The sequence below is a fragment of the Megalops cyprinoides genome, chromosome 18 (assembly GCF_013368585.1).
Source record: "Megalops cyprinoides isolate fMegCyp1 chromosome 18, fMegCyp1.pri, whole genome shotgun sequence".
NCBI classification, from domain to species: domain Eukaryota; kingdom Metazoa; phylum Chordata; class Actinopteri; order Elopiformes; family Megalopidae; genus Megalops; species Megalops cyprinoides.
In genome coordinates, this window is record NC_050600.1 from 12,609,213 (window position 1) to 12,845,287 (window position 236,075).

Below are 236,075 nucleotides of genomic sequence, written 5' to 3' on the forward strand. Positions count from 1 at the left end.
AGAAGAATGTAACAAAATCTGTTTTGTGTGTGTATGTATCTGTGTTGTTGCTCACCCTGACATTAATCAAAGTTTCAGTTATTCAACCACTCATTACGGAGACTGAATATGTAAAGATGAGTATGGTAAATACACAAGGTTAAGCACACACTAAGACCTACACATACATGTGAATGATGTTGAATGAATGATGCCATTGCTTACTCCTTATCTGAACAAGAGTTTGAGATAAGTGTCTGAATGTTCCACCTCCAGATAAACATGTCCGCTTCTCAGCACGCAAGCTCTCCCCCTGCACAGCTAGACATGAATCTCTCAGTGAGCTAGTAATGGGCATCTGTGAACAGCTCCACCACAGTCACTCACAGCTACTGGAGAATGTTACAGCACTGCTCACAGGCAATTCCAGTTTATGTCCTGTATAAATCCTGAGAAACCTTTACATCTAAATGCACTCACATTTATTACTGGTGTTATCCTGGTTATGTTCATCCTAAGAGATATCGAATACAGGTTTTTGATTGTCTGGTTATTCCGTGACTGATTTCTGCATGTATTCTGAATATTTACTAAAGCAGTGCTGGTGAAAATCAGCACCATAGCAAGTGTTCTGTAACAGTCATCCATTTCCCAAACTGCTCACCCAAACTTTCCTCCCCCACTGTGGTTGTACAACAAGCTACACATGCTACAGCACTGTTAATATCACAGATGTCCCCTTCTGCTCTGAAGAACAGAACTTGGTTTCAACACAAGAGTCATGCAAGATGAAATGATTCTATTAGAAAAAGACAGCAACTTTCTAAAAAGAAGTTATACGGAATTTCAACCTCTTTTTCAATGGACATCCAAGAAAACAGTGAATATAAAAATGGTTCCCACATCATTAGAGCAATCATCTTTACTTGAGTATTATAGACACAAGTAAAGAAAGACAGCCACAAAAGCAGCAGTGCCTAAAAAGAAACATTTCCAGTTAAATACTTTCAAATATTTATTCATCAGCATTGGCAGTGAAAAATAAAGACCTTTGTCTACTACATAAATAACATGTTTACCTGCACAGTAAAAACATTTTAATTCTCGCCATCCTCATCGGTTCTGCTGAAGACCTGCAAGCCCCGGTGCAATTGATAGCCCCAGCAAGAGAAAACACATTTCAAATGCTGCTCTGCTAAGATGCATTCCCCTCTGACTTTTGCATTAGCATGATAAACAGGCTGCCATTACTTTGGTTAAAATGCAACATCAGACACCTTAAATTACAAAAAAAGTAAAAGCCTTTGCACTTTACTATTTTCATATACCACTTAATCAGACAAATGTGCATGACAAATGGGTGAATCAGAAATAGAGAGACATGTTGGCATTTAGCTTTGCCTGAAGAAGGTGACTGATGTAAGACATGTTTTCTATTAGTGCACAATGCGTTTGGTTCAGTTATAGTACAATAACCTCTGTGCATGAAAAATAGAAAGGAATCTAAATATATGTAATGCAGGTCCATCATGTGTATAATAATTGTGTAAGATTGTCAAGGCCAGAACAATCTGAAAAATATCAACACAGTGCATTATTGTGTTATTTAGTGGCATAACCTGCCAGGGCAATGGCCACACTTTAGAAAGATTTTTGCCATGACTTGCAAAGGATTTTTTGGAATGCTCTCCGAAAATCTTGATTGAAGATTGTGTAAATGACCGGGTTCAGGGAACTGTTGCAATATCCAATCCAGAAGAAGAACTTAAAGAGGGTCTCAGGTATCTCACAGGATTGCCTGCACACCCCATACAGGCTGTAGCTGAAGAAGAATGGAAACCAGCATACTACAAACACTCCCATCACAACGGCCAGCACAAAGGTAAACCTCTTCTCTCTGGCCTGGGAGATTTTCTTCCGAGACGCCGTGTTTCTCCTTTTCCGCCGGGAGGTGAAGAGATCGATGGATTTGTTGCTGGTCCTGGATATGCGGCTGGAATTTTTGGACAAAGAGCTGTTCTTCCTGCTGCCCCTACTGTCCTTCCTTGAGCTGGGATCCTGGGGCTTCTTGCTTTTCCCCTCTGACGAGCTGCTCTCCTCTTGGTCAACTTCATTTTTCTCCCCTGGTTTCTGATCATTAGACATGGATGGGCAGTGTCCATTTTCCCTCTCACTATTCATTTTAAAAGAGGTGGCTTTGCTCAGTCCATTTTCAGTCTGGGGAGAACCATCTGCCCCTTGTTTTTTCTCTGACATGTGTCTCGTTCTGGTTTTGGCAACTTGGTATATTCTAATATACACCAATATCATAATTATGCAAGGGGCAAAAAATGATGCTGTGCTAGATGAGAGAATATACCACGTATCATCGTTTAGTTGACACTGTGGGTAGACGAGGTTGTCGTTGTTTCCGTCAATGGAAATTAACGGTGGAGAGGATATAACAGCAGATATTGACCAAACAATGACTATAATACACTTTACTCTTCTGGGTGTCCTTTTAAGATTATACTCAACTGCCTGTGTCACAGACCAATATCTATCTAAACTGATTGCGCACAGATGTACAATGGACGAAGTGCAGAACAAGACATCTAATGCCAAATAAATACCACACCAAACTTTCCCGAAAAACCAATAGCCCATAAGTTCATTTGCCAAAGAAAAGGGCATAACCAGTGTTGCCACCAGGATGTCTGCGCTTGCTAACGAAACCAAAAAAAGGTTCTGAGGAGCTTTTAGTGCTCTACTAGTTAACACGGCGATTACAACCAAGACGTTCCCGACGATAGTGAACACAATTAGAAAGCTCACAAGAGCGGCGAGACCTGCTACAGTAGCCAGTGAGGTTCGACTTTCCACAGATAATGAAGAATTTGGAGGGACAAACAATGACGCGCCGATTCCGCTGGAATTGTATAAATCCATTTTGGCTGTTATTCAGTGTCGTAATCCCAAAGGTTTTATTCAAAAAAAATTATTGGAATTATCCGTGCATAGATTCACAAAATTCCACATGTCTACGGTAGTCCTGGCAGTTTTCCTTTTACCTGCTTATTATATGAATTAATTTTGTTTCTCCCTCCCTCAACGGGTGTGGATTTGATAAATAAAACGATAAGTTTGCTTTTTTAAAAAAAGAGCATCCAATATTTCTAATCAATCTGCTAAAGGCTCTTTGCGCGTAATCCACGCGTCTTCTTCTGATGCTCTGTTTCCAAAGACTGCATCTGCTTTCCAGCGCTCCACTCTAGCTACAGCACTGTCCTGTCTGGATCGCAATACCCACGTGCTGTTCACATTAAACTAAATCTTGTCCCGCCCCTGACACAAAACATGTCTAAAAGCTTATTTGTTGTTATGATCGTTGTTCGTTAGAGTCTTAATTACAATTATGAACTATGTATGCGGGAGTGTGTCTATGCGTGCCTGTCTCCGTGTGTGAATAATGGAAACGAATGTCCAAATGATTTACCACACACACACACACACCATATGTATACAGCATATCTACAGTACATGCAAAAATGACTAATGGATGGTACATGTACATTAGACCAGCATAGAAACCTGTGTTCTGTCCCACAGCCCTGTGGTCATCATTAGTCCTGCACACTGGGGGTCACTATTGTCGCATTAGAGATGAACACATGGTGTGTGTTGAGGTTTTCACATCATTTTGCACAGTGCCCATAGCACTAGACTGTGATTACCGGTTACTGATGGATTTAAAGTCAACAGCAACATCACGTGGACATTAAGTAGCAAACAAATGTCATTTCCAGATGATAATCCAATGAAATTTGGAATTTAATATGTCTTGAGCTATCCAAATTCATACAGGAGAAGGTTGTCTGGTACAACTTAGTGTTGTAAATATGCAATGGCACCAATCAGAGTGAAGAATGACACATTATTTTACCTAACTTGACTTGGGCTTCTTTGCATGAATTGTAGTGTCTAGGTTGATAGTAGAAGAGTATATGTAACGTGCTAATAACCACATTAAATAGAATGGCAGTTTAATATTTACACAAAGTCTCGCCAGGAGAAAATACAGAGGGGTGCAACTGCAATCTCTGGGGGGGAACGTCATATCTTAAAAAAAGTAATAAATACTATGTAGACATCGGGATATAAGGAGACAACTGGAGGTGCACTGAGATCTGTCTGCGGCAGCCCTGGTGACTGGTCTGGTGTTTGGAGCAGATCATTCCTAGGTGAACTTGAATGTGTTTGCTCTCATAATGAAAAAGGTTTGGCAGTAGAAATATCACAAACACACCATGCCTGCATTCACACAGCATGAGACGAGCCTTTCTAGGGGGTCTCACTTTGTGAAACATTTTACAATGATTTAAATCACATCAAAGCAAGCAAAGAGCTCCAGACAAACTAAACCACACCTAAATCCACATCAAACAAACCAGGGTGTTTTCATAAATGCCCCCTAGGGTACTACAGAGCATGATCCAACTTGATGTTCCCTGGCCTAGAGAATGGAACAGTACTTCAGTATAGTTCAGAAGGTAGCATGGGGAGAGCTATGATAAATTGGTGCTTATTATTATATTGCAGTGTGAATTTTCAAAAAAGATTGCACAAAAGGGAACAACTTCATGCGCTGGAGAAAGCGGAGTTCTCTTATTAATATTGGCAGCCTGGATGGTAAGATTACATTACACTTGCTTAACAGACGCTCTTGTCCAGGGTAGCTACAGTACATAGTCTACATGCCATCCATTTACACAGCTTGAAATTACAAGAGCAATTTTGTTCATGTACCTTGTTCAAGGGTGTACCAGCAAAGGGAATCCAATCTTTTTGTTTTATGAACCCTCCGCACCACTATACAACTGCCCACTTCCCCTAAAAATCTAACTTTTACATGGGCTTTGAATGCATTCTGCAAATTCATATACACCAGGGGGTCAAAAATTACACTATTTGCTCAGATAATACTCTTATCCAGAGTGACTTACACAGTTTATAGCATCCAGTTTGGGTTAGGTTCAAGGACACAAAACCAGTGTCTCACCTGGAAATCAAACTAGCAACTGTTGACTTACAAGACATGCTCCTTGCCGCTATGCCACATATATACAGTCAGTTGTATATAAGGTGGCAGGGATACTTTTTGAAAATAGATATTTGTTTTGAAATTGAGTACCGTCTTTAGTTGCAGAATATGTCCTCATGGAATTGTGGCATGGGAGATACATTCATATGCAAGGCAAAGCATGGTTTTCAGTGGATCGTTAGGTCAATGTGTTGTGTTGTGCTGTCAGAAACCTGCCCTTGTCCCAGCATGGGTTTATTTCACTGCATATTAAGAAGTTTAACATGCATAATAATTTAGTATAAGTAATAAACACTGCAGTGGCCATACAATGTTTATACCTACAATGAACAAAGAATCAAATATAATATAATTTTAAACAATCTGACTGAAATGTGTTTAAATATCAATAAATATGTCTATCAATGCAAATTGAACATATCTTTATGAATTTGTGTTGACCTGAAGCAAAAATGGGCAAAATTCTGTTAGCGGTAATTACATAAACAATTTCTTAAACACTTTTGAAAGGAGAGCATTTTTGTCCTTAAGCAATGTGCAATTGTATGGACTGAAAACAGTGGCTGTTGCCTGCCTTGCAGTGAATAGATCTGGTTCCTACGTCTTACAGGCAATAAATGTTGGACATGTTCAGACAAGCCTTTCATGTGATTACAGAAGGATTTGTTTTGTAAAATTGTATGGCTTAAGGTCTAGCTATATCCACACATGAGAAGAATATGCCTGCTTTCCTGAGAGGATAATAGTTAATGTGCAGTGAATTATAAGTCATATCTGACAGGCTGTAAGTCTAGGAAACTGTTACTATTGAAAGTATAAGGTGGGTGAAGTTATGCTCTTTTCTGAATTACATTTTTTTTTTTAAATCCACAGCTAACAGATCTGAGTTGCCAATGTATAGCAAACCCCAGACAGAGTTATATATTAGGTTTTCCCTGTCATTTGAGCATTTCAGACTGAGGGCTGCTAACACATCCAAATGGCTTACAGAATAGTTACATTTATATCACTGGCCTGAGTGCAAGTAACTGACATCCACTGGGACTAAGGAGGCCTCCTAAAGATCATTAACATATTTATGTTCATCATGTCATGGCTCTGGACATGACCATTAGCTCATAAGATGGGTCTACCTGGTGGTTTCGAAGCAGATTTATGAATTTTAGGTAAGATATACATAAGAGGATTCTTGGTTGTTGTGGCAAAGTATTTCATTACAATGTGTACATTGTATAAGTAACTTGTTGCCATTTCTGTTTTGTGGTTTATTGTCTGTCAATTGTCTTTTTTATTTCTTATATTCATTCATTAATGATTTAGGTTCTGCAATATGGTCAAAATTTAGATTACATTGGCTTTTATAAATTAACAATGTACAAAGACCATGAAGTCCACAAAATATTTGTATATGAATACAATACACAGACATAAACAAGCTTTTAATAAAAAGTGCAGGCAAATTGGCTTCTCTCCAGACCTCACATTGTTATTGGTTTAGTAGCACAGCCTGTCCTTGAGTGCAGTTCTGAAGGTGGGAGCTGACTCTTTGGGCTACGTTGTGAGTATGGGGAGGGGCAGGGATAGTGTCTAACAGAGCCACTGTGTTTCAAAGTTGCTTACAGTAACTGTGCATTTGGCAAGTATGACAACAGGCATGATATTAGAAACAAACTCAAACAATGAATTATGTTTGCAATATTTTTTTACTGCTACTTGGAGTAAGGAGAATGGGGGAGAGAGAGCAAACAAAGTACAAAGGCAAAATCCTGAAAAATAGATTCCATTTCATAATGTTAGATGGCATGTTTGCTCTAGCGTATAACACAGCCCATTCCCAAGAGCAATTACCATGTCTGCTACCTAAAGTGGTTACCAAATAGTGGGGCCTTGTGTAAATAATACATACAGATGTTTTTCTTCACATTTAAAACCAATATATCTTCATGCCCATCGCCCCCATCTCCTCACGCCAGAAGTCCTAACTGAGAAGAACGAAGGCTTGTTAACAGTTCCACTTTACCGCATAATTGATAAGACTGAGGACGTCTGCCCACCTGGGTTCACGAGGTACAACAAGACCCATTTACATTCACTACAGACACCTGTGATTATAGACCTTGTAAATTAATTTACTTTTCCAAAGCCCGAGAGAGCATAACAAGCAGATTCCACTTCTGACAAGAAGCAGTGCCTGCTCCGTGCTTGCCGGAGCAAAGCCTCCATAATTATGTTACAATGATATAGAATTAAATAGAGATAAATAGAGCACAGCTGCAGCTCAGCGGAAGCAGGAAAAACAAATCATTTCCAATGAATGCCGTGTGGGTGTGAAAAGGTAATGCTCAAAGCCAACACTTTCAGGAAAGTTTAGCTCATGTTAAGCACCAGAATGTCTGGAATTGTCAAACTGTTTCAAGGGGAAATTATTTATGTATAGGCAGTGCGCAGTATGATTAGTGAAGCCACAGGTATGTTCTAAGGACTGAACAGACATTGCTCATATAGACAGTGACTACTTTAATGGCAATTTTACCCCCTAGTAGTAGAACATTGTTACTGTAGGAGTCAAGAGTAGTATTGCACTGTCAGTGCCAGTGGGTCAGTGAGTAAGTCAGCAAGCGTGAATGAGGACTCTGAGTTTGTTTCCTCCCATTGCAGCCAAAAATACTGGGTACATGTGCATGGACAAATGTGTGCTTTGGTGATCCACAGAATCCAGCCATCTACAGAAATGAACAGTTTCAACTCTCCAATTTGCTCTTCAACTCCCTAGGGAGCTTCAGGTCAGTGACAGGTGGCATCTCAGCCTGAACCAGGCTAGCATTTCGCATTGAAGATGAGGAGCATAGATGGACAGTTCTGTATGGTAGAGGAAACTGACAGGAAGGCCCAGCGGGATGTTACCCCAGACCATGCAGATGCAATTGCACAATGTAGCATTGAATAAAGGATAAACGTCATCCACCGAAGTCTGTCTAAAGTGCTCTCATGCTAAAGAGCATGCTGACTGCCAGACTGAGAAGTTTGGAGTGACTTCAGCAAACTGTTGATTTATGTTTCATAATAGATGTGAGAGGCCCTGAAGCACCAATCGGTTTGCACAGATCTTTGTGGGGTTTTCTTTTACACAATCATGTGCAATTTGGTATTGTTGCAGTTGTTTTTACATTTTTGAAGTATTTTAATTTTATGGTGGATTTAAGGAAAGTGCATTGCTGCAAAAAAACAGTCCCTGAGTTGGCTTAACAGGTCTTTGCTTTGGTTTCTTTCAACGCACATATGTATCCGAAAGTCTTGCAAAATATGGTGCACACACACTCAGACACTTCTCTGCTCTATGTTCAACAAAACACCTGCATGTTTACCTGCGTTTTAGCGATCCAGGTTTTTTGTCAGGAAAGTGCCTCAGGGGACAAAAGCGACCTTTTCCAATGGTGTTTTGCTAGTTTAACATCTCATTCTGTAGTATTGACTTCAACCTGAAATCTGCTCTCTCTTAACTGGTGTTTAGTTTCCTTTTTGTGCTTGCATGAACTGTTGCTTACCAAATCGTTACTGATTAATCTGCCTCATTGCATTTCTTCTAGGGTATTTACATAAAAGGGTAAATTAGCACTTTAATATTAAAATCTGCCTCACTTGTGTTGGCTTATGGTGTCACCATGTACAGTGTGTCTAAATTCATTCTAAATAAATTATGCTCTCAAGGCCACACAGCTAACAAACAAAGGCAGAATACTGCAGTGATGGGACATTATTTGTCTACATGATTTGGTTTTATGGAAAATGTCACACCGATTACTTCTACTGCGATTCCAAATCACACATAACTAATGTAGTCAAGCTGGTAGGAGTCAACACAGGCACAGCTAATTGAAATTTACTACAATTTTTCTAAAATCTATCATAGTCAATACATTTACATATTTTTTGATAACTGTATTCCCTCAAGCAAAATAACCATAGAGAAGCCCATATGAAATCACATTTCCCTTTGCGTCTTTATTCATTTTCCCCTTTGAGAAGACTGTGGGCGACTCTGCTCCCCTGCCTGCCCTCCGCCCACTCGGCACAAAATAAAAAAGTGCCGTCTGAGAAGCAAAGCTCCAGGTGCGCGTCTCCTAAATGTCATTTGTCACTACAAGCCCCGTCGTAATCAATCGCCTCTCATAACTGGAGCTGTAAACCCCCCTCTGCACATGAGGCGCCATATTTCGGGTGTCCTTTCCTCCCTTCGGCAGACGTGATTTGTCACCCACAGTGCATGAGTGAACCATCTCCTCCCTGCTTCAGCCCACAGATGCACCGTGGTACAATAAGTCACCAGGAGTCATATTGGTTCCTTCATAATTTTTCTCCCCAGATTTATACGCTCTCGCTGATAATGAGTCGCTCTCCCCCCATAAAATGCATCACTCCTTATGGCAGCTGTGTCCCCATTTGCTGTCTCTTTCCCCCAAAAAACAAGTTTTATTTATTTATTCATTCATCTGTTTATTTCCAGCATGTGTTTTGTTTTTCCCTTTCCTGAACTGTACATTTCATGAGTCATTTCATCGTGAGAATGAAGTAATCTTTGTCAGACTCAGCCACATTTCAGCATACAGGCTTCTTTTCCAGATGTAAAATTTCAAAAGGTATCTACACAGTAAAAGCATTTGTGTAAAGTGCATAAAAAGATTGCTATTGTTAAAACATATTGAAAGATGATGAAAGAAATTCTCAGAAATATGGCTTGTGTCTCTTCAATAGCTTCTTGAATGTTATTCAGAACAACACAGCTTATTTCTATCCTCAGCTCTGAAACACAGAGCATTCAATCAAAATTATCAAAAAACTTTGTCATGGCACATTTTTACAATCAAGACTGTCACAAAGCACTGTACATGTAGCATAGTGTGGTCTCACTGGACCTTTCTTCAGTGTGTTGGGTTCACACCTGGTTGTTGAGGCACTCCATTTAGAATATCCCATCCATTTCACCTTGAGACAATTATGAACAAGGTATTTTTATAATGGTTCTTTTTTTGACTGAGTCTGACAAAGGGATCGTACTTTGTAGTGGCCTGAGGTTGCTTGCAGTAGCAAACTTGAGGTAGGGCTTTTTTTTTATTAATGTACCCAGTTGTAATTCATACACAAGAACTGTCCAGCAGTAAAACATTTCTCTGAGGAAACACAAAGCCAATTAGATCCCACACTGGAAGGCATATTGGAGTCTCCAGCTTTTGTTCTACCATACCGCTGATGCGATTTGTGTCTTTTCTGTGAGAAAGGTCTATTGCATTGGCTCTTGGCATGGAATTCAAAAATGTCTTTTACTTACAAAAGTTAACTTTCACTCTCAAAAGTTTCAGTCATCCTCTCATTTTACATAACAGCATTCCAAACCTGCTGCTCCCCATGTAGCAATACAGTATATGTTGTGCTGCAATTAAAACAAATCTGTGGAGTGGGGATGAGAGGTGTTACGGTATTGGATTGTACCATAATGGCATAAACAGCAATGAAAGTTGTCTTAGTTGTCATAGTCATTCTAGTTATAGTTAGTTAATACTGTTAAAATTATTTTTGGACCAATGATGTGTTACCTTTTTTCAGTCTCCATGCTTATATGTTGTACACAGAAAGGGGACTAGAATTTTAAGTGCTCATTTATGTCCTTGACTAGGTTATAAATGTGTTTACAGTTCCATTAAATATGTAAGAGTCAGCCCATTTTCTTTGCACAATAACGGCAACTATTCCAAAAGCACAGATTCATTTGGAGTTTCCCCTAGAGTTTAGTGTAGTGGTTAGTTTGATATATTGCACTGCAGTAGCCTGTAGATGGATGATAAGGGCGGTTTTGCATTTTTGTATGTGGTAACTTGTTCATTTTAACTAATATGGTGGAATATTTCACTCTGCTACCCATCATTCAGCATAGTGAATAGCGGAAATGGTTTAATGTGCCACTCAGTATGGTACAGAAAGGACAAATATTTTCATTCCCATCCCTTTCATTATGGTGCTGTCATTTCTTTTTCATATTTACAAACATATAATTTTGTATCTGTCCAGACTTTGTTATTATCCACAGTTCATTTTTTCCTAAGGCATTAGTTTAACAAAATCTTGGAACTAGATGCCAATGCCCTCCCCCTCCAAAATGTCCTAACCTGCCCATCAGATCGTAAATACACTGTTCTCGTCTCAAAGCATTCTTATCTATCCTATCTCAATACCTCATGGTGGTAGAGGAGGAGGGGGGGAATTAATAACTATTTGAAAATCAGTCGTGGAATATAAATGTGATGTGTAAGTGCACGAGAGAGAGAGAGAGAGAGAGAGAGAGAGAGAGAGAGAGAGAGAGAGAGAGAGAGAGAGAGAGAGAGAGAGAGAGAGAGAGAGAGAGAGAGAGAGAGAGAGAGAGAGAGAGAGAGAGAGAGAGAGCGCACAGGAGCTGGTTTATCTGCTGAAATAAAATCAGCCTCCTTGCATCTTCAATCCCTGTCTCCAGAGAAAACTAACAGATCACATGACCCTTCCCCTACACTTAAACCCTTGGAAAGGTAATTGCTTTTGTATAGTTTTGGGGGAATGAAATGATTGCTCAGCTATTACACTCAGAGTGTGAAAACATGCACAGACACACTCACATGCTCAATCAGTCCATAATTGCACGGAGAAGCAGGGGACTGGTGAAATTGATGGCATGTTCCATTTCTGTGGCAGTCCCTCAGGTGCAGAGGACCCATATACGTAACAGAGTAATATGTATGTATATGCTTCTTAGTGCACCTGTGTAATTGAGATGGGCATGGGGACCCTTATCTTTTCAGAGTCCCCAATTTCACATTAAGGCAGGGATCAATGGAGCAAATGATAGGTCCAGTATCAGAGGAAACTCAGCCAACTTGCTTGCAGCTTTTTGATTGAAAATGGACTATTGACCATTTAAAAATAATGAATTACGAGTTAAAATTTAATATAAAGCCAAATGTATTCTTTCACAAGGCTGTACTCTTGTACTGTGCTTGTTTTTGCTTGTAGTGTGCTTTTCTGGAAAACGAAACACCAAACACCTACTGGTAGACAAGCGTGTGTTGACATGTTCATTAATTCATTCATGTTCAGGGAAGCACCACAGTGAAGTGGGTACCAATTGGAGGATAGGCTCCACTCCACTTATGTCATCTGAGCAACTCACAGGGGCCTAAGAAAAATAATAGGGTGCCTGAGAGTTGTGACAAGAGGAGACCCTGCCCAACCTGTATACCCAGCAGAACAAAGCCCATTTGTTCAGCTGCTCTGGGCTCCTGATCATTGTCTGATGACATGGTGAATTTCAGCCCAGGTGGGAGGGCTCAGCCTGGGCATGAGACAAATGCCCTTCCCATTCAAGGGCAGACAAGAGTATTACTTTAACATATTTAAGGCACTGTATTTGTTCACATGTAAAGTTCTAATTTTTAATATCCTAGTTAACTTAAATTAACTTAATCACCTTAAAAAAACTGTCCATTTTCCCTATTTTACTTCACTCAAGAAAGTATCAACTATTTATATTTAATTAATATTCCCTCTGAATTCTGTTTATGCTCATCTTGCCAGCAGATAGATTGCACCTGGTGGAAGTTCCAGAGGGTCGTGTTTCCCCCACAGAAATGAAGATTCAGACACTGGTTAGAAAGAGGGCTGGTAGATCAGCAATAGGAAGCTATGGTGATTAAATTACTGGCTATTTGCTTTAACAGCCAAAGATTTCTTCTATGTTTATGTTAGCTGAGGCTCATGTTTTATCTTGTAATCATGGGAGGAATGCTTTCAGCCAGCAACAATTGAGGCCCAGCCCCTTTCCTACTGCCTGGTAGTCAGACGACCACCTGAGTTTTTAAATTATTCCATGCTTTTTCCTTTTGTGTTCTATAGAAGTGTTTTTCAAACTTATGAAATCACTCTTGCTGCTGCACATGACATCTTCATATTTCCATTTTACTCATATATGTAAAGTGCACTTCTGCATTTACCTTGAAGGAAGTAGGATTAGTATACCGATGAGAATTTTTTTGAAAGGAACAATTGTATTAAGACTAACACATCGTAACCTTTTGGAATGGTTGGACTATTTTTTATAACACCACAGAAACATGTCAAAATTTTCTGTCACTGTCTAATGGAAAAAATGATTGATCACTGAATTTAATTAGCAACACAATGACTTCAATTCATTCCTGATTTATTGCTCCAGCTAAAGTGGATGGAAAACAAATGATATTTAATGATGTTTGCACACCTTGAGATGTTGAGGACAGCTTGTATAAATTACTATTTTGTAAATCACAGGGCTATTTAGATCCAATTTGTTTTCAGTATTGTTCTTTGTCATGGTAAACAGCAATCACGCAGAGTTGAAAGGGCATTTGAAGTACAAGCTGAACACCAATTGAACTCCTCCCAAGAGAGGGGGTTTGGACCATTTTCTTATTCAGCAACCTGGAGAGCTGTTTGCGAATCCCATTACCACTGATTGTTTTGAAGTTGACCTGTTCCAGTTAGTTCAGCTCTATTTTATACAGCATGAGCCTTTTTGTGATTGAAATGCACGAGTGCATGGTGAAAAATGACCCCTCCAGTCATCAGCATGATGTGTCAAATTGAATGAAAAGAAGAAGCTTTTCATCTTTGAGTTTATTAGACAAAACAGCACTATGATATATGAAGTGTGTTCAACATGAAAGACTATTTCTCCCCTCCAAATGTGATCAGAGGCTAAGGATGTTCCCTTTACTCAGTATTTTGTTTCTCTTCTTTTACAGGAAACTATGCTAATGTCTTTCTCGTCAGAATCCACTAAGTTTTAAAAGCAAGAGCATGGAAATCAGTGGGTCTGCTAATGGATCTGTCCATGGTGCTGGAATTGGACTCACCCTGGATTATCCCATCTTTCCTTTTCTCCCCTCTACCCTCTCTCTCTCTCTTTACCCCTCTCTCCATCTTTCTCCCTTTCTCTCGCTCTCTCTCTCTCAAATGTCCATATTTGTCTTAATTGCTGCTTGGACTAGCCCCTCTGCCTGCTGCTCTGGCCAGACTGTTAGCAGTTCAGGGCTCTCACCTCTCTCTCAGAGACTTTCTGCTTTCCCTGAAGTCCCCTTCTGCTCAGTCCACAGCACCACTGACTTCTGCATCTGCTAATCTGGGAAAGTGTCTCGCATTCCTTTTCCCTTATCCACTTCATCGCTTCCATTTTATTTCCTAACAGATTCCCAGGAATTACGTATTCCCTTCACAGTTGCTTTTTGGGGAAAGGAGATCAAATTCTTCAAAGCGAATCGCTAAATTAATTTGGCGAGATAAATTAAGCAAAGGTGAAGTGAGACAGATCATTACCGTGATGCTCTGGGGCAAAAGGACACTTCCTGTGAGTCATGAGCTGAAGAAGAGCATTGATAAGTTATTTGGAGTGTAAAGCACACGCTGTACAAAGAGATGAGACAGGCTGAGGAAATCCCGCATTCCCAAAAAGAACACTTCATCCCCACTGAAGATGTGTTGCTCAGCACCTCAGGCCTTTCAAGGGAAATCCACCCCACATGAACTATACCTTCTGAGACCATTATCCTCAAACTGCACAGCGGGATGGACTGCAGAGGTGCATTAAGCCCTCTTTACCTGAGATTCTCTCACAGTTTAACTGATGCTTGTGTTGAAGTATGCGTCTCACCTTAGTCAAAACTATAGTCTGTAATGTCTTTGTGAACTGCATTTCTATTTCATATCACATGGACCTATTTTTGCATTGTTCTTGGAAGCAGTTAGGATAATGGGAATTTCTGCAAATTCATGTGCAAATTCATTAAAGTCATTCAAACAGTAATTTAACCAATCTAACAAAGTAAATATTACATCAAATATTTAGTTTGATTGCCCTGGCCTGATTTCCATGGTCTACCTCCTCAGTAGTGTGTATGACACTGATGTCAGTTGCACACCTGACTTGATTACAGTGTGTCTGGGCAACATCTGGGTAATTTTTACTGTTCTCCCTTTATGGTAAATGATATAATGAAATGTATCAGACACTTTTATCCATAGACACTTCCAGCACAAGAGAACAGAAGTGTGTCTGTTCAGGTTAAATGAGTGACAGTGTCAGACCAAGCTAACAATACTCTCTCAGAAGGTTTGAAGAAGCACTTCCCAAGGAGGCATTTAGAAGCTTTTATAGTTTTGATTATTTAAAGCTCGATTCCCTTAAGTGACATTGAGGCTCATGGAGGCTATTCCATTATTCTCTGTGAAATTAAAACCACCTGCTGGTGAATAATTAATCTGCTTGGCACACTGTTACAAGTTACATACATATGATATACGTTTGTTGGGGTTTTAGCCATTATGTACTCCACAAAGCATTCTGCGTACAAATATGCACACAGAGTGTGTAGACAAAGTCTATTTTTAGGTAAGGAGTAATGTAGATTAGCAGTGCAGAGACAGGCTGTGCATTGCATGGATTTTTGTCCTAGGCCCTTTAAAAGAAAAGCTGCTCTTTGTCTCTAATGTGATCCATTATCCTCTGGGTATGAGTCATCATTCAATTTCAGCTACTCTGTTTCCTGGAACCCCAGAAAACACAGGAAAATAAACTGCTAAGATCACACCCTCAAAAGAAGAACTGAGACAATGTTTTGCTTTTTTGTCTTTTTTCCAAGAGAATAATGGAGGAATAAGAAATTATTTCTTATATTGCCTTTCAGGCAAATCAGCTCACAAAATCATGGCTAAGGAAGCAGATTTACAACAGGCTCATTCTAAAGAACACCCTGTAACAGAATCAAAAAGATTGCCTCTTAATGCGTTGTGTCTCATAACGACTTTAGGCACATTCTAGTCTAAGAAACTGGTTCATGAAAGGTTTGTGTCTGTCAACCTGACAATTTACAATAATATTTTTTTATGCCTGTTCTGGATGAGGGATGGAGTGGATTTGTATACCAGTACTTTTCAATGCAAACATAAGACAATGTGAACACCACAATGAAGAGGTTCCCCTTGAAACAGGGCATGGCAGAGTCAATTTGAATGATTCCTCATTCATTGCATTAAAAAACATGTGAAGCAGCTTCCGTAATGAAAAGGAGCACTGCTGCCTGCAGGCAGTCCATTACTTGTGTGGAAACGTGATCTTAGTCGCATCTCTGCTCTGCGTGCTGCAGTTCCCAACGCTACAGAGCATGTCCAGTCCCCCTCAAATCTCACGTGCTGCAGAATTCATTACAACAGCAGCACCCACAACATGAGATCTTGACATAATTACTCTCAGTTCACTGTGTACAGGAAAAGTGATTTTCTCTCTCCTGAACTCTAATGAGAGCTAAAAATCACATTGTGTTTTTTCCCCAAAGAAGATAATTTAATTTACATTACTCATCAAGCAGCAATATTTAACCACATTCTGCCATTCTACAAACTTTCCTTTAGAAAATAATTGCAGCTGTATGCCTCTATTGAAATCAAATGTAAGAGATGGAAAGTCGTTCTTTGATGGAGGTCTTACTATTTCAGAGCAGTGTTTATTGAATGATCAAGGGTTTCATTAATTTAGTAATGATTAATTCTGTAATTCATTTTTAATGAACTAACCTTGTCGGCAGAGGAAATCAGGAGAACAAAAAGTGTGAGGGGGAAAAAATAAAGAGAGATTAAACAGAATGAGAATACCAATGGCCGGTCAACATGGTAGTAAGAGCAAGGGTTTTGAAACATTAATGCGAAGCTAAAGGAACAGATGGAAGAGAGCAACAGTACAGTATGATGGAAGAGAGAAGCTAAGCCAAGCTGCAGAATTCTGTCATAGCTGAAGAGGACATACAGCAAAAGGCAGCTGGCTAATGAAAAGAGAGGCAGAGCAAGGCACCAGCAAAGGCTCCCTGTAGATTCTATTCGTAAAATGGCCAAAATCTAAGGAGGTCAGTCATCCCACAAATTGATTAAAAAGAGTCATGCCATTCCACGAGTTGTGGTGAGCGTTGCGCCGTCTCAAAACTGACAAATTTCCCAGGCGGTCACTGTACACTCTCGGTGAATGAAGTGATGCAGAATGCTTTGAAAATTGCTTCATTCTGTCAGTTATACTAATTGAAGAGTATTTGAAGAAGTCCTATCTGCAGATGTGTACTGGAGCAAACTTTGTATATAAAAAATAAGGAATTCTGAACACTAAAACAAATTCTACAGTATAGTTGAACACCATAATCCTGATTAGAAATTAACTGAATCTTGAAGACAAGCTCATAAACATTTTATGAATACATAGAAATGCAAGCCCTATTCTTTTTCGTTGAATAGCACAGTATCCAATTTAAAACTCCTGATGTTGTCTTCCTGAAGACCTAACAGTCCTGGCAAGACAAAGTTAAGCAGTTGGGTTGGAATGTACATATGGTCAGATATGTGGTATACTTCCAGGAGTAAATTCTCCAACAAATTTTGTGCCAGTGTAAAATATTGCTTGATATTACCCAATGCGTTTGCAAATTAATCACGTATGTATTATTCAGCTTCACTAATCTCATCTCAGCGCAATTTCATTTGTGTACAATGACAGAAAGGTTTGTGTATACAGTAAATGCATTAATAGGTTTTGCATTATCCAATTCACTGTTAAGTTGCCAAGAATGGTGGGTATATGTAGTCAATGTTGACATCATTGCATACATTTTCAGATTGCCTTCACTTCCATTAAAAACATCATGCTCAAAGTGATTAAATCTTACAACACGCATAAAACACAACACTCAGAAATGAATTACCAACCTCACTGGTTGAGCAATTCATAGTGATGTCAGTATTTTTATTAGGTTTTTATTATATTCAATACTAAATCTTTATTCACATGGATTTCAAATAATGTCCAAAGGGACATTAATACAATTAATAAAACCTAAACACCATTTCACCTTTCATCCCACCTGGGAAGGATCTGACTGGTCAAATACTTTGCTGCTTGCACTCAGAGTAATGCAAAGCATTACTTATTTACACATTTGCTTTTAATACTAACACCACATTCATTGTTTCACTCTGTGTCATTTGATAATACACAGACAAAAGACTGATAATTAATTAAGGTTACATGTGTCTTGTCTGTATTGGGCCCTTTTTGCAGCCTTAACTCTGCCACCATTTTGATAGCGCTTACCTGTCCAGCAAATTCCATAAGGCTGTAATACAGCAGAACCAGGTTAGCAGAAGACAGTACATGGGAAAGTACCTCTAAGATTTTATTTTTATATTTTTATTTTCAGATGATTTGGGAAGGGATTCAGAACAAGTAGAAATTCTGTCAGGCAATGTTACTGGCTCTTTTCCAAAGTTACAATTCTGACCTTTAAAGGATTCTGCTGTGCTGCCTCTGATGAAACAAACAGACAGAGGCAGTGTACACCGGTGCTAAGCTCAGTGTTTGGAGATTGGATTAAGCATGTTAACACTTCCATTCTGTTCAATGCTGTGCTCAGAGAGGATTCTTGCATCTCTGTTTATTAAAACAATTTCATCATATACAATATACACATACCGCATATCTTTAAGCTGGTACAAGACCCAGTTTGATTACATGGACAATATAACAAAATTCTTTGATATTATAGCCGGATTTCATGGTTGCATTTTCATTAATCCTAGAAACAAAAATTCCTAGTATGCGTGTATGTATGTACAGAAGCTTTGAGCTTTATTCCAACCTCATACACAGCACTAAACCTCATGTAAATGGCATGATGTACTTTATACACACATATAGATAGCTCACCTCCTGGCCTATGACTAAGCCCCAGAGAATCTCTTCCACATGATCTGTGGCGCTTTCATTTTGTGTTTCAATCAGTATCATGCATTCCTCTCGGCACTCCAATCTCAGAAAACACCACAGGCATGTGAGTAATATGCAATCATCAAATTGTATCACTGAAGCAATTAGGAGTTCATGGTGCAAACCAAACAATTCAGTTATGAATAAAGGAGATGGAAATGGAACATGAAGGCACGATCATCAAGTATCATTTCTTCAGGTGAGCAAGTGTGACAATATCTGCCAGGTGCAGAGCATATCCATGTAAGTAATTTATTTTGCATAACTTCCAATATATAACATGAAACAATATGCAAATGATAATATACTGGCTTTAAAAATGCACCCAACCGGTAATTAACGAGCACTGTCCTTTCAAGAGTGTGCACACATTTGAGAGCAGGTGCATATATTGAGACTGGACACTGAGTCTCACAGACAACAAAAACAAGTGATATCCATGACATTATTCTCTACTTGGAGAAAGACAAAAAAAAACTGAAATTGGTTCTTCTTTGATGTCAGTGGACACATGGAAATACATGAGAGCTTTTATCTTTCTTTGCATGTTAGTTTGCGCTACAGATGTGACAAAATCAAATTCTACAAATATGTAGAAAAATAAAGTTTGGTTTAAGTTCCTGAGAGTGTGGTGCAGTATAAGATGCAGTGTTCAAAATGCTGTTGTATTACACAGACATAAACATGGCTGTCTTATTGTCCCCTTTGCCATTTCCCTTTTTTGGTTCACCGAAGTTAAAAAAAACAAAGCTCCAAATTTATCACGGAAAGTTAAGGCCAAATCCCTTCACACTTTGCTTGAAGCACCCCTCCATCCTCTGAATCATCAGCTGAAATGCGACGTTTGCTTTTCAAGAAAAATAATGTGAAGACCTTTTGCACACTCGTTAGATCAGTGGGCCTGATGCAATTACATTAAATTATTGTTGCGCCACACTTCAGACCTCATTTTCCTCCATCTGCTGAAATGATGCACATTGTGTGCCCATAAAAAATAAAGAGTGAATCACTCCCACTCCCTCATTTTCACAATCCAGTCTCCAAAGGGCAAGTTAGTCTCTGAATCATTTCAACAAGCAAAGGACTATGTGCTAAGGATACTGAAACAAATTTAGACCTTGAACCTCTCCTGAATGAATTTCTGCCAGGCTTGTTCAGATGGAGTTCCATTCCAAACAATAGTTCATGCAGATAATAAACTTCTCTGAAAGGGAAGGTTAATAGATCTCGGTGTTGGCTGTCAGGCACCAGCATTACTAATGGTCTTCGGTGAGGGAGCAGTCGCATGCTTAATTAAAGTTAGACAGCAATTGTGTCATTGATGGATATTTATATGTACTTTTAGCATACATATAGTAATTTATAATTAAACCCTAGCATTTTAACATGGCTTTGAAAGACCAATACATTCATGGTTGAGACAGGGGGGTCACTGAGCATTCTTATGAATCATATCTATAGGTAGTCCTTATAAAATAAAGGGAAAAAAGCAAACAATACAATAATTGATGCAAATCTGATTTTATTGGGCATAATGATACAGGAAATTACAGTTATGTGCAGGCACTTTTTACGATTGGCATTGTATCCTTCTCATTGAGGCAATTTCAAGAAAAGCTGAAACTAATTTAAATCCAATTCATTTTTATTGTATCCTCAGGAGGTTACTAAGGGGCAATGGGAGCAAGATATAGTACATATTAATATTCCTATTTTTTCATATCCTATTATGTTCTTCCAAACCTACTGACACAGAAAAGTGGCCTTATGTTTCTGTTGTGCAACCCTGAATACTCTGAGAAAAAAGGTAGTCCGACCAATAAAAAGAGGTGGCCTGTACACTGGATTCAGTGTATGGTGCAGTTTTGTTGTAAATATTCAGTGTCTCACCCTCTGCATGTAATAGAGGTTTCATTTCATAATACAATGGTACAGTATGATCCACATTCATAAGAACCCTTTACTTTGGTAATCACTGTAAAATAGTGTGGTATGGCAAGTATGGTGAAGCCAACTAAGTCAGGTCGTTTACTTGCTTTCTAGTGAACTTCAGAGGGCTGAATTAGTATTTGTACTCACAGTGTGGGTCACCACCTCTCCTGTCTGTGTTGTGTCTGTGTTTGTCTGCTGTGCTCTGAGAGAGGATTAGGCCATTTACTCTGAATGCATTCCACCACCTGCCCAACAGAGCATCAGATACGCGTTTGCTCAGTTATCTGCTGTGACAAGTTTACCTTCTGGCTTGAATTTCATAGCAACCAATCACTTTCAGATCCATTCATAAAACATTGCATATTGATTGATTATGTATGCGCCGTTTTCTGTAGTTTTATGCGACTATGAAATTACAACCTCTGCGCTGTATTGTCTGTGATGCATTCTCTGTTTATTTCAAATATGTACAAATATTCTCCACTGTGGAATAATGTTAATGTCTGTGTCAATCTAATGTAGACTGGCATGACAAAAAAAACCCAGCAAATTTAATTAAAACAAAATACATATTCAAAAGTGTTTAAACAGATAATGTAGAAAACATTGTATAGTGCACATGTTAAGCATCCCATGCTGTGGTTAAAATCTTCCCGTTTTGACAGCTTTAGCTCTGCGCTGATTCTCCTGGGCTGTGTTGAGCCCATAGGCTCGTGGCCAGATGTGAAAGGCAGAAATATAGCTGGTGAAGCAGCGGCAGGTCTTTACAGGCCCTGGGGCGCCTCTCTGACCCGACCGCATAGATGTGTGCTGAGCAGCTCTCACCTCCCCGTCTCTGTAGAGCCGTCCACAGCAGCTGGGGCAGCCCGGGGCGGCAGCCACATGGCTCCAAAGTCTGTTTAACAACACTGCGGCTTTAATGTGCCACCACTGGGATTTCGTTGGTGTAGCCACACCTCTGTTATGCATTCCTCCCATTATCCATGGGAATGACTTCCCCTCAGTTTTGGATTTAACACTGGCACCGGACTACGTTCTTTCAGTTGTCTTCCTTTAGGGTTAAGGCTGAGGTGGAGAAAATCTTATATAAAACAAACAAAGCTGTATTTCTGTTTTTAACATTGCTTTCCATAGCTAAAATTATGATTTAGATTTCAGTTAGTCTGTTTTTTAATGTTTTATTTAAAAACTGATTGAATGATGCTTTTCTTCTGATGCAATTCTGCTGCTAAAGGCATCTGGACTAGAGGTGCCATGTATTGCCCAGATCAAAACATCTTTATTTCCCTTGATATTATAGTGCCACTGTAATGTTATTCATTTATGCCTTTTCATTCTTAAGCTTTCATCATAGTCAAGTGTTCAGCCTCTTGAAAACAGGAACATTTGAACTGAATTAGCAGGCTCTGGCGTTAGAGAAGTGACACTTGGCAGTTAGGCTGAATTAAGGTCTGTCTGCTGAATGACACAGCAACCTCAGAATGACATTTTATTGTAAATATAACCAAATGAGGAAAATACTTCCCAAACAAACTAACAAACAATAATCCCAAGGCCTGCATAAAGAACAAAGATGAATGGTGTGAACAATGATATCAAGCCTTTGTGGTACTTTACCTCTTATCTGTGTGACACAAGCCCAACGCTCAACAAAGCAGATAGATCTGACTTGTGAGCGTTGTCATTTTTCCAGCACAGCTGATCTGCCAGCCTCTCCAGTGCATTTGCGATATGTCTCCTCGATTTCTTTCTTCACAAAAGGCTCAAGGGCACACACAGTGGCTTATCTCAGTTGACTCACTGCATCTTTCAAGGGCCTTCTAAATCTCTCTTTATCTGGATACATTTTGGAGCTGCATAGGACCTCATGCACTGTAATTCAATGTCATTAAATTACCAATGTATACCCATACCAAAACCTTTTTGCATCATTGATTAGTTACTATTTAGCACCTGAACTGGCTTTGTGATGTTTTAACACACATTACATATTTCACAATGATTTCATTAAACATTGATAAATTTCATTAAACATTGATAAATCACATAAATCAGCCCACATATTCATTCCGCCTCTACAAAAAAGGTGTTTTGTTATGGGCAATAAAGCCAAGAATTTTCTTTTTAAGGGTGTAGGGTAAAGTAAGGAGAACTAAATCACTGAATCTGCTGTTGGCTTCACTCTGAGCATTTTATATTCATTTTCAGAGGGAACAAAGGCCTTAGTTGAAAAAGGCAGTGTAACCGGGCAAAGCAGCTAAGTGGAGAGATTAACAGATTAGATCAAAAATCTAATCACCTTTTGTCTCCCAGTTTCAGATGAACATCGCAAATCAATACTTTCCTCCCACAAATGTGGGTTTGTTTTGCTCACCACAGAGACACTTCAAGGCTGATGCATAGTGGAGCTTCCTTGGCATTCCATGTGAACATTTTGTGTGATTCTAAAGCCCTTTGTGTCTTAAACGAGTAAACCTGGGAATATGTGAAATGAAGGCCTTACATTATGACCGTTCTGATTCTGTTACCTTTGATATTGCAGGGAAGCTGCACAACTCAATCTCCTCTGCCACCAACCTGATTATTGCATTCTGACAGAAATGTGCTCACAAACAGCACCATACACTTTCTTATTTTATTTTTTTAAACCCATCCACTTCAGGTTTAGTTCCCCAGGGTCAGGCAGATCGGAAAGCATGATTACATGAGGAAAAAATTTGAAAACATCAGGCAACATGAGTGACATGCTGGCCACACAGTCTTTATTTGAAAACAGCTTCTCTGCTTATGATGTACAAAGAGAACTGGATCTCTTCAATAAAAAGGACAAGAAATTAGATTGAACCAATCCAAAGCAAATTACTTTGGAAGTGCTGTTCAGCAGAGCATCGAGGCTGAGTGAATCAACTCTAACCTAACTTGGACCTCAGCCCAGAAATCATTTGCTGTGCCTCCCAGTTCATGTAAACCCACAGGCCATAGGAAAACCCTATTCTCTTCATTTACAGTAGCTGTTGGTTGACAGATTAATTGAAAAAGCATAAGATAGTGGAAATAAAGAAAACATTATTGCTGAAAGCCTTAGTGGTCATGTTACTGTTACTGTGTACATTTTTCATAAAATGTCTCCTTAAGAGCAAAATGAAATGACAATCGAAAACACAGGACAAGAGGGAAAGTCTAAAGAAAAAAAATGACAAAGCTTCAGACAACTTTTCTCCTTTCTTCTCGAAAGAGGTAAGCAGAAGATGTGTAGGTGGACAGTGACTAGGATCACTTGCTGTGGCTGTCAACTGGAGTTAGGCTCCAGGTACACTGCCGTCATGTCAAAAATAAAAAGAGAATAGCCCTCAGAAGCAAATGAAACACGTTGCGATTACAATGTTTCCTTTCCCCTGTTGGCTGATTCGCTTTCTTAGCTTTGTGGAATGAGAGAAGTTTCACATGATTTTTAATATGGATGCGGACACTTTGATGTCTGGTTTTCTCTCTGCACATCACAGTGCGGGGGCTGAATAAAGACACCTGAGCTGGTTTCAGGTTGTGTTTTCATCTAGAGCTGAATAATAACAAAAAATGATAACGCTAGAATTACGGAAATGACATTCTTCCATTGAATATATTTGCATTAATCGTATTACTCCCAGTAGTCACGCAGTGTGAGCACATGTCACCAAACAGCAGCTGTGACCTTGCTCCACTCTCCTTCATAAGGGTGACATCAGCGGACAGTGTCATAAATAAGTAATTGATTTGAATATTCAATGTCTCGAAAGTTATTGTGTTGAAGAAAGTGTTGTTGCTGAAGAGTGGAACCAGCTGGTCCCTGTTGCTTTTGTTTTGCCTGAGAGCCCTTAACTGTGTGCTAAATTACTTTGTAGCTTGTTTCGGTAATTAATGCTCCTTTAAATGCAGTTTGGCTTCATCTTACATCATAATAAAGATTCTAATAGTGTGATGTGGTTTAGATTGTTGCACATAGCATATCCAGGGCCACATATTGCAGAATTATTGTAATTGCAAATATAATTTATAATTGAATTGTTACCATATTTTGTAAAAGTATGGTGTGTGGGGCTCCCGAGTAGCTCAGTAGTTGAGGCATTCATTATCATCAAATAAAACAATTCTTTAACTGTATTATTCAAAGTTGAATCCAAACCACTTAGCAGGATGTTGAATACCGACACAAATCAGAAAATTCTATGTTCTAGCAAAATCTAAAAATGAATCAGTACAACACATATAATCATCCACCAGCTTCTCTCTCATGTCCATGTTAGCTTTAGAGTAGACATGAGGGAAGACAGGTTTTCATGCCATGATACCTCAATGTACTAATGTGTTCATTTGTTACATCATCTAATATATTAAACGAATAACTAACTGTCAAGTGCACACAGTACTTTCTGGATATGTATGAGCATAATTCAGTTCCAGTGATCTGAACATAGTTCATCTCTCAAGTGAGTCACCCTAGGGATGGCACATTCAGTTTGCCTTCATTTCCTTCTTCCTGTACTTTCCTTGTTGTTCTTGCTCAATGATCAATATAACTTAACATCAATCAAGCCACCCATTGTTTCTTTGTGTAAAGAAGATGGCTGAAGCCTAAAGCTGTATACGGTGAAGGTCTATGAGAAGGGTACCAGAGCCTGAGCTAGTTGTCTCGGCCCATGGGAAGCCTGTTGTGGGACAGCTTGGTCACCCCCCTGCATCTAATCACCACTGGTGCAGAATGCTGATTGCTTTTCAGGACTGTCAAGACTTCTGAGTCTCCTGACGGCGATAGGCTACAAATCGAATATCGAATGTGATAGAGGCCCTGGAGTGGAGTGTTCAGACCCCCGCCGCGAATCACATGGGGGACTGTCGCTGGTACACAGCAGTGTTTGAGCGTGGCAGCGTGCCATCTGTTTCCGCTCTCTGCGTGTCCCTGGAGCTTGCCACTCATTGCCACGCCAAGAAGCAGGGACTCATGAAGACTGTCAAAGAGGGTGTATCGAAAGCGTAAACATTTGAAAGTCATTAAAAGCACACTGTCAGCAGTGCAATACTGAATTAATTAATTGGGGGGGGGTTTAGTAAAATTTAGCCCATAGCCTGTCAATGACAAGGAAGGGACCTTTCTTAAGGTGTTGTTTTTAAGATTAGCAGCATGTCACGGGCCACCTGGCTCAGGAGTGATTAGACAGGAGGTCGGAAGTTTTCTGTTCTGCGAGCTGGCATTTATTGCAAAGACGAGACAGGAAACATTCTCTACAAAAAAAAAAAAAGGTAATCTTTGTGGTCTGCCCTCATGGGCCTACCAAGAAAATAAAAACAAAAAGGCAAAATATACAAAAATTAAATTGCATAACATGCTCAGTGACTTTTCACTGGACTCGTTTGCTCTTGCTGTAGCTTCCATTGTTGTGCCCTCACCCCCTGGCTATGACCAGACGAGATTTGATAACAGGTGCAACTTGACAGAATCAGTTCCCTTCATCCTGCCCAGCTGTACCATCTTTGCAGGAATACAGGAGGGAGTGGTCAAGCCCTAATCGCCATTCCTCACAGATGGCTGAGTATCACACAGCACAAATGGTACAACATATGGCCTAAATGGAAAAGCCCATGTCACAAACACCCATTATATGCAGCTTTTAATCAACTTAAAAAATTAGATAGCCTGTAGGTCAATAAACCATACAGCAATATGCATTAGGAAATGATCACTAGCTAGCAAAGGTACCATCTGTCTGAAGTCCTCTTCTGCAGTTTTTGGAATTTGTTTCTAACTTCTACTGTTGTTAGTTCTTCTGTTTGGTATGTTGCCCACTCTTGTGCCTTTGTAAACATACTTTCAATTTATTACTGCATTGGAAATGTTCCTCTCTGAATCATACTTTAGGTAACTCAGAATAGAAATACTCTAAATAGACAAAAGGCCTAATAGACATGAATGCATTGGCATTGCCAGCATGTGTGACTTTGCTGAGGTGACTCATGGGTTCATTTCCTCTGAATTAATTCAGCATGTTCATTTTAATTCCGAGTAATCTCAGCACTGTTGAAAGATCATTCCCAGATGTTGTGCATTTGCTTTCTCCAGGAGATTCATTAACAGGAAAGAAGGTTGTACTCCCCCCCCCCCCACATGGTATCTAAACTATATTAGGCCACTTTCATATCCATGTATTATTGGCTCCTCTTCAATATAATTGCTTACAGTCCCCATGGATTGCTTTCAAAATGTTCATAGGTCCATCTTTTCAATACAAAATAAAGCAATACTGTACATTACTAGAGGTGCATTTTAATTATGCCTCTAATTAGTACCTACAATTACATCCATAATTAGAGCCACAACTAGCAATGTTAAAGCTTATTTAATTTCTTTTTAGTGCAGATCCTAGCTCTCCCATGTCTCTTCCAATTTCTCTCCCAGTGGCTAGACCATTTTATCATTAAGAATGCCAGGTCTACCACATGGTCTCTAAACCTAACACTTTCCTGCACAATTGACAGCCACTCAGCAGACTAGAGCTCAGACTGATAGCATCAGACTGTCTCACTCTGAAAGCTGTGCTGAGCCCCCTTAGAGGAAACATAAACCTGGCCAATACTTCTCATATAAAACCTTTCCTGAACTCAGGAAAAACATGCACAGAAAAACAAGTTAGAAGCAACCCAAAAAACCCTATTTAAACAAACCTCTAAAACCTTTCAAAGAAAAATTCTTTGCTACATTCTTGCTTCTGGTCTTTGCTGAAACTCCACTCACTTATATCATTTGGTCTTAATGAAGAGGTGTGGCTAAGCAATTAACAATTTATCAATTGTCCAATGCCTGAACAGATTCACACATGCACACACGCATTCTCATGCACAAAATCCAACCAAGGTGAAACTGATATGAAAGCATAGTTATTGCAAGGTTTCTAAAAAATGCATCAAGTTCTTTAGAAGTTACATTCATACCCCCATAAAACACCACAATTAAAAGTTCTGAGTTAAGAAAAAGTCAGTGACAATGACAGTGAATATTCCATCATCATCACAAAGACCCTTCATCACTTTCCTCCCTACTCTCATCATGGAAGGTGGAAAGAATTAGCATATATTCAACAAATTGCTCCCTGTGAGAAAGATTACCAGCTTCAGGACTCACTGACTGGGACAGTGCCACTCCACTGCACTGAGGGGACCAATGAATTCAGCTTTTGGGTCAAGACTTAGGGGAGAAAAACAGATTTTAAACAGTGGATGCCTACTGCTTATTTGCATTCTGCAGATGCATTAATTTGAAATCATATACTTAAATTTTGTAAGGATTTGAAATGAAAAAAAAGGAAGTGATTATACTCTTTTGCCAATTATAGAATTTAATATCTGTATATGAGACATATCTGAACGGTGTTGAATGGTGTTTTTAACAAAGGCTCTACATTGTACCTTGTACACATCTATCATTTTTTCTTTACAACGTCTCTCCATTTCTTTTCTCCCTGTTATTGAACAAGAAGTGCAGTTTCAGATGTCATAAATCCCTAAATCTCTTTTCATTGCTTTGAAATTTAAACACTGAATTCAGGGTCAGAAATGAAGCATAGAATGAGTTTCAACCTCCAGAATCTATAATGACCTGCATTTGACCTGTGCAATGATTTGAAGCCATGGGGTGTGTGATCAGAAATAGTAATTGAGTCTTTACATGAAGATGGAGAGAGATATCCACTCATACATCTCAACCTATGATCCACAATAACACATGCTATAGAAGATCTCCCCACACTCAATATATTGTCTATTGCTAATGTGTCATATTGTGTGACTTTCCCAAGGAGTCAACATTAAATCTTCACTAAAGAAAAGCTATATTGCCTTGTCTTGTGGTTAGCTTCACTTTATTGAAGAGACAGTTTTCAAAATGGGTGCATGAAAAAGAATCAAATAAAAGATGTGTCTGTTGTTATGTGCCTACTGAAATTAGTATCACCCATGGCTATCAGAAATACAAACTGATGACCTGAAATATATAATATTTTATTTTCGTCATTGAGACAAGACTCATATTATTTTTAACATATTTTATGGAGTTTTGTATTTTAGGTTTTATACATTACTTTGTAATGTTTTGCAAAAATAACTTAGACATTCATTAGAACCATGGAACCACTTCTGTTTTCCTGTTCTGTCTTCCGGTTTCCAGTTAGAAGCACAGCCCTTACAGAATGTAATCAAGGAGAAGAAAAAACACTTGGTGTTCACATCAGATCTAGTACTAATGACCCATAGAAATTTGTCATTGTTGTTTCCGGAAGGCTATTACCCTAGAATGCTCAGCACTACCTTCCCTTCACCGCAGTCCTTGAGGGACCAGGCTGTCTGTCGTCTCCTGGGTAGAGGGAGCAGGATTATTCATTCTGCCCACCATTAGCCCATTATCCTGTGGTATCCGTGGAGAAAAACATCTGTGGTTACAATTACTCCCTCCCATTTTCTTTATGACAGGGTTACTGGCATCCAAAGTTTTCTATTACATCAGTACTCATTTACTAGAGAAATAGGGGCATTCTCTGTGTAAGGTGGATGGTGCAAAAACACCTTTGCAACAAAAAAAAGCATTGAGTAACGTCCTCCTTTCACATCAGTGAAACATGATGCCATGTGTCCTTTTACATTGTCCAAGGGACAGCCTGAATTGCAATAATCTGGTTCTGCAATGTAATGTTGGAAAGCATTATGCTGTTTTTGAACCTATTCATCTTCAGATCTTCAAACATCCTCAGTATTTAACAATGCAGCCCTTTAACCATGAATGTTTACTAACAGAACACTTTTCAGTTTCACATCACCCGCTCCAAATAATATTTACTGGATTTTGCAGACCACACAAAATCTTCAGCTCTTTTTTAATATTCATGAGGACATACCTTCTGGAGGGGACACCAACTATTCTGGTGAAAAGGCTGTGCAGGGATTTACATATAATACTCATATTTATCGGCAGCTGGTAGATTTTCTGACAGTTATACAATTTCTCCACTGTTTTCTAACAGGCCCTTTGAGAGATCCACTGTCATCATGTTACCCAAAATACAAGTCAGCTACACTGAAGACCACTTATTTTTAAGATTAGAATGATTTAAAAATAGTGAAATTCTTTTGCAGCTCCCTAAAAAACTCCATGATGAGTGTTAAGCTTCCTTTCCAGAAAGCTTTTCTCTAGGGTGGACTCTTCAAGATGACCTGTTGGCTATGACTCAGAATAGGTGGGTGGGTTAAGATACAGACATCACCTAACAGTAATTTACATCAAATTGCAGAGTTATTTTTACCATGGCATGGTTATACTGAATCAAAATATTTTAAAATTGTTTAAAATCAATTATATCCATTCAGGAGTTTGATTCTCGAATTCTCTGCATTTTCACATGTGTAGTGTTTCTCAATCCTACTCCTGGAGCCCCCCTGTCCTGCATATCTTCTATCTATCTTTGCTCCAAACACACCTGATTGAAATGACTAACATGCTCTTGATTAAATCAGGTGTGCTCAGCTAATCAAAAGTGCCACTGATGAGTTCAGTCAGGTAGGTAGAGCAGGGAAAGATGGAAAACGTGCAGAGCAGGGGGGCCCCAGGAGCAGGATTGAGAATCAGTGGTGTATATTATCACTGCATACTGACTGGAAGATGTTATGCTCAGCAGTATCAACGTTATTGTGAAAAATACCATGCAAATGGAGGCATATCGCTAGTTTAATTGCCTCTACATTTTAATCTACAGCCTTTTACTACCCCTGTAAGGACATAGATCCAGATGCCGATCATCACTGCAGTATAAAACAAGCAAAAAAGCATTTGGTGAATGTTTTAATGCACAGATGTTGCCTGAGTGAATTTTGATTTATAACAAAAAACAAGTGACTGCATCACTGAAACCCTTTCTCCGTGTTTTTTCTGTTCTTTTCTTGTACCTTACAAAACTGCAGGCTCGTGTCCAGACTCCTCTCCTTTGTTTTGACAGTTTGACAGACAGGACACAGGTGTTGACATGTTGTCTCTAGGGTTTCAGAGAAAGTATGTATTGCGCAATACACCAAGGAAGTTCTTCTTATTTTTGCCTGGCTGAGGAGAGGTGAAGAACCTTATAACTTCAGTCTGTACTCAAAATGCAGTGTGTAATGCTCAGATAGATGGTGAATAAATACATGTTTGTGGAAAAAGGTTTTCTGTAATGTCATATCTAACAGTCAGCTTGGTATTTCCTTGGTATTTCACAAGAGTACTTTTCTGGAAGCTGATGCAAAACAACTTCGTAACCTCCAGCTGATTTTTTCCCCTACTGGTTTCCTGGAAGAGAGCAAGTAATGATCATATAACATCCTGGAAATTGTTTTCAAAATACCATTTTAAAATAATTTTTTAAAAAAAGAAATCAGCATCTCCTAGGTGGCTCAGTCAGCTAAGGCACATTTTCCAATGGCAGACTGGGCTCTACAGGTTCAGGCCTGAGTTGTATCTTTTAACAACAATAACTGCAAGTCGTTTGGGGGTCGAATATGGTTGGCCTTATACTGCCAAGTTAGGGTGAGCTTCATTAGCTGTCACTGATTCTTTGTCCAAAAGGAGCTCGCCTGCTGAATGTCACTGTCACCATCTCTTGCTTTTAGCAGGCCAGGCACAGTTTGTGTATCACATCAGGGTTTCAACAAACAGATAATAATTTCCACCTCCCATAACATCAGATTAACCCATACATAACATCAGGCCAATGCTCTCATAACATTAGTTCAACCCACAAACTCCAGGAGAAGCTCTGTAAAAGACATGCATCCCCTCTCTGAGAGCTGAGCTGGCAAGGAGAACTCAGTCCCTTTCCCCTCTTAGATGATGCTCTCAAACAGTATACACTCTCTCTGAGTGCAAGCTGAGGCCTAGGGCCTAGACATTGCTTCTTTTGAATTCATACTGTGTTATAACTTGATTATTCCAGTAGATCCACAGCAGTGAGACGTACAGTACAGGTCAAAATGGACACACCCACTTTTTCTTTATTTTTAATATTTATCTTCATCAAGTGTGTCCAGACTTTTTACTGGCGCTGTATTTGCATTGTGGCAGCCTGCACGGGCTGAAATCAACCAAGATTCTTCATCTCACTATTACATCTGCACCTCCAAAAAGCTCATTAAGCATCTGGAAGCTGGTAAACTGTTGTAAATGAGAGAATCACCAATACTCCAATCATTGTACCCATTTGTAGTGTACTGTAGTACTTGTGGGGCATGAAATGCCCATTGGGTACAGACAGTTATACAGAGGACTGCATACATTCATTACCTCCAGTGTTGGTGTAGTGAAGTGAGCATAATGGTGATTACCACTGGGGTGAAAAAAAGTGGAAAAAAAATTAAATGATTAATTACACTGTCTACTCAAACAGTATTTTGTGTCCACTGGCCTTCAAAGACTATTTCAGTCAGTAAGGTTACAGTTTGCTGTTCATCCATCACAGCCTCAGCAAGCATACTGTGATGGAATCGTCCCGTCAGCCTCCTGTCCAAAGGCAGGCACTCATTCATCAGATTATAACTCAGCTGTGCCAGGAACTGTGGCCACACGACTCCACCGCAAGCTGAGCGTACCCACAGAGCAGCCTGGAGACACGAGCATTTATGCATTCTTTCCAGGTGTGGGGCAGTACCACTTTGGTTAGTGTGCCAATATTCACAAGCTTGGCCATACCACACAAACAGCTGCCTATCACAGGGAAGACTAGAGGCATGTCTTCAGAGAAGCTGTAATAATGGTGATTTGACAGCAATCATGGGGCTTAAAGACATAAAAGTACACATTAACAGAGCAAAGACAAGAACTGTAAACCATCATTGCCAGATGTCTAATGTGTTCTTATGACTTGCAATATGCATATAATTAAACTAAGCAGAGAATCCGTAGACACAATTATAAAGCATGGATGTCATTCGATGGTGTAAAATGCTGATTAAAAATAGACCATAAATCAGAAAAACAAAGATTAAGAATGGATTGAAAGCATAAAATCCAAACATTTATATCAACACTCTCCTGATCTGTTTCATGCTCCTCTCTATACTGGTCACTATGCTCTTTGTGTGCTATGCTCAGTGCTATATACCCCACATCCTCCTCTGTATAACATGTATTTATCACATTAAGTGCATGCAAAATGATGGATATACATTCTGACCAGAAGACTACTTGCCCCTTTCTCTACACAGCAATCCATTACCATTTCACAGGAACTTAGGGTAAGATATTTCAGCAGAATCTCAGTGAGAGTTAAGGATCCTTGTTGCATTCAGAGCGATCCTTTTATCACCACAGGGTGATAATGTTTTCTTTTATCTGACATTTGCAAGGCTTTATCTCAAATTTTCTTCGGCAGACACATGCAGGTCACTGCTTGCAGCTTCATTACTCATCCTAAATAAAGAGGCAAAAAAGCAAAAAAAAACACGTTTCCAATGCTAATTTCTATGCAGCACCCAGGCAGAGCTCAAAAAACACACTGAGCACACACTGGCTGTGGGTGAAGAAATAGGAATTAACACAGTAAAGGTACCATTAAGTGCATAGTTAAAGCATACACTCCCTCATGAGTATAGGAACCCAGTTTTTTGTTGTTGTTTTTATTGTTTTCAATCATGGGGAACATCTTTGTTTGTCTATCATTCCAAAATGAGAAAGCACCAAACATTGAAAATACTTTTTCAGAAATGTAGGAGGAGGAGAAACGATCAGAACGAGGAGAAATGATGAAAACACCCACTGCCTCAGCATGTTTACAAATAAAATCATCCCTGCTTTTGTCTTTTTTTCAGAGGTGCATATCTCATATGTGTGGATGTGGTTTCAGACATTGTATCCTCCAGGATCCGGCAGAATGCTGCAGTGTGGGAGGATATATGGAGCAATCCTAGCCAGTGAGAGGAAAGTAAACAAGACATCATTCAAATCAATAACAATATCAATGGAGATAAAAAGGCCATTTAGAGAGCCACTCATCTCTATTCTGGTGCTTGAAGTATGACTCAAAATTAATATGGCTGTCAAGGAAATGTCATATACAATGAACAGAGTGCTTTGATTATGTGCAATTCATTGCATAATTGGTGCCATGCGCAAGCGGATTGTTTTGGTTAGTTCATCTATTTCCATTGAAATACACACACACTTAAGGCTTTCTAACCTGTGTACAAGGCAACATGAGCAAAAACAACAAAGAGCAATTTGATCATGGGGAGTTTTCTGGTTCATAACTGTCAGTCCCTTCTTAGAGTACATTAGTATAGAAAAACAACTGTAGTATTGCTCACCTGATCTTCTATGTATTTTCAGATGTTAAAAGCAGATCTTTAGGAAGATTTCTCTCGCTTTGGTGATGAATTTCAACCAGGAAGGATGATCTTCCTTTGTGCATGCAAATAGAAGTCATTGCAAGTCAGAATATCCCTTGTTCAAATGTCATCTTGAAATGATCAGCAAGCAGAACAAAATCAGAACAAAACATAAGTTTCAGTCACAAATATTGACCTAAACCCAACTGTCACCTGACACCTGTTGACTGTAGTAATGTTTCAACAATATGATTAACCTGCCACAATTTATTTAAAACTTGTTTGCATAATTCTAGCATGTATTTACTTATTGTGTATCTCTGCCAATTTGTGTGTATGCATGTGCATGTGTGTGTTAGTGTGTAAAAGACAAAAAGGACAAGGGCAGAAAGAGATCATACATTAAATAAGATCAGGGTGTTTTCTGCAATCCCCTGTGGGTATTGCTTGTAAATATTGGTTTCTGTGGAAAATTAAGAGTTGTTATTGAATTAAACAGAACAGGAGCAGTGAGAGCGAAAGAGGACTATAATATAAAGGTCACAGGAGAAAGAATATTGAGTTCTTTCTTAAATGTTATACACCCCTCTAGGCTTTTACTGATTTCAGTAAATCACTTCCGACAGCCAAAAAGATTAGTTGTTAGTTGCTGGAACAAAGCATTTACTTAGATGTGATGAGGTAACAGGCATAATTGTAAACATTTACACAACCAGAAACATATTTTCTCATCAAACGGTTGGCAAAGAATAGCTATCAAGAGTATAAATTGTATTGAGGATTAACAGTGAAGTCCTATTGGTTTCCCTCAAGAGAAAATATATTCTTTCAACTAGAATGCACTAACAGCTGCACATCAAAAGTTATGTTTTGGGTAACTGTAGAGCATGTGTGCCGGATAGGCATAGTCTCAGGACATTTTGTTGCGCCAAATTTCGTTTTAGGGTATTCAGCTACAACCTATGATTTATATCATGGCTAGAATTCCAATGTGATGTGTGGGGGATAAAAAGATACCTTTATCATCAACAAATGAGTTACAATCCATTATCCTAACATATTATAACTCATTACACACCAGCAGGATCCACAGCACCCTCTTGTGGTAAAAGTTAAATCTTCCAAGGATGGATATGTTCAGATACAGTATGTGGCACAGGTCGCTTGATTGCCTTTTTCAGCTAACATTAATCACGGTCCTCACTACATCAGATCACTTTGGGATGGAACGATTGGAATGCATTAATGCTCCTGGATGAGTGTTAAAGGCAGAACCGCTAATCCATGTCAGACGCATAGGACAATACAAGGTGCCAATATCCTTGGTAAGTTTGGAGTCCTGTACATTTTCTCTTCCGGGGCTCTAAGGATGATTGAGTTGCTCCTGCTCTGGTTGGTGATGAACAGCATCATCCAAAACCTGCTCCTCCTCTGAGGAAAAAAAAAAAAAAAATGAGGATTTGGAATGAAGCCAAACAGCCTGCCTCAGGTCCCTGCTTCCTGTAGCCTCTAGGGCTACATTATGGAGCTGCTTGCATCTTGTCCTGTCTGCTGCAGCTTGTCCTCTCCTCCCGCTGGGCAAATACACATGAGCGGCTGGACAACAGACGGAAGAAGACACATTTGAGCTGAGTAGTCCGGAAAAACATCCTCTCACATGCTTGGTAACTAAGCAACACAAAGATAATCGTCTGTTCTCGAAATCAAAGGAATACTAAAACATGTGTGGTCAAGCAGTCCATGTTGAATCCTGCTATTATTCTCTAAATGAGATTGTGATGGTGATAACCTAGTCCTAATTTATATGTTTTAATACTTATATTTCTATATAACATATACCAAGTGGACTACCTGTGACACAACGCTTGAGTTAAAACTAAACCACCTGAATAACCTATCAACCAGACAAACATTTCTGTTGATAAGGACAAAAAGCAGCCAAAAACAAACAAAAGTATTTGACCAATAATCAGCAGTCAAACAAAACCAAGATTTACTCAGCATCGTTCTTCTTGTCTGAATTGGTTTAAAACAATGACAGCAAATATAATGATGATATTGCCATATTACATCTGTAGGTATGTGGGTGACACTATTTTCGGAACGTTTAATTAGGACTCTGTTCCAAACAACTCCTTGCCTCTTCAGGCTTATTATGTACATTCTGTAGAGGTGAGAGCCCTAACAATCATAACATTGAAAAGACATAATCTTTAAATTTACAGATCTATGACTATTCATGAGTTAATGGTATAATATTAATGTGCACAATGTGGGAGAACTGGATCATCTCTTTTGTTTTGAAGGCATCCCTCCAGCGACCAAAGAGTCTCCGGATTTATTCCCTGACCTGATGGACACATTCATTTACAACCTTTCATTTGTTTGTTTCTGTTTCGCTCTTCTACTTAAAGGTTTTCAAGAGTTTCATTGGACTGCCTTTCCCCGGAGTCAGGGAATAATTTGCCAGTGTTTCAATTGGCTCCCAGTTTTCTGGCTTCTGGATGACCTCTGGATCATGTACTTTTCACACAGATCTGTAAAAAAAACTGTTGATAAACTGATTGATTGTCAAAGTTTTTTTTCCTGAGAGGCTTGGAAAAACGCCTGGATTATTAAAATTACAGGCTTTGAAAATGTCCAAGTTGCAAAGTTTCTTGAATTAACAGTAAGCTTCCAATCCTCTGTAGGCGTGATGAAGAAAAATAAATCGATGAAACTGTTTTATTGCTATGCATTTACTTAATCCTTCTTTTTCTGTTGGCCTCCCCTTGTGGTTAAGGCTATTTATTACCTAACAGTCTTCACTGCAGGTCCGCAGCTTGACCCCCATTGTAAATCAGACATAGAAAAGACAACCAGCCGGCATCAGAACACCATTTCATTTATGTTTGTCCAAGAGAAAAAGAAACATCCGCCAAGAATACTATGAAAAACATGGAATTGGGAAAGCTGAAAACTCTACATGGGAATATCCATGACTGCATTGCTGCCCTGTTACACTTCAGAGTTTATAATAGAGACATGAGAAATAAAATTAAAAAAAAAATGTGAAAGCGGTTTTCTTAGTCATTACGGGAAAAAAGCATCTGAAATCAAGCCTTGGTAACTTCCATGTATGCAGAGTTGTATGAGGACAAAGGGCACAAGGTTAGTTTAGCTCAGTGGAGCAGGGTACTTCAATCACTCTGTAAGATGTTCAGCTGTGGTTTAACCATCTCCAGAGCAGTAATAGCCAGGAGTGGTCTATATAGACATTAATGAAGACAAAGAGCAACATTTTGATCGACCTGCATTCAAAACCCTGCAAAATGAGTCAGTATAAGGAGCTACTTCTCCTAATTACTGCATAACTTTTAGGAGGATCTAAGACACCAGTTTTTACCAAAGCCCAGGCTAATATTGAGCATTTTCAAGTGACTACTCTGTACTGTGTGGTAAAAGAGTATGGCACAGTGTCACTCTCTGTACTGTGTGGTAAAAGAGTATGGCACAGTGTCACTCTCTGTACTGTGTGGTAAAAGAGTACGGCACAGTGTCACTCTCTGTACTGTGTGGTAAAAGAGTATGGCACAGTGTCACTCTTTAGAAAGTAAAATCCCCTTTTTGCAAAGACTGATATTTGATTTTGATTTGATTTATTAAGAATTTTAGAGTAACACTTTCATACCAATTCATATCTATTTTTACCAAACAGAGTGAATGTTTTAAAAACATTTTGAATACTTCAGCTATATAGTATGATATAATATCTGTGGTACTGTAAGATGTGCAGGTGTCTGCTTCACATGTGACAGATGTGGTGAGCTCATTGACTTCTAGAGAAAATCATGCAGTATTTTACAGGGAAACTTTGTGAAAATCTGTGAGAGTTCAAGCTGACTCAGAGTGCATTTTTCTGTCTGGCCAAAGCTACTGAAGGTCTTAAGACCAGAATACATTTGCAGAATTTACTGTGATGTGACACAAATTTCGTGAATCCTGTAGCGGGACAGAGATTTTTTTGTTGTAATTATTTGATGCAAGCCAGGGATTTTGTGTAGTACACTTATGAAAACACAGGAGTGCATGCACAAAAGGTGTGTGCTACCACATGCAAGCTGGTAAAGTATATACCATGTTAAAAGGGGCTTGTTTGCTTTGTGTTATGAACACCTGTGCACTATGACAAGGGTGAAATGGGAAAGCACACATGTATAGCATACTCATCTCATTAGCAGCAAATCAACACAGAACAGGCCTGTTTTCCCTGTGACAGAAAGTATTGAATGCAAACAGTCATAATAGACTCAGCAATGGTGTCGTTAACCCAAAACTCACAGCACATTACAGTATAAACTCACATAATTAGACAGAGAACACTCTGTGCCCAGGCATGAAAGCTTTATGATTTATCTTTTTCCTTTGGTTGTGGAGCAAGTCATCATCTACTACTGTCTGTTGCATGGCATTTTGTGAAGTTTTCCACTTTGAAACTTTAACTGTTGTTGAATAATTCAACAAATCTAAGCACGCTGCTGTTGAAAAAGATCACAGGTTTTAAAAGTTAAAAGCTTAAAAACAGAAAAAGAAAGAAACGCATGACAACAGTGAAGTGCTGTATTCCATGAGGGAAGAAAATGTGGAGATGATGGATTCTGGATATCTGACAAGTTAAGAAGCCCCCAAATTATTTAAAATAAAGAGGTTTTCAATACAGATACCGACTATGCTACAAGTAAACAACAACATAAATTTCAACATTTCTGCAAAGTTTCCATTTCAGAAAAATACGTACACCAAAACATGCAAGCTTTGGTAGCTTCCTTATTTATTAAAAATAAAAAAAACGTCAGAGAAAATAATAAATTTTGAGAATGACAGACCTCCAATGTTTTCACATTACATAACATTTTTACATGTAGTTTAAGGCGCAACTGGGGCAATATTTACAGGCAGCAGGAAACACTGTGATTGGTTTCGGCGATCTAACTATGGAGTGGTCATTCCTCCATTCACACATGGATGAACCCAAAGAAAATTCCTTTGAAGTGTATAGGCTAAAATTACAATATGCCACACCAAAAGTCATAAACCATATATTTGCACATAATCCTGTTCCTGCTATCTTTATATATTATACATAGCAACTCTAAATGAAAAAAATATTTTTTTTTTCACAGAATACTTTTATAAGAGGAAAAGTTTTAATCAGAAAAACAAAGCTTGTTCTAAAATAGATATATTTAAATTATAATTCTGCATAACTGAGGCTAAGGGCAATTTAGACAAAATACTTCCTTGTTATTGCTTTGAATTCTTGCTTCTGTGCTACTGAAAGAGTCCAGTGAACTTCATCATTTTCAGCCTGAATTATTTATTGCTGTTTATGAAGCAGTTGCTGTGATTGTCCCTCAGCGATTTTATATCAACCATAAACTAGAAAAACAACAGGAAGGATCCCAGAACCAAGGAAGTGGTCAGTAGTCAGACTGAGATAACAGCCCTTCCACAGACAAAAACTTTTATTATATATACAATAATGTGTGTGTGTGTGTGTGTGTGTGTGTGTGTGCGTGTGTGTGTGTGTGTATGTTGGCTCATACTGGTTTTCTAATGCCCACAAATCACTGAAATGAATTTAAAATCACTCTTGCAAAGGTCTTTGGTGTCAGTCCATCAACATCTGCAACATCTGCTTTACATGAGATGGTTTGTGACAGCAGGCACTGAAATAGCATAATTCTTCATTGCACTGTCATAAATAAGACTGTTTCTGCAGAAATGTACGTGGTACAGCAGACTGAGTGGCAAGACTGTTTCAGGGTTTGAATCGAATGCCTTACATTTCAAGAAAAAGAATAAAAAGTAAAATGTTTATTCAACTGAATGTTCTGAACATTGAGTTACAAAAATACTGCATGTAAAGCATCCATTTTATGTTGCCCAGCAGAAGTGTGAAAAATCACAGCTGCAGGGCTTGAGGAGCAATGACTCAGTACTTTCAGTATGGACAACAGAATCTTCTCAGACACGTGACAGTGACATAATGTCACAAAATGAGGCAACAGACTGCACAAAGCACAGTCTCCGGAAGCAGAATACTCTGCTGGGTGAATTCAAAGGAGAGCAGCACTAAAGGTAACACAGGTATGGTGTCCTCCCCTGTGGACACAAGGGAGAATAACATGGCAAGAGATTTGCACAGCCAGACATAGTTTCAAAGTCGAATCTGACACCATGTCTGCAGGGTTTTTCATACTGCCAAACTTTAAAGCTTGAACATGCTCAACATTTCTCATGAGCATGGGTTCGGGTCTGTGCAATTTCACACCACCAGCCAAGCAGCACAGTTTCCTTCAGGGGGGAGAGAATGTGTGTCCCATAAATGAGCAGAAGCCTAGCCTTTTAGAGGCTGCAAGTTGCCTTATTTGTGTCCTACATTCACATTTACATTTATTCATTTGGCAAACGCTTTTATCCAAAGCGACTTACAAGTGAGGCAGAGTACAACACAAACTAAAAGCCACAGAAGTTACTAGTTATTAGGAGTGCCGGATGACCAGGTTTCAATAGCTGGCCATACAAGCTACAAGCCAGCTGGTAGAGACACAAGCACATTAAACCATTGGATTTGATTTTTTTAAAGGAAAACAAAGTTTAGGAAATAAGAAATTGCTTTAGGTGGTAGTGTTTCAGGTAAGTGCAGAAGAGATGTGTCTTCGGTTGTTTCTTGAAGATAGTGAGGGACTAGGCGGAATGGAGTATGGAAGTATGGAAGATCATTCCACCATCGGGGAACAGGCGTGATGTGATGGGACCACCAGACGCCGTAGTGTCTAGTAGTGTCCTGTGGAAAGGGTGGGGGTAGGGTGGGGGGGGGCGCAGCAAGTGCATGCTGGGTGAGGGTTGTGTCACTACAGTGTCCCCCTTTTCTTCTGCTCCAGCTCCATCAGTCCGTCCTCGCGGCACTGGGCATGCTGGGTCCCCACTCTGTGAGCCGTCTCCGTGGCAGCGATGTCTATATGGGCGTACTTAGTTGAGCCCCCTCCTGATGTGCACAAAAAACTGTAATACCGGTGCATTTAACTCCAGAACACTTTTAATTTAAAAAAAAAAGGATTTTCATAGTCTCAATTATTGATGCACTTAATTAACTTAAAGCACAGAGTAAAGCACAATGGAGAATTTTAAATACAAACCAGAGGGACTTCCTAAGCTAACACTTAATCATCTCTCCCATGCTTAATGCCATATGTTTAAATAATGGAGGAACGCATAATTAAAAACATGAGTCTCTAATTATTGTATAGATTGTGCATTTGTTCCCAAGAGCAAAGAGAGACATTTAAAAAACATTTCTAACATTATACCACATTCGACCACCCAATCGTAATGAAGAAAATATTCCAAAGCACTGCATAGCACTGCCTCCTGTCAGAGTGAATACAGAGAGGCGTTCTTTATGGCAGAAACGTCTCTTTTCTGCAGTGCAGAGCATAACTGTGCTTACGTGGGGAGCAGTATCAGTGTCGCGGGGAACTGACACTTCTCACATAAAGCGTTCATTTGCTCCATAATCAGGAAAGTGATGATGTTAATGAGGATTTTCTGCTGATTAAACACTACAATCAAATCCAGATTCCCGATGACACTGGTAATGCGGCAGCTCAGTTGTCCCCCAGCAAGAGGGGAGCAATCAACAAGATAGATTAGAGGAGTTTCTATGGTTACAAATGAATGAAACACAATTACAGGTTCGTCATTTCCCATACCATCTCAGCCTGATCTGAGGCAATAAACCAGTCCACATGGTGCATTGTGCTTTTTTTGCAACTATGATATCATACATCATTTATGGTTTTAATCTAAAGTATACTTGGGTTCTTGCAGACAGTTTTTGTTGGAGGTTTTTAATCATCTACTGAGTTTAATTCTAGGTTATGTTCACTGCTATATGCTAACTCTTACATTTTTAAATTTCCCTCCATAAGGGCGCTTGCTGAAGGAAAATAATAATGATAATCAGAGTCATTATCATTATCATCATCATCATCATCATCATCACCGCTATCATAATTTTCTCAAACTGCAATATTGTCCCACAATGGGTACATGGGTTAATGATTCAAAACTTTCAGTGAGAAACACACAGAGGCCACAGCCAATAAGCAAGCTGAGGTAGAAAAAGCAAGACTAAGTTTTCAAAGAGGCGCTGTTGCTATACAGTATCTGTGGAGGTGCATAGTGTTACCTCTGACTTCAGAGCCGGGATCCTGGAGTTCCAGCTCCATGTAGTGGAGCTGTTTGTTGAATGCAGGGCTGACAGGAATATTAACATAAGTTACTCCATCACTGCGAGACTTGTCTGGCACCGTCGCGTCCACTGGGAACACAAACAAACCCCCTAACAATCTACAAATAATTAAGACTTGGATGCAGAGGGGTTTTTTTCCCGTAAACCAATTGATCACCAACCTGAGGCTACCAGACCCGAATGTTTAAAAGCAGCACCAGTGCGCTGATGCATTTCCATAATGCTGATTGGGGCCTACGTGATATTGGAAACTTGTAATGTTTCATAACTTGAAAACTTTTAATGCTTTCAAAATGAGCAGATCTACTCTCTCACACTATCAGTCTTACACCTGGCAGAGTTATACAGGAAAACAACTTCTTAATATTCACAGGTATTCAAAAATAAATCACAAAGTGATTATTTATGTATAATTTATTATTATGTTGTTTGCATTCCCTTAATCTAATTTCTCACCACAATAAACTGATCATGATATTGATCAGACATCTTATGATAGCTACAGTATCTTATCTTAAAACAATTCTAGCTAAAGACTTACCCAACTCTCCTAGTGTCCAGTCACATCTCTTTGGCACATCAACAGAGGAGGCCATATGCTCATAGCTTGCTTTAGGATCTAAAAAGAAACAGAGAAACATTTAGTAAGTTTATATAATTTGCTAAGAACACATATGTTTGACAACAGTGATCAACACAACATTATTATTCTTTTTATTAGTAATACTGATTATAAAATAATATCACTGCCAATACCACACAGCAATATAAAGGTCACTATCAATACCTAACTTGAAATCTTCAAGCCCTCTCAATTAAGAAAAAACAATATCTGAAAATCAAGTTGTAACAATTGCAATTGCAGGCCTGCAAGCCTTGCCCTTCCAGCTCATTTTGTTGTAAGCTCCCTCTGGTGGTTGGTTTTTGACACTAACAAAACCTCACAGCCTCATCTAATACTGTATACCTAGACCAGGGGTATCCAAACCTCTCCTGGAGGGCCACTTGTCCTGCATGTTTTAGATCTCTCCCTGCTCCAACACAGCTGATTCAAATGATCAGTTTGTTATTCAGCAGCTTCAGGAGTTCAGAACGAGTTGATCATTTGAATCAGCTGTGTTGGAGCAGGGAGAGATCTAAAACACGCAGGACAAGTGGCCCTCCAGGAGAGGTTTGGACACCCCTGATCTAGACCCTTGGGTGCTTTTGATATGGTATATCCTGGTAATGGATAAAGACATGTTATGAGGAGGACAAAGCCATGGACAGTCTTCCTTGTTTTAAAATTTGTGTGAAGATGTGCATCTAGACAGACATTCTGTGCCAAATGCAGTACAGTCTGGGTATTAGAACATACACCTTTGGTCCTACCTCTGGTGGTCAGTGCCACCCTTCATGGAGCTTGCACAGACCATAGTGGTGCCTTGATTGTTTCATTCATCTAACAGGCATGAGCCTGACCAGCCAGCTGCAGGTACCAGTGCAAGCTTTCTTTTGCATTTATTCCACCTATTGTGCAAAAGCAACTTGGCAACAGAGAGGTCCTAGTGGATCTGTCCTTTCATATCCTGTTAATGGACTAATGCCTAATTCATCAACTGCATTGTGATTGCAGAGCATGGACAAACCAGCCATTTCAGGACCCCCTAGACCATCCCAATGAGAGTATTAAAGAGGGACACACATATTACCTGCTGCTACCAATATCCCCCACACACATAAAGATGTCCCACACACAGCAGCTTTAACCGGCCACATGGCGTGCAGCAAAGTAAAGCCTCTCTGGTGCTTTCTGAGCATGATACCAGCAGACCTCTCTGCTCCGCTGACTCACAACGTGTGAACCACTCTGGAATCATGGGTAAACACAGCTGGCTATGCTACACTGTGTTTGCATAGAGGGTCAGTGCCTGTCAGTCCGGAGTGATTCAATCAAGTTTCCAGCTGCACGGTATCCTTTTCCAATATCTGTTTCTCAAGCTCTATTAAACTTTAAAGCTAAGCACGATACTGCCATTAACAGAACTGTGATTTATTTCAAATTTCATAAAATCAATTCCAAAGAATAATACAAGGATGATGACCTGAAATCGTTTCCGAAATAAAACAACATATCAATTGATGCCTTTGGCTATATTTCCATGTGATGCATTAGTGTAGGTAATGCAACGCAGCTCTCGAGACTCAGTAAAACAGAATGAGAGGGAATAGCTGCAGTGTATAAAAACCGATGGGGTGATGTGACTCAGCGTTGCGTGTCAGCACGTCCCACTCATTGCAGGGACTAACACACTGGGAGCCTATGTTCACTAACACTGGCACCGGGAGAACGCCATAAAGGAAGAGAAGGCACATTCAGAGGAAAACCTTTGAAGAATCTGAAGTCTCCCTGTGTTCAGGAGTGGCATTTATTTTCCTGGGGACTGATGACGGTGAGGCTCTTTAAAAACCTATCTAAAGGGGGAGGGTGAGGGTTTCCTGAGTACATGGTGAAAGCACAGCGCGAGATCTGTGCGCATAGGGCCATGAGTGGTAGATTACAGCCCAACTCTCTACCGCTGACTCCACCTTGCTGTCTGCGGGGCTTTAACCTGTCAGACAAGCCTACAGCAGACAGAGCACCTACAGAGGAGAGAGATGCCAAAGTCACCCTGGACTAAGACATGAGATTCAAATGGCTGGGACAGGCTCCTCTGGGTGTGACTGCTGAATATTGTGCCCTTCCATCAGCCAGTCTCACGGTTGCATGAACAAGCTTGACAGGCACCTTTGAGCATGGGCAAGACAGCACCCAATAATCTCTGCATCACAAAATTCACTTTACCTGCCATTTGACCTACAGTAAACTCAACCTTTGTGTGCAGAACACTGCATGCTCCAGCTTAAAATTCATACACCTGACTGGGCACATGCACCTGATTAAGATAATGGGAAACATGCATTCAAAGACATTTTTACCTAAAGACTTATGCTTAGATGCTTGAAATCTGTTTCCCAGACAAATGTAAATAGTCAAATTGATGCCAATGTATGAATTTCTTTCCAAAAAATTTTACTTTTAAAAAATATTTTTTGGCTGCTTTGAAAAATCTAAAATGTATGATAGAAGTTTTGATTTGTTTAACATTTTTTGGCCACTGCATAATTCCATTTGTGTTATTCTATATTTTTGATGTCTTTACTATTATTCTAAAATGTGGAAAATAGTAAAAATAAAGAAAATCCCTTCTATGAGTAGGTGTGTCCAAACTTATGTATATAAAATGTAAAAAAGGCTCTGTATTACACAACATTGGTTATAATAATGAGTGGGTGGGGAGTGTTACAATTTTTCTGCTTTTGTGATGATCATGCTCTAATGACACACACAATTTTGGGAAAATATTGCAAGTATGTCCACATAGCAGCCACCAAATGAAGAAGCTACAATTTTTTTCTAAACATGTCAAGAGTGAGTTATGGTGGAAAACTCTGAGGAAATAATAGAGACAGAGCTACTGGTGTTTGGAGCAGCTCAGTGACAGAAAACAAGCTTACACAGACCACACCACACAATGCTGTGGCCACTTAAGATCTGTCTGTCAGGCCTTCCCCCCTCTGACCCTGGCATCTGTCGTCTGTCCGCCTCCTCAGACAATCACTTGGCCAGTCACTCACGCACACCACAGGGGCAGGAGAGATGACACACACACAGGACAGTCTGGGTGTCGTGTGGACAGCGCAACTGCTGTCAATTCTGTCACCAAGGCAACTAAGGCAGAATTCGTTGCTGGTCCACAGAAAGTGCTAATGCATTGGAGGACCAAGGGAAGTGCATGATCCATGTCTGCTAACACAGCTCACACTAAATCAAAATCAAACAGGGGAGCTGGTAACTACCACACTCAGAAAATATGGTGCCAATCTGATGCTGAATGAAATGAATAATGAAACAAATGTTAATGGTTTAACGCACTTATGTTTCTACCAGCTAGCTTGTACCTTGCCTGGCCAAATATTGAAACTTGGTCATGCAGCACTTCTAATATTGTGACTCTGTGTATGGCTTTCGCTTGTGTTGTACTCTGCCTCGTTTGTAAGTTGCTTTGGATAAAAGCGTCTGCCAGATGAATAAATGTAACTGTAAATGTTCTTAGTTTCAGTGCCTGCATTACTAGGATATAGCAGGCACTGCTGTACAGTTGTATGTACCTTCTGTCTCATGAAAGATCTTCTGTTGTCCACAACTGGCCATCGGCTCATAGCTGCTTCTGTCTTCTGGCTGAAAGGAGATGATGGAACAGGAGTGTTTGGGTCTGTATGTTTTCATATGACATATCCTCATCAGAGCAACAGCTTTAGGTGGAAACAGCTTCTACTTAATAACAAATATTTCATGACCCCCTACACTATTTTCCTTTACTTTCATACATAAAAGCAACACATTTTTGGCACATTAGAGAGGTCAAAAAAACCTAACAAAACCCAAGACAGAACATAATACAGATGGAGTCCCTGACTGCTTATAGTTCTCTTTCTGTGTTCTTTTTTCTTCACTGTTTTTCAGAACTTTTCTAAATAGCCCTACTGTACATTGTTAGTGTCTCTCGTCCTTTTGCAAGCTGGCCTTTCTGTGCCCAGTGAAAACAAGGTGATACAGAAGTGCTGTGGAAGCTGTGTACTGTGGCCTCATTATTTTTGATGCAGAGACAGCCGGAATATGCGGTAAAACATTATACAGTCCACTCTGCCTACGGCTGTGGACTGCAACTTTTCAAAGTGTTGCCCTGAAAACTCAGTCTGTCACCACAAAGAGGAAGTGTTTTTTTCTTCGGGATTATAAGGCTAATTTGTGCCCTTTCTTACATTACACAGGCCTTTTATTGCAGAAGCTTTCATTTGCCACAAAAATGTCCGGCTATGAAGGATTGTTGTATCAACAGAACAGTTAAAGTTCTTGATTGCGCTGCTAATAACAGCAGGATTAAGTCACACACTTTGGTCGTACCTCTGATGTCTTCTCCACCCCCAGCCCGTCCATGATTTCATAGCCCACATCAGCTTTATGCCTCTCCCTCCTCTTTGGTTTCACATCTGAAGACACAAGAAAAGCAGACACTTGAAATATTCTCTGCAGTCTAAAAGGAGAACACATTTGGTCTGCAAAATATCATAAAGATGTGTTTTACTGTGTTTTTCGAAACAGTGACTTCACCAGCTATGACGGCAGCATAACTACAGCATATATCCTGTCTGATCCAAAGACATTTAGAATTCTGGAAGATCACAGGAGGAAATTTTCATCACCATGAGTTCAATGAGTTTTCATCATCTTACACAACCACAAAACATGTAAATGCATCCCAGACAGTGATTGTGTCGTAACTTTTATGCAATCCCACATGACGATAAGTGTTACATTTTTACCGAGCAAAGTCAAAGTGTGCTTGGATTACAGAGCCAAAGAACCACATTGCCCCAATAACACCACACGTAAACACACTGCACAACTACAATGAGACAATGCTGAGATGATTTATGGCCTAAATGTGGACCTGTTTCATCTAGACTGAAATATTGACATTGCATGGGTTCTGAGGCAACAAAACGTGATTCACAAAACCAATACAACATAGCAAGAACACAAACAGGCTTAGAAAATGTGGACGTCAAAGAAATAGAGTCAAGACAGAGAGACAGATTGTTTTATTAAAGTCAAAGAAAAGAACAGAGAGGCAGGACATTTCAGAAGGGAAACAAACAGATTTGTGGGTGAAAGAAGTTGAGGAGGAGGAGAGGGAAGCACTGGTATAAATCTCTTGTCTCCTTTATGTAGCCACAACCACTAACCTTCTCTGCCCCTTACCTGAACCTCTATCAGGTACACCCCTGTGTGGAGGACAATGCATTGGTGGGACATCCCATTCCGGCTTTACTCCACTTATGGAGACTGTCCTTGTAACTACTCAGGACATCCAACAGGGGGCTGTTGAGTATGCTTTTGGTGGGGGCTGCTGTATCCTCTGTGGCTGACTGGATTTTTCCATGCCCTTTACACATGGCACAGCATTCATATGTTACTATTTCCTTGCCCTTCAGAGAGACCATCAGTCCACACCCACAATGGTAGGATGATGCTATGGACTCATAAAGGTTATGTCCATTAGATTTACTGCATGCATGCTGTTTTTGCAGTAATGGCTGTACAAGCCAGATAAATGACTTAAATAGCTTTGTTTCCTCTTATGGTGTTTCCCCTGTATTGGACTTCTCTCCCTATGCAACTATAATGTCTTTCAACTTAGTTCCACATGGTTGTGAGTGGTCATTGCTGTATCAGCAGAGATGTGTATCTGGTATCCTTGGCATTTTCAGAGCTTGACAGTAATTTTTATCAGAAATTCTCTTAATGTGGGTCCATACAAGCCCTGATGACCTCCCATGCCTGCTGTTTTTACATCTAAGAGTCTGGGGCAGCCTACAAAATAGTACTTTCCAAAGATTCTGTCTGCAGTGCTAGGCATAGATCCCATTATAGAATTATGTACATGGATTTCACTACATTTACAACAGATTTATCAAACACATTGAAGACATAATGTTTTTAAATGTAAAATTCCAATCTGCTAAAATTATTTTCAGATTTTAAAGGTACATTCTAATGATGCATTTTGTCGCTATTTGGTTTTATGTTTGAATGAGATACTATAGCACCACCATCATTTCTGAGATTTATCTTGTATATTAACTCCAGGGAGGAAAGAGAAAGAAAAGTACAGTACATCTGACACAGACAATATAAATGACAAGGATGCCCATGCCTGCTCCACAACCCTATAATCTAGTTTCAGGACCACTGTGTGCATGGCAGAGCACCTATGAAAAAAATAATTTTAGAAAGTAAAAGCCTTGCTAAAAAAAAGACAGAAATGCAGCTGTACAGTATATGTGTTCTGTGCAGAAACATGAGTTCCCTATCTGTAATGAAGAACAGTAAAGACCACAAAAGGGCTCACATTGGGGATGCGGTGCAGTGGCAGCGATACAACCGGAGCTGAAAATAGCATATAATCTGTGCTCAGTGACACTCACCTGGTATAGCTGGCATGGGTGAGAATCTAGAATTCGACATTGATGATCCCTACACCACAGACAAAAGGACAGAAGGACATTTCAGTCATGTTTCACCACAGCAAATAATGATGTTTTCCTTTGTTCTGTAGTCCACATAGAACCAGCATTCTCAGCCCACAGTCCCATGATCATGCCCTCTAAGATTATATATTACAAACCTGTAATACTTTACTGTATACATAAAATGAGCCATTTTCAAATCCCCAGTTTATTAGAATAATGGTTTGTTTCAAGTTTTTTCTCTAAGGTGTCCCCAGCTGATGGATAGATGTCTGTAACATTTTCATAAAGCACCTATAACATTGTGGCCAATACCATATTAGGCCACACAAATATTGTGAGAACAGCTTCTGTTAAATGGACCAGAACGGAGTGAGAAATTCTATAATTCGGTAACTTTGGTTTAAAACTCTGTGGAGAAGTTTTTAGTTTGCCATTCAGAGGTCTATCAATGTTTGTTTTGTTATATTTAGGAAATACTTTTTTCTATACCATTTCAACATTCAGCTGAAATTCTCTGGTGCTGCAAGGTGAGAGATGGATATGAATATTGAACACACAAGGTTAAAGATGTACTCCTACAGGACAACTGAAGCCAGCATACTAAGGCTTCAGGTGGGCGTTTGTGGGAAGAAATGTAGTAAGGCTCGCTCACCATGACTCTTCAGAGGGACTATATTTCAAAATGAAATAGCTTTCTGCAACAAACAGGCTGTGCATAAAGAGAAATGAGCCACTGTATATTCTGTTAATTTTGTAGGATGTTATAACTCTGTTTCATAACACTGGAATGAATTTTCAGTTCAGTTCATTACTGGAAGCAAGTGCCTCAACCTACTGTACTGAACGTTTCAATGCAAAAATTCTTATATAACTTATGTGAACCCATGCTCTAGGGTTGTATCTAAGCCTTTCCCATTCTGTCCTCTCATTTCATGGGACACCTGGGAGTGAAATGTACAACTTACGATGAAGTCTAAGAACACATAATTGGTCACAATTATCAAGGCTGTCCCGTCATCAAAATGCGGTTTTGACAGAAAACATCATTAATTACAAGCCTTAGAGAAATGGTTGGATTTACTGCCACACTTCCCACACATTCCTGCCACAGCTTTGCTGCGATGTCATGCTAGAACTTGACTGGAGACATCCTGCGTATGGCATGGAGGCATAGATAAACACTGATCTATCAGTTCAAAACAACTTAATCAGCATTAAAAGGAAAGTATGTATTGCTTCATGATTGACCACACAGAGACATTATATATGTTGCATATGTTATTCTGTACGAGCTGAACCTCCTCTTCTATATGTGTATGCCTGTGTGATTACGTGTTCCAGGCTTAATGCATGTGAAAGAATTCCAGAAAAGTGGGTCCCACTAACACTGTGCAAAAGTTAGAAGCTAGGATGGAAACAGCCGATTAAAGAATAGAGTGCTTAAAGTTCAACCACCCAATTAAACAAAACAATCAGTACTTCAACATTCATACAGCTTGTCCCTTAACAAGCAACCTTTTAAATTTCAATTTCTAGTAAAGAATCATTCACGCCAGAAATCAGTCAGATTAGTGTCATTATTGGCTCCCAGTATAAGGCCTATGACTTACACAAGAAAACTGAGAGAAACCTTGAGGGGAAAAAAAAGGTTACCTGAAAGTTCAAAGATGCTCTTTAAAACTGAAAGGTCTGGAACCGAAAGCTGAACTGGCCATTAGATGCGGATTACAAGCAGATAAAACACAAGCAAATGCCAAATTAAGACAGACAGTGACATTATGGTACCATGGGAAATTAATGAAGACGCTCCTCGGCGCATTAACAAGGAGATGAAACACAATCCAGGGCCGCATCCATCTCTGAGACATGCTAGAATTTAATGACAATCCTGGCCGTAATTGGTTGAAAAGTGTCCGATGTTCACACTTTGGCGGGATCGGCTTATAATTGTGCAATGTTCCAACACCCAATGCTGTGAACATTTACACAAAGCACTTATCACACAGAGACCACAGATGGTGCACAGATGACCAGTTCCTGATGGTGGCAAGCTGCTAAAAAGGCCCATAAGCTCAGAACACTGCAAAAGACTGCTTTCTGTGAGACAAAGACATAACTTTCTCATGGGGGAAGTATTTTACAGGGAGTAAACTATAGGAATTAGTTACAATAGTTCAATTCTGATCAAGGCAGTTCCACATGCACAATGTATGCCAAAACTTTAATTCTAGACTAATGATTTCCTTTCAGATCTGGCATGGTAAAATGCATCACCCTGCCCAAAGCTTTTAAAATCACTATCCAAAATTGCTTTTAACTCAGATGTGATTCCCATTAGAATAAAAACAATGAGACAAAGGCCTTGGAAAGTAAAACATTTATAAAAACTAAATACTGTGAAGCTTAAACCATTAAAAAATTGATAAGACCTGGTGATCAAAAGACAACTGTCAGATCTCAAGCAGATCTCTTAATTGATGAAAGACAGCATCATTAAAAGAGAAGTATATTCTGTGATGCAGTGGGTCTTTCTGATTAACAAATTAAGCCTATGGATTCTTGCACACTGAAACTTAATGCTTAATTGTCTTGATTGGGTTTAAAAGGCATTTTTTGTATTTAATTTGGTAACAACTATGAGAGCTTCCTCAATGTAATAACTGGGGGTACCTTCAATCCTCCACAGATGGGGCAGGATGGAAACAGGGATCTAGAAATTCCAGGGTGGGGGGTGCAGATCTCACAGGGGGGAAAGGAAACCTCAGATGAGGGCAGACTTTCACTGTTCTTGGACTTCAGCACCTGTCCCTTTTTCTGTGAGGCCGATACTGTCGAAATGGGGTTAGCGCAAACCTCGCCCTGCTCTTTGCTGCCCCCATCTGGCTCAGGAATGAAAGGCAAGCATGTGGCCTGGTCATGTGACAGAATGGGATTGGGGCCCTTGGGTATTCCTGGGGGTAGGGTCCTGGGCCTGTCATAGACATGCCTGAGAGAGTATGGAAGCTGATACTCTGACTCCAGGTCCTGAGTGGGTTCTCTAAGCTGGCAGGAACACGGACTCTGATCCGGCGCAAAGTTCACCGGCAGGCTGAGCAGGGAACCAAGTTCATCCCCCTGGCAGATGTCCAGGCTCACAGTGTACGAGGAGAAGCTTCCGGAATAGGATGAGTGGCTCCCCGTTGCAATGCCGCTGTCCGAGGAGCTCTGGCGCCCGATTTCACACAGGGTCCTGGAGCAGGGGGGCTTGGGTGGTGGCCGAGGTCCACCCGCAATGCCGGTGCACTGCTTCACCTCAGCATGCTCAGCACCTTTAACTGCTGATGTGCTTGGTGGCTCCACGGGGCCAGGACTCATCCCTGGCTCCATCCACACAGCCAGGCGGCTGCCCGTGCTGGTGTCTGAGTGGCTGTCAGAGGTGTCGGAGGAGCTGGAGATGCTCCTGTCATCTGCTGTTGCAGAGGCACTGTAGCTGGAGGCTGTCAACAGCAGTGCCATTACATTAATTCAGCAACACACTATTGTGTCAAACAGCAAAAAAGGTTTAATTTTTGGTGTTAGTTTGAAAGCTATTCATTGTGCTGTAACCTAGGGGTTTAGCTGTAGTGATGGCCGCTGTACCTGTGCTGCTCTGCTGACTGTTTTGAGAGAGCAGACTGAGACGTTTCTCCAGTTCCTCGGCTTCATGGTTCACCTGCTCCTCCAAGCAGGCTGGGTTGACATTCAGATCTGCGTTGGAAAAAAAAAAACACTGGATTTCGTGAAACTACAAAAAAGAACAATGAGAGTTTACTTTCTATAGTAGTCAAGCTGGATTTAGGTTATGACTCGACTCTATTGCCTTGTCAAAGAGTAATATAAATATTTATGTTGTTATGAGAATACACACACACACACACACACAAACAGCAAAGCTAAGTTATTAGAAAGGTTTCCACTAGCTGACTGGTTGAGAAAAAACCTGAGCTTAATATGGATCACATACTGGGAAGTGGCATGGTATCCATCCGTTTCCCCCAGTTCATTACTGTCACAATGCACAGCTACATCTCAGTGGTGATATGACACAGAGCCAACTTATAAAAATCTACAGACAACAAATTTCATATAGAAAATCGTAGCACTGTGGATATAGCTCACTTTAAACCCATTACTCCTGAGGTAATAACGACTATCTGGATTTTATAGGTATCTGTTTTGACATGAGCACTACATCAGAAGGATAAACTGCAGCAGAGGGAACATTGTGTCATTACGATTTCCTGAAACAATGTGCAGCGTGTGTGTGTGTGTGTGTGTGTGTGCGTGTGTGTGTGTGTGTGTGTATGTGTATGTGTGTGTGTGAACGTGTACGTGTCTGTGTGTGTGTGGAGGGGGGAGGTCATTCCTAACAAACTGCAGACCTACAGTTCTCAGAAATGATAACCAGGCAGTGTGTCACAGGGTAACAACTCACTGCATTAGTTCAGTACTGTGTCACTTTATTTCTCACCTTAGCAAAAGGTCACAGCAGAATGTTACCAAGAGCAGATGTGTTACTTGGGGCTCTTACTAAACTTTTGAAAACCTATCTATAGTGAGTATGAGGATTATGGAGTGTTTAAAGGTTAGAAATGGAACCATGTCAAGCTTGGTTGGGGCGATTTTCTGCTTCACATGAGGGCATTGAGGATGCTTTTATCTGCTTTGACCCTGTTGCATCAAATTAGACTCGAAATTCTTCGACTGTAAACTGTAGCCAAAGTATGGCTTTCCAAGCGTTTAAAGGGATCTATCACACAAAAAACTAGTTATACAAAGATAGGTTGACTTAAACACCCCCTTCAAGTGTAAAATATGTACAGAGGGGGTAAATTGAATTGCCAATGAAGAAAAGCTTGAATTGTATGGAATTAAAATGGTATAGTAAAATGTCAATAAATCAAAATAGGTTGCAATAAACTTAAATTGAATCACCAGAACCCTTAGCCATTACTAATCTATTTAATAACTACTTTGTGAATATTGTGTCCTCATAAATCATCAAAAATCTCTTGCAAATTTGGGCCCCAGTGCACTTTTAGGAAGTCTGATGAGGCTAAAAAAAGTAGAGCTTATTGATGAGAAACAATCATTGTACCCATGAAGGACCGCAAATCAATCATCCCTGAATATAATACCAGTATGAACTCAAAGCAGACATGCTCTCAATAAATTAAATTGTATATAATAATATAAGCCATTACCATCACACCAACCAAACAAATGCTGTTTTAGCTACAGTGGATTGACAGAGAAGTACAGATGTACAGTTAAGAGTGTATTAAGGACAGGGTTAACCGAAATGCCCTTATGAGTTTACACACATTCTCTGAGTGATTAGCAGTGTTTTCGGCTCTGCTGTGACTGCTGAGATTTGACACTCTAGCTACCCCCTCTGACATCTTTTCGGCTATTTATTCTGCCTTGGGGTTTAATAATAGAAAATGACCTAAACTCCTGATTGGGTGAGTGACTGTGTGAAAACAGCAATACCCAGCACTCACAGCTGTTATCTCTCTCTTTCCCCCTGGATTAGACATTAAAGTGGGCTGCTTCTGCCATTTTTAGCAAATACCAGTGCCCCGCTGATCAAATAGTGCTTTATGTTTTTTTTTTCCCCTTTCATTTCGTGATTCGCCGTGGCATAATTTAAGTTCCCTGATGACGGGAATGCTCTAAATGTTGCCCACCTCGGCAGCTGGATGATGTTCTGAAGCCATCCTAATTAAGTGCCTTCCTCAAGGGTATAACAGGAGCGTCCCACATGGGTGTCAAACCTGCAACCTTGTGCTTACCACTATACAACTACAGCCTGCAGCTGCACATAACACTGCTACTTAGAAATGCGATGACATTTCATACACTCTGTTTGTCACTCAGCGAGATTGTAGTAACTCAAAAATGACAAATGAATGCTGCACAGCAATAAACCTGAATCAAAAGCCAAGCCTGATGGTACCCTGTGTTTAGGGACCCAGTTTCACACTACCTGTTTTGTTGCAATTTGAATCAACAACAAAATTCAGATTGTTCAAAAGGAAAGGAAAATTACACACTGCTACTGTAACATATTCAAATGGCAGGACCATTTGATAACTCTCCAAAATTACTTAAGTCACCCATTTGGACACACAAAATAAAACTTGAACTTGAAAATCTGTTTTAAAACAGAGAAGACCAATTTCATAGAAGGATGACCTCTGAAGGTCTGAAGGACTGAACTCTTTGTGATAAATGTAAATAATAAGGTACAGCTTTTAAAAGAACAAGACGTCCACAGTTGTTACATCTCTTAACAACTCTGCCTTCCATTGCTGGCACTGTGATTTTGACTAAAGAAAAACAATTTTTGGTTAAAATAGGCCTAGTGGAACAAAAAAAAGAACATTTGGAGCATATAAGACCTTTATAACGCACAAAACACAGGGAACGTACGCAGACGCACAGGAAAAAAATTGTGGAGGCTCATTAAAATCAGACTTAGTCTTGATCTGTGACCCGCTGTTTTTTAGAACAGCGAGTATTTTTGGCAGTTCTATTTTTTTCATCAAATGAGCTCACAAACATCAAGTGTCTTGTTCTTGTTCTTTCCTCTTCATCTAATGTCTAAAAAATTCCAATTAAATGAAAAGTTTTAAAAAATATTGCACAGAGTCCTCTGACACTGCACAGAATACCAGTGTGGCCAGGCTGTTTATTCATCCACTCTAGATTAGCTATGCAGTATCTTCAGTGTCAGGATTTTGGCTGCTCTTTAGTGTCTGCCTTCCAGGTTCTAGTTTCCCAGAAAGTCAACATCCAGGAACACTTCAAATGAGTTAGCAACTTTCACATCTGCAGTAACCCCTCTGAAAACTCCTCTCTCCAAGTTTAAACTTCTAAGACACAAGATGCAGTGAGGTAATGGCTAATGCATAAATGTTCACAGAAACAATTTTGCTACATTATGTGCTGCCTGCTGATAATTATAACACTTCTACTACCTACTGTGTCTTAGTTAAAGGCTGTAAACCACGTAAACTACAGTATATGCATAACATAAATTAATAAAGGGGCATTATTCACCTCAGTCTTCCAGATAACTTACTTCAATGGTGTTGACACCTCACAAGAGATACGTGTTTATAAAGATACATTAAAATATACTATTACAGTGATGTGCTACTGTTGCTAGAATTCCAAAAGTTACCCTTATTGAAAGTTCAGCTTGCCAAAAATCAATGGCGTTTCCTGAACTCCTGGTGCACGCATTCTAATGTAAGAGTGGTGCTCTACAAGGACACTAGATCGAGGCCTCTTTGCTAAGCAAAGCCCTTTTTTCCCCTTCACACCATAATCCATATCACATCATGTGAGGCTTTCTGAGAAATGCCAATTAGGCAACAATACCCAATACCCAGGGGAGTTGAGTGGAGTGACTGGGGGGTGGGGGGCACATGGGGGGAGGGGGGGTGGTTGGCTCTGGCTGGACAGAAATTTAGAGCCTGCTAAGCACCCCAAACACATGAGTCACATTCCCTTATGAAACACAAGCTCATCCACATGATTCTGTAAGTGGGGATACAGACATCTTTATTATTCATTTAACTGTACCCGCCAACACTGTTAGGCAATGTGTTTGGTATAATGTAGGGGTTGGGGCTGATTGTGAAGATGAGTTCTACATGAGTGGGATGATAACGCTGTAGGTTTACTTTTACTCATCAGTGATGTCATCACAGGAGAATAGAACTAACAAGACAACATTCTTTCCTCGTCCCCAGCCCCCACTGGAAAATGTACAGCAAGAAGTCACTTCAAAGGTCATAGTATCAGAATATCTATTTCCACACAAGACGGAAACTGTTTCTGATGGATTAAACTGCTTTAGAAAGAATTTCAGGTCTTAACTAAACCTGGATCTGTTCCAAATACTAGCATTGCAACGGAAAAGTTTTAGAACCCATCACACTTCATATACATACCATATTTTGTTGTTTTAGTGATGGATAACTGACACATAGTACACAAATCTATCAAAAAAGTACAAATTAAAACTTTGGTTTAAAACAAATACTGATTGTTGTATACTGTAAGATACGTAAATACCACAAAAGGCTTTACCTCGTGACATTAAAAAAGTCTCTTGTGTGGATCAAGAGGACCAAATGACAGGAAAACTTCATTAATTTAGTGGAGCGAGACAGTAGAGTGACACCCCAGAATGAGGACGACTTTGCACTTTTGCCCTTGCGCTGCCTTGGCTGTAACTCTGAGAGTAGTGAGTGCCAGACATGGCAGGTTTCAGGCTAACACCGACACTCTAGACTTCCTATATTAACCTGGCAGGGCTGGCCGCAGTCCAAAGGGGCCTCTGGTCGGGGACATTCCCCGAACGATGCAGTCAAACAGAAAACTGATTTGCTCCCCCTCCACACAGGACAGAAAGAAAACACCAGCCCCTGCAAGAGAAGAAAACAAGAAGAAGAAGAAGAAAACAGAAATAGTCCATCAGCTTCGTGTCTTTTTTTTATCAGGCTGTTCATGGAAAATGAATGGCTGGTCAGTTTTACTGTTGCCCAGTGCAACAGTGAGGCAACTTTCACATGAGAGAGAGAATTTTACCAAAAAAGAGAAACTAGCAAAACATCTTAAGCTTTCTCTTTTTTTGAAGGTCAGTGAATACACTAACAGGTCTGAACACATTAAACCATTACATTTGTGCTTAGGCAAAATGACTATAATATAATGCGAAGAGCTGAACACTTGTTTAGACACAAAGTAATGTTTCATCATAATCTGGGTTGTAGCCATATCTGCCACTTCACCACAGTTTCCCAGCCTACAAAAAAACAGTTGCAAACCAGCAAACGCCACAAGCTGTAATGTAGGTGCAACTCCCATGAATTTGTGTGGATCCACCCTTCCTCTACCCCTCAAGCATTTCTTGAGAAATACAAGCCTTGTACCCTACCTTGTATGGAATTCACAGCAAAACCCCTTACTGTACACTCTTTGAGATTTAACTATTTCTTAATACAAGGAAATGATACCAAAATATGACTTACACTGTATAACATCATTGTTTTAAGCCAATATGGGCCCACTGCCTTTGTTTAAATTTTGAAAGAATAATACTTGATATTTTTCACATACAGTAGATAAATGTCACTTCAAATGATCAAGGCCATTCTAAGCCATATATTTAGGGGGAGGGTAGGGTTGTTATATTTTGTTCTTCTTGAACAAGCCATTAAAATATTTCAACAAGTAAGTATGGACATACCAACATAGACCCAACAGAGCTGTTTAACATTTCAGAGATTAAGACATTGTGCACAAAGAATTTCAAGCCTACTTGTAAGGAACAGCAGACACAAAATGAATCAGTTAGTGAATCATTTACCACACATTGATGCCTTTGTTTATCTGACAAAGCACAACATACTCAAATGGACTCACAATCACAAACATATTTGATTGCAAGTAGTAATTTGGAATTGTATTCCATTATCTTAATCATGATACCCAGCAAACAATATCAAACAACAAGCATAAGAGTAGAAGATTACATCTGCTAACATGGAACAGCAATTAAGAAGAAAAGCAATCACAACAGCTCATATTAAAAATCAAACTGAGGCATATAAAATGGCCGTTAAATCACAATTGTATTGGTTTTGTGTCAACTGCATGTATTAAATAAGGAAACAGACTGGGAAATTTAGAGGGAAGAGAAATAAACTGCTTACATTCCTTATGTCTTTACATCCTTACGTTACATTTATACAGAGGTCCATTTGCAATGAGAATATTACCTTAGTATACATGATATAGTAAGATGAAATTTTCTGTGGATGGAATTTGCTTTTTCAAAAATTATTATTAATTCCAATAACATAAAATCATTCTGAATATATCTTCCTTGAAATAATGTCACTTTTGTATTTTACCTTTATTGTTCCAGTAAAAATGCAGAATCTAATCCAGTCTAACTGCAAAGGTTAAACCTGCCTGAACTAGCAAATAATCAGCTAGGGGATGAAGACAAAATATATCTGTCCCTTAAGCAACACAAGTGGAGATCCAGGAGCATATCCAATATTTATTTTTATTGTTACACCTCTCCAAAGCCACAGAGGAACAGCATTATCTTTTTATAGTACTGCTCTTGGGTGTCACGTGCATGCATGCATGGTTCCATATATATATATATTTTCATGGTAGGATCGCTTGATGTATGGTCTGGGGCACAGCAGTCCAGCTCTTCTCAGGCCTCTCACACCACTGGCACTGGGGGCCATAAACACAAGCAGTCTCTCTGCGTTCATCTGCCCCAGAGAATGAAATTGAAATCAGACCAAACAAATCTATTTGTCAGATTTGACTGGACATCTGCTATCGCTGACATTCAGAGAGTGCATGGGATGAGGTGACTGTACATGCTCAAAAGCATGCACACTCGGGGAAGAGGCAACCTGATCTCATGAGAGCAAGCTGCTCCCTTGTCTGTGAAATGTGCTCAGAAGCATGGGCTCACAAAGGTCCACAGGCAGCACAGAAAAGCAGTGATGTTCAAACCTGCTCACATAAAGGTTCTCACAAATGTCTGTTAGCAGCTCGCCATGCATTATTCTCTGCTTCAACGGGGCCCCAGCCCCCTCCACTCTGCATTCATTCCCACAATGCCTCTGTGATATTTCTGCGACTGTGAAAACATGCAAATTCACTGAAAGTTCGCCAGTATAGAACCGATGGCTTGCCTAATGAGATATGTGAGGACAAAGCCTGTTGCAGCACGCATACTGGAACTCATGACACTATTTTTTTTGAAGCTCTGTCCTGTATAGAGACACATAATACACTGTGTCAAATACGTGTGGTTGTTTTGCAAACATATGTGTTGCTTCTTTCGTCCTATTTGAATGTTATTACGGTGGCCTATGCACTCTTCTCTTTGTTCACCATTAACAGCAAGCAGTTAATGTCATTAATTAATGTGCTCTGCTGAATTATGAAAATCTCTCTCACTCAAGAACCTCAGCTCTTAAATATCAAATCAAGTAGTGACATTTTTGTCACCTATCAAGATTATTACCATACAAATGAGAATCAAGAACCTGCAAGCATTTTCTTGTCTCTTCATCTATACCCCAAACTGACTTGAGGCACTTTGTAAGTCACTCTGCATAAGAGCGTCTGTAAAACAACAATAATGTACTGAAGTTGAGAAGCTGCCCGACACTTCTCACATAAATGAGCAGAAAAGAGCAAAGGTTCAAAAAACGGCCACTAATGTATTTAAAAACCCAACAAACAGACAAAGAAACCAACCTAAGCAAACAGACAGCAGGAACAAAATGATCCTCCCTTCTACTCCACCCACACATCTGCCTTTAGTAGGCTTTTAATTAAGCAGGTGTGACTCGTTAACCAATGGGCTAGCTTCAGGCACACAAGTAATTACATGGACAAACAGTTACATAATCAACAGTTTACAGGTTTTGGATGCAATTGTTACAACAAGATCTCTTATTGGTCACTTTGAAATGTATAGATGACAAAGGGCCCTTGAACATTTAACAAATGGTGAACACAAAAGGCTTTCCTTCACAACTGATAACGCAATGTAAAAGAGACATTCAGACAGCTTCACAATCACATCTTCTTGCACTCACGATCAACTGCAGAACAAACGTATATTTCTCCATGCTGTACTGTGAGCACTCTCATGCCGCTAAGGCTGAGAGACCATCCGCGCTACACCTGCCACCTCCACATTCCACATACGCTGCAGGACCATGAGAGGGCACAGAGTGCTGGTCATCGGTGTCCACTCAGATGTCCTCATCACTCGGTAAAGCAGCATGACTCATAGCTTAACCCCAGGATGAGGAGTTCCTGGTGCAGGCAAGAGCAGCTCCATGCTGTCTGTCACACAACCACAGCTCTGTAGCCGGGAGCACCCGAGGGCAGAACAGTTTTTTAAAGACCTATGGACCTGACCATGATCCAAGCAGTTCGATAAATTAACGCCACTATTGCTGAAAAATGAACACACTGACAGGCCCATAAGTCATGGAAGCCTATTTAATGCTACTCAGGGGGCAACTGCAGACTTCTCCACGATATACATCTATCACAACAGGACATGGGATTGCTGTGGTCTCTTGGCCCGCTTGAATCGCTGAGTAAATGTTCATATAATGTTACTCAACAAAGCTTGTCCCAACATTAATGCCTTTTTAGCGTTGACTTCCTGTAGTTTAGTGAAGGGGCACTGGCCCTGTGCAGGATAGTGATATATCCTGGCTGGAAGCTGCTCATCTGTGGTTCCATGTGCATCTCTAATAGACACAACTTCTCAGTCATCACTTTGTATGCACAGCACACATGCACATTCAACAACACCCCACCCTTACCTTTTTACTGACTTAGCCTTGTAAGCCTACTTTTACTTTTACTTCAAAGCAACTGCTGTAGATGCAGTAATTATCTGATATTTTAATTGAAACAGTCACTGGTTTTAAAAGAAAGTACATATGAGTCCTGGATTTTGGCAAAATAGATTATTCCCTTTTCCAAGAAGACTTAGAAGTGTCAGACAGCTGAAGTTCATATCTTATAGACTCAAACTAGTTTAATATTGATCACACACTGCATCAATATAACTGGATATATATGCTGGATATGACTTTACTTGCTGTGCACTGAATATGTCACTTATGTAAGAAGTTAGAGTAGACAAAAAAAAATCTGTTCTGTTAACTCATGGTTAGAATGTTCCTCATATTTGCCAAGTATATTTCTGAATTATGCAATGCCATCCTCTGCGTCTAATAGTTATTTTTGTAAATCAGTGTTTCTCTGTAATTACATATGGTTTTAAAGAGGGATTAAGGGATTGTGTGGAATTATATCATAACATAATACAGTAATCAGTTCTGGCTGTCAATCACTGAGCAAAAAATTTTCAAGAATGTGGAAAATGAGCACCAGTATTAAAAATGGCAGCAATATTAACACTGCTATTGTTCCTATTTCCCCTAAATGACAAATACCATATGTCAATATAATCAGATATTTATATAACCATTGGCATTCATACTCAAATCTTCACTGTGAAGTGAAAAATACAAAATGTAGGCCAAACCACACAATCCTGATAATCACAAAATTTAAAAAAAAATGTGAAAAGGGGGTTAAATTTCTAATTAGCCTATAAGATGTTGTTGGTTCCATGTTTTCATTTAGGCCTTTCATATTATATTCTCATGTGTGTGGCTGTTCCTTTTTTATGAATATTTGCACTTTGCACACCTGCTCCATGCAAAGTCTGTTTGAAAAGCAGTTGTTTTAGAGGATTACTACATATTTAAATCTGGAAAAACTTATGTAACCTTAGGAAAGGTGAAATCTATTGAAGACTCGTGTTTTATTTGGATAAATATATTCCAGAAAAGCGTGCCTAAAACTTAGCATCATGCACAAAAGGGAAAACAAAGATATAAATCAACACAAAATGAAAAAAACTTCCAGCCGCTCTGTTTGCGGCCTGTGGTCGCAGCCATCTAAGCAGCACATCAGGCTCTGTTCTCCAGCGCTGCCAGGTGGCAGAAAGCCCTGGGCACGGACCGCAAACTCATAAACCTCTGACTACCATCAGAGTGCCTGAACTACAGCGCTGCCAACTCTCCAAGAAAACCTACAGGGAGAATATGTATTTGTATTTGATGATGAAAAAACACCAATCTGCTCCTTTATTGCTTCTCCAAACTTTCTTATAAAGCCAAAGGCTTGGCAGCATATGTGACTATGAATGCATGTCAAAGAAAAAAAAAGTGACAAAAATTGATTGTTTCAACTTTTTCCAATTTTGCCAGATCTGTTTTGCTTTAACAGTACAGTTTTAAATTACTCTAAAGAAAATATTATTTGGTATCTTGGGAGTCCTGACTGAGGACTGGTACAAATAACAACACATGACCTAAATTGTTAAAATAACATTAGAGTATTTAGACAGCCATTACTGGCACCACAGATAACTGCACTAGCGGAGTTCAGTAATTACAAGATAGAGCAAGAACAAAAGAACAGTATCTGCAGAGATAATTTTACACACATAACAAAGAAGAATATATCCATGAACAGGATTCATTAATGTCTTGCTTATGGCTAAAACAAATTAAAAAATTAAAACAAATATTCCCATGGCTAAAATAATTTAAATACTCCCTTGGTTTCCATAGAGAAGTGCAATCACATTAGTTGACTTCTTCTGCTGTTAGTATTATTTCATTTTAATTAACTTAATGTTAATTAACCCATTGTCCCTACTTTTCACTTATTTACAGCTTCCCTTTGTTTCAGCAAACAGTTTATGTGGTTTTACAGCTGTTGATAGCCACTGTGCTCAAATAGGTTGATGGCAACTCATTTCAGCAGACCACAGCCGTCACCAGTTCCAACTGTACAAAGAAAAATGGTTAGCTACCCCTTTTCAGTGGCATAACTGTTTGCTTGTTCTGCTGTATAATGGACGACCTCCTCATAAAACTGTGATTTGTGCGTTTTGGATGGATCAATTAGGAAAAACATAACTTTCAACCTGGATTGAGGTGGCTAACCAATCACATCAAAAATAGCTGAATAGGGAGCTGCTACTGCCTGATGGAGGTGGAAGGTAAACTGGCCTCTTCTTTGATACTCTCTTAAAATCAGAAAATTGCTATTACTTGACCAATTCCAAAATGAACAAGAGACTGCGTAATTACAGTTCACTGAATATCCGACCTCACTTGAGCTCCGCTGTGTAAGTAATGCCTGGAAATATGTATTAAAAGCGTGTGATTGCTTAGGTCCACTAATAATTATTCAAAGCATATTGAAATGCAGCTATCAGTTATCCTTGCATTGTATTTACAAAGCAACAGGTAAACTTTAACCATTTGTACTTTTAACATTTTATATGAATTCACGGCCCAACCTGATTAATGATTCCAATTTTGCTGTACCAAACAATGTTGATATTAAAGAAGTTTAAAACTGTCATTAATGAAGCAAATTCACAGTATTTTCAACATTTCAACATTTTTATCATCACAAAACTAGGACAGAGAGAAGTACTTTTAGCAGCCATCTTTCTTCTTCAGTTTGAATGGGTCTTTTTACTCTATTCTGGCAACAGGTTCAATATTCTGATCTCATTTCTCCTTAGGCTAGAACTGAATGAATACCACCCAATAAAAGCAACTGGAAAAAGTATGGGAAACCATTGTAGCCCACGATGATCAGTTACAGTTTGCCACTGCTGAATAACAACAAAATGGTGAACTCACAGTAGCCACAGCGTGTACCCCCCTCAAAGACAAATCCATTTGGCACAGCTCCATATCTGCGCAGGTCTGGGAGATTCCACTGTCCAAGGATTGTAGGGGGGAAGTCCCTAGCAATCACCAGCAGGTTGTTGCATAGGTGGAGGGTTGCTGGCCCACTCTCCAGCTTGGTGCCTGGCAAAATCCCCACACTAAACCTATGGACTGAGAGGAGGAATAAAAGCAGAACCTTATATAATGCCTATATAATGCCATCTCTGAAGAAAGTTCCAGCATTTTATTGATGGAAGGCGATTTGATCATGTGGAGAGATAAAATGTGGGGAGATGTTTCATTATATACATATTTTCACATGCGTCAAGAATGACTCCTAATGTTTACAATTAAATACAACCCTGACAGTTTATGTAAATGCCATTGATAATTCTAACCGATGTTAATAACATCAGTTTAATTAAATGAATACTATCACAAATGAGAATGCAACTAAGCTTTGGTATGGAAGGACTGTGTTTGTGCACACACATATGCATGTCTGTGTGTATGTGTGTGTGTGCACATGCTTGTCTGTGTGTTCTGCTTCTGAAGTCTCACTCCAAATGCACTTCAGAGAGACACAACAAGCTCTTCATTGGATAAGCCAAACCAAGTAAGGCCCTGCAAGCTTTAGAAATCTTCTTGTATGATAAAACTTCAGGAGTGAGACTGCAGAATGCGCCTAGTGAGGCATGTGACCTGGCATGCAGAAATGGCATCCATCTGTCACAGGGGGAGTAGTGATTCCTCTGTGCCAGAGCTTTTGTTTTGATTTGTACCACCCCATGTATCATCTCCAAACTGAGTGATGACAAGCATGGGCTGGCGGACCCGGGCAAAGTTTTATTATCATCAACAGCATCAATCTCCCAGACGACAGGAGTCAGTGTCTTGTGCCTGCCCATTTGTTTTTCCACTGATTTACACTTGAATGATTTATGTAAAGGTGTATTGATCACCTTCACCTACAAATTTGCAGTCGGTAGAAATGGAAGTGGGATCAGGGGAATCATAGTCTTCTGTTGGGTTTTTTTACAGGCTTCTGAGTGAATCAGCTACTAAGCATTTGTTCTGAATACAGGCTGAGCTCTATGTCCTGTATTTGAAACTGACTGCGTCATCTGCTGACAATAACCAAGTGCTCATAGTGGCAGAATAAACTGGTTTAGTTCTGCGGGGAACAGAGGTGTGTAGGTCGGCTAGAATTTTCAGGATGCACCAGCATGTGTATTGAAGGATTGCATTCGCTTTGCCCCGCACTTCTGGTTTCCATGGTGAGAGAGGCTTAATGTGCAATTGGCAAATTTGGTTAAAAGGGTGGGGGGGTGGGGGGGCGCAGCATTAAAGAAGAAAAACAAAGTTCAGAATTAGGGCCTTCTGTGACAGCAGCACAGGCCCCAGGGTTAATCAGTTTGCAGAGGAGAAATCAGAACAACAGAGCAGTCAAGCCCACTCAAGTTTACCTTCCCCTAGGCTGTAGCGGATACGAATATCCCACGCCAACAGGGCCTCCTTGCTCTCAAAGCCAAGCACTACTGCCTGACTCAAGCAGATGATCACTAGTGTGTAGCTGACTCCCTCATAGGACAGCCCCGGTTCAAGGCCACAGATGTCCTCTAGGGTAATGCTGTTCCTCTCCTTGTGTCCTTTAGTTTTCTCTGATTTGTCTTTGTACACCTGCAGTAAAAGGCAGTCTGAAAAAAGAACAGAGGTTCAGGCATTACCTACCTGAACACGCCTGCAGTCTGCATTAAGAAGTGTCTTGATTGCCTCTCTCTAACATTAACAATTGTGTCCTGATGGCAATGTTACGCTGTGTTTATGCTTAAAAGTTAAATTTATTCTTGTTTGTGTCATTCTGAAACAGCATCAATTACAATTACAGAAGAACAATCTCCCCCTAATTGCTGTAATTGATGAACTAGTCCTTAACGGTGTGTGCCCATTTTAGATTTTGCCATCAATCCAAAGATCATTATTCTGTCCATTAATATTGTATTAACAATACAATTGTATTGTATTGACACAAGCAAAACTGGAGTCAACCTTAACTCATGTCTTTATTGAGTTGTCAGACTACCATGACAGTGTCTAAGAAAGTAACTAAAAAACACTCCTCTTATTCTCACTGACAGCTCACACGCATTGGACACGGACAGCTGGGACAACAGCCACTTCAAACGGCCGAGTGATCCTAGCACACAGCTGAGAACTAATTCACTAAAGAGCACCCAGGTTGATCAGAGACTGCCGAAAACAGAGAGCATGATCCTTCTTAGAGATACAGCCTGCCAACCACTAATTACAAAAACAAAGTATAATTTGTTCATTTGAGCTACAGTTACATAATGACACTGTGAAATTATAAGATAGTGCTCAGCTCCCTAGCAGTAACTTTGCCTTGATGGTAGACCCAATTATACTAAATGGTGTTAGTGCTCATTGCTTTCTGGAGATCTTCCGTGAGCAGAAAAAGTAGGGTACTTTCTCAAAGTAATTTTATATAGCATCATAAAATGAACTCACATTTGTGGTAAACAAATGGGCTGTTCAGAGTTTTGCAGTTGTGCAATTTGACCCACGAGGACTGACTACTGTTTCTAATTTACCCATGTTCCTTTCCTTTGTTTTTTGAATTCAGACACACGGAACAGGGGTAGCCAAATCCTGAATGAGGCACATGGAATACAATCCTCCAAGAAAAGAAAATCTGGGCAATGTCCTCGACAGTCCAGCATCACTTCACAACGAAATACTTGTCTAAACTACAATGCGCATTGTAGCTCTGATGTATTTTCTATGCATGTGGCAAAATCCCTCACATGTGCAACTAGATGAAACTCTGTATATGAATGGTTATTGTTCCAAGAAAAAAGTTTCAACCTTGTTTCATTGATAAATAGATATCAATGTTACCCTGGATCAATGCAAACAAAAATTCCTTGATTGTATTTACTGAATTTAGTGATTGTACATTGCAAAGGCTAGAACATCTATGTCTATCATTGTTTGTAATTTTACCCAGAGCAACATGACAAATATAGAACTGTTAACAACATACCTGCTACTGGGGATGGCTTTCTGAGCGCAACCCACCTACTCTTCCACTGCAAGGAGATATAAAACAAAATTCAAAGATGTGAAAAGGAAAAAAAAAAAGACAGCAGCATCTCCCAATAACATTGAATAAAGTTTCAGCAAAAAAAGACCTGAGAGTCAAAAATTATTTCGATAACCTTTTTCCCATCCCTGAACCTGACTTGTCCCTCCACGACAACCGAGTCCGTCATCTTCAGTCATGGTTCCAAACAGCTGCTCTGCTGACTGTCCTATTCCCTACTGAGGGGTCATTTTCAAAATAGCTTTATATGCTGTTGGCACAGAGCGGCGAGACATGGCCTACACCTTGCACATGCTTCCACACACGGTTCTCTGTTCACTACCCGCAAGCCAAGAATTCAGGAATGCTTTTAAGGTCAGAGAGTGCCAAAAGAAAAGAGGACCATTTGAATGTAATTAATTTACTACATTGATAGGAAAACCCTCAGGGGAAAAACAAAACAAACAAGAAAAGAACCTCTTTAAGTCCAAGTATATGTGTGAGAGTGTATGCTTTTTAAGTCAAACTATATGTGTTTTAGTGTATACCTTTTAAGTTAAAGCATACATGTAAAATGTGTCATATTATGCATTAGAGGTAGTATGGAATTTTTAAAAATCCATTAAATTTGAAATAAAACCATAGTATACCCTTTGAAGATCAAAATAAATCAAAAAGTAAAAAATAAACTAACATTAAACTAATAAACTAAAATAATAAGGAAAGTATTGCATTGTTTTGACCTCTTCAAACTCTTAATACACCCCATTACAATTGCAATATTCTAGTCCTTTCGAGGATTATTTGTGAATATGTGTCTCCATATATACATTTTACGCTTATCAACATAATGAAGACACGGGGTAAAGTATTAAGCATACAGAACAAACCCCATTCGAAAGTTAAGACCTTAAGAAGTTAAGTACACATAATTCAGGAAATGGGAAAATGAAGTCAAATTCAGCTAAATCAAATCCTTATCTTTCCATGAGTGTGTTTACTTTCTTTTCTGTTAAGGCCAAACTTTTTTCAACTTTTTGAATTTAAACTTAAAACACGTACAAAAGTGAAGAGAGCATGCAATAAGCTCATTATTTTACAATGTTTTTCATGTTTTACTTTTTTTATTTTAGATTTCGACTCACTTTCAACTCAAAACAACATTCATTTTTAGTGAAATTAACAAAAAATGCACTTTGACACAAAAACATTTTTGAGGAATATTTCATAGTTACCAATGTACAATATACAAAATAATAATAAAAATATCTTCTATAAAGAATATATGTCCATATGATATTTCTATCTTCCATTCATTGCTATGTAATGACCGAATACATGACAGTGGTTTCAAAAATATTTGGAAAACTGGATTCATTCACTGGGGTGGTGCTACATTAAAGCATAATGAGTGCATGATGCCTTCTTTACAATTAAATCCAGGTGATACGAAGGTGCAGATGATATTCCAAGCTGCTCCTCATGTCCAATGGCTGCATGTCTGCTTCTACGCAGACTATAGTCACAACAGCACATGGGTAATATAGATATGTATCAACACAATGGGTTGTTGCAGCTGCATTAAGACTTGGGCTTGATGATGCGGTTGATCCAGTCCACATAGTTGGAGACCCTGGTGTAGACTCCAGGCTTCTTGTTCCTTCCACAGCCATCTCCCCAGCTGATGATCCCATACAGGAAGTGAACCCCGTTCTTCACACAATCCAGGGGGCCCCCAGAGTCTCCCTGCAGCATTACAGAAAGATAAAGAAAAAGTTTGTTAGCTATAAATTAGTCCAAATGTCTAGATTTGCAGACAAAAACAACTTTGAAAAGGCCAAATCAGCTTCCCCTATGACAACCATGATATCAGCCTTCATAACATTAAAGCCTCATCTTGGTCATCTCTGCCAAATGCACTGCCAGTTATGTTTTTTCCACCAGTGTTCATGTTTGATAGACATTTGTGTCTGCATTATGTACATGTAATATATTGGACATAGAGCAGTAAAGGACTATCCCAGCATGGGCCAATTATGTTGGCTTCCCCCACGCCCACAGTACCTGACAGGCATCTATACAGCGGTGGCTCCCAGCACACAGCATGTTGGCTGTGACCTCTTGGCCGTACACGTCCGGCCTGGTGCACTGCTCAATGGGTATGATGTGAACGGTGGCCTCCATCAAGTGCTTTGCATATGCGTTAGCCTCTGAGAGAAAACGTGAAAAGAAAAAGTCAACAGATATGGGTAAGAGAATGCTGAGGAGACACCAACTCAGTATGACAATCAGAGAGACAAGCCACACAACAATCATTTCTGAAAATGCTGCTCAAAAAGCATCGCATCAGTTTGGGAAACAATAACTAGCTGAGTAAAGCTATTTTTATGCACATTCAGCTGAGTGATATTTTGATCCTAAGCTTTAGGACAACAGGGTACCCACTCTTAAGCAAGGACCAAAAGATAAAGTATGGAAGAACAGTAATAAAAATAAAACAAAACACACACACACAGGAAGAAGTGACTAGAACTCACTCTCATACATGTGACCCCATCCTGTGATCTGGCAGCAGTGATAGTCAGGGAAAGTTATATCTTTTCCAGGCAGGCAGATGGGCTGTACAAACTGACTTCTTTTGGCACATCTTCCATTTTCCTTCTTCAGTTTGATAAGGACTGCAAGAGGAAGAGGGCTTCTTTAAGTTACATAAGGAAACTGACAGTGAACAACATCAGAAGTACACTGGCTCACTTTACCATACCATAAGCGTGAACCTTGACAAAATCTCACTCGTAAAAAGAGTCTTTCTAAACACCCATCTGTCCTGTATCAGTTACAAATCGTGTGTCACATACCACATTTTAAAAGGAATGAAGCAAACCACCTCATTGGTACAAAAGAGACATAAATAAACGTTCCATTAAAATTGCTCAGTTGCTATCGTAGGTGTAGGATAAGTGTTTTCAGATGCCTGCGGTTGTAATAGAGCAGAGAGGAATAATCTCCCACACGGGATACAGATGCTGTGTGCGTGCTTTCAGGACTTTCACTCCTTTCTCTGCATGCACGTGGGGGTAGCTGCCAGGAAGTGCACAGCTGTGGGGGAAACTGTGGAAGACCGGCAGCCTCTGTCTTTTTCCAGAAATCACACCCGACCCTCAGTTCACTGCTTTTACCCCTGCTACTGTATAGCACGCACCATTTGGCGTGTGTGCAGTGTGTTAAACTGCGAGCTCAGAGGAAATTGGATGCATGACCATGGTTACAGCAGGGCAGTCAGTCAGAGTGCAGACTGTGTCTCTTTCCGTTTCCCCTAAACACTGCAGACTCTGTGACGTGTTTGGACCGTCACAGAGCTCTCTGATACACAGAGTGACGCAAGCAGCTACAATGTTTACAGCTATAGTTTACTTGACGATGCTTTACGTGAGATTTAACCACAACCAAACACAGGGAATAGAGTGTGATCGCATTCTTACTTGACCAGTGATCATAGCAATACTTTCCAAAGCACACTCATTTAAAACAAGATGTGCTCACTGCCTTGGTGACTGGTAAAAATCCAATTAAAAATAAAAATAAAAAAAAATTAAAAATAAAAAGTAAATCAAATTATGAAAGTATAAATAAAATAAAATCATTTTGTATTGTTCTATGATGGTGCAAATGAGATGAAGCCTGAATCACACACAATCACATACAGTATCAGAGAGATAGACAGATCAAGACGGATCAGAGTTTAAAGAGATGTCCAGCCCTGGTCCTGGAGGGCTGCAGTCCAACAGGCTGAGATTTTTTAGTTGATACAATCAAGTGTTTGATTGATTCGTAAAAGACACAATCTTGACAATAGCCCCTCAGGAACGACATCAGACTCCCTTGGTTTAATGGTAATGTATCAAGTGGTAACACTTGAAGTGGTCCACTTAAAGAAATGATGTCCTGCTTACCAATGTCATGGAGTGTGGGATTGTACACTGAAAACTGATCAGGAAAGATGTACTTCTCAATCCTATAGGATTTGGCATTCGGACCCGTGTCATTGAAGTGATGCTGACCCAAGACAACACGCACACTGGACACAAGGGGGCTAAGGGGGTGAAAAGAAACCAACTTTAATCTCGGAATTAGTATTAGCTAAATGTTATCACTGTGGCGCGTTTGTACAGAGGTCTAGCACTGAGCCCTACCTGCCTGCGAAGCAGTGCGCGGCAGACACCACCCAGCAGGAGGCGATGAGACTCCCCGCGCAGAAGGACTCCCCGATGTACAGCGCCGCCACCCAGGGGTGGAGGCCCGGCAGGGCGGAGTGTCCGCCCAGTATGCGTGCCCTGGGCATCCTCTTGGAGTGCCTCTTCCCGCAGACGGGCGCGCGGCTCGGCTTTTCCGGCTCCGAGGGGGGCGGGCCGTCCGAGCTCATCACACGCCGCGACAGCGCTGCGTTGGAGGAACACAGACCCAGTGAGGACCAGGGAGAGGAGAGTGGGAGGGATTCTTCCGCAATGGAATATGCACTTCCCTTCTGGTGTGATCTACAGTACCAGTCAAAGGGTAGAAGGGTTTTTCTTTATTTTTACTATTTTCCACATTTTAAGATAAGAGTAAAGATATCAAAACTATGAAATTAGAGAAATTGAACTGTGCAGTGAACAAAACAGCATTAAACAAATCAAAACTATCTTTTAGATTCTTCAAAGTAGCCAAAAAATATTTTTTAAAAAATAATTTTTTGGAAAGAAATTCATACATAGGTATGAACTTTACTCATTTGTCTGAGAAAGCTTTTAAACACAAGTCTTTAGTCTTACTCAAAATGTCTTTGAATGCATGTTTCCCATTATCTTAATCAGGTGTGTCCAGACTTTTGACTGGTACTGTAAATTGGTCTTACAATGCACGGCTTCATCAGACTTGGATTTGGATTTTGTACTTTGCTAACTAATGGCTGTATTCGCTACCTTATGCCTATTCGTGTTGTCAATGACCTGTCAATGTTGTCTCTTGCTGTTTCAATGGACCATACCAACAGCAGTAGTTTTACTCCAGAGTCTTGGTGCTGTACTCACTCAAAGCCACTCTGCATGGGGAAATGTCACAGTACTCCCAGGAGATCTCAGTCTCCTTCATTATGTAACACCATGGCATCTCATCGTCATCAGGGTTCCTTCACACCAGACAAATACAGTTTACTATTGTATGATTATCGGTGACTGTCAATCTGTTTTGACTACAATTAACTAACATATCATTGTAATGTCTTATCAACATTCTTCTTATATGCTCTTCTTACAGTCTGTCTTATATGCTCTGCTCCTTCACTACAAGTCGTAACTGCCACCTATGTATGTCTAATGTTCTCACCCCATGTCTATAAACTGATGTTACTACTTGTACACATACAGCAAAAATGAGAAGTTCTGGAATGTATGTTCAATGTCAGGGATGACCCAGCCAGTGCACACCTGCAGAAAGCATGCTCCCCTAGGCCCAGAAGGGCGGCGTTCTCCACATTGTCCACATGCAGCTCGTCATTCAACAGGTCCGAATTCCAGGGTAGGCAGCGGGCGCCGGATATGGTTACATTGGCCGTGCCGCGATACTCTGTGCCATTGTTCTCGTAGCACTCTGCCTCTGGGGCTGCACGCAAAGAGACACAGCATGTTAGTCAGGGGAGGGATTGTCTGCAGGCGAGAACTCAGTCACAGATCTATGGGGATTGACAGGGAACTGTGGGGAGGGGACAAAAGCTCTCTCGCCCATGGAGAGTACTGTACAGTACCAGCCAAATGTTTGTACTCACCCATTAAGATAATGGGAAACACAGGATAAAGACATTTTGAAGACTTAAATGCTTAGACAAATGTAAATAGGGAATTTGATGCCTAATATTATCTAGAACTATTTTCTGGCTAGTTTGAACAATCTAAAATATAAGATAGATTTGATGTCTTTACTATTGTTCTACAATGCAGGAAATAGTAAAATAAAGAAAAACCATCCTATGAGTAGGTGTGTCCAAGCCTTTGACTGGTATTGTATCTGCTAATGGTCTGGAAGGGCCTGTATGTCGTCAGTTATCCACCTTATGCTCATTTCCACTGCATTAATCATGAATTGTATTTATGCATTGTTCACTTATAGTCCTCATTTAAAGGCAATGCTGGTTCCTGTGACATGCTGTCTCATTCTGCTTAATGGGGTTAGTCCTCTGGAAGAGTTTATTTTAAGCTGCTTTCTGCATTATGAAAGATGTTAACATTTTGTCTAATTTGAGAGTCTAATCAGTGGCATTTTAGAAGATGCACTTCTGATATGTGAACATGCAAGTTACGTTATCCAGCCTACGCTGTGCGCTGCTCTGTAGAAGAGCAGGCAGCGGCTGTCTTTCCAGTACTCACTAATGCTGCAGTGCTGTCCAGCAAAGCCAGGCCTGCAGGCGCACACCGCCTCCCCTGTGGATATGATCAGTCTGCAGGTTCCGTCATTCTGACAGGGGTTCAAGATGCAGGCTACAAAATAAGAGATATTAGATCAGACAGATAGAGACATTCTTTCAACATCTTACCTGAGTGAAAACAGAGCAAATTCTTCAGGGTGACTGTTTTTTTTTTTTTTTTTTTTAAAAAAAGGGTCAGACTTCCTCTGGAAGACAAACTGAATGTCCTGCATGCATTAGGCATGAGTTTGCTGGGTCTTTTCTGCAATAAACCATAGCTATACTAGTCTGAACCTGAACCCAAACAAATATTCCTCTCCACTCCTTTCCTTTCTTTTCCTTTCACATATCGTTGCATGCAACCCGAGATGTTCATCTATAATGTTCCTAAGCATAACAGTGGCTAAAATTTTTTCAAAGGCCTAAAGGAAAGAGTGGAACAAGCTAAACAATGTGATAGTCTGAGAGGTATCACACAGCAAGAAATATGGGTGGATTTCAGCTGGAACAGCCCACATCGAGTATTTAGACAAATATCTTTTATTTAATAAAATAATAATAATCAGAACTACAAACAGTGAACCATTAATAAATCAATTAAACGTATGTTGTATTGTTTATACACAAAACACCATGGTAAATACAAGAAATATCCAACCCAAGCAGCAGACCAAGCACACGATATACCTGTGTATCGAACACGTTCACAGAGGATTTCTCCATTGTCGCATGTGCACTGTTCCACATTCCGACGGTGTATTCTTCCCCAGGATTCTCCAATGTCATAATATTTCATGTGAACTTCCTCATAACACTGTTCTGAAACGGACAATGGAAGGGGCACAACAGAACCACAAGATGACTGTGCAACCGGGGCATCATGGACATGTTTTGGATACAGTGGAAATTAGTGTAGACGCACCACTTAGGTATTGTTATAAGTTATCTGTCACCCACCCTGTGTGCATAGCTTCCCTGTGAAACCCTCTCGGCAGGTACACTCAAAGGAACGTGAGTGAGGAATGTTGGTGCAGAGACCACCATTGTGGCATGGCTTGTCCGCACACAAGTCTGTGACATTGTTTTCTGAGAACAAAGACACTGAAAAATTTTAAAAAATAAATGACTGTGAGGAAGATGAACCAACAAAGTTTTCAACACTTGAATGTGTTTGGTAATAATTCCTACCCCTTGTATCAGTGGTCTCTGGCAAACAGTAGTCCCAGAGAAGATCCCGGTCAAAGTTATATGTGGTAGCACACCTACAATGGAGAAAACCAAAAAAGTATAAGCACATTGAGATCAGAGTCTGGCTGAAAATAAACACTGGATATGAGCAGAAAATGAGGAATTTATTTAGCTGTGGCAAGAGCATGAGGGGTCATTTTATCCATCTGCAAACAGCTACCACTCCAAACAAAGCAAGACGATAATGGCTTGTTTCCATTAGTCAGACTGGCCAAAGTACCAACAGCCCCAGCAGATGCAGGTCTGTCTAAAAAAAAAATCAACAGTGTTTCGGTCCATTTCCAGGTGGTGCAGTGTGCTGTGCAGGCATGACAGATTTCTACCTCCTTCCTCCATGCCCCTTACAAAGTGGTGAACAACTGAAAAAACAATGCAAATGCTAGCTAGCTAGCTAGAAAAATAGCCCCTGGACTCTTATCAGCTGCTTGCTTTTTAGATGTACAATGGTCCTGCTAGACAGATTTTAACATCCTTTAGCATGGCTTGGCCTGTAACATGGTGATTCTCTTTCCTCGTTTTGCCATTTTTATTCATTTGTAGCAGAAAAGACCCTGTTGTGAATAAAATGGAAATAGGAGATCTCCGTCTTTCGCTCATGCAATGAATGAGATCTCAGAGGTGACTTTAAAAAGTTCTATTAGCTTCCATCCCTACATGGGGATTCTACCCCTCCATGGAGATCATTAAACCCTTGAGAAAGAATTGCTTTTCTGGGGACAGTAGTGTGGTGTAATGGTAAATAGCAGGGCTTGTAAGGTTGATGGTTTTATCACAAAGGATTACCGCCTCTGCTCACCTGCAGCGGGCTGTAAGTTGAAACTGCATTTTCACTGTGGCCTAAATTAAAGGCTCCTGCACACGAGTGAGTAGAAACAAGCTATAGGTGTAAAAAATAATAATAATAATAATAGCCTGGGGCAGCAGAAACAGTTGGTGACTCTTTGTGTCCTTCAGTTAGGAAAAGTGTGTTATAATCTTAAAAGGCACCATCAGTGACCAGTGACTAGCACTGTGTTTCTCTGAAATCCTTGCTGAGTTCTCTGTTGGTGACACAGTGCAATTCCCTGATATCATAACTCATGGAGTATAACAGCAGGTTCAGTCACACTACCTTCAATTCAGATTCAAAAGTCATAATATGTGTAATAGGCTTAACTAAAGTGCTATAACACTCCAGGGTGGGTAATTTTTTTTTTCATCCTTGCAGTCCAGGGCTTTTTTTTTTAGCTTGTACAACCCTGACTCAAGCCCTTGTCAAATAAAAATGAATTACTAATGAACCTACTGCATTAAATGAAATAAATAAATATATAGAACCCTCGGTCATTCCTATTAGTCAGAAAGCTCTCAGGCTGGGACTCAAGTGGGCGATTTGGCATGCACTCACCCAAACAAATTCCTGATGAATATTTCCATACTTGATGTTAGTCAAGGATTGCAGGTGAAAGTGTATATTGCCATATTAAAATATTAACATGTTGTCCTCACCCACAGAGGCCCACCGACCCTTTAACATTTTGAATCAAAAGCAGATGGACAACAAATTCTATATGGCACACTATCAGCATAAAATAAGAGCATAAAGAACAGCTGTCTCTTTATTACTATGAAACTAAAGTAGTCGTAAAATTACTACTTTAAAAAATAAATAAAGGTCATTCTCCATTCCTCAGCGTCAATGTTCTCTCCTCTTCAGATGGAAAATAGGCTTTAAAGAAATAACTCTCTGTGGTAGGGTGAATTAAAGAAAATAACAGATGTCAGTTTCTTGACTGACTGCTTTTTGCCCTTTGCACGCTAATAGCGCTCCTGTGATTACATGGCTGTTAATGTGCGTGCGGACGAAGCATTTGTGTCTGTTTCTCCGTGCACAGAGGCCAAGGTAATAAGGTCAACTTACATCGCAGCAAATAACGTCTTTGACTCACCATGGCTTTGAAGAACGGTTCCGGATGCATCTATGATAAACAATTCCACCGTAACGGAAGGGGAATTTACATTCTTTTCCATTCACTGTGAGTACTGTATAACAGGGACAAGTGTGAGTTATTAATTCAAAACCAGTGCAGAGGGCTCCAAAGGCAAGCAAACCAACACACTGTACAGGGCATGCACAAGGAAAATGTAAGTTCTTTGTGGAAATTCAAACACATTTCAGAATACTTTTTAGCAACGTTTCATCGCGATGACACCCATTTTGCTTATGAATAATTCATTTAACCTCTGCTGTGTTCAGAATCAATGTCAGCTCCCTACAATATAATCCTTCTTAACGCACCATCTTTCCCGTGCAGCTTTAATACTCTTGGCTTGGAAATACGCAAACACAGACTGCTTTCAGTATTGTCCAATTTTGCCAGCGCTGAAAGCCAATAACCTACGTTGTTCTACCTGTTCATATAGAAAGGACTGCCAAACAAAATCATTTTTTGCCTACACTACAGGTAAAAAAAATATACATATATATCAAATTCAGGCATTTCTAATTCAAACACCCAACCGTTGAAGTCCTGAAGACTGTGACATTTCATCTGTCCAAAAACACGGGGTATTTCCACAGCATGCACAGGACGCAGTGCAATTAACTTTCTAACCTTTAAGGTGAGTTTCGCTCTCTGCGGTCCTGGAATTCAGTACTTCGTATCCAGGAGGTACCATTCGCTGTAAAAACATGAAAACTATATATTGAAATGAATAAGGCGGCAATGACGTACGCTAGAATTGCCTTCTCAAATCAGTTCGCGCAAAACGAGGTTTCAGTGTAAATAATTTTGTTTCAAAATGCATAAAATTGCATCAAAAATACTCAAGCTAGTATTTATTAGCGATGCTGACTTACCGTCCTTGCACTGAATACGCAAGGAAGCAGAAGAAATATTGCCAATGACATCTTCATGAGTTGTGTAGTTTAATAACAGGGGTAACCAAGTTTGTGCTCTGTACGTATAAGTGTTTGCTTCGACAAAAAAGTTCTCAAGGTAGATCTCCGAAGAAGTCACGATCAGGTCTTCGCGAGAGACGGCAGAAGACTCTGCTGAAGTCATACTATTCAGCAATTCCGGATTGCATTGGGTCATACAGTTGCGTCATTTAGGGAAAGACTCTAGTGAAGGTTAGTTAATAACAGGCTATGCGTCCTATACTGAAAGCGAAAAAAAAATCCTCTTACAATGAGATACCTGCCATTAGAGTAGAAAGAGACAAGGCTGGAACAGAACACGCTTTTCTGAGAATGTGTATTTAACGTTTTAACATTACTGAAGTTTTTTTTTTTAATTGTCAAAATCATTTTGCCTCTGTTTTTTCCATTGTGTTTGTTTTATAATTCCTCATAAACTCCATTCACGTGTCCAGAGATTCAGCTATACAATGCCTAATGCATGTGCTGAAAGAAATTAAAATGCTGGTATTCATGCACACAGATCCTATTTAGCTTGTTGGAACATATACGGATGGTAGTGGTAGCGGAACACCTTTAACGGGTCACTACACCTCTACCGACTCCAACATTCCATGCGCGTGCTGTGACACGAAACTGTCCTTTAAATAAGCCATAAATAACTCTCAGACCTGAAGAGATCGAGGTTCCCATATTAAACAGATACAATTTTGCCCCACTTGGTTTAGTTCGGAAAAAACACAAGGATAATAGCTCGAATACAGAAATAAAGTTTGTCTGGTTAACACGTCCAGAAACTAACCTTTCAGATTAGAAGGCAAGTCAGACATGAAACGGTCGCATTTCGTCCAGTGTTGCAGCTGGAACAGTATTTGAGATAGTTCTGTTAATAATTAAGAGGGTCAAATTTAAAAATGCACCATCAAAAGAGACAGCATGTGTTTGGGAGTGATGTGATGTTGGTACTAGCAATATAACTGAAACAAGTGAATGGGATTTTATATTTCAGTACAAAATGACCGGTTTCCTCACAGTAGAATGGGTTTTAGTTGTCTTATGGGTTTGAAGCATCAAACACATAAGGTTTTGCCATCAGACTGAACTTAAGTACTTAAATACCCCTGAAATAAACTAGTAATAGTAATAAACTTACATGGGGGTCCTCTTCACTGCATGGAATTAATCAAACATAAAAATCTTTTCATAGGACCTCACTTAGACTGGCACCCAAAGACACACATTACCTATATTGTCTAATATGGCATTTTGTTTAATCTGGAAATACATTTTCACATTGATTTTTAGACTCAGTTTGATGGGATTTTAAAAGATAAATGCAACTTCATCAAACTTGCCCCGGTTGAGGCGGGATAGTAGGACAATTGATGTATGAAAATATTAAATAATTGCACATGGGTCCCTATTCAAATTTGCTAAAAATCCATCAGCTGAAATCTTTCTATTTACTGCAGAACAGACACACAATACAGGGAAACTGGGCCTTTTTACTTTTATTCATTTATGAAACAAATGAACAGATAGCATCAACAGCATTAATACAATTAAATCAGTCAAGAATGTTCCAGATGCTAATCGTTTCTAGTACAATTATATATTACAATACTGAAGCTGGGAATCTTTCTGTAAACAAATGTGTGTGACTGTCAAGAACGGTGACATTACGGCAGGCAATGCACGTCGCTGACTCGTAGAAATAATAAAATAGGTTGAAGCTCTGCTGTTCTTTTAAACATGCTCATCAAAGATCTGAATACTTTTCAACAATAGACAGTTGCTGTCACAGCCCAGCAGTCTTAAGAACAGCATCTTTGATTCCAAACAATTTCTAATGCACAGCTAGCCCCCCGTGAGACACTGGTGCATAAACAGCATTTTCACCACACAAGGGTGCTGCTAAAATTTACACTGCTGCATTAGTTGGATGATTTCACTTTTTGTCCTTTGTAGTGTGACTCCTAAACCTACACACAGAGCAATGCTTTAATATCCAGTTCATGTTCTAGAAGATGATAGGCTATTATGTACATGTACTGTACAGAGGGCCACACAGTGTGACAGTATATAAACATAAGGAGACACAGGATTACTAGTGGTGTAGCCTACATGTGGAAGGCTGGAATTCTGCATCATTGACAAAAACAGCGATGCGCTCTATGGTAAAGCTAACATCGTTCCAGATCTACAGCTAGCTATTTTAGCCTTTTTTACTGTTGTTGTTAATCATAGCATGAAACTTGGTTGGCGAGCATAGCTTCTGGTACTGAGTCAGTGAAATGTTACTGATGCTAAAAAGTTCACAGCAGAGGTTGAGTAAGAGGTCTCTATCAGAAACAGCTGCAGTACATCAAATTACATGACATCAAAGAGACAGCCAGGCACAATGAAGGTCTGTTCAGCAATGTAGATAGAACAACATACAATCTCTCACTGCTTGTACACCTCTGCTTTATGGAAACACACAGCTCAAGTATTCAGCATATTAACATCTGCTTACAGTTCCTTGGAACTTCCTTGGAACAGTTCCTTGGAAAATCGAAATATCTTTAGATACATAACTGAAATTAAATGTCGATAACATCACTTGTTAACTGCATGGGAAAACTGCGGTACAAGATTGCCAGGAACATGCGTGCAACTAAACCTTATTGGCTTTGGAACACTGGTAAATTCACCCATCTGCCAGGTATATTTCCCTTTTTGATGACACCATAGCTTGGCTTTTGTGAATGCAAGCAAAAGGTTTACACAACAACAGTACCATTAAAATTGTAACATCTAATTACATTTTGGGGAAAGAAATAAAAAAAAAATCTATTTTAGTTTTTCCAGAAGGAAAATTTCAGTGCTTAGATGATGAGTGTATGTACAATATATTCAGAACATGGCCCATTTACAGCAGTGGTTTTGTGTGTCAGGTGACTGCAGCAGTCTCTGGTGCTAACACAGTGCGGTTCAAGGCCCCCCCCCCCCCCCCTCAGACGAACGTGGCCTTATATGTGCTCTCGGGAGCCTTGCCGTTGTCGGCCTTGACGGTGAGCAAGGATGGCAGCTCGGAGGTCTTGTACACGCCGCTCCTCATCCTGCCCTGACACTCACGGAGCTCCGTCACGTACCCCTCGAAGCTGAGGCTGAGGTCCGAGTCCCTGTGCGAGGCGTCCTCCAGCCGCACCCCGTCCACGTCGATGACCCGGCCGGCAGGCGGCGGGCCGGAGGAGGACGCCCTCTGCTGGGGGCTCACAGGAGCACACGCCCTTCCCCTTGCCCTCCTCTCTGTGCCTGGAGAGAGAAACACAGCAGATTCAGGGATTAGGGCAGCTGACGCTCATCTGCTTTGAAGGTCCAGGGTCACAGGGAAACAGAGAGAATGTCAAGAAGGGCAAGACGGGAAAGATCTTTCTTCATTGTGCACACAGCCATGAACAAGACAGAGGACACGGAGCTCATACCAAGCTCTTCATGAAATGCATGGGACAATTTAATAACATAAGACCACATCTTTCATCTCACCCCGGTGAGTAGCACCTTAATGCAGAGTAACAGATATGAGGGTGATCCACTTTCACTATTTACACGCTTAAACTTTGCAGTTGAATGGAATCAACCCTTTAATTAAATGCAAATACATGTTTCAGTATACCCAGAAACAATAAAAAACTGTTCACTTCACTTTTCCTCCCAACAGCACGCACTACCATGCTTATCACTACATTGGTTACAATGAAATTAGAGTACTTTTACTTACTGTTAGAGTACTGTTACTTAATATTTAAATAACTGAGTTTTACTAGGAATAGAAGTATTGAGCTTTCCATGTGATTGTTACCGCACATTTCTAATGGAAAGTGTCAAAAGGACTGCTTTGATATAATTCATAGACTACAGTTCTGGCAGAACTGGGACACAAGGGAGTGTGCTAAGTGACATCACTGCTGACTTGTACAGTAAAAAAAACTTGGCTTGGTGATGTGCCAAACAACTCATACCTCAGTGATGACATGAACTAGGTATTTCCAGGGTGTCCAGTGTAAGTTTAAATTTCAAAGGCATGCTTATACTTTTCACTGCATATGAGTGTAAGTATTCTTAGCACTCTACAACTAAAAAACATTGCTTGATCTTTAGATTTTAATATAATACTAAACAAAGCCTGTTGAGTAAAATTCACAGCAATAAGACCACCATCATCCTGCTCAAGGCTTATCCTCATTTGCGAAACACAGCCCCATTTTCCAGACTTTCAGTCACCTCTGATCAAAACACATTCAAATAATGGACAGGGCTGTTAGGGTGTGGAATCAGAATGAGCAGTACTATGTAGGTGCAGTTTGGGACTAAGGCTGGGCAGGGTTGTCCGTGTGTGTGTTAAGAAAAAGAAGGGTGCATCACTCTGTAGGTGTGGTGCCGGAGTAGGAGCGTGCAGGCTTGTCGAGGGGTGTAACGGAGGAATATTGGGCAAGGCTGTCTAAGCGTGCGCTGAGCTGATTGATTGCAACACACGTGGTCATTAGATGACTCGGGCAGATGGGAGCAGATGGAGACGGACAGCAGCTACGGCACGCTGGCCCTCACTGCGTGACCTCACGAGGAGACCTAAAGCAAACTGCACTCCGAGGACAGCACTCCAGGACACAGGTGCCATCTGCTGGCTCTCTGCTGCGAGAGGACGCGTCCAGACAGGACGACTCTGCCTGGATCGCAGACGCAGCCCGGATCAATGGCGCTGTCGAAAGTGCCTCCTTTTTGACAAGTATCATGGATTTCGCAACTTGGGGATTATATCATCAGACTAAACACAGATGTTTTTCCATTGCAACATAATTTAACATGTAATCATCCTTATCACCTGAAATTTTCAGCAGTGTTCCAAAGGTTGTGTTGTGCCCCCCCCTCCCCCAACTCCCAGAAAGAGACACACACACACACTTTACATCATCATAAGGAGTCCTATCTAAGAGAGGCAAAGCATGCCAAGTCTTCGCTATGACTTTGCTGAGGATCGAACCTGTGTCCTGGCCGACAGTCTAAACAAGCACAATGTTCTGCATGACATGTCAGTGGTTAGGACTACAAGCCAACATCCTATTCTAAATGCTTCTCTGCACTTCAATTTGAGAGCAGCCGCGCAGCGGGTGCGGGGTGGCATTTGCAGTGGCACAATCAATATCCAGCAGTCCCCGAGACCCAGTCAGTAACTCAGGCTCAGCGCTGACACCCGGGGACTGGAGGCAGCATTAAACATCGACCCTGTCTGGGTCCGGCTCTCACGGAGGCACTCCATCACTCCCAGCCAGGGGGGGGGCTCCCATCAATAAGAGCCTGACATCCTCTGTCATTTCTCCATTCCTACATTCCCTGCGGTCCCTGTGTGTGGGTCTGGGGTGCGTGCTTCAGATCCCGTCACCGCACACAGATGTACTCAACTGCTGAACCGCCCCTCTCCACACAGAGGGGACCTTACAGCACTTCCAGCATGCTTTACTAAGATTGCCGGAGGAACTTTGTGTTGTGAGAGCCAGTTTTCTGTTGCCACATTAATATTAGAACACACCAAAGCACATGACAGACAGTTTCTGGTTCGAGCTACATGTTCCACAAGACCACAGAGGCTAGCTTTTCTGTTTTAGGCACAATGTGGTTGTAATCACTATGTATACATTGAATAAAAAAGATGCCAGTGATATGTGTTTAGCCTAAGCTAGTAACTGCTTACTTTTCTATCACATAGTAAACCATGATAAGTATTGGCTATTGTGTATCATGAGCAAGCAGTTACACAATCCAATATGACATAGCGTTTGTCCAGTAAAGGAGAGAGTCTCTGAAGGATCCACGCTGGTCCTGAGCAACAGAAAAATCATTAACACACTGATCTACCAGCTTCACCCACTGCCTGCTGGGAGTCTACATCTCGACATGATTGTCATCACAATGATTTTACCAATCCAGGGACTGCATTTCCAATAGTCAGGAGATGGTATTTGTCCTTGCTATAGGTAATGCTACTGACAAAGAAAGAAATCCTGACAAAGAAAGGTTATGAGTAGAAGAGAAGTGGTTACAGGGAAAAGTATTTTTGTTTATTAGTAATTACAGTATAATTATATATACCGTAATTATCCTGAATAAGCCCTTTAAGAGCCTCCAAAACCCTATTGTGACTAACAATAAAAAGCTTTTATTGCTAGTTATTACAGGTTACTGGTCAGTGAATTATGACCCTAGCTTCCTTCCAAATAATTGAATATGAACAGAAGTGCTTATAGAGGGAATATTCCAAATAATGTTAAATGACTCGATATTCCATTTAATAATGTATTAACTGGAATATTGTCTTGTCTAGATGATAGTCATAAGAATAAGAAATTTATATGACTCCTGTAATGCTGTCATAATCAGAATATTTGAATATTTGGGTTTACATCAGAATATTAATGTACATCTAAACACAATGAGCCTGCAGCACAAAACCAGAATTACTCTTCTTATGAAACTCATCAGAACCATATCTGCACCAGAACATGCTGCCTTATGCCTCTTTGCAGACCTCCTGAAGTCTCAATCTGATCCATAGCAAAAGGTCAGATTAACCAGTAAGGTCATGTGAACCAGAAGTGGAGTGCACCTGAATCTCTGGGTCTTAATGGTGCTTCCTTGAACACCTGAGTCCCAGCCCTGTATTGCTTTCCTTACTGCAAGGTTATGTCTTTTGAAACAAAGAACAGAAATTAGAAATGAAAGAAGGGACCGTTTTTTTCTGCCATTCCACCAGTTCCCCAGGAGGAATTCTGTCTGCAATATTTATATGTACATAATGAAATCCGCCATCACATTTAACTATTAATCATTTCAAGATCAATATAATAATCAGAGCTGTAAAAAACATATGCCAGCTAAAATCCCTTAGTAACCACAATTCCTGGCTAATTATACACTTTAATTTGTAATGGAATAACAACAAAAATTCTGTTAAAGGGAGATGAAGTCTCTGCTAATTATCAACTTAATGTGTTTCTGTGGAAGTGAACCTTTTGATTTTTATACTAATAGCTGATCAGCTATTAGCTTATCAGCTTTAAAGTCTGTTTTAGCTCCTGCAAAGGCCAGTGTAATTAATAAATAACTCATTATGGTTATCTTTTGCCTCAATATTCAAGTTATCATTTCTCAATTATTTTTCTGCGTTGGATTCAGTGAAATGTTCTGTGTACGGTAAAATACTGAATAAAATGGACAGATGTACAGCTTCACCTGTACCAGTGCCCGCATACTGCGTCAGTGTGGTGTACAGTCTGAGGCCACAGAGTTCAATTGCACTGCAGATGCACTTCAAAAGCAAAGTGTGTGCTTTGTGTACATTTGTAATGTACCTACTGCCCCCTAGTGGTCAATGTAATTAACTACTGCGGAATCAACAACAGAGATGTACAATTTTGCAAGGACACATTGGTTATGTTACCTTTATTTATCATAGGAGTGCAATATGGGGTAAAATAAAAATTCCTTTATATTACACCTGCACATGGTACATAATATCTAATGCTATTTATCAGTGTGATTTATTACTAGATTTGGAGAACATCTCAAAACTTGAGCATCCATTTCATTTCATGTGCTTTTGATAATACAAAATGTTGAGACAAAAACTATTTTTCAAATTTGAATAACAGAAACAACACCATGCAAGACTGGTGGTAAAGTTCTCATAAATACAGTGTTACATTCCAAAAAATCCTAATGGTCATATTGCACCGTCTGGGTACTGCAAATATGCAACAAGTGCTTTGGAGCCATCAGGTGGCACTGTTGATATTAAGTTTGATCAGAGCCCTACAAAACTGCTTTGGCCTCTACAGCAAGATAAAATCATATTATTTTTGCAATATGTCTATTTCCTTGTGTTTCGTGTAACAATTCACAGCAATGTGCTTAAGGTTTTGTATTTAAAGCAGTCTACACCGGATAATATATACAATGGCTGTTTTGTATGTGTTCTGTCACAGAAATAGTGTCCAATTGCTCTGCAGAATGATGTGAATATGTCCTAGTACCGCAAAGTAAACAAACCCTGCCAGCAATGTAAATGTGCAATAGGGGTGGGACGGGGTCACAGGTCGACGGAGAGCAAACGTTATGTGATCAAATCTGCACCGAAAATACTACACAAACAATGACTGCTGCCGTGCGTCGTTTTGCCAAATCACAGCCGTGTTCGAGTGTTTGCTCTGGAAAGAGACAAATCGGAAGCCGCCCCTGTTTTTTGCATGTGTTTTTCTCATTGCGTTTTCTCTCAGGACGCGTGTTCACGGTGCACGATGACTAACAAATGAAGCGCATGCTCCAAACCAACCCCATCAAAAGTGCACGAGGACAATTCTGATCTAATTCCAAGACGCGGCACCGACTTCCCCGGAACCTATGAGCAGCTTCCATGAATATTATTACCATATCTTTACGCTGCGGTGTGTCACGGATCTCTCATCTGTATTCTGACCGTAAGCCAAAATGTCAGGTTGGGTCAATTATCAGAGCACACATCTCCAGTGTCGCAAACCGCAAAGCTCGCATGAAAAAAAGGCATCACCTCAAAGACACGGACCAGCACATTTTCTTTTATAAATAAAAACCTGTGAGCTTAACGTGCAAAGGCAATTCCAGTCCCTTGCCAATGTAAAAGTGAGGGAGTCTGATGAAATTCAACCCTTTTTTTTGGCAGGGTCATTATTTCAGCCAAATGCACAGTAAAATCCTCAAATAGTACTGCCTTGGAACATCAACAGCATTAGTCATAAAAGATGGTGTGAGGAGAGTGGTGAGCGAAAATCCCCCAAACTATCAGTCATCATCGCCCATGAGGAGCTGCCCGCTGTGGGTGGGTTGTTGCCATGGTTCCCCACAAGCCAGAATCTAGTCTATATTCTCCTGACATCCAGGACAGATTGACTTACAGAGTCCTGGTTCTTTTTTTTTTTTTTTTTGATGTGTTCCGGGTGCGTACATTTTCCCCCAACTGAATATTGACAAAACTACTTCCAAAGCCGAGTCTGCCGGGTTTTTTTTTCCCTCCCCTCATCCCTGTGTTCTTTGATGTCTGTAAAGCTCCTTTTAGAGTTCTATTTTATTTATTGCCTTTTGCTCACATGAGCATCTGAGCCTCGAGCTGGTGCAAGATTATCCTTCCAGGATTATCTGTCGCAAGAATGCAATTTGCCTCTATCTTCAGTGGGATATTAGAATGCCCTCTTCAGACTGGAGATTTTGGATGAGATTCAATGCATTTGTTACTTCTTTGAGTGTGCCTGATTTTACTTCACTCTTTGAAGTCTGCAAAGACAAAAGATTGCAGTCATATCTTAGTGGAAAAAAATATCATATGACAAACAAGAATTTGCGTCAGAAAGCAATATTTGGGTGATCCTGAGGCTTAACTTCCCAAAGTAGCTGCTTTATTTTCAGCACAATTCTTTCCTTAGGAACATGCTTCAGGTTCAGGTACGTAATTATATGCTTTCCATTAATTTCTATCATCCACTATAATTATCTATATTCACAGGTTCTAAAAATGACACCAAACCAAAATGGGGCTAATTACATGTGACCCATAGGTAAATCTATTATTTCGGGTCCCAACACCAAAGCCTGGGCCCGTAACAGCATGCTAAGATTGTAATACTGACCACACGCTGCTGAAACAGACCTGTAATTAGCTAGCTGTGTGTTAAGCATTATGTTGTGTTCAAATCAACCGAGGCTCAATTTAGTAACACATGGGTGATAAATACTCATAAAGACTAACATTCAAATTCCAGCTTTTTCCTGATCTAAAGGGTGACTAAAGCCTAGTTTTCCATATCACATTTGTCCATACTTCAAAAGATAAACACTTGCCATTAATATTTCAAAAGAGAGGGAAAAAGAAAACTCAGGACTTGCCTTCTAACACCATACTACTTGTATATATATTCATCTAAAACAAGGTGATTCTATGTGTCTGAACATCCAGCATTTTAGGTTTTATATTTCAAGAGGCAAAGTGGGAGCACTCTCAGATTTAAAACAGAAAGCCAGTTACGGACAGCATGAGTACAAAGTCATGCACACTTTAAAGAGGGCTATATTTTTCCTTAACAAACACAACATGAAAACAGACAGATGTTGGACTTGGGAAATCTACTTGGGCTGAGTCTGAATCTCCTGTGGAGTCATGAAGGTACACCCCATGACATAACACAGGAATTGTCCGATGTGTTTATGGAAAGATGTATGTATAATAGTTAATAACATTATAATAGTTCATAGTTATAACAGTTAATAACATTAATACACCGCCACCAATTCAGACACATTCACTGTGAGGTACTCTTTACATAGGCAAAGCAATGTGTTCAGTTTTGTACCTTTCATGAACAGTCAATGTACTGGAGCCAGTCAAACTCCTGCTTAACAAAGCACCATAAAGACCCAGTTAGGGGGCAGCTAGAGGAAGGCTCACTAGTGACAAAGATTAGCAGTGCCAGCAGACCAGAACTGCTTACCACTTCCTTAACGAGCACAATGTAATCTGTCTGTATTATGGCTGTCTGACTACAGATTGGGAATGTTAACTGCACCACTCCTGATTTCATTTCAACTCATCAGCAGTCAAGTAAACACGTCTTGTGAAGCTCAACGCAATAAAGGCAAAAGGCTTGAAAAGAACACTTAGCAGCTGTAATCACAACTACACGTGAAGAACGAATAAATCATGACACAACGTAATTCAAAGCAGAAGTGAATGGAACAAGGAAAAAGGAGATGATGAATGATGACATCATGTAATCTGGATGCATTAAGGCTGAATGAAAAGAGCTCTGCTGGCCTCATTAGATATGCTTGAGATAAACTGCACCTCTGACAAGGGCAGCTGGAGAGGGTGTGAGAGTCGGGCTCGGAGTCTGGGCCGTGACACATCCGAGACCGACGCCGCAGAATCACATGGGTCTCACCACAGAGCGGGAATGACAGATGAAGAGCGGGAAAAATGGTGAAGTCATTTCAGACCACAGACATATATAAGACAGACTTGTGATTTCAGTTCTAGCATTTATTAGAGCTGATCAAAACACAGATACAGAATTAATCAGCATTGTTATCCACAAAAGACATCTACAAAGGACAAGGATGATCAAGAAAGAAAATGGATGTGCAATTCAACAATGCTATGGTTTTAAAAGAACACTATGTACACAATCAGATTCCAATACCATCATTACAATATGACACAAAATATACCAGGGATAAGTTATTATTCTTCTCTCAAGAATATATTACATAATGACCACATTAAGAACAGAGAAGCATTATTCCAGGTGCTTGTGTAACATGTCAGAAAGACTACTGTACAGCATTGTTGAATTTCACTAGGAGATGGAACAGAAAAATCGGCTTTAATTGAAAGGACATAGAAAAGGCACGTAGAACAATTATGTAAACTGTTTTTTTTTCCTACTAATATAAGTGACAGTTTGTAGTTTCAACACACCCGCACATAAAGAGCAGGGCAAACCTCTCCACAGCAGGTTTGGTTCCTTCTCCGTGGGGTCTGCTGTGGTGACCCCCAGGGGAAAGAGCTCTTAATACCTGTGAGAAGTCCATCAGCTGATTCTGATGTACGTTAACCTGTCACTACGCACAGCAGTGAGGTATGACTATTCACCCAAACGCTCCTCTGTGCAAAAGAACAGCGGTGGGTGAAAACATTGACAATGGACAGCTGAGATGAAGTCACCCCGTTATCGCTCTCAAAAGACACACCTTATTGCTGTGCAACGCTTTGGAGTCTTACCAGTTTGGCCACAGGACGACCTTGTCAAAGTTTTTTTTAAGAGTCGAGAGGCTATTTTACATCCAAAGTAATTTCAGTTGTGGCCGGCAGTGGGATTTAATTACAATGCCTTTCAAGATGACAGAAAGTTTAGTCAATATGAAGTAAATGAGAAATCGAGGAGGTCTTTTGTTCAATATAAAGTGCATTAAAGTGAACTGGGGCTGTCGGGAAAGGCTGGCACTGGCTCTCCCGGCCACAGCGGTCCAGGGCACTGCGCTTGGCACACACAGAGAGATTATCACACTCTGAGAATACCTGAGCTGGACCGGCCGTCCACACAGCTTTCGTCAGTGTCATGGCAGGGCGAGGGGGGCGTGAAGTTGGCTTCGGGCAGGCTGCCCTGGTCAGAGGCTTGGATGGGGGAGGGGGGCAGGAGGGTGCTGTTGGGACTGGTGATGTCTCCCTCCCCCACTAGAGTCAAGTCTGCCAGGTTCTCGTCATCCACTGTCTGGATGGCGTCGCCCGGCTTCTCCGGCCGGGCCCTGGAGTCTGTGGAGTGGGGGATGGGGGAGAGAGGGGCGGCGAAGGGGGCGCGGCCGTGGGGCTCGGCCCTGTGTCTGCCAGGGGGCATGAGCGCCTGCCGTCGCCGCCCTGCTGGGGGGCCTTTAGCACTGCAGTCGAGGGAGGAGTCCAGGCTCTGTGAGTGGTGGCTGGCGTTCAGGGCGTTGCGGTGGGCCCTGCCGGCGCTGTTCTCCCGGCCCCGGCGCGGGCCCGGCTTGTGGGAGGTGGGGGTGGAACAGGACGGCTCGGGTGCCAACCGCAGGAAGTCCGGCAGAACCAGGTCGCTCTTGTTCAGCAAACCCCGCTGGTCGTTAGCTCGGTTGCTCTGAGCTTTGGATATGAGCTCGAAGAATTCTGCAAGGGTATTACGACAATCGGAAATTACCCCAAAAGAAGGATCGGTAAAAATTTCCATTCAAGCTGAGAACATGCAAAAAATTAATTTGTTAAACGAGGAATTACAGGCTGCTGAGAAGATAACTTTAAAAAGAATGTTAGTATAGGTAAATTAGTCTACAAGCAGCACAGACATCTACAGAATAGAAAAGGTTAGCGAGTCAGAGCTAAGCTTAATGTCTACATATGTCTACACTGAAACAGAGGAGATTTTACCTTCAGCTTCATCTATATTAATCTTTTTCTGTTTTCTCTTTTCCACTTTATCAACTGATTCTTCTTTTCTGAAATGCCGGGTGTCCCTGGCAGCCTGGCTGTTTTCCCCTCTGGCTTTCTCAGAGCAGGACTTTCCTGAAGGTTTCCCATCTCCCTGGATCGCAACAACGAAAACGCACCAAATTAAGGGGGAGGGACGTAGTGGGCTCATCGCTGGGATTGGCTGGAAACTCTGTAAGCCCACGGCCCCCTGCTCGATCAGGCTCTGAGCCTGGCTCAGCGAAAACCCTGAGAAACAGCGCAGGGGAGGCCACTGGAATGTGACCCTAGATGACTTTTCACCATCAACCTTCTCACATATCTCCAAGCTCCCACGTAATCAGCTACTATTTTTATTGGCAAAATGGTCCTATGGGTGATAGGAAGGACTCTCTTGAGACAAACATGGCATGTTATTGAGCAGGACAGAGGGGCAGGCTTTGGCACGGAGATCAGGCGTCAGAGAGGAGAGGGTTAAATCAGCCACAGCAAGCGAGGCAAGGTGGCGCTGTCCAGCACAGAGCACACACGGCAAACCACAGACGACATGTTGCAAAGGCAGCACAGAGATGCATAAACCCCCCATTCACAAAAGAGACTATGAAAATAAGAGAAGACATTATTCCACCGTAATCTTCCATACATGAAAATAAATGAATAGATAAATCCCTCCAGAATCCTTACTGTTGTCGAGTGACTCCTGGCATTCAAAGGCGGCGCATGGCTTTTTGACGACACCACTTTTTGCTTTTCTGTTGGGGGAGGGAAACAAACAGCACGAAAAGGTCAACCAAAGACAATACTTGTCTTTCACATGGGACAGCATAATAAATAAATACAGAGGTAACTGTAACCTAGTGATAGCTCATGAGTTCAAAATATAACGGGCAGGATTCTACTTTAAAGTGGCCATTCCACTCAACCCATTTTCATTTATTTTGCTTTATCAACAATGCAGCAGTTACCTTTCAGCTAACTTCCTTTCTCATAATTTATCTCATATCTCATTATCTTTTTTGTTTAGGGTATTAAACATTTTCTTTCTGCCCATCTGCAACAAGGGCATGTGGACGAAGCAAAGACCAGTTAATATGTGCACACTTTCAGTTTAAATGCTTATGAAATTGCACCAATTTTCTGGATCGAGTTTGTTTGCTGGCCTTTATTGCACTTTGCCTTTGAAGGCTGAGCGATATGCAATTACAGGTCAATTTACCACCATAAGTTAAAAGTGTTGTCGCTGAAATGACTAAATAGATTTTACTAAAAATGACCTTTGATTGTTTAAATTGTCTAATGTTACGCAAAGGGAACAAACATTACCACATAAAACACAATTAAGAGGAAAGGAATTACCTGCAAATGGTTATGGATTAGCCAGCTAATTGGTGTAATTGTATATCAAGCAAAACAAATGGAAACAGGGAGACATCATCAATTTGAAGCTAAGAATTCCGCCGAATTTCTTTCAAGCTCACCAGCCAGCAGTGCGGTTAGCAGGTACAGTTACCAGGGTGCATGAATTATGGGTTTAAGAACATAAAATGGCACTGAACACGAAACTGCAGAACATAATCAGCAATCACTGTCTCAGAGACAGTGCAGTCAAGAGTTTCCCACCTCCAGGTGCCATACAGTCCAGTGAAATGATTCTTAGCTTCTGAGACACAGTGGCTCTTTTTCCCCCAGCATGTCGTATTTTTCATCCGAGCTGATGAAATACTGCCCACTCTAGCCTGCTACCATCCTATTACTGATGCGTAATTCAGTTTGAGTATCAAACTGTCTCTGACCCACCCACAACTTCAAACAGCTCTGTCGCTGACATTGCTGCTGAGTGACTGTTTACTCACTTATCAAGGGAAAATGTATGCTTGTATGGATAAATACAATAATGTAGCCACAGCGTGACGTCAGTGTCTGAACTAGCCATGGAGGTGGTTATGCTGAGGGAAGTGAATCGCCAGATGTTTTGATTCTTACTCTTTATTTTCTTTCCAAAAATGTTTGCCGTACTCACAAACAGTTGATCACATTCAGAATAGTCTGAATGAGATAGTCACAAAAAAACTTACAAGAGCCTAGGGAAGTTCAATGTGTTAGTGTGTGCTGTGTGTGCGCGTGTGTGTGTGTTTGTCTGTGTATATGTGTGTGTATATATTTGTGTGCGTGTCTGTGTCTGTCTGTCTACCTGTGTGTGCTTCTCTGTGTACACGTGTTCATCTGTGTTGGTGACGTGTTTGTGTGTGCGTGCATATTGGTCTGTGTTTCTGTATGTCTGTCTGTGTTTTTGTGTGTTTGTGCGCATTTGTGTGTGTGTGTATTTGTGCCTGTGTTTGGGGCAGGTGATGCTCCTACCTTTCCCTGAAGTGTGGTCTGCAACATCCAGCACGACTCTCAGCCCATCCAGGCTGGATATGGGCAAGCCCAGGTCCAGAGGCTCCTTCTCCCCACTCTGGAAAACATGACGCAATGCTCACCTACAGGACAGCCTGATAATGGCCAGCACTTACTGCCAAGCCAGTTTATATCACACCATGGATAGTGTTGGCACTCTAGAATACAAGAGAGCACACTGACCACAAGACAAAAGCCAAAAATAGATCTGAAGATTTATAGATTCAAAGAAAAAGTTGGGATGAAGCAATAACAAATAATAGATGGGTAGTTATTTTAATCACTACTTCTGATCACTGCATCCTGCAGCTGTTGTTGACAAGTTTCAGTCAACCTGAATATATGGCTGTGGCTTCTCTACACTCATGAAATTACATGGTTTCTGCATTCCTTCCGAGATCCCATGATTCCGCCCTCTGATGTCGTCTCACTTTCAGGAAAAAGGTGGGACACGATTACACAACTTTACAACATTACGCAAGACAACTCAAAATCAGCAACTTACAATTTTGGCAACCAGATGGCTCAACTGTAGGCCGTATTTAGCAACGACAGGACGCAGAACCTCTGTGACTGGTTTGGTGGGTTTGGCTTTCAATCCGACAGATCGGTTAATGGGTACAAGGTCCAATCTGAAAATGTACAGAAAACACACTGAGTCACGGAACTGACAACATTGTCAATAACTGGCTCCTTTTACTGATGCTCTAATTGCTTTGAGAACATATCCGGTGATATTACCTTTCAATGTTAACACTTTTATTTAGCCAACAGAGTATCTACTCTTTAAAACAAACTTCTTGTGAAAGAAATACTAGTTACCTGAACAAAGTGCGTTTCTCTAATCTTAAATCCCGTGAAGTGAGAGTTATGCAGTCTTGGTCCAGAACTAGAGGCTTTAGGACAAAGGGAAAAGGGTTTCATTTATGACCATACGCAACAATAACATATTCTTTGGCAACATATCTCCTTAAATGACATTTAATTAATTTTTCAAAAATCAAATAAAACTCTGTACTCAGTTATCAGACAGCCAGCTCTTAGAGTACTTTATCTTTCTGAAAGCACAACAGCATTGTGTTCCTTCTCCACAAAAGATTCCTGCTGCTACATTCAGAAGAGCCAGCCATGCGAGACCGCGGCCGCAAGTCTGCACCTTCTCTCCCCCGACCAAGAAGAGATCCACGGCCGCCAGGTTGATGCAGAGCTTCTCGCACAGGCCCAACAGCAGCTCTCTGATGGACACGCCCGGCCGGATGGGCACCGGGCAGCAGGTGCCGTCCGGCAGGTTGATGTTGCAGTGCCTCTGGGATTTCTCCTTCTCCAACGCAGACGCCGCGTTCCTGGGGTCACCCTGAGGGGCGAACAAGGGGGGATAAGCCAGGACACAATGAGAAAAGCAGCCCCATTTCACCAACACTCCCCACTCTAATAAGCCTCCCCCCATGGCATTAGCAAAAGAAAGCCAATGGCCTCTTGAGGTAGAAACACATGAAGAGAGTTTCATCCCAACCCCCAGCAATGTGTGAGAGCATCCGAAACACACTGGAGACAGACTGCAGCGGAGCACTGGAGGCTAAAAGGGTGCAGAGTGTTCGCTTGTTTGCTGCTTCCCCTACTTTTAGGAAAACTTGCTGATCTGGCAGAAAAACAGGACAAAGTGCTAGTACAAAGCCACATTTGTGATGTTGAGGTATTTGTGCGCATACTTTCTGTGCTAAACTTATACTATGTGGACATTCTAGACGAGAAAAGAAACTTTATTTGATTACATTCCACACAAGCTCTTTCAAATTATGTTTTTGTTTTCGCATCATGTTTATTTGCCATGTTAACAGCAAAAAAAGCCCACATATATTTAAATATACGAAATATCCAAAACTTGCAACGCTGTATTGACTATTGGCCTATTCTTACATTGCAAGTGCATGTCTGATAGCCTAGTCGTGCTGGTTTGTCCCCTAATTACTCACCTCATTTTTTCCACCTGAAGTGGCAAGTTCCACACTCGCGCCGGAAGACAAAGAACCCTGGGACTCACGCCTGCCATTACTGCCAGAGAAATCTGCCAAAGACAGTATCCAAAATCATTCACCTCACCCAAGGCAAAACTCCATCAGGAAGCTCACTGTCTGGTAAAAAGCTCTGTGGCTGTGCTTTCGTTGTATTACATCACTTACCTGCTTACCTGAAGCTCCAGTTCAGGGTGACTGACATTGCCAACATTTTAACATGTCATCATTTTATACAACTGGATATTTGCTGAAGTCATTCAAGGATAATATAATACAACCCTTCCAGGATTTGAACCCACAACCACATGGTTACAAGTGCTTCCCATGTCCTCACCATAATTGAAGTCTGTGATGTCTCTTTTCTTCGGTCCCTTCCCAAAACTCCTGTTTCTTGACCAGGAGAAGAAAATCCCTTTTTTCTTGTCAACGTGCTCCTCTCTGCAATCATCGTTCTGTGATTTCCCAGGCTTGGCCTTCTTTCCTTCCTGTCACGGCAAATGACAGCACATTAACTGCTGAATTTTATCTTAAGTCTTTCCAAAACAAAACAAGACAGTGCCAACACAAAGTCTGGACTTTTCACATATCATAGGTGTGAAACCTTGGGCAATCTGCTAAGCATGATTTCAGCTTGCAGCTGCCTGCGTGACAGAGTGGAGAGGCATGGTGGGAATTTCAGGGCTTAAAGAGTGGCACACTTGTTTGAAGAGCTGGGGGGCTCTTGACACCAGACACATATAATAATATCTTAACTAATACCGTCACACGCAGCCCAGTCCACTTCAAACAGCAGGAATCTCACTCTGGAGTCCTTACACTCGCAACCCAACATGGAAACCTCTATGATGCCTCCCCCGTGCTAAGAGAAGGGTTTACAGGAAGCTGCAGGTCAATGTCAGTAATGAAGTGGCTTTGGTGACTGCAGAGGTCAGAGGCTTGGATTAGGCAATGCATGGCTGGAGCTGTCGGCAATGGTCTACTTATAGATGTACACTAATGAGTGAATTGACATAGCACCCTTTACCTGAATATGTTTACACCTGAAAATTCAATTGTGGGCTCATTCTGTCAGCCAGGTGTACAGTAGATGCCAAAAGCAGCAGGCAAGAGTCTGGGCTTGGCGATGCTGCAGCTACCTTTTTGGGTGTGGACAGGTTGGAACGGTCAGAGTTGACACTGTGCTTGGAGGAGGCGGGGCTGCTGGGGATCTGGTAGGGGTCTGGCAGAGGACGGCCCTCCACCTCCGCCAGTATGCACTCCTGATACAGAGAGGACTTGAGGAACCTACTGTAGCTGTCAAACTTCATCAGGTTGAAAATCTGTAGAACAGGAGCATGGACATGTTGAACTTAATAATCATGAGGCAGAGAGGAGTAACAGGTTTTGCTATTTAAGCTGGCAGAAGGAAACGGTTGAGAGTAATGTTACCATTTTGACTCCATTTTGTTATTTTTTAAAATGTCTTGACAAATGTAAACATTTACAAAACACAAACATATTCCTTCAAGGCTACTTCTTTGCAAATCTGTCATGCAGTTGTGTCTGTTCAAGCAAGCGCTTGATTCTGATCTAAAAAAAATAAGACTATTAGGTTTCCTGAAACAGAAGGGAGAATCTGAAGGAGCTTGCTGTTTACAGTCCTAATAAGGTAGCCTTTTTTAACAGACTTTGACAGAAATATCTGCCACCCTGCCCCTAGCAACTGTCCACAGACTCATGCTGAATAGCTGCCTAAGGCTTTCAGCATATCATAAGGTTGCCTCTTGTTCTCTGCTATGTTAAATCTCAGACCATCATATTTATAGCCACATAGCCAAAGTAATTCATCAGAAATGATGCAGTTACATCTCTTGCTAACCCCTGAGAGGGACAGTCACAGCACTGCCATAGCTACTGTGTACTGTACACAACATAAACAATGTTCTCTTTATCACTCTGTTCTGAGTCTGCTTGTTACAGCATCATCGATGAGAAATGGGTATAACTGATGTCTGATGTTCTAGCAGCTAACTATGGGTGCAGCCATGGGGCAACTGACTGACACGATCCCTCTCTGTACCGGTCACTCAGTGGTGGAAAGAATTTCTCATGGGGATCAGGACAGCAGAATCATTGGCCATCTTCCAACACAGACTGAAGATTCACCTCTTCAGACTGCATCTCGGTTTCACTTCAATCCCCGCCCTCTAACACCTGCTACCTCTAGTATTTGCTGTTTATTTTACATGTAGTATCACAATGTATTTTGATTCTGCATCCTAGTGACTGATGTATGGTATAATACTTGGCCTCCAGTGCCCAGTCAGATTGCACAAGTTAACTTGTGGCATTGCTTGAATTGTGTTATACTCATACTAACTGGTCTAGTCTGACACTGTTGCTCCTTCAACTTGAATGGATAATCTTCTCTTCTATTGTGCTGGAAGTTGCTCTGGATAAGAGCGTCTGCTAAATGAATGTAATGTAACGTATGTAATGGGTGTCAATGAACAAAACCTTTTTGCATCACCTTTTGCTTCGCTGGTTCAGTAGCTTACACCTGAACAAAGCAGACTTGTTTAATTAACACCGACATCTCTGTCAGATGCAGTAATGACCTGAATGCATGCAGAGATTGTGAATGCATGCCACCCACCTGAAGCTGCTGCTCCTTAAACATGTCAGGCCGCGGGGCGTTGAGGATGTCATCGGCCAGCTGGGCCTGGCTGTCGATGTTGACCGGCGTGGTGGCCTTGCTGGACAGGAAGCTGTTGTAGATCTCCCGTGCCCTCTGGGATAACTTGGGAAAAAAAAACGTGGGTTGTTTTCACTGTTGCTTACTTGGCCACTGACACGAGGACTCGGGTCATTTCATAGACCAAGGACTCTCTTTTAATGCTGAAATTAGTTTGTGTGGTTTTGCTTTCCCCTGATCATAAACACTAAAACAGACCACTATATTGAGATTTAGTTGCTCAATAGTTGCAGTTATGATTTTAAATTTATACATCCTAGAACACACACAAATGTGATTCTGTCTTCAGTTAGGATCACACAATTGTCTATGGTGAACACTTAAAGTTAAAATGCATAGCTTTACCTGCTTCTTGTCATTTTCAGGCACGTGGCTGAAAAATTCACAGGCTTGCCAAAATAAGATATTTTCTTCACTGAATTCTTTCTTTAGAAATTCCTGAGGAAACAACAAAAGGATCAGTCTAAACCTTCAAACAAAAATGGTAACCCTGTTCATAAACTGTCAAAAGCGACGACGTGACATCCCCCAATGTTCACTGTTCATCTGCACCGCAGTGAGGCAGTGGCGGGGTTTCTCAGTACCGAGAAGTAGCGGACACCGACGGGGTCCTGCAGCAGCCGCTCGAAGCAGACGGCCCAGCTGGCCACACGCCGCTCCGTGTGCCGGCGGTGGCTCTGCACGCTGGGCAGGCTGGCGTTGCTGTGCAGACTGTTGTCGCTTCCGCAGCCCTTCAGGTCCACACTGTTGAGCTCTGCAACACACCACACACACACACACACACAAAAAAACAACAACAAACACACCGCTTTAGGCTGGCCTTCAGAACAATGCTCAGCCATGACAAAGTGCAAGCTGCTCATGTTCAAGAGTGTCAGTGTGAAAATATCAGTAACAGCAAAGGAGAAGGCAAAGTATGAGGTGGCTGACTGCACAGGTGTTCAATGAATTTTTGTACAAGGTAACTAGGAACGGCAGTGTGGCATAGTGGTAAGGAGCAGGACTCATAACTGAAAGGTTGCTGGTTCGATTCCCTGCTGGGACACTGCTGTTGTAACTTTGGACAAGGTACTTCACCCACAACTGCCTCAGTAAATATCCACCTGTATAAATGGGTACAATTGTTACTACTGTATGTAAGTTGCTCTGGAAAAAAGCGTCTGCTAAATGTCAACAATGTAACGTAATGTAACTACATACTCTACATATTCTTAATGCAGGGCACAAATGCCCTGGATAGACACAGTCAACAGACGAGTTTGATCTATGATGAGAGTCTATCCCTTTTGTGACTAGAAGTACAACAATGGATGAACACAATGAGGCAAAACATGATGAAGGACCTGGCTGCCAGCTAAATTTAGACCACGACACCAAGAAAGGCAGTTAATATCCCAGGTAGATAATGGGAGGCTTTATGACACACAATATCTCCAGTGTAATTATAGCACGCAGGCCCCAGGGCCTGCAGAAAGCAGGGGAGGTGAATGGTATTCTCTTGCACCTGTTTGTGTACCTGCAAAACCACCAAGTTATAGCTAAGACCAAGGTGCTTTATGGCTACACTTGAAAGAGCAAGCCCCTGAGGTGAGCTGATCAATCACTTTTCTTATTTTCTCTGGGCTATCCTCTCAGCACACAGAATCGAGGAAACCTGCTAAACCTTATACAAACCACTTAAGGGGAACATAAATGTGTGCTAGATGCACAAATTCACCCACCAGAAGTTCAAGCCCGCTCTGTAAAAAGGATGAAGATGTGAGTAAGGATGGATAGTGTCATAGAAACCATTTGGGAATTTAGTTCTATCAGACTGACAGAATACTGAATGGTGTATGGAAACCTACTCTATGGAAACCATATACAGGCACTGTTCCAGTTTTAGATTGACAGCAAAAATGTTTTAAAATGTACAAAAATTTTAAACTTCACTTTTTTTTACATTTTAAAATATATAAATGTGGCCACAAATAAAACGTAAGTTTTGAAAGTGTTTTGTGGGAAATGAAAGCAGTTTCAAATCCCTAAACTTGAAGATTACTCAGAATGTAGCAGTGCGCTTACATAAAAAATGAACTTGCATTTTTCTTTGGTTATTATATAAAATAATTATTTGAAGTTAAAAACTAAGCCAAATCATTCTCTCCTACTACCTCATTTCAAATACTTTGTAAAGATCAGAAGAATATCCCCATACACATTTTAATGAGTATTCTATACATCTGACACCAATAACACTACTGTAGAATAACACATTCAGAACAACACAAAAATCCAAGGACAGCAATGCCTTCAGTCATGGAATATCCCAACTTTCCCTGATATACAATCCCAAGGCAATTAAATTAATGATTAATTAATTACATCAAACGTAAACCAACTCACTGGTCGCACAGCCTCTCAGGAATCAGCTAATGAGATGGTAATATATGTACCCATAACAGAGGTAAAGAAGCGCAGAATGATATTAATATCCAGCTGAGCCTTTCCCATCTCTGAGCATGGTCCCCGGCCCGCTCGACTTACCTGGGTAAAGCTGGTAGGACCCACTGTGGTGCCACCACGCTAAATACCTCAGACCCCCGACTGGCAGCAATGCCGTGTGGTCCATCCCAAACTCATCAAAGAGTTCCCAAGACCAGGGGGCAGACGCTCCCCTCAGAGAGCAGTGACATTCTGTGTCTTTTCATGGCGGGTGGAATCGCCGCAGGCGAGCGGGGTCTCTCTGAAGCCCGGGGCCGCTGGGGGAGGCCGAGACTCCGGGGCCGCTCACACCCCTGGCCTCCAGCGGGGAAACAGATACGCTGACCAGCACAAAGCCTTCAACAGCCACACATTAATTATTGAGGGCCGAGGGAGGAGGGAACTATAGACTGCTGTTGCCAAAGGAACTTGCAATATTAATGCCCTGCTGGGGCAGCCACACCTACAGGTACCTGAGATCCTGAAAAAATGAGTTTGCCTGGACTAAATTATTTTGGGAATGCCACTGGGGATACAGGCAGGTACGTTGTAGAATCACCTCAAGATTTCCCCAACAATCTGCCTTTATTTAATATTTACTTTTAACAAATAAATCAATTTAGTAATTAAATACCTTCAGTTAGTTTTATTAGAATGCCAAATGCACAAGCATAGGCACTAATAGGTGCCAAATGCATTAGAGAGTTTGCAAAGGTGCTCAATGCATTATGACCTAAACTCTGTTTTCCATTAAAAAAATAAATAATGGTTTAATGCACTTGTGTCTCTACCAGCTAGCTTGTACCTTGTCTGGCCAACCGCTGAAACCTGGTCATGCAGCACTTCTAATATTGTTGATTCCTTCTGGTTTTTTGCTTGTGTTGTACTCTACCTCACTTGTAAGTTGCTTTGGATAAAAGCATCTGCAAAATGAAGAAATGTAAATGTAAAATGTAAATGTAGTATGCATTTACATTTCACATTTACATTCCAGCTCCTTCTCAGTGTACAAGCTATACTGCGAAGGAGTTGAACACTGCAGTGGGTATGGCTCTGAGATACTCCCAAGGAAGCAGCTGGGGTCAGTCAACAGCAAGCTCCCTGTCACACCCCTCTGTGTTCCATGCTGGACCTACCACAGTGTCAGCTGTGTGGTCCACTGATCACTCAGGGAGCTTCCACTCAGGCCTGCTCTGTGTAAATAACTTGTTGGCAAAATTTAGCTTAACGGGCCAATCAGCCTTCAGTGGGAGAGGAATGTTACAAGTTCATGTTCAGTAATGCGTGTCACACATATAACCAACTAGGAAGTTACCGTTTTATTTCCTCAGCATTCTCATATCTACCTCCACAGAGAGAGAGCATTAGGGCCATCTTCCACCACCTACAGGGGGTAGACAAAGTAATGGAAACACCAAATGCATTTTGAAGTACATAATTCTCAATTAAAAAGGAGTCTACACATGTGTTTCATATTAATGTCGAAACTAATCACCAATATATTTGTGCTATAAAAGATGTTCTAAAATCACCCCTAATCTATAAGCATCTACAGCAGCACAAGAGGTCAAATGGTGACTGAGCTGTGGGTGCATCAGTCACAGTAAATGATTTCATGTGTCAAGGGGAGCAGTGATGAAAATCACAATGACATTAGACAAACAAATTAAACCTGCATCAGGAAAGAGGAACATTGGCAGCAAGTCTAGGCTCAACAACAGGAAAAGATGGACACTTAACAGGATTGTTGCAAAAACCACAAAACAATCACAGAAATTACCACAAACTGAATCTACACCTCCATGACTCACGAAAGCTCAGCTCAGCTTCACAAAGCTGATATTTATGCAAGGGCTGACATTCTGAAACCTCCTAAACAAATTCAAGAGTGGTTTCATGAATACCAGGATGAAGTCAAACATCTTTCATGGCCTTCCAGGTCACCAGATCTAAATATCACTGAACCTTTATGGGAAGTTCTGTTCTAGAAAGTAGAGTGCGGAATAGATGTCCACCTCCTTCACCTCTCACCTCTCAAACTATGTTCCTTCTTGCAGAATGGTCCATCATCTCACTAGAAACAGTTCAAGACTTGTTTAACAGCATTCCAAGAAGGACTAAAGATGTTCTGACACACTCCGTACTAGTAAAATATTCATACATTGTTTTATCTGTCCATTATTTTTGCCTATCCGCTCGATTTTCTAATGCATTTTGGAAAGTATACAATTGCTTGTTGCCTCCATGAGAGGATGCTTCTTAATCAAACACATGAGAAGAGGCATTATTTTCTGCTGTGTTGATTCAGCCTCCCCTCCTTTCCCACAAGCAGGATCTTAGACCACACAGGCGCGCACACACGCTGCAGTGAAGGCACAGGTCATAAATGGAACAGCTGTTGATGAAACTGAGAAATCGAAGACTACGAGCACGTCACAAACAATATATTTCAGTCCTAACAACCTGGTAGATGCAGATTCTTTAAGGTGCCCCTGTAGAACTGCTTGTTGCTTGCTGTTTCCCTAATTTAGTCATGCAAAAACAAGGTTGGCACCATGGTTAGCAGCACGGTTTCACAGCTCTGAAGTCAGCTTGCATTTCAACAGCAAGTACATCTAACCAAGTGGACTGTAGACCCTTACATTATTATAACAATAACACCACCACAGCAAGAACATGAATTCAATCACAAAGATTGTGTGTCAGTTCTGATGTTCTGTACTACTGTATTATAGTATAAGATGAGCAGAAAAGATCCCATGACCTTGGGTGACAAAGGCAATGGAAATACTTATGGAAAAAATTAAGCAGAAATAATAGTAGCCAGCCAAAATGAACTGAAATTGGGGCTACAGGCTGGTTTCAAGTTCAGGCTACTACCGAACATCAGCCTTTCCGGGTAACCAAAGAGGTCATTTGACATCAGCTGGACAGGCTAAGCCAAAGGGGCATTCACTCGAGTTCAGAAACTGGCTCAAAAAATGGCAAAAAAAAAACAGATTAACTAGAGAGAAACTACATTAGGTCTCTCACGATGCACACCAACCGGGGCCCTCCAGAGAAGTTAGGCACACACACACCTACACACCATTTCTTGGGAGCAGCACAGCCACGGCATATGAGAAAGCACCCACTCACCACCTTCATCTTTTCACAAGGCACCCAAAGGGTTCGGTCTTTTATGCTATAAAAGGATTTCAGCACATTACCAGTACCGCACAAGCTTTGAAAAGGGGCCATGGACATGTTCAAACAGGGATTTATTAAAAGGCAGCAGGAGCGGGCTCAGGCTCAATAGAGAGGGTGGCAGCTGGAGGAACAGCTGAGGCCCTGATTCTCCTGAGTCTGTCCTGTCCTCGCTGCGACGGATCCATCCTCAGACAACAGGAGCACTGCACATCCCCCTCAAAGCACCTCCATCAAAAATCACCACAAACCCCTGGAGTTACAGTGAGACTGATACTTCTTACTAAAGACAAAGCAAAAAATGAGCCCACTGCTTTTCATAATCTCAGATAGCTCTAGGAGGTACAGCAAACAGATGTGAACAAATTAACTTCATAAACACATCAATGTATATAACCACAAACCTTTGTTTTAAAGTAAAATATGCATGATTTAAAAGTCCACAGTCCTTTTGCTCTCCCTTTTTTCTTTTTCCTCTCTGTGAATAGCCTGAGACATGAGCTGCTCACATGACAGTGTGCAATCTAAATCAATATTTGACTCTACATTTTTGTTGAAGGGCAACAGTTGAAAATGAACATGTCAAATCAATCTGAGAGAGAAGCATCTTACAGACATTTTATATTTTGATTAGTAAAGTCTGGCAGCAGGCTACAGTACAGTAGACCATAAAGTACTCCAGCATGAAGGTCACAGAACATAAAAAAGAAGTGGCTTGTACAAACTCAAACAGCTGCACAGGTTGGGACGGGTTGTGCTGCAGCTTTCTGGGTGTCTGCATGCAGCCATTCCTCTTTGCATGCCAACACCCTGTTCAGAAGGTACATATTAGAGCAACCACAGAATTCCCTAACCCAAAGGTTACAATGTTGTGTGTTGAATATTTTCAAATGTTCCATTCAGTTTTCCCTGGCTATCTGTGTCTTGCTGAAGAGCACCATATGAGAGGTTGTTCATTTCTTAATACTGTGAATATTGATCATCTGTGAGTGCAGTGAGCGTTGGAGCAGAAAAGATGTACTCACCGCCATCTGAGACCGCCGCAGACTGTAAGAGAACACAGAGAGACATGAGTGAGAAGCTGCCCGGCGGAATGAGGTCCTCTACCGAAACGACCCCCGTCACCGTGTGATTACTGCTGGCAGCTCACCACCGGCCCCCCAGACAGGGTCATTACTGCAGAGGTGACCGGGTTCGTTTGGTCTCCCACACAGCTGTTCACACCTCAGTGACGGGCCCCACCCCTCCTGGCCAGCTGTCCGCGGCACACTCCCCCTCTTACCATACCATACCATATCACATACAATAATACAGGGAATACAGTCCTCAGAGCTGCCAAAAAGCAGGCTTGTGGCACAACGGTAGCGGAAGGAATGCCTGAGAGCATAATTTCCCTATCTTACTGCCACTTTGACGACAGCATGACCTCAGGTAATTTTTTTTTGCAATATTATAAACCCCATGTGTTTGAATAAACATAAATTCTGAAGTGCTCTTAATATGCTTTCTAATGTTATTACTATTAGCATGGTGGAATAGGTGACTTCAAGAGTGTAATGACTAAAAAGGCTAGTCGACATGCTGAAAATAGCACTTCCTTTACATGGAGACAAAGATGATTTTTGCTGGTGAGCCTATTCAAAACTCAAACCACAGTCAAACAGGGGAGATGGCGATATCACAGAGAGAAAGTCAATATAACATGTGGGCAAACACAAGAAGCAGGAGGCTGCACAATCAGCACACAGGAAACAAATTCATGATTATCTGCAAGTCAGGACACAAGCACATAAATGAGCTATGATGAACTGCATTTACTTTGAACCTCTTCAATATGTTTCTTCAGCTGTATTGAGGCTACTGCTCAGTTCTATGTGGGGTGGTGGGTAATGATTCAGGGTGTGTCCACACAAAAACATGCATCTGTCTTTGGATTCTGAAGTTAAAGGTGTGAATCCTCAAATTATAATGCTTAAGAAAACATCTACCATAGGTCATAGAGATGATTGCATAAGAACTACTTTAATTACCAACGAAATTGGCTTAGACATGTTCCTCCATCTCCAAAATAAACACAGAAAGGTTAGACAGACAAACCTAATGCTGAAAACCTTTACACTCCAACACACATCAGTAGCATGATTTAGTATGCCTCTCCCCAAACTCACAGGCCTTTATGTATGGGTTAACTGTTTACTGTGATAGACATTAATAATGTGCTCAAAATACAAATGCAAATAATTGCTATAATTTCTATGTAACATCAAATCAAATCAAATCATTTTTTACATTTCTGTGTTTCCATATTTTCATTTCAGGTCCTAATATTACCCCAGTAAGTGACACTACCATGTAAATAATTAAATGCTCCAATCTATTATCTGGTGAAGACTACAGCTTCACAGAGGCTAAACATAACACAACACTCCCGCAGGAGCTTTCTAATCCTAGCAGAAATCTGTTTCTTTCAGTGATCTGACACCAGTTCCTTGCTTATATTTTCCTCTGAAGTGCTGCTTCAGTATCTCTCCAATCCACTCCATTCTCCCACTAATTTAGATTCTCTCCTTGTCTCTGTTTTTATAAGGTGTTTCTTGCTGATAATGCAGGCGGCTTGTTCTGGAGCATCTCTTCAGAGCAGGCACTGCACAGATCATCTGATCTGTATAGCACAGGGATGGGTCGGTAGTGGACATGTTACTGAATAAATGCATCCATCTAACAAAGATCAGTGGAGCTGCAAACCTGCATGCCTCTGAATATGCAAGGCATGTCTTGCTCGAGAAGTTTATTTAAAAGGTTATTGATCTCGTGCACAGCATTGAGTGCACATAATTCAAGGATGAATAAGTAATGATTGCTGCCTTCTAATTCTAGGTGGGTATGTGAACATACCATAAGCAAGGCTGGGAGAACATATCAAATTATTGACAAGTTTCAGCACCTTTCTATTCTATAATTCTATAGATACTAATTCACTGAATGAAGAATAGGGAATGTCTACGCAACCAAAGACATACTGAGCATATTCAATGCACCGTGATACAACAGCCAGCACCAGATCTACTAGCTTGTCTTGGACATTAATGAGTAATATTATCACTTTATTGATAACATTGGATGATTTACCAAAAACACCAAAGGGCTTACAGTCTCAGCCTCAACCCTCAAGCACACCCAGACCTGCAGCGTGCGTGTCCTGACAGGCAGGCACAATCTGATGGGTGCACTCTGTAAGAACCGGCTCCTCGGCTTCCTCGCGTCATGAAGCAGAGGCTCCTCGGTGGTGGTATGAGCTCTCTTACTCACCACGGTTTAGGAGAGCTTGGCAAGTACGTGACTGAAGGGCACAGACAAGGCAATGAATTTGCTTTAATGTGCCCCTCTGTCTTACCAATGTCTATGTGATCCATCTTTATATGAAAGTAATGCTGTGTTGAACGTTTCATTGTTTTGACAATTGGACTTGTATTTAAACTTGACATTTAAAGTAAAAATACATTAGTGTTTCAGGTAAATGTACTGCAACAAAATCTAACCAAGGAAGAAGCTGAAACTTAATGATGATGTGAAATTAAGTATAAACTATATTCAACAGAGGGCTTCGAAGGAATGACATCTGGCCTTGCTAAAAAGGGCAGTACAATCATCAGCCAATTTTATGCAATATTATTATGCAAAGCACTGAGAAATAATGTCTGTACACGGAAAAATTAAAACGAGCCATTACCCTCGTGTTGATCCAATGGACTTTATCACAGATTAATACTTATTACAGACCACACAGGGGTCCCGCAAAGTTCCATTTCACTAAAACACTCAAATTACCTGGAAGTAATTGTTTCTGTAATCTTGGCTCAGTCTGTCTGAACATCTACACATTTTTTCCATTAACAGGAGGGCATGCCTCGTGGAATTTGTGTCCGGAGTTTGGTGAGGACTAAACCATCACAGGCTCCACATTCCACATCCCAGCCCCCACAGCCACAGGCATCAGTTCACCCTGCTGGACCCCCTCTTGCAGACTGACCTCATTGTGCTTGCAGTGTTGCCCTGGGGGGAAACAGGACCCCCACACTTTCCATCTCAAGGACGCTGGCACCGCAATTCCACTGGTGCCCACCATTGTTGGTCGTCTTTGTTTAGCAGTGTGCCAATGGCATACAAGGCACCCAATGGTGATTCCTTCCAGCTCACCACACAGGCAGGGCCTGAATTAGCACATTCATTCCTTTTGGTTTCATTATCAGAAGAGATGGGCGGTAGGGTGTAGGGTGTGGGGGTGGGGGTCTTCTAGTACAGATTTTAACAGATATAAAGGTGGTACTCCTAACGCTGTTCTCACTGCCCACATTAAAATGTACCTGGTCCATTCTGTGTCTGGTCAGAGCTGTTCAAAATAATTGTATATATTTCTGTTGAATTTCTGCAGGTAAAACTGACCTCAGCTCCATTCTAGTACTGCCAGCTCAATGCAATAAGAGGAGTTGTGGAGGCTGGAAAACAACAAAAAATATTGCTGATTTTCTGACTTTTTCCTGATTTTAATCTAATTTATATTCAAATATTTACTTACTAATACAGTTAATAAATAGATTTTGATAAAGTTGCTGAACAGCTGGGAAACTTCTGCTCAGCAATCAAATTGAAATGTAGTGCTCAGATGACATGGATTGTAGGACAAGGACAGAATATGGAGAAAAGCCAACCAATCTAAAGCTCACTGGGTTGCTGTTTGGAGGCTGATCTGAGAATTCTCCTCAAGGTTTTTTTTTTTGAAAAGCAATCACGGTCTGAGGGATTTTCTTCCAAACACCACAACCATTCAAAGTATGAATGTAGTTACAATTAAGCCCAGATCTTGGGCCCCGCATTTCAATACAGAATTCAGCCTGTTGACTGGAGGAGTGCCCTGAATTTTAACAAACTGGAGAGATGGGGGGCCCAGTGGAACAGCCTGCCACCTTCTGAGATAGGCAAAAGGAAAATGTACTCATTTGTGCTGGATGGATTGGTTACCACACTTTCAAGGGCCTGTCCAAGGACCCTTCTTAGCTATAGGTCAGCTACACCTGAAACGAGCCAAAGTCGTCCCCATAGGAAATTAATTGCCAATATTAAGTTGCACAGTAGTTTAGACAGTAGTTTTACCTCCAGCCCAGGTAAGTCGATCTGAAGAAGGTGCATTTATTATGTAATATACAACAGCCAGACAAATGTGTTTAACAGTGCTTACTCCCAGATAGTAGTACATCGTGTGTACACTAGCTAATACTTCATGCTTCAAAATAAACTTCTAACTGTCATGCCTTAAGTTGCTTCTGAATATAATGACCATAATACACCACAATTGTTTTTATGGTCACGCCAAAAGAGAGATACAAAAAATTACAAGAATCAACATTTCTTCATCTTTCACTAGCAAGAAAATGCAAAGACTAGGTAGGCAACCTTGTTCATCTTTTTACAAATGCAACAAAGGTGGGAGTATACTGAGCAGCAGCTCTTAAGCTGAGACTCCACCATTTGAGTTTCCTTAGCACTGCACATACACAGCCAAGGCAGACCTGTGAAAACTTTGGCTTATTTAGACAGAATGAAAGAGGCTCATATGGGCAGAATAATGAGGACTGTGGCCCAGAGTTCAGCCCTTTCAGAGCAAGAGGGCTCCAGAGTTCTCCTGTAAGGGCTGAAGAGCAACCTCCCGCAGAACTCTGCCCCAATTCTAAAACTCATAACACACCACGATCACGCACTGAACGCTTGGCTGCTTCCACACTCTGAGCTATGTTTGCAGTGGCCCTGATGGTTTTTCTCAGATCACTACAGACGGGCTGAATCTGTGCATGTGCTCATAAGCATCACGGTCGCTTCTCCCATTGCCAGTTAATGCGGAACCCTCATCAGGCCCTTCTGAGGCTGCACGAGAGCAGACCCCAGACCCATGGTTTCAGAAACAAGCTTTCCTTTCCAGTCACAACCACAGAACAAATGACAAATGCAGCCAACATCTGGGCTTCAGCATCACTTCCTACGCAGTGTGCTCCATACAGAGAAGAAGAGAGCAAATGATGACTATTTCAATTTAACACACAGTAGGCATGCACAACTAAATGAATTGCCTTTCATTTGTTTAACTCACTGTATACTAAAACCACAAGGCAAATTACACTGTACAATTTGGAAAAATAGAAGAAATAAATCAATAATCACTTGTTTTGAATACCTTCAACATGACTATTGTGTAAATAAGCCAACATACTAACATGTGCCTTACCTTCAGGCATTAAATAACCTCCCATTCCAACACCTAGAACACACATTCAATCAAACTCCTTCACAAACAAAAGTGAGCTGCTTCATACATCACTTGCATTTTGTGCATACCCATCTGCACCAAAATAGATTCATCTGACTGGAAAACCTCTCACTAAAAACTCGATTCTGATGTAAGGATGATATTGCTACAGCAAGTCTTATGAATAAAAGCAGGGAAGGGCTTGGTGGATGGGGGGCAAGTGTGGCTTGGGTGAGCTATTTGCAGTGCATCAGAATGATGAGACCATGGGGAGAGCTAATCAGAGAACAGCTGGAGCCCGTTCCTGTAACAGCAGAGTACTTGAAACCCCTGCTGCCATTCTTCCAATCCCAGATCAATTACTTTCACTGCTAACGAGGCTGTGAAGTGGCTTGCTTTAAGGCACATCCCCTACGATAGCCAATGGAGTAATACACAAATGAATATCAATACATCAATGAATAGCAACACATTTTCCTTGTCAGATAGTCACAAATGTTCAGCTGGATTGTGTGTCTGCACTTTCATGATAATTTTGCATATTTTAATGAATTCACACCTGTAAATGAAATATGGCTATTTTCTTATCTGGATGCTTTTATTTACCTATTTACACTTTATTTACCTATAGTGTAACCAAGTACACACAGGTAAGGCTCCTGTTCTTACAATTACGATGAACTAGGCTCAATATATAGTCTGAGAATAAACAGGTCTATCCAATGTAATCCAAATCCAAAAGAACTACAATAATTAATCTCACAATTGAGATCATTCAGTGTTACCTTAGGGCAAATCAATGTGTGGAAGGTAACACTGCAGTGTGTGTTTGTGACCAGGGCTCCCTTAGGCTCTTTACTGTCATCCTTCCCTGCCCTGTTTTGCTAACCTGCTCCGTCTCTTCCTCTCTAGTTGTCTGATCTCCCCTCACAGCTCGAGCAAAGCTTAACAGAAAGGGCTGGTTTAGATCTGACCTTTATAGTTCCCTCTCAAATCTGTTGCTACCTGAACCATTGACCTCCAGTGCCATTTTAATCTCATCTTGCCATGAAAGTAATTTCACATCTGAGAAACTCCATAAAAATTGGTTTTAGCAGGGGAATTTACTAAAATGAAATTTATAGCTGAGTAAGATGTTTATTTGGCTTGACACGGTTAACTATTCATGATTGAGATCTTTTCAGAGAATGAAGAAAAATAGCTAAGACATCCTTTACTTAAACTTCCACACTCATAAGAATCGCGTAAGCTTGAACCTATCAGCGAAACCTCAGTGTGAATTTTGTACCAAATGTCATCTCATAACAACACAAATGAATAAATGTTTCACATGACCTCAAAGGTACCATGAACTGCACAGTAAACTAGTCTGCTGGCCCTGACCATACGGCTATGGTCTTGAACTTGTAAAAATAAAGTTGAACAAACCAAAAAAATAATACAACTTGCAGCAATTAATGTAGAAAAATAACCATTTTCCCTGGTACAGGAAGTCAGGCATGTGCAATCTTCCAGTACATTACTTTCTCGCAGCCAATGTCTGTATACGTCAACTCCCGCAGTTCACTATGAGAGAGTGAACGTTGATGGGAAGATATGCTTCTTCTCTCACTGATATCAACTTAAGGTTGTAGTCACCTCACCCACAGATATAGATTAAGTTGCATGTTTAAAACATATATTATGAGGAAAAAACAAATATCACTTGGACTATAGGAAACGGTTCAGTGAATAGATAATATTCAATATTCCTGCAAAGGGCATTCTAAAGAAATCCTCTGTCAAATGCATGGTCACTAGTTCAGGTAACAATAAACTAATGAGCCAAACAAATACAGCTGAATATTTTACTTCCCTTGCCATCACACCAAACAGACTTATTTCAGGTGTCACCACATGAGCTGTTCAGTAACAAAGACGCCCCATATGAAGCTCACTGTATTACCCAACAGATGAATACTTCAGACAGTGTTGCTAGTTTTGCTCAACATCATCCTTTAGCCAATTCAGAAAATTGATCAAATCAGTCACCTTGAGATTTTAAAATGTTCAAGGAGTGTAAAGATTAATAAGTAATGCTAATGCAATTCCTACATGGTCCAGACTACTAAGTCAAAGTCTTAGTTATACACATAAAGTCTTTCAAAATCCTCTCCAATGTCTGCTTCATAGGCACAGATCATAATATTTGGTACAGGATTTACATATTTTGTTTAGTTGTGGGTGTTATCATTTGCATATTCTCAGTTTTTTGTGTAGGTAAGTACACTATCAACGTGTATATTATCCTGTATTTGCACAGAATAAAAACCGACTAGTTTGCATGCTGCCAGTGCTAACAACACTGTCCTGAATTCTAATACTTATGAAACTTACGAAACTTAAGAAAATGATCAATGAAATAATATGGACTAAACTCTTACTTTTTTCAAATAAAACCTGTGCTACTGACATTAGTGCCTACAGTCCTCAGAGACATAAAAATACAACACTGCCATAAATAGAAATAACAATCCAAGAACACTTTTTCACTGACTCTCCTAAACGGATATTTCTCCTAAACAGAGAAGTCTTATCTGCCATGAACTACTATCTGACTAATTCAAATAAAACTATGCACATCATCACCCTGGTATAAGGATGAACGCTTGATTGAAAATAAGGTACCAAAGAACTAAAAGGGCTAAATGAAACAAACGAATCTTGGCAGCTTTCCTGAACTTGCCATGTTTTGTAATAACATTTACAGGAAAATATGAAGTGTTTCAGTTTTATCTAGAGACTAACAGAGAACTCAATGGAATGCCGTTTTCCTTTTTATTTTAAAATTTGAACTAGATTAGAACTAGAGCTAGCTCTCCAGAATGCAAATATCTTGCAAAGTACAGCTGAAGAAAAAAACAGTCTGCAATCACAGAATACCTGTCTACCTGTCTGGGCATGCACATGCAGTCCGTAAGGAATGGAGATACATGTGGAAAGGAGCAGTGATACGATCATGGTGAATACCTCAAAAAGCATAAAGAACATTTCAAACAGGCAAAGACAGACGGCAACATCACATTTCAAAACACAACTCTAAAAAACAAAACAAAGCAATTTACAGGTGTCTCCGCTTGTCAAATGCACATAACTACCTTGCTGAAAAAGAAAAAAAACATCTACTTTGTGAGGAGTGAAGTTACTCCACACAACAACTGACAAAACATGGTAAAAAAGTTACTTACTGCACTGGAGTACCACATTTTCTTGAAAAAAAGCCACTTTTTGAGACTCATTCTCTCCTCTGGGCAGGGAGGACGAGGTGTATCTGGTTACATAGTACCCGATCAATCTCCAACAAGGACTGAGCAGTGACTGTACATCCAGCCATGCCTGTACAAGTCAGACTGGAACTCCACAAGGCACTGACAAGGAAGTTCCACATTACTCCCATGGTGTCCCCATAGAAACCAACTACAGGAAGCCTGGCGATCCACAGGGGATTCAGACGAGGTCCCAGTCACCTGCGCAAAGACCAAATGAAACTGGCCTTTTCTCTTTTCTCTCATTTTCTTACGATCCTTTAATGCTGTTCTCTAATTGTGAAACTATCTGTGCTAAGATCTCACTGAAATGAAGTCTCTGATGATGTAAAGTGGGCAAAATCACCTTCAGGAATTTATTAAACACCTTTCACAATTTTCGCAGGTCCATACTGGCTTACTTTTAACAATAATGAATCAAAACAGGAGAACACTCCATAGCAGAGGACAATGTCAGTCTGGTGATCATTCACATCAACAAACAAAAGAAATCAATTACACCTAGAGAAGAATATAGTCATTACATTCTAGTTCCTAATGTCTGGTCACGGTCAATATCCCATTGAGGTACTAGAGGGAAAGGAGGGTTCAACTGCAGCTGAGTGGAATGCTATTTAGATTTCTAGGGCGCTGTACAGAAAAATCGATATTGAACTGAATGTCAGGTTTATAAAGGCCTAATCTACACAAAAACTCTGAATGATTCTACAGATAGACTCCTTTTCCGAGTTAGTTCACATGATTCTGTCAAATTATCCAGTGTTCATTTCAACAATGTTTTGCCCCACAGTACAAAATCTTTGCAAAAATAAAACCAAAATCAAAAACATCTGATATCTGATATTTTGCTGGTTTCAAAGATTGCATTTCTGGCAATATATATGAGGATGCGTAATAAGTGTGCTTTTATGTTCATTTCAAAGCTGCTTATTTTGAACTTAATCCTCTTTAAGAGGCCTCTTCCCACGTTTCTTTCTTTTTTTATACATATATGTCTTGGACATGTCTCACCATGTTTCACATTGCTAGAGGTTTTGTCAGTTGCCTCATCCATACATTCCCTTGTTAAATGTGACTTTTATGTGAGCATATTTTCCTCGCAATAATAATCACTACAAGCTCAGGTCTTATTACAGTAATTACTACAATCTCCTAAACGATAATAACAAGTAGGGTCAATCAGACTTCTTTTTATACATTTATTCTACGTTCAGGTATCAAGTGTCACGTTTTGGACACAGAAACAACTCATCTCACAATCACTTACATCTGCACAAAGACAAAGATTCTGGGCAGTTTCAGGTGACAGCATTCTCCTAACCAGTGGTTGGTGGGGAGTGTCAACTATTTTAAAGTTTTCTCAAGCTGTGAGCTCATATTGAGTTAACTGATGATAACTCAAAGATATAAAAACTCAATGCTGATAGGCCTACGTTTTCTAGGTCTTACTGTCATCTGTCAACTGTCATCTACCTTGGTTCTTGTTAGCTGGCACCTGCTATGCAACAGGGCTGACATCACTTAGTTTTCATTCTTTCTAACAGAAAACAGAGTGAAGCAAGGTACCACAGCAAGGACCAGAACTCTATGGTACCCTCTGGTTCCAGTTCCAATAGGAAAAGGCCCCTCATTAATGAGTAATGGCCAGCTGAATCAAGTCAAGCAAAGTATATCCACAAAGTAAGTCTTAAACCAGTTAATCATATAAAGAGTACATAACGTATCAGAAAGTTAAAGTTGAATTGTTTGTTCTCTGTATTTATGCATTTCGGTGATCAGGAACAGTTTTAATGGATGAGCAACAACAAAGTGATTTGAAAATGTAATTTGCAAGAATCCACAGAGAAAAGGAGGGCTGGAGCAATGCATTCTTTATATGTGGGTTAGACAGCCTTAAATAAATTTAAAAAACCACAGAAATTCCAAATTACTTCGTGTTCAAGGTTAAAACCAATTAAGAGCTTTTCAATATTGGTGCCTACTATGATAAAGGTAAGGAATAACAAACTGCCAGTTCCAATGAAAGTGAAACTGCCCTTTAATGGATACTTATGGTTCTGAGACAGATGGCTCATTTTCATGTTTTTCCTCTCATCTTCACTGCTGCATTGCAAAGGGTGAACCAACCTCTGCAAACATGACTCTAAAATTTATACATCTCATTATGATGTTGATTTATCACTTTATTTCAGTGTGACAGAAACAAAAAAAAATTGCAAGAAAAATTCAAAAAATTCTGTTCAATTTACAATATAATCTAATATACCTCTGTTAACGGAATGCTCTTGAGCTTTAACTAATGAGTTGGAAGTACACCAAGATGGCAGAGAGGAAATGTTTGGAAATGGAAAACTCTAAGCGTCAGCTGACCCAGAAATAAAACATAGCTACAATACACAAACTTGACTCACATGACATCTGTGAAAAAGACTGGACAGTCAACACCATCAAAAGGTTTAGAATGAACCGTTCTTTTGAAAAGAAGAAATCTGCTTCATATCTACATCAGGCAACAAACTGCACCCAAAATAACATCAGCAGCCCTTGAAGGGACTTCCTTTGTGTCGGGCTCTGAGGAAATGCAAGGGTGCGGCGACTGATAAGCCGGAATAAGGCAGACAGATTTACCAAACAGAAGCTCCATGCATATTTGCAACCTTTGATTTGAATAATGTTACTGTTTACAGTAACACAAAATGTAACCCGTCTACGCAATACCATATTTGCTCCCAGGATAAGGCCAGTCGTACAATTGTAAGCCATGCACAACCTCACCATAATCAGGACGAAGCTTGCTGCTGACTGTCTGAAGCTGTCTTCTTCCCTAAAACTAACATCATCTCACTGTTAGCCCCTGTAAACCCATCACCAGACATCATTACTAACTGTAATCTTTTAATGGAGTCCAGCAGTGAACCATAGCTCATGTCGGTCTCTTCCTCCTTTGTGTATTTACTGCAAGGCTGCAAGTACGATATTGCATTCTTGTGCAGTTTGATACTGCCTGCCTTCAGCTGCATTGGGTATTACTGCACGATACTCACAGTAACAGCGACACAGCTTAAAAATGCTGTATTAACAAGACCATTTGAAACATGCCCAGATGCAGTTACAGCCTACCTTTTATATTGCATGTAGAATGAAATTTATTATTGATTTTAATCATCATGTTTCAAATGGAAAGGAGGAGAATAAAAATGCATGTGTTTTTCAGTGCTCTTAAATGATATGTATTCGAGCCTATGGCAGAGGACCCAAAAGCAACAGTCAAGATAATCTCAGTTACAGAAACAAGAAATGAAGGTCTGTAATAGACAAACACTTGCATATCCTTAGTGTAATTTCGATTGAAAACAAAGGATCGTTAACAGTCAATAAGACTTTGACTGATTTGCATGCAAATTTCACTGTCAGATTCCATATCATGCAATGCATTTCACATTTCATACAAATCACATTAAAACCCCCACTGTATTTTCTAAATACCTGCAAACTGAACACAGAGTGTCTCTTTGGGTTCAGCTACTGTATGCATATATACGGTAATTCATTTTGGGAAAATGAGCCATTCTTTCATTATGAGAATAAGCCAATGGGGTAATCGCCATGCATTCCTTTAGGGCAAGAAATCTACCTCTTATTTAGCAGTTATTATTTTATAACGGTGGGCGTAGGCCAACATGTTTAATTTGGTTTTATCATCAGGTTACAACCCTGCCTCTGCTGTTGTACAAGAATAACCAACCTATCTCAACGCTGTGGTGAAGCAGGATGAGGTCAGAGCACCCTCACACCAAGAAGACTGGTGAAGAGTGTTCCAATTACTCATGGCATAGTGCATACCATGTAGCCTAAAGAGATGCAGCATGTAGCCACATAAACTTCATGATCTTGGTTTCTTTTCTTTAAAAACAGCACTGAGCATTTGAACACCACCTGAATTTTGATACTCACTGTGGATCCACGTGCCTTTCCTGCCTATTGTGACATGAGGGACACAGTGACTGGCTGTCATGAACAACTAAAAGCATCGTAAGAGTTAAGGTTAGGCCATAAAACAGAAGAGTCACACATGGTGTGATTCAAAGACATCTTCTGACTCTGATTTTCTGTCATCAGACCTAATGATCCAGTGCCAGATAATACTAGTAATCTGAGCTAGACAAGGAGAAGGATAATAGCTTTATTCCTCAGAGAAGGGGGAGCCAAATAACGTTCCTGTCCTGCCTGTCTTTGGCATGCAGAGAGGAAACTGTTCGGGAGATAACGACTTGTTTCTGCACATAAACAGACTGAATAGGGCTAGGAATTGCTTTGTGTTCCCTCTGCACCAAAAAATCACTTCCACAGTAAACTATTACAGGTCCTTTCACCTTAGTGTGCCTGTATACGGCAACTGTAGACATCAGGTAGGAAACCTTCCCTTACCACCTTATGCATTATAACCCTCCTTTTCTGCCTAATGCAAAATGGTGTCTGAATTCTCAGCATCACAGCTTCTATTGTGAGAACATCCTCCACTAAAGAACATCCTGTGTTCTTTTTTTTTTCATTTATTCCGCAGTGCTGAATTTTGTGAACATCAGAATGCAAAACCATAACTGACAGTGCACTTAGCAACAGGTGTTGCCAGGGCACTTTGCTATGGCATACAATGAGTAGACGATGCGAATATAACTGATATTAACTCTTTGTCCCGACACAAACCAGTTGTATTATTCTATAATTAGAGGGGTGATTCCTGGGTTGCTGCAGTAATGCTAGAAAACAGAAAAAATTAATACTCCTTCCTGAAAATAAGCACAGCAGTGCTGAGACCGAGGTCTGCAGTACAGTGCGGAAGTGTGTAGTCATGGTGAATGACATGGATTGTAGTCATTCAGTGGTGTGTTCACAAACTTTCCCAGCGATCTCCAATGCAATTCCCTTGTCTAACTACCATAGCCAAATCATGAGAAGCAGATGATCAAATTACCTTGCTATGCAGGTAATGGCACACTTTCTGTCAGCGTAAGAGTGTTAAATCAGTACAAGGGCGATAGCCTTGGGCTATGGCAGTGTGAGTGGGCTCACAGCCCCGTCTCTGAAATGTGAGACCGCTCGTTCCCACACTAACAATCCATAAACGTAGGAAATGACCATACATACACAGTCTCTCTGACTGAGAACAGAGGAATGAGACTACGTAGGTGCTGTGGAACTGTTCACTGACTACTACCACTTGTCACAGCCAACACACAGCCTGGAGCTTAAACCGTACAACAGAAACTGTCCTGAACAGACAATCACAGCACCTGTAACATTACTGAGAGCTCTTACCTTTCAAGCACTGAGGACCTGAGAAACACACAAGAGCACAAGGTCTTTCTCTTATGGGCCTTGAAGACCCAGAATTAGAAAAGGCCTTTAAAGTAACAGTCGGCTGACGTACCGTGAAGCTAAAACAACCCAAGCAAGTGTGCCGCATCTGAAGAAGCAGCTTCTACAGCCTGATCATACAGAAAAGTAGGACTGAAACAAGAGTCAAGACATCCTACAAAAAAGTCACAGTACTTGATCTTTAAACTCTTGCCTAAGGACACATCTGTGCAATGAACTGTCCACCCACATGCACAGAATTACCCTGCAATCCCTGGAGGAAGTACCTTGCATTCCTCTCCAAGACTACCCTCTGCTGTTTACTTACAATAAAATGTGCTGTCGCTTCAGGTGACACCTTTGAAACTGCAGGAAAAAGACTGTGAACAATGTGGAACTAAAAATGTAGAAGGAAAGGGAAATAAAGCTTAATTTCATACATTAAAAGTGCTGAAGACTGAATGTAAAGAAAACATTAGGAGTCATTACAGTGAATAATTACTTGGACCAATTAACATGCAATGGAGTAATTATGCAGTACAGAGAACTGCAGGGCATGCATAACGCATCAGGAAGCATGCATCCTGCATGTCACAACTCGGGCCATTATATACTGCCTCGTGACAATTTGCTCTGTATTTGTGAAGCCTGATGTAAATTTCCTGTATTAAAAGCCCGAATCCTTCTCTGCTAAGTGACGTTTCATTAGTACCTTACAACACTCACCATATATAAACTGCTTGTTTTGTTTGCTTTGGTTAAGTAATGCCATTGAAAATTAACAGACCACTCTACAGTTAATTACAAAATAAAGATTCACACTTTCAGGGTAGGGTGTCAGCGGACGTCCACTCCAAAGCAGCGAACAGCACACCGCTAATTGAGCACATTTAGCAACCACCTGCTTTGCCTGCCTGATCTTCAGCATAGGTTCAAAAGGAAAAGCAAGAGAATATCTATATTTATTCACTGATCAACTAACTAGTAAATACAGTGCAAGATTATATAAAACAGTCACTGCAGACCAAAACATTCATGCGCAAGACACAGCTTTCACATATAACTTGCAAAAGTTGAGAAATGAGTCAAACAGAGCAAGTACTAGAAATTAAAAGCGTGACGAGCTCCAGCCAGTTTGCTGTTATGAATTCCTTGATCTAGCGTACGAGCAGCCTTCATTCGGAGCTATTTGAAGCTAACCTGGAGAGACTACTCACTCTATCTGGGTTGATGATTAAAGTTTGCTCCATGTATGGCGGTGTGTCTCCTCAGCGCAGCGTCAGACAGCTTCTCCTTGATGACATATCCATCTGCCGGTACTCTGCCTATGTCCACAGACAACTGTCTGATTGTGTTCAGGAGAGCTGGAGATCCTGCCTGCTATTGGGTGCTCAAACAGTCTCTATCTATCGCTGTGCTTCACTCCCTCTGCGTCTCTCTCTCTCTGTTCTTCTCCCTCCCTCCCTATCTCTCTCTCTCTCTCTCTCTCTCTCTCTCTCTCCTTGTCCGCAAGCCTGCCTAGAGTTCCTATTCCGCCCACAAAGGAGGAGATTGCGGAGCCCCAGGCTGTCAGGCAGAGCTGCAGTGACATGCTTGCTTAGTGAGGGGAGTGGGAGTCTCCCACTCAGGGAGGGGAGAGCGGCACATATGTGCCACACACGGAACGCCTTAATATGACACAGGAGCTGCCTTTCATGGGACTACAGCATTGCAAGCTGATAGCGTAGTGCTGTTTCAGCAGGAACGCCTCTCCTGTGTGTGCTCTGGGTGAATGGCGAGCGTTAGCATTCAGCAGGTGGCACCTCAAGCTCGCAGTGCACTCTGTCACCTACTTAGCATTCCTTAAGCGAAGCATCCGATCTGAAGCAAAAAAATCCGGAGGGGGGGGGGGGTTCTGAATGGACAGCAGGACACAGGGCTTTGACGAATGTCCTGGAAACAGCAGATATGAGGCACTGCATTCTCCAGCATCCCCTAGTACACAGCGACCTGACAAATCGCCGCACTCTGAATTCAACAAGCTGCTCCTCCCTACAGCATAAGAGGGTGCAGATGGACAGGAATCAGTCATGACTGTCACTTAAAGCACTGGGGCCATAAAGAACAGATGCGTACGGAAAAACACTTGCATACACACACAAACAAACACACACACACACACACACACACACACACACACACACACACACACACACACAAACGCATGCGCATTTTGTATTCATATCTGACATGGTCTTGGAAAATGACAGCATTCAGTTGTTACGTGGCCATGTTCTGACGCAGACAGTCATACGAAAACAGCACAGCACTTCAGTTGGAGCCTCCTTCCAGCTATCAGTTGGCGCTTCGTCAGATCAAACAATATCCTGCACAGAGCGCACAAAAGGTTTTCAGTGCATCTTGTGACAACACTGCAGGAGGAATCTACAAATACACAGTGTTCCCAGTGTCCAGATGTGTGGTATCAAGCACGCTCAATAACCATAGCTAATCGGAATTTGATTTGCACAATGTATCAAACAAAGAGACTCTGATACCATGAAAAACATCCTACAATGCTCAGGCCTGTTGAATGAAGACAGTCAGGCAAACCTCCATCATGAGACCAATGACCAAACCCACACATATGCCTTTGATATTAAGGGAGGCTTACCCATTAACAGGATCCACCAATCACTGCAGACGTAAGGCCTCCTACCGGCAAATACAGCACAATGGACACAGATCTCAACTAGCATTATTTGCAAAACACATCATGCCATGCCATTATGACACAAAGTAACCACACTAGAGGTCACAATAAGCTCATAATACCCACACTGTAAGTGTACACACTATATGGACACTAGGTTTCAGGTAAATATAGACCTTTAGCCATTTAAATAAGATTTCAAATGATGTTAACATCCTAAAATCCAGGAATATGTTTATTTAGCCTCTTTGGCCACTACCTAAATGGAAACAGAAGTGAAAACATATAGGCCTACCTGATTTCTGGGGTTGAAAAACTGGAAAAAAGTGCATGCTAGCTGATTAATTCCTCTTTGCTACTTGACAGCAGCTGGATAGGGAAAAAGCTGTTACGTGTAAATTTATAGCTAACTCCCTTTGGAGCTCATCCTTCAATTATGCTACGAGTACAAAGCACCCAATCATAGTGTCATGCTAGGAAACACAATCAGCACTGTGCTGCCAGAATAGCTACAGTGTCTGCTAGAAGACTGATCATTACCATAAAGCTACTGTTACCTGTCTGAAGGTGATCTGAGGCTTAAGATATGACATGCAGAAGGAGAAACCAAATGGAGAATGCAGAAACAGGGGCAATTCAAATTGGGAGAATTGGGAATAGCAGTAAGGAGCACAACTCGGTTAAAAACAAAAAGAATATGAAATGAATCCCGAGCTCAGACTGAGCATAAAACCATTACCGACGCCTCCCAATTCCCCTAATAATTACAGTACAGTAGGCTAGGCTGCTCCAGCAAACATTTTTATAACGCAGCCGAAAATCCAAATGAAGTATTCAAGCGGCGGTCATTTACCGCTTCAGGTTCACTCCCAGAGGGGCTGTCGATCAAGAAGAAGGGCTCTACAGTAAAGGTGAGCGCCTGACCAATTTATCTGTCTCTCACTTCCACCTGCTCTTCCCTGCAGGCAGCCCACAGCGCCGTCTTTATGGACAGCCTGATGAGGTAAGCAGCTGCGGTAGTGGTGAGTGGCGTGTACACCTTGCCAGTATGTAGGCGATCTCCCCGCAGGACCGCTCCTCACACTCACACTACATTTAACTGCCTATTAGTCAGCGAGGAATCTCAATCGTTACACAACGTGCAACTGCTAAAACGCTAACCCGTTGTCGTTGTCTCCTCGAGCTCACTCTAAATGAAGTAAAATATTAACGAGTCTACTGATGTAATGAGCTAGTATGTCTATTAGTGCTCACCTCCTCAGAATAACATGAGAGAGGGCCAATTAGTATTGACTCCGCAGCATGAACTTTCTTAGTTCAGGGTTAGTCTCAGAACCCAGTTTATTGTGCTTCCCACAGGAGGACCGCAACCAGCCACTTACATCATTCAAGATGTCATAAAGACACTGTGGACTCTTTTATAACCCTGTCTAATTAACTCTCCTTTCAAGGTAGATCTTTCAAGGTAGGTGACTTTTAATGAACAATGTATCAATTTCTTTGTACTTTCTCATTTGCTCATTTAATACCTGTTAAGTCTAGAATAGAGACTAGTGCCTTTGAGCCACTCAGTGACTACACTCCATTCATTGCTTAATTCACTCTAGTGCACTGTGCGACTTGCAATGTGAAAAACAGCCATAGATTACGTGTGACTATATCAGAGGAATATCTTCTTCTTGAATCTTCCTCTTCCGCTCTTGCTCAAGTGCAGAATTGTGGCAGAAAGACAAGCCTAAAGCACAATTCACAATTCTGAAAACAGCTTCAAAAATAGGTGAATAAACATGAAAAGTAGTCTTACTGTGGGTGAGGAGCTGCTACAACCATGGGGCTTCAGTGAAATGGCAGGATGAGGGGGTAGGATAACTGCATATGAAATACTGAATGAACAACACAGAATAACTGTGGACCTGATTATAGGGAGAGTGGCCACGTCTGTAAGGCTATGGAATGGACTGCTACCTTGGTATGCCATCAATCACCAAGCAATAGGACAATAGGACAACAGAATTATGCACCAGGCTGGACAGTTGCACAATACACTGGGGGAGGTATACATGTCTCCATTGACTAAGATGGAATACAGGTGTATTTTTAATAGAATTAACCAAAATACCACTAGCTATAATGGAATGTGACTGTATTTTCTGTTTCTAAGTGAAAATGGCTGTTTGGCAAAGACGCCAAGCCAGTGATACTGATACTGATAAACCTCCAGGAACTCTCCTGTTTTGCATGTGGGTCAGACCTATACATACATGCAGTGTCAATATGAAAACATGGGAAACACTGAAGTGGGAGAATAACTTAAGTTTGATACTGCCTCATCTGCAATGGTAATGGCTAAGGTTTCTTCCCCCATATTCTCACAAAGCAGCATTTTCTCTGATTTAAACCATGCTCCGCTGCATGACCATACAGCAGCTGCCTGCTATAGCACATGGTGAAAACCACCAAATACATGTCGGAAATCCTTTCATTCTAACTTTCCAAAAGCTGGCAGCCCGAAATGTAACACTGTGTTGAGACACACGTTGCCACTGCTGCAAAATACTTAAGAAAACTGTTTTCTTCATAATCTTATGTAGTCTTGAAACGGAGGGCCATTAAATATTAAATATTACATAAAATGCAGAAAAATTCAGAAAGACATTCCTGTGCTGCTTTGTGGAGCGCAGAGGAAGAGCAGAAATGAGAAGCAAAGCTTGAGATCACGTCAATGTATGACTGGCTGCTTAAAACTGTCTGCAAAAAAATCTCTCTTTTCCAACACCAGCTAAATATAATCTGACCTTGTGTGCTCCAGCAATGATAATGTATCACTTCGTGTTGCACATTCTACCCACATTCTCGTCCTGTAGGAGCAATTTTTTTCCCTATTTTTATATTTAATTACAGATTAAGAGGTTATTCTACAATTGCACCTCACAGAGTCCTTTCAGCAACATTTTTTTTATTTCTGAATAATTTCTGCAACAGCACGGCCATTCTCTGGTTGGTGGCTCGTTGTGTTCTTTTGCCTGGAGTCACTATCAGAAAACGAGGGCCATTCTGCCTTTTAGCGTTAGTCTTATCTGCAGCTAAATATATCAAGGTCAGAAGATGAGACTGTGTGGTTACTCTGTTAGCAAATGAACTTCAGAATGTCATGCAGTCATTTATACTTAGTTTCAATACAATGGAAACTTGATAGACGTGAAACGTACACACCTAAAATTTTTCCTTTGACCATCCGGTCCACTAATGTGACTTCAACCATCATAGAAAATAAAAAACTGACTTTTAACAGCCACCAATGATATCTTGTAACACATATGTACAACAGAAACCCACTGTATTCAGTCAAACTATAAAACTTGATGAGATGACTGGAAAAACGAGCATAGAATGTTTAATCTGTTTGTAGAACCTTCAATGCACATACTTTGAAGACCCATGAAAGGATTGATGAACATAACCCAAAAACTGCTACCTGTGCTGATCTGTCAGGGGTTTAAAGATGAAAGATTAGTTTAATTCTCTGATCAGGATTTAACAGAATAGTCAGTCTGACCAACAGCAAATGAACAGTAAGTAAAATGGCAATATGTGGAAAAACTCTTCTTTCAACATTATGTTGGAAACTACTCTTTCAGTTAAACAGACTGGACTGGATATGCCAAGCTTGCAATCAGCACTGAAGATGGCACCACTGTAGCACGCGCTTTATTTAACATGCATAAATAAGAAGACGTGAGTAAACAGTACACAGCTGCAGACAAGAATGTAGCACACAAAGCGGGTAGAACCTTGATAATGTGAGCAGTGTCACATGTGTGCTTGTCTAGTACATTAATTGGTGTGTGTGGGTGTGTGAGTGTGTGTATGTGTATGAGTGTGTGTGTGTGTGTGTGTGTGTGTGTGTGTGTGTGTGTGTGTGTGTGTGTGTGTGTGTGTGTTTGTGTGAGTGCGCGCGTCTGTGTGTGAAGGGAAATCCTGAAGCTCCTCTAATGAGGGGGAATGTGAACACATCATTCCTTGGCGCTCATTACAAGGGCTCACCAAACACAAGTCCCCCCTCCCACACAATGCACACTTTGTTAGCCCGTGTCGCTGCAAAAAAACAGACCACAAGGGAAGGGAAATGAGAGGTAAAAAATAAACTTCCAGACCGAATCCGTCATTCCAAAGATAAAAAAGGCAAAAAATATTTTACACCCCTAACTAGTCAAACCAGGAGCTTTCTCCACACACCACTGTCAGAGTGTGTTAGAGTATGCCTGGTTCACAACATGCCATACAATGCCCACAAATGCTTGAAAAATAATTATTTGTGAACACTATTTTTGGATAACCATTTGTCATGATTACAAGCAACAAGCATGCTGTGTAGGAAATCTGAGCTTGAAATCAGAGGGTTGATAGTTAGAAGTGGGGCACTGTTGTTGTGGCACTGATTGTGGTACTTCAGCTGCAGGGCTTTCAGCTGAATAAATATATGTAAAAATGTAAAGTACTGTGGATAAGTCATCCTCGATAAGGTTTTTTTCAGTATAACTCAAAAGTTCATAAAGACTAGACCAGATGGACAGGCTATGCATATGTCAAGGTAAGCACTGTTGAGTGTCAATTTCACATCTCCAAGATTCTTGGAGATAGAACAGAATATCCTTTCTAGTGCCTATCCTTTCATAGTTCTTGATTTCAAACAGTTTGTTCATAAATTCCTCTGGTGGTATTCATTTTTACTAACCAAAACTATTCACTCCATTTTAGCCAAGGTTTCCTGTAATATTTCAAGACAATGATCATTTATGCCACTACAACAGAATTTTGTCATAACTACTAAAAATTCAACATAATTAAAACATGATTCAAAATACCACAAGATGTGCAGTACAGTGCATAAATAAATCCAGACATAAAATGTCATCACACTGCCTTTCAGTTATTCAAAGTCAGTGAAAAAGGTGATATTTGAGAGTGGAATTATTCTGGTTCCAGTTGGTCAAGATAAGTTCAAGTGTTAATGGGAAAATCTGTCAAAAAGCTTTATTTCAGAAATACAAGAGCAATTTCATGAAGAAAAGACGCAATATCCTCGCGTGAACCAGTGACTCGCTAGAGGACTGGACGCGTGTGAATTGATGTGAACAGGCCTACCTCCAGGTCATCGAGGGACCGCGCCAGGCTGAGGCGTTTGGAGCGTCCGAAGGAGCGGCGGCCGGAGGAACGTTGCGTCAGCTGTGGGAACGCTGCGGTGATGCCTCCGAACCTCGAACCCTACCAACAGAGCACAGAAATGTTCACGCTCAAGGAGCACAAACACAGCAAACACCCTTCACCACTCACCCCCTGGGCAGCCTATCCCCATCTGACAAGGGCCCCCGAGTCAAGGCTGCACTTTGGTTCACCCATTTGTCATAAAAGCCATCAGCCCCCAGTCAAAAAGAGAAACTGACCCCCAAGTAGAGGGTCAGCAGTGTGGGTCAGACCTACATCCTGGTGAATTCATCGCTGAGAAAGATTAATACATTTTTATTTTCCATGAAAGATGACCAATGAAAAGGGTCAATGCTGAGAACATAATCATCAGACAAATTAAGCTCAAAAAATTATGTTTCAGTCACAAAGTTCAAGTGAAACCACATCTGTAAATGTTTTAACCACCACTAATTCATTCCATAGATTTTTACTGCAAACAAGCACGAAAACTCAATTCCTATTACTAGTCATCCAGTCTTTCCTGTCGGTTCTCATTAGAGTAGAATGCATACTCATGACTTGCATTTTGGTGACAGAGGCCGATCATTTTTCACAAGAATATTTCTGAAGCTACCAACTGAGCATTTGTCTCCCTCTCAACTCCCCCTTAACCACAGCAACCTACATCTACATCGAAAGAGGAAAATAAACACATTCTGCCAGTAGCCCTATTATTAAAATGATGGGCGAACCTTTATGTCTCAGAGTTGACATAAAAGAATTACCGGCAATTAGCATGGCATCACAAGAGCAGTACCCTATAATTTTCTTTTGCTTCCTGGACTAAACGGTCTCCTTTCAGCCCAGATGCAGGCTAAACACAGAGATTCCACTCATGCCCACTTCTGCATTTGGCATTATTTGCTGTTTGGATAAATGCAACTCCTGATAAACACACTAAATGTTATTTTTTTTCCCCCATGAGCTGATAACACCAAACTGCATTGCACTGTGCATTGGCACAGTAGTAAGTTATATTTAAATGACACCTACATAACATTACATACATATACACACATATATACATATGTACCTATATTATTACAGGTATTATATACTTATATATAATTTTGCATGCCATCCAGGCAGGAGACCTTCCTTAAGACTGTAATTAGATTCTAATAAATGTTCATATTTGAAGAACGAGAGGCAAAAAGTAAGTTACAATGTTGGATGCTCCCACTGAACACAACCATAATTCAAGTATACAAATGTATACAGCTTTTCAAATCTTCACCTACATGAATGCACTTCATGTACCACTGGAAGAGCTGTGGTCAGGGCTATAGCCTGATGGTTAGTGTTAGTGGAACCCTCAAGCAAAACAGGTATGCACAGTCATTTCACTACAAATCTGTTTTCCCATTTCCCATTATACTGATGAAATAGTGGCATGCAACTTATAATATTTATCTCCTGAAGGTTCACCCTTGTTATAATCCTCTCATTTGAACAATCCTGAAATTGTGTGGAAACACGTGTAGTTTAGCCTGCATTGGAGGAAGACTACACAACAATAAAAGCCTGCTTAAAAAATACATATTCCTGTTATTTTATTTTTCAGTAATAAACTATATAAGTAAGCTCAAAATACATGTTTACCTGTTAATATACAAATAAATTTGGTCTATATAGAAACAAATACGTATACGTACACATACACATTCACACACTCAAAAACAGACTCCATCGTAGCCTGGATGGCACGACTGCAATGCATGGAAGACAGCAAACACCTCCGGTCAAGTTAATCAAATGATTAGGCTGCGGACTTTGCTTGTTTTCTTATTCCTGCCTCCACGGCAGACCATAATCAGATGCTCCTGAGCGTTGCCTGGATACGGGGCGGACTGTGCCACTGCAGGCTGCTCACGTACCCTGCCTCCCTCGTGAGGCCCAGCGGGGCAGTGCTTCAGCATACCACCACACTCATCCGCCGGCTCTACAGCTTTCAGGCTAAATGCCACACCATCCACATCACCGGGGACGCATCCAAAAAGGCAGTCAAAAAGCAAAACTTGATGCATAAGCAGGTGACTCACCGGCTGAAATTGCACTAATAAATCCCACTCTCCTTTCACATGATTACAATGATAAATGTGGAAGTGTATGCAGAGCGCTGCAATCCGCTCAGCCCTGCGGCAGTGTAGCGGGGGCTGTGGCAGGGTCAGGCATCGAGGTTAAATGATGCTAACTCCTGTTCGCACCGGGAGATAATCCCAGCTTTTTACTCTGATCTTAAGTGACCCAGTTTCTGGGTCCCCACTCTTCACTCAGTACAGCATTCCCTGAAATCTCTATGTCTCTATGACTCCATTCCAACTAATTTAAGTAATGTGTAAGATATAAAGGTAACCTTATTCATGACAAATGATTTTATATATATTTATCTCATGCTTTCATCCAGAGCAACTTACATCAGCTAGGTTTTTACAATGTAATTACACACAGGTGTAGAACCTGTCATTACATGACCAGCTTGGTTCAAACATCAAATGTGCATCATAAGGGCAGTCATGCATTCCATAAACACGTCTACCTCTCCCACAGTGAGATGATGCCACATGCAGCATCACATGGTCCAGTGGACCTGGAGTAACTCACTATAGCCCCACCTAACCCATAGTCAGCCAGAATTGGAAACTGTATTTTTTCCGTGGCCACGGTCCAACTGCACCTGAATGTGGCTGATGCAAATGAGCTATTTGTGCACAGTCCAACTATGTAAAGCTTTATGTAATGCAGCAGCTTCTCTCCCTCTCCACTCATAACCACATCACATGTCTTGGCTGGGAATTGGATCCTTTTTAGAGACTGGAAAGGCTCCACATGGTACTGCTTTTCAGTACAACACATTTCAAGCAATGCAGCACAATGAAATGACCTTTGAATGAGGACATTTCTCTACAATTAACTTCAGCCCGTTAAGAGCTGGACACCTGCAAAATGCCTGGTTAGTCAGCTCTTAGTCAGCCAGATCACTAAATTCAATACACATGAATATATTATAACTATGCCTCTGCATTTTTGTGTGTAATGCAAGGCTCCGAAAAATGCACCTCTAGCTAGAGGAACTGTTTTTCCACCTAAATTTACATGGTGAAACAGAGACACCTAGTGACCATTCAGGAAAAAATGATGTTGCATGATAAAAACAGAGGACACGAGTTTGTCACCATACAACTGTTTTGTAATTCCACCAGCTCAATCTTGATTTTTTTTTCCTTCTGGACAAAAAAGTCTTACAAACATGTACTGTTAAAATTTCACCTAAAATGAAACAGGAGCCTGTGTGTCCTTCCCTCAACTGACTACTGATGACCTTAACGCAGATGTACATAGAGTTCTAGCAAAAATGCTGAACATTCCACAGAGCAGAAGAGGTGGTTTTGAATGTGTGATTAGCAGTACAATCAGTGTCAATGTTTGCTTTTAGTCTAGGAGTAAGCTTTTACATGTAAATGTTTGCTTTATACAAAATACTGTAGGTAGGGAGAAAGATGTGAACAAAACAGAATTGGATCCCGTATCCTCCATATTTCGACTCTAAAATTTGTCTTCGTTTTTCATGGCTTATAATGCCTTCCAAATTCCAACTACGCTCATCAGATATCCCTGACAGTGCTTTTTTTCCTCCCTGGGAACCAAACCCTAACTGAGCAGCTGGTGTGGGGGTAGTGTTTGGTGAACGACAATGACAAACGCCTGTACACTTGCCAGTTGTGTAGAGGCATCAGGGGCCTCATTTCCTTCTCCAACCAACATCACAATAAACCAGCAAACGCTTCCTGACATACTGAGGTATGGATGCCAAAAATTAGAGCTGTAGATTTGTTTTCCTTTATCAATCATTAAAAATCAGACAGCACCATCTGGATTCAGAGCAGATACTTCATTAGTAACTTTATATATATCCCTTTAAGTCCCTAGTTGTTCCTTTTCAAAACCAGATCCTATTGTTCTTCATAGAAATGACAAATTCTTATTGTATTCCTACTTTAGGTCTAATTTACATGCAATAAGATGATTTTTATCACTGATATACACAGCAATGGTTAACTTGTAGTTGTTGGAAGAGAAAAAAATTGGATTTCATTAAAGGGAGTAACACCACTGCTCCCAAGAGGATCAGCCATTTCCAGACCTATAACTGCTCAGGGCACAGGCTGAGCCCTGCAGGCCAGGTTCGAAACCAGCTGTGTCATGTGGGGGGCCCACAGAAGTGGAACAGATTGGCTTTTCTCAATCAGAGATAGGGCTGAGAGGGTCGGCCAGGGTCCCCTCATCACAACGGGTGGTATACATGTGTATTAAAGGATGGTACTTGCTGCACTCTAAGCTTCTGCAAAGATGGTGTCCATGATGAGATGAGCTTAATCTACAATTGCTAATCCCAAATTGGGTGAAAATGGAAAAATGTATAGAAAGAAAATAAATATATATATATATATAAAAAGAATGAGACCACACTGAGAGACATACTTGCAGTCTTAGAAGTCCATCACAACTCAAATTGAAATCAATGACCATGATGAAAAATCACACTTTTGAAAATTCATATTGCTTATTAACACCTTTTGGATGATTTGTCTTTTGCATTAGGCAAACAGTTTACTGAGAGTAACACACAGCATATCATGGTCTATGCGAACAGTTTACTGCTCTACCTCTCCAACGTGGTACATCACTTCCAGACGTAGAACACTGTCTGTAGTTAACTTACTAGCCCAGCAGGGGGATCAATGCACTGTAAATAATCCTGCATCAACAGCAATTTAAAGACTGCATGTATTCCCATGTTTAATCAGTAAGCAGGACAGATATTTTTTATTATATTCACAAAAACATTTAACAAATGCACAACAGCCTTATGAAATATTATGCAGCCAGACCGCAGCTATAGCTAAAGTAACATTTCTTCCAATGGTGATGTTTCATTTTGATAGCTACTGAGAATAATACAGAGAATATGTTTTACTATAAACTGAGGTACAGGGTGGCATTGCTTATATTTACTCTTCATATGAAAACCTATAAAGGTTAAAGTTATAGTTATAGTTATAAACATCCTTACAGGTTCAATGTCCACAAACACAGCTGTAAGGCAATGGGGGCATTAAGTTCTTCTGTAGTTAAAAATATTGAGGAAAAAAACATCTCTCCTTCCTTTGAGTCTCTGGTGTGCCACCCTCTGCAGGGAAATGGACACTATATAGTGAGGGCTACCTACCAGACTGAAGGAAATCACACAGCTGTCTGTAAATTTTCTTTTCACTTTTACTCTGATGTATCCCAACAGTGGATGGATCCCAGGAGAGATTGAAGATAAAGATGAAGAAATTGGGTGCATTTTTTTTATACTGAGGGCACAATCGTTACTTTTCACTCTTAGCATCTGGTTTCTTAACACATGGCCCACCTTGGGAGTTAGATCAGGGTGACTTCGGAAGAAGGAAAACTTCACACACATCTCCCTAAGAGACACGGACTGTGAGGTCAGGATGTGCATGTGAATACTTTCAATAACCTGTTACATAAAGAAGCTACTAAATATTTTATATCTGACTATACAGAATCCCAGGTGTCTTCCTGGAATAGAATTCTATGTTAACAACATACATACAACATGTCAAATACTTTATTTCAAAGAGAATAACTGAAGACCCTTTAAACCTGGTGTAATGCAGAATAACCGTTTACCCAGTGCTGTGATAGAACTCTACACATTGTGAGTGTAAAAACTATGTGATATATAGCTCAGAGGTTTACAATGGATTATGAAAAAAACTGATCCTACAAAGAAGGAATTTGTACTTGCAATGGTAAGATCACTTATTGCCGTGTTGTGTATTGTTGTAATGCAGACATTAAAATAGCAAAAATGTAAGCTTAAACCTGCTTAGTATGTGTATATACAGTATATTTACTTATTGGTAAGTATTGGTACTTATTAGACACGGTTGTACAAAGACAATGGAGTCAATGGCCATCTATGGATGTCCATCCAGGGAGGCCACCGGGGCAGGCCCTGGGTGTGTGACGGCATTGTGTTGGAATGGTCCACTCCTGCATGTCGGAATGCGTGTGCATTTTTGGTCTCAGCCTTGTGTGTTTGACACTGGCTCTTGTTCATGTGTGGATGGTAGCATCCTTGTTTGTGCAAAGTTTTTTGTTGTTCTGTTGGATGCCCTTTGTGCTTGACTTGTAGAGTCGCTCTGGATAAGCGCATCAGCCTGATGTCAAAAATGTACACATAATGTTAAATTTACTCATTTTGTCCATTTCTCTGGATAACAGCATCTGCTATGCAACAAAATGTAACATAATGTAATGTAATAAATGGCAGGACAAACACACACTTCCTTACCTTTTTTTCCCTATCTTTGCTGCGCTTTCCAGTCTGCTGGTCCCCAAACACTTTATCTGCTCCAAACAGCTTTTTGGCCCATTCATCCTTCTCAGCGGCAATTCTGCAAGGACGAGCGATTTCCCCCGCCGCTCTGTACCTGTCGGCCGGGATTTTGCTCATCGGAGGAGGCAGGGTGCTGCAGTTTGCGCTGGACCAGCCGTCAGTGGACTCGGCGTAGGACTCCTGGTCGCTGGCGTTGCCTTGCCTCCAGTCCTGCAGCACATGCACGGGAAGCCATCGGTGACCGCTGTTGTGAGCGGTTCCGGCCACACCTGTCCGCTTACCGTTAGGGTAATGAGGCTGTGGAGGCTGGGCGGGAACCTCGATCCTCGCAGAGGGACCGAGATGCCTGCCAGCGAGCAGAGGAGGATCCGGGTGGGGTAGCTCGGAGAAGTGATATTTCCCTTCTTGCTCATGGCGGTATCCATTCCGGTTAACCTGGCTTAGGTTCCTGGTTTGTGAATTTTCCCATGGTCCACTGGGAATGTGTCTGTTGGGGTTGCTTCCCAAATCAACAAGAAGAACCCGGTTACTCTTCTCCTCAGGTAGGAAATTTCCAATCCCACTATCACTGTTGCTGCTTGTGCTATTGTTCTGCTGGGCATCTAAGTCTCCATCGGCGAAGGCCCGGGCCCTCATCCCTTCAATAGACTCCCCCATGTCACGGTAAAGAACAGACACAAACTGCAGGAGTGGCTGTGACATCGGGGGGAACTCCAGACAGCCATTCGTGTCTGGATCTGGGGTGCATTCAAAATTAAAGCGTCTGGCAATGCCTTGGTGAATCTTGTGAGGACAGAGCTCTGGGTCTACAATGAAAACATGGCAGGAGGTCCTAAGTCCACCCTCCACTTCTTCTGCAAGTCTGTAGTCATCTGTAACCTGCATAGTGACCAAACCAAAGAATCTTCTGTCATCTGGGCAAACAGCGCTGAATGCCAGTTTCTCGGCTGGGTACGTAGCAAGAACAGCCCCTTTGTCGTTGCAAAGCTGAACACAGTCATGCATTATTTTCATCATTACCAGCGAGTGAATCTTCTGCTCGGCCCTCAGGCGCCTCATGCAACCACGAATTGCTTGTAAACTGTCATTTTCCAGGTTTGCACTTGTGGAGGCAAGTTCAATGGAGCCCAAGTATCCTACAATCATTCCAACATTTAGAACACTCGCATCCAGTGCAAAATCCTCGTCCTGATTTTCAAACATGCCAATAAATACAGAGTCATCATGCAGCACTTTGGCCATTTCCTCCTCTGAAAGCAGGTCTGGGTTGCTATTTGAACATCCATTCCTTGTGCTATAGGAGAAATCGGGTTCTGACAATGGCCTCGGTTTAGCAGTAGCAGCAGCAGCCTTATCTGAGCTGCTTGAGGAGTGACTGGAATTATCAAAGATCATGTTAAAAATGCCCCCTGACTGCATTTCTGCAACAACCCTCTCTGCTCTATTGATCCCTAAGGTTTTAGAATCAACTTTTGGCTTCAGCCAGTAGTTTTTGCTTTCATGAAATCCAAGCTCTTCATCACTGGAGCAAGAGTCCCGGTGACTGCTACATTCTGCGATGACTAAACGCAAGACCCCAGAGGACCTGCCAATCAGCTTCACCACATCCTCATGAGATGCTTTTGACACATTGATATCATTCACACTCAGGATCTGATCTCCTGATCTCAGTCCAACATAATCTGCAGGGCTCCCCTTCAGAACAGTCCTCAAAAGACAGGGAGCTTGCCCAGTTAGGGTGAATCCATACCCTGACCTCCCCCGTGCAACTTCCAAGCCTCTGACCCGGGCCACAAAATGTGAATTAAGGCGCTTCTTTGCTGTACTGGCGTGTCTGAACATTTTTGCTTCTGTTAAGTACTTCACAAATGTGGAGCAGAAGGACTACATGGAGCACAGTGTCACCACAGTATGGCGCCGGCACCAACGTGGCACAAGCTTCCTGGTGTGAGCACTGGAATTCTCAGGACACCTTCAGAAAGAGAACACATGTATCTTATAACACTAACTGTGACAACAGAAACAAATTAGAGGGAAAAAAAACAGATACAGCAAATCAGGCTTCATATTGATTCATTTTCTTATTAAAAAAAGAAATGTAAACACAAACTTATCAAAATGCTGAAACAGCATAGGCATGAAATTCTTCATCTCTGAGACAAAAAATTTGTTTATTGGTAGTTAGATTAAAATCCTCAACATTAACATCTGACAATCAAAGTACTGTTCATTCCTAACATGACCAGCTGTACATCTTATGAAGTAGCTCTGATGTTGTGTTTAATTTAAAAATATTAGCAGCAGTAGTCATAAAGTATTTCATGAATACAGAAACATCCAATCAGCCAGTAATTACACTACACATTTAGTTATGAGCAGACATTCATTCTAAAATACATATAATAGGGTAGAGACTAATCAACTTTAAATTCACCTATCTAGGTAAAACTATGTTTAATATTTACACATCACTGTAAACTTCATACACATTTAGGGATTGTGGTGGTGGATACCTTATCTATCTTTTTTCCCTTCCATTTTGAAATGATACCAAAAAGCAAATCATCGCTAAAAAGGGACACCTTTACACGGGTATCAATCCAAAACGATACAGGCTCCAGTATGAAATGCACAGCTAGGTAGCAAGCTTTCTGCACACAGCTTAGTCTTGGAACATCTGGTTGGCACACAGCAATCACACCTGCTAGATAACCACCCACTGTCAAATGATTAAGAAAACACCACACCAAGAACACAATATAAAGCAGCAATTTGCGAGCTAATTAACAGCCAATCTGGCTACAGAGCCAAGAAGCAAACTAGAGACTGTAGTAAACTTCAGCAAGCTATTGAGTTAGGTAGAACATTTACTCCAGAAGCTAAGATTATAGACATGCACATTCATTGTAACTTCCTTGCCTCTGCATGATCAATCACGGTCTTGCTGTGGTGATCAACTGTTTACTATTATCCGTCTGTCTAGCAAGCCAGCTACAACAATTACACCCAGCTTTCGTAGTTACAACTTAATACCTAAAAGCAAAGCAGCAAGCTACTAAACTTTTATAGCAAGTGAGTTATCTAGTCTAGCTAATAACCCACAACAGAATACCAAACAGTGATACGATGTATCTGTATCTTTAGTGTAGCTTCGAAAACACTCTTACCCCCATTTGGATAGGTCCATTTTAGGTTGCTTGAATTATGATGTTGTGGCTCAGATGCCTAACTTTGAAAATCGTGCAAACTTTTTACCCTATGTTACGTTAATTCTGAATCCCATATCCCACCACTGATCCTGTTTGACCGTATCTCCCGCCTCCATTTTCCTCCCATTGTTGGAATCGTAGCGTCACTCTCTGTAACCATGACATCGCAAGCGTACTCTGACTTCTTATTCGCTCCACCAGTTGTCAATCATATTCAACGTCTTTCTATTGTTTGCCATGTAATCAAAATAAAACGGCAACTATTGCAAACTTTTTTCTTAGCATAACATTTTATCAAGTGTTCACTCCATCCTGTTTGTGAAATACGAGTTTCAGGTGAAAAAACCGACTTCTTACCTCGTGCAGACGATATTATAGCGCAGCTGGCTGGAAGGTTAGCACACGTTCGTTTGCTAGTTCAAAAAATGAGCTAATTAGCATTGCTTGGAGTTTTTCTTACTATTCTCTGGATACTGCATACTGCAAAAGCACAAGATGGTAAAGCACAAGGCATCTAGCTATATGCTCACAGTTTGAAGAAAAAAAAACATCACAAACTACTGCTTATTTAACTTTTAAAAAGGGAAAACCTGGATAGCAAGCTGATCTGTACAAATATGTTAGCGTTGCTCTTACTACAAAATGTTTGGCCTGCGGCACATAAACTTAGCCCGGCTTGCACCGTCACCGTGGGCGTCTTAGTAGCTATAGTAAACAAAAGAGCCAACAAGTGGACATAGTGCAGTAACGGTCGAAGTAGGAGTCACATGACCCCACGGTTTTAAAGCGACGGGTTAGGTTAGCAAGGATATTGACTTTGCAATCAATCGCGCCTTGTAGTAGCGGAAACATCTGGATTTTCCAAATAAGAGTCAGAGTCAATATTTGAAGACAGGTTATACAGCAAATCCAATTGCGAAAGCGTAATGTACATGCTCTCTATAGTGACAAATGGACAAAATCGCAGGTGAAGCTCCTTCAGCATTTCTGTTTTCCTGTCCATATTACTTCAATGCCAATCCTACAGTTAGCAATACGTTTCACTAATAGCCTGTCTTGCCTGAAAACTTCTTTCAGCCTATTGGAACGTCTGCTCCTTATAGACATTTCAAATTAGATCCCTCCTTTGGCACGCAAAGCTTTGTGGACAGTATTGCAAGCACAGGTATCTTGACTTTTATGTTGTACCTTAATCATTTGCCTTGATTTAAGAGTACTTCAGTAAGACCAATATTTTGAATGTTAAGTAGAATTCCTTCAGACAATCTCAAACACATCTAAATGCGACATGCAATGGAATTATTAAAATGTGAGTCACAGCATCACAATCAATCACTTCTGTCTGCTTAAGTCGTTCATTACTTATTTTAAAGTATGCAGATTGTTTCCAAACTACTCAACACTGCCCTACAATAATGCCTAAGATGTGTTCCTTTTTATCAATGAAATCAACACTATTAAAATGTTGAAACAAATTGTTGAATCTATCAGAACTGTTAATATACTCTTTTTTATTACAGGACAGAAATCGGGAATTTCAGTCAATAAGTCAATAAACACACATCGCAGTTTTTTGTTTTGTTTTTAATGTGAATTGTTGGATTTCCTGAAATGAATCACACATCTTAAACTGAATGTATGCGAAGCAGTGGAGAATGATAGAAAATGCTCTTTGCTGTCATGCTGGTTTCATATTCTGAAACATTGCTGTTGGAATGTATCTAGAATTTACTGATTGTTTTACCTGTGGTACATGCCCAAGAGTAGTCTTCACCCCTAGTAATCTAGAAATACTGTATGTCAAAGTTTTTGACATATGCTAGCTGAAATGTTTTGTCACTTAATCGCTCAACAAGCAGCAGTAGTGTTTATATACTTGGATGATGTTTGTACAGTCCAAACCCCAGCTGCAGACAGTGCTATCAGCCTTGACCGTGCCCTGGCTCCTTGATCCCGGCGTGGGGCCAGGCGGCCGGCTGGACCGGTGGCGAGATCATCTTCTCCAGCAGGTTCATCATGCGCTCCTGCAGTTGCAGGCTTTGCACCTGCAGGAAGTTCTGCTGGTGCATGACCCTCCGCACCTCCCTGCAGGTCTCCTCCACCGCCCGGCTCAACTTCCTCTGCTCTTGCAGCATGGCCTCCAGCACCTTCAGCTTCTTCTTTTTCAGAGTGGAGCGCAGAACCTTCTTCCTCTTCACCGTGACTTGCTGTGACCTGCGATAAATCTACTGATTTAGGGCCTGCTTTTATAATACCAAAGTTATGTAGACCATGTATTAACTTGCTTCTTAAAAGTGTAACACCCACAACTTTAGGGACATCTGTAACTATAGATGTGCCGTAGCAACTCTGACACAAAGCACAATGGTGAAAGAGGTGCAAAAGACAGACAATTGTTTCACATAATGGTTAGTACAACCCTTTTTCCACTGGTGCTGTTCTGTGAAGTTCTGGAAAAGTCTCGTATCACATTTGTCTCCACTATCATGTGGAACTGCTGAGCAGAAACCCACTGAAATCGCTGGTCCTGTGCTTAGCTTGTACTACTTCACTGTGGCCATAAATGTGGGCAGAGTTGTTGAAGGACGTACTCCATAGTAAGTACAACTTAATGGCATCACATGCAATTGCTAAATGCACTTGTAGTCATTGTGAATTTCTCTCAGTAATTTAAAAATATTTAAAGCCTTTGAAGAGGCCAGTACAAGCCTGAAGAGACAATCTTTTCCAGCCATGCTCAAAGTAGGCAGAAACTAAAATGCTAAAATCCGACTAAAATGTTAATTATTCTGCACTGTTTTCACACCTTAGTCTGTCTAGTGTCTTGTAATATACCGAAAAGTACTTAAAATCGCAAGCGTGAACAAGGTATTTTTGTTCAGGAGACTGGCAGCCAAATTTAATAGGAAGCTGACGTAAAATGGGAGAGAGGGAATAGAAGCTCTTAAACATGGAATAACTGGCTTAAAAAGGCAATGTGCAACTTGGCAGCTGTTGAACATTATGTATGCTGCTGTAATCACTTCTAGCATTTTCTAACATAGCATAATCTCTAAACCCTTTCTATACTCTATTAAAATATCACAGTTGTTGTTTTAGAAAACAAAAACAAGTTATTCATTAGAAATGTGTGACACAAATGTGACCCTTGTGTTTTCTGGAATAAAATCCATTATTTGTGAATGATCTAACTTTGCTCTGTGCAATGCCATTAAGATTAAATACAGTGTACACATTTACAGCATGTCTCTGTGACTATTTAGTTGGGTGTGAATAAATATGGAGGGCACTGCATATGTTGTATACTATTTGTTATTGGAGTTGTACCAATTAAAAACCATAAATAAAGAAAATGCCTCCCTTCCAATCCGGATTGGAATGCTGTAAATCCAGCATTCCTCAAAGGGAGTAAGTACGCTTTGATGTTTATGTAAGCGCTGGCCCGCAGTGGTGAGAGGCATTCCTCAGTAATTAACAGCCTAATGCCAAGCCATTACCTGGACTCCAGGGACTGCAGGCTGCCGGAGGTGTCGGAGCCCTCCGCCTCCTCCTGCCGCTCGCGCTCGTCGGAGGAGCCGGTGTACTCCGGCAAGAAGCCCACGGGGGACGCGGCGGGGAGGGAAGGGGACGCCTCTGTGTGGGATGTAGAAGGCCCGGACTGCTGGAAGTCGAAGGTGTGCTGCCTGCCAGGATCCGGGGCTTTGGAGAGTATTTTGTCTATAGCTTTAAAGTAGGGCCATTCGGGCAATGGAGCACCTCCGTTGCTCGTACACTTCATTTTCCTGTAGAAGAGAAGGGTGGGATGTTTGCCTCGTACAAACAGCAGCTTTGAACCATACCCAAATCCATAGACATACATGAGACTTAAACGTACTTGACATCCTAGTGACAAAAACCCTCAAGAACTGGACTATTTCAGTGCTAACAATACAGCCATATGGCACATTGCTGTGCACAGTACGATACACAGATCCTATTCACTGACACTTCAAGAATTGCTAGTTTGTTCTGGGTTATCTTAAGTGCAGAGAAAGAAAGCGCTCATTCCGCTTTGTCCTCTCCATGCTGGAGTAGCACGGCTTTCCTGTAATATCAGTTCTGCTTCAGCAATCTAAATCAAATGTACACACTGTAAAATCAGTCTCCTTTTCCATATAGAAATGTGTACACTCCTGCATGCCAAATAAGCAAAAAAAAAAGTCATTTCTTACACTTGCCTGTACTGGAAAGTCATGTTCGTAATTTTCATCTTTATCTCTTCCCTGTGGCGATGTTCACCGGTGAGATCAAAGAATCTCTTGGCCATTTTTTCATAGATTTTTGCGTTCCTTTTGGCCTTTTTGAGCTCTGTGACATACTCTTCCCACACATGCACCAGGCCTTTCATCTCTGCATCCGTCCAGTTTCTGGCCCTCCTGTGCTTCTCATTCTGACCCGAAACAATATAACTGTAGCTCTCATCTGCAGCCATTTTAAAACAAACTGAATATCTTGTGGAAGCTAAGTCAAAAGAACAGATACTGAATTTTGTTTTCTAAATAAAGAGGCCTTGCTCTGCTCCCAGGCCTGCTGGCCTCTTCAGTCAGCTCTGTGAGAGAACAGGAGCAAATCAGCCTTTCCCTCTGAGCTCAGTTAAGAGGCCTGGAAATGGGGCCTAGGGCTGCGAAGGGATCGGGTTAAAAGCTTTTAAGTGGGGAAGTTCGTCACTGTGATGTCAAGTTGCCTTGGCAACCATGTACGAGTGCTCTCTCTCTCTCGCTCACTCGCTCGCTCACTCTCTCTCTGCGGCTCTGTAACAAAAAGCTTTTAGCTGAAAGGCAGTAAAGTAGGCCACAGTTGACAGGGAATCAAGATTTAAAATATTAACTAAGGGGGAGCAAGAGCACAGGGTATTTTGTTTCCTTGACAACATGTTTTTATACTGGGCACTCATCCAACATCTAATTTAAAAGCTTTCAATGGAAGGCAGCAGGGGTGAGAAGGGGCTGTGCTTTCCAGAAGAAATCAGTTACAGTTTGTGAGGCTGACATTTGCACCACCCACCTTGCCTGATAGCCACTTACGGGTATTCCGTGGTAAAAAATCCCCTGTGACCAGCAAAAAACAATCTTAGTCAAGATACAATACAGAAGCAGGCAGCTTAATAAGGTTTGTATTCTTACAAGCTCTGGGCATCGCCTAGTCAGTGCAGCTATATAATTACAAGTACATAGTCATGCCACAGTATATAGGTTGTCATGGAGGAGAGATTTACCATTTAACGCCACATGTATAAAACATTGTGGGAAGGAACATTCTGTACACGGCAGAAGAGGAAATAGATTTGAGGAGTTAACATGAAGATGTTATTTTGAGAGCTTCTGCAAACATTAAGCCAAAAAAGCTGCACCACAGAAATGAGAAAATAAGACAGGCAGTTTGCCTTATTTTTAATTCATTATTATCTCCCCACAGATGGGTACAGGTCATGATTGCTTTGAGGATTCTGACAAGTCTGTGTATATTTTTTGGACATATCAAGTCAGGATATGTTTTCCCCTCAGTCTAGGAGCCACATCTGTCCTGTGTGAATGTACAACAGGCTGATACAGGAGAAAAAAAACACAAGCAGCAAAGCACCCCTCCCCCAACAAAGCAGCACACAAAAGCCCTAGACCATAGCATCAGCGCATCAACCTATGATAATGCAAAGGATTCCTGAAAATATATTCTGTAGTTTGCAGTTCAGTGTAATTACTCAAACTTGCAAAGAGGGTGTCATAGTAACTGTCACAAAGTCAAGCATCATGCTGTTATGTCCGAGATCTCCTTTATTATTTCCTGGGCCATGCAGGTGTGACTCACTGGTGTGTTCATACGCTGGTGAACCTGACCGTATCCCTGTGCAGCAGCTGAGAGAGGCAGATGCAGGGTGACATCAGGTCAAATCCATCTGAGCCCAAACTGCCTTTCAGCACAATCAATACCCCATCTCACAGAATGATAAAAACACAATTGTACACATTGCATAAACCCACAAAATATTATAAAGCTGAACAGGAGTTTAGTTTGACAGCTTGAAATGGGCCTATTTGATCGAAAAGTATTAGAGCAGTTCTATTAACACACTATTCTCTTCCAAATACAATATTATGTGACCTTGAACCCCTGCTCTTATTGCCCTTCACACTGACATTTTATGCTACAACGCACATTTTCAAGCTCTTAAATGCGTATAGGTCAATACCGTGACATTCTAGTTTTACAATGGACAGTCAATCTTAAATTGCCTCTACACTTGGATCAATTCCTTCCTTGAAGGAATATATATTCCCTAAAATAATCTAGATTGACTTCATTGTCATGGGTTAGTGACACGCCTTATAAATGTCAGATTAATCTTGTGATTCAGCCATGCATAAATTCTTTTTTGGTAAGACTGTGAACACTAAAATTAAGGCTGCAACTAACGAGTATTTTTTATTGACTAATGTATTGATTTTTTCCGATTAGTCGATTAATCTACTTAATCTAGTCGATTAATTAGACTGTTAATCTCTCTTTTTTCCGATTAATCTATTGTTTATTTGACAATGCTCGTGTATGCAGTGACCACTTTGTGAAAGGTGAGGCTAAAGTCATTTTTCTACCTACATAGCTAGCTAAAACTGACAAAAAAATACAGACCAGTGTGGTGATATCGCTAGCTACATCTGCGATATTAAGTTGTGGTGTTCTGCAGCTATACTAACTTTCTGAAAAAAAAGAACATTTGCAAACCCAGATTGTTGGGAACTGAATGCTACCTTCCCACAGACGCAAAGCAATCAGTACTGTGGGTTGTGTAATAAGTATTAGGATGTATTTTCCCGTGATATCACCACCCTGGTCTGTATTTTTGTCAGTTTTAGCTAGCTATGTAGGTAGCAAAATGATTTTAGCCTTACCTTTCACGAAGTGGTCACTACATACATGAGCATCGTCGGACTTCGCTCCACCAGACTTAAGACGGAGGTTTTTGATCCATGTCTGCCGCCGTTTCTCTGAGTTTTTTAAACTTCTACCCTTTGTGTACCACATTTTAGGGACTCGAAAGTATCCCTTTTTTCCCGTTTTGATCGGTTGGAACAGCCGTAAACAGCGCAAACCATAGGCATTGCTTCAGTGTTGGTGGTCGTTACCAACTTGCCTCGCAGCTTTAGTTAGCTAGCTAGTTAGAATTATTTATTTTATCAGTCAGCTTTATATTTGTTTTCCAAGTTATATCCTTTTAAGAAAAGGTGCATTGTAATTTATTTTAACATGTTCAAATGCTATAGGCAGACATTCTACACTGTGCTCAGACTCAGAGATAATAAAACAGCTGCGTTGACGCTGAAAACCTGTGTAGGCCTACTTTTTTCCCCACACAGAAAATTGATCAGGAATCAATAAGGGATTCGATGAACAATCCGACCGATAAGCAGAATCGATAATGACATTGGTATCAATAAAATCTAACAATCAGACAAAACTCACTGTAATAAATACTTACGCTGATGTCTCGTCGTTTTGAAGATGGAGAGCCCCAGGATGTTTTCTTTTGAGATGCTCGTGCATAGCAGTTGTGCTGCTGTGGTAGGCCATTTCAGTTTTACAAAGCGTGCACAACACCACTTTATTACGTCTCTGTTTAAAGAATTCCCACACTTTGGACGATCGGGTTCGGACTTTTTGGGAAGTCTCATTTTCAGCATGCTGGGGAGCGGGAGCCGCCATAATTTTGGATGAACGTAAACAGTGCGACGCACCAACACATTCCACGCAAATCGACGTATTTACGTAATCGACTACGTCGACGCGTCGTTCCAGCCCTAAGATCAATCAAGAGTGCATTTAGGCCACGGCCACGCTATGGGGGGAAACTGTTTGTTGTCTTAAAATTAAAATCGCAACCATGCCAAACAGCTGTTGCGTGGTGGGCTGCACGGAAAATAAGATAGCGAACCCTGATTTAAGCTTTTACAGGAATCTAAGACGCAAAACGGAGCCAAAAGACGTCATAGTTGGCTTAAAGCTATTAAGACAGGAGGACTCCCTAGCCACGGGGACCTTATGGGATCCCGATACTATTCACGTCTTTGTTTGCAGCAGAGATTTTGTGTCATGTAGGTCAAAAAGTTCATTCATTCTCTATCTGAGAATTTGTTGTTAAAAATTTGTATATGATTGATTCCAATTCCCGAGGGTAATGGTGGTGCTAATAATATGTAGCCTAATAGTAGGCTACAGACGAGCATTTTGATCACAATGTTAGCTATCTAGATGACAATATTGACTAGCTTAGCCTACCTGGTGATTCGATCAGGTAATGGTAGAAGTCAAGTCGGCTGGCACTCTTTGGCCTCATTTTTCCACACTGATACTGGGATAGAAAAAGGACACTGAGGGAGTCCAATCAGACTTAGTTTCTCTATATATCTGGCCCTTTCTTTGGGCAGAAGGGTATTGAAATAGGCTGGTGCTGACATTTTATGTTAAAGCTGTTTCAAGACATGGTGTCCCGCAATTTCCCATTAACTCCCTTTCAACCTCGCGGAATGTTTTCCCCTACGAGGGGCGTTTCCCTCCGAGTCCGATGACGCGTTGCGCCCTCTTTCTATACTGGCATTTCAGCAAATGCGTACTTGCAAGTCATTTGAATGATTTTGCCTGTTTTACTGACTTGTATGTATACAGTCAATGTCAAAGAATATTTATAATGACTACAAAATTCCATGTGTTGCATGAAAATAACAGTACATTGTAGTATTGGCTAAATTGTCATAGCCCTGTGCAGTAAAAATATGCTGCTAATTATGAATGATAGAAATAATTTGTTACTGTGACAGGTCTTTGAATTTGTTAAAATGAGCATACATGCATCTTCAGTCCAGATGTTTTCTTTTGGGCATCCTCACTTGATTTTCATTTTCAGCTCCATTTTCATCCAGCTGACTTTGAGCAGGCTCTTGGGGGACTTCTTGTCAACTCAGACCATAGAAAACAGACTGAATCCATTTAAGTGTGGAAATGAATTCATGTGGCCATGTGTGCAGGACCCTGTGTAGCATGCGAGTCACTGGAAAATGCAGGACACTGTACTTCAAATCAGCGACCACACACAACCATGGAGCACAACTGTCCATTTATTGTGTAAATACATCACATTTACTGGAACTGCAAACAAAATAAATCTGTTACATTACATTGCTGTTGTAAAATGAATTGTGCCCATGAGGTAATGCCAATGGTTTGCCTTGGATAATCGCAAGTAGTTTGTCTCAGTTTAAGGAACATTTTGACAGAGTGCAACACACTTAATGCAGACATAATCTGGGTAAATTTCAAGTTTCAGCAGTAATCTCTGGAAGATGGACTGTCAAGCAAAGCATGTGTCTGTTATGAGACGGAACTGAGGAAAACGCTTAAAGCTCTGAAACACTGGAATCTGACATGTGTTTTTGATGATATAGACAAGCTTGTGAATACTGAAGTGAGTGTGCTGTGGGTTTTGATTTGTCAAAACTGCTGTTGGTTACACTAATCACTAGCTTCCCTTTGGATTGTGTTGCTCCTCAATCTTGACCACCAAAACAGTGGCAGTCTTCTCTTGACTGTTCCTGCTGCTACATAAAAAATTTAATTTAAAAGCAGACTATAGCATGCATCAGATTTAATATACAAGAATAATACATATATTTTTCATATACATATACATTATATTCATTTTCTTACTTAATTTTATTTACAGATTTATGTATATCACTCCACATTTAGCCACCCTTAAGAAGATCTGCTTAATGACTGCTATATGATTATCTTTATGCCATGATTCGTGCTACAGGGTAAACTACTAATTCAGTAGTTCATTTACTACATTTACCGTTGGGAAAATTGAGTGCAAAACAAAGACACAACATGTGAAAGATGGCAACTGTATACGCTCAGTGTGAGAAACCAGAGGAGACATTTTGAAACAGTGGCCTTACTCAGTTTCACAATTGTACATACTGTACATGATATAGAAATGGTTCCATTAAAAGATACTTCCAGTCAGTATAATCACAATCTTTCATCCTGAGAATGGTTAAAAAAATTATATATAAAATCAAACAAAAGTGGTTGCTTAAGACATGCATGTGATTTCTGCCTCTCCACCAAGAGACAAACAAAGCCAAAATATTGCGAGAAATAAACTATTTTCATCTATAGTGAAGTGTGGTGGTCCAGTCTCAGCCTTAACAGCACTGATGAACAGAGAACTTTGAATTGCAAACCAAAACTAACCTCTGCACACATGCCTCTCACTCTTACTGAGATCCTGAACTAAACATCTCCATCAATATTCAGCAGAATTGCAGTCTGTTCCAGTGGAGTGCCTTGCCATAACAATCATTTAATTTTCTGTAATAAAGTTGCCCATAAAATATAAGTAATGTAATTTATAAACTATTTTAATTCCTTTGTCTTTATGTCACATCAGTCCTTTCTCTTAAAGTTCTCAACGAACAGTGTGTGAATTCATTTTAATTAGTGTTTTCTCTCAAGTGCTGGAAGAGCTCTTATACAAAGAGTAGTGTTCAGCCCATGCAGGCAATGGCTTGGGAGACAGAAGTACGAGCAGAAATCAACAAGCATACGACCCAGCCAATTTGTGCTGTTATAAAGGTTTGCTTCTCTCAGGGGTGCAGTAGGTGTGTCTGACGCCAGACTGGCTTTGACACATTTCTTTATGTGCCCCATGAGAGAGGACATCAGGACCCTCCCCTTTCTGTCTGTCTGCCTTTACACAGTTCAGAATGCGGTGACCTGGTGGATAGTCTGCAAGCAGCTGAGCAGGCGGTGATAGGGGCTGCCAGGGCAGGCCACGACCTCAAAGACGGACTGGAAGGCCCGGCGGTCCAGCTCCTCGTCGATCTGGTGCCTGTAGAAGTCCATAGCGACCAGGCAGAAGAGATTAATGTCCACCAGGTCCGACTTGCCCATGCGGCTGATGACATGGGGCAGGCTGAGGGTAGATTGGGTCAAGGAAGGGACAAGCTGACAAACAATGGGAAAATACAAACCCAAGTGCCTTCATGTTTAAATGTCAAAGCAGAACCAAGCACAAAAAGACAATAAACCAATATCAGAAACATGACTGCAGTTTGTGTTATTAGAAGAAGTACATATTAAGTCAATTAGAAATAATATACTGGAAGTGAATGAATGAATAAATGAATTCATTTCTAAAATAAAAGTTTGTGAAATCTGGATGCCCCCCCCCCCCTTTAAGAAATGACTAATACTAAATTCGCTGTAATGAAGTTCGCAAAATACAGGAGGATACAGCGCGGAGATCCACTGGCTGGTGGAGGCGCTGACGAAGAAGCAAGACAGGCTCCACATGGCCATGGCCACCGGGGTCCTCTGGGTGAAGTTGGAGAGGGACAGCAGGACCCAGTCCCGCACCATGGAGGACTGGCCTGTAGCATGCAGCGTCTGGAACACCTGGAACCACAGGGGAGACACTGTGTCATTCACACATTCCACAGCAACAAGCTTCACCCCTTCACTCAACTCAATACAGTCAAGAGTCAGAATGTGCAAGACGAAAAGTACAAAATGAGAGGGTGAGGGTGTTTGTCAGAGGGCCTCGCACAAGTTAAATATTTGTGAATCTAAGCTAACGCAAGGATCGATATCAAATGTTGCCTGTCATGTAGAATGCTGAAACAACAGATTATTTTTTTTTTCATTTTACCCACCACAAACCATTAAACAAGACAGCGTATCCCATTTGGGGCTCCACACACATGACTGGGGCAGTTTAGATCCACACAGGCTATAAAGCAGTCAGTTTCTTCTCACTGACCTTGTAGACCACAGTTGCCATAAACTGCGGGTAAGGCTGCTGGTTGGACAGGAACTCCCCGATCACCTTGTTCATCACATCCTGGGGTGGAAAGAAGTCATCCAGGAACTGCGGCAGGATGCGTGCCACAACCCGTGCCTCAAATGGAAAGCCCTTCCTGATTCTACCAATGGGAGAAGAGAACACGTTGATACAGAGAATCGGGGAAGCTACAACTCTGGTGGTGACATCACTGTCACTAAAAAGAGACAACTGTCTCTAAAATCCACATATATAGATAAAAACACTGTATAGAAATACACATAACTAAACATAAACACAAATAAATCTGCATTCATACAGATGAAGCTGGTTTTGGAGAGACACGGGTGGGGGCAGCACTGGATACCTGTCAAAGAGCACAGAGACACGCTCCATGGCCACAATCACCGACTCGTTGTCAGGGGCTGTGGGCTCACTATCAGCACCCCGTCCTGGGCTGCACTTCTCTTTCCCTACAAAGAACAAAACATCATCGTCAGCAGACACTGGTACACAGCTACAGGCAATGCCAAGTCCCTGTGTTCTCTTTCATGAGCAACCTAATCAGGTAGCTACTTAATCAACAATCAACAGTCTTCATGGCAGATGAATTTGTGTATGCATGACAGTAGCAGTCTCCCAGGTTAATTAAGCGTGAGGTATACGGTGTGAGAGCGGGGAGCATCACCTGTGTACATGCAGGTGAGCATGAGGCCGAGGGCAGCCATGGATCGGTGAGGGCTTGGCATGTTGATCCGGTCCATGCTGAGCTTGACCAGGGCCTCCCCGTCGAGCCGGGACAGCTGCTCCGACAGCAGCAGGCGCTCCAGGCCCCGCAGGACGCAGTGGTAGATGATCGAGGGCGTGGCCTCCTCACTGGCCGACAGCATCACACCACACATCTGCAGGGGGGAGAAGCAGGCTCCAGTCACTGGCGCTGGTTACACTAACATGCATCACATTACATTACATTACATTATTGGCATTTATCACTCTTATCCAGAGCAAATTAAATAGACTGCAACTTTTTTCATTTACATTTTTTTACCCATGTATACAGCTGGATATTTACTGAGGCAATTCTAGGTTAAGTACGTTGCCCAAGGATACAGCAGCAGTGCCCCAGTGGGGAATCAAATTGGCAACCTTTTAGGTAGGAGTCCTGCTCCTTACCACCATGCTACACTGCATGCAATACTAAATGTACCAGGATCCAGGCAAAGACTACTGCTACACCTAAGAACTGGGCACAGTCAGCTCAGCATCTTTATTTACCACACTGACAGACAAATTCATTCATTCATATTCAAATGGCATATGAATAAATATTGAGGACAGGTGTGACACAATTAGCCAGCATATGTACGATACGTACGGTGCAAGCAATCCATTTTAACAAATGTTAAACCAGTATTAACCAGTTAATCACCTTCAGTAATGAAAAAGTAAGTACACTTTATGAGGTAATACTTCACCTTTTTTCAACAAAGCAACTCTAATGAGAATGCCTTGCTCCTCACCTGGATAATGCCAGATGTGAACTCTGAGCCCACATCCAGCGGGTAGTTTTCCATCATGTAGAAAGCTGCTGCACACATCACCAACACGTGCTGCTGGTTGTGCAGGTTGACACAGCTGGAAAAGAGGAACACACACACTCATATGCAGTCATATGTACTTTATAATACTCTAACATCTTACAGCACTTGACTCCCCACACAGTTGTCCTTAGCTCATCTGCACATAAATACCACTTTGTTCAGATGACACATGCATGCTCACCATACAGCCGACATGGAAAGCAGATTGGACAGGTACTGTGTGTGTGTGTGTGTGTGTGTGTGAGACTCACGGAGAGACAGCATGCAGGTTGGACTGTGTGTGTGTGTGTGTGAGTGTGTGAGTGAGACTCACGGAGAGACAGCATGCAGGTTGGACTGTGTGTGTGTGTGTGTGTGTGTGTGTGTGTGTGTGTGTGTGAGTGAGTGAATCAGACTCACTGAGACACAGCGCGCAGGTTGGACAGCAGGTACTCGCTGATGATGGGGATGAGCTGCTTGGCGGTGTCGTCCAGCAGGTCGCACTCCAGCACGTAGAGCATGCCGTGCAGGGCGCCGATGCGGCTGGGCATGTGGGTGCTGCGCAGCGTGGTCTCCAGCAGGCGGCACACCGGCTCTGCCGTCACCTTGTCCTGCGGGCAGAAACCCTCGTCCTAAAAACTGCCCTCTTCAGATCCCACTGTATGCGAATACGGTCATTCACACCCATAGAATGTTATAAGTACAATGTTATATTATTGTGGCATGTGTTGTCCAGCAGGGGCGATACAGGACAAAATCAGAAAGGATGAAGTCTAGGATCAGTCTCTGACTGGCTAATGTGCTCACCATGCCCAGGACAGCAGCTGCTTTGCAGATAGCTGGGACCAGGTATTGGTTGAGGATCTCGTCCTCAGCTGGATGGACTTTCTGCAGCTCCGACAGTGTGCTGAACATCATCTCAAACTGGTTCCTCTCTGTGAACAGGTCTGACACAGCCAGCAGCTGCAGGGAATAGGGGAAACGCACAGTAAGCAAGAGACTCTAACACAGGCCCGACACTGCCATGTAATGTAGGAGACAGGGGAACACAGTAAGCAAGAGACTAACACAGGCCCAACACAGCCGTCTAATATGGGAGACAGGGGAACACAGTAAGGCAGAGCTGCAGTACAGTGCTCTGAGACACAGTGAACTGAACCCCACACTTACCGAGCGCACCACCTCGCTGATCAGAATCACTGGGGTCTTCCTACTGTTGGGGCTGCCGGGCAGGATCCACTGGCTGTAGAGATCCAGCAGGAACTGGGAGCAGGAGTGGATGTCCACACCGGCACGGTGTTTTCTGGAGAAAGACAAGGGCTAGCTTACCCTTCAGAGCTTTACAGCTTGGTACCCACCTGCTCTTCCCCCATCTTTCCACACTGCCTGAGAGCCTCAGGCCAAGAATTTCCCTTCATCTCACTGCAGAAAGCTGCTTAATTTGCCCTTCATTTCCTCAACTTCAAAAGAACACTTCAAATGAGCTTGACATCTCCAGGTGCTCACAGCAGCGAGGATATTCTGACCTGGAGTTAATCGGGGAGGTGGGAGGTGACGCTGGGGCCGGGGCATCTGTCTCATCCTCCTCATCTTCGTCCCACTCTTCCTCCCTCAGAGGCGTGATGTTGTTCCCCAGCCAAACTGAGTGGATGGACACCTGGCAGAGTGAGATTAGTACAGAGCACAACCCTCAGATGCATTGGGTCACAAACTTCTAAGCAGACCTCTTCTTTAAAAATAATAACACCATTGTACTCGTTCTTAAAACAGCTGACATCTCTGCATCTCAGCAGCAAAATATAAAACTGAACAGCTAATATTAAATACATCTGTGAAAGGTCAACGCAAGCTGGGGGGAGAATGGCACATTCCTAATCATCATTATGCAAGATTAGCCACACACCACGTTTTATGACATAATCACAATCCACAAATGGAAGGGATTATGCATTGGTAGTACCACGGGACTTTTACGCCTGTCCAAGATAATAAACATTGCTCCATACGGAAATTTCAAAACGTATAATAACTGAATGAATTCACAGGGGAAAAAATGCTCTCCCTCATGGTGGCATAAATGAGCTCCATGCAAAGCTGGACTGTGCTCAGCTGGTGGAACCACTGAAACAATAACCACTTTATTGCCACAGGCGGAGTAATTCTCCTCTCAGCCCTCGCTGTCAGAATTCAGGACAGTAACTGAATTCAAGATGTGCGAAATGTCATGCTCCTCAAGACGCTGCCACAAAACAGACAAGGCAAGACCGGCCACGGGTCAGACTCAAGTCAAAGACACATTCAAACTGATTCAGTCAACAGGGGCCAGCTGCACCAGCTATGCATAATTTCATATGTAGCATCATTCTTACTAAAGTCTATACTAAATTTGAATTTATGCATTACTTTTAAGAAAGGACACTGAAATGGGTTGCATCATGTGAGATCTAACAAACGACTTAGTAATTACTAAACATTTACAGCAACCATTGAGGAGGTGGAGCTAACAGCTGACAATATTACCTACAAGTTCAAGCCCTGTACAACCAAAGTGTATCAGTTGTGTCTGACAAGGAGTAACAATCACCCCAGCTTTTTCATGAACGAAATGAATTATTCTTCTGCATTCTGTCTGTGGTTAACTAGCAAGCTACCTAATTAGCACACAGGCTACAAAGCTAGCCAAGTATGTTTACTGTGACCAGCGGGCTAGATAGATGGCTTCATAGAAAACTAGCTAGCTATACTAAGATGGTTAAATATTCAAGTCACAGCTGCAAAAGACACATGAACTCAGCAGAAACACCCTGTCTCACTGCCTCTAACCTGTCCCAATTTGTAGTCCATGTTTCCCATCTCCCTTTCTGTGTTGATCTGAAGGAGGAGTTTCTCATGGCTGATCAGGGTCCCTGCAAAACACCACAAAACCATTTCAGCATTTACTGACAAACAGACTTTCAGCCATCAGTGCCTCCTCACATGTGCACACACATATGTGAGGAGGCATGCGGGCACACAAACACAAACACACACACGCACACACACACACACACACACACAGACACAGACACATACACACACACACACACACACACACACACACACACACAGACACACACACAGACACAGACACATACACACACACACACACACACACACACACACACACACACACACACACCTGCTGAGGCGGAGGAGAGGGACGGCACAGGGTCCCAGGCCTGGTAGGGGAAGTGCGTGGGAATGTTGTCCCTCTTGGACACCATGGCCTGGATCTCCAACTCCACAATGCCCCGGATAACACTCAGCTTCCTCCCGAACCTTCCAGAGCCGCGGCAGGACAGGGAATAACATCAGCACGTACACTCCTCCCAGACTGGATCCATTATTCTCAAAGCCTCATCTAAATCCACAGCCATTACTAGCAGCTTTACTACCACAGCACACAGGAGAGAACACGGTTGAGGTCAGAAAGACTCCAGCTACACAGAGGGCTTACCGAGTGTCCAGAGCTTTGAGGGTCTTGTTGCGGGGCTGCTGCTCCAGGCAGCTGACCGCAGGGTTCCCGGCTACGGGGAGGGTCATGGCGCTCAGCACCAGAGAGGTGATGGCCTGCACTGCAAGCACGTTGATCTGCGTCCGCTCCAGGTCTTCCTGCAACACACAGTATAGACATACATCAGCCATGTCTCCATACATACACCATGTCTCCAGTTACTATCAGGTTTATGTCCATGGAAAACCCCCTGGCCTGACAGATTCAACAGTGTGGTCAGCTGTTTAATGCTGTTCAAGACCAATGTTTTCAGCCTCTTTATGAGCTGTAAAGATGGTGCAGTGCATTATACAATACAATATTTTGTAAGCTTGTTAAAAGCTCGCTGTGCTGTGATCTGAGGGTGTGAGCTCACTTCCTGTTGGCTCTCCTCCTCCTGGTCCATAGCTATGGGTTGTGTGACCAGCACCCCCAGCAGTGTGGCCCAGGTCTCCTCAAACTGAGTCCGGCTGCTCCACCCTGCACCACACACACATACACACCCCTGTGAGCACCAGGTATCCACAAACAGCCCTCTTCAGTATGAACCCTCATTGCCTTATCACTGCCATGTAATTCATATATACAGTACAACACAGCTCCCACACAGACAGTGCTGGCTGTGACCCTGTACTCCGTACCTCGGTAAAGGTAAGTGAGCTGACAGCTTACATCACAATTCCACAGCACAACCTGCTCTCTTACCCAGAGTGTTGATGCGATACAGAAATTCCCTGAAGACGTCCTTCTCCTGCAGGAACTCCACAGGGATCTCTGGCAGCACCGTGCCCAACTCTCCGCCTGGCCTGGGGGACCAGCCCAGCTTCCAGACCTGATGAGTGCACCAACATCAAAGGACTGCTTGTGCAATCAAGGCTTCATACACACTGGTATCCTTCACTCCCCAAAGGATTTGCTTACTGTAGGACAGATTCATACTGTGTGTCTGTTCACAGGTGTAAAGGTGTAAATGTATGCTCTGTAGACCCTTTACCAGCTCTGGCCTTTAGACATACATCTAAGGTGACGTGACAAGCCTACCTGGGCTGAATGGCTTATTCTTGTCATCAAACCTGCACTTTTATATAAATTTGAAAAGATTATTCAAAGTCCTTCTCTCACCAGTGGAGGTACTCTAGTGTAGCTGTTGACCAGCGGCAGCCGGGCCAGACTGATGACGATGTTCCGCACCGGGGGAGTGAGGAATGCTGGGATCTTGCTGTTTCTGGGATGGCCCAATGCAAGGATGCTCTGCAGACCCTCTACCAGCTCCGCCATAATTTCACAGGCCCTCTTCGCGCACACATCTGCAAGCGCACGCACACAGAGAGAGAGAGAGAGAGAGAGAGAGAGAGAGAGAACAAATATTGGTATAAAGCAGGAACAATAGGCACAGGAAGAGTTACTATGTAAATGTAAATGAGGTCCTGAGCTGGCTGTCTGGAGGTAGGGTAAGATGGGACTCACTGTCAGCGGAGGCTGCATCCACCTCATCCTCCTCTGCACCCCTCCCTGGTGGTGTTCTCTTCCTCTCTGATGGCAGCAGCTGCTCTCCTGGCTCCACAGCCACTGAGAGGATACACACTGGAGTTAGCTTTACTCATGGGAACTGCTGTCTTGTCTGTAAGGCCCCTTCTCCACTGTACAACTGGAACCAGACTGGCTCACTTAATTGTGGTCGGGGTGATTTTCAACTACCTCTTACGTTATGTTGAACCATGCCGGTTCAGCCTTTAGCGCGATTGGCGCTAGCCTAACTGCAAGCAAGCTGTAGGTGGTGTCACTGCTCTTTTGGTGCTGGCGTAAGATACAGAAGTGATATGGAGCCTAATTTTCCAGACACTTTAATCTAGGCATATGGCAGTATTCTGTGTGATGATATCATTGGCTACAGCTCTGGTTGCAGGCAAAGCAGTGGGAAAGCAATATTGCTCTTCTGTGTCAGGTAGGTTTGATTCCAGCTCCAGTTTCACCTCGACAATAGAAAAGAGACATAAGACTCTCCAATACAAGAAGGAATCAGTATCTTACTCTAAATAACAGAGTTAAGTGAATCTGATGACTAACTGAACTGATATTACATTGTTGTATGGCAATGTTAAGAAGAGGTGGTCTAACAGTTTGAAAAGCACATGCATTTGTATTAAAACCCCGTGTGTTAACCAGCTGAACCGCTCAGAGGCCCCGGCATACTTGTGCATATTTGTGCTGACCTGCTTGGACGAGCAGATGGACGCAGTGGATGATGGAGCAGGCCTGGCTGACGTAGGCGGCCGAGGCCAGCAGGTTCCAGACGACGGGCTGCTGCAAGGCCAGGCAGCAGCAGGAGAGGGCGGCCTGCAGGTCCGTGCTCAGGGGGACCTGGTCCTGCACCAGCTGCCACGACACCATCTGAGGAACGACAAGGGGCAGGTTCATCTCTCTGCACACACAGGGCTGTCAGAACCACAGACGGGTGAAGCAGGGTGGGGCAGGGGAGCTCACCTCCAGGGCCAGTCCGGTGAACCTGGTGATGACAGCCTCCATGTGACTGGGGATCTGCAGGGCGGCAGGCAGCTTGGGCAGAGCCAGCAGGTACTGACTCAGGGCTTTGCTCAGATTCAGCACTGTCTGGTATAACCCTGGCTCTCCTGGAAGAGACCACCAGTAGGATATTAAAACCCTTAGCAGCAGCTTCACGAAGAACAAGAACAGAAAGCTCTCAGCTGGTCTATAGAGTATCAGGTGGGGAACTGAATGGTTTTTTCATCGGCTCACCATAGACGTCGCTGAGTTTGTCCCAGTAGGAGCTGGCGGGAGCCGCGGGGGGAGGGAAGGACTGGTGCGGGGCGGGCAGCAGCTGCGTGGTGCCGGACAGACGCTCCAGGGTGACCTGCAGGGCAGCCTCCAGCAGGACGCCGCCCTGGTCGCGGGACAGACGCTGCACCCCCATGCTCAAACACGGGGACAGCAGGCTCAGATTGAACTCCTACCACAAAACAATTAACACTGGTGGAAAGCTGGCTCGCATTCACAGTGCAAACAATGCAGGCTGGCCAACAGGTAGCCTGGCTGAACACCAAAGCACTCACTGTCTGCCTGGCACCTGTCACTGCTCCCCAGTCATGTGACAAGTATGCTACATGCTAAGCAAACCAAATGGCAGCTTCCTCTTTTTAAATACACATGTAAACATAGATTGTAACACACCATAATATACATAGCTGCAAACAATTTATTATATTTGACTTATTTGATTTCTAAACATATATCTGAACAGGTTATTGCTCAGTATATTTAATTCACAGAAGACAATGCATATTGATAACTACGGCAGTTTTTCCCCCTTGTTCGCAACACCATTGAATGACCCCCAAAATACAGCTGGGAGAGCACTTAGCATCTCTGGCTATACCTTGCAGGCCATGATGGAGGGGAGATCTGCCTGGGGCACTTTGGTCAATAGCTCAGTGGACTCCAGCAAGGAGGAATCTGTGCACTGGCAGCATTGAGACTTCACCAGTGCCACATACCAGTCCTGTCACACAGTGACACACGGTTAAAGACGCACATACTGGACAGGGTTATAACAATTATTTATTATTTAACAGATTTAATGTCTGCAACTGAAAGACCCATTCTGATTAATGACGGTTTTCTTCAAGAAGTCATGTGTGATAGACAATTTGTACTTGCTTAGCACCGGCAAACGATCAGAGATCTGTTTAATCAGCAGTAGGTGGCAGCACAGAACAACCAAATAAGAGGAGATTCCATTAGGTGTACAGCGACTATCCTGGAACTGGTTTCACTTTTTTCTCTCATAATCATTGGGGTTTAGATTCCAAGTCAGCTGGCCCTAGCTATCAAGGATATGATGTATATATAAAATTCATTTGACTGATTTACACATGCTTATTGTGCCCTGGCTGATGCTGACAGAGACAGCCGTTCCTCAGAGGTCCGATTCGCACCTTGTCTGCAGTGACACTCTCGAGGGCAGGGGGGGGATCCCCGTCCAGGGGATGCGAGGTGACAGGAGGGGACGGGCTGCTCGTGTCCTCGGCCACGGTGGCTCTGAACCTGTCCAGCAGGGAGTAGAGCCGCTGGTGCCTGAGGGACACACAGGACCATAAGCACGGGTGTTCACGGTTTTGCTTTTCATTCGAGAAGCACAGGCAACGCTGCAGTATGTACTGTGTACCTCTGAGCTAAACCGCTGCTTTGGAGATATTCCTGAATTCTGTCCAGTTCATCCAGGGGTAACTGTGCTATGCTGTTCTGTTAGGGGAAAAAAGACATAAGATAAATAATTAAAATGCATCAGGGAGCAGGCCATCTCTACCCACTGTCAAAGAGCATAGATTTGTAGATAAGCAATGCAAAAACACATCCAATGACCTATAATTATTTAACTTGTCACAACAGACAAAATGCATAACTCAATATTTTTCACTTTGTAAATTATTTTTAAAACAGCCACTGTTCCTTTTTACTTGCCATAATGGCTGCAAATCAACTGCAACTTTCATTCATCCCTTGTTCAGCTACCTTGACCTTCTTATAGACCGTGATTATTTATGCTTATTAAACAAATCAATAACTTTATCTATACCATTAAGATGATAAATCAGTACAATGAAAGGGCTCACTATCCCAGCCCTAACAGCAGAGCTGTGACTCCTTCCACTACCCTGGCTGGCCAGGAGATGTGCTAGCAGTGCTGTGTACCTGCAGCGTCTCAGCCAGCAGCATCTCCACCCGCCTGCAGGCCAGGGTGTCCACCATGCGCGCCAGCACGCGGAAGGGCGTGTTGATCAGCTTGTCCACATACAGTATCAACAGCGCCCCCGACTGGCTGAGGTGGATCCCCTCCAGACACTGCAGGGTCTTCTTCAGAGTGGTGGGCTGCTCGGGGGGAAAATTTCAGAAACGTCACCACGCCATCCACCGAAGCACGTCCGCCAAAGTGAGTGATGTAATTCATTCTCAAAACGTCTAATGCTGTTCACAGTGGAAATACCCCCCACTGTGTCACAGCCTGCGTGAGAAGGGCTGACTTACGGCAGACAGGTTCTCGCAGCGGGACTGGATGGCCTGGATGAAGAGGCCGCTGGCCGCAGAGTTGCGGTGGACGGCGCTGATGAAGTCCTGCACCGGAGGCTCATGGGAGAGGCTGATCAGGTCCTGCACGTGGTTCACGATCAGCCAGGTCAGGTGCTCTGAGTCATGCAGGTTCTGGCACTAGGACAGAGGAACAAGGAAAGCAGAGAGAGACTTCAAAATCCCAAGGGAATCTGCCCCCTCACATTACTGTTAAGGGGTGCAGTGCAGCGTAGTGGTAAGGAACGGGGCTTGTAAGGTTGCTGGTTCGATGCCCTGGTGGGTCACTGCTGCTGTACCCCTGGGCAAGATACTTAACCAAGAACTGCCTCAGAAAATGTCCAGCTGTATAAATAGACAATATGTAAAAATTGTAACCTATGTAAGTCACTGTGGATAAGAGCGTCTGCTAAATGACAGTAATGTAATGTAATGTGCTGTTAATAACCACTTCACTGAACTGCCGCAGACACAAGGATTCCCCGTGGCCTTTTCCATGAAGCACCTGGCGCTAAGCTCACCACATAGTCACAGAAGAGGATGAGGGATCCTCTGCGCACGATCTCCCTGTTGCACACAGCCAGCCTGGACTCCGGCCGCTCCTCCTCCTCCCCGTCACCCATGTGAGGGCTCAGCAGCTTGGTGCTGGAGAGGCTGTGCCGTCTGAAGGAGCAAAGCACACGCACTGATCATTCCTGTCCCGTCCCACCCCCACGCCCCACCGGACACACCCTGCAGCGGAAGCGGACCCTACCGCGGCGTCTGGTGCACCTCGGACCACCAGGCGTAGTTGGTGTAGTTGATGATGAGGAGGACCTGGCACCAGAGCAGCACCAGGGAGGGGTGAGTGGTGATGAGGGACTGCACCATGCCGTTCAGGCCCTCCAAGGTGTAGAAGGCGCCCTCTCCTCCCTCTCCCTTCAGCAGCTTTGTTGCGGCTGCAGTGATCCTCCGGAACATACCTGGAAAGCACAGCACTCTCAGACCACAGACCCTCACTTCACAGTCCGATTCAACACTCATTTAGATTAGGATACAGTTGGTGCTGATGTATGCATACACACACACACAGACACGTGCACATACATTGTATTCTTTGGAGCAGGTTGCTCCAGATTACACTATGTACTTGACAGGTAAGATAAGCTCAGGTCACCTTTTGGTCCATTTTAAGTTAACAAGCCTACAAATAACATACTGTTATTGTAACAGCTGAAACATACCTTCCCCATCAAAGGTAAATTTTTATTACATTCAAAAATATAGCTGCATTTCATTGTTAGAATGGTAGAAACCTATTCAGAACTTGCGCAGCAACCCACAGACCACCTCAGACGTCATTTTAGTTGAATACTCCAAGGAAAAACACACAATGTAACAGCGCCTAAATGGACTGTCACAGGCGAAAACCGGTTTCAGAGCCATGTAAATGCAATGTTGCACCGTCACTCTTGCACAGAGCTAATGAGGACGACCTGCAGATTCCAGCTTTACACACCGGACTTGAAGATGTGGACGAGGCACATGAGCAGAGTGCCGAGCTGCTGGCAGTAGAAGGTGTGCTGCTGCTCGCTCATGTCCACCTTCACCTGTTTGGTGGAGATCTCCTCCAGCAGAACCCCCACCAGCTGCAGCAGGAACCTGCCAGAGAGGAGGCTTTCAGCATGCCCCATTCAGAGCCCTCCAGAGATACACTGCTCCTCATCCTCACTGTCAGAATCCACACATTAAACCCACAGTAACCTGCTACCTGCATTTGAACATTTGAATGAACAGCACCAAGTTTGCATTCCATTTTAATATCAAGCCAGTAAGAATTGCTCTCTTCCCATTTCAACACAATCAGTGCTCTCCCTTAGCAAAGGCCGGCAGGCAGCCCACCTGGCTAGGGTCTCCTCTGGGGGGCATTTCTGTGACTCCCCGTTGACACCCTCCTCGGAAGGAGGCGTCTGGAGGCTGTCGGCACGGAGGCGGTCTATGGCGAGGCAGGAGAGGAGGTAGGGGGACAGAGAGAGCTCCTGCACGCGGGAGAGCACGATGTCTTCGGTGGACTGGGACACCAGGACTCGCAGCACAGCCAGGATCCCCGAGACCCACAGCTGAACTGTGCCCACAGAGGACTGCAGGAAAATACACAGGAACGCGGAGTCACTCAGTCAGGAGTGGAACAAACTGATCTGCAGTATCATGATATCCACACACATCATGGGCGTCTTGCTTAGAGACAGGATGAGGACTCACCATGGTGGCTGGCGTCACAAACATGCTCTTGAGCAGCATGTCAACAGGCCTCAAAGAGGAGGGAGCCACCGTCTCAAACAGGCTGTTCAACACCCCCAGGGCCTCATGGGAATCCAGGAGCACCTGCACAACAGGACACACGCTGACACTGGCAACACACGACCCTTCATCTACAATTCAAGCCTCTCAATAAATCCTGCTTTACACGTCACTTTCAGCACTCCAACAATTACATACTGCTGTGTACTGAGTTATACCAACAACCGTATTCCTTCACCTACTAAAACAGAAAGAGAGGGTAATGGCAGTGAGGAGAGCAGCCTACTCACCTGCTGCTTGGCGATCATGGGCAGGATGATGTCAGCGATCTGGCGGGACAGCCTCTTCCACTTGTCCTCGTTCTCCTTGTGACACTGCTGCAGCACCAGGATGAACATCTCCAGCACCTGCATGGCAGAGGCACTCTGTGTACTACTGTTTACTGCTCTCTCAGTGGTTACATGAACTCCCCACGGGGGTCAGGACAGAGAAATCACTGGTCATATTCCAATGCAGACTGAAGACCCACCTTTTACTTGCTTATTTTACGTGTAGTGTCGAGTGTGTTTTGGATTCTGTGATCTAGGGGCTGACGTATGGTAGTATACCTGGCTTCCCTAGTCTGGTCAGGTTAAGTTGTGGTAGGGCTTGAATAGTGTTATGCTTACACTCACTGGTCTGGGAGTGTTCTTGGCCTGGTCTGACACTGTTGCTCATTCAACTGGAATGGACACACTTATGTTCTATTGTGCTGGAAGTCGCTATGGATAAGAGCATCTGCAAAATGAATGTAATGTAATGTAATGTACTTCCACCATGCACCAAGACCTCCGCACATCGTACCTGGTGGTGCTGGATGAGGCGCAGCAGCATGGACACCACCACCTCCTTCTGTGTCTCCAGCTCCCGGCCCGCGTCCGCCTTGTTGGAGCCGCGCAGCACAAACAGATCGTGCACGATGGGCTGCAGTGCTGGGATAGCTGGGGGGGGGGGGGGGGGGGATTGGGGGGGCAGAGCAATTTCATTCTTCATCTGCTGTAAAAACTGCCTTTTCACAGAGCTCATCAGTCTCAGTAAGGCATTCACCATAGGGAGACTATCAAACTGCAGAGAGAAGTGGGGAAATGTATGCGTGAAAAATGGATGAACCCAGAGGAAATCATCTTAGGAGCCATGAAAGGGAATATGGAGCGCGTCCAACAGCGCTTCTCGAGGAGCCTCACATAAATGTTGTCACGGGACAGTAAGCAAATGTGAGGCAATTACAGACTGTTTGAGATGATACAGACTGTATGAAAGCAGACAGGCTTTCCTGTAGGCCTACCACTCTGATCACCATCAGAAGCTGCGTTAAAGAAAAGCCACAGAGAGCTGTGCTTCAGTGCATCGTGGGCTCTGAGAATGTTTCTGCCATGCTGGAGCCCCGCAGACAGCGGAGGCACTGCTGCCAATCCCTGCCCACGTGACTCCTCTTTTAAACAGTACAACTGTGTGTGCACCTCATGGAAAAGCTTATGCGCGTCCTGCATTCCTCACAACGCTGTTTCTCTGAGAGTCGTTATAAACGCCAACAGCAGCCTTCAAACCTGATGCTGCTGACAACAGCTGCAGACCTCAGGGATTGGGGGTGAAATCTCTCTTCTACTGGCCTTCTGGCACACTGACAAATGAAGTGGGTATTATGTGTGGTAAGTGTCAGATAAGTTAGGCATGTTAGGTAAGTTAGGCCCTACCGTGAGTGACAGCCTTCCTGCCGCTGGCCATAATGCCATCGCAAAGTTGTATGATCTTAGGGATGCTGATGATCTGTTTGGAGTGGTAGCGCTCATAAGAGAGCAGGACCAAGAAGAAGAAGATGTTGGGGACAATGGCCTCCGAGTCCCTGCAGCGAATGAAAAGCACACATAAGTATCAACGTTTGCTTGCTTCTTCAGGAACATGAACATCAACTGCATACAGCACAGTAACCGTCATCCACATAGCACACTGATAGATCCAGTACTGAGGATGAACGTAACATGGCACAACACCATCTAAAACTTAAATTGAAGGGTCTATCTGATCATGTAGTGCTGCGGAAAGGTGAGATTTTACCTGAACTGCCCCACTTCAATGTACTCAAACTGCTTCAACACAAACCCAATGAACACCTGCAATACACAAGTGATGGCAGGTTATATTTAAATGACTGTGGACTGCATTTCAATTTTATATAACAAAGAGCATAAAACAAGTTTTCAGATCACATGACAATACAGTCCATTAACAGACTTTACCGGGCCCCAAACGTATTCAATGTAAAATGAACACATCTGCTTACTGTCTGTGTAGAAGAGCTGAACAGTAATGAGAATAAGAGAGGGGCCTGACCTGATCTGAGTCCAGCAGGCAGTAGTTGACCCGCAGCTGCACCAGCTGGGCCAGCAGATCCAGGACCTGCTTCTGCATGAGAACTGAGGTGGTGGTCGTGTACTGCTTCAGTGCCTTGATCACCAGCGGCTCGAACAGGCGGATGTGGTTGTGGATAGCATTCTGAACACAGGGTTGAAAAGCGTCTTAACACACAGCAGTTCAAGAAATATTTACTTAGCTATGTGGTATACTGAACAAAACAATACCACTTACTGACCAGAGCACTGAACTGAATCTGATCTTATCTGCTTTACAATTACTATTCTTACAATTCTTACAATTAACTGATACTACATATTACAAAGAGTGAACATGGAAGTACTGAACCCATGGAAATATTAACTGAATTTCTGCAAAATAAATTACATGCACCTTTGAATGGCCCAGCCTGATCTGCAACCCAGAGCTAGCCTTTAATAATTTAACTGGTATATTAATCATAGCTTGAGGAACAGCCTCACTGTTGAGCAAAGTGTTCTAAAACATATCCATCTGCAGCCCAGTGCCAGAACTAATGATCTACTACATTAGCATCCAAGACTTGGCAGGTAATTCCTTACTGGCAGATTCATTACTGTAATGCTTGGGATTTAGTGTACTGTGGTTGGATAAGGCTACCTTATCCCCTCGATGGCGGGTGACGTTGGTGATACTGGATCTCAGCTGGTGGGACACTTTCTGCATCACATCAAACCACCTGTGGGTCAGAGACTCAGGATCAAAAATTTGCCTAAGGGTCAGCAGTGCAGAAATGAGAAGGTGAGAGCAATGATGTTCCTTTTCACACATCTTGGGAGTGTAGCATAGTGGTAAGGAGCAGGGCTCGTAACCAAAAAATTGCTGGTTCAATTCCCCCTGGGACTGCTGTACCCTTAGGCAAATTGCTTAACCACAATTGCCTCAGTAAATATCCACATGTATAAATGGACAAAACTGTAACCTACGTAATTTGTTCTGGATGAATGCTAAATTACAGCAACGCAATGTAATCTCATTCTCCAGCACGTGTGTAGCATGTGCTTTCTCACTGACAAACCACTTAGGTCCTCCTACAATCTTCTACAGCCCTTCTGCAGGGGAAGTATTTGTACAGCAAGTGATCTGACACAGGGACATCTGAGGCACTACCACTCCTCCACAGGGATGATGGGTGCATGTTCAACACTCCAAGAACACAGTAAAATGGAGCGCAGTGGCACAGGCAGCACAGCACAGAGGGGCTGCGAGAGTCTCACCCCGACGCGTCCTGCTCCTGCTCCGCCTGCACCATGTTGCGCAGGCTGGCGTCGGCCAGCGCCTGGGTGAAGTGGGTGTAGGGGGCCATGAAGCAGTAGTGGTAGAGCCCCGGCCGCAGGCTGGACGAGCCCAGGCGCAGGGCCTTGCCCTGGGACTTGCTGGGGTTGGACCAGGAACCGTCGTACTGAGACGCGAGGTTGGTCCCAAACAGGGTCTTCAGCAGCTGCGACACGAACACAAAAGCACAACAAAAGTCATAAATCACACAAAATCATAACCATCGGAAGAAAAGTGCAACAGAAAAACCCATAAAAAATTAGATTTAACGACGTCTCATTTTTGGCTGACAAATAAGAATAATATGCAAACAAATCAAACATCAAATTCTGTAATGAGGGGAATGAAGAAGCAAACCCTGGTGAGGCTGTGCTACTCACCTGCTGAACACAGACGGTGGCCATGGTGGGCTCTCTGGAAAAACACGCCTTCAAGTATCCCAGGATCTCCTCTACACACTGCCAGTCATAGTCCACAGTAATACATGTTTATTACACTGTAAGTTTAAACTCATTTCAAATCAGTACCAATGGTCATTAATGGGTTTTTAAAAAAAAAAAAAAAAGACATACACAATACACAAGACAAAGTATTGCCTCCTCACCTTTCCAATGTCTTGCAGTGTGGCCAGCTCCAGCAGTTGGGACAGAACATCCAGGGCTGACCTCAGGAAGCTGCCAAACTTCTCATTGGCATTGTGAAGGTCTAGTGTTACCTGGGCAACACAAACAAGGCTATTACTGTGACCTACTGTGACCCTGACATTCTGTTCACTAGAGGATTTTAGCCTCGGGTAAAGAAAAAAATTAAGCTGTATCAAAAAATTTAAAAATTACCCTAAAGTCAAAACTCAACATAAAGTAAACAATGTATTACAATGTGCTGTTAAGACAAAATAATTTTCATCTCTCCCCCCTTGCCATGGGCCTTTGAGAGTGCCATAATGTTCTCATAATCGGCTGTCACAGTCTAAACAGGTCCACTCTCAACGTAGTTTGAGCAGCAGTGGTGTGACTTTCACCGTCAGGTCACCTTGTAGTTGGCATGCGTTGCCTTCAGAACATCGTAGAGCTTCAAATAGGGGGGGAGGTGGTAGAAGCTGCCCAGAGAGGTGGACTTGTTGATAGTGGTGGTCCCTGTGCTCTCTGTTGGTCTGGATGCTAGGAAACAGAGTCAGGTCCAGATAATCAGCTCTGCTGCACAACTGAATATAAACCCATCAAAACAGCATTTGTATGTAATGCAGTCACTGGAAGGGCAAGTCAACGTCACGTGTGCTGCACTTAGCGGTGACACCATACCTGGATTGCCCTCACTGCTCTTCTTAGGGCTCATGGGAGTAGAGCTTGCATCTGCAGCCTCCTTCTCCTTCCCTTTCCTTCTGATGGGACTCAGGGAGGGCGTGTTGGCCAGAGAGGGGAGGGTTGCCTATACAAAACACATTTCTATGGTAGTACATGTAGTATTGTGTAGCAATGTGTTTTTTGATTCTGTGATCTTGTGATTGATGTATGGTCGTATACTTGACTTTGTTTGTCTAGTCAGGCTGCACAAATTACCTTGGGACAGGGCTGGAATAGTGTTATGCTCACACTCACTAGTCTGGAAGTGCTGTTAGCCTGGTCTGACATGGTTGCTCATTTAACTTGCATGGACACACCTATGTTCTACTGTGCTGGAAGTTACTCTGGATAAGAGCTAAATGAATGTAATGTAAACATACAGCGAAGGTGTTGAACAATATTAAAATTGAGACAGCACATTTATAAACACCATGAATTTGGGTGGTAGTGTAAGCACCAGCAGGTTGTGTGATACTGATGTGAGAGCAGAATCTGCCTGGTGGTTACCTTGACAGCAGGGCCCGGGGCTACCTCGTCTACCACGTGGGCACAGATATTGATTATCTTGAGCAGGTGAGAGAAGAGCTGCTCTACCAGGACGACCACAGAGCGGTCACCCAGGGCTGCCCACAGCTCCTCCTGCTTGGTGGAGCCCGTGTTAGCCTCCTCCTCCCCCGTCCAGGGGCTCCTCATACACTTTGGAGCTGCAGCTGTCAGGACAGGAGGGGAGCTGTGTCAGTGTTGGGAAAACGTTCTGTGAGCAGTACCCATGACAGGAGAACGGCCCATGAGTGGTCTCAATGTCAGCACATTTTATGAGCAGTCTCAGTATCAGAACAGCCACAAGCAGTCTCAATGCACTATTTGAGGAGAACAGTCTATAGGCAGTCTCAGTGTCAGCAGAACAGCCTATGAACAGTCACAACATCAGGAGAACAGCCTATGAGCAGTCTCAGCCTCAGGAAAACAGCCTATGAGCAGTCTCAGCCTCAGGAAAACAGCCTATGAGCAGTCTCAGCCTCAAGAGAATAGCCTATGAGCAGTCTCAGCCTCAAGAGAACAGCCTACGAGCAGTCTCGGCCTCAGGAAAACAGTTCAGAACGGTCTGTACCTGCGAGGAGGTTGCCAGCCAGCAGAAGGGCATCCTGGTGTGCAGACAGATCAAGGGGGAACCAGGCAGATGAGAGCAGAGACAGCACTATGTTGGCCATGCCCACCATGCAGCTCCTCCTTGCTTCCTCCCCGGAGCCTGGAAGGGACAGGCTACACATACCATAGACACATCACGTTACAGAGATACCCAGGACTGCACCGAATGGATGTAATGGATACATCACCACTGATAAGTCACTACAAACTATGCTGACTATCCACAGAACATACATGTGTATGTTACAACTGCACAAACCATAACATTGCTGAAATATCATTACATACTACACATTAATGAAAGCTGTACACACGCAATTAAGGAATAAAGGGAACGGTGGGATTTAGTACAAGCCAATATCGTCTGGATGGGTACCTGAAAGAGCGAGCCCTGTTCTTGTAGAGGCTGGAGCGCACCGGCTGGCTAACTGAGCTGACGTACCCACAGTGCCAGCCCACACTCCAGGTGCACACTGGGAATGCTGAAGACAGGAGACACAGGGCCTCACAGCAGCCAAACTGCAAGACACAATCCCACCTTGGTCACTCACGTGCCAGTTGCTCATCACACTCCATCACCCACCAATTCACTATCAACTTGCCACCCCATCTTATCCACAAATTACAAGCCAGAGACATTTGTGAAACCTGTTTTACAAGTACTAATGGAAGCAAAGGTAAATGTCAATCTTGTTCACGGTTAAATGGCACTGCATGCAGCCTGCATGTTTGCTTGTGATGGCAGTGCACAATAAGCCCTGTGCCTTGCTCTCCCAGCCCAAAATATGACAACAATGAATTTAAATGAAGCACAACAAGATGTGGTTTTTTGCTGAGAGCAGGTGATTGACAGGCAGTCGACTGGGGGCATTCCCCAGCAGCAAACGGGCTGGGCAGGCACAGAGGCGCTCACCGTGAGAGCTCTGGAGGTGGAGGAGGTGAGTGCGTGGGACACAGCCGAAACCACCCGGGACAGGTTGTTCTCCACAGTGACATCCGACGCATGCGGAGACATGCTGTAGCCTCTGTACGTCCTGAGGGAGAGAGAAACACGCGTCATCTACCTTCTATACACGCCAGCTGGAACAGGAGTGTGGGGACAGAATTGGTGGCATTGTGGTGAGAGCTGTACCTGGTGACGGTGCTGACGGTGAAGTGAGAGGGGGGCTGCGTCTCGTGCATCAGCAGCTGCAGATGCACGCTGCTCTGATCCCTCGCTATGGACACCACCGGGTCCGTCTGGCCCTGATCACAGTCGTAGAACAGCCTGGAGACCAGCCTGCAAAACGCACAGTCCAGTTCAGCGTCTCCACTCGCGCTGCCCCATAGCAGAGCCGTGACTGTGGACAGCGTGCGTACCTGCTAACAGTGCTCGCAGCCACATGCCGCACCCGCGGGTCCTCGTCCCCCAGTAAGGGTATGACCACATCATTCAGAACCCGATCCTGCAGTTTCAGCAGCTAGGCAGAGCAGGAGACGTCAGCAAAAGCTCACACGGCTACTGACAATGGGTTCATTACCCAACAAAATACCTGACAATTGCGATATATATACACATATACACTGTCACTGACAAAAACACATATATATGCAGAGAGAGAAGGACTACAGAATTGCATTGTTTGTATATGCATTTATAGTTTAGCTTTACAAGTTTTGTGTTTAAGGCTGTAACATTTTATGCTGTTTTCACTTTCAGTATTTGAAAGTACTGAGACAATCGCAGCAAGTATGGTTGATATGTCAGTAATGTTTGTCATTGGTTGACTGAATGACTTTACACTCATGTAGGTTACTCTAGACAAACAATAAAGTGAAAGCATTCTGTTCATACTGGAGTGGGGTTCTTTTCTGTAAGAAAATCTGGCATGCTTAAAATATGCTAAACACTACAGCAGCCAGTGTCTGAAGCCAACACTAACCTTTGTGTAGTGGTGGTCCCCTTTGTGCAAACAGTCTGTATTTCTCTCCAGGTAACTGACTAACCTGTGGAGCAGAGAACATGATTGTCACTGGGGAAGCCCAGGTTCAGGGACTGTGCTGAACGGGAGTGCAGCGTTTCAGTGGCATAGCTCCTACCGAAAATCCAGCTCTCCCAGCGTCTCGAGCAGCTCTGTTCTCACTAGCCAATAGGAGCTTTCCCTGAGTGTCAAGAGGTCGATAATAAGCTTCAGGCCCAGCTCGCTGAAGCTGCTGTTGCAAAGGGTCATGATGCAGTGCTGGAAAATACAAGGAAACCACACTCAATTTCCCTCAGTGCGAAGCGCAAAACAACACCTCATCACTGACAGCAGCTCCACAGCTAAGAACTGCTCATCATGAGACTACACATTCAAAGACTAACACTTCATCTCCAAAGGTAGCATTTTCTTTAACTAAAAGTAGTAAATACATCCTACTAATTTTTAAATCAGACACAGTTAGGAATGCTACAAAAACACAGTAAATACCCACATAATTGGTTTCATGAAAAAAATATTTCAACCGACCATACATCTATCAAGTGTCTATATCACACGTAAGACAGATATGAAAGGAGGGCATGCAAGCAGCATGTCCAACACGTCCTATATTAAACCGCATTAGCCTGCAAAAAAGCCACCTGTCAGCTGTGCGATCACAAGACATTGTGTGATTTGTGTTCAGGCATATATATTAAATCAACCTCCGCCTCCTATCCAGAATGCAGCCCAAATGAAACAAACTGCCGCCGCCTGCTAGCTCCCTGGCTTGCAGTGACCGTGATCACCGAGGAGTTATGAGTGCTGACACCGGCAGGGAGCAGCCTGGGATGCAGCCAGGGTCTGAATGTGACGCAGAACGGCAGAGCAGATAAACGGCCGTCGGACAGGCCTGCTGTGCGAGTGCGCTCACCCTCACAGCAGAGCAAGCCATCTTGCACGTAACGGAGGACTCATCCTTCAGGCTCCGGTGCAGTAAAGGCACACAGTCCACCAGGGAGACAGGGTTTCCTGAATTGCACAACACACACGCACACGCACGCGCACGCACGCACGCGCACGCACACACGCGCACACACACACACGCATGCACATACACACGCACACATACACAGACGCGTACACACACACACACACACACACAGACACGGACACACACACACAGACACAGATTAGAAAGCACGACTACATATATTTGTAAAACCTTTTTTAAACAAAAATTTAAGTAAAAGATCATAACCAACATCACTAAACAGTCCACATCTGACGGCAATTGACAATAACTGATTTTTATTTTCTTTGTACCAGACTAACCTGTTGAGCTTTTGACACTGGCCAGCCAGGTTTCAGCACTGAAGCGTGTTTTGTTGAGGATGGAACAGATTACTGTCCCACATAAGATTGCAGTAGCTCCGCGAATTTGTGGGTCTCCGTGCTCAATGTAGTTTAGTATGTCGGTAATGTACTGTTGCTCTAGAAAAAAAGCATGGTAGTTAGTTTATTATAAATATGCATAGATATTTGCTGTAGAACCACACCACTGTTACTTGTTGAAAACGCCTTAATGTACTACTACATAAATGTTCTTAAGTCAAAAAATGTTTAGGCCAAAAAGGAGTCTGAGAAAACAGACTGTTTGGCATTGTACTTTCCTTCCATCAACTTTTCTTTGCTGAATCACTTACAGAAAAACAAGAAACTGGCTTATTTTTCCGTTTTTGGAAGTTAGTTGCAACATCTGAATATAAGACCACTTTTCACCATTTCATACAAATTCTACCAAAAGTTCTAATACTGATGAGGCTATAACAACTATGGTTTAACACTACCAGTAGATCCTATAGGACTAAAAGTCTTTGTTTTAAAAAAACAAGGCAATGGAATTAATAGCATAATTTTCCTTTGAAGATTATTCATTGCCCAAAATGACAGCACAGAAAACTGTATCACGTACCATGTGGCTGCAGGCCCTCCAGAGGCTCCCGGTAGAGACTGCTGAAGAAGGCCTCGGGGTGCAGGGCAGCAGCAGCCCCCACGCAGCTCACAGCCAGAGCCTTCACACTCACACGCACCTCCTTGTCGGGCACCACACCTGCCGGACAAACGCCCACATTCATCACCAACACATCACCATATGCATCAGCCATACTCAAATACATCACCACATTCACCCACAACACTGCTGCTACACCAACACATCACCACAGTCACCCATGCAGATGCATCACCACATTCATTAACCACACTGCTGCTAAAACACACTGCTACAGTTATAACACACTGCTACAGCACTACTCTACTTTCATCAAGCACATTGCCGTTATTCAGTCACAGCAATACACTATCAATTGCATTGCTGTATATTGCTTGTTCCGCAGTAACATCAGAAAAGCTTATAGTGGAGTACGTGTTAAAATGGTGCACATCCTTACCATTCTTCTGCCCAGTCAGAAGGAAGGAGGCTGAGAGGAGGCGCACACAGTGGACCAGCGGTTCAGCTCTGCAGTCTGTGTAATGGCCGATCTCACCTTTTATCCTGGATGGCTGGTAAGAAACAACATTATATCTGAGCCTCACTAGTTTCCAGTTTTCTGCATGGTGTCTGAGAATGGTGTTCCCAGGAGCAGTACGTTGTATAATGGGAACAGACAGCGCCTGAGCAGGGATTGATTGGCTCCGAGCAGCCGACACGCTCACCTTGTTTTCAGGCTCTGCAGACTCCATCACCTCATCCTTTGGTATGAATCTGTCCACGCTGCTGTCGGAGGCCTGCCGACTGTGACCCATGCCTTCCATCAAATGAGGCTTTCGAAGGGCTGCAGCCAGCAGGAAAATCACAAACACAGCATGCCAGAGACACCAGTGTAATTGCAACTTGAATGAATGAATTTTCCAATGGCATTGGCAGATTTTTCTGAATGAATGCAAGAATGTTCTTTGGAGTGTTTAATAAACAGCCTTGTCTCACAGTTAAATGAGGATTAAAGGAAAAGAAAACTTCTGAACAACAAAGGCAAAAGCATCCTTATTCCCAACACTGACAAAAAATGTAATGTAATATAATGTGACAGATGTTCAAAAGTTAGGATTTGGACCATTATAAATGACTGGGAGAGGACAGGCACTCAGACAGAGCCCTGGAGAGCAGAGAGAAGGGGGTCATACCCAGCGTGGACTGGGAGAAAGGCTCCAGGGATTCTTCCAGAACAGTGCCGCTCCCTTCCTCCTCCTCATCCTGCAGCATCCCAATCTGCATCCCTGAGTACTGGCTGTCACTACCATCCAGAACCTGATGCACACACACACACACACACACACACACAGAAGCCTGTTAGAGCTTCATCCAGCGCATATGACTGCAAATTGACTGGCTGAGATGGGCTGAATGACCTATGAAAACTACCTTGCTGGTATCTGCAAGGAAAGAGAAGGAAACCTGGCTTTAAAGTTAAGATTGTGGCAGCTTAAACTCCTTCATTTGCTCAATTAAACCATACATTCCTTAGTTACAGATCCTTGAAGGTGAATCAGAGATGAACTCTTCTGTGGAACTTTTAGCACTGAAAGATCATCCCTACTATGTGCCCCTTGACTTCAGAATGTTAAAAACACAAAAAGGGAAGTACACAGACAGGCCTCCTCACCAGAGGCTCAAAAACCTGTGACAACCCATTAGGTGTATTACGGAAGAAAGCATGTAAAGGACAGCCTTCAGTCCTGAGGATATTATATTAACATCCACAAGTAAACAGGACCAGAGAATGTTAGAAAGCTCCAAACTACATTTAATGCAAAGACAAGCTGCTGAGAAATTATTAGTACACGTAGCATTCAGGGTTTGCAATCAACAGACTGCCAACAATCCACTGAAAAACAGTCTTGTTTCATGAATGTCAGTTAAACAGAAACTGAGAATCATTTTGTCAAATGTGTAATGCTAACAGTTGTCACTGCACTTGTAGATCAGACCAGTTCCCTTCAATCCCTAAAATTGGTGACTTATAAAACAAGATTATACAGATCCTAACTTCATTACAGAGACTGTCTTTCATGCAATGAAACATAACATCAAAAGTGAAATACCAGTTACATGGTTAGTTAACATGTACAGGACAGACTGATAATACAGGGGCAAATCTGAATCCAAGCATGCACCGGTGTTATAGTGTGCATTTGTTGTAGATTCAAGGAAATTCAGGATGCAATCAGGAAAAAAACATTCCACATCTGAAGACATGCTGACTGATGATGAACATTTAGTGTTAGCAAGAGATTATTTTGTACATAATAAAAGAAAAAATGAAATCAAACCATGACAAACTTATGGATGCAGCAAACTGAGCGTGAGAGAGCTCTGTAGCAGCTTTAGAGATAAGCATCCATGCTGCTCTTCTGAATGTAGCTTTGGGTAGGGTGATGAACCAACTGCCACAAGATCTCTGAGGGAGAGCTTCAGCTCCCAGCTGTCTGCACTAAGGGCTAAGGACCATAATGTCCATTTCTCTAAGCAACTGTGGGCAGACAGAGAGAAATGCGGAAGGCTTGGGGGTAAATAAAAGGCCATTAACACGTGGGCTTCAGCAATGAGGGGGTGGGGCAGAGTTGCGGGAGGGGGTCAGACAGGTGAGGGAAGGAAGGGGGTGGGGGGGGAGCTCATCCGGCTCCCAGTCCCCCGCAGCTGCTGACCTTGTCACTACCGCTAGCGAACGAGGCGGTGGAGTAGGAAGAAGAAGAAGTAGAAGTGATGACAGACGACTCGAAGTCCGAGCTGGGGGAGGCGTCGGGGCCCTCGGTAGAGGTCGGAGACGGCGGCTCGGCGTGGTGCAGCACACTTACGAGCTCGGAGCAGTCGGAGGGCGTGACGGCCGAGTCGGGTCCCTCGGTGGTGGTCTGGGAGCTGTCGCTGGTGGGCGAGCAGGTGTGGTGGTTGGTGTCGGCCGCGCCGCCACCGCCGCCGCCGCCGCTGACCTGGCTGGAGCTGCGGCTCAGCACGTCCTCCTCCTCCTCCGGCGTGTCGGCCCCGCCCTGCTCCGAGGAGGCGCTCAGGTCCACTGAGTCCCCCGGCTGCAGGCTGCGCTGTGAGGAGCGCGGCTGCTCCGTGATGATGTCGTGGACGCCAGAGGAGTCCAGCGAGGAGACGCCCGAGGACGAGGGCACCTCGCTGGCCCCGTCGCTGTTCACCGAGGCTGGAGAGGAAAGGGGCACATTAACCACACAAGGTTTCCTCAGCAGGTTATGCTCAGTCTTGGGAAAAAAAAAAATAGGCATACATACAGTACCAGTCAAAAGTTTGGACACACCTGATTAAGATAATGGGAAACATGCATTCGAAGACATTTTGACCTCAAGACTTATGCTTAAATGTTTGAAATTAGTTTCTTAGACAAATATAAATAACGAAGTTGAACCCTACGTATGAATTTTTAAAAAAATATATTTTTTGGTTACTTTGAAGAACCTAAAATAGAAGATAGTTTTGATGTCTTTACTATTATTCTAAAATGTGGGAAAGAGTAAAAATAAGGAAAAACCCTTCTATGAGTAGGTGTGTCCAAACTTTTGACTGGTACTGTACCTATCTCTGTGTCAACGTACCGTGCTCTTACAATACCTGTTAGAGAAGTGCACACACCTGTGAAAGTTCCAGTGGTGACATCTGACCTTGTCTCAAGGTCATCCTCCAGCCCCTCCTCTTCTCCAGAGAGCAGCTTCCCTGGGAAAAGAAAGTCATGTTGATCAGAGGATTTCAGTGAATAAAGGCTTTCAGTGGAAAGAACCTCTACAGCTTTTCTTTTAATGTACAAGTAAAAAATAACTACTGTGTGGTGTAACTGTGGCAATACTCACCATACCACATTGCAAGGAACTAGCCAGGTAAAAGGGTTAAATCAGCTCACCTCACATATCACAACACCGAATAAAAACTCCACACTAACGAGATACCACAGTACCTCCTACCTATTTGAAATACCCACTCCAATGCACAGAGCTTAATTACTGCTTCATTGCTACCTAACCAGAGTCACATATTAAAATGAAGTGGAGATAACTGACTAATGTCCCCTTTGAAACAGCTTTAAATTTAAATTTGATGTTGTGATCTTCAGGTTTTGAATTAAAGAAAAGTATCTGTCAGCAGTCACCTTTTTCACTATTGTTTTTCCTAAATTGGTTTATAATGACTTGAGTTCTTTCAGTTTTGAAATGCGATTATGTACATACAGCAACATGTCCAACGCAGACCAAGAAACCGTATTTATGAAGTAAAATTTAAGCATTTGTATTACAATTAAACCAAATAACATATGATATAAAACAATTATTTAAGTCATTTTATTTCACAATATAAGACATTAATCTTTGTGAATCTTGTATTCTTGATAAAACCGGACAGAGATGTCCAATTTTAAAATTATTTATTCATGATTTTGCCCAAGAACATATTGAGCCTGGCCACACTTACACTTGTGTAATATTGCTTTATTAATTAATCAAAGAGATGTCTCCGGGCATTTCTGAGAATGCAGGGAGGACACTTTTTGTCCATTTAATGTCCCTTACTGCACCAGACGTTTAGAGGAAGGACAACAAGACGTGACCCGGATGTCTCCCATAAACAACTAAAGATGCAAAGTGGAGCTGAACAACAAAGACAGAAACAAGGCTAAATGCCAGGAGACACAGCCAGGCCATAATCACCTTTCTGTTTTCTGAGGAGCAGTGGACTGCAGGAGGACCCCCCTCCAGCTGCAAGCAACAGGAGAGAAGAGGTAAAAGAGACCAGAAAGCCCGGCGTACAGGTGACACAGAAAAAGCCACCCACAGATGGGAGGTTAGTGGAAAGGAGAGAGTCCAAAAAAAGAGAGAAGGAGAGGCAGAGCGACAGAGACTGTACAGTGACACCAGCGATGGGCATGGATCTGACACAAACTGGCTCCTAGTACTCTAAGAGAGAAGTACCGCTGTTAGGGAGCAGTTTGTTCCCCTATGGGGATGACACGGTTGAACCGCGCGCCTGCGTTGTGAATGTGCCTCGCGAGCGGCGGGGGGGTTTACCGATGAGCTCCACGATGCTGCCACTGCGGGCGCGGCTCTCCGTCTCCTCGCGGGAGATGCTGGCCCGGGGGACGCCGCCGGGCGTGATGAGGGCGTGCAGGAGGTCGGGCGGCGGCGTGCGCAGCGTCTGCTGCAGCAGCTCCAGGGCGGCCGTCACCACGTTGTGGTCGTGGTGCTGCGTGTAGTGGAGCGTCAGCTCGTACACCTGAGGGCACACGGGTCACAGCGTCGTCGATAACGTTCACGGCCAAACAGAGTTTACATCACGTTACATTTACGTTTATTCATTGGGCAGATGGATTTATCCAAAGCGACTTACAAGTGAGGCAGAGTACAGTGCAAGCGAAAGCCATACACAGAGTCACAATAATAGAAGTGCTGTATGAGTATAAGTTTCAACAGTTGGCCAAACAAGGTACAAGCTAGCTGGTAGAGACACAAGTGTATTAAACCATTAAAATTCATTTTTGTAATGGCAAACAGAGTTTAGGACATATGAAATTGCTTTAGATGGTAGTGATTCAGGTCATCAGGTGAGCACGGAAGAGCTGTGTCTTCAGATGCTTTGTAAAGGTAGTAAGGGACTCGGTGGAATGGATGAAGTGTGGAAGGTCATTCCATCATCGAGGGACAACGGCAAATACGGTTCTGGATAGTGATTTTGTGCCACGATGTGTTGGGACCAGCAGACACCATTCGATAGCAGAGCGCAGCCGTCATTGATTACTTTCACAGCCACACCGAACCCTGGACTTCTCGTAAAGTGAGTGCACACTTGAAGCAGTGGTTGTGTTCCAGTAAATAGTTGGATAAACTAAACTGTGTGTCAGCATGTATTTACACAGGACACATTCCTGGCAAAGTATGCAATGCATTCCCTCCCCTGAACACATCTGGGAGCAGTGAATAGCAGCTGGCTGCCTGGGACAGCATTTGCAAGCAGTTTTTTTTTTTGGTTAATCAAATTCATTTGAATTACTTTTTGGTTACAAAAAATACATCTGTATTGAACAAAGCTGCATTAAATGACATTGCCTTAAATGATGTCTCCCTGTATTTCATTACACTAAGTAGTGTGGAATGAATATTAGTTCAACAAACAAGCAGCACACTAAAGTGGAACCTTCTGGTCAGCCTCCTCTCTCAGCATTTTGTTATTCAATGCAGTCAAGTTTCCTGAGGCAATCTGTATGTAGTGTATGAATTGATTCTTTTAACTGACCTCAAAAGCCACAGCTTCCTGAGTCTGTTTAAGCAGACGTTTGATGAGGAGATAGACAGTTAACATCAAGGATAGTGTGGTGCCAAGACCAGCGGATACATATGGAGTGATGGCGCTGTACCTGGATCAGGTGCTCTGGTGTGGGGGCGATGTCAGCCTCTTTGCGTGTCACCCCGAAGCTACCCTTCAGGCTGGTGTCCTTGACCTGCTGCTGGAGGAGGGGCATCAAGTAGCGGAGCGTCATCAGCACCCCCAGAATCAGGGGGCTGGGGTGCTCGTCATCCACTGGCACCAGCAATCCTGGGACATTTACAGAGAGGCACATCAACAAGGGATATAAAACAAAGTACAGTGTACAAGCTACAATGTACAATGTAAAAGCTACCCACAAATTTGAAAAATAAGAAATCTGTGATAAGAAATGACAGGTTCCCGCTGACACACATACAAGTGCTACATGGCTAAGTCATAATTTCACAATTTTTAAAGTCCAGTAACCACAAAAACCCTACAGTATGTGAACTGTGCAGACCTAACGGCCCTTCCTCTACATAATTACAGATAACTGCTGTTACTGCAGGAGGAAGCACAACACACACGACAGCGGCACGAAACCCTGCGGGAGTGCAGTGAAGCAGCCTGTGCTCAGCGCCGTGACCCTCACCAAGCAGCACGTTCAGCAGCCAGGTGTAGAAGTACTGCGTCCGGCGCGAGTGCTGGCAGATGCTGACCGCCGAGCTGGCCGCCGTGCGGCGCACCGTCGGGGAGCTGGACTTCAGGTTCGACACAAACGCCTTCAACAGCACCTACAGTCACAGAGCACAGCACACATTCGACTTCCACCCCGAGTCACCCTAACGGAAGAACCCAATGACTACACCATGCGTCACAAGAAGCACTCTGTTTCATAGGTCAATTAAATGATTTTTAATATCAATACAATATGATTTGGCAGTATATGCTTTGCTATAACAGCGCTTTAATGAGCTGCATGGCGTATGAGGTGTCTAGCCTTGAGCTAATCTCTTTACAAATCCAGTAGGCCCACATCAAGTACAAACTATTTCCTCTTTTGAAGTCTGTGGGCTTTGTATTTGATGACACAAAATCAATAAAATGGTAACTAACCATAATTTCCAGACAGACTGACAAACAATTACTGGAAGAGTTTTTTTTTTTTAAAAAAAAAACTACTCTTCCTGAAAAAAAGTATGTGACAGACTGAGAAAACAGCCATAATTCATTTACCGTTTTCAGCTCCATGGGCTTCTGTAATTGCATCTTAAAATAAATTATTCAATGTCAAACCGCAATACATATTCAGTTGTTAAACAATTTTTTGGTGAACAGAGACCAAAATACTCTAATTACAATCTGTGCATTTGTGTAAATTTAGATTTAATTTAGACTGTGTTCATTAAAAAACACGAACCCCATTTCAAAATCTTGCCTGATCCAGTCAGGTAACAAGGACTGCTGTATGTGTTTTAAAAAGGAACATCTACGCTACTTAGGAATAAAAGACAAATGAGCAGGACAATTAGAAACCTGGGGGGGGGTTCAGCTGTCTGTGAGGAACACCTGCAGCTCTTCTGAGCTCAGAGTCGGAGCAACGGAGGGAGAAAAATAGTGCAATGGAAGCAATTAGGCTGCACCTGCATCACAGGCTGCATTTAGAGTATGATGTAAGCCCATCCCCAGCCGTGGCCTGGGTCCTGCTGCTGCACGGCGATGCTCCACTAGGGAGAGCAGAGCGCCATGTCCTCTCCGCTTTGCACACAGCAACAGCTCGGCACAGCTCGGTGTATTAATGTCTTGGTCAGGAGGCTCAATCCAGCCACCGGTGTGCACGGAGCCCTGTGACAGCAATGCTGTATCCTCAGTGCCCAGCACTCAGCATCACACTGACTGAGGGGGAGCCAGGACACAGCCGGCAAGAAACCCATGACTGACAGTCATCAGTCTTTTGTACTACATGAGTGCACACAGAGCTTGTATTCCTTACTGGGACAATTACAAGCCTTCAGCCAAAAAGTAAAGCTACTTGAATTATCATATCTTAACACAGGACACCTCCCCAACCCAAAGTCTGACCTCACAGAATATTCTGTGTTTTTTAACACAGAACATTCACCTAAAATACATAATATATTCTGTGTTTTAGGAATATGGGGCTTTCACAGAATACAAATGCTAGAAAACAAGCTGCGCACCTACTTGGTATTATGGATTTAACAATTACCTGTATGGAACTGTAAAACAGTCCATAAAACTGTTTTATCGTGCTTGTAACAAAGAAAAATAATAAAATCACTATTAAGACATTCAGAAAGTGGTATTCTAAATCCCTATTCAAATGCAAGACTACAGGCCTACCTACTGTGGTGCAGTGGGATTGGCAGATTGCGCTCAGTAGAGTAATTGTACCTTAATCTCCCCATCATTGGCAAAGTTCCCAAACGGCGCCATGATCTTGGGGATGGCCGCAGCGAGGGTCTCTTGCACCGGCTCCTCCGGCCGCTTGCTGATCCGAGTCAGGCAGGGCAGCAGGTTCACCAGGTAAGGCCTGAGGGAAGGCTCTGTCAGTCACATGCACCTGTACATCCTAGACGGTCGTTCATTAATCACCTAGGGAAGCTGAGCTTACCTGCATTTCTGTGGCCGCACAAGATGCGAAAGCTCAGCGAACCTCCACAGCGCTGCTCTGAGGCTCCGTGAAGGGCCATTCTGCAGGGGACAACAGAAACTGATTACATCTTCCAGTGTTTATCACGCACCCATTTAATATCATCTGCCTACCGTGATATTCACATGCATTTCTCTCCCTTACTAATGGCAGCTTGCACATGTTATAGGAAATACAATACTACAGCATTAGTTGGGTTTTAGTTGATATATCCAACATTTTCAGAGGACACTGCTGTGTTTGTACAATGCAAAAACATCATTAAGTATAACAATATCCTCTGGGAGTCAACTTGAAGGTACAGGGCCTCAGCGCAGAGAGTCCGACTTTAATAAACAGCACACAGAGGAGAATTTCTTATAAATGCAAACAAAGCACGCAGATTAGCAGCTGTTCAAGATTCAACCAGTGGCGAGCATGGCCAAAAACAACAAAAGGAAGTGGGCCTGTTGATAACAATGTGGAATTTGCCTCGCAGTTATTGTTCATCATGCAGCTACATTAGCATGGTGGGCGTGATAACCTGAAATGCAAAGTAAATTACTTTGTTAGCCACCTGGCCACACAGTGTTAGCCCTTATTGAACAATGATGGAAATGACAATCATACAGAGAGCAAACAAACTTACAAGAGATTTGACAGAGTATTTACCCAGAAAGATACATCCACCCTAGAAAGGCCTCTCTTTATGAAATGCAAAGGAGAGTAGGTACAATCCCTTGAAAGTACAGACCCAGGACAAGTATTTGAAAGACACAGTATGTAGCATATTCTGATGCTCTATGTCTCTGAAACATATCAAAAGAATGTAATATCACGTCCAATAAGGCTTCTGTAGCTAAACATTCTTTCTAACCCACAAACAATGAGGCTGTGTCCACACAGCCAAAAACCCGCTGGTCTGTCAACAACCACTATTATAACCTTCACACCTTGAATACAAGCATGGTTTGACTGACGGAGACACTGTGTTAACAGGCATTTATTTCCCTGTGTTTTCTGAACAACTACATGGAAGTGAATATTCAAGTAAGGGTAGAAAGCACATGAATTCACCTTTTTGATCTCTTTGTAGAGCTCAAGCTGTAGTCGAGGAAGGTTGGAATCCATTAGTGCCTGCGGAGGATTAATAACATATGATTAATAACACAATATACACACTCACTCATTCACTCGCTCATACCAGTAGAGGACTACAGAAAAATAATAATGGACAAGTATTAGAATATATTATATGCTTGATATATATATATATATATATATATATATATATATATATATATATATATATATATATATATATATATATATATACACACACAAGAACGTTTTAAAGACATTTTGAAGGAATTCATGATTGTCATCAACAACAAAATAGGCTGTTGCCTATGCTACTCTAAAGAAATAAGATGTAACATTAATGTATAATCAGTAGCTACATATATTTAAGCAACGTCTGTATGGGGTGTGATATTAGGCAAGCCATTGAAACCCAACAAAATTATTAAAATCAATTAAACCTTTCAAACCATTAAAACCTCAGACAACAGCACAGCTCTTCCTTAGCCGTGCTTTTCATTTTCCTATTTGGAAAAAATATCTCCCCGTTTCCTATCTTGTCCCAATCAATAGACATTTTTACTCCATTTCCACAAAACAGTCATCTGTCATGAATTTTAAAAATACAATTATATAAGAGGGCAGAGTGCAAGCATGTTTTATTGCAAGTGTGTAAACCCTGGCCTGTTTAAACTAAGGCCAACTTTCACACCTGCTGAAAGCTTACTAACCCACAAATCAAAAGCTGATTAGGAAGCACACACTACACAGTGTGCAATCATAATTTAAAGTAAGAGTCAATGTAACCCATTTTGAAGTCAAAGGATGCAAAATCCATATACAAGAAATTGTAATGACCATGTGGAAAAGTAAGCTACGTACAGACTCCTAAGAGGACATTCTCACAGTCTCACCAGACTGAGGTAGACATGCAGCAACTACAAACTTGCAGAGGCTTATTATTGATGTTATGATGCAAACTGATCAGCCAGAGAAGCACATGACTTAGTTGCTTTTATGAGCTACCTGTTCCTCACAAGATCTACAAATGCTTAAATATGGCATGCATCACCAAGCCCTGTAAAAATCTCACCCAGCTCAGGATATTAAAATGTTTTAAGCTGACACTGAGAGTATGGATTTTCATAAACCATCTCCCATCTCCCTTCTAATGTAGTCAATTACTACAGTCTTTTGTTCAACTTGAAACCCATCATTATAACATCTAACTGAGGTCATACTACAGTTGGCCAGGACCTAGAAAATCACTGCACACTCAACATTAAGAAAGTTTGACAGCTGAAATTTTATTTTACACCACATAGGGTGTATAGCTTGATAAAATGGATAACTTTGTCAACAAGGGAAAAAAACAGATAAGAAAAAAGAGGAGGACAATCAGCAGAAGAGACCTTCCACTGTAAGTGTCTCACAAAAGAGAAAAATCACATGCATGCTCCCCCTTAAAACTGCTTAGCTGAACCTTGTCAGTAGCATTATCTTGAATGTCTTGAGACATTATTCATCAACGAACCGTGTAATTTGAGAAAGGCATAGAGTGCAGCTGAACCACAGTATCTTTTTTGATCATTGCTCACATACTGACTGGTAAACCCAGGAACAGAGTGGTCCTGCATAAAGTAAATTACTGGGTTCACAGCTTGATATGAACATTCCACAGGGATTCAAATCCTGGGTTAAAGCTGTGTTTCTGTGTAGAAGTGGCTTAATGTCACCCTCCACCAGAAAACATGGGGAGAAGTGCATCCCAAAGGCATTAAAGAATTTTATTTTATGCTTCTTTATTTCAAAAACAGGTTATGCAGTCTTGTTTTAATTGAGTTTTATTCTGCATCTTCTTTGCTTCTTTCTGATGAGAAAATAATCAATGTTATTTTTTTATAGTCAAGGTTTTTATACATACATTCAATATATATTCAATGTTTATTTTCTTTACCAGACTTTATTAAAATACAATCAGAGAACACCAACAAAGACTATAACCCACTCTGGCCAAACATCTATCCTGTAGTCCCATGCACATTCACATTAAGGCAGCAAGTAGCGTTCCAATTATTACACCACACCATGGACTTATGGTTCAGAGCCACATGGGATGTTTGTTATGTTTGAGAGAGATGGCTTTCCTTCAGCTGCTTCAGTGATACTCTGTTGTGTACATGGGTAACAGAATGCGCAAGATTCTAAAGCTGCAAGCACTGCCCTGCGAGCCAGGTGCGAAGTCGACATCACGCGTGAAACACTAAGTATGTCCACTGGCAGCTGTACAGAATGCCAGTGAGGAAGACCGAAAGAGGACGCACAAGACTCCGGCCTTACTTTGATCATTCTGTTGAGGCACTCGTCGGCCACCATCCTGACGTCTGACTCCTTGTCGTCACTGCACAGCAGGAACATCTCCATGGCAATGCCCAGCAGTTTCTGGAACTCAGGGGACGTCCTGATCCCAGAGCCATAAGGAGCAAGAGAGGGGGTTCACAGTCACTCCACACAGACCTGCACCATCACTCGGCTGAGAAACTATGGGCCCATCGTTCTACTCCACTTAGACATAGCAAAACGCTAACAACAACCACCCTAACCTCATAACAAAACACCCTGCAGTAACTAACAATTTAATAAAGTGACCTTCGGATCAGGCAGAAGTATTACTGGGGTTTTTACTTATTATGTTTTAACATCACAAAATCAATGTAGAAATGTGGAAATTTAGCAGTATATTACCCACAGTTTTGGAGAAGATGGCTTACCTCAAGGACTGTGCAATGATGTTTTCACATATTGTTAGACAATGAGTTACTCGGTCCTTTTTGGTAGTGGCAGGGTCTTTCTTCCTATAATTGAGGAAAATAAAAGAAAGAAATACATTAGTCTGGACAATATCAAAGGGTTCAAGAGAAAATAGATGGGTGTACAGACGTTTCAAATATCTCATTCCACAAACTAATGTATAGGGGAAAGAAACTATGAGCATTTTTTTGGTGGACAACTGCAAGCTTCCATAAGCTCCCATGAAATCAATTTCATCTTTAAAGCAATATCAAGACCACACAATGACTCCACAACTGCACATTCAATTGTTATTATCAAAGACAATAGCAGTATTTCCAGTTTAAGCATTAATCTGCTCTTAAGCATTTGGGGAAAAGCCTACATCTGTACAACTGGTATAACAGGAACAACAGGTATCATTTTAGCTAAATTAGAATATTAAGCTCGACCTTAGGTTTTTGTCATGCTTGAAAAAATACTGAAGACTCTGTTAAACAGTAGCATAATCAATCCAATAAGAGGTAGGGTTTTTGTTGTTAACTCCATTCTGTCCTGCAGATAAAAATGATCTGAGACAGGGCACTTTCAAATTGTATCTGCAATATTTTGTCATCCCACAGTAACAGACTGCCCTTGGGACACAGTATCTTTGAGAGAAACAGAGCAGTTGGTGGTCAGCTGAGTCACATTAATACAAAAATAAGCCCTGCTGGCTTGGATTTCAAAGTCCAAGAAAAAAAACTATGCCATAGGGTAATGGCACAATGGCAAATATCTTTGTCAGGTCAAAAGACCTACCTAACCAAAGGTATATCTTGGTGTTAATTAGACAGGGAAGGAATGGCAGTGTTAGTGTGGGGTCAGGGGAGGTAGCAGGAGTGCGCAGACAAGTGCTAAACGCAAAGTGACCAAGGTATTCAGGTGCTTCAAGTCTTCCTTACAGTTTGGCATGCTTTAACAACCATGTGTGAGGGGGGGGGCTGACAGCACCCTGTGAAGCAGAACCTATGGTATTTCAAAGCACACAGAGGTACAGTATTTTCCTCCAGACTAAGTCAGTTTCTTTTACTGGGGAATTTAGGTAGCTTCACAAGGACTAGACAGATCAAGTGCTTCCCTTTGCTTTTTTAGTCTCCCCAGCACAATAAATCACATTGGCTGAATAAACATTTATTAATAATTTAAGTAACTGTACACCTACATATCAATAACATTATTAATAGTCTAGCCATGTTCAATTAGTCAGTGGTTCTCAGTATCGGCTCCAGGAGCCCACTGTGTAATCTGGATTTCATTCCAAATGCTCTATTACAAAATATTCCTCTGGGGAAAAAATATAATTCACGCAGTACTTTTTGGGAGAAGATATCCAAAGTTTCTTGTCTCCTGTTTTGGTAGCACTATTACATCTACGGCGTGAAGCTGTTGTAAGGTAAAAGCTGCCATACATATTATTATAATTAATCCACTTTTCTTACTACATTAACTGACATTTCCATATGCCTGTTGACTATACATAAGAATAATTACAGGTCAGAGTGACTTTTTCCTCTGTTGTCTAATGACTGAAACTCTTTCTGGTACTGTATGCCCCTGCAGAGAACACAAGTCCAAATTTCCACCTCCAATGGAATTTCCACCCACACATGTAAACAGTTCAACAGCATCAAACAGGCCATCTTTCTCCTTGCTTAAGATTTAATTAGTAGAGACCCCTAGATACAGCATAACAAATATTTATACAAGACAAAGAAACGTATTCAATAAAAGACTGTCTATTCTTAATTCTGTACATACGTGCCAAAATTGCGATTACCGATTAGCGAGCAATTACCAAATAAATTTATTTTAATTTGTTAATTGTACGCCTAATTAATTTGAGTGCGTAGCTATTTATTGAACCAGCTACTGTAACTAAGATATAAAGCAAACGAAACTGAGCCAAATATCCCAAGAGTAAGATGGTTACATGGTGTAAACATGTTATTTTCACATCTCCAATCTCTGTGTATTTTATTAGCACTTGACACTCCAGCATCTTTCTATCAAACTTAACTAACTTTACGTCTGATTTGCTAGCATAGCTAAATAAGTACCTGGCCGGACATGAATAATCCATTTCAGTATTCACTTTAAAACGTAATCTAATTTAAATAATTACCGAAATCATCTGGAGAAAAACAGCACATAGCCGTACACATGAACTGAGATACCCTTAGACTGGAGCTCTTCGTACACCGCAATTGCATGGAGCTACGTTAGCTAGCTACACCTTGTGCGAAATTATTTTAGCAGGCAACAGGCAGGCAACTAGTTGCAAAAATGTGTTCAGATTTTAATATCAAAACGCACTATTAGGCTATTGCTAATGGTATTGGCGGTCTGTCTTGAGTTGACTAACTAGAATACTTTTTGCCTGATCAGATGTTGGCGCAATAGCTAGCTAGCAAGATAGCAAATTCCATGTTGTGTTCCCAAATATTTTAACCACTGGATCGGCTGGTTGGGTTTGCAGCCACAGGTAGAGCAACTGACAGCAGCATCACATCAACTTTCCACCATGGGGACCTGCACCTGCAAGCTGCTAGCTAACTAGCTGACCGAGCTAGCTAGCTAGTCGAGGTAGCAGACTATTTACTTTAACCTCAGGTAAATCCCGTTCCTTTGATTGTGGCAACTTGGTAAATAGCCACATCTGGTCGTCATACTCAGCTAATTTTTCATTAATTTAAACTACACGACATTAGCTAGGTCGCTAGACTGGTGCGCGGTTGCAGAATGGGAACAAGTCAGCTCTCAGAATGCCCTGCCATAGCTGACAGTGATCTACAGTTAGCTAAGCCAATTCCTCTTGCTAAACCAATTTCCATTATTCCCCGGTTCCTCACCTTCGCACACGATACTTACTGCTTCTGGACAAGCTCCTCGGCGAGCGGCAGTCCTTGCTGTTGCTGGAATGACTTGAGTGACTCGAAGGCCTTCATCAGTTTCTCCATGGTGGCCATTTTAAGGGGAATAATATTTACAAATAACACCACAAGCAGCAGGGAAAAGGGGAAACAACTAGGAAGCCGACAGCCGGTGCGCGTTGCGCGTCACAGACTCAGCGACAGCTTTCGCCTGGCGCCTCTCGTCCTGCCACCAGAAATTCCTTTAACTTTTGACCAATATATAATTTTAAATGAATGGGACGTAGTTGATATGACATCCGAATTTGTAAGCCATCTTTAATGTACCCTCCCTCCTCCAAGCAAGGAAGTGAATGCCTAGACAAGCATGGGGAAAGACGCGCTATCCGCAGCCACTCAGCTGCGGCGTTCCTTTGATTGACCACTGCATTGAGCAATAACGCGCACCGCAGCGACTTTTTTTAGGTGAGGAAATAAGGTTGGCGTTATTTATTTATTTACTCCCACTAGAGACGAAACGCTTGCGAACCCTCGAATCATATGATCTTGGAATGTGGGAAAACATGACAGCAGAAATCGGCCACATTAAGTGAAAATGCCTTTGATGTCTTTGATTATCAAACGGATAACATGTGAGCGACCAGCAGCGAATGTTATAAAAAAAACTCTTTGATACCTAGCATGATGAATTGTCAAAGCTGTCGGGAATAGTCGTACTTTAACACCACTTTGCCATGTTACGCTTCCTTTGGGAAGATTTGACGATCTGTCAAAAGTATCGTTGATATGTTGATATGATAAGTTTTACTTTCAAGTTTTCACTTCCCGCATCTAAGCACTGTTATAATGGATTTTTCTGTTATCAGTAATGGAATTCACCACTGAAAGGTGCAGAATGATTAGAATTATAATGACCTAGCGCTAATGTGGGTGGGCATTTTAGGTGGTGCAGTTTCAGGTATGATCTTATAAATTAAAAATGTCAATGAGTCCATGAGGAGGGGTCTATGTGAACAATTTATGCATTTTCTAAGTAAATCACAACCATTATTCCTTCGGAAAAGAAGATAGTTCACATTTATTCTTGTAAGACCACATTGGATTAATAGGGTTCTGTCTAATGAAAAGCACAACATAGTGTTAAAATATTCATATGCCACATATAACTAATGTTGTGTAATTTATTCCTGTCATTCTCCTTTGTCACCTCGAAGAATTTTCAAGGAGCCCTCACTTGTGGGGCTAATGGGGGATACAGTTGAAAATGGAGTCATGTGATTCTGAAGGGTGCTTTTGTTGACAAGGTTTTATATAAAAAACACATCTTTATAAATAATTTCAGGTATGTAATCTATTGTTTAGGTAAATGCCAATTTACAAAGCATTCCGAATACAACTATAACTTTAGACAAAATTGCCAATAATTTCAAATTAACTAGATCCTTCTTTTAAGACATTCATAGTTGTTTGTTTATCCATCTGCATATATTTGAAAAAATGGCAAAGAACAGTCTTGTATGCATTCATGTGCCTCCATGTAAGCCAAGGCCAGTTAATTTTTATTCTTTAGGCATATTTCCCTGTGAATGTTAATAGTATCAACTAATTAAGCATATTTGCATGATGTAAAGGAGGGAACTTAATATTTAATGTTAATAATACATAATACATTACAATTTAGAATGAACTTGCTATTTGTGTTAGAGAAATGAAATCATTTTACTTTACCTCTAGCTTCATATACGTGCCGTGCAGTAAACTACAGTAACAGATAAAATAAATACCAGGTCTTCATGTCAGTAAGTGGTAGCCAGGATGAGTATTTTAATATTTTATACATACTGGAGTGTCTTGACCTACAAGGTGAAAAACCATTGCCTGAAATGAAGCAAGTAAGCGCAAGACAGAAGTTTTATACAAACGGCAGTGTTTTATTTCATAATTACAAATGTCATATGGTACAACACCCAGTGATATAACTTGTACAAGAATTACATTGACTGCAGTGGTTGAAAGACATGACTGTACAACTACAAAATCGGTCACCTTGCATTAATAAAGGCGGCATCCAATATCTCTGATATGTTGGCACCAGAATATAATTTACAAACAAGAAAACCTGAAGGTTACTACCAATACATGCTTGATTAGTAAAACATTTCAAAACAGGCATTAAAATGCACTTTGTGCAGACATTCAAACTGATAAAAGTATTTCCTTACCAGCTAAATAGGGACACCGAATGTGGTTGGATCCTTTCCTTCAATTAGCCAAATTTTTGTTTAAAAAAGTCAAAACAAAAAAAAGAATAGAAGTCTGGCAATTGGCACAGGCAAAGCCTTTCTGTTATTAAGTCCCATCTAAATCTTTAATTATCCACAACTGATTAAATTTTAATGATTCATTTTGCAATATTACCGATATGTTGCAGAATACTTTTTCTTCTGACTGAAATCAAATTTATTTTGATTTGCCCAAAACTGATTCCACCCTTGCTGTCACTATGGGGAACCCACTTGAATAAGTTGCCTTGAATTGCAGAGATTGGAGGGAGAACATAGCCCTACCTGAAAAGGAGTGAATTTACCCTGCTTTGCCTAAAGCATTACAACATCAGAAGCTACACTTGTAAATTAATGTTAAACGCAGAATAAAAAAAAACTGAAGTTGATGCAAAGGCATCTGACATTAAGAATGGACACAAATTATGGACAGAGAAGCAGGCTCTTGGCACCTCTGAACACAAAATGATGAGTTTTCAGCAAAATGAAAAGGCGACAGTATTCACAACATTGCACTCTGGATTATTCTATGTGCAGGAATGTAAGATAGCCTTTGTTACAAGTTTCATGTTACATAATGATGTTTACTGTAGTCTAAAGATGACTAAAATTGTACTTTATCTCAGCACTTAACTATATTTTCAGTCAAGTGTGTCTCTTCCACAGTTCCACAGTGCATCTTCAAAATAAAAGCTTTACAATCAGTACTTCAAGAATGGTTGTACTTCTGCTATTGTTTTCAAATCACTCTGCAGTTTTACAAAGAAATCAATGATCTCCATCTCCGGAAAGGTTTCACTTTCACAGACGTACTAAGCACCCATCATGAGACCTACTTGATAGGCTGTAGATGTTAGGCGCACTCTATGGGTCTGACCAGCATGTTGAGGACAATCACAGAAAACAAATAAGACAAAAGGCAAAGCAGGGCCATGTGGAAAAGTTCCAATACAAGTGTGCCCACTTTGTTCCTAGACCTTTTATCACAACAAATCACTGTCCCAACTGTAAAGTAATTCTGAGCGAAGAGGATGAAGAGGTAGCCTTCATGATTAAAAGACCTTTGTAAAGGTCAAATGCTTGTCACAAGCTCCACAAAGTTTTTTATTCCACTGTACACCATGGGGTAGCCTCCATATCAGTGGGTGAAAGGCTAGAGCTCTTCTCCTATTCAGTGACCAATTTTGATGTGCCAATGAAGGTTGTTTCTGTATTGGTGAACATCAAATACAATGGTGTACTAAAGGCATATAAACATGGCACGTATAATGTATCAAGTTTTTCACAGTATTAAAAAGAAAAAAGCTTACATCGACCGATATAAACAACAACATTTCAGGCGCTTTATACAGGTGAATATTGGGAACTAAAAAAAATAATTTCATGTAATCTTGATAGCATTCTCAAAATATAAAAAATAGTAGTATCCACTTTCAATGAATCATTCTTAATCACGCCATGGACATCAGCTTTCCTGTCAACATATTTCAGTCCGGTACAACAAAGTGCAAGTTTAACAACATTGTGACTCTAATTTCTTGTCTTCCGTAGTTCAGTTACGATAAAACGAGGATTTACAAACACAAAAACTCTTTCAAATGGACTCTTGACAAGATATTGGAGTAGATCCTTCTCTTAAACTCTGGCCAATTTACAACAGTTTACAACAATTTACAACAGACTGTGAATCAAAGCACACTCTGTTTGCAATGCCTTTCCCCCCTATTATTTATCCATTAAGACAGACTGTCGACATACAGTGTCCACTTAAGAGGCTGGGGCACAGAGGGAAAGAGAAAGAAAATGAAGGGTTTTAACATGAATGACAAGGATGGAAATGTGTAACGTTTGAAATTAATTTATCGCATGATTGGAGATTAAACTATTTAGCAGTCTGTATTCTTTCATGTGGGTCACCTCTTGTTTTCCTTGAGTACCACTATATAAATGAAATCAGTATTACGTTTTTTTCCAATGTGGGTCTTTCATAATGGAATCACCCAATCTTTTACTTGAGTGACCAGAAATTAAAGAAAAATAAAAACAAACATTATACTAAATGTACTACGAGGTATGCATCAGATACATTTTCAGAAAGAAAGCAAACAGGCATGTCACCATAAGAGAAAAGCCTCCTCTGTATGACAGCCAATGGGAGCAGGACCAGACATCGCCTCCCACTCACCAAAACTGTAACTACAAACACATGACAAACAATAGGAAACCTACTCAACAGCAAATGACATTATGCCATGCCAAGTAAGGACAAATGACCTTCCAAAATTCTACTCAGGTGAATTGGACTACTTTTTGTTAAAACCGCATTGATGGCTATGTTACAAAAATAATAAAAAAAAAAACTACATAAAAAATGGTAAAGCCCAGACAATTTTGCCACATTTGCTGTGAGGCCATTGTCAACAGAGAGTATTTTAGAACTTAAAACATACAGGTATATGTAAAGTTCTGTTCTCCTATATTAAGGCAAGAAGCTCACTGACATGAACAAGAATTCTAGGCACCAATATATCCATATTCATTTCTCCACACAACAAAACGGAATGTTATTCATGTGTTAGTCCATTTGGATTTTTGCTTCCAACTCCGGTTTTGCTATTTTATTGTAAGAGCTGTAATTTCAAGAGCTGCAGAGGAGGTACAGCACTCACTCCAATAGACAATAGGAAAGACTGTTTTATCTAGTTAAATCATTACATCTTGGCCATGCTTTTTACTTAAAAAAGTGTTTTTTTCCCATAAGGGCAAGTGTTGCAACTCTTCTGCAGTTCTTAATGATTATAGTTTATGGCAGAACCTTGTTTCAGTTGCTTCAGCGCAAATACACCTCCTTCTTTTACAAAAAAAAAAAATGTAATTTAAACAGTTCACATCGCTAAGCATGAGGTTTCCGAGTAAAAAGAAAACTAGAGCATGATATGAATGACACTCCACTAAAAATAAAGTAATAGACTTTTTTACTCACCTTATGGTTACAAGTGAAAATAAGCTTTTCAATGAGAATTTTCTGACTAAAAGTCTTTTCCTGGAACACCAATGAACTTTCTGTCCTTCTGCCCTGAATGATAGGAGTTCAAATGTATGCGCATGTTTTCACATGTCAAAGGTCCTAAACAGCAGTGACATGGGATTGCTAAAGTGTGCTTATCTAGAAAAAGGAGTGGGTGATTGATGTTGTGATTCTTCACTATGCAAAAGCTCAAGATTTGTAGTAAAACACTATGCTTTTCACCTGCTGGGAAACACTCCATTGTAAATGATCATTCAGACCTGGCCAAAGTAAACAACAGTGCAATCCACCCTTATCTTATTGGACTACACCTGATGATGCTGTCAAAGGAACCTTGCACAGAGCTCTCATTTGCCCGGTTGTTAAAACGGTTTCTTAGCAGGTCTTGCAGCTGTACACATAAAAACGTGATGTGCTAATACTATATGTTGGCCAAAATAGAAAACAAAATAAAAAGACATGACAGCCTATGCTACATAAAAAATAAGATTACAGTTACCATACTGTGCTTCTTTAAAAAATCCTTAAATACACATTTTATACTCATTCTGAAGGAGAAAAATATGTATGCATTCAAGTGGTACTTATATGGCTTTTTGTACAATACAACCTTTAGTGAAAATATACATCTAGACATAATTCAAGTAAAAATGTACAAAATCTTTAAACTCATACATTTTTTTTCTTTAATTATAATACACTTTTAATACAATTCATAAATACAGTAAAACATTCAATATTGTTAAGATTGCGATGTTTTGGCTGACAGAGTGGTTTAAATTCGGGAGGGCTCCTCTTCCTCATCACTATAGCCACTCTTAAAACAGACCTGGGAACAGGGAGATGTCATTATTAGTGTTCTGAGGGAGAGACTAAGGCCTCACAACACTGACCTGTCAGACGCCTAAACACCATCAGACCATACTGTGGAAAAACCTTACAACCGCTCAACGCCTGTGTTCAGCTTACTGTTTTTCCCCTGCACATCGTCCTGTCCTCCGAGATCATCACCTGCTGGCAAACTATCTCTTCTGTCTCTTTATTCTTCCATATGTAAGTCTTAGGCCTTGATTCCATCTGATCTCAGTGTGTTTGTCCTTGCCCAGCAACAAATGCGAAATGTTTGACCACTAACATAACAAACCTGAGAAAGGTTTTTGACAAACAAAACTGAGAAAAGTTTTTGACTACAAATGAACAACACTGAGAAAAGTTTTTGAAACAGAAACATAAAAACAGACAATTTGCTTAAATCTGTACCTCAGCGATATGTGCTTAAAGCAATGTGCTGCAAGAATTGTTAATAACGTCATTATGTCCCGATTCAGTGCCAGTGCTCACCTCTCTCCTGAAGAGCCTGTGGAAGAAACCTCTCTTTGGTGGGGGGTTGGGTCTATTTACATCCAGGTCTGGACACAAGGTTCCATCCGTCTCATATACATTGATCTCTTTGAAGCACTCCATCTCGATCATCTACACATGAGAGCCGGATCTTTGCTTTTACACATGAATAATACATGCTCTCTGTAAACTGATAGGCATACAGCCCTGACCCATTTGAATGACTGCGGATAACAATAATCAAGGCAGAGATTCAAAGATCTTTCTGTTACTCTAATTGCTGAGCTGCTCTATTGAAATCATAAGAAAGGAGCTTAAAAATCAAACAGTACAATAATCTGTGAGCATAAGTGCAAGGGTGGTAGTTTAAGACTAAAGCATTCTCACTAGACACAAATTTCATTACTATCTGTATATCATGTTCTTACATCCCTTAAAGAAATTATCCTTTTGATATCAGCTAATAAGTGTTTTATAGAGACTATGCCATATGAAAGACTATGCGTTGAGACCATAAACTTTCAAAGAAATGAGCTGAATGGATTTATAGTTGAATGGACAAGTGAACATAATTCCTTTATGACATTGATTACCACTTGTCAAAATCTGCTAATTCAGATGTGGACATATTAGAAGTGTTAATTTGTTAACAGAGTGTATGTGCCTTGGAAGTGTTTTATTTGAATAAATAAAGTCAACTCTATCCCTCTTATGAACAAATTTTTTGAATGTGCAGTACCTCATTTTGCCAGGGGATGGAGACACTTCCTGTGACAAACTTGTGGTAGAAGTCATCGTCTGTGGGATCCAGATTCACTCCTTTGACAGTGGAAAACTGTTCGATGTCTAGGACATCTTTGCAGTAGACTGCCCGTGGCTGTGGGATCACACAGGCACACACACACGCACACACACAAACAAATTAAATACAATACAATACAATACAAATACAATAAATAAAACTGAGCGGAGTTCCCCCTGGGCCAGGAGGCTATAGCAACTCAGAGGCAGTAACAGTCCAGCCAAATGGTGACACAGGAGAAAAGGTTTTTTGCCACACCGAAATACATCAGTTTCCAGGTTATCTGAGCAGCAGGCGGTCCCCACACTGCTGTTGTACCACACTTACATCAGGAATGAAGGGCGGATCCAGCATGTTGGCCTCCAGCCTTTTGAAGTTGATGTTCTTGAAGATGCGATGCTGCTTCACCTCTGCTGCCCCCCGACCCTGGCACCCCAGCCGCTCTTTGGGGTCCTTGGCCAGCAACTGCCAAAGGGAGAGGACATGGGGTCACTTACGATGCCAGTGGGCAACCACATCAGCTCAGCCACATTTGGGACTGACATTTGCATTACAGCCTGTATAGTTTCACTTATCTGCTTTCCAGTGCTGTTGAAACAATGTTAACACTAGTCTAATCGAAGATAATTCACATGCCGTCACAGTAGAAGCTGTGAGATGGTCTTGCAGAGAAGCAATAACGGCCAGTAAGGAAGAGAGAGAATTTAGGGAATTCTTTCAAAAGAACATTTTGGGAAATCATTGAATTATGACCATATTTAATGTTGCAATAAACAGCAGAAAAAAAAGAAAGTATGCAGATATTCTAGCATCTATGACAACTGAAGTTCAACATTTCCCCTCTTTTATTACTGAAAATTTGAACAGCGAAGTGTTTTATGAGGATGTGTTTTTTGTGGTCTTGTGGTTACACAACAACATTGCAGAAACAGAAATCTTTTTATTCAGAGAAAAGGCACGGGTAAAGGACACTTATTTTTGGCCACATTTGCGCTGCCCTCTGGTCCACCATAAATCTATAATAAGAAATGTCTGATACCAATCTCAAGATAAGGCCAATGACCGAAAAGTTGCACCAAATCCCACGAGAGTCTTCGGCTGTGGTGCACCAGAGGTCAACATTTTCCATCCTGTCATACAAATGGAGCAGTGTTAAATGTTTCCCTCGTCCAGCCTCTCCTGGAACCTGGAGGACCGATTTCATTTTCTCTCAGCCTTCCTCATTAGTTCTTTTTCTGCGCAGCTCCGTCGTTGGGACAGCAGAAGGTTAGCAACAGCTGAGACAGAATAGTGCTTTGTGAGCAAGCCAGTGATAGAGCTTAGACTCTTCTCAGCTGCTTCTCATTCTCTGGCTGGCCTCAAATGCAGCACAAAGCACCACTAAGTAGCTCTGAGTTGCACCTGTAAGGACCTAAAGCTCCACTTGTGACACAAATGTGAAACTTCCACAGATCACCTGTGGCAGATGAAGAAATACAACCAGCAGCTCTACTCTGCTTTACATCCTTTAAGCATCTTGTGTGTCACACTCATTCGTGAGTGGTTTGGGGTTTTTTTTTATCTTGGCACCCTTATCTAGAGCAATTTTTAGCACTGTCGAGAACAGTGCTTATTTTGTGCTGACATACCACCCAAACATTCTGGAGCTCATTTAAAGAACTAGAGACTGGGGTACATCAGTTTAAGATCGTTAACTAAGGACCCACCCACAGCCATGTTCTAGTCACAAGTCTACAGACCCCGCCTCCACTCCACTCGTATTGCCCCAGTAGCCTTTAATTGGAAAATAAATATTTGCTCTCATGACTGCGTGTGCCTATTGCTGTACAATCATGTGCTCTGTGTTTGGTTTTTATCACAAACTGAGACTAAACCACTAATCATTAAGCAATATAAGCATATCTGATGCCTGGAGGAAAAAAAAAAAAAACATTTCATGACTTTCCTCCCATGACATCCTTCCCTCTTCATATTTGCCATCTCATTAGTTGCTTAATCCCACTCCTGGCCTGAAGTACTGAACATGGGTTGTTCCAGGGAATTAGTGTCCCATGTGGAGGGAGTTATGCAAGCAGGAAACATGGGGATGGTGGGGTGAGGAAACACAGAGCGCGTGCCATGTGAGACAAGTAAAACACCCTTCTACAGCCTTGCCCATCACGAGCATTCAGCACTGTCAGACGTGGGAACTGGGTGGTTGGTGCTCCATAAATGCAGAAGTTAAAACTGGTTTCCACACCGCCACATGGTTAAGGCTATTCCTGGATTTAAGATAGGACTCCACCTGACACGCACATCGTCTGCGCCTATACTTTCCACGGTGCGAGAGACTGGCAAAGACCGTCCCGCAGGGCTGTGGCGCGTAATGACTCAGCACTAGCTGCGTGTGTGCGACTGTGAGAAGCAGGCACGGTGGAGTCTCCGAATTCACCATCCTGCAGATGTCCTTGGCCTCCTCGGAGAATTTGTCGGAGTACTCCTCCAGGTCCTCGCGCACCCGCCGGTCCACCTCCTCCCGCTTGACGCGCTCCTTGCGGCGGCGGAAAGGGGACTGGCCCTGGATCATCTCGAAGATCAGGCAGCCCAGGCCCCACCAGTCCGGGCTGAAGGTGTAGCTCTCGTTCTGGATCACCTCGGGAGCTGGCAGGACAGGCAAAAAGATGGGTCACACCCCTGGAATACTGGAAGGCACCTGGTCACTACCTAGCATGAATGATCACTTCAGATATGAGGCCAGACTATCAGCTGTTTTCTGATAACTCACTATGTTTATGCACTTTAGTCTCCTTTATACTGACCACATAGATTGTGTATGCTTGATATTGACAGGAAAAGTAGTTTAATAGTAACAGTAATCAGCTATGCAGGGGTGTACAGTAGGATGGAAACACAATTCCACATGCTGTGCTGTTTACAGCTACAAACTGATGCAAAGCACTAATCCCCAAGGGTAAGAAGGCCACTGTTTGTGACTGCTCCAATTACAATGTCAAACAATGAGCCCATTTACAGGTCCACAGTAATAGGGGAATGCAGACAGCCTCTTGGAATGAGTCCAAACCTCCTGAGTCTCTCAACTGAACTATCTAATGATGCACTATGCAAAAGATCCAGTCAATGTGTCCAGGTTCAAGCTTCTCTTGCAATGGCATCCCCAGCCAGGTGTCATCTGTTGTTTCAATTTCCACATTTAGGGCATCTTGGTGGAACTGTATGTGGCTCAAAGGTCAGACAAAAAATGGATCTAAAATCTAAAACAAACTGATGCGGGACTCACCCATGTATCCCACAGTGCCCACCCTCCCTCGTATCGTCTCGCCCTCTGGAATCTGCACTGCCAGCCCCAGGTCAGAGATTCGGATGTGTCCTGGGGAAGGCGGAGAGGAGAGGGTTAACAAGCACAGCTTTCCGCAGTCCTGCACTGTGGCCACTCTGACTGTATGAAGCATACTGATGTGTGGGGATACCATGACCTGCAGGTATTTGGTTTAGTAGTTGTACGTAGATGCACCCGCCTTATCACAGCTCCTTCTAATAGCAAAGCTCATGAAGCATTTTCAGCCTCACTGACATGCCGAGTTCAAACTAAGCTAACCATGGCTATCTAGAGGAAAAGTCTTAGCTACAGCTATATAATCCAGATGCAAATGTCTGTGGGTTAAAAGGCATTGCCAATTTTATGTTACTCATTTTTTGTATAATCAGAAAGAGTCAGTGTGACTTACCACGGTCATCTAAGAGGATATTTTCAGGTTTCAAGTCCCTGAGGGTAGAAAATGAATACACAGAATTGTAATCTTGCATGTTGGATGATCTGCTGTATATTGCAATAAATAGATATGACAACAAACCTCAATAGCTCACTATTTCACACATGCTGTAACGATTAAGTAGTACAACAAGAAAGGCGGCACAGTAAATGATGCAAAAATCTGTCCCTAGGGTGGGAGAATGATTGAAACCACCAGGGGCACAGCTGTGTGACGCGTTGCTATTTAAAAGTGATGGCGCCTTGGCCACAGGGGTGCAGTCCCATGACACTGCACATGACATGAGTGGAATGGTGGGAGAAAGCTGTGTACATCCTAGGTGCAAGTCCACATGGCCCTGGGAGTTTACATTATTACTTTAATGTCATTTAGCAGATGCTCATGTAGCAGAGCGACTTGTGTAGGTTACGGTTTTTACATGTTGCCCATTTATTCAGCTTGGTATTTACTGAGGCAATTCTAGGTTAAGCATCTTGCCCAAGGGTACAAGTCCTGCTCCCTACCACTACTATACGCTATGCTGCCGCCCCTGCTGGTTTAACAGAGCAGAGCCAAGATGGCAGCCAAATCAAGCAGCGAACATCCCACAGGAGTGTTACTGATGAATGGGTGCAGAGAGGAGACTCCGTACATCAGACATGGGAATCACTGTACCTGTAAACTATCCTCTCCCTGTGCAGGTCCTCTAGTCCACAGCAGATCTCGGCCGCATAGAAGATGGCCCGCTGTTCGTCAAAGCCTGAGTTTCCCATGTTGTATATGTGGAACTTTAAATCTCCGCCGTTCATAATTGTTAAAACTAGACAAAGGGCATCCTTGGTTTCATAGGCATAGGCTAAACTAACCTGTAGAGAGACAGAAAAATACAGTGCATTGAAGCGGCGCCCCGACATGTTCGGAAGTGAGATGACAACCTGCGGAAGAACTGGCTGCAACAGATGAGTGAGTGATGTGATGTGATGTGATGTGATGTGATGCTCAACACACACACAGATATTTTAGTACAAGTTGTCAGGAACTAGATCAAACAAGGGATATCAAGAATATGAAAGATATTGCAGAATATGAAGATTTCATTAGAAGTGCACTAATCAAATCTAGGGAGAAAAAGTAGAATTCCAGATCAGACCAGCAAAGTTCAGACCAGTCCAGATCAGACCAGCAAAGTTTCACTCATTTATAAAAAACCCAAACCAACATTGTCTTTACTTTGTTTATTGTCAGTAAAAGGAAAAAATCCTGAATGTCACAAAAAAGTCAGAAAGACTGGAGAGCGAGCCCAGACAGTTCTTGTGGTCTCACCATGTATCTCATACAGCTTGAGCTTGCTGAAAGCTCCAGAGAAGAGATCCTTCATTAGGAAAGGATCCGTTCTGCAAGGCTAGACTCTGGCTAGATGCAGCTGGCAAACAGGAACTGTCATGGCAAAGTGCACGCAAGTGCATGCACAGTGCAAGAGATCAGTTACTGAGTGTACAGTGTGTCATCTATGGCATATTTCACTGTCACAGCAGTGGCCCTGCAGGCATATAACACTGCATCACCGGTACTGGTAGAACACTGACTGATAAAAGAGGAGGGTGTGGGCTAGCAGAAACAGGAAGTGAAACTGCTAGTATATAAACAAATCTCCTGTTTGTGATTGTACATAACCATAACTCTGACAGCCCGAAGTCCCCTCTCACAGATGTTGGAAGGTGGCAAGTTATCTGTTCCAACCTCTGCTTCTGAGGAACACAAGGTGACTATGACCTTTGTTACACTCAAAGACGTCTCTCGCATGTGACACAAGGGTCCTTACAAGGACGCTTGCTCTGTTTAGAGGCTGCTCATCATTGCAATCCCTCACTTGTCACGGAACTCGGCAGGAAGCGTGTGTAAGGACAAACAGTGAGAAACAGACTAGATAGCGCCTTGCGACCCAAAACCAAAAAGTAAACCCGGCCTACTGGAAACGCCACATTGTCATCTGATGGTAAAGTCATTAACATTCTTTAGGAGTGCTGTTAAGAAATGTATATTTTCTGTAACTGTACAAACAAAGACTACCATTGACATTGAGGTCTAAATGACATTCAGTCGACATACTGTCGACCCTGAGGGAAATCCACAAAACAAGCACAGAAGCACACAGCTGTAATTCACATTAGTTAATTTAGCCCCACCAAAGCAGTGGCATAGGCCAGGCTTGAACCACAACGCAAGTGGTGAACAGGATTTTGTAAACGAGGCACTCGTAATGTGTTTGCAGGTGGCATCAGTGTTTAATGTCCCAAGGACGCTGTCAGACACTACCGTTAACAATGCAACGACAGATAATCTCAGATTGCAATATATTTTAGACCTTAGGGCGACTCAACGTAGACTACAGGCCCAAGAAAGGAGACAAACGCCACAGTTCAGGCTTGTGATGGCTCCCCCGGGACTCATAGTAACATTTCACAGCACATCCAGCTGAAACACTCCACAGCAACCACCAAACAATTACAGCGACGGATGGAGGGTGGGGGTGGAAGGTTTGAATACAGTAGAGTACAGTACTTGACTTTTTTGTTCATGCCGTTGGGTTGTGGTTGCTATGAAACAGAGCTGTTGCGGTGCATGAGGGAGAATCTGAGGAGTGGTCACTTGTACCAGCAGCTGTGCACACAGTGTAACTGGAGATCAGTGGAATTACAGTATGCGGGTCTGTTCCAGGTAAATTTAGACAAAGAAAGTATAGGCTCACAGGGTGTTTAGCAGCAACGTGAAGTGTGAATGGGAAACACATATCAGGACAGGCAAGTGCTGTAAGACTGAGAAGATGCGTGCTCTGAGCTGACATCTCAATGGGGGTAGCATTCTCAAAGATTTCACGACTGCTTATTAAGTATACTGGAGCAGAAGAAGCCCTTCAATGCCAGCATCTAATTGGCAAACTGCAGGTGTGCGGAGCGACCTGTTGCCAGTTAAAGGCAGGAGGAAAACAAACATACGGAAATGAAAACAACCTTTCACAAACTGTAATTATGATGCTAACACAAACATCCACTAAGATGTCTGTTCCAAAAATGTTAAATAAATATGCCTGCCAATTTTCTTGTCTCTAACTCAAAAAAAATGAAGACCCTGTATGAAAAGAAGGTTTCGTGCCTAAGCACTTGAGAGGTTTTCTATGGAATCAATTAGAGCAACATTTCAAATCAGAGCTTAACCTGAGAACAAAGGGAAATGCTTTGAGAATACAGCCTGAGGTCATAAGGCATATGCTTATTTTATACTTTAAATGTGTGAGAAGTTTAAAAAACAAATTAATGGAACCCCAAAGATATTCCCACAAAACCCCAGCATCTCCTCAGTCTAAAAAGCAAGATGAGAGCTTTCCATGCATGAAACAAGGCAAAGTCCATATATTTAGAGAGAGGGGTAGAATTTAAAAAAGATAGTACTTACTACAAAACTACTGTTAACTTTTTCTAAAATGCGTTTTTCGTTTAATGCCATTGCTTCACCTTTTCTCTTCTTTACTCTTTTCTTTTCCAGCTTTTTACAGGCGTACATCTTACCCGTGGCCCGGACTTGGCAGGCACAAACCTGCAGACAGAAGGATGAAGGAGTCTTTATAACACCCATACAAAGCATGACACACAGGTGAGAAACTCAAAAATAACTCAAAGGCTTAAGACAAAATTTTACAAATAAATTACAAGAAGATCCATCTTTGACGAATGGAGATTATGGGAAGACACACAGACGACAAGCAAATGGAATATTTACCTCTCCAAATCCACCTTTTCCTAGTACTCTATAATGTCTGAAGGTATTTTTGGTTACAGGTTGCCTGTAAAACAAGGAGTAATACTTAATGCAGTAATACAAATCAATCATAGACACAACTGAGATAAATCTAACATGCACCTTTGATCTAAAATGTCCTAGTAGTACTGTGCTTCCTTTCTGGCGTGAAATAAGTGTATTAAGCACAAGGGATTATCTATTTTGGAAAACTCTCACTTCACAGGTATGGCTTTTATGATCATGCTGAGACAAAGTACCATAGAGTAAATCATAGGTGGACTGCATGGGCCTCAATCTCAAACTCACCTCTCTAACCACTTCCACTGCAAAAACCGAGAGAAATACATTGTTTCTTGATAGGAGGAAAATGGCGCTCCACTGAGATATTCCCGAACAATTCTGTAAGAAAAATACAACAGCTATTGAACCACTTTTCTGAGAAAAGGGGGATATATAATGAGAGAAAGCAGTACATTTGAGACATAGGCTGGTTGTTGATAATGCTTTTCCTGGCAATGTACCTGACACTGTTTACCTCAGTACCAACACATTTACTGATATCAGAAGACAAATATTAAGATTTCGTCATTATGTACAAAACTGAGTCATATCTTCAAAATTTATGAAACCTTAAAATGATAATCAATTCAATTTATGCAGACAAACCCAGGAAACAGTCCTGTGAATGTCTGGCAGGCACGTAGCTGACCCTAGAATAATGTGATATACACAAGTGCAAGAGCTCACACTGTTTAGAAGTACAGTGTCTGGTAAACTCAGAAGCTCATTTTCTCTGTCAATGTAAAAAACTGCAAATAAGGGAGGTCCAACTAATAAATAAATGCAGAAATTAGACATGGAAATTCAACCAGAGCTCATCTGCAGACAATGCTTCCTTAAGACGGAGAGACAAACTTCAGAACCTCAACTTAGCTCTCAACCTTTTGAGGGTCTAAGAGAGGCAGATCATAATCATTTCATGGTATATGCTGGCACAGGAAATCACAATGTGTTTGTCCAGCCATAAATAACCACCCCAACCATCAGCAGGTGGAACTTTCACCATTTCTACCCTCAGAGGTTAGTCATCAGCCAAAACATTTGCATCTAGCAATGCTACAAGAAAGAAGAAGTTACAGTTACAAACAAGCAATTAGCATCATCAAAATTCAGTAACAGGCTGGATTCTGATCTGTAGAATTTTTGAGACCACAAATGAGCTTCAGAAGTGACTGTGATGCAGACAGCTGAAGCGAGCGTTCCCGGCAAACGTAGAACTGTGAGGCCTGCCCATCCTCACAGGGACCCCACCCCCCTCTCAGCAGCCAGACGCAGCCACAGCCTCACCAGTATGAAATGGCCCTGGGTGTTTCCCGCTACTGCGCTCGCCCGGCCTTGTAGTGACACAGGAAGTGCTAAACCACCCCGCCCCTCCATTTCCCTCCAGCCAACCCCCCCCCCCCCCCCCCCCCCCACGACCAAATACCAGACTCTACATACTGCGTGGGCAGTGAGTCCTTCTGGGAGCTGGCCTGTGTTTCTCCACACTGACCTCCAGAAGCTAACAAGTTCTTTTGATCACAAATACCTCCAGATCACTCTCCTGAAATGTTTGGAGCCTTCGGGGCAAGACTCGAACCCCGTCTTGATATGACATCAAAAGAATCAGACATGAAGTGGTGTCGTTGTCTGTCAGGAATGTGGGCCTTGCATATACGCTGATGGGTGTGACGTACAGCCCTGCAACCCGACCCCAACCCAATGGGCCCCAAAGAAACATGTTTCGTGTTTGGACCTGTTCAGGTTAATAACTGTTATAGCACTCAGGTTCGAGTTGCATCAGACTCAGCATTTCTGGATGTCAGGTTCGAATGCCCTGCTGTCTTAAATCTTGGCTAAAATCTAATTTTGAATGAATGACATACAGTATACACAAAGGGAATTAATGTTTTTCAGGCTATCAAACAGATCGAGCTTGAATGGAGGATTTTTATTTCTGCACAAGTGTCCTCCATTTTCCTGAAAACAATAGATCAGTTGGTTGAACTGTTGGATGTGATTGGATGTGGCTTGGCTGGAATGGCCGAATTTTACAATTTGTATTTGTTTACTCGTACAGACTTTATTCCGTATATAATGCGATGTTCCCCCCTCATTGGTCAGGTCGGGCTCGGCTTTCAGTTTCAGACCTTTAGTGTGTCACTGCTACAGGCTCCACATGTTATACCTCGTTCTTCACTCAAATCTCAATCACACCTTGCTTTACATCCCAGACACAGGGGAGAAGACCCAGGTCTGAAGCAGTGTTTGAGTTATTACCTTGCTAACTGGGAGTACCCTTGAAATTCATTCTTTCTCTGTCATTTGGTTGGAACAGAAGGCCTTACAACAGAGTGTAAGAGGAAATATTGAATAATATACAGCTTTAATAGTAAACTTCTAAATGCTTTGCTACACTTTATATTGTATCTTTCCAACTGGAACTATTCTTATGCAATATTACCACTTCATGTGTTAGACACAGAATAGAATACATTAATAAGCTGGAATAATATTTATATGAAATCTGTAAATACACACACACACAAAAACAACCCCCAGCCACATGGAACAGTTGTCTTCAATAAAAACATGCAAACTGGATGCTATTCACAGGGAGAAATTTCTGCCAAGATCAGTTCTCTCCAGGTCTGCCAGACCATCTGCATTATGACTTACAGTCCTTTTTAAATATTCCATGAATGCATGTATAATCAAGGGCCGTGAAAGAATGAAACAGTTTGGAGAGAGCTGGTGTGCGAGGCGTGTGAGTGTCAGAACAAAGGCAGGATACACCAGGGGCTTAGTGGGGAGAATGTTTGCTCTCTCTCCTGTTGGAATGGAGAAAGTGGGTTTTGGATCTCCGACCGACAGCTGTGGCTGCTGCCCAGGATTAAGGGAAGAAACAGGGTAATTTGTGGAGCACCGTGGTAATGGCGCATGCCTCGAGCCCATGCCTCTACCCGCAGAGCTTCCTATACGTGCCGTTTCCCGGCCTGCTGGCCCTTCTGCCCACATGTCCTTTTGACCTCGCAGAGGTGCTAAAATAGAGAGGCTCACATTGAGAGGAACAGGAAACGGACCAAACGGAGCCTGACGAGAGACGGCTGACAGTGGGGGGATGACTCAAAAACCTCAAAACAGTATCGGAGAGGGGAGAGAGAGAGAGAGAGAAAGAGTAAATGAAGAAGTGAAAGAATGGGGGGCAAAGTGGCAGAGAAACAAACAGGACAGCAAAAGAGGGAAAAGGAAAAAGAGAGAGTGAGAGGGGGAGAGCAAGTAAGGAAGATGGAGAAGTGGAGGGGCAGACTTGATGGATAGAGGATTGCATGTTACATTTGATTTCCTCTGTTACCTTTTTATTGGAGCATACAAGCAATAGGTGTGGCTCAGCAGTGTGGTCTGAGAATTAGAATGTAACACAATAACACTACACTACATTGCACTATAATACCAAAAACAGGTATATGGTATATGGCACACACTGCCTCTATGAATAATACACAACAACACTACACTATATTGCCCTATAGTACAAAAAACATGTACAGGAAATAATACACATATTGTCTCTATGTTGCTTGTCCTGGCTTAGCAACACGGTCTTTTTGATTGAAGGCATTTAAGAAAACACCTCCAGGCCTCTAGGCAATACTTAAGAGCCTGGAATTCCCCAAAGGCAATACAATGGAGGCAGGGGATGTACAATAACATTTCCCTTTGACCCTCCTTGCAGCACATGGCTTTTCCAGTTGTGGGTATTTTAAGCCTTAACAATAATGTACTGAAAATTGCAAACAGAAAGGCCAAACAATGTGCTCCTGTGACAAATATTTGGGACAAAATTAACTGGTGGTAAACTGACATATCAACACAGGTATTGTTTGATGATCTAACAGTAATTATTTGGCGTTCAGGAAGCAGGGACTGTAATTATGAACCAGCACAGCCTGTTCCACTGGCTGGACCTTGAGGAGAGGAGCCTGGGCTCAGGTGTGAGGCAGAGAGCTGGGACAGTCTAGATATAAGAAGTGTAGAGTCGCAGCATGACCAAAGGCAGGGAGGCTGGTAAAGAAGAACCATCAAAGGCTTTAAGAAATGAGAGAGGTGAAAGTAGAAACATGCCCTAAGTCCTAAGGCAGGAGTGTGGCGAGTGAAGGGTTATGTTTGTATCCCAGAAGTAAAGATCTCCGTAATACGAGTAAGCAGTCCATTTCCGAGGCCAGCAGAGATATTTAACAGAGTCGGAGAAGGGTTTTCGACATACAAAGCGCCCTCTCTCTGGCTGATAAATGACCCAGGAAATTGGGATAAAAGTGTCAGAGAAATAACAACTTCAAGAAAAAATAGTCTTGGCACAACTCGCAGCGCTGCAGACCACAAACATGTTAGAAAATGTCACGGGACGTCTGCTCTCTCGTTATAACAAAACCGGCCAGTGTTGCCACGGTTAAATAAAAGAGGCCACGGAGGGAGACGACAGAAGATTGAATTCCATCGCCGTGTCCAACTGGCCGCTCGCTGATGCACAGGTCCCAGTGGGACCCCGCTTCACACAGCACCTCTGGACACAGCGTATGGAAAGCTTCTGTTCACTCCCTCACCTCCAGCCAGTGGTTTTAATTCCCCAAGACCTGTAGTCAAAAGTATTTTGAACAGCCTTGTTTTAATTCCCTCATTAGCTGTTTATGTGTTCCAGTCTGAGTCGTTACTGTTCTTATAAATGCGATTTTAATAGTGTAATGTGAAAAGAGGACAACAATAAATTTCAGGTTTGGGGTTGCTCTACTCTGAGGAGGGGTGGCAGTTGTTTGGTACAATATACCAACCAGCCACCACCATATTGTGGTCACTATTGGTTACCATATTATTCACCAAAGATCACCTGGGAACTGACACATCACACTTCCCTGTGGTCTAAACACAACCATCCATTTATGAGTTAAGACACCAGTTGTCTAGAAATGAAGGCCCAGTGGATTAACAGATTATTTTACAGATTTTGTAAATGCAGATTTATGTCTCGCGACAGCATAGTGGCTGTAAATGAGATGCATGTATACATGCAAAGACAACTTTTTGATGTGAAATTGAAGGTGATCCTACATCAGTCTGAATGCTCACAGGAGTGTTTTACTTTTGCTGTACGTGTACTGCATGCGGAGGGGTTGAACTCTCTTCACCAGCCACTGCATGTACACGGTCCTGTTAACCCGTCACCTGTGCTGTCAAATGATTTCAATTTTTTTTTTTCCAATTTTTCCCCTTCCGAGTCTTCACATACGGAAACACACAATGCCACCTGATCTAATAACAGGACGAGCTTCTCCTCAAGCTCCTGCATGATTCATTAGCTTGAACAATTTAACAATGATCCTGTTAAAATGCTAATCCTAACAGTACCTATAACCTCACCTGTATGAGACAGCGTTCAGAGCTGCTATGTGCGAGTGTGTGAGTGTGTGAGTGCTGGAGAGAGGGTGTGAATCATACAAAGGTGAAATGATGCTGGGACATACTGTACACCGTGGCTTTTCCATCTGGCAGAACAACTAAAACCTATGCTTAGAAAAGAACCAGTGTATCCATGCTGCCCTGTTTGGCATAGAGGCTGTCAGCATCAACATAAGCTCATCAAGCAGGTATGTGCTTATCATACCTGAGATGGCTGTTTAACCCTGCTAATGTTACATTTCTAATGTTAAAGCTTTATCAAAGTTATTCCTCACTGACTCACTTTTACATTTTGACAGGACAGCTATTTTCTCTATATATCCTCATCTGCTGCAGCTGTTCAAGTCACGTAAGTCAGCTGCAGCTGTAACAATTGCGTATGGACAAATTTAAGTAACAGCACATTTCAACCTGCCACAGCTTCAGTGGTGCAGGAAACAAAACAATCGTCTCAACAGTCAATGAATAATAGTATAGAAAATGCTGTGTAGCTGTGAGATCCTGGCATCACCTCAAAGAAAAAATGTTAGCAGGTGCCTTAGCACCTGCCTTACACTAGAACTAACACTCCTGATCAGTGGTTTGAATGTGTGCAGGCAAAAGCATCTGTTGCTATGTACAGCCCACAAGGAGGAACTGAATTCCACTTCCTTCCCTCTCACCATAACCCATGCAGGCTGGAAAGATGCTGGCCTCGAACAACCTGGACAAACATGGCCACAGTGTTGTCTTCATACACCTCCACAGGTGCCTGAGCACCACTCAGCAACCAGTAAGAAGAACAGCCAGTGCCCGCTGCAGTCCTGCTGGCCCACTGGTACTGCCACTGCCTAGCACAGTCCACAGCACACCCCCAGTATCTGGCTCAGGCCAAACAATGCATTCTATTCATCCCACTGCTTTCTCTGTGTCCCTGGAGAGGAGCCACACACTAACATCCTGACAGGAGCCGCAGAATAAGTTTTGTGAATGAAGCAGCTGGCCGCAGACCTGTTTTGAGGGCATGGCTTTTAGCACCAGTGGAATTAAATTGCTACAGGTTGGTGGTGGTGTCTGCCATGGGTATAGGAGGGATGTCATCCACTAATGACAACACATATTACAATTGTAGGCTGCTTAGAAGTTTACTTTTAATTTCAGATTAATTCCACTCATAAAATGCATTGCCCCTACTTTAGCTTTACAAAATCCAAACAAACTACCCCAGCTGGCATCCTATAACTCAAGTGGTAAAACATAGGTTATTTCAAGTGTCAGTACAATTCTGCTGTAGGAAGTACTGAAAGAGACAAATGTATCAAGCAATGCCTATCCCCTACCAACAGTACAGGCATTGCTTGAAACATTTGTTTCATTCAGTACTTCCTACACTCCCATTCTGGCTATTTGGTCCTGGTTGACTGACGCATAAACCTACCTGGTGCACTCCTTGAAGAGCTCTTTGCAGGGACTCTGCTCCAGTTTGTCCCGGCACTCTGCTACTACGTCCTGAGGTATTTCTGGTAAATGGGCCGTCGACTTTTAAAAACAGGGAAAAACAAAAACACAAATAAATCTCTCCCTTTCTCTGTTCTCCGAGCGAGCCGCACAGCTGAAAACACAGCGAGAGGTGGAGGTGGCCCTGGGAACAGACGAGGCAGTGAAGACGGCACACTGACGCGGGGCCCGTTCCTCAGGCTGGCCGCACCGGCGCCTGAGCCTTTAGAAGTTTACACGCTACGTCAATCCTCCTGGGACAAAACATTAATCACAACGTGATAACAGAACTTTCTGTTGGCTTCAGAACGAACCCTTAAAGAACTATTATTATTGTTAACTGACCGCTAAATAAATTGTATGCTGTGGGAGAATATTGTCATACCACCTTCGGGCAATTAGAAATAGAAAAAAGAGCCTTTTATTTGAGAGGCCTTACGGCAAAGGGGGCTCATCAGAGAGGAATTGATATTTACCCCATTGAAGTATGTGTCTAAAACATTCAAGCCACAGTCTCTCCTCTTCTCGTCTGGCGCCACCTCATACCCCGCCTGTGGAAGACAGAGACCTGACGTTAGTGTCCTCTAAAAATACCCACCACTCTCAGCTAATGGCTTGTTATTAAGCCACGTTGGTGAGAGCCACGCTCTGTGCAGCATATGGTATTCCCATTTCATTGCAGTGGAAGGTACAGAGGACACAGGGAAGCCAGAATACACAGGCATCCTCAGGTACTAGAGCATAGAGCCAGTTTTCATTTCTCTTTGGTTGATATCCACGCCTTTGTTTTGTGGGCGTGAATTGACCAAGACATACCCCCAGTCTCATTCTCTCGCTCGATCTTTGTATCCTCCTTTCCCATTAAATTCCCCTTTTATATCAGCTACATGTGCCTCCTCATCTTGCCAAACACATTTCGTTACCATAGACTAATTGAAATAACCATGCACAGATCATCATAATCGTAAGAAGAAATGTTGCTTGTTAACAACTTGTCCCTTATTCTCTAACCAATCATAAATCAGTGTGCAATTCAGAAGTGTCCAGGTGACTGTATTGACTGTGTAATGACACTGTAGTGCCATGTTTGTCAGTGGTGACTAATACAGGTGGTTACATCTTGCCTGGCATTATGGCCTGATTTTCAGTGATAAATCTTGGCTGTAGGATCCATATATCCAGTACAATAACCTCAGAAACATCATCCTGAATCTTTAGGTTTGTAATAAGCAGAATTTCAATGTGCACAATATTAAGAAGCAGTCACTATTCAATGTTATGTTTGGGAAAACCAATGTGTCAGTCAAACAATCCTTGAATTTCAATGAGAAACACCTACTGAGCACTAATTGAGTGGATGAACCACCTAGTGTTTTTGTATGCTTGGCTTTTGTGCATATATTATCTCAGTTTGAAGCACAGCTGGTACCAGACATGCTGTAAGGCATGGCACATGACCAGTAAGCAATGCTATCCTCACATCACCTCATCCTAACATGAGGAAAGTATGTGATGAGATGCCACAGACCATGATGATGGAAAGGAAAGAGATGACAGGTACATGCTAAGTGGAACAACTACTCAGGTCGCAGATGCCTATTACAATGCAACAGCACAGTTAATTTCCCATGCTCCACGGCAGCTAGGAACACCAATGGAGAAAACAGAGGAGGACCAGAGGGATAGCAGACAGGAACCAATAAATACTGGACACACTGGGAATATGAATCAGTTCTGGAAAAACATAGCAGACATGAATAAGAGCAGCAGACTGATAAACTGCTGGACTGAAATTCAGAGCTAATGTCTTAAACTAACAATACAGACTAACGATGCAGGCCAAAATGGCAGACTTACCAAAATACCTCCAACATGATTTACCACAAAATATACCAGACAAAGCAGAGATATGTCAGATTATGAAAACTCAGCACTGGTCTTTCCCAAAAACTCCTGACTTGGCCACACTTCCAACCTCCCAGGGTTCTCCTCTCCAATTCCTATGCTCAATCGACATAAAGGGAAAACTTTGAGAAGGCGGCAAGCTGGAATGGTGCAGAAAAAAAAAAAAAAAAGCAACAAGAACGTAAAAGCTTAACCTGGGGGTATGTTGTATTTTCCACAAAGGAGGGAGCAAAGTTTGACAGCATTCAAGTTTTATTCCCATTTCATAGGCTGAGGAGAGAATCTTTCATGGAGGTTGTTAACAAACCCAGTAGTCAAAACATAAACTAAAACACGAATGGAAAGAAACATTTTGTGCCGTAAATACGGTAGCTTTCCTAAGTTGTCAGCGTCTTGTATAATTTAATAATGTATATTTTAGAATGTATTAAACAGGGACTTTTTCCAGACGCCTGCAGGGCCAGCACAAACCTGCCCATTGTTCCCCTGACTGGCTTTCCTGGACTCAGCTCTGACGTGGTTTTTGACATAATGGAGCAGGGCCCTGTCTGTGTGCCGGTTCAGCTTAACTCCCGCGGAGGGGGGGGGGGCTCCCGGTCCAGATGCGGCTCCCCACCCCCAGCCCCTGGCACAGGAAGTGCCTCGATGAGGTCAAAGGAAAAGACCTTACCACAGCGTCTAGGAACTCGATGCAGCGCTTGAGCTCCGGCCGCGTGTCGCAGAACTGCCGGAAGAGGAGACGACCGATGGGCTGCTTCTCGCACAGGCTGGCGTAATCCCTTTCTAAGGGGAGAGAAGAGAGGGCTTCAACAGTGCAGCACAGCTTCCACAGCAGAAACACAAAGCTCAATCCCATAGGAGACAACTATTGTCTATAGAGTCATCTCTACCTGAGCACAATTTGATAGAAATGGCAAAATGGACAACCAGAAATGACAGCCATGAGCCTCTAAAGCATTTCTGTTGGTAATCCTGAATTATTCATCTGTGTCCTGATACTAATTTACTGTATAGCTGATGAGCCTCTTCATTTTTATTATGACTTCACAGCTAGTAGTGTAGATACAAGTGTTCAGACAACACCCTAGATCATCAATACATGTGTCTAGATTCAGAGAAACTAACAGGATCAGTGTGATGAAGATTTTGACCATCAACCAATTTTTCTGGGACTGTTGGGAGTCCTTGTCCTTGTAATACATTTCAGACGTGCTACCCTTTCACCTCACATTTCATGAAATTTCTGGTTCTCAGGCATGTTGATACAATGAGAACACCATGGACGTCGTTCAACACTACTTATCCTAGTCTGCCTGAAGTTCCATGCCATGAAAAAGACAGAGATAGCCTTGTGATCAGCAGCCTACAGATCTCAATACTACAATTCACTTCTGCCCTCTCAGTTAAAAAAGTATCTTACATTTGGGAATGTGTTTTCCTATGCATCATGACACAGAAATAGATTCTCCACCATTTAATTAGCATAACTGGTTGTAGGGGGAGACCTGCATGACATTCTGGGTGCACACACATTTTGGACTTAGTATCTGGTCTCAGACAGATGTTATATCTGGTAACAGTGACATTATTCATGTCAACCAATGAATTCAAAGAACTGAAAATTGAAAACAAATGGTTGCACGAAGTGTAACTGCATTAGGCAAGCAAGGCAAAGCTGGTCATGAGAGTGCAGTTTGTACATGAGAACTTCACCAATATGACAAGAGCCACTTTACAGTGATGTCAAAGAAAAAGAATGACAAGTACTGTTATACAGACATCAAAGGAAAAGACTGAACACATATTTTGTGCAGAAAAACATGCCTCACTGGTAATGTGGATTATCTGATTATGTGTCAGCTCAAGTCCTGACAAAATCCACAAGCATTTCATAGCATAATGCTGTATAACCACACAAACCTGGTTCAGATTGTGGCAGGTCAGTCTGTTTTAGAACAAAAAAATATTCTGAAACCGAGGTTTGTGTTAAGGCAACCACACTCTCTCATTCTGAAATTTCGTGATTTCTGACTGCCATTCAGCATCCGGAGCAACAGGGATGTGACAGTAAATTTCTATCCCTCTACACTGTGTCACACGCCTAGCCTGGCTCTGTACAAAACAGCCAGTGGACATTTGTGTATGTACACGACAAACACGAGAACAGGAAAACCCACAGGGAGTAATAAAAAGAGTAAAAATAGTTCAGTGAGGCCTGTTACAGGGCCCCCTACCTCAACTGACCAGCTCCATTCTTCAAGAAACTAACACAGCCACCAAGACGGTGACATACAGCCCTTATGTCACTCAGCACATGACACGTGACGTTGAGTCCATGCAAAGTACATGCAATGTTTCCTGCAACGCCCTCCCATACCAAAGAGATTGTTTGACAAAAAAATACACATCAAAAAACACTAAAATTATCCGCCAGGATTGGGACAGGTGCTGATAATGCCAGGTCTTCAGAAAGAAGATGTCTAGGAATGTGCTCCTCAGGGAATGGTCAATGGATCGAGGAACCATCAATAATAATTTGAGATATAACAGACTTGCTCTTCTCTCATATTATTTGTGCCCACACATAACTAAGTTCATCATGCAGATTAAGCATGAAGTGTGAAATATGCAGCACAGATGCTGGTTTCAATACAGGTCCCGCATGTTTACTTTGTTGAGTGTCCTGTCAGAAAAGCTATGTGAAACCTACTGATGACTCAGCGGAGGCTTTTTGGACGTAAAAACAAGAGCACATGAAAGTAGCATGATGCATGTGGACCCACTGCTGATATGGTTTGCGGGGAGTGCACACGAGGGCAATACCACTCCACCCTCCCTCCCCCAACCACAAGCTTCCTGTACACAGGACTGCAAAAATGTCTCACAAAAAGTAAGACACAAAACGTTAGGTTTTGGCTTTTCAAGGCACTCAAACTGACAAACTGGGAGATATTTCTGAAAGCATCAATGATAAAAGTTATGTGGTATTTATATTGGTTCTGTCTGCATATACCTATATATCTTTCGTCAAACAAATTTTGTAAAATATATATATATTCACTGTTGTGAATTAGCTAGTGCATTCACTAGTAAAGTGAATTGTTGCTAGTGCATTCACTGTTGCTTGGAGACACACACACACACACACATACACACAAACACACAGATTCTGAGGTTATTCAGCATTAAATTGGTCAGATAGCATACACATCAGACAATGATTCTCGCAGTACATATTCTAAGAATGATTACATCCATCCTACAAAAAACCTAACCATTCTCCCATCCATTCTAAAAACACACTCATAGTTGTCTGTACATAATGAAAAATTGGAAATCCCTAATAAATATACCTGGGAAATTCATGATTTACCTTATATATAAGAATATAAGAATTACCATGATACCATTGTAAATGTACATACTTCAAAAATTGGCATTCAATATCCTTCTCTAAAAGTACTAATACTCACAGAAAATACAATTTTAATCCAATCTTTTATCTGACATGTCAGAAATGAGGTACAAATGATCTGAGAATAATATGAGCATTACCATCACAGAAAGGTCATAGGACATGGCAGTGCTCATGAAAAAAAAAACATTTGAAACATGTCTGACTCGCTACAGAATAGTACATGCATAGGGCTCATAAAAAGTGTGAGCTTAACACCAGAGTTTTACAAAAACCTGACATGTCATACAGCACTTCAAAATGACGTTTCCACCATGGGGCAAAAAAAAAAAAAAAAACTAATTTCATTGTACATTGGTTCTGATCTTTGAACCTGGCATCAAATTCTATGGCTTTTCCATGACTTCCTGCCATTTGACTAATGCCACTACTCTCCCCCAGCCTGGAAAAAGCACTTGCTGAATTTCATGACTTCATAGCTGTGAGCAGGGCAGTGAAGGGCAGGCGCAGCAACAGCCAGTGAACCACATCTAACAAAACAGGCCGGAGGCCCAGTGTTTTTCTTGAGAGGCAGCGGGGTGAAGTTAAACCCCTTCAAAGAATACCACGCACCTCCGCCTCAGATTAAGAAAATAAAGCTCTCGCAGTCCCCGCCCTCCACCTCCTCTGGGCTCCAGCGGACGCAGCACCCTGGGTCTGTGCCGGAGCAGGCCACTGAAACAGGGCAGGGAAGGCTGCATTCCCCCCCCCCCGCCCCCCCGCTGCCTCATGCCCTCGGAGGGAGGCGCACGTCCTTGTTAATGACGGGAGCCCGTGCGTCATCAGCCTCACCGTGCACCACATTCTTCTCCGCCGGCGCACGGCTGTTACTGTATATCTCAGCATATCGTAACCTTGCCCTCCGCAATGACATGGAGCACTGCTGCCTGCCGGCCTCCCACCGGCCGTCACCTTCTGGATACCGTACCGTTTTAGAGCCGTGTGTTAGCTCTGAGACAGAAGGACGGAGCCTTGACTTAAAGTCATTCTATGCAATTAAGTAGATTTAGTGGCACACAGGCCTCACCCTACCTACATTTATGTTATGTTAGTTTGTCAAAAGCATTATGCCTGACTTGTTGGAATGTTACAGGAAGCATATTTTGGCTGTTTTTGAGAGGATTTCTGATGGGATTGCCTGCCATTACCTACAGCTGGTTTGTTCAGTGCTTCTCTAAAATAACCTCGAGCCTGTGGATTTTAATCTAAAATACAAAAACAATAAGGTAAATATATTTGAGACCCATTTAATCAAATTAAAGACATTTGTCAAGGGTGAGTAAAGTGTCTTATTTCATCAGCAGTGTGTATGTGTCCGTGCGTTCGTGTGTCCATCTCTATTGTGTAGACCTCCCAGCCTGTATCTACACTGCTGGTGCACATGTTGTCCTGGCCTTCCTCCAGCTCTTTTCCTGGGAGAATCAAGCCGGCTTACAGCTGCATTCCAGCAGGCACTGCAGAGGCCGCTGGATCTTAATGTCCAGATAACTGCGCACACACATGTAAAAGCACATTTCTGAGATTCTCTCTTGCTCTCTCTCACACACACACTCACACACACATGCATGCACACACACAAACATACAAACACACACACACACACACACACAAACACACACACACACACACACACACAAACACACACACACACACACATACGCACACGCACGGAGAAAATCAAGCACACTCTTTTACTATACCCCCCACTCATACTTAAGACAAAACAGAGGTCCAGACTCAGACCAAGGCCATTCCAAAAGAAACATATTTCCTTTTGATTGTTTCCTGCTGTGATTTGCTTCTTTCAGATCCCTGCCTGGCTGGAAGTGACAAGGCCAAGCAGACCCCCATGTCACACTGCAGAGGCCTTCTGGTGCTCTGGAGCTGCTCTTGGAGAGCCAAGTGTATTAAGTCTGGAGGTACATCTCCCACTGAGGAAACAGAGACTTATCCCAGCCAAGATACACCTCCACAAACTAGACCAATTCAAACAGCGACATTTCACCACCTCTAACTATATTAGAGCTGAATGTCAGCTACATCTCCCAAGATTTAGACTGGCTTCAGCAGGAGTCGAAAGATCTAAAGATCTGCTCTGGAAAAACACCAGGACTGTGGAAAAACATCCACAAAGCATTTGGGCAGCAGGTTAATCCATCAACCTCAGTGTGCTTTCTTACGGTGTAAAGGGCCTTATTTGCATTGTAGACAAGAGAATGCTGTGGGTTAATAGGGAAAATCTACAAACTACAGCCATTTGAGGTTTAATATATTTTGTTATTAATACGCAAAAGTAGTCAAGCTAGGACAAAGCACTCAACCTGCAATTGCAGGCTGTTTTCAGACAAGTCAAAAAACATCATGAGATCATCAATGCCTGCTGGTGCCAGTACCCGAGATTGCTCAATGGGGAAGTTACCCTTTCTCCTCGCAACATGTGTGGCACGGCAGTCGTCTGCACTTACGTCAGTACTTTATGGAAGCTTTAGAATAACAAGATAAGGAGGTTCTCCTCCAGCTGGTCCGTTCCTTGTGTGCAAAAGCAATTCCACAAGGGAGTCAACCCCCTCCCTCATCAACCTTTCACTCAGACACGGCTTCACATATACAGACAGAGCAGAAACACAGACAAGCTCGTTGCCATATTCTGAAGTGGATGCATAACAATCTGTCACTATGAGGCTGGCGATAAGAGTGTTATTTTAAAGGCAGGAAATCACTTTAGGTTAAAGAGACTATGAGGTTCAGACAGAAGCCACCTTCTGAACGGAAGGCCATCACAGCACAGCTCTGAAAACACAGCTTTCAGGGACAAGAACTCTGTCCTGGCTACAGAAGACTCTCAACAACCTGCTTGAGTACAGGGCTCCTGAGCTCCAGCAGCTACTCCATATAGCATGTATGCACTTAGCAGGTTGGGCCCACTTTAATGACAGGCTTTTTTTTTCCAAGCGTCTTTTAAAAAGAGGGCAGAGCCCATTCCTCCCTGGTGCACAAGTATGTGCCACAGAAGTCCTGCATTCAGTGGGGCGGGGGACTCTGCCACTGTTCCAAGTCTCACTTCAGCTGACAATAGCTAAATGTACAGTATAAACAAACATGTCGCTCAGAAACTAAAAAAGGACATTTCTAAATGTGGAAACTGCTTCAGCACACTGAAGACAAGCCTTGATTGAAACATCAACAACTTACTATCAAATACTGACATTACCTAGGAAATAGGAACACAGAAGTTGAAGCACTCAGGTACCAATTCTGCTGTCCCACTTGTGATACCTCAGTTTTATCTATGATTAATATATGTTAGCTCAGCTCACCTGAATACTCCCCATGTAAAACTTTCCCAAGCTGGTTTTAAGAACATATTGTGGTTCAAGTTAATGTCAGTGCTTCTGTGAATTAAATTCAGAGCTCTCATAGTGCCTGCAGATTCTGTGATTTTCATAATGATCATAAGACCAACTCAGATTCAGTCCCTTTCATACCTAGTTACCATCAAAAAATTACTCGTATTTGCAGTTATGATGTAAGTGACATTTTTACAATAGCCGAGGCTTATGAGCGTTGATGAAGGTACAGCAGGCTTTGTACTGAAATTCAACTATAATAACTCAAATTCTGTTTCATTCTGACAAATATAACCTGTTCTGCAGTTCCATACACATAAGGCCGCTCCTCAGCACTGGTTCACCCATAGCCCGTGTGTCAGTACAGATCATCCTACTGGTACATCAAGCTGTTCTGAGAGTCAAGAGTTTCTGGGCAGTTGCAAGCATTCCCTATCAGCATGGCGGACACGCTCACGGATCTGACAGGAAGGAGGAAAGAGCCTCTCTATGGCCCCTGGCATTGCCTACTCTGACCCAGCAGAAACAGGAAGACGGCCCGGGGAGGCAGTGGCCGTGATTGGGTTCGGCTGGAGAGATAAGGGAGCACTTCCCTCCAAGGCAACCTGCGATAACAGCCTGAAAGCATGTCAGCTGTCAGGGCCATGCGGGGAGCAGCAGCCTGAGCAAATGTCCAACCCTCCTGGGAAAAGAGGCTGGCACTGCTGCCCTTCAGGGCTTTACAGTGAGGGCTCATGGGAAAAGTTTTTTGTTGTCATTGTCATTTTTCAACTTTTCTGTAATATATAAGACCTGATATAGGATACTGCAAATTTTGTCACATACACAAAATTTAACTGTATGGTCAAAATTGGAAAAACATAATTATATTCATCAAAGCTGTACAAAACTAAGGGGCTAGGGGGGTGTTGTAGTTAAAAAAAGAGTTATTAGTTTGGACGTTACTTGAATATTACCGCATGTTACTGAAATATTGTGAGTAATTTTCTATCAAGGTTATAATCAAACTATCTCTGAACTCATGCTCACATATGTACTTTTGTATGAAATAGTACTTTGATTGGTCCCTTGTCTCCAAACTCAGTGGCATTTGTCAACAACAGCAGCTCATGCAAGCACACACACACACACACGCACATTCACACACACATATACACAGACACAAGTTCACTGTACCTCCCTCTCACACTTTAGTTGAATCCGAATTCTAGACTCAGACCAAGGCCATTCCAAAAGAAACATATTTCCTTTGATTGTTTCCTGCTGTGATTTGCCTTCTTTCAGATCCCTGCCTGGTTGGAAGTGACAAGGCCAAGCAGACCCCTATGTCACACTGCTGAGGCATCCTGGTGCTCTGGCGCTGGTCTTGGAGAGCCAGCACATTCTGGAGGTACATTCCCCACTGAGGAATGAGAGAAGCATCCCAGCCAAGATACACCTCCCCAAACTAAACCTTTCAATTCAAACAGCTACATTTCACCACCTCTAACTATATTAGAGCTGAATGTCAGCTACATTTCCCAAGATTTAGACTGGCTTCACACAGACTCTGCATAAGATCTACTCTGGAAAAACACTAGGGCTGTTAAACACATCCACAAGACATTGGGCTGCAGGTTTCTCCATCAACCTCTATGTGCTTTCTTGATGTAGGAACAGTCTTATTTGCAATGTAGGCTAGGGAATACCCTAGTGGGTTATTAAGAACAAACCACAAACTAAAGCCCTTTGAGATTCCATATAGTTTGCAGTAAATCAGGTAGCCAATGAAGATCTAGGTAAAGTAACTTGTACTTTCAGGTTGTGAATCAGCCAGATTTTTTTTGAATGAAGGCACAGCATAACATTCTGTAAGCTTGGTGGACATATAACACATGACTGTTGGCAAGCTACCCATTATAGTATGGCAGTATCTGGACTTACATCAGTACTTTGACGAAGCTTTAGACAGACAAGACAAAAAGTATCTCCCCCACCAGGTCCATTCCAAACGAACAAAGCAGGTTGTGTTCTACCTGGGACTGAACCCCTCCTACATCAACCTCCAGTACACACATATTGCTCCATATCTGTTGCAGGACCACCAATACAAGAAACTTTTTGCCAGTGCTGCTTACTCAGGGCCCTGATAGGGAGGCTTGGTCTCTCAGTATCCTTTTAGCGTTATTAAAATTGGAATTTACAGAAACTAAGGCTAATAGACTGGCAGGAACTTAAGTGCAAAACCAGTAATCTACTGTTTCCCCACTGTCCAATTAATCCTTTCCAAAATGAAAACTCTGTGGACCCATTTCGTCCTATAAGAGAAAATGGAAAAAGGTGACGGACCATCAGCCTTCTCTCTTGTGAGCTCCAGTGCCATTATGGAAAAGCACAACTCAAGCCTGTTAGAGTTCACCAACGTAGAACCTGGTACAACTCTCACTTTTGCCCTCTAACCCAGAGAACAAGCAGACAGCATGGTGAATCACCACAGCTCCTGTGACACATACCTATTGTCTGCCTCAGCTCCTCACACAGGCTGATATGGGGCAGCCTCAGCATCTCTTTCCACTTCTTGCTCCGGCCATTGCGCTTCCCACCGCCACCTGAAGAAGATGATGCAGATGAAAGGATATAATGAATAAACCTCCCATTACATTACATCAGGCATGGCGGTCACTGCTGAGCCGCTTAGGTAGTTCATTGTTTTTTACATTTTATCCATTTGTACAGTTTACTTTTTTCCTAAGGCAATACAGGTTAAGCAACTTTCCCATGGGTACAACAGCAGTGACCCACCTAGGGATCGAGCCCAACTCCTTAGCAATCACACCACACTGCTGCTCTCCAATGAATGTCTGACAAGCATTCTACACGACTAACTACTAAACTAAGCAGAAACTGAATCTCTGAATGACGCTCAAAGGTCCCGGGACCTTTTGACATCCAAGTAATCTGCTACAGAGCCAGCCTCCCGCCAAAGCAGCTGTCCAAGTGAAGGGCAAAGGGACACAGCCATGTCCTAATGCCCTCGTGAGGAGCCATCATCCTTTCGGGGGCATACAATAATTGTTGTTGGGATGTATTAAGAGGCTGTTACTATGATCCATTTCAAAATTTCTACAAAATGTCCTCCACCCATCCCACACACTACGCTAAATTCAGACTTATTTCACAGTAGAGAGTAAAAAGTTTTCCCTTCTAAACACAGAAATGGCAGAAATGCAGGTGTTATTTATATGGTTATAAGGCATTCCACCAATTAACACAAGACAGGGCCTTCTGTAGGAAAGAAATAGCAGTCATGCGGGCCAAACTGTTACAGTTACTATCGGACCGATATGGTGTCAGTCCAATACTGTTAAGACCGTCTTTGCTTAATATTAAGATTAACCCTCCCTCGGACTGCACTGGCAGTATTGCTTGGGACGACTGTGCAAAAACCACAGGTCCAGCCTCTGTATGACCCAGGACCGCAGTGATGACCTACAGCCTGTGAGGCAGTCCCCAGAGCTGAGGTCAGCTATCTGCACTCTCTACATTATCACTGCGGTCTGTAGGAATCTGAGGCATTTATCCCGCAGGTTAAATGGCATTTCTTTCGCAACATGGGTAGAATTACAGCCATTGATCCCAGCCTGCTGCAGCACACAGAACAGAGGCAGAGGCAATCAGCCCATCAATCACACCCTCCCCCTAAGCAGTCTCCTACTCTTCATCTAAGCCTACCCCCAGGCTGGACTCCCCACCCCTGAACACACACACACACACATACTTTCTCCTCTGACACATACCTCTTCCACACTTGCACATATTCATACTGTTTCACTTCTGATACAAATTAAAATATCCTCAAATAAAGAAGAGTACTGAAACTAGGAGTCTGTTCCATCCCGTGTTACTCACAATACTCTTCCCAGTTCTCACACCCAGCAGTCAATCTCTTCTATTGTAATGTAATTATGCAGGAACACATTTTAGGGGAAGGCTTTATAGGATTTCTGTTGCTCTTTCAGCATGTAATGACTAGCTTTCACTTCTTACAACAGTTACGCTTAAATGAGTGACTCTGAATATGAGCCTACATGGTCTGTTACAATCCTTACATCCTAGTTGTGTGTGGTTCACACACTATTAGCAATGAACTAAAGGCTACAGACTTTAAAACAGGAAATGAAACTCCCTCACTGGTTTGTGAACAATAAGCTCTTTCAGCACCATGCGTAGCCAACACTCATTTTATTCCTGCTGTGTGTAAACTAGCTGATTATCTAGTGCTTGAGAGGCTTTGCAGTGACTAGATTAAACACTTCGACACACCAACGGGGCCCGTGTTACATGAGAAGTGTATGGAGAGAGCCACAATATCCTGATATTATCAACTTGTTATCTCAACAACTCGATTGACACAAAAGTCATATTTGAAATTAGTGCTGCAGAGTACAAAATGTTTCACTCAGTCACAATGTGTCAGAAGGAAAGGGAATGCTAAATTACAATAATCTTGCTGGAGCATTCTACTGTACAATTATGTTGCTGGAGAGCCATTGTTTTGTATTGAAGTTACGTAGCTAACCCATTAAACAGAGACATGTACATAAATGAAAAATGAAGTATAATCAATTCTGCATTACAGAAATAACAATATGACTTAGCAATCCAGCCATGACTAATTCAAGTGAGTTCTTCCCCTGTGGGATCAGTGGTTGTAGTGTCGAACACAGTAGACTCCATATAGCTAGCTAGTTATTAACCACTTAGCAACATTGAAGTGTAAAGCATCAAAACAGAAGAGAAATGTAATTAAATACTGTAGAGGTAAACAAGACATCAGCTGGGATATTGCCTACCAGCACTGTCAAAAAGTAAAGATTTTCCTGATAACAAACTTAGTTATCAATGTAGCCAAGATAAGATGTTGACCATGAAGCTTTATGAAAACAAAACATTTCTCAGCTTCTCAGAATTTTAGAGGCAATATTGGTGCTGTATGTGTATACATATAGATTATGTTATATATAGCCAAAATTCACACTGTGACAGGAACAGCAGTCCTCTCAGAATGAATGCAGCCAACAGAACCCAGAGCAGCAATCATCCGATCCAAACACAAGTTTTCACACCATTTGGGGAACTGTTGTAAAGGATTTTTGAAAAAGGAAATTTTTAAAAAGGAACTTGTTTAAATTCAGTTTAATTTTATTAAGTAAGACCAACAGCAACAACACAAAGCCAATCAGCTCCAAAGCATGTACTCAAGAGTTCGCAACACTCAAAATCTGATTTCTTACACAGAAAGTTAAGTATAGAAAGTTAAGTAGTAGTTCTTATTAAAAGCAGCAGTTCATTTTGTTTTCCTTTTCCACTCGATTAAGCCAAGCCTGTTCTGTTTGATGGTCAAATGACTTCCTGAACACTCAAAAAAGACAGCAGTCATCACATGGAGAGTGCCTTTCCACACCCGATGGTCTTTCTCAAAACTTTGACCGCCACTGTAAGGTGACATCCACAGTGTCCATAACCATTTCAATATGTTGAAGGAAAAAAAAAATTATGCCTCACCATAAAGCATTCTTTCCTCATCATACAAGTCGCCCACTACAACAAAAGTTCAGGAGAAATACATGAATCTGCACACTTTCAATACAGCATAATTCCTTTGCTCAAGGAAGGCAGAAAAACACACATAAGCTCTAACAACATAGTCAAACAAAATAGTCTGGAGCAATGGTCAGAAAACTACTATTGTGACCAGAAGCTTGCAGGTTTGAATGCCAAATACAACTGCACTGCTGTACCTCTGCATAACATTCTTAACTTACATTGTTAGGTAATTATCCAATTTGGATAATGTGTAAAAAAAAAAAAAAAAATCTTTGTAAACCCCTGAAATGCCAGACACATTTGAAAATAAATGACCAGAAAGGTAAACAAAAAATCATAGGAAGCACTCCTAGTGTGGTCTTGCTTCTTGCCTCTTCATTAACTGTACACAGATTTGTCATTTCCACCGTAGAGAAAGTGATCCCCACCCCATTGTATATCACTACAATTTCCCTTCATAATGATGACACTTTAATATTCCTCTTTATATATTCCAATATTCCATACATCTGAGCTTTCTGACACCAAAACCAACCATCATAGTATGCATTGTGTCAGATTTTTGTTTACTCTTGCAAGACGAGCAGCTTCACAATAACTTATTAGACTCCTGAGAATTGGCAGTGTACAGGTGGTACACTTCACAATCAGTATAAAATGCTGACTCCAGGAACAGAAGGGAAGTGCTTTTCACTTACCGAATGCTCAAGTTTGCAGTGCTTGACAACATGAAAAGGGGCCACCATGTCACCTTGACCTAACCGATGGTGGCAGAGGGAGAGATATGTAGTGCAGGAAGCCATGAAATCATGGGTCACAAGCACAGAACTCACTGGGGATGTGGTCACGCCATGGTGTTTGACCGGATCTACACTACCTGGCCAACTCCACCCATATCCTCGCTCTAAAGACCATGAAGAGAAAAATGACTGCAGCCACACTTCTGATCGACCTGGCGCAGGCAAATGGAAATCACCAACAATCAAGACATGACAAGTGGCAGAGTACGCTTTTTTCCAGATACATTGGGCCAGTCACAAATTTACAGTTGAACTTCCCAGAAGGGCAAATAACGTGGAGTTTTGGAGTACAAGACCTAAGATTCCTGTGAGGGCTTTGTGTACTGACCAAAAGTATACCCTTTCTAAATTATTAGCACCACCATGACATTATAGTTCTTTTTTGGCAAATGGTCATAAGTGTCTCTAACTTGAAATCTGTATACAGTTAAGTACGTTGAGACCTTTAGACCTTCAAACACTAAAATAAGACAAAAATAAATAATGCCAACATTCAGGATTAAGAGGGAGGTTCAAGCTGGGCTACAACCAATGTTTAATCTATCTCTGACGCAAATGCAAAGAACATCAGCTCTATATATGGAGTGATAGAGAGTATATTTATTTTTCTACCCAAAAATCATGGCAAGGCTCACTCAAACAGACAAGGATATATTTCTGCCTATCAGGTCAGAAACCAATGGAAAGCAAAGCAAATGTTTGAGATAAATCAATGTGCAATATCTGTCTCATACAGACTTTTCCTAAAATCAAACTTGTTTGTCAAAGTTCTTCTGTGTACCATATGGAGAGGAATTCAATCTCTGCCCATCCTGCTTAAAAATCACTGTTTAATGCATGTTTGTTTCACGTGCAGGGATTGTATCAATCAAATACCACAATGTTGCATGTTCTTCAAAATATCTCCCAAACACAGGAGATAATATTTTTATTTTATCTGATAAAACTAGACCAGAACGGTTGTGCAAATTCATTTCCTTCTTTATACTGTTTCTGTTATGTAAGGTGGTGAAGTATGAATAACAAATGTGTTCTCACTAAACACCCAATTATCAAGTCTGGGAAACTTGAGAGAATGTAATGATATGACCTAGCACTCAACTATTCTCCATAGAAATATTCATTTAAAGTGCATTTCAGATGTTTTTGTTATTTCTCCTATTTTTGTTAGTTCTTTTTGAGAGGAACTGGGAATATTGAAAATGGCAGCATAGTACTAGTGTATGTTTTAACTTTCTAACTATTTTTAACTTTTATTTCTGAACATTACCAGACAGACCCTTGCCATCCACACACAGATGCACCCCTGCTGTTGAACAGGCTGTCACCCCCCTTTAGATGTCAAACTACCAAAACCCCAGCTCATTTTGACAGCTTGCACTTTGTGCCCAGGGGTAGCAACCTGATGGACAGCGAGTCTCGGCCATATTAAATAGGAGGATCACACTGTCTGGGTACCAAAATCTCCTCTCTGTGACAAGCCCTTCAACCGCCCGTGTCACATGGGAGGTGGCTCTCAAGCTCTTACTCTTGCTTCCTTCTTCAGCATTTTAGAAGAAAAGCTGATTCTCCTCCACTTACAGGACAACAGCCATCAACTTGCTTCTGTCACAGAGAGGGGCACTGCGCGTGATTGCACCAAACAATGTAAAACTCATTATTTGTTACTAAACATTGGAGGTATTTTCTCATAGGAAAACTACAAGCACCCCACTTTCTCCCCTGTCCTTCAACAGAGAACAATGAAACCGCATTGAAAGCAGGAGCAGGAGAGTTCCAAATTAGATGACATGAGAAAATATTTGAGCAAAAGCAGAGAAGGAAAAGGAGTTAATGAAATTTGCAGGGTCACGTGAAAAGCCAAGTATTCTTTCAATCTATCAGGGGCTCCAAAAGCATGGCCCCTGAGAGAGTTGTGTGTATAGCCCCAAAACCCATGTTCTCACAGTCCTTTTAAAGTACTGTAACTGTAAGTTCCCTGCAAAAATACTACTGCAACCAGAGCATGTCAGCTGCTGCAGTGATTTCAGTCAGACATGGGTACTAGCTAGCTATTCATAGCTGGCTGGCTAGCTAACAGGCATCTATTTTCTATTTGAAGTTAGCTAGCTAATTCATGGTGTTAAAAATGTGACCAGATCTGTTAAAACATAGGCTCCCTTTGTTACATCAGAGTTTGGGAACCAGTCTCTAAATGTTAAACTCCACTATCTGGTCAAAACTGAGATCTCTGTAGAAATGCATTCTTAAACATTTTTCATGTTGCATCATGTCAAATGTGTACTTGTAAATATAGATAATGTTAAATGTTAAATAGCAAAGGTACATTCAGGTCAGGATGGCAAACAAGGAGATGAGACATTAATACTATCATTTAGCCTACTTTTTAAATCAGCTCTTGGGGCATGCCTATACTCATATCTTTTGTATCACTATGAAGGGAATGTTTTTTTTCCCTGTTTTCCCCGGGAGAAGATACTGTGGTGCAATACCAAGGTGTTTTTGTTACGCTTCCATGCTCTAGGCATACGATACTTGTAAGTGCTGATCTAGGGCCAGTTTTTCAGTTTAGCTTATAAAGTTAGAACTGTGGTTGGGAAATCTAAACCTTGATCAGTACTAATGTGGAACATTTGCTTCAAGCCATCTTCATTGGGTAAGATGCACAAAACTCCTTTTTGTAACTGTCTTTAAGAGAATACACATTCCAAATGTACAATAGATTAAAACTGTATGGTTTGGGACTTAATTTAGTTTCATCAGTGCTATTTTTCATTTCATTGTCCCAAACTAGCCCCCTATCATCAAAACTCCAGGCACCCCTGACATAAACTATAGGGAAACTAAAGCCTACTTGTGATAATAAAACAATAAGACCATTTCTCACCTTTCAAGAAAACTTTTTTTTCCCTAGAGTTAAGCCGCTACACATTTCAAAGTGACCGAATCTTACCAGAAACACATTTTTTCCCTAGACAAAGTTTCCAGCATGGCCTGTAATGAATCTGTAAAATTTCACTCACTACTTTAAAACACAAATAACCTTTTGGGCTTGAGGAACAGCAATTAGGCTGTCCTTTACAACAGGAAAACAAGGCAGACTTTCAAAGACTCTTGGGTTGATCAGGTTTATTAACCCTGGCAGTGATCAGGACCAGCCAAATGGGCCCATTTCCTTCCCAGGTCAATTTGATCAAACCATTTGTTTAATTGGCCCCGAAAGATCGAGGCTGTGACCATTTGAGAAGGAACAATAATCACAATGGGCTGACATACTGAAGTACAGGGGCCTTAAAGAGGACAAATGAAATCTATGATCAGGATGTTGGAGTGAGAAAGGAACACTAATGCACTGCTGAATCCAGCTAAAGTATTTCAGTACATGATCATTTGTGAGGAGTATGAGGTTGTTCAATACATCATTCATTATTCAGTTGTTCAATGCATTATTCAAAGACAATTTCGGAAACAGGACAATACTAAATGACGACAATTTCCCTGGCTGATTTTTCTCTCGGTACATTTGAGAACAACTGGCGTACTCAAACTCCTAAATCAGACAATGTCAAAACAAGCGACTCTGCTTATTCGTTGCGGTATCATCACAGAATACACTGCTAATTGTGTAATGCAGTGTCTGTGCCTGCGTGGGACACCTCAGAAACCCCAGTGCTGGTGGGAAAGATGGGACTTCTTTGTTTTGGACTGTTAGGTCATGCGAATGATGTCATCCTGGAGCAAATTCCGATTCCGCCCTTTCCTTTAATGCCGGCTCGTTTGTTTACACGTACATGAAAGGATGTCATAAACATCGGGCTGCTCTAATCAGCACAGGCCCAGGGCGCTCTCCTCAGCCCTCCACTACTGCCACCACCATCCTCCTGCAGCTCCATCAATCCTCAACATTATTCATCCACTCCCAGAGGTCTGCCAGCTCCAAAATGAGATGATGCACATTCTCACAGACAGAAGAAAGGGACAGCAGTAAAATCTGCAGAGAGAAGCGGATGGCAAGGCCATGCAACACACATGGGGAACACTGTTAACTTCCTCATTCATATGTGTTCACTATAAAGCCCCTCTATGAAGCACACATGGTGAGAACACTCCATTACCAATAGCGCTAATAATTTGCAGCACTGCCTGGCTTTATGTTCAAAGTGCATTTGTACAACAAAAAGTAGAAGATACAGCTCTCTTTTGTGGTGCAGCTTCTGTCAAACAGCTTAACGTTGGGATACCAGGTGTAGAAGGACTCACAAAAGTCAGAGAACTTGTCTGCCAGTGGCAAGAGAAGTTTGTTAAAACGAGGGACTGCCAAATGTTAAAAGAAGCATTAAGAGCAGTAATTCTGCTTAATGGTAGAATTACCATTAAGTAGAACTTAATTGAGTAATTTGATATCTCAATTATTTCTCATCATCACATGAGAGCAAGTCATGTGACTGAAGTAAGTATGAGTGCAGGTTCGCTAAACTGACACAGAAAAGAAGCAGTACTCTAGGAACAGAGAGAGATGTGGACTCAGAGGTGTAATGCAGCACAAAGCATACACTCCTACTTCAATGCAACAAATCCACCATAAGTCAGGAGAATTACAGTCAGAGACAGAGGCCCTGTCGGAGGGCCTAGACTGAGGTCTATCCAAGCAAAACTGCCATTTAAATCAAAAGGCAAGGAAAGGCCAGCACAAGGAAATTCTGCTAAGCAGGTGTAAATGCTAGATTCTGAGACCAAAGTGCAGACACAGCATGCCTTACTGACAGGGCAAGGTGTCTGAAACCCCAGGACAGGTCCTGCTGTAAGAACATCTCAGATGGCAGCCCAGGTGCAAACGGACTGCTGACAGATCTTGGCCAGCAAGAGAACCACTGAAGTGAGCCATGTCCTCAAGGTTATGAAAGAGGGAGGCAGGCACTACTGGGCCTACTTGTGAGCTGTCCAGTCCAAACCTCCCATCTTACTAAGGAAAAGAGGATGGAGACCGTCTGCGCTAGGTGGGCCACCAGTGTGCTCTTGGGAAGATCACAAGTCATTAGTCAGGAGGTATGGCTTCACTTGGTGAAAGCCCTCTGCATGGGGTGGGTATTCTCCCTCTATCTGAACTTTGGGATAATGGTATGAGAAAAACATGGATGATCCAACAACTGTTTCAAGCATTAAATGCTTGAGAATAAAATAAATGAAATATTTCACAGGGGTTGGGCTCATGTTCCAGGCCAAAGGACTGTCAGTAATAGCCAATGTGTCCTAATTCACTGAGGGAGCCATTTAATACAGGCAACCATGTTTTCCAGACAATTCCAGTTCAAGTTACAGTGCTGGCAAATGCTACCTAAAAGTACCCTGAGCAGTGCATTTCACTTGCTATATTTCCTTCAGCGAGGTGCTCTGAATCCTCCTCTCTGTCAATGAGTTCAAACTCTTGTAAAAATAATGTGCTGTCAAGACTGATACACATACAACAGCAGCAGGAAAAAATATATTTTGAGTGGTAGCTTTTGAATATGTTATAAAGTAAGTGGCTGTATAAGTCACAGCTGAATCCATGGTAAAAAATCAAAACAGCAGGAGTACCTGAGAGGACAACACCACACATCTGCAACTTTGAAATGCTTAAAACGTCTGGTAAACAGCTCAGTTATAATCAACTCTGTATTTAATTTCTTCACCTTCTCTTGTTGTCTCGGGTTTCAAATTCATTGCAGTATTCTTTCCACAATGCAACAACTTAAAAGTAGTGTCACAGCTCTCACGTGTGTTGTACTGTGTCATTAGAAACTGTGCCCCCAGAAAGGATACTTTTTGAAGAGATGACATTTAGAATATGGCTGATGATTTGATGAGCTAGATGCCTTTTCCTTCGCTATCAAGGAGTCTTCCATTTCAGATCAATGGAACCCAAACTGGAATAACCCCAGATGAAAAGGTCTGGGGGGAAAAAGTTGCAAGTGTGGCACTTCTCAGGTTTCCAAGGATTACTGTAATTGGCTTTCATCACGTGTAGCTTACATTAGCGAAGACATAGCACACATGGGGTATGCAGCGGAAAACAACAGGTTATTTCCCTGAATGAAAATACATGCAGAATCAACACAATGGGTAGGATGGTGTAACCCAAATCATGTTGCAGTGAGAGAAAAGCATGTACACTGGTCAAAACATGATTCAATGCCCACAGGATGTAATTTTCCTCCATTTGGTAAAGGTAAAAGGGGGATAAGAATTTCAGGCATTTACACATTTATTTACAGCCACTGTGTTTATGACTGAATGGTTTTCATTTCAGTGGTTCAATGCAATAATCACAGATAATGGCAGCTGTAATGAATCCACAAGTGTCAATGTTCCCTGTTTAAATATGTAAATGTTCTATTCATCTTGTTAACTGCATTGAAGCAATAAACACATACTTTTCCTTTTTCCTTTGAGGTCATCGGCTCACAGCAAGTATGTGTGTATACAGCTCTAATTATTTGTGTAATTGCTCCCTCTGATGAACTGCAGCCGTCTGTCTAGTCAAGACACCATGCAGTGCTCACGAGGGCAGAAAAACACAGACGAATGCTAGGAAGGAAGGTGTTAGAGCAACTGTGACAATCCCTTCTCGGCCACATGGCTGCCTCTCGCAGTCCATCAACTGTGATTTACAGCACCAGCATGTTCTTTTGATCGCTCTGAACTGCGTTTACCAAGTCAATATTTATCATTAAATTATTCAAATTATTCAGCCATCACAAAATATGACATCTTGAGGAAGAAATTTTGAAACCTTGATGAAATCTCAGTATTTACAGCTACCATACTGACCGCCATGTGACCACGTACCTCAGCTCTCTCTTAAAAAAAAAAGATTTCACACACTATTAATTTAAGAGCCAAGACATGCCAGGTTAAACAGGACTGTTCTAAGGACCACATCTCACAAAATTGAGGGACCACAACACTAAGAATGTCCCTTCCTGTTGAAAAGTACTGCGTGTTGTCATGGCCACTCTCCTGACAATGCTATGCAGCAAAAGCCTGATATCAACGGCCTTTGAATCTTAAAAACTGGAGTAAAGGTTACTCCCTTGTGTGCAAGAAAATAAGCCAGGAGACACTGCAAAAACACCCAGAAAGAGAGAGAAAGAGAGAGAGAGAGAGAGAGAAGACAGGAGAGACAAAAGAAAAGATAGATAGAGACAAAAGCAGAGAGGACAGTGGGAGAGAACAGAAAGAGCATTACTATTACTGAAAGTGAACACAAAGCAGCAGGATCCTTTTTTTTTACTGCAGGATCATCTCATTCTCTGTCAGATCAGAACAAGCTACACCTGTTCCACAGTGGCTTTGTGAAATCCTTGTGAAAGTGACGCTTTAGTTAAAGAGCAGTAAAAATCTTCAGAAGCTCTGACTTGGAAAAAGGCACTCCTATGCACGATTCCTTCTATCAATTTGGGAATGGGGGGGGGGGGGGGGGGGGGGGGGCAGGGAGTAGTACATTAGGGTTTCTGCAAAGTTCAATATAGCTGTGGGTACAGGAAACAGGCAGACTCCTATCTAAAGCCAACACCAACTACGGGAAGTATTTGACTTGTTGCAAGACATGACCTGACAGGCTGCGAGACTGCATGGCATTATGCAAAGTGATGACAACGTGCCTTACCTTACCATTCCTAACCAGGTGGCATTTTTCAATCTTCACGCAAAAGGTTCTATGAACTGCATGAGAGAAAAGTCTCTGGGTTCTCTTTTAATCAAATTATTCTACACAAATATTCTCTTATTTTCTATTTTACACATAACAAAATACATGGGAGAGTAGGGAGAGCACGGCTGACACAATGCATCTCTTGAGTCCATTCCAGCATTTTCTCCATTCTAGAGTAGGCTTACATTAAAACATTTATGATACACCAAGAGACATCCTGAAATCAATACAAAGCATTAACAATCAATCAATAAAAGAATGGTGAGATTAGGTCAAGCATATCTTGTGAAATGAAAGCTTCTGTTACGCTGTAACATGAGTTTCTAAAGCTGCCAGTGTTCTGGTCACACGCAGTTCACTGGCCTTCAACAGAAGCATCGACTGATCGTGGCTTTCAATTCACCATCATATCAAACTCAATAAAATCATTTTTTGACTGCTATGTTTCCATCTGAAGTGCAAATATCAGACACACCCTGCATTAAAACAAATGCAACTTACATAACAGAAGCAATAACAGGGTGCAAAATTATAAGTAGGTTGATTTTCAAGAATCTGTCAGTCAACATGGGTTATGAAGAAAACACGCATCATTGTAGATGGAAACATAGCCAATATGTCATTAGCAGACTTTGTGTTGGAGTGCAAATTGAAAATGAGAACTGTGCATTTTCACTCACTGATCAATGAGCCAATCAGGCTTTCTCGCTTCACACCTAAAAACAGCCTTCTGTCTGCTACAAAAAATAGCCTTGGAGGACATGAAATGGTCTGAACCACCAGAGGTTTGTTTAGTTACATTTAACTCATCCTTTACTATTTGATGCTCCTTTGTTTGGAGGTTTCAAGCTGAATGTATTGTTTGTGCTGTACGATACCCTTCCATTAAGGAATACAGGAGTACTTCCTTGTGTACAAGAAATAAAAATATTTATTGGGGCTCTACTTCAAATCACCCCCACACTCTGCATGCCAAGAAACCCAAAACTGGTGCTTGCATTTCACCTCAGAGTCATCCATAAAACTGTCCTGCCACACTACATGCAACATAGCCTGCTTCCCTCACTTTCAACCATCTCAAAGTCCCAACGATTATGTTGGATGACGAACTGTACTCAGGACAAAGCTGTCACAATCTGTATACTTTCATGGTTTAAAACTGACACTGAAGGATTATCAGTGATTCTGTTCTGATGGTGTTTCAAGCAACAATGGACCAAGACTGTTCTGCACATTTACTTTTCTGTCCTTCTTTCTGTTGTTTACTTTTATGCAGACCCTGCCTCTTGGCATAGGCAAATACTTGCTTTTAGTTCTTTATTTGAACTATGATTGATGGTATTTCACTGAAATAAAATTGCAGGGTTTTAATCCTGGGAACACCCTTCAGCCATCACGGTTTTCAGCATTGTTACACAGATTGACAGATAAACAGAATATAAAGCTGTTTAAACTCAAATGAAATACAGAAATCCATTCCTATTATTCATACCCACATGTGCAGAAGGAGCCTGTTAATATCAGTGTTGTGAGAGCCATGCACTGCAGTTAAAGCTCTTTAAACACCGCTTACTGTCTTCATATAAGATGTTAGGGAACGGGGCTTAGATTGCTGAGGTTTGATTGTCTCAGATCAGTTGATAAAGTTCCTAGAAAGAACAAGTTCCCCACTTTTATACAAAGTGAATGAAACTGAACTCCATATGAAACCAATTTATGAGGCTCAGTTAGGCCTGCAGTACCCAGAAAAGGCTGAGGACTGCATCTGCCACATGACTCACAAAGTCTGAACACAATGCCCAGGCTTGACTGTCCAGTGCCACTCTGCATGGCCATCACTTTGCACCAGTGAGGGCAGGAGAAGAGGACCAATCTGAGAGGGAGTACACCTACTCCAAATAATTCTGGCAGGACCTCGCTCACATTACCCTGTTCAGGGGTACAAAAACAAATACTTCTTCACAATAGATCATACTACCCTATGAGCAAAGTGTGCAAAACCCACTTACTGCCTCACCTGAAAGAATGACATCCACTCTGACAAATATTCTGGAACTTTAAATACAGCAGACAGAACTCTGCTGCCACTAGTTACGGTATCACACAAGGTTCTAATCTAATCGCAGCACTGTGTACGATTAGGCACGCATGCCAGTTAGTGGATCTGCCTCTCTCACGTGAGAGACTGAGTTTACACTCCATCAGATTAACTTAACCAGATTTTTTGATCTGGTCTGTAGGAGCATACACGCCAGTAGTTATTGTGAGAAATATGTTTTACAGGAGTTGGGGGGACTGTTCCTTGTAAAGGAAGGATACACCTGGTAGAGAGTGAGGGGGGAGAGCCTGAGAGAATAATGAGTCATAGCATGACCCAGGTCAACAGGGACCTTAGACTGTCAAGAAAGGGATATATAATGTTTCCCAGTGAAACAACCAAGTCTCTGCTCACTCCCTTATATCAATTTTTGCTGTTGATAAGGTAAACTACTGTGTTGCTGCACAGATATACCATCGTGTGAAAGTAGTAAATGTAATAAATGTAATGAATTATTCAAGTAATTAGACTGAGTTATGTCCGAAGCAGCGCACTGCTGATAGTTAACTGATAGTTTTTAACATCTGAAATGAGACTACCAAACACTTTTCTAAGATACTCCAAAAGACACATCTTGCAAGAGGGAAAGGCATGGACATCGAAAGTGAAACATCTGTCACATGCTCACTGGGGGCAATGCTTCAAACACAGAGATTAGTGGATACATTATTTGAAAATTACTTGTGCAATGAGACAGTCTAGCTTTCCTCATGAACGTCTCAATGACAAGGGTCTATCAGTGTACAGTGAGTTTACGACGTCCTCGTGTGGAATGGTGCATGTGCAATTGTTGCAAATGTATATCACAGTGTACCCATGGTCAAATTCAAAAGAGGGCAAACATGGAATGCCAACTTCTGGCAAGCTGTCACAACTGAAAAAAAGATCCATAGAGGTTTGTTCTCACATCCCACTCAGAAAAAAAGAAAAATACTGCAGACATATCCTGGAATTGAAACAACAATATGTTTCCATAAATCATTAAAAAATCTATTACAATGGGTCTGAACAACAGAGTGCATTTTTTTACTCTCCCAGTAACCCAGTGTCTGAAACCAAATCTGGCTGCAAATATCAAGTTGGGTGTAGGATCTTACTCTATGTTTGCACTGAGCACTTTCAATGGTGCACTCTCAAAATGTTCACATGCAGCCTCGTCAAGCAAAGCTATATTTTTCACATATGGCCTTTTAAAATGTCCTCTTGACAGTTGGTCGATTCCTCTGATCAATTTGATTCCAAAAATGTGCAATCATTTGTTGCAGGTGTTTGTTGCACTGCCAAATCCTGAACTGCATGCTTTGACCACCAGCATTTAACACAAGATTCATTTTATTCACTGCTCCTTTAGAAAACAAACATGGACTAAACTGGTACAAACTTTAAATGTCAATGCAAACTTAACATACGCTTAGAGAATTCCAAAAGTTATCCGAATAGATAATGTGACACAGGCAAAGCATTCCAGTGTCCTATAACAACAACTGCTTCTTCCTTCATGCCATGTATGATCAAAAAAAGGTGTCATTAACACAAATTCGGAGCAACAAGTCCAGCAAGTCCAGCTCCATTACAATTGCTTGAACACAAACAGGGATTTGTTACAGATAGATGTCACTTTCACCATACAAACAAGGGAATAATACAATATATGTGTAATGATTAATACATTTCATCCAATCCAGCTGCACAATATGTAAAATAAAGGTATATTCAGTGCATCGGAGTAGCACAAGAGCTCAAGTGTCATCACACTGTATGGAGACAGAGTGAGGGTTAGCATGGAGCTCTGTGTAATAGAGTGAAGGATGGAACAGGGAGTGTGGCCTGCCACAACCATTCAGAACTGTAAGCTGAGTGGTGAGGGTCACCTGTGTGTTTGTCTGTTCCCAGCACTACTTTTTCATCCCCTCACGAGCAACTCTCACAAAAAGTTCAGTTACCTTGAAAGATGTCTTT

At 41.9% G+C, this 236,075-nt stretch overlaps 7 protein-coding genes across 9 annotated transcripts; all 7 read right to left on the minus strand.

The window, feature by feature from the left end:
- Positions 1-1,620: 1,620 nt before the first annotated feature.
- LOC118793461 (alpha-2 adrenergic receptor-like) lies at positions 1,621-2,907 on the minus strand. The gene has a single exon (XM_036551653.1). The coding sequence runs from the start codon at positions 2,905-2,907 to the stop codon at positions 1,621-1,623; it is 1,287 nt and encodes a 428-aa protein (XP_036407546.1).
- Positions 2,908-41,110: 38,203 nt separating this feature from the next.
- LOC118793603 (protein Dok-7-like) lies at positions 41,111-68,284 on the minus strand. The gene is made up of 12 exons (XM_036551830.1): positions 68,231-68,284; positions 68,056-68,101; positions 66,458-66,688; positions 64,962-65,162; positions 57,966-58,085; positions 53,245-53,352; positions 52,371-53,075; positions 47,498-47,583; positions 46,702-46,771; positions 43,052-43,129; positions 42,448-42,579; positions 41,111-41,244 (listed from the first exon to the last, which is right to left on the minus strand). The coding sequence occupies exons 1-12, from the start codon at positions 68,282-68,284 to the stop codon at positions 41,111-41,113; spliced, it is 1,965 nt and encodes a 654-aa protein (XP_036407723.1).
- Positions 68,285-69,470: 1,186 nt separating this feature from the next.
- On the minus strand, positions 69,471-78,790 carry LOC118793455 (hepatocyte growth factor activator). Its single transcript, XM_036551644.1, has 14 exons — positions 78,621-78,790; positions 78,376-78,442; positions 77,710-77,803; positions 75,722-75,795; positions 75,491-75,634; positions 75,221-75,352; positions 74,496-74,606; positions 73,560-73,734; positions 73,164-73,261; positions 72,288-72,534; positions 72,048-72,187; positions 70,632-70,772; positions 70,159-70,304; positions 69,471-69,840 (listed from the first exon to the last, which is right to left on the minus strand). The coding sequence occupies exons 1-14, from the start codon at positions 78,675-78,677 to the stop codon at positions 69,676-69,678; spliced, it is 1,791 nt and encodes a 596-aa protein (XP_036407537.1). The 5' UTR covers positions 78,678-78,790; the 3' UTR covers positions 69,471-69,675.
- A 1,788-nt stretch (positions 78,791-80,578) lies between these two features.
- Positions 80,579-135,691, minus strand: rgs12a (regulator of G protein signaling 12a). 2 transcript variants are annotated; one of them, XM_036551299.1, is made up of 17 exons: positions 133,779-135,691; positions 127,310-127,429; positions 105,537-105,558; positions 99,447-99,616; positions 99,208-99,300; positions 98,764-98,907; positions 97,256-97,447; positions 96,463-96,604; positions 96,120-96,178; positions 95,270-95,467; positions 94,936-95,009; positions 94,619-94,745; positions 94,075-94,171; positions 92,401-92,468; positions 91,678-91,831; positions 90,820-91,419; positions 80,579-81,977 (listed from the first exon to the last, which is right to left on the minus strand). In XM_036551299.1, exons 1-17 carry the CDS (start codon positions 135,663-135,665, stop codon positions 81,676-81,678), a joined length of 4,449 nt encoding a protein of 1,482 aa, XP_036407192.1. In that variant the 5' UTR covers positions 135,666-135,691; the 3' UTR covers positions 80,579-81,675. The 2 variants fall into 2 exon arrangements, with proteins under 2 accessions (XP_036407192.1, XP_036407193.1); XM_036551300.1 differs by lacking the exons at positions 127,310-127,429; positions 133,779-135,691 and adding an exon at positions 120,690-120,940 and having other exon boundaries at positions 96,087-96,178; positions 96,463-96,613; positions 97,265-97,447.
- A 3,263-nt stretch (positions 135,692-138,954) lies between these two features.
- Positions 138,955-141,582, minus strand: msantd1 (Myb/SANT-like DNA-binding domain containing 1). The gene is made up of 3 exons (XM_036551831.1): positions 141,250-141,582; positions 140,530-140,814; positions 138,955-139,246 (listed from the first exon to the last, which is right to left on the minus strand). The coding sequence occupies exons 1-3, from the start codon at positions 141,501-141,503 to the stop codon at positions 138,955-138,957; spliced, it is 831 nt and encodes a 276-aa protein (XP_036407724.1). The 5' UTR covers positions 141,504-141,582.
- A 5,635-nt stretch (positions 141,583-147,217) lies between these two features.
- LOC118792947 (huntingtin-like) lies at positions 147,218-187,589 on the minus strand. Of its 2 annotated transcripts, XM_036550826.1 has the most exons (67): positions 187,263-187,589; positions 184,334-184,417; positions 183,903-184,023; positions 181,560-181,619; positions 180,465-180,544; positions 180,245-180,383; positions 178,482-178,623; positions 177,939-178,117; positions 176,596-176,800; positions 176,239-176,286; positions 175,172-175,252; positions 174,376-174,725; positions 172,705-172,828; positions 172,237-172,355; positions 171,972-172,083; positions 171,494-171,631; positions 170,854-171,012; positions 170,453-170,550; positions 169,658-169,797; positions 169,501-169,564; positions 168,938-169,038; positions 168,711-168,857; positions 168,492-168,612; positions 167,955-168,097; positions 167,541-167,692; positions 166,937-167,139; positions 166,388-166,514; positions 166,119-166,246; positions 165,691-165,801; positions 165,467-165,544; positions 165,029-165,252; positions 164,412-164,490; positions 163,752-163,913; positions 163,476-163,531; positions 163,115-163,263; positions 162,225-162,361; positions 161,672-161,788; positions 161,343-161,465; positions 160,983-161,221; positions 160,600-160,742; positions 159,856-160,063; positions 159,623-159,764; positions 159,063-159,242; positions 158,730-158,906; positions 158,203-158,279; positions 157,973-158,111; positions 157,414-157,536; positions 156,777-156,987; positions 156,504-156,649; positions 156,233-156,410; positions 155,487-155,588; positions 155,142-155,326; positions 154,725-154,851; positions 154,396-154,499; positions 153,984-154,138; positions 153,666-153,805; positions 153,311-153,393; positions 152,014-152,144; positions 151,658-151,790; positions 151,295-151,450; positions 150,908-151,098; positions 150,428-150,542; positions 149,596-149,809; positions 149,275-149,380; positions 148,887-149,049; positions 148,362-148,522; positions 147,218-148,040 (listed from the first exon to the last, which is right to left on the minus strand). In XM_036550826.1, exons 1-67 carry the CDS (start codon positions 187,358-187,360, stop codon positions 147,827-147,829), a joined length of 9,342 nt encoding a protein of 3,113 aa, XP_036406719.1. In that variant the 5' UTR covers positions 187,361-187,589; the 3' UTR covers positions 147,218-147,826. The 2 variants fall into 2 exon arrangements, with proteins under 2 accessions (XP_036406719.1, XP_036406718.1); XM_036550825.1 differs by lacking the exon at positions 176,239-176,286.
- Positions 187,590-193,330: 5,741 nt separating this feature from the next.
- LOC118793236 (G protein-coupled receptor kinase 4-like) lies at positions 193,331-220,523 on the minus strand. Its single transcript, XM_036551307.1, has 15 exons — positions 220,432-220,523; positions 211,809-211,921; positions 209,710-209,784; positions 209,175-209,275; positions 202,571-202,663; positions 202,244-202,307; positions 201,920-202,060; positions 199,142-199,332; positions 198,443-198,480; positions 197,995-198,084; positions 197,149-197,357; positions 195,045-195,182; positions 194,655-194,792; positions 193,916-194,047; positions 193,331-193,403 (listed from the first exon to the last, which is right to left on the minus strand). The coding sequence occupies exons 1-15, from the start codon at positions 220,481-220,483 to the stop codon at positions 193,350-193,352; spliced, it is 1,629 nt and encodes a 542-aa protein (XP_036407200.1). The 5' UTR covers positions 220,484-220,523; the 3' UTR covers positions 193,331-193,349.
- Positions 220,524-236,075: the final 15,552 nt, after the last annotated feature.

Coding starts and splice junctions, on each gene's coding strand:
- LOC118793461 (XM_036551653.1), bottom strand. CDS start 2,907: ATGGATTTATACAATTCCAGCGGAATCGGCGCGTCATTGTTTGTCCCT.
- LOC118793603 (XM_036551830.1), bottom strand. CDS start 68,284: ATGACGGACTCGGTTGTCGTGGAGGGACAAGTCAGGTTCAGGGATGGG. Junction 46,772..47,497: donor GGGTGGAGAAGACATCAGAG/GTACGACCAAAG, acceptor ATCTCCTTTCAG/CCAGAAGACAGAAGCAGCTA. Junction 41,245..42,447: donor TCCCGGCTCTGAAGTCAGAG/GTAACACTATGC, acceptor TGTGCACATCAG/GAGGGGGCTCAACTAAGTAC.
- LOC118793455 (XM_036551644.1), bottom strand. CDS start 78,677: ATGAAGATGTCATTGGCAATATTTCTTCTGCTTCCTTGCGTATTCAGT. Junction 78,443..78,620: donor GCGTATTCAGTGCAAGGACG/GTAAGTCAGCAT, acceptor ATGTTTTTACAG/CGAATGGTACCTCCTGGATA. Junction 72,188..72,287: donor GCGCACTGCTTCGCAGGCAG/GTAGGGCTCAGT, acceptor TCACCCCCTTAG/CCCCCTTGTGTCCAGTGTGC.
- rgs12a (XM_036551299.1), bottom strand. CDS start 135,665: ATGTTCAGACACGCCAGTACAGCAAAGAAGCGCCTTAATTCACATTTT. Junction 92,469..94,074: donor AGACCACACTTCAGGGAAAG/GTAGGAGCATCA, acceptor CTCCCCCAACAG/AAAAGCAAAAAGTGGTGTCG. Junction 91,420..91,677: donor TAATATAGATGAAGCTGAAG/GTAAAATCTCCT, acceptor ATACCCTTGCAG/AATTCTTCGAGCTCATATCC.
- msantd1 (XM_036551831.1), bottom strand. CDS start 141,503: ATGGCTGCAGATGAGAGCTACAGTTATATTGTTTCGGGTCAGAATGAG. Junction 140,815..141,249: donor AACATGACTTTCCAGTACAG/GCAAGTGTAAGA, acceptor TCTCTTCTACAG/GAAAATGAAGTGTACGAGCA. Junction 139,247..140,529: donor CTGCAGTCCCTGGAGTCCAG/GTAATGGCTTGG, acceptor GATTTATCGCAG/GTCACAGCAAGTCACGGTGA.
- LOC118792947 (XM_036550826.1), bottom strand. CDS start 187,360: ATGGCCACCATGGAGAAACTGATGAAGGCCTTCGAGTCACTCAAGTCA. Junction 174,726..175,171: donor CACCACTGGAACTTTCACAG/GTGTGTGCACTT, acceptor TTTCCTCTCCAG/CCTCGGTGAACAGCGACGGG. Junction 158,280..158,729: donor TGCTGGCTGAGACGCTGCAG/GTACACAGCACT, acceptor TTCCCCTAACAG/AACAGCATAGCACAGTTACC.
- LOC118793236 (XM_036551307.1), bottom strand. CDS start 220,483: ATGCTGAGGCTGCCCCATATCAGCCTGTGTGAGGAGCTGAGGCAGACA. Junction 202,308..202,570: donor CAGTGGAAGTGGTTAGAGAG/GTGAGTTTGAGA, acceptor CTTGTTTTACAG/GCAACCTGTAACCAAAAATA. Junction 197,358..197,994: donor GGGCACTGTGGGATACATGG/GTGAGTCCCGCA, acceptor CTGTCCTGCCAG/CTCCCGAGGTGATCCAGAAC.